The sequence below is a fragment of the Lissotriton vulgaris genome, chromosome 2_1, assembly GCF_964263255.1.
Source record: "Lissotriton vulgaris chromosome 2_1, aLisVul1.2, whole genome shotgun sequence".
NCBI classification, from domain to species: Eukaryota; Metazoa; Chordata; class Amphibia; order Caudata; family Salamandridae; genus Lissotriton; species Lissotriton vulgaris.
The window spans coordinates 1698213183-1698456975 of NC_141687.1; the positions used below are offsets into that span (position 1 = coordinate 1698213183).

The 243793-nt window shown below is 43.9% G+C and overlaps 1 protein-coding gene across 1 annotated transcript; it reads left to right on the forward strand.

Moving 5' to 3' along the window:
• The first annotated feature begins 42174 nt into the window (after positions 1-42174).
• LOC147733125 (pancreatic secretory granule membrane major glycoprotein GP2-like) lies at positions 42175-225485 on the forward strand. Its single transcript, XM_086955865.1, has 9 exons — positions 42175-42898; positions 72116-72202; positions 84263-84480; positions 111667-111827; positions 113227-113472; positions 177639-177798; positions 199725-199809; positions 222768-222806; positions 225086-225485. The coding sequence occupies exons 1-9, from the start codon at positions 42175-42177 to the stop codon at positions 225145-225147; spliced, it is 1782 nt and encodes a 593-aa protein (XP_086811991.1). The 3' UTR covers positions 225148-225485.
• Positions 225486-243793: the final 18308 nt, after the last annotated feature.

Consider the following 243793-nt stretch of genomic DNA (forward strand, 5'->3'; position numbering starts at 1 on the left):
GACTCGTCTACCGTTTAGCTCTACTGATCATCAAGGGTCCAAAACAGGGCAATAGTCAAGGCAGCAGTCCTTAGTAGCCGTCGGGAAGCGGGGAACCTCGCAGCAAAGACTTTCGGACCACGTCGACATACAGGGGTCGATGAAGTGGCGGCCTTCCTCCAGAATTTTCACACGAAGCTCCTCACGAACCTCTGGCTTGGACCGGTACCGCTGAAATCGCCCCACGTTGGGCGCCAGATGAAGTACTGGGTTTTTAGAACCCAGCGGTGCCAGGGTAGACACCCAAAGACTTCGAGTTCTTCCTGTTCCAGACTACAGAAACACAGAGTCTTCTAGGTGAAGTCAAAGATCGTATTTATTGGCTGCAGCCAGTAACAGGTATCCTAGAAATACAACACAGTGTATGTTCTCAGGAGACTGCTCAATCTTACAAAGCCAGCCTTCTCTTTTTATACAAAATATTATGCTTTAGGCAAACATTCCTTATTTTACAGTTGACCATTCACATATTTCCACTACAAAGAAAAAGCAGAGTCATGATGACAAGCCCATATTTCAGTTTGTTCAGCCCACAATCAACTATACGGCAAGGCCCAGTATTTCCATCAGATATCGACGGACCCCTAATAAAAATGGGCACCTCCTCATCGTAAAGCAAGTCATAAAGAAAGAAACAGAGACAGGTTGTGTGATTAGACATAGCTTGTGTGCGATGAAAGGTTTAGGACACGTTGTGCTTTGATGCTAATCTCATTCGGCCACTGGGAAAGGAACTGGCCGAACAGGTTTGGCTTCAGGCAGTGGACTCAGCTCGCCCAGGTCACGGAGGAGTCAGCGAAGGTGTACGTGTCCTTCTGACTCGATCTCGGCTTTAGTCATTTAGCCTAGGTGAGGGCAATCACAAAATGGCTGCCGTTCACAAAATGGAACCCAAGGTTTCAAGACGGAAACTCCGATTTCAGGGTGATTTCGTCACTCGAATATGACGGAAATGCTTGTGCATAGTGTCTCAATCATTACCGGTCTGCTGATACCAAAATCGTCAAAATACGACGATGTTTATAACACGGGTCCAGAATCTTCAGTACTACACTACGCTGGACGTTCCATTGAGCGGGCGGGCCATGACGGAACCGCTCCGTCATGAGCACAGCTCAACCGTGGCTCGTGACGGAGCGGCTCCTTCACAAGCATGCGAGCGCCGCTCTGCCCCCCACTCCCCCCTAGCGCTGCGGCGGAATTGCCACCGTAGCGAAGGGGTTATACAGGCTGATCATTGTTCAGATGCCCTTGCATAGGATAAAATTATTCCATTGTTTCCTACTACTGAGAATCACGTTCCAAACATTTGGAACAGAAAATAACATTATATTTTGAGTGCAACTAATGTGTTCAATGTTGATACCTTGTGGAAAATGGTAGATATTGATGTGGACTGCATCTGTCCTCTTCCTACCACGTTGTGCAGTGACTCAATCTCCTATTGACTTGCAAACAGGTTAAGGTTAAGCTCCTCCTCAAAAGTGTACTCGTAAATTGAATACTTTGGGTATTTTGCATTGAAGTCTACACTATTGTTGCCCATTAAAATCCCGGAGAAAAAAAAATTAAATAGTGCTCTGCCGTTTTATTGGAAAAACCTCTGCAGGACCGCAGTTCAGGATTTCTGCTGCCTCCACAGTACAGTCTCAGTCTTAGTTATGTTTCTCGACAACATTTGTACAATAGTGGTCAAGGACGGCTGTGATAGCTTGGTCTTTTTAGACCTCTCTGTGGGATGTTCCCCATTAAAGATCATTGGCTATTGATATTCGTGTTTGGGTACCTCCTTTACAGGCAACCTCGAGTTGGATGTGTTTGCGGCCTGCCTGAGCTGCGGAGGAAACCCAGAGGCTGTTTACAGCCTTCCAGTGACAGCGCTAACCAACGCTGTTGCAAGTGGGACATGGAGCCGGTTTTTGGGGAAATGAGTAGACGGCGGGGACTTTGAGCTTGACAACACACCCCACGTAGTTTTATTTTGTACATTGGAGTCTCAGCACAATAACGTACTTGAGTAATACAGGGCACCACAAGTTCCATAAAGCCACGGGAGTGGTCACGCCCATCAGGGCATGGCTCATTACATAAAAGTGCTGCCTGAAAATTACCGCGCTGTTGGCCCTGAAGTCCGATTGCCTCTGAAGAAATGCTTTCGCATGAAACGCGTCAGGCTGGACATATCTGCTGTGCTGCAGCCCTGGTTCCTTGCTGTGTTCTCCATTAAAGATCGTTGGCTATTGATGTTCGTGTTTGGGTACCTCCTTTACAGGCAACCTCGAGTTGGATGTGTTTGCGGCCTGCCTGAGCCACGGAGGAAACCCAGAGGCAGTTTTACAGCCTTCCAGTGACAGCGCCAACTGACGCTGTCGCATGTGGGACATGGAGCTGGTTTTTGGGGAAATGAGTAGATGGCGGGGACTTTGAGCTTGACAACACACCCCACTTGGTTTTATTTTGTACATTCGATCGTTGGCTATTGATGTTCGTGTTTGGGTACCTCCTTTTCAGGCAACCTCGAGTTGGATTCATATATATATATGTCGGGGAAATACTATTTGTATATATATATATATATATATATATATATCACCACAACTTCTCCCAGCGCCTGTTGCCCTTTGAAAAGAAAGAAATAAAAAGGATTGCTGTTTAAATCCAAGTTGGCTGTGCGACCCGTTGTTTTCCCTGCTGGGAGAAGTTGTGGTGATTAATAGCGGCTTGGTTCTGCCGCAGGATACCGCACATGCGAGAGCGCTGCACAAACTCCCGCGAAGGAACCGCCCTGGAGGTATATATATATATATATATATATATATATATATATATATATATATATATATATATATATATATATATATATAGTTGCACTAACTATATATCGCGGACCCGCAATCCACTGCTAATGATGTCACATATTACATCATTCATGACATGGTCAGTGACATCACTGATGACATCACTGATGACATCTCAAATGACATCACTGATGACATCACTGATGACATCACTGATGACAACACCCAGTGACTGTATGTTTCTGTAAAGTTAAAATATGTCTTACATATTGAAGAATGAGTGGATGTATAAGTGTCTGGATGAAGGATTTAGTAGGTGCATGACTGACTGTATGAGAGAATGATTAAATGTGTCTCACTGAGTGTATGGGTTAGTGATTAAAGTGTCTTAATTTGGCAATCATTATTTATGTTGTTCTGTAAACTGCTGCATGTTTAAATCAGTAGCTATATCAGTAACTATATGGGTTATTGAATGGTTGCCCAAGTATTTGTATGGGAGACTGAGTATGTGTGTGGGTGGCTGGGAGGTGTATAACTCTGTGCATAGATGTGTGAGCAGTTGATTCCCTAGGTGTATGGGTTCAAAAGTGCATGTAGAAACAGCTGTATGGACAGTTGACTGTGTGCATGAGTATATTGGTGAGTGAATGGATATCTCAGTGCTACATGTCAAAGTAAGTACATATATAAAACACACTCCATGTGAGAGTTGACATATATAAATAACTGAACATAAGAGCCAGTGAATGTGTGAGTGGCTGTATGAATCATTGTGAACTTGTATCAAGGATTGTATAAGAGAGTAAATATGTGTTACTATATGTTTGAATAAGTAAGGTGTGTATAACTGTATAGTTGAGGAAATGGAGATGTGATTGATTCTTTGCATGACTGACTAGGTGTGTGAGTAACTCCATGGATGTGTGACAGTCTGTGAGTGCCTGTTTACACTGAGTGTATCTAAGGTTATATTAGAGTCTGAAGATGTATTATCACATAAATGATATCATCAGTGATGTAATCAGTAATGTCAAATGAGATGTCAGTGATGTCATCAGTGATGTCATTTGAGATGTCATCAGTGATGTCATCAGTGATGTCATTTGAGATGTCATCAGTGATGTCATCAGTGATGTCACTGACCATGTCATGAATGATGTAATATGTGACATCATTAGCAGTGGATTGCGGGTCCGCGATATATAGTTAGTGCAACTAACTATATATGGAATTTCAATGGTTTTGTGCAAATAAAATAAGGTTTTTTAAATGCTAATCCCTAACTATATATGGTCTATAACCTATGGTTTTTTCAGTGAATTTTCAAGGTTTTGTAAATGCAAATTCCTAACTATATATGGTCTATAACCTATGGTTTTTTCTGTGAATTTCATTGGTTTTTTAAAAGCTAATATCTATAGCTGTAAAATATATTCTTTATTAAGTGACGTATCACGTAGCCCGTGAGACGCCTCATGATGCATCGCATAACCGTGACGTATCGTCTCTGCAGCGCAAACCAAACCCAAAACGTAAGCGCGCCAGAACACGCTTAAAGATATATATATATATTTTTAACCTTAATTAGACAAAATCCACACGTGCACATATCACAAACGTTCAAAAAACACAATATGTCGGACTCCCGTTACGCTGCCGGTTAGCTGCCCGGTTAACGTACAAGGAAGCACCTTTACCGCGAAAAATCGCAATTTTTTTTTCTTTTGCCCCGCAGGGAACTTTAATAGCCCCCTCATCAATCCTAGGGGTTCAGGAGGGGTCTGCCTTACCCCTTTCATTCATTTACACCTTTTTTTTTCCACCTCTTGTCTCTCGATCCTACCGAGAGACAAGATGGCGGCCGCTCTGGACTGTTTACAATGTTGACAGCCAATCAGCTACTCCTCAGGATTTTTTTTTTTTTGGGCCCCGCGTGGTTTTATAATATCCCCCTCATCAATCCTATGGGGTCAGAAGGGGTCTACCTTGCCCTCTTTCCTTCATTTCCCCCTTTGTTTTGGTCTCCTCTTGTCTCTTGATCCTACCGAGAGACAAGATGGCGGCCGCTCCGGACTGTTTACAATGTTGACAGCCAATCAGCTACTCCTCAGACTCCCGTTACACTGCTGGTTAGCTTCCCGGTTAGCTGCCCAGTTAGCTGCCCGGTTCGCTTACCAAGACGCGTCTCTACGGCGAAAAAATCGGATTTTTTTTTTTTTTTTTTTTTGGGCCCGGCGTGGCTCTATAATATCCCCCTCATCAATCCTAGGGGGTCAGGAGGGGTCTACCTTGCCCCCTTTCCTTCATTTCCCCCTTTGTTTTGGCCTCCTCTTGTCTCTCGATCCTACCGAGAGACAAGATGGCGGCCGCACCGGACTGTTTAGAATGTTGACAGACACCGGAGAGCCAATCAGCTTCGCTTTGCAAAGTTCCGATACGCGAAAGGTTCGCTAACCGGATAGCTGCCCGGAGCGCTGTTACAGATATATATCTTGATTTAAACGTTAATTTCTCAAAATCCACTGAAGCACATATATTGAGACCTAGCAAAGGCACATCGGGCTAACAGTCCCTACAATTTTGCCAAGTTTCGTGGAAATCCATTCAGCCGTTCGGGCTAAAAGTGAGTCCAACCGCCCTATGGAAATTAACATGGGAAAAACGCGTTTTGGGACCCCCCTTTTTTCTCGGCCCCCCCTTGACGAACCCCCCCCAAATTTTCAGGAGCTGCTCAGAAACAAAATGTGCAATTTTCCTGAAAATTTCAGCCGATTCCGTCCACAAACGCCAAAGTTATTAGACATAGAATTTTCAAAAGTCCCATAGGAAAAAAATCCTAACTATATATACCTACTGGCTATCGCCAGTAGGTAATATATATATATATATATATATATATATATATATATATATATATATATATATATATATATATATATATATATATATATATATATCCAAAATCAATTCCACACGGTGAAGAAAGGAATGTCCAGGCCAGCTTTGCAGTTTTCAAAGACCTTTAATATTAGCTCCTACTCAACGCGTTTCGAGGTAAAACCTCTTGATCACGAGCGTGAGTGTGAGTGATTTCATTGCTTAAGTATGGTCACATGACCTTCAAAAAACATGGTAAACAGACTCGTGAGAAAGTCACATAACATTTGTTGGTAATCCTTGCAATGCAAAAATCAAACGCGATAAAACAAATAGCACATATTTTGAATGCTAATGAGAAAAGAAAATTAATTAATGAATGGAAAGACATTACATTTCGAGGGCATTACATTATTGCATCATGTTTAGTCTCTCAAAGTATGGACTCATAGAAATGCGGCGCGCATTGCAAACGGGATCATGTAATCCGGTTTATCATTATGTATTGCAAGGTACAACTAAAATAACACATGCAAGTCCAAGACTAGTCTCAGCACTTTACCAATGGTCGAACAATATTGCATTAGATAGTCATGCAATATTAATGTTACTTCCAATATATGCTTTAACCCATGCCGCGGGCACATTAATATAATGTCTGTCTGTTGTATTTGCATCTCTAATACACAGAAGTTATTGCAGCCCAAGTGGGCATTGGACTGAGAGTGCCTGTTTGCATCCATTATTTCGCCCCAGTGGGCATGCAGTTAATGTCATCAGGAACAGAACAATGTCTTGGACCTACTGAACCGCCATTGCTCGTGTTACCGTCCATACGTGTCAACTTCCTTACGTGATAACGTGCTTAAGTGCTCGTGCATTGCCAATTTGTGTGACTTCTCACAAACATCTGGTGAAAGAAAATAATAATATTCAGTGATTAGAAGTGCATCAGTGACATATTTCATTACATCATTAAATATACACAAGTTTCTCACAAACCAAAGTTATATACATTGCTGAACTGGCCGTCAGCCAGGTGCCAATTTTATTAGTTGATGGTATCCACCAGCTAACCCAGATGGACTTCTAGTTCTTCATCAAGGTTATGCCCATCAGGCTGCTTAGTTCGATATTTTATGATGAGAAGGGATTCCAACCTGCGGAGTTCCTGTATCCTGTTACCCCCCCTTTCCCTTGCGGGTATGGATGCAAGCACACAAAAGGATAAGAGATTAGGGTTACTTTTGTGAAAGGATTCAAAGTGTCTAGCTATGGGGTAGCCTTTGTCTTTATGATTAATGGCCCTCATATGTTGCAGCACTCTGTCTTTAGCAGGTAACTTCGTGCTACCTATGTAGGTCAGTTTACAAGGGCACATGAGTGCATACACAGCATAGTCAGTTTGACATGTTGTGTGCACTCGGATGGTAAAAGGGTCGAGATGTTTGGAAAGTTGGATGGTCTTTGTGCTAGGACTATTCTTACAGGCTTTGCACCTGCCACAGATATAAAATCCAGTAACAGGATTACTCCTGATTTTTTTGGGAACAAGCGTAGTACAAAGCGTATCCTTGAGAGATTTCGCTTTTCTGAAAGTAATCTGGGGTGCGGGCTAATAGCTGCTGCAATGTCCTTGTCAAGTGTGAGGACATTCCAGTATTTGTCCAGGGCCTTCCTCACCTCCCTATTTTGGCCATGGAATATCTATATATATATATAAAGTCAACTTTTGACTCTCCTTTCCGGTCAAAAACACACGAACAACTTCTTGCTAAGGAAACGCTTTAATGCAGGTTTCAGGCAATAAACTCTACGCGTTTCAGGAGCTCACGTCCCTTGTTCACGAGTAACAGTGTTGTGCTCACGATAGGTTTTTAAACAAACATGTGACATTCAAGTGCAGAATCATAGAAAGCAGACTAGCGCTGTAAAAATAACCAGTGTAAAGACACTAATGGTAATATTTAGCCGAGTAAGGACCTGACAACATCCTCAAGTTATTCAATCTTTTCGAGGCTTTCTGACCTATTAGAGCATATGCAATTACATATTGTAATGTTCTATAGTTCCAAATGTAAAAAATGTCTACACAAATCACATTTTTTATAATTCATCATAGGTAATCGCTATTTAGCTGATTCTTATGGCAGATTTATATCTCAGTGCCCCAGAGTTATTCTGCCCGAGTGGGCTTATATTCATAACTCCTTCTGTTGCACAGTTTATAAACATTTATTTTTCAACCATCGCCATTACTTAGCAATTGCATCGCTGCGCTCTTTCAACAGGCAGGGGTATTAATAATGCCGTCACTGCATGTCCAAATTTATGATAATTAGTTATGACAGCTCCTGGCTGATTTCAATTGGTTAAACCATAAAAAGTCATTTTGCCCTAGTGGGCATACACTTTGCACTCCTGGGCATAAATTTAAACCTCTCATTTTCAAGCGGTCAGTTTTAAGTCCACATTTTTTCTCTTTTCGTCCTCTTAAACTCTGCTGACATGTATCCAAATTCATTCCTCTTCTATTCTTCATTAGTATCTATGAAAATACATAGACAGAAATTATATTTACCACACATATTTCAACTTCACCCTGTGAATTTAAAAAACTTATCATAGTTATTTACTGATGTGAGACTAAACGAAATCATTTTTCTTGTCCTAAAGACTGGAGTGGTTCAAAACATGTGGTTGCATTTTCAAAGCGGTGTTACATAATATCTCTCAGTATAACATTACTACATGTAATATCACATGAATTCTCTCCTCCGTATTCATTCTGAATCAACCTCTTAACATCTCCAATACTTCTTGTTGTTAAACCCAAAATTCATGACTAACAGTCCTGGACTTAAATTTCTTATATTAACATTCCTGACTCTTTAACCTAGATGAGTTTCCAGTTCCTCATCACAATTATGTCCGATCGATACTGTTGTTTGATATTTAATAATCAGCCTGGATTCTAGTCTCCGCAATTTTTGGACTTTGTAACCCCCTCTATCATCGTGTTTAACCATGTCTAACACACAGAATCTCAGTAAGTTTGTATTCTGGTTATGCTCTGTCTGAAAGTGCCTTGCCACGGGGTAAGCTTTGTCGCAGCTCTTGATGGCCCTTAAATGTTCCAGAATCCTGATTTTGGCTCTGTGTATCGTGCTGCCTATATAGGCCTTATCACAGGGACAGAATAAAGCATACAACAAAAACACTACGGTAGAGGAGGACCTGGGGGAAGTTTAAAGACCAAGCTCTGGATGCAATCCCCATAGGAACCTGTAAACAACAAAGGTACCAGAGGGTCTCAAGAGATGTGCCCAGAAGTATAGAAAAGCCACCCAAACACCCAAGACTCTAAAAAGATGCGGCACAGAAGGCTCTCAAAGGATGAGGAAAATACCCATCAGTCACCATACGGATCCGCCCTTCATCATTTGGGATTTTATCCGAACCACCCGTCTGAGAAGATCGGTGCCACAGTCAGAGGTCAACCCGGTGGTGAGGGGGTTCCTCAGAAGGTATAGGCACCGACAGTGTGGTGTGCCACTCGATGTTAATGAGTGGCCAGAGACATGGGACTGGGGTGTGCAGTGCAGGAAGAAGTGAGTAAGAGAAAAAACCAAGAAAAAAGTGTATTAAAATTGGTTTAGAAAAAGCACTAGACAATATTTATTCTATGTGTGCCTAACATACCAATGTTAAAAATAAGTGCGACCTTAGGCAGTCTGATTATGTAGACCGCCTGAGGTAAAGGTGGTCGACAAGTTTCTGCAATCTAGGGACTATTGCGTCCTTGCATTCATCAGGACCAAAAAACAATTTAAGGCTACTGCACCAAGTGAAAATAAGTGAAGTAAAAGGTGACCAGGAACTCAAAATCAAGTGCTCACGGTCACCTGAATGCTCCGGGTGCCCTTACAGTCTGTGTCGATCACTGTGGAAAGAAAAGGGGTTGGGTATAGCTATCAGTATCTAATGGGCTAAAAAGTAGGTCCATATTATGTGGATCAAACTAAAATCACACTCAGGGTGTTGATCTAAAGGCGCTTAATATTAATATAGCCAGATGTTAATTCATTTGGAAAGAGATTTCATAAGCCAAATGTCGTTCAGTCCTTACCTTGATCTGTAAGGTAGACTGGCCTCACCCCACCTGGCAGCGGCTCAGGGGAAGATGAAGCACCGCTCTAGAAAACATGTGGAACACATGTCAGACACAGTATGCACAAGAAATGACAGTACACTTCCCGCTATCGGTAACCGATAATGAATGGTATTTGTATCTTCAAATAATGATGCCGTTCTCAGCAGTAGCGGAGAAGAGACTCCGTCTAAGGTAAAGAACCCATTTTCGGAAATAAGCAGTTTTGTGGAGAGATGGAAGGGCTCCTCTTACCTATCCGTCGGTACTCCGGGGCCGGCGTCCTGGCCGACTGGGGAGGTACCGGACGGCAAGCGCGAGGCTGTTAATAAACCACGCTGCCGTTGGTCGCGTAGTCACGTGGGGCCCTTCGTCGCGTCTTGTCATTGGTTCAAGCTCGAACGAACATGCGCTCTCATTGGCTACCAGACTGAGGACCGGGAGTGGTCATTGGTCGATTGTTAACTTGGTAGTCTAGGAGACGAGAGTAAACATATCAAGGGGAGGAGAGTAAACATAAACATAAACACCGCGAGCGAGGTCCAGTATGGGCAGAAGGCTCGGGAAAGGTAAACAACGTTTATCCTGTTTCGCTAATGGTGGCAAAATGCGAAACTCTAGGGCAGTACCACCGGGTGTAGTATAAAAAAGTAGACTGACCCGTAGGGACAAGAAGCTGCAAAGTGCGTTGTCGCCAAGGTATCCACCATGAAAGATGGCAGATACCGAGCCTGAAATAAGGGAAAAGACTCCAACCAACCTATATATTTATAAATTCAGGCTGTAATAAATTCAAATTAGAGGTATTAAGGGGAACAGCAGAGAAAAATATCGAGTGAGAATATCACATGCAGTATGATGGACCAACCCTATAGGGTGTATTCTCTAGGACCAGTGTGTTTATGTCAAGAAGGACTAATGTGTATATTTCTTACTGTTGATGTAGGTATGTCCAAGCAGGAACATGGTGTTATAGTAACCTAATGATATCTAGAGAGAAATTACAGTGTAGACCAAGGGATATCATCGTTTAATCCCTCTTTATGAGTCTTCAGTTTGAGTACCCATCTTTGTTCTTTCTTCATCAGGTACTTAGCCACATCTGCTGTATGTGTTGGAATAAAAGGTTGTTCCAAAACAGTCCATTGGAATTCAGTGGCTAGGTGTTTTGCTAGGTGTTTTGCCTCCAGAAAATGAGCAGTTAATTTAGTGGCTTGTCTGGCACACCGGATGGTACTCTTATGCTCTGATATCCGTATGCGGACCTTCCGTGTGGTCATGCCTACATATTTGTAGCCGCATGGGCAGGTGATGAGATAGATCACATGATCACTGTTGCAATTAGTAAATTTTATTTGCTTCCAAGGTCTTGCAGTGCCAATATCGATCTCCAATGATTTTGTTGTCTGCGCACAAACCTGGCAATTGCCACAGGGATGGTGTCCCTGGACAGGAGGGAGATTCCACAATGAACCTATCGCTCTTGGCAGATCTTCACGTGGCCTGGTGTGCACCAGTCTATCTCTCAGGTTTGGGCCCCTCTTAAATGAAACCAGGGGGCGAGGAAGGGTTAAGCGTCCAGAATTCAGTATTGGCCAGTGTTTCTTGACCATGCTTTGAATACTGTTAGAGAGGCTCCCAAAGGTGTGAACAAAGGTGAGGCGATCTAAATCAGGCTTAGGAGGTCTCGGTTCCAGCAAAGCTTCCCGATTGTTATTCATTGCCCTTTTCATGGACCTTTGTACAAGTCTAGGGGGATATTTCCGAGCCACCAACTGCATGCTCAAATCCTTAGAATGTTTCTTGAAATCTGTCTTCGTAGAGCAGTTTCTTTGAACCCGTAAGAATTGACTGAAGGGGAGACTCTCCTTTAATGCTTTCGGGTGGTTGCTATCAAATAGCAGCAAAGAGTTCCTTGCAGTGGGCTTCCTGTAGAGCTCATATTGTAGGCCCTCCGGTCCAGCAGTGATTAAAAGATCGAGAAAAGCTAATTGTTGTTGACCAATTTCGATGGTGAACTTAAGATGGTTATTTCTACTGTTCAACCAACCCAAGAATTCTAAACAACTGTCACTTGACCCTCTCCACACAACAAAGACGTCGTCGATATACCTTTTCCAGGTCTTTAGGTTATCGATGAAAGGATTCACGTCATTCAGTACATGGTTTTGTTCGAACGAGTGAACGTAAAGATTCGCTAAGCTGGGGGCATAAACGCTCCCCATGCTGGTGCCCGATGTTTGAAGGTAAACCTGTTCTTCGAATTGAAAAAAATTTTGTTTCATGGCCAGAGTGGCACAGGCTATTATAAATTGGACAGGAGTGATGCTGTTTAGTTCCCTGGACTCAAGAAGTTGGTGCACAACGTCCAATGTCTCATCCTGAGGTGTTTGGGTGGCTTTTCTATACTTCTGGGCACATCTCTTGAGACCCTCTGGTACCTTTGTTGTTTACAGAATAAAGCATAAACAGCAAACTCCGTGTTGCACGATGTGTGATCCTGTATCACAAAGGGTTCTGTGAGTGGTGAAAGTTTAACCTCTTTACAATTTTTGCTATGCTTGCACGCTTTACAGTTTCTACAAGGGAAAAATCCTTGTATCCCCATTGGTTTGTCTTTTGTTGGGATTACAGCACTGCATAGTTCATCCTTTAGAGACTTAGTTATTTTGAAAGTTATCTGAGGATATGATTCCACATATCCTGCAATCTCTGGATCTGTTTGCAAGACAGGCCAGAATTTCTTTAGACTGCGTTTAATCATAAACGCTTGACTGCTGTATGTGGTGATGAAGCGTGTTTTCATGTTTTCAATATCTTCCACTGTTTTGTCCTTTTCTATCAACAGACATTCTCTGCTTCTTTCAGCCACAATCCTTCTGGCCCTGTTGATTGTTTTTTCAGTGTATCCTCTTGCTCTAAATCTTTCAATCATGTTATTTTCCTCTTTTCTAAAGGTTGCAGGTGTGCTGCAGTTCCTTTTCGCTCTTAAGAGTTCTCCTATTGGAATACTCTGTATCAGTGAGCTCTGATGGCAGCTGCGTGCATGTAGCAGGCTATTCCCTGCTGTTGTCTTTCTGTATAGGATACTTTCCAATTTGTTATTTTCCACTTTAAGTCTTAAATCAAGGAAATCTAGACTCTTCTCCGCCCACTGGCTGGTGAATTTTAGGTTGAAATCATTGGAGTTGAGCTCCTCCACAAAGTTATTTGCTTCCATTTCTGAGCCTGACCAAACCACAAAAATGTCATCGATGTATCTGACCCATTTGATGACTCTCTCCTTGTACAACGATGACCTATACACTACCTCCTCTTCCCAGTACCCCATGAAGAGGCCCGCAAAGCTCGGCGCAAAACAAGTCCCCATGGAAGTACCGAGGACCTGTCTATAGATTTTAGAGTCGAAGAGGAAGTAGTTTTGGGTCAGACACAGTCCCATTATCTTTAGAAGCATTTGTGTGTGGTAGAGGTAGGAAATTGATCTTCTGGATAAGAAGTGTTTGATATATATATATATATATATATATATATATATATATATATATATATATATATATATATATATATATATATATATATATATATATATATATATATATATATATATATATATATATATATATATATATATATATATATATATATATATATATATATATATATATATATATATATATTCACTGAAAAAACCATAGGTTTGACACATGTTATAGTTAGCTGGAAATTTTACTGATATAAAACCAATGAAATTCCACGTTATAGTTAGTTGGACTCACTATAACTTGCGCGTGCAATGCACTGCTGATGACGTCACATATTACATCACTCATGACATGGTCAGTGACATCACTCATGACATCACTGATGACACCATCCAGTGAATATGTGTCTTTCTGAAAAATAAATATTAGTGAGTAATGTTTAAATATTTAAATATATATATTAGTGTTTCACGTTGTGTATAAGTGGCTACATGTGTTGGTAAGTAGCTACATGCGTATGTATATGGGTTATTAAATGTTTCTCTTAGTATCAGTATGAGTGTCTATATGGTTTGGTGGGGGTATTACTTAGCACATAGATGCATGAGTGACTGACTCTCTGTTTGTATGTGTTTTGAAGACAGCATATGTGCAGGACTGTATGGGTGGATGAGTGTGTATATGTGTTTGTTAGTGAGTGAATGACTGTCTCACTAGTGTCTTTATCAGTAACTACATATGTTTTAATCTAGTATATGTGAATATTGATGTATATAAGTGAGTATATGTGAGAGTAAGAGATTGTAAGAGTTCCTGTTTAAATAAGTATGTGTTTCTATAAGTGATTGTTTAAGAGAATAAATATGTGTAATTTTCAATAGAAGTAAGGTGGAAGTGTATGTATAACTCTATATTCAAATAAATGGATGTTCAATAGTTTATTTGCACGTGTGAGTATGTGTGTGAGTAACTTTTGGATGACTGTCGGTGTGTAACAGGATGTATAGGTGTATCGCTTCATATGATGAGTGAGTATATGTATGAGTGACTATATAGAACTGTTGGTGAATGAGTGGATGTGTATATAGATGGTGGAATTACTGAATTGCTTGTTGTAACTGATATGGGTATCTCCATTTTTTTTTAAATTTCAGTTTCTATTTTTGAATATGTGTTTCAAGGGTTACATTACAGTGAAAGGAGGTCTGTCACTATGTCACAAGGATGGTGTCATCAGTGATGTCATGAGTGATGTCACTGACCATGTCATGAGTGATGTAATATGTGACGCCATCAGCAGTGCATTGCACGCGCAAGTTATAGTGAGTCCAACTCCACTATAACGTGGAATTTCATTGGTTTTATATCAGTAAAATTTCCAGCTAACTATAACATGTGTCAAACCTATGGTTTTTTCAGTGAATTTCATAGGTTTTTTAAATGCTACTTCCTAACTATAACGTGTGTAAAACCTATGGTTTTTTCTGTGAATTTCATTGGTTTTTAAAATGCTAATTCAGAACTATGTCGTGTATGCAACCTATACTTTTGTCAATAAAGTTCTGGCAATATTTTTTTCGAAAACGAGCCGTTTTCTTCACTGTTCAAGTTGCATAGAGACTCCTTGTAAAGCGATACAGAATTCGAAAGTCTGTACCTTGCCTTTTTTTGAACGCATTAAAATTTGTCTGTAAGTAAAAATAGCCTTACTAAACTTTCGTGCGCGACCCGGTGTGCGCACTCTCGGCAACAGTTGTCAATAAAATGGATATCGCATTTCCAGGCTTTCGTGCACGACCGAGTGCGCGCACCTGCCTATATATTTCGTGAAAACTTTGCAATTTGAACTTATTGAATTTCTTCAAACACCCCTCAAAGAACTTATAGTACGTCAAAGAGACTGTACCTAGACTTCTTTTTTATTCTTATGAAACTTTTCAGTAAATGGAGCCGAATGTCTTTTTAAACTTTCGTGCGTTACCGGATGTACACACCTTGGTATTTTTTTTAGAAATATAAAACGTTTCATACTTTAACAATTGTGTGCTTAAATCCAGCTCAGAAGATATAAAAAATCAGGATGGTAGTTGGTTCAACCCGGACCGTTTATTAGAGGTAGATCGTCCGACTCCACCGGAGGACACCCCTAATAAAAAGGACATATATATAAAATGCGGACTAGTCGCTGTATCGTGCTAGCAAACTATAACATATAAATCGTTAGAAAAAACAAAAGGAATCGAGCAAAATCAGTAGGCCACTGATGGGATATCTTTTTGACCTCGCTAAAATAGAAAAATTAGGAACAACCCCTCATGAGAAATATGAAACTAGTGAGAGGAACCGAGCTCGACGCCATGATGGCTGCAAGACAGCTCGGCTCCGCCGCCCAGCCCACCCAAAATAACGACAAACACTATGCAAATATTATAAATATATACAACACACCAGCAAAGTAACAGGGTAAAACGTTTTATTAAATAAATATTTACATGGCAGCCTGCTGCAACATGAAAACAACACTTTCAATTGGTTCTTAATAGTTTCAATTCTGGAATTTACACGCAGCACTCCACCCACTTCCCTCACTATCTTTTCTACTCTCAAGAGAGAACAACGTCCTACATCTTTCGGAAGACTTTGGTGAAATGGCTACCGTATCTTATTCATCTTCCGAATCTGACCAAAATGATCGACTACCTTTAATAAGAAAAAATAAATCTTTCATCTGGCAATTTTTCACTTATCCTGAAGATCAAAAGAAAGTGAATGCACCAAAAGTAACCTGCACGATATGTGACTTGGTTCTCTCAAGAAGAAATCCAGCAAAAAAATATTCCTTTTCCATACATACCATGGTGCGGCATGTCAAACAAGTGCACCCTGTGCAATTTGCAGAGGCAACGACAAGAGCCCTGGCCACGCTATTACCATTAGAGGTGGCCAGCACATCTTCTGATCGACGACCTGTATCTCCATCGAGTGCAGAGATGGACTTGAGATATTTAACTATATATGGTCTATAACCTATGGTTTTTTCAGTGAATTTCTTTGGTTTTTTAATAGCAAATATCAAAAGCTTTTTTGTGGAAAATGACTAAAATTAGGTATACATAAGCGGCGTTCATTTATGTTCACCACAGCCACTGTTAAAAGTAAAGTGAAAGTCGCGAAACAGTGGCCACGCCATCTAGTCCCTTTTAGGCCCCATCATGCACGTAAGTAACAGCCATTTTCTGTGTCATGGCCTCTCTGCCCACTGCCAATAGCCTATGATTGTTTGAAATTGGTTCTCTTTGGGTCATTCTCTGTTCACAAATAAGCACAGAGTCGCAATACTCTGTTTAGTTTTTGCAGATAGTGAAGGATAGGTAGTGCACACTTTTGTCCCCTTTGTAACCCGTCATGCCTATCTCTGCCCCATTTGTTGGTAGTTGGTTCAACCCGGACCGTTTATTAGAGGTAGATCGTCCGACTCCACCGGAGGACCCCCTTAATAAAAAGGACATATATATAAAATGCGGACTATCCGCTGTATCGTGCTAGCAAACTATAACATATAAATCGTTCGAATAAACATGAAACTAGTGAGAGGAACCGAGCACGACGCCATGATGGCTGCAAGACAGCTCGGCTCCGCCGCCCACCCCGCCAAAAATAACGACAAACACTATGCAAATATTATAAATGTATACAACACACCAGCAAAGTAACAGGGTAAAACGTTTTATTAAATAACTATTTACATGGCAGCCTGCTGCAACATGAAAACAACACTTCTAATTGCTTCTTAGTAGTTTCAATTCTGGAATTGAACACCCAGTACATCCAGAGGTGATGTCCGACAAGTTATGTGGGGGGATGCCTTGCTAATGCCGCCACCCCCACCACCTTCTGTAGGAAGGACTCTGGATATGCTTGGTCCCTGAGAGGCTTCGATGTCCCTGCCTTGCACAAATGTCATAAGTTCTGGATGTTGAGTGCCATACTTCAGGGTCCAAGAAACGGCGTGGGGTGCACTAGAAAGGAGAGGCGGCGCGAACGAGCCTCTCCCACCTCCCCAGGTGGAGGTTTCTTAGCTACACCCCAGCGCTTCACTCGACAAGCTGAGTTGCGCCCGCTCCTGCAGCACATTGCCTCGCTCGGCCAGCTGAATTACGCCTGCTCTTGCTATTAAAGCGTCTCACCCGCCATCCAGCTGAATTGCACCCACTCTTGCTTGCCGGTGAGAACAAATGATCTGAAGAACGGCTGCCTGCGGTGCCTCCCTGAGCCGCTTGACGGAGGCCCCCGAGGGGCGGTGTGGTGGCACGGACTCGGAGGGGGCGCTTGGCTCCTGCCCCCTCCCCAAGTCTTGTTCCCCTGGTATGGCCTGAGATCGCCCCCGACATAGGCGGCCGGCTCCCGGGGTCAGGCCGAACTTGTTGCCTTTTGATGCCTCTTCCATTCTGGACCTTGTCCCACAATCCGTTTGACCTGAAGACACGTCCTGCGGTGCCCTGGTCCGACCATCACATATACCTGCGCCAGGAGACGGCGTGGGGTGCACTGGAAGGGAGAGGCGGCGCGAACGAGCCTCTCCCACCTCCCCAGGCGGAGGTTTCTTAGCTACACCCCAGCGCTTCACTCGGCCAGCTGAGTTGCGCCTGCTCCTGCGGCACAGTGCCTCGCTCGGCCAGCTGAATTACGCCTGCTCTTGCTATTACAGCGTCTCACCCGCCATCCGGCTGAATTGCACCCACTCTTGCGATACAGCGACAGGCGGCTGCCACGGAGCTCAGGAAATGGCGGTCGGCTCCACAGACTTGGGCCTGGCCTGCAAGGATGGCTCTGGGCAACCCTGGAACTCGGACGCTTGACTGCTAGGGCATGGGCCCCATTCCCAAAAGTGTCCCCTCAGCCTTGAAGATTCTACAAGAGTCACCGAGGCCCCCGACTCCTGCAGACTTCCGGTGGGGAGCGACTGCCATGAATGCTCGCGCAATGGCCACGACGTAGCCACGGGGTGCTCTCATGCTGACGCCAGCTTCAGTCTGAAACATCCAGAAACACTGTAGACTACCAATTCGATCAGTTCTGGTGGAGCCCCAACGACGTATCGCGTTGTTGCGTAATGTGTCATATGACGCGCCGCGTTAGCGCACCCGGAAGTACTCCGGTGCGCGAGGCGCGAAGCGCAGCTTCCCGGAAGCAATCCGGGGCGCGGCGCGGAGCGCGTAACGTAAGCATTTACATTTCAGTTGGTTCTCCCTCACAATATTTTCAATGTCACATAAAAGTCACCCACTGCCATCTCTGGCTGTTTCCATGGTAACACCTCATTCTGCACCTGGCTGAAGGCACAGGTCAAAAGTTCATATCTCAACGTTCTACAGCAAAGTAACAACACTGTTTTCCCTCCAGAAACACCTGCCTATCCACAGCTCTGTTACATGTCATTTTTTTCACACCCAATAGTACTTTTAGTTTTACATAACATTAACATGCAACGTACTGTTCAATCTCCACTTATTACAATCAACCAATCATTTTTATTTTTTTAACCACACCCAGCCTCTTCCTTTTTCTTTATTTAGAATTTCAACTTCTAACTACCATTCCACTTCCAGAACCGATCGGAGGACGACTACAAATCCCTTGAAAATGAAGGTCTGGCTTATAGGACACAGTTATATTCACTGGAGTGAAAAATATGCAGTAAGCAGACGAATTTGCAACCTCGGCTTACCAAATGTACACATAACATGGATTGCCAAAAGAGGATTGAAATGTCACCAATTGATTCCATTGGTGACAACTTTTATGCATCTCCCAGAACCAGACCTTATAATTGTGCACTGTGGTGGGAACGATCTAGGCACAATCACTGGGGTAGGTCTGGAAATGCTTCTAAAAGACACCTTTCGACAATTGATGACACTTTTTCCTCGATCTGCCTTGGTATATTCCAATATATGCCAAAGACAGAAATGGAATTGGTCCAATCAACATTGTGCACAATTTGAGAAAGCAAGGAGACATGTAAATAAATCCGTTTCTGCGTTCCTCAGAGATTATAGCATGGGTTCTATTTACCACAACAACTTGCGATACCACATGCAAGACGTCTATAGGAGAGACGGTGTTCATTTCACGAATGAGGGAAACAGAATCTTCCTCTGCAACATCAGGCTCTGCATCGGTACTTACTTATAAATGCAGAAAACACTCAATTAACACAAGGGCTCTTTTCAGAGCCACCTTATATCTAAGCACTCAAACTTCTGATTTATCTCCATTTTCACACTCTTGTAAATAGGTGTGCGCGACCGGGTGCGCGCACCCCGTATTTTTTTTCGGGGAAAAATTATATCTTTTTGCGTTTAAGGGCCTTACTGCACACCCCGAGAAAAGCTACGCAGCAAAGCAATCTCTACCTTCTCCCCTTTCCATGTTTCAACGCTTTGAAATGAACAATATATTTACTTGCAGTGACAAAATGGCGGACAAAACTTCCTGATTTCCTTCTAATCGAACGTTAACAGACGTCACGCAGCCCAAAAAAAATTCCGCTCACGCGCAGCCGCTTGGGTACGCGCACGCGTGCGCGCCTATAGATATATAATTGGCTTTAACTTTAATTTTCTCAACAACTACTAAACGGATTTACACCATCCCAAAAAAAGCGTAATCTGCGAACAAGACTCTACAGTTTTGGCAAATTTCTTATAAATTCATTCAGCCGTTCGACCTGTAGCCGAGTCTAAAGGTCCTATGGAAAATAACATGGAGAAAACACGTTTTGGGACCCCCCTTATATCTCAGCCCCCACTTGACCAATCCCCCCCAAACTTTCAGGGAAGGAGCGCAGCGGACCTAGCCATCTTCTTTGAGAAATTCGCAAAGACTCATTCACCAGGGCCAAAGTTATTCCAAATAGAATGTTGAGGATTTCCTATGGAAAACAATCCTAACTATAACTACCTACTGGCGACCGCCAGTAGGTAATATATATATATATATATATATATTCACACTCCTCGGTTGCTCCAAAGGGTTGCGGTCGGCCCCGCGGGAAGTGGCGTGAGCGCCGGCAGAGCACGCCGGTAAATTCAAATGCCAACACCTCGTCACAAATTGTATCACGCTCTCAGACACTCAATAACGCCAGAAATCAGCAAGGTCCAAGGGTGTTTATTGACCCCTTACGACATGTTTCGGCTTACAAGAAGCCTTGTTCACGTAAGTTTGTGCAACGCGTCTGTGCAGTGTAAATACTGCACACCAACAACATAGACAAAGGACACAGGTCGCAGGTCACATGACAAAAGTTGGGTCGGCCATGTTGGAATGGTCAAACTGTGTTGTTAATACATCTTAACGAACATAGTAAAGGCATATGTTTGAAACATAATTCAAAAGTCATGATTATGACACAAAACACCAATTGTATGCATATAATTGACCATGCATTATGACAAGACATGAGCGGTCTGAATAAGCGCTCTCGTACTGTGGCCAGGCAAATACATGGAGATGACCAACGTGCAAGGCATATGTGATAGAAAGTTCATGATCAAATCACAGTGGCGGAGCCAGTCACTAGGTGAAATACCAGGAGTCATAAAGTGCCTACAGTGTGGTACAGAAGGCAACGGGTGCCAGAGATCAGTCAGGCGACCTGGTCAAAGTCAATATTAGAAAAGTGAAGCCAGTGAAGGCGTGCTCTTATCTTATATCAGGAACGTGCAGGGAAGATAACTGGTGCAGGTGCAGTGAAGGGTCTCAATCCCAGTGAGGTTCCTGTAAATTAAAATGACAGATGTTAAAATCTAACATGAAAAACAGCGTATGCATCACGTCAATAAACCTGATGGAAGGCGCTAGGAAGAGGAGATGAGAATATACAAAGCAAATTGTAAATACAAACCGGTTATACATAATCACTCTTAAGATGAATTGCAAGCTCTTCATCATGGTTAAGCCCCCCCGGGGTCTTGGTTTGGAAATTGATTATGTGTCTCGATTCCCTCTGTCTCATTTTCAGCACACGGTTCCCACCCCTGGGATTTCTCTCTATTTGTTCCAGAATGAAAAATCTCAGAAGGGTGGGATCAGCGAAGTGAAATTCACTGAAATGGCGTGCCACAGGGTATTTGGCATCCTTATGGATGATGGCACGATAGTGCTCTAGGATGCGTTTCTTCGCATGGGCGGTGGTACTGCCGATATACCAGAGTTCGCATGGACAGACAATCACATATATAACAAACATGGTGGTACAAGTCAGAAATTGGGTTATCTCTTTCTTTATGCCATTGTAATCTACTCCTTTGACCAAAGTACCGTTCTTACAAGCTTTGCAGTGCCCACATGGGAAAAATCCCTTGAGGTCAATGCCCTGATTTTTGGAGTAATCAGTGATGTCACTGCGGACACAGATGTCTTTTAGGTTTTGACTTTTTCTGTAGGTGATGCTAGGTCTTTCTGGAATCAGATTACCGATTGTGCTATCACTTTGCAGAATGTGCCAGTTTTTATTGATTATCTTTTGGATCTGTTTAGATTCCTTGTTATAGGTGAGAATAAGGCGCGTGACACTATCCGTGGATGAACTGTCATCTCTGACGGCGTTGTTAAGAGTGTCACAGCGTTTTACGCTGTCAGCTTTTTGTTTGGCCTTTTTGAGTACCCAGGCCGGGTAGTCACGCTGCTTGAATCTGTCTAGCATGTCCTTGGCCACCAGTTGGTAGCTAGCATCAGTGTTGCAATTTCTCCTTGCCCTCAGCAGTTCCCCGTAGGGGATGCTCCACTTCAAGGGTTCAGGGTGGCTGCTCAGGGCATGGAGAATGCTGTTGCCTGCAGTTTCCTTTCTGAAAAGGGATGTTTGGATCTGATTGCTGACAATGTCAATTCTGACATCAAGATATTCAGCCTTGTCCTTGCTTATATTGCTCGTCAGTTTGATGTTCTTGCCATTGAGATTAAGACGGTCAATAAAGCCGGAAGCTTGTTCCTCAGTACCATGCCATACCAGGAAGAGATCGTCAATGTATCTCCACCAGGTGATGACATGGCTGATCTCATCACTGTATGATGGGTCCGCAAATATCTCTTGTTCCCATTGGCCCATAAAGAGATTCGCAAAACTCGGCGCAAAGCTTGAACCCATCGCCGTCCCCGTCTCCTGCCTGTAGATCTTACCATCAAACAGGAAAAAATTGTTAGCGAGACAGAATGCCAGCATTTCAAGGAGCATTTTGTTATGTTCCTTGAAGCGCAGGGGACGGTTCTTGAGAAAATGATCACAGGCCTCTACACCTTGTTGGTGGTTAATTTGTCATGTGACCGGCGACCTGTGTCCTTTGTCTATGTTGTTGGTGTGCAGTATTTACACTGCACAGACGCGTTGCACAAACTTACGTGAACAAGGCTTCTTGTAAGCCGAAACATGTCGTAAGGGGTCAATAAACACCCTTGGACCTTGCTGATTTCTGGCGTTATTGAGTGTCTGAGAGCGTGATATAATTTGTGACGAGGTGTTGGCATATATATATATATATATATATATATATATATATATATATATATATATATATATATATATATATATATATATATATATATATATATATATACATACAAACATATATATATATATATATATATATATATATATATATATATATATATATATATATTTATATACTTGTCTATGATAAAGTATATACATAAGACGAATCTCCGTTAACATACAACCTACTTAAATGCTCCATGGGTCTTTTTAACACAGAGAAATATTTTAGATTATCTATGTTATTTGTACTTTCTTGTATCATGTATATCAATCAGCCTGTGATTTTCACAATCTATTTATAGGAGGTTTTTAGACATATTACCTGTATTCATTTATTTTAGGCTTTTATATAAAAATAACCATTTTAAGGTGTTTATAGGTCTATATATGAATTATGAATAGAATATTTTATTGTCTTATAATCACTGGGTCACTTGTTGTTAATGGCACAAATGGTTTTACATGAATAACATTAGATTTTCTCTAGTACTGTACATATCGCTAATGTTATCACTGGTAGAACGAAAAAAGCTGGGATTGTATCATGTATTTTACAGAGATCATATCTTTATACCCATTATGCAACATCGTTTTCTACCAGAGGTAAATTTGTCCTCAGGAACTTGGCAGCTATCCAGTCTTGTTTGCACTAGCACTTTATAGTACTTTCCATGTCCTTGTAGTTTGCACATATTATATGGCAATGTACCTACATGTGGGGCTCCACATGTGTGCGTGTTTTAATAATATGGTTCTTATTACTAAGGTACTACACAGGTATTATTGCAAAACGTTGAACATCTAAAAATATCGCACTTTAACCGATAATCAACTTTAATTGTTTTTATCCTATTTCATGAATATTCTTTTGGTTAAACTCACATTTAAATCACTATCACCAAATGTTTACCACACATGTTTTTGTTCATGTCTACAGCCGGTTATTTAAACTTACAATGCTTAAATGTGTCTCACTAAAATATAGTTAAATGCATTAGCAGATATCGAAATAATAATGTGAGTAGTCCTTAGGGATTCAACTCTTCCATTTCTATTGCATTTGTAGTTTGACTTACATTAGTAGACTGTATTTAAACGTGTGTCAGGTGATCACCTGTGTCATGTGATCAAGCGCTCTGTGAAGCGCGAAACGCGTCGTGATGACTATGGGAACACCACTTGCTGAATAAATCACCAACTTGCACTAAATTTTGGGTTCGAGTCCGTTTTTGCAGCTGTTCGATAAGCTCTGCGCTACATCGGATTATTCCTGGAATATATATATATATATATATATATATATATATATATATATATATATATATATATACAAATAGTATCTCCCCGACACTCTTATGCACTCCAGCAATGCAGAAGGATGAGGCCACAGGCAGGGATTTCTGATGAGGTTTCTTTATTAAACAGCAGATGTGGCATAATGCATTTCGGCTTCTTAACGCCTTCTTCAAATGATGCAGCTAAACTGAAAGTAATTTCTGCCCAGCTTTAAATAGTTCTGCACCACTCCCCTAATAAGGAATTGACGCCTCCCCCAACCATGTGGTCGTCCACCATGCTGTAGCTTCAATGCGTACTACAACTCCCAGAAACCTTCATACCTGGGCGGGTGGGACGTGGGGAAGCAAAAGGTTGAATCTTGATGTGGGTAAAGCGTTGCAGTGTTGGGCGCACTATGTTCAGTTTGAATGAAGTCTTGAAACCTCTACAGTCCCCACACTACGTTCCATCCCGATGATCACAAGTCGCCTGGGTCGTGGGCTGATTACAGTGAATAACTGATATTTTTACCTAACATAGCATCCCTTTAACCTTTGTATTTTTCAGTGAGTATATATATATATATATAAATATATATATAAATATTTATACATATATGTGTGTGTGCGTGTGTGTGCTTGTGTGTGTGTGTGTTTGAGTTGTTCTTGAAATAGTATTTTTTTAATCAGGTTACATCTCTGGTTGGACATTCTACCTTTATCTAGATTTTCAATCTGCCCACTCAATTATGAGTCAGATGAACCACCAGTTTTCTGATGGCAGCGTCCCTGCTTGCTCTTCCATCGGAATATTGATTCTGATTGAGTATGGGACATAAGAATACCCACCCTGACCACCAACCCTATTTAGAGAAGATGGTCTTGTGTCCCTTTTTTTGTCCTTCATAACCAGAAACAAAATCAATGAAAAAACTCCCAGGGTGTGGTACCATTCGTTTTGTTTTTCAGAAAGGCGTAAGGAGTTATTTTCTTTATAACAGAAACATTTGGTGCTGGCCTGTCAGAAGCATTGTGGATGTGCACCAAACATTTTGGCAGCTCCTGTGAAGACACAAAGATCAGAGATCAAAGATCAGGCCCTAACTTTCCAGCTCAGACAAAGTACCCAGCATATCCTGGTCAGTGTTATACATGCTCAGTCTTCCCTTTATTACTTCTAAACCGTCTGGATCTGGGGGTTGGGGGTGACATTTTATATATCAGGTTCTAAACTCTTTCACCTCCCTGCACGATATATGCACTGTTTTATGTTCTCGCTCACTTTCTGTCTGCTCTACTTCTCCAATCTATCTCTTTCTTTTCCTCTCTCTTTCCACGTCTCTCTCATCTCCTCCTTTCAGTGTTTTTCTCTCCTTGCCTCTCCCTCTTCAGAGTCTCGTTCTTCCCTGCTCTAGTTTCGGTTCTGTGGGCTTTATCAGTCTTTCCCTGTCGCCAAAATCTCATTCGTGCATTTAGCAGTCTCTGTCCCCCCTGGAGTCAGTTTCTTTCTCTCGCGTTTTCTCTCTCTGTTTTTTTAGATGCCTACACTCCCTCCGAAGGCCGCTCAGTCTCATACACTCTGTCAGGTTCACTCTTTAGACGTTCACCTTCTCCTGGCTCTAGCCTCTGCCTCTTGGCCTACGCAAGTCTCTCTATTTCCTTACATTTCATCTCGCACTCGTTCACTGGCGGAGCCTCTCTCTCTCCCTTTGTTGTTCTATTAGTTTTTCTAAAGCCCTTTATCCCTTTCGGGCCGCACTCTCGCTTGCACTCGTCTCTGCCCCAGGCACTCTCCGTGTCACTTCCCTGCTCTGTATAAAAGGCGCAGAGGTGAGCGCCCCTGTCACTCCTGAGGGTGTGTCTGAGGCATCGTCCACCTGTCTCCGTCAGAAGCTGATCAGAGGCTCCGGTTCCTTCTTAGAAGTTCCTGCCAGAGCACAGGTCGACATTCTTGGGTCTTTCGAGCACGTACCACGGCGCCATGAAGCTCCTCTTCGGACTCCTCCTGGCCGCGCTCCTCAGGGCAGCAGGTAAGGAAGGCCTCCCCGGTGTACGCCTTTGTGTCCCCGTATAATCCAGAATATTGCTGAACCTTGGTAGTTTTCTTTAATTCATGGCTTTCTTTTTTTCCAGTGTGATGTGTCTGTATCTCATAAAGCTACCGAGAAACGGCAAAATTCCTAAAGCCCCGAATAAAATGAGGATGAATAAAATTCACGAATTGAAACACTCAGTGGCTCGAATGCTTCAGATACTTGTGATTAAATGCCATCGAAATTCTAGGGCATATTATCAAGAATGGCGTTAAAAATTATCGCAAGTTTAGTGCCAGAAAACTGCAGCTAAAGCAGCGATAATGGGCTCGATAATATGCCCTGTAGAATTCCAATAGAAGCCCATGTTCACACCAGAACATGGACTTCTATTGCAATTCTCCAGGGCATATTATCAAGCCAATTATCGCCGCTTTAGCTGCAGTTTTTTGCCGCTAAACCGGCGATAATTTTTAATGCTGGTCTTGATAATATGCCCCCTAGTGATTTCCAATTGAATATTTATGAATTGTGTCACCCCACATCAGGATTTCTCTAAATCCGTAACAGACACCCAAGAACAACAAGCTGAGAGCTGTGCTGCGTACTTATGGAATGGCACTCGCGCCTGCATATTCACATGAGGACACATGTCCCTGTATAGTTTCCTAGAGGCATTTGCCTCTACACAGTAAACACTCAAGTATTTTTCACACTCCTAAAAAGACATGATTACTCTTTGGTATTAGGCGGCCGTAGGCTATTTTATTACATCCGACATGATGTAGTGGGACAAGCACTTGACAGTTTGAAATTGCTCGCTGTAGAAAGTAGTCGTAGTCAGGTTGTTGTAAATAGTAACAGGTTTATTACTAACAGCCCCACACCTCAAGCGGTGCGTAGGTCAGAATGCCAATTCCATTAATGACAGTTGGGCAGTTGGAGAGGGGACTGGGGCAGTGTGGAATGTTAGGGAGCCAATGAGGATGGCGGGGAACCATGGATGCTCTCGCGCAGGAGAGCTGGTAGAAACCACTGGCTCAAGGCTTAGGGGGAACTAGACTAGGTTACAACACATCTTCCTCTCTTGCGAGTTTTAACAGATGGGCCACAATGTGTGGCAAAGGGAAACAATAGTGCTAAATAAACAGGTAGGCTTTAGTCACAAACAAAGTCTTCATAACGTTTAGGTTTGTGGATGGTTCTCCCAAATCTTCCCTTGGCAACAAGGGCATCGGGAACCCTTTCTGTGTCAGAGTGAGATTCATTACAGTTCTACCCGACCTACCGCTGAAGCTGTGACCGCCAGACGTGGCTTCAGAGTCAGAGTGGGAGTCACCGTAACAACTCCGATTGGTGATTGGAGTGTGGGTAATGACACCCTCAGACTGGTCTGATGATTGACAGTCAGCTGAGTCAGTGGCAAGTGGGAGAGCGTGTGAACTAGCATTTCTGAGCATGGAACCTTGTCCTACACTGGATCTATCAACATCAACCCACAAGTCTTTGCAATGTGACCCATGTTGCAGTTGGTTGGAAACATTGGTCCCCTGATGGTATCTAGCAAATCTGCTCATGTGCCAAACCTTCCCATCGCTGAGTCTGGCCGCGTTGTTGAACAGTTCCTCAATTTGCATTGGAGCGGTGAATCTGCTTTCTCCTTTCCTTACTTTTTTTTCTAAATGAACTTTTACAAAATCACCAACTTTAAATGAATATTCTTTTGCACCATGTTTGGAATCATACCATTCTTTGTAATACTTTTGGGCTTTTATTATGTTATTCCTTATTACGTCTGGTGACCATGCAACTTGTTTTGAATTTGGCATCCATCCAAGATCACTACTCAGGGGCTGTCTGCTTCTCATGAGCACAAAGGGCGCCTCACGGGTGCTGGCACAGGGAGCTATTCTGAAAGCCCAAATGAGTTTGAATACCTCTTCCTCCCAGTTTAGATTTGCGTTTCTTGACAGCTGTATGTGACCTTTCAGGACACGGTTGAAACGTTCGGTGAGGCCATTACCTTCAGGATGGTACAGTGAAGTGGTATGATGAGTTATGCAGTTTCTCGTTAGGAATGGTTTGAACGCTTCAGAACAAAATTGTGGACCGTTGTCAGTGAGCACACATTTTGGTAATCCTTTGCTAATGAACAGTTTGTCCAAGAACGATATAATTGTGGAGCTATCTATTTCTGTTACAATCCTTATTTCTGGCCACTTCGAGAAATGATCTATAGCCACTAGGATATACTTGATCTCTCCATCATGTCCCGCAATGTCAACACCAATTTTCTCCCAGGCCATCAAGGGGGGTTGGAGTGGAGAGAGAGAGACTTTAGATGTTTTGAGAGTTTTGTCTGAATCACTGCACTCCACACAGTTCCTTATTAGTGTTTCAATTTGATTGTCAATGCCCGGCCACCAGTAACTGGCTCTGACTCTTTCCTTGGTTTTGGAGATGCCCAGGTGACCAATGTGGCAGAGTTTAAGTATTCTGTCTCTGAGTGTGATGGGGGCTATAGCTTTACCAATTCTGAAAAGCACTCCGTTTTCCAAACTGAGTTCATTTCTTATTTCCCAGAAAGTTTTTACATTGTCACTAAGATGGCGTTTCTCTGGCCACCTGGTGTTCACACATTTGCACACATCTTGGAGGGTTGAATCTCGTGCCATTTGTTGTTCCCATTCTCCCGCAGATATTCCGTCCAACTCTGTATTGAAGAGTAGAGCCACTTTTTCGTCATCCTCTGACGTATCAGTTTCCTCATTACTGTGTGGGAGTGGTAGTCTGCTGAGGAAATCGGCGATTTTATTCTTGACTCCTTGCCAATATTCAGCAGAGTAGCAATAGTCCAGTAATTTTATAGACATTTTGCTTAGTCGTGGGGAAGCATTCTGCAAACAGGAGGCAGACAGTATCTTGATTAGAGGTTTGTGGTCTGTGCAAAGATTAATGTTGTAACCCCATATGTATGCTCTGAAGTAATTGAGCGCCCATGAACAGGCCAGCATTTCGCGCTCGATTACTGAGTATTTCTCCTCAGTAGAGGTTAATGACCTAGAGGCAAATGTTACAACCCATTCCTGTTTTGAGGTATCCTTCTGTGCTAGCACTGCACCAATTCCTTTGTTACTAGCATCGGTGGTCAAAAAGATTTCTGCATTTGGATCGAATCCTTTGAGAAAAGGAGCGTTGCTTATTTCTTTTTTTATTGTTTCAAAGGTGTTTTGGCAATCCATGGACCATTCAAACTTTGTCTTATTTTTCAATAATTGTCTAATGCTGTATGTTTTCTCAGAAAAGTTTTTTATGAATTTCGAGTAATACTCGGTCAGACCAAGAAACGCTCTGACATCATCTTTGCTCGATGGGCAAGGAGCATTGAGAATGGCTTCCACTAATCCTTGTTTGGGTTTGATGCCCTCTTTGCTAATGGTGTGCCCTAAGTATACTACTTTGTCTTGTGATATTTTACACTTGTCTAATTCAACAGTCAGACCATGCATTTTAAGTTTATTAAAAACTTGCCTAAGATGTGTGTCATGTTCAGATTGGTTGCTACCCATGACCAGGATATCGTCTTGGAAAAACCTGATACCGTTGACGCCTTCAAAAATGGTAGTCATGACCCTTTGAAAAAGCGCCGCGGCAGAGGCTAAGCCGAACGGCACCCTGGTGAAACGATAACAACCAAATGGGGTGATAAATGTGGTGAATTTTTTGCTGTCCACTTGTAGGGGAATCTGGTGATATGCGGATTTTAAATCAATTATAGAAAATATACACATACCATTGGTGGCATTAAACATTTCACATATGCGTGGCAGGGGATATTGATCAACAATAATATTCTTATTCAGGTCCCTGAGATCGATGCAGAGTCTAATTTTTCCGTTGGGACGTTTGACCACCACCAAGGGAGAACCCCACTCCGCGGACTCAACTTCTTCTATTATTCCATCTTTGATAAGTCTATTCAGTTCAACTTGAACATCACTTCTTACTGACACTGGTAAATGTCTTACCTTGTGAATGCATGGGATGGCTGAGTCTTTAAGTTCAATTTTATGTTGAAAACTGTTGAGAAGACCAACCTTACCAGAGAACACTTCAGGAAAGTCATTTTGGATGGTGCGTTTGCAGGACTCATCGACAGACAGTACAGGATCATCGCTATTCGGGTTAAGGATAATGCCCAGATCAGCTTGATCGCTCCAACCTAGGACCGATGGACCCTTCTTAGCCACAAAAAGCCTGCAAAATGCTTTTCTGTTTTTGAACTCAAATTCAAGATCACGTGTCCCTAAGAATTCTATGTTGTTTCCGGTGTAACTTCTAGCAATCACTTTTGATTTTCCCAAAGAAGAACCAATTTTGTCATTGAATTGTTTCCACACGTTCTCATTTATGATTGTGAAAGGAGACCCTGAGTCAGCCATGAGATTCACTGTGACCCCACCTAATTTCACATCACACATGGTTTTTTTTTTCCTCGTGGGTGTGAGCTCCAGAACATCATATTCAATTGAGAAAACATAGCTGATGCTGTCAGAATCAGAATACTCTGAATTTTCTTCGTCTGAGTCACTTTCCTCTTGAATTTGTTTGACATGTTTACTTTGTTTTGAAGATCTTCTATTACAAGCTTTAGCAATGTGACCTGTCAAACGACAAGACGTGCATTTTTGATGTCTTGCGGGACACTTTGTTGAATCAGCTAGGTGGGTGGGAGACCCACAACGATAGCATTTAAGTTCAGAGAAGTCGCTGTTTCTTGTACTGCGATGTTTTTCTTTGCTATATTTGGATCTGAAATGTTCACTTTTATTAAGTTTATCATGTTCAACATCTCTCACTTTTTCATTCTGTCTTAGCTTGCTCGCATTAGAAGATTTAATGGCTTTTACTACTACAGGTTCTTCAAGAACGGCCTTAGCACATCTGCCTGTAAGTTCAGCCTTTTTGACTAAAGCAACTACTTCATTCAATGAAGCTTCACCATTAACCCAGAGTTTGTCCTGGATATTAGGGTTGCTGGCATGCATGATAATTTGATCACGAACAAACTCTTCTTGTAGTTGACCAAATCTGCAAGTCAATGCCAAATTATTCAACGCAGCGACATAATCATCAATGCTCTCCTCTTTACCTTGCTTTCTTCTTGAAAATTTGTAACGGTCAACAGCTACACAAACTATGGGTGAGAAGTGAGCATCAAGATCATCCAACGCATGCTGATAGACATCATCGCCTTCTCTGGCCTTTTTCTCAATGTTGTTGTAAGTCTTGACGCCACCAGGACCTAAACAGTACAACAGAACTTTCTTTTTCTTCTCAGCTGTGAAGTCCCCATCTTCCACCGTTTCAATATAATTAGTAAAGTACTCTTTCCACTCCTTCCAAGGCATGCAACGAGCACCTTTGCTGGGTAAGAACGCCTGGGGTTGCGTAAGATTCAGCGAACTAAGAGCACACATTGTGTAAAATGTATGTAGAAGGTGAGCTATGCTTGCACAGGTGAGGATTTGCGTAGCTTAAATAGCGTTTTCCAATAAAGGTAAATACCATTAATTTCTTTTCTCTTTATATGTCAAATTTTGCTGAACACGACCTTCAAGTGCAAGCGAGACAGTTTCCAAAACACAGAAATCAATCAGTTCACATTCCCAGATGAAGAACATGGGAATGCAGAAGAATGCTGTTTGCTATTAATTCTTCCTTTCTTTAATTAACTCATTGTGTTAATTTTGACCGTTGAAGCAAATGCTTGTTTTCAATGTTTTATCTTTTTTATTCAATTAATTAAAATTCACATCACTGAGAGTGTGCCCCAACAGGATTCGAACTCCTGACACCGATCCTAATCACAGCACTGAATGTCCAAGTATGGCGCCTTACGCTGCGTTTCACTGACGTGGCACGCCTTTGCTCATGCGCAGACGGGGTGGCAGAAGAGGCGTTAGTGGCGCGAAAATCCCCTGACAGGATTTCCTTTAGTCGGACTTGCGCAGAGCTTCGCACAGCACAGGGAAAGAAACAGAATACCGCAGAACACTACCTTCTTCCTTTTATCGGCTGGAAACTGACACCACATTCAGGCTCGCTGAGAAGATTCAATCAAGCAGGCAAACACCGGGCTCATGTTTCCTACCGGACCGATGCGCCGAACAGCATACTCTCCAGACTGAATGTGAAAACAGAAGGATCGGCAGGAATCAGCGAAGACGCACCAGGATAAATCAAGGTAGGAAGCCAGTTCTTCCTTTGCTCAGCTGAGGCGCCGTGCCTTTGCAGATGTTATATCCGTTTTTTGCTGGAAAGCGGTGGGTCCGCGGTGAGGGGCTGAGGTCCTCGTCGCCACTTGTAGAAAGTAGTCGTAGTCAGGTTGTTGTAAATAGTAACAGGTTTATTACTAACAGCCCCACACCTCAAGCGGTGCGTAGGTCAGAATGCCAATTCCATTAATGACAGTTAGGCAGTTGGAGAGGGGACCGGGGCAGTGTGGAATGTTAGGGAGCCAATGAGGATGGGGGGGAACCATGGATGCTCCGTGCAGGAGAGCTGGTAGAAACCACTGGCTCAAGGCTTAGGGGGAACTAGACTAGGTTACAACACTCGCTCCCACTACCTTGAGCAGAAAATTACCTGGCATGATTGACTGAATTATGTGGGAAAAAAAGGCAAATTGTGTACCATAATGCAGCAGATTTTTTTGATAGTATGATTGCTTCCATTTAACGTGTTGAATTGTGGGATTTGTGTATTAAAGGAAGATGCAGAGTCCACTGTAGAAGTTAGGTTCCTTTATTGTAAGTTCCTTCCAAGATGATAAGTACAGAAGTAGAACCCCACCAGGAGCTAGCTGTTGGCAGCTCAGCCTGAGTAAACCAACTGCCACAGCCAGGTAGAGAGAGGCACTGTGAGACAGAGAGTCACCTAGGCATTCCATTTTGTCACAGAAGACATAGAACAGTCTATCTACTGAAGAGCATTAGAGAGGACATCTACTACACATCCTCTTCCCTTATGAAATAGGAACAGAACAGAGAACACAATAGGCAAAATACCTCAAATGCAACATCAGCAGAAAAGTACATGAATGAACCAAATGAGATTTACAGAGATAACATTAGCGTGAGGTATCATTAGCAGAAATGTGAACAAAGAAAACTAAATTGTAATACTATATGCCTCTTCCCACTCCCTTAACGAACCAAAGCAGCTAAGCTAAGTGGTCACACTCATAACCTCCCCACACATGGGTACACCACAGGGAAAAGACCCTATAACAAAGGTGAGTGTAGACGGAGACGCTAGAGAGAGACACAATAGGGGTAAAATTCACTCAAGACAAACCCCTTTCACAAAAATCCATCAAAGAAAAACAGTCTTTTCAAAGAAAAAAAACTTCCCCTGGAAAAGACATGCTGACACAAAAGATATGTTAAATCAACTGCTCAAAGTCTTACCAACAAGAAACCCTGGCCACGAATTACAAGAAGGTAGACTTACATAGTGTACAGTCTCACCAAAAACAGGGGACAAAGCAGAGTATGAGGAATGGACTACCCGCAAACATTCAACCTCCCCTGAAGAGGGTACACCGCAGGATAAGAACCCTGGGAAGAAAAATAGGGCAAGGACTACCCGCAAACAGACATATTCCCTTGAAAAGGGTACACCGCAGGGCAGGAACCCTGGGACGAAAAATGGGGCATGGACTACCCGTGAACAGACAACCTCCCCTGAAAAGGGTAACGCGCAGGGCAATAACCCTGGGAATAAAAATGGGGCAATGACTACCCGCAAAAACCACAAGATGGGGCATGGACTACCCACAAAAACACAACCTCCCCTGAGTAGGGTACACCACAGGAAAAAAAACCCTGGGAACAAAAATGGGGCATGGACTACCCACAGACATAACTAGATGGGGCATGGACTACCCGCAAACTACGACTACATGGGGCATGGACTACTCACACACACAACCTCCCCTGAAAAGAGTACATCGCAGGACAATACCTGGGACCCAAAATGGGGCATGGACTACCCGCACACACCACTACCTCAGAAAACTAAAAGAAATGGGCATTGACTACCCCCCACAACCTGCCCAAATTAACGGGTACACACTCTAAATGAAGACAAAATAAGGACACAAACCAATTGACAGTACACTGCAGTCACGAGCTGAGCAGAACACTCACTATCACACAACCCACATGGGTTAAAAGAGAGTACACACCCACAACTTCACCAAAGTGTACATTATGTGTTAAGCCACACAACAGTTGCCACATCCTTTACACAAAAACAAAATGAATATAGGCATTACAATGACTGGTGATCAGTCTTTACCCTCAATATCCAGACAAAACTTCACGCAGCTGCCAGCACACAAAATTAAACACTGGACCCCCTTTCTGTGTGCAAGCTCACCCACAACATGCACTGAGAAGCTAAGCATTTCGATGAATAAATAAACAAACAAAACACTTTAGTTCGGGTGAGCGGTCTCCCACCCGGGTACCCCGCACACAGCTCCTTGAAGTCAGGGCTGAAACTTGCCACCAAAAGTAAAGCGTGAGGCAGACTGAAATTCCCGAAGTGAAGACGAAAGTTGTGGTGCTGCGCTTCTTGTCCAACCAAAACATCTCGTGACCGATGAGTTGCCCTAACTCACAGCATCTTGAAAACGTGGAACCGAACATGCAGGCAAAAGTTCTTATAGTTCGGGAGGCAAAACAAAACACTGCGTTTTGCGCGACATTCGCCACACTGAGGTACAAAAGAACGTAAGCCACAGCACCAAACACGCTCGTAGACATTACCGTAACAGCACTGAGACAATCCAAGATGGCGGCACGCTGTTACGCTTGCGCCGGATGGCTCACGGCGAAGACATCCAGAGCAAAGCGTCCACCAGGAAGTGGCAGCGTGATGATGCGCTTAACGCGTCTTTGCAGGAAAACGTCAGAAGAAGGAATTAGAACATGAAGATCGTCGCTTACTCCCTGGAGCATAGCAAAGATGTCATCATTCGGATGGCAGCAGAGGAACACAGAAGAACACAGCGGACCAACGGTCAACGGCGTACAATGAGGTAGGAAAGTGAACGCCGCAACTGCGCTGCAAATACAACAAACCAGCGTAATAGGCAGTTTAACACAGAAAGCCAGTTAACCTCTGCACACTACAGAACGGCCCACAAGGGGTGTGTGTCGGAGATGCCACAACAGTGAGCTCACCTTCAGAGCGATATGCTGAAAGACGTGGCAAATACAAGAGATGATTCTTTTAGGAGGTTCAAAAGACGTAGAGAGGCAGCAGGGTGATCAGGCCAGCTGGAACTTTGACACTTTTTATGCTGGAAGCAGTCAAACACTTTTGTGTCTTGAAGCAGTCCAAAACACAGTAGAAGACACCTCGTTACTTCGCAGCTCCTTGACAAATAAACGCAGGTTGCAGGCTGTTCAGAGACACGCAGACATGACCAAAAAGACACACGCCCAGGGTGCAGGCTGTCTAGATGAAACACGACACTGGTGGGGTCAGCTGGGCGTTACCTTTAGTTTGAATGCGAATTTTCCTCAATTCTTAAAAGACTTGGATTCTTTACTCTGTAGTTGCTTAATTAATTCCTTATTCTTAACTGCACGCGTAGATCAATCCAGTTAAAAAACGTCACCAAAATGTAGTAAAGGAAGATGCAGAGTCCACTGTAGAAGTTAGGTTCCTTTATTGTAAGTTCCTTCCAAGATGATAAGTACAGAAGTAGAACCCCACCAGGAGCTAGCTGTTGGCAGCTCAGCCTGAGTAAACCAACTGCCACAGCCAGGTAGAGAGAGGACTCTCCATCTTCCTTTACTACAATTTGCAGTCCAAATTCTGTAGCTTTAGCTGTTGCTGTACTGCCCTCCTACAACCTCTACTGCTTTAGTTGTTGCTGTACTACTCTCACACATCCTTTACAGATTTAGCTGCGGTTGTACTGCTCTCTCTCTTCCCTTACTGCTTTAGTTGTTGCTGTGCGGCTCCCCCACATCCTTTACAACTTTAGCTGTTGCTGTGCTGCTCCCCCACATCCTTTACAACGTTAGTTGTTGCTCTACTGCTCTCCCAAACCCTTCACTGCTTTAGTTGTTGTGCTGCTCTCCTACATCCTTTACTGCTTTCGTTGTTGCTGTACTGCTTTCACACGCCCTTTACTGCTTTAGTTGTTGCTGTCCTGCTCTCCGAAGCCCTTCACTGCTTTAGTTGTTGGAGTGCAGCCCTCCTATGCCCTTTAATGCTTTAGTTGTTGCTGTGCCGCTCTCCCACGTCCTTCACTGCTTTAGTTGTTGCTGTGCTGCTCTCCCACGTCCTTCGCTGCTTTAGTTGTTGCTGTGCTGCACTCCCACATCCTTCACTGCTTTAATTGTTGCTGTGCTGCTCTTCTACGTCCTTTACTGCTTTAGTTGTTGCTGTGTTGCTCTCACACGTCCTTTACTGCTTTTGTTGTTGTTGTGCTGCTCTCTCATGTCCTTTCCTGCTTTAGTTGTTGCTGTGTTGCTGTCCTACGTCCTTTTACTGCTTTAGTCAGGGACATCTTAAGGATTTTGGGGGCCCTGGGCCAACCATATTTTGGGGGCCCCTGTTCAGAACAGCTTTGAATTTATGATCCAGTTTGAGCCCCTGTTTCCCACGCAGTTTCGCTTCCTCAGCTGCGTTAGGGATCCAGTTTGCATCATAGGCATTAGCCTATATATTCCCGATGTTAACGGACGTGCGCAGCTGACAGCTGTAGTATTTAGTGTTTCCTGCCCTGCTACTAGGTGCTTTTTAACAATTTCTCCTACCTACGCGCACTTGCACTTTACTTGATTCTGATTGCCTACACCTCCTTAGCTGCTCCGATTCACATCTCGCTTTTCTTCCAGGCCCGGTCCGCCACAGCTGATGTGCCTAGTGTGTGGAGGGCTGGGCTATTATTGGGCTCCTCACTGCCACCCAATCAGTTTCTTCTTCCTCAGCTGCGTTAGCAATCCAGTTTGCATCATAGGCATTAGCCTGTATATATATCCCAATGCAAACGGACGTGCGTGGCTGGCGCACCGAAGGTGCGCCAAAGGCAAGCTTGTCTGTGCCCGGAGGCGTCTGGCGCCGTCTATGCTGCCCAGTTCCCCTCCTGTGACTTTCTTCCAGTCTATTACAATAGAGAAAAACTGCTTAGCCTTAGGTGGCTACTATTATGGTCCGAGCTTGAAGGTAGCCTTTCGATGCAATAAGTGCAAATGATATGTCCTCCAGCCCAGGAAACTCACACCCAAGATCCTCCCGTGCAACAGTAAGTGTAAAATCAATAAGAAAACAGAGAACTTAAAGGCCACCCTTTTAAATTGTTGCTCTATGTAAAAGCATGAAATACACATTTATGAACTACTTTTAGACAAACAGCCTGTTCTTTTATTTCTCACTGAGACCTGGCAGTCTGAAGCCTCCAACCCTACTATCACCTCGGCCATCCCTACGGGTTATAAAATCCTTAGGAGGGACCGACCTAGTGGGAAGGGGGGCGATGTTGAGATCATTTACAATCAAAAACTAGACTGGTCTCCCATCCCAATGGAAAACATTGAGGGCGCAGAGTCCTTAGGCTTCTGCTGTACCTTACCCCCCCATCATAGCATAGCTGGTTTTCTGATTTACAGACCTCCCTGCGCAATTGATCATTTTATGACTACGCCTAATGAAGCCACCACCTCCCTGGCCTTGAAATACAACTGCCTTATTCTGGGAGATTTAAATATACATATGGACAATGGAAAAGAACCTCAAACAATTTCTTTGTTGGAGACACTGCAGGCCTGCAGCATGTTTCCATCTATTTCTTCAGCCATCCATAAGAAGGGCCATACCCTAGACCAAATCTTTCACAACTTTGAAATATCAGTAATCCTACCTATTCCTATTACCTGGCCTGCCCACCTCCTATTCAAATTTGTAATTCACAACTCTGCCAAATTCCCTTGGGCTAACATAGGGCAGAGGGTCCCTAACTACAGGACGTTCCATGAAATATCCATCCCAATGTTAGCAGATGCCCTCGGTGGTTCCTCACCGGAGCTCACTGGCTGCCCCGACTCAGACGCCCTCTCCATAGATTCATGGCTCCGAACCTACATTGGTGCAGCGGTACCGCTTGTTTCCCACTTCTCAAAGAGGTCGCCCCACCAGCTCCATGGTTTAACGATTCCCCCAGATCTGGCAAAAGAAATTGTAAAAAAATGGAACCGAAATGGCATAAATCCTATCTACTTGAGGACAGGAAGGTGTATAAAGACACCTCAAAAGCTCATTACATTCTTGTGAATACATTCTTGTGAAGGCAGCCAAGAAAAACGTCTTTCAAACCAAGATAGAAAATGCCCAAAATAGAGGCAAGATGGCCGCCGTGGGGTGAAGTGAGTGAGTCGCACTCTCCTCTTCTCCACTGCCAGAAACTATCAATGGTTGGATAGACTAAGAATTGCAGGGTTTTTTGAATGCCTCTGTCTGGCAACTTGGTGATTTTCCCTCCCTGGCTGAAACGAGGGAACCTTATTCCACGCACAGTTACCCAACTTAAAAAAGCTATTTCTGAAGTTCTTATTCTGATAGTAGAACTCTGTCACAGGATGCCAACTCGTTTACAGCGTGGACTTGAGCTCAAGGATGGAAAAGGAGGGAAAACATCGGATGCAGAAAACGCCAAAGGACAGAAATCTACTGTGCAGCGCGGACTTGAGCTTAAAGATGGGAAAGGAGTGAAAACATTGGATGCAGATAATGCCAAAGGGCAGAAATCTGCTGTAAAGGAAAAAGAGAAAATAAGGTCTGAGCAGAAAATTATTGGCTCGGCTCTGGTTACTGCCATGGCACAGAAAAACGCGTCAAGCCTGAAGAGATTAATGGTGAAAAAGAACGGAGCAGAAAGCGCGGCGCCTGCTAAAGATGCAGGTCAAGTTGTCAGGCCAAAGGCTAGAGAGTCTGCTTTTCGTCAACCTACCGTCACGGAAAGCTTTGCCAACACTCCCGTAACCGCTCATGCCACTAGCGGTCTGCCCGCAGCTAAACCCGGGACTATCACGGACTCCAGCGCGGACAGAAGAAATGGTGTAGACCCGGCTTCTGAAACTACCGGAATCAGCGCTGAGGGAGCCGGTGGAGCTAGTGGAGCTGGCGCTGGCGCTGGCGTTCTCAACACGGATGCGGACTCCATGCACAATCCTGGGGTCGCTAGGCAACCAGGAAGACCGGCAGCGGCAGAGGCAGGTAAGCCGGCTACTGCAATGCCTGCGTCCACGCCCGCCCTGGAAGTGAGCAGCCCTGCAGGAGCAATGATTGTCGAGGGCAAGGCAAGTGGCGGTGTTGTGGCTGGGCTGAATCAGGGGCTACAGGCACAGGATAGGAGTCGGACCAAAACAAGCACAAGCATAAGCAAAAGTGTAAATCTGACGGCGATGAGTGATTGCCGAGCCCTGCACACTCAGCTTCCTGGGGATACTTCGGATGTGACGGTAAACTCCCTTACTATGGTATTAGAACATACGAATCAGGGGGCCGTGATACATGAGCTACATGAGACAAATGTAAGTGAGGGGAAGGAATTCGTTACTACTGTTGGCATTAACGCAGCTAGCCTATTGTACAACAAACCCCTAACATGGGCAGAAACTATGGATTTAAATGCAGAGAATGGGGGATTTAAATCAGGCGGTGATTCCTCCACCTCAGCAGAAATTGGTATTGCCAGCGGTTCTGCCTCAGCAGAGAGATTCTACTCTGTGGAAGAAGACACACAGTCACAATCTCTGCCCTCTGAGGATGGTTGCTCTGACGAGTCCACAGGTATTGACTCATTTAGCAGCTCCCCGGCAAGGAAAACCTCACAAAAAAAACGCCTGTCTAAAAGGAAACCCTCCACTGCAAGCAGTACCACTGATCCTACTAAAAAACTAGCGTGGGACTACTCAACCACTACCTTCTCTTTTATGGAGCAGGACAGTCCAGCAACTTTGACTGGGGATCACGGTTCTGCTCAATCCTCACAGCCTCCTGTTACGCTTGATCTTTTGTTTAACACCTTGAAATTAATGCAGACAGAGGCTAGAGGAGAGAGCAGGAGGGCAAGACAGGAATCTAGGAAGATCCAAAATAAACTTAGAAGTATAAGCAAAAGACAGGATGAGATGGTTGAGAGAGTGGTACAAGTGGAGGAAAGGACTAGTAAAGTGGAGGATGATCTGAGAGGCTTGAAATCTTATAAGGAAGAGCATCAAAAGGTGGCAGAGGATGTCAACTGGAAGCTGGAAGATTTTGAGAACAGGCAGCGTCGGAATAACATCAGATTGCTGGGCGTGGAGGAAGGTCTGGAAGGGGAGGACCCCAGGCTGTTTGTTGTGGATTTGTTAAAAGGGGCTTTCCCGGAGTTGGCTAGTTGGCAGTGGGAAATAGAAATTCAAAGAGCCCACCGTTTCCCTTTTTTTCTTAAAAGGGGTCAGGCTCAGGCTGGGGGCCAGAAGGGACAACCGAGGGCTTTGCTAATATTCGTAGGGAATTTCCTTCTTAGGCAGTTGATACTGGACAAAGCAAAGCCAGAGTCAAGACGTTCTTATAACAATGTTACGTTCTTTGCAAGACCAGACTTTTGTCACGCCACAGTTGAGCGTAGATGGAGGCTGAGGCAATTGATACCGCATGTCCAGGCTTTGGGTTCTGAAGCCTATTTGCTTTACCCTGCAAAACTGAAAATTGTGACCAAGGGTCAGTTTAAAATTTTCTTTTCAGAGATTAAGGCAAAAGCCTATATGATAGAGGTTTTGGGATATAAAGAGAAAATGTAATGGAGTTAGTCTGATATGTTTGCAATATTGGCTGGCAGTGGGGAGGTGTGGCGGCTGCTGCGTCCCCGGCGTCCACATATAGGTCATGTTTGACCTATTTGCCTGTAGGGGGGGGGGGAGGGGCACTCGGGGAGGGTTCAGGGAGGTGGGGGGGGCAAGGGGTGGGAAAAAAAGGCACACACTATACACAGCGAAATGCAGTTTGCAGCAGTACAAGGTTTTGTTTACATGGAGGACAAAGGAAGCCCTGGGCTTGATTAAGAGATGGAATTCGAAGTTGGCGCTTCCCTTTGATGTTTTTTGATGTCTTGTCGAATTTTGTCATTTAATGTTTGCGGTCTTAATGATCTCCAAAAGAGGCTGCGAGTCTCAGCATTTTGTAAATCAATGTCTCCTGATTTGATTTGTTTACAGGAAACTCACGTGGAGGGTGGTAAGGGGTTTTTGCTGGAACAAACTGGATTTAAAGTTTTAGCTTATACGAAACAAGCCTCTAAAACTCGAGGGGTGGCGATTCTGGGAAAGGGCGCAGATTGTACTGTACATAGGAGTAAAGAAGACATTTGGGGTAGATGGGCGATTATAGAATTGAGTTTCAGAGGGGTTAGGTTCACTTTGGTCTCAGTGTATGGCTCAACCTGCGATGATCCGGACATTTTTCAATTTCTTGATGATGAACTTCCAACTTGGCCAGAACCGATTGTTTGTTGTGGGGATTTTAACATCAGTCGACCGGCGAACATTGAGTTACAATTAGGTCATTCTTATATAGGGAGGAAGAAAAGGGTGCACAGAGCAATAGCGAACATGGCTTTGAATAATGCTCTCTCAGACGTTTGGGCCAACCTGCACCCGCAGTTAGATGGGGATACATATTTTTCTGCCCCCCATAATATTACAGTAAGATTGGACTACTTTTTAATATCTAATGCTCTGCTAGGTAAGATACAGATCAAAAAGCTCCCTCGGTTAGTTTCAGACCACAATCCATTATTATTGGTACTGAACTTATCTGGGGTAGGTAGGAAAACATACAAATGGACTTTCGAGCGAGCTCTGTTACAAGATGAGTGCTACCGTAAGCACATGGAAAAATGGATCAAGGAGTTTTGGTTGAACAACAGGGGTAGCACAAGCAGCGGATTTATTTGGGATGCATTCAAAGCAGGTGTTAGAGGAGAGACAATAAGCTTCTCAACTTATAAACGAAAAAAGGAAAGAGAGCTGTTCGACCAACAGGTTAATTCCCTTCTGAATGCTGAGTCCGAGCTAAGTAGGTTAATTTTGGGTGGGCTCCCGCTGGATCATCAATTGTTGGAGATCATGATTTTAAAGGCAGAAATAGCGGACTGTATTACTAAGAAGATAGTAGCTAGTTATTTATCAAAGAAGGAGCAGGCGTGCGAGTTTAGTGAACGGATTGGTCATATTCTTGCTGTCAGAGCTAGGCAGAAAGCCAACGCAGGGGACATTAAAAATATAGTTGATAGCTTAGGCAATTTAATCTCTGATTCTGAGGGAATAAGAAAAGAATTTTGGAAGTTTTATTCGGAATTATATGATAGAGAGACAGAGCCAGAAGTTGAGAATATCAGGAATTTTTTAGGAAATATTCAACTTAAAAAATTAGAGTCAGAGGAAAAAACTATACTCGATGCCAACATAACATTAGAAGAAGTGATGCTAGCCTTAGCAGATCTCCCTTCATCAAAGGCTGCAGGACCAGACTTGATACCAATTGAATTTTACAAGACGTTTATTTCAGGTTTTAGTGTAGATCTTCTGGATATACTTATGCAAGCCCAGAGAGGTACTTCAATCCCTAATTCTTGGGGGGAGACAGAGGTTATTGTTATTTTGAAAAAAGGGAAGCCCGCTTCAAATCCTGGGTCATACAGACCTATTGCATTAATGAATGCCGATGTAAAGCTATACTCAAAAATTTTGGCCACAAGGATGTCCGCTGTAATAGAAAAGCTAGTTACCCCAGTCCAACATGGTTTTATTCCGGGGAAAGGGACCACTGAACACATTAGGACTGTGATTACCTGTTTTGATGCTATGGAGGTTACAGGCGGCCCTGTCGCGGCTCTATTTCTAGATGCTGAAAAAGCCTTCGACAGGGTCGCTTGGGAATATCTATGGGAGTTAATGAGAACTTTTGGGTTTGGGGATAATTTTATAAAAGCAATTCAGGTTCTCTATAGAGATCCTACGGCTAGAATTAAAATTAACCGAGAGTTATCAGCGCCGGTGCAGATTAAAAGAGGAACAAGGCAAGGCTGTCCTAGTTCCCCTCTTTTATTTGCATTATACATGGATCCATATTTACGTAGGCTCGAACTCAATCCCAGCATCTCCCCATTGTGTGTAAATGAGTCAGCAGTGAAAGTGCTGGCATACGCAGATGATGTGGCGATAATTACCTCTAACCCTGAGATGGCAATAGGGGTAATAGAACAGGAGGCCCAAGAATTTGGTAACATTTCCGGCTATAAACTCAACAGAGCTAAAACACAGATCATCAAAAACTTAGCATCTCAATGTAATGATCCTCGAGTGATTTCCTCTGCAGTATATCTAGGTGTTGAAATTTCACCTGATTTAGGGACAGTAGTTGAGCGTAATATTTCGCCTTTACTGACAAAAGTCAACGCAGACTTGCTAAGGATAAATAACCTTAGATTGTCGTTAGTGGGCCGCACTAACATCATTAAAATGATTATACTTCCTAAATTTCTTTATTTTTTTCGTACAATACCGTTATTGTTTGAGTCAATTTGGTTTAGTAAACTAGAGTCAATTTTAAATAAATTTATTTGGTCCTATGGGAAGACGAGACGAGCATATAAGTACATGACTTTACCAAGGGAGAGGGGTGGTTGGGGGGTTCCTGACTTTAGGTTTTACTATTGGGCATCAGTTTTGCAATATATCCAGGGCTTAATTGGCGCAAATGAAGGGAACCCAAAGGTAAAAGCTGTCTCAAATATGATTTACGCAATTGTATTGGGCGAAGATACAGCAAATGCTTTTTTAAAATGTATTGATTCATCCTATTTTAAACGAACTCGCTTCAAGACAGTGGCCGCTGCTCATAATGTATGGTCTGCTGTTGCTAAAACCTGTGGCCTAGGGAGATTCAACAGATATATCCGAATGTATAGAAATAAGTCCCTACCCCCTGAAGTCTTTTCGGATGCTATTATGGCGGACTGGGATAGAAAAGGTATTAAGAAACTAGGCGATATGCTAGATTCAGATGGAAATATTCTTCTATTTTCAGATCTGCTAGATAAATTTAGTATTGCAAGATATAGTTTTTTCAAGTATCTTCAGATCAGGAGTTTTTTTCTTAAGAAAAAAGGTGGGCCGGGTGGATTTGGCATAAGTAAGATTATGGAGACAATTGAGCAAAGCGGGGTGTGCTCCATTCGATTTTTCTATGCCCAGCTGGCTGATTCAAAAAAGGATGACATTGATAGATTTGGTATGAAATGGGCTGGGAAATTAGGGATATCAGAGGAAGTCTTTCAGTCATCCTTGGAGTTAGGCTGCTCAACTCTCTATTCTGCCCAATTACAATCGCAACATTTTAAAACGTTATACCAACTATACCATACGCCTGATCGTATAGCACAGTGGGGTGCAACTTCAGGAATTAGCTGTTGGCGATGTAACGCTATGGCTGCAGATAGCATCCACATATTTGCGCTCTGTCCCAAATTAAGATCTTTATTAAAGGATATTGAAGATTTTATGGCCCGTACACTTGCTTTCAACATAACCCTAACACCAACTGTAATTATGTTAGGAGTTAGGGATTGTGAAGGCGCCCATAGTGAATTTTTATTTGTAGCTATGGCGGTCTACAGGTTGATGATTGCAAGAGTTTGGCTTAATCCCCTCCCCCCGGGCCTGCAACAGTGGATTGCCTTATTACTGGGGACGTTTAACCTTGAAAAGGGTATATTCGAGAAAAAAGGCAAAAGGAAAAAAGATGGGGGAGAAAAATTTGGGAACCGATACATCGTTGGAAAGAAAGATTAATTGCAAATGTAGACTGATGTATTAATTCCATCCTTATTGGGTTTCCTTTTTTGTATTAATATGTGTTTTTTCTTGATAGTAACTTTGATTTGGTATATGATTTATTATCTGCATTAAGGTATTTGTACTATGTGTCATGTGTGTGCCTGAAAAATTTCTTTGTTTTACAATAAAAAATATTAAAAAAAAAAAAAAAAAGAAAATGCCCAAAATAAGAGTTAGGAAATATTTAGCATAGTTAAATCCTTTACCGCTCCGAAAGCCAGCACAAAGGAAGGGCCATGCACAGAAGAATGGTCTAAGCAAATAGCTCAATTCTTTCACAAAAAGATCTCTGTGATCCAACAAGCCTTCACTAACATCTCAGAGGAAGAACTGACTTTCTACCTTAGTTCTAATAGCGAATGTAATCTCTTGGATGCTGCATCTCTACTAGCTTTCCCTGAGTTTCAGCTTGAAGAGTCACTGACCCTTCTCCAAAGTATCAAGTCTGGCTCTCCTACCGACCCAGGTCCAGCAAAAATCCTGAATCTATTAGCTTCAACCATGAACCCCACGGTAAACCAGCTCTTTAATGCTTCCCTCTCCCCAGGCAACATGCCGAATTTATGGAAGAATGCTAAGATTCTCCCACTGATAAAAAAGGCTAACGCCAAACCGACGGACCCTGCCAACTACAGGCCAATCTCATTTCTTCTGGCCCTCTCCAAAGTATTAGAGAAGCATGTAAACAAGACCCTCCTAAAACAGATTGAATGTGGGAAGCTCCTTAATGAGTCCCAATCCGGTTTTAGGTACGAGGTCCGCTCTGCTGGAAGTGACTGAAGGCAGATCCCTCGGTCTCTAGGTGCAAAATTGTGGAAAAGACTCCCTGAGTCTGAGACTAACCAGAGACCTACTCTCTTTCAGGAAGAACTTAAAAACCTGGCTTTTTAATAACTGATGGGTCTATTAAGCACTGACAGTGCAAAGGAATACTTGTCCAATTTCTAAGGGCTTATTTATGAGGCCTTGCTTCACTTTCATGCCGCCAGTGCGTCACTTTTTGTGATGCACAAGCAGCGTAAAAAAAGTGCCATGTTGCGCCCTATTTACAAAGTGACTCATCTAGGCAGATGCGTCACTTTGTAAACCCCTGCACCACATTATACCTGCGCCAGGTATAGCGAATGCAGGGTGGGTGTTCCCACGCAAAAAGCCTCGTAAAAGTGGTGCATTGAAATCTATGAGAACTCAGTGCGCCACTTCTAGGACGCCATTGTGTCAATATCTTACATCTGCCTCACAGCAGGCGTAAGGCTGATGCTGGGCCTTTCACATGGGGCTTACCCCACGTGAAAGGACAAATCATTGCGTCTATTTTCAGACAGACCCCAGCAATGCATCACTTTTGCGCCTATAGATATGTCAGGAATACTGTTGTATCTGTAACTCCTTGTGACATGATGCGTCATACAGTAAATATGATTCATCCATCATGTCGCAAGGAGGGCGCACTAAGAAGTGACTCATCCCTGTTTTCACACAGCGATGCATCACTTCTCATAAATAAGGACCTAAATGTGTCTACATTTAATATTCAGGGTTAGTTACTGTGTTTTCAATATTGTAACACAGCAGAAGTTCACCAATATTACTGCAAATATTCTCTGCGACACCCTCCCATTTCTTATGTGTTAGGCCTTGTTTTGATCTAAAAGAAACTTTTTTAATGAATATTGCATGAAACATAAACACAACATTTCTCTGTAAAATGGCTGTACTAGACTCTCACAAATCAGGTACATGAAAAATAAATTAAAGGGAAACAGTATTTAAAACAATCTGTTTAAGAAATACTCAATATCTTTGGGGCAAAACTCTGGAGAACGGAGCAGACTCTGTCAGGGGGCCGCCTGAAAGGCTGGGGCCCTGGGCCAGACCCCACTTTGCACATGCATTAAAACGTCTCTGGCTTTAGTAGTTGCTGTACTGCTTTCACACGTCCTTTACAGCTATAATTATTGCTGTGCTGCTCTCTAACGTCCTTCACTGACGTAGTTATTACTGTGCTGCTCTCCCACGTCCTTCACTGTTATAGTCTTCAATTCAGGCGCAGCAGGCGGTGGTGACCGGGCAGTGTTCCTAAGCTAGCTCTGAAAGCGGTTCCAACAAACTTGAATAGTGTTCACGGCGTCGGGGATGAATTCAAAACGCCGTACGTTTAGGAAGCCGGGTCTAACGCCGAGTGTAAACAATTCGTCAGTCGCGGTACGCAAGATGGATGTTTGAATGAAAGTGGTTTGAATGTGATATGCCTGTAGAGTGATGATCTGGTTCAAGTTTTTACTGTCGTTGTGTCCTAACTTTCACCAATGGGTATGAATATAACCTGAAATGACGCACTAAAATATGAATGGTGTTTATTTGTGAATTATTTTGAATAAACAGCTATTCAATAGCCACCCCAGGTATTGAACTGTCGTCTGTACCTTGGAGAAAAAAGTGCTTGAAAAGAACAAATCAGTATTGGCATTTTTCTTTTGTTGATTGTACTTTTAAGGCTCAGCCTTACTGATTAGCCAGCCCTATTTGTTATTAGATAAGAAATGATTGGCAAAGTAGTTTATCCATGAGAGAGGGCTGTTCACAACAAAGAAGCATACATTAGGAGCAGCATAGTATGAGAAAGTGAGATCCCTGTGGGCAAATGCCAAATAATGTAGAAGATCCCGTGGATGTGTGCGTGCTTAGGGGAATTTTCTTTAGGTACAAGGGATTCTGTAGAGCGGTGCAGCATATGTTTTAATGTCTGCCCCCTCCTACCTTGTTCTAAATCTCCTTTGTGATTCCTGACATGCTTGGAAAGATAATTGGGGTTAGTGATCTGTCAAATTCCTGTGCTACTCCAATTTTCACATAGACCCCCCTTTCCCACTTTCCCCTTTCCCACTTTTCTCTAACCTGGGTTTTCAGTGTTTACCTCTCACCTCAGCTCTTTAACCACCACATCCCTTTAATTGCCATCTCTGGTTGCGAACCGTTTTACCAAACATGGATTAGATTTAAGGACTACAGTAAGAGTACACTGTGCATTTAAATTACCGTGGTGTATATATGTATGACTGGGCTTGGATGCCATGTTTAGGCTTGCTGGGTTAATTTTTAACGAGCTCAAGTGAGAACCGTGCATGTTTAAATGAGATAACTGACTAAATGCATTCACAAACTGAAGTTAGCAAAAAAGGAACGTCAGTGATAGATTTAGTAATTCAAACATGATATGTGTGAATGTACAGATAAACTAGGGCATTTTGAGGGCAAACATGGACATTTTGGGAAAGTATATAGTTATTTTAAATGAAGAAAATAGGAATGCCCAAAAGGGTACAGTTTGTTTTATAAAACGTTCTATGGAAAGAGGTGAGGGTAATAATGAAATATTGGTACACAACCTTTACAACCTTTACAACGCAACTTTTACCACGCAGTGCCTTTACGACGCAACTTTTACCACGCAAACCATTACAACACATTGCGCTGGGGGGCGCTCTAGGATAGGGAATAGGTTTAATTTACTATCCAACACCTTCCCTACTATCCACGGGGACTGGAGTTGGAATAGTAAATTAAACTATTCACTATCCAGCACCCCAAAGCACTATGCGTTGTAAAGGCATGCGTTGTAAAAACCGCGTTGTAAAGGCATGCTTGGTAAAAGCATGTGTTGTAACGTCATCCTGAAATATTACATCGAAGCAAACAAAAACATACAGAGGCAGAGAGGGAATATGTTTCGGAGGGGAATGGTATTTCGGGAGACAATGATATGATTTTTGTGCTTTTAAAACAGTAGACAATAGGGATAGGTAAGCATGGGTAAGTATTAAACCGTATAGTTCATAGCGCAACCAGGAAATAAAGACAATATTTTAGTAATTGATCAAAGATGTTTAGTATGTTTAAGAAATTTCGTTATTGGTTGAGGGGGTTAGAAGGCCCACCGACAACCATAATACTTTGCAGGGTGAACCACTAAAGTCAATAAAGTAACCTGTCTATAACCATCTGGTAGGTTGGCACAAAGCAGTAATGCTTAACTTCGAGGCAATGTGGAAAGTATTTATGCAGCACACAGTGATAAAGTGAAGACACAACTGAAGAAAAATCCTAAACAATTTAGAAAAATAGAATACATTGTAATATTCAAATTGTTCTCTGAATGACAAAAATTAAATCAGTAGAATTGAAGATATTCATTTTGAAAGTTATTGGTGATAATCGGGCCTAAAAGCACAAAGCACCACTCGCTATCATCTGGTCATGCTAGAATGGAGGAAAATCATAAGTTCAGGTCAATTATGATGGAGTGTGGCCACGTACAGGGGCCAAGTTAGACCAGCTGAAGATTTACCTTCTGAGTCTGGCGGGAAGAGTTCCATTCGTGGTGGAGGAGGCTGCAGGAGGCAGTTAGAGCATCGCAGATGGTCGTTTCTGTAGCAAGAAGACCAGGTCAGGCATCGTGAGCTGTCATCGCTGTAGAGCGATGAGCCGGGCAGACATCTCGGATGGACATGACTGTAGCTTCATGTTGATGGTCACTGTGGGATATGGTTGCTGAAGCACTTATTGCATGTCTTCTGCTGCCAGTCGATGCTGGTGGTCGCTGTAGCAAGAAAAGCAGATCTCACTGGAATTTCACACTAGTAGTTGTTGTGGGCAGCAGAGACTTGATGCAAACGGGCACGTTCGCAGTCTTGAGGAGCCCAAACATAAAGATTTTCACGTTTTCTTCAGTAGGAGTAAACTATAATGCCAGCAAGGACCTGGGGAGGCACCTCTTTGGGATCAGGGATTCTCTTCAGCAGAGGCCAGCACAGCTCCGGCAGGTCAAGCAGCAAATCAATACAAGAACAGTTGCATCAGCTCAGCTTTTGTAGTAGGTGTATTTGAATAGCTAAATACAAAGTGCAAAATAGATATTTTGGTAGCTAATGTTTTGAACTTATTTTGTTCTTGAAAAATGTAATAGATTCTTAAACATAGATTCGTTTCTGCGCCTATGATACAAACAGATTTTGGACACTTCCTACCCAGCGCTAAAACCCTGCTAAAGAAAGAAAGGAGTGGATCAAAAACTCTGAGAAAGAGTGCTGAAACTTGTTTCTAATTAACTTCGTGATGAGCTGTTATGTACTTGCGCAGTTTCAAGGAGAAATTCTGCATTTTTTCCATTTTCTGACTCTAGCAAGGGTCAAGTTGCCCTTTCATGAATATTGCAAGAGTGCCGCTGGATCTCTGACAGAATATCGATTCTAACAATATCGAGGTAAATAAATATTGAGTCAAAAATATTGGTTACAAAAATATTGTTTCCCCATACTTATAATAGTAGGTACAAAAAATAAAAAATATATATATTGTACGCTAATATTGCTAAACAAACATACAAAAAAAATATATATATATATAGTTTAAAATAGTAAATCGATAATATTTTCACATATAGCATTAATATAATGCAAATAAAATAGATGTAAGTAGCATTTAATACTATACATAAATATATACTTATGTAAACCTACATACAAAAATATATATTTGTGTATATTTATGCATACATATATAACACTTATTAAAATATATTTTCATTATATTTTTTTATTTACTATTATAAAAGCAACTGCAAAATATAAAGTTAATATGAAATTAAATAAACTTTTTTTACACAATTTCTTTTTTTTTAATGAAACAAAAAACATACATATATCCACGCAAATATTAAATTAAACAAATAATAAAATGATGGGCCTTATTATGGCAAAGTTGTTAAAAGGAACCACCCGATCTTAGGTTGGCAGTTCAGACCGCACCATTACGATGTGACCACCCATAGAGCGGTCGCGAACATCCATTTCACAATTGAAGCTTGTGCAGTGAGCAGAAAAGGACCGCAGCAGAAGCTTCTATCGAAAAATGTATATTTTGAAACATCCCTGCACTGTGAGGCAAGCACCTCATGGTGCCTGCCACACTGTGCAGGGATGTTTAGGCAGGCCCAAATGCAGAGGCCCGGGGAGAAGAGGGCCCTGCTAGCGACTCCTAATGTCACTTTACAACAGCCTTTCTATGTCGGAAAGGCTGTCGGTAACCAACATTACAATCCCGACAGCAGAGCCCCTCGTTAAGAGATTATGCAGACTCTCCGATAACCACAGCGTAATCTCCCGCAGGTTTGAACTGCAAACACCGTCATCCTAATACGGCGTTCGAACTTCAAATTTATCATTTCAGGCGGAAAGCCTCCAACCACTGGTTGGAAGCTTTCTGCCCGACGTCATAGTCAGGCCCTATATCTATTTAAACAACATTAAAAAATACTAAAATCTGGGAATAATACATATACTATACCCACCCCAGTCTGTGCAGTAGGGAAAGCATTGAACGTCAGAGGGGCAACATTTATTATTCCCACTGTAGTCTTTCAACAGTAAGGAAACCGTTGGACTCCAGTGTGATAAAATTTACTATTTCCACTGAAATATGTGCAACAGTAGAGAAAATGTTGAACTCCAGAGAGGTATCATTTACTATTCCCACTCCAGTGTGTGCAACAATAGTGAAAGTGTTGGACATCAGAGAGGTAATATTTACTATTCTCAATCCAGTCTGTGCAATAGTAGGTGAAATGTTGAACTCTGGAGGGCTAAAATTTACAAATCCCACTCAAGTTTATGCAACTGTAGAGACGTCGTTGGACTATGGAGGTTCAAAATGTACTCTTCCCATTCCAGTCTGTTCAACAGTAGGGAAAGTGTTGAACCCAGGGAGAGGGGGGTAAAATGTACTAATCAACAGTAGGGAAAGTGTTGGACTCCGGGGGGATAAAATGTACTTTACTAACTCCAGTCTGTTCAACAGTAGGGAAAGTTTTGGACTCAGTGGGGGTAGAATGTACTATTCCCACTCAAGTTTGTGTAACAGCAGGGAAAGTGTTGGGCTTTAGAAGGGTAAAATGTACTATTTCCACTCTAGTCTGTGCAACAGTCGAGAAAATACTGCACTTTAAACACATAACATATATGAAACATAATGTTATTAATTTGAGAAAAATATGAAACTCTTAATATAAACTTTATTAATCAACCCGAAAAATTATATATGACAAACAATTCAAGAATTAACATGATTATTAACCAATTAAATAATTAGTTATCAATTCAAGCAAATTAACTAATATTTATTACTACATTAACTTACCACACTATGGGCCAGATGTAGGTAACCTTCCTACCTCGAGTGAAATCACACCGACCACTGTGAACTGTTGCAAAACTATTTTAGTTTTATTCTTTGATTCTGATTTGACTTTCTGTTTCCAAAATCAAATTTAACATATACAAATTTGTTTTCAACAAGTCATTACATTGTATTCATCATTCTGAATTGTTTGACTGTTTACATATTTAACAGCAGAATTAATATTATGAGCAAATTAACTGAAAACAAGCATGACAGATTATGCAAACATGTCTATTCTTAATACATTTTTTCAATTGAATGCCCAATGCATTTTGAGCCAGACATGGCTCTTCTTCCGGGGCCTGAAATCTAAACAAATGGATCATATATGTTAAAATAAAAAGCAGTCCGGCAGATAAGGGGCCAAAAGTTTTGCGGTTAACTGTGTTACGGTGCTCAAAACTCAAAGGTTGTGCGTTAGAAGTGGTGACAGAACCTCCACCTATTTCCACGTGGTTCATGGAACTAACAATGGCGCTTACCCTCCTCGTGGCGATGCTCAGTGTTACTCTAAAACACGGAAAATAAAAATGTAGACTAACATCAAACCTATAGAAAAACAAATGTGCACCAAGCAACTGAAGCTTCTGACAACTGTACTCACCCAGATGTAGGTAAATCATATTTACCGACTCTTAAATACCGAATTTTACTGATTCGGTATTTAACACCTTGGCTGCTAGGGATATTTTTCTCCAGCGCTGGATTCTCAGATTTATCATTGTTCATGACGAACTCAGCTCGTCATCAGCACAGCTCAACTGTGCCTCATGACGAGCTGAGCTCGTCATGAGCATCGAAGGGGTTAAGAGTCGGTAAATATGAAGGTAATTCCAAATTGAGAATTAACGAATCGGTAGGATTCGGTATTTACCGATTCGGTAAATACCGAATCCTGCAAGGGTGCAGGGGGTGTCATTTTGACACCCTCTAGCACCCCAATTCCGGACTTGTGTGCCATGTGGCACACAGACATGCCCAAAGGGCATGTCTGTGTGTCACATTGCACAGGTGTGCATGCACACATGTGCATGCACACCTGAATTCGGAATTTTACCACCCAATTGGATTTGGTGGTAAAATACCGAATCTGTAAGGCCTGTGGGACTCAGAAGAGTCCCACCTACATCTGGGTTATACCGAATCGGTAAAATTACCGATTCGGTATTTTACAGAATCGGTAAATTTACCGATTCGGTAAATTTACCGAATCTGTAAAATGATGCCCCTACATCCCAATCACCAAATACCGGTTGGTAACGGCCGAATTCGGCCGTTACCAACCGGTATTTGGGCTCCTACATCTGGCCCTATACCCCCACAAACTTAGCAGCCCACACTTAAAATATAACTAAAACGAATAAATGTAACACAATTAACATAATTATTAACACATTTAATATTCATCAATAACTTATTATGTATTCATTAATTATTGAATCCATTAATAATTATTATCCATTACTTAAATAATTAATAATTAACTTTCCACCATATACCCCTACAAATCCCCCTACATGACCCTACCTCATGGTCCTAGTGTCTGCAAAGTAGCTGTGCCTCTGATTGCTTGTTTAGTAGTTAAATATAGCAATTGTTTTGTGTTTAGAGGCGATCTGACAATTTTTGGGACCAGTGCCACTGCACCTGCTGCACCATTCACATGATAACCCTAGTGCCTGCAAGATAACTGCATTTGTGACTGCCTGTTCAGTAGTAAAATATAATATTATTTGGTGTTTAGAGGAATTATGACAGCTTTTGGCCCCTGTGCCACTGCACCTGCTGCACCATTTCAATCATGAGTTTATTGCCTGCAAAGTAACTGCACTTGTGACTGTCTATTTAGTAGTAAAATATAGCAATAATCTGTGTTTAGTGGGGTCTCTAGAGCTTTTGGCCCCAGTGCCACTGCACCTGCTGCACCATTTAAATTAAGTCTCTTTTAACTGCAAGGTAACTGCAATTGTGACTGCCTGTTTAGTTGTAAAATATAGCAATATTAGGTGTTTAGAGGGAAAGATAATGGTATTCAGACTTATCCAAAAGAGGAGTCATCAAAGAAAAAAAGAGAGAAAGAAAGAAAGAAAGAAAGAAAGAAAGAAAGAAAGAAAGAAAGAAAGAAAGAAAACAAAAAAGAAAGAAAAACAAAGAACTAAAGAAAGAACAAAAAATGAAACGAAAAGGAAAGAAATAGGGAAAAGAAAAAGAAAATGAGAAGAAAGAGGAGAAAAGAGAGAAATGAAAAGGAAAGAGTGAAGAAAAAGACAAGAAAAAAGGAAAAGAAAAAAGCCAACAAAGATGGAAAAAGAAAGAGAAAGAAAGAATGAACGAGGGAAAGAAAGAAAGAGAAAAATATAAAAAAGAGAGACTGAAAGAGAGAGAAAGAATGAATGAAAGGCAAGAATGAAAAAGGTGAATAAAAAGAAAGAGAAAGTACTAAACAAAGTGAGAGAAAGCTTGATTGAATGAAAGAGAGAAGGCAAGAAAAAAAGCAGTAATGAATAAAAGGACAGAAAGCAAGAATGATAGGAGGGAAGAATGAAAGAAACATGAAAGAATGAAAAAAGTTGGGAAAGGAAAATAAAGAAAAAAAGTTGAAAAAGGAAGGAAGGGTAGGAGAAAGAAAGAAAGAAAGAAAGGAAGAAAGAAAGAAAGAAAGAAAGAAAGAAAGAAAGAAAGAAAGAAAGAAAGAAAGAAAGAAAGAAAGAAAGAAAGAAAGAAAGAAAGAAAGAAAGAGAAAAAAGAAAAAAATTTAAGAAGGAAGGAAAGGAATTACGAAAGAAAAAGGGAGAAAAAGAAAAAAGTCAAGAGGATAACTAGTACAGATCAGTTTCAATGGACACAGTCTGGTATGCTGTGAAATAGCTGCAGTCAGAAAAGCAAAACACTACAAAAGGAATTTACAACAGCATTGGCAGGAGATGGGATCTTATAAAGACGGAATGTGCATCATATGCATCCTACTATCACATCAAGCTCTAAACATGAAGGCAACACTAAAGTGATAATAAAGTAAAAACAAAAACACTGGGACTGAAGGGAACTATCTTGTGTGAAGGTGTGCTCCCTAAGAGAGAGCAAAATGAAGTCACTCAAAGTGAAGTTAAACAGAGGCTTAAGTAGGCTGACACAATGTTCCATTCTACGTGCTTTACTGGTTGGAACACCAGGCCAATCGATAAAGAGAGGTGGCTGAAAGCCTCTGTATGAAAGTATATTATACATATCTCAGTAAAATCAAAAGTCCTTGGCTAACACTAGACATAAAAAGAGTCACAGAAAGGAGGTCAGCTACAGAACTGTAGTCTCTCTACACCATCGCTGACAAAGTATACCTACGCACAGTCGCAGCAGATTTCCCTGAATTCAGACTGGGTGATCACAGTGAAGGTGTTTTATTTACCAAGAGTCAGTCGGTGCCAGGAATGGTTTCTAACGATGGTCTAATAAAGCTCAGATTAAACCAGATACCACGGCAGAGCTTAGGGCTACAAGGAGAAAAGCTCAGGCTGTACTCACTCAGATGGACTAGCAGTAAGCATTCACTTATCTCAAGGAGTTGCCAGATTGCTTTGGCGGGACATTCTTTCTGGCTAATCGCTCCCAATTTTTCATGATAGGTTCACTTTATGGGACAACCCATTTCTGCCTGAGATCTTTAAGGATAGGGTGGCAAAAAGCTGGGCTATGTATGGGGCGGAGAGACTTGGTCACCTATGCAACATTAACGGTTTCAAGACCTTTCAAAGTCTCCAGAACACGTTCTCCCTCCCTCAACAATTTCACTACAAGTATCCACAAATCAGAGACTTTTTCTGGAGATTTCAAAGGCTTGTAATAATTTCTGCATATGAGATTCTGGCACTTATTCATGAAGCACCCTTAAACACTCAATATGTATTACTTACCAATATGTAACACTGCTTAGAACAGACCCATGTATCTAGCTTGCGCTGAAGTGGAGTCGCACTTTGTGGAAAGACATCTCTCCTGCAGTAATTAACAACACATTTATTACACTGAAAGAAGCTGTAGTATCAGTTAATTTAAATCTTCAACATTTTAGGACACTGTGTATGCAATATTATGCCCCGAAGAAGACAGCAAGCTGGCGGGAAAAAAGAGGTGACCAAGCCCCTGATGACAAAACTAAATGTCCCAAGTGGGGAGCCACCGCGGTCGACATAGTGCACCTGTTGTTACATGCCCGCCCATCTCGACATTTGTGATGGACGTTATCCACGCTTGTAGAGATAAACTGGGTCTAGAACTATCATTCACTGTCCAGGAGATAATGATGGGTTTTAAGGTTGATCCTAACCCTGCACGTCGCGCACTTTTCGCTATCTTATTAATTACTCAAAGGCTTACCATCTCCAGGGCTTGGATCTCCTCCAAACCTAGTAGCTCGGTAGAGTGGTGGATCATGTTGGTCGAGATCTGTGAAAGGGAAAAAGCTGTGGCAAAAACCAGAGGTATGCGTGATATGAGGCAATTTCAAACAGTTTGTTATAGGGTACTTAAGCATTAACAAAGTAAATATGATTTTCCTGTTTTATATGTTACCGATGCACTAACTCAATTTATGAAAATTATGTGATCTGGCTGCTACCCTGTTTTTCCATTAGTGTTTTTTTTGTATACACTGCAATGATCCCCCTTTGCATTAATATTAATGTAAAAAAAAAAAAGGGAGTTGCCAGGATGCTGGAGACTCCTGCATCCTGAACCATATGCTGCAATCTGGACACAAGTTCCCTCATTCTAAAGCTAACAGTGCATTGTCCTGTACTCGTAAACTGATTTTTTTTTAAAAAAAATGTATTGTGTCATTTGCACTAAGCACTCTTTGGTCAGTGCAGGTTCATATCAGAAAAGCAGAACAGGGGGCTGTGACACTGACTACTAAACGAGAGGGGCATAGGCTGGCTCATCTAGTATTCAATATCCCAATAGCTCCTGATGCAAGCCCTGGAGAGTAAGAACATTTCATCACTCCTCTACAGGCTAGATGAGGTATGACCATACTCTAATCTTGCACTGCTGGGTGGTGCGAGCAGTACTTGCCCGAGGCAGTACCCTGTGCCTGATCACAGCATGGCAAGCAGCAAGGACATGCTCATGGTCTGAGGTGGCTTACGTTCCTGCTCAGAGGGGACCTGGCCTGCCAGTTCGAGCTGTACTATTCCAATCGGTACAGGATCAAGACTGATTTGCATATGCCTGGCTACTCTCTGAGATGGCAGCTGGGCAGAAATCTATGGACTGGGTTAAACCTGGGGCTGAGAATATTTCAAGATATTTATCAATGCAAATGAATGATCTATTGCTTTTGCTCCTGTATTACAGACATGGGTACAGAGGCAAAGAGGCAGTTAGGAAGCACACTGACTGTGCGCCACCTAGAGATGGTATTCAGTCAGTGCTCCCACACACCCCACCCCAAGGGTGCTCCCTGAAAGGGAGCAAATGAAGTCCAAGAAACCCCAGTGCCCTCGTTTGCAGCAGAATCTCTGCTTCTCTTTGAAATCCAGGCTGAAATGCTGCTTGCAGTGAAGAGAGGACTGGAGGTTTCAGGCAGCCATTCCTCCTTTCATTAATACACTGTTCCCAGTGAAGGGAAGGATTAATTCCTGACTGTACCATACCGCTCCTGGCATACACATTTAAGGGTGTGACACGTGGCAGAGCGGGTCAATGTACTATGTCTATAATGAGTCTTCAGGAGGCAGCCACAGGTTTGCTAGGAGTATTATGGAAAAGGAAGGTTTCTGGGCCTGGACACAGCCTCAGTCCACCCATGATGACGCTCACACTTGCAGCTCCACCACCAGTTCTTGCCGCCCACCGGTAGGGCATTATCTCTCTCCCCGCTGACATCTGTGCCTTGCAGCTCATGAGAGGGTCATTCACCATATCAAATTTGTAAAGTGAACCCTGGCAACGGTTTGCCTGTTTCTGTCTGTTCTGGAGGGAGCGCTTGGATGCCGTTCTGTGGCCTTTCTATGCTTAATTCTTCTTGTGCAACATTCCCATTGGCACTCTTTTCTCTATTTGCTGCTAAGTACTGGAATTAACTCTCATCTTGAGTGTGCTTTTTATTTTTCATGAACTTCTAAAAAAATGTTTTTTTTCAGAAGCCTTCCCTAGCATCTTTCCACTTGTCTGAACTGTTGTACCGTTTATGTATCATTGTACAACACTTAGGCCCTAAGCACCTGTTATACTTAATATATTATAGCAGGATATTTTTGTGCCCATGAGACATTCCCTCAGATATTCCAGGTTTCCAAACCGATGGGCAAAGAAAGTATGACCAAAGGAGTTAGTGTAGGGGTTAAACTTAATAAGGGCCGCTCTAGGAAAGATGCTGAATGAGCCTCCCAATAAACTGGGAGTTAGGTAGGTCCTCTAAGGTTCTGAGTGTTGGACAGGCTCTCCCATGTGTTGAGTATTGGGCAGGACTCTCAATAAGATGCCTTTTGGACAGGACAGGGCAGGCATTTATAAAAGGTCGTGCTTTGGATAGGGTCTTCAATGAGTAGAAACGTAGGGGCAGATTTACAACCCCTTGCGCCACTTTTGCGTCCCTTTAACATGGGAAAAGTGACGCAAAAGTGGCGCAAGTCGCTTGTAAATCTGCCCTGTAGTCTCTTTAAGAATTTCGGCCTAGATCTCACTTGCGTCACATAACTCTCAACCCACCTGCCTCTGAACTTACCACCCCTCTGGTTATGCTTCCAATGCACTTGGCTCTGCCCTTCAGTCCCCAACCCACCTACGTTCTTCTCGAAACCTCTGCCTCTTTATCCTTCTAATTCCTTCTTACCTCCCACACTTCAACAACCTTCAGGCTGCTCACCTCCCGAGGATGCTTAAGGTGTCGGTAACTTTAAAGAAGGCGACTCCCTGACCAGAGGGTTCAAAGCGTACTGAGAATAACTGATAGAACCTGCTCTGGCTGCTGGGCCTCATTCATGGACTGCAGGGAGGATGAGACAACAGGTCCCCGCTGCAGGGGGGCACTTTGGCAGAGTCTTCCAGACGTGGGTGTGCCGTCCAAGTCAAAGAATTCAGAATGGCTCTGCAGGTACATCACCTTCAGTAAGTGTCAGTTTCCCTGAAGCAGAATCATTAGTGACGCAGTTAACTCTCTCAGGGCATAATCTTCACCTTTGGGGATGGGCTCTGTTTGTTTCCGTGTACATTTACGAGACACCACTACAGAACCGTTTTCCACCAGTATTTCTTATTTTAAGTGTTTAATTTTTATTTTTTATATTTACTTATAAGCTCATGAACTTCTTTGCCCACTCTAAAAAAAAATACCTTCTAGGAGGGGGATGGTCTAGTGCCTCAAGTCTACAGGGCCTCCCAGGGGTTATAATGCAATTACACTCCGTTTTATGTGCCATATTAAGGGCTATGAGACAGATTTACAAGAAACTGACACTTCTATGCATTATGGCAGAGATGCGTCAGTTTACTTGCGTCGCACAAAAAAACTCTTGCGCCACCATGGATGTGTCGCATTTACAATGCACACACCATGGCGCAAGTATTGACAGATGAGTCGCGCATCTATTAAGGCAAAGGTCATGCATTGCTGGAGTCGTGTTACAAGCACAACACAACTCCAGCAATGCCCAGTAAGGCCTATACCTTTTCTGCTGTGTCATTTCTTAACCTGCTTCATGCAGGCATAAGGTATTGACGCAGTGGCGTCGTAGAAAGGGCGCAGTGAAATCTTGTAGATTTCACTGTGTCACTTTTAGGAGGCTTTCCTGCATGGGAACGCCTACCCTGCATACATTATACCTGACACAGGTATAATGTGGGGCAGGGCTTTACAACGTGCCGCATCTCACTAGATGCGTCACATTGTAAATGTGTTGCAACATGGCTCATTGTGCACGTCACCACTGCATCACAAAAGTGATTCAACGGCGGCGCAAAAGTGTCTCAAGGGGCTTGTAAATCTGCCTACATCGGTTCTAGTGACTTCCCCAATCAGTAGTGCCCACCTCCACCAAAAGGCACTGCTTGCTGCAGTGGCGGCTGGTGGAATTTGAAAGGGGTAGGGCAACTCTTGTATGCTTTTAACATATGGGAGCATTTCATTTTAGTACATCAGTTTATATCACTATGTTGAGAGGCATATATTAACAGTTTTAATAAATGGCTCAGAGTTCAGAGATATAACTGATGTACTAAAGTGAAACACCCCTGCATTATAATAGCACACAAAGCTAGCACTTTTAAACATTAATTCAGGATGTGTGCTCTGCTGTGCCACCCTGCAGTGTGTTTTTATTGTATCAAAAAAACTAAAAATGAACCACAGGCTGGCAGGCATGATGGAAGGCCTCCAACCTCTCCTTGTCCCACTTACCTAGCAAATCCTGCTCTGAAACACGGAAGGGGGCGCGCAAAAGGGGGTGCTGCTGTTGTTCAGTTCAGGAGAGGAGGCTTGAGGTGCCAAGTGTGCTCTTTCAGCCACCAATACAATTATGTGCTATAAACGTATACTCTATGCATGCTAAAGCATGCACAATACATCTGTTTACAGCATGCTTGAAGCTCCGGATCAGAGAGTTTGATTCCTACAAATACCTAGCCCTCTCAATCTGTTGTAACACCACCCAACTGTGCAACCTGCACATCTTTTACCACACCCCAGGCTTGAACGGCCCCTTCACTGACCACCTAATGGAAATTCTCACAGCAAAGCGTTCCTCCAACACCAAAGATATTTTTCTAAGGGATTTCAACCTGCACTGGAACGATCTCAAAGATCCTCTTGTCAATGCCATTCGATCAAGCCCTGACCCAAGCTTGTTCACTCCCAACTCATTCGAAAGGGGCCACACTTGACTTGATCATCTCTAAGGAGGGAACCGTCAAGCTTATCTCTATAGACTCCTGTGACTGGTCTGACCACCACGCCATCGCCTTCCTTCTACCTGGCACCCACAAGATAAGGACACCACAAACGGTGCTTACTAAATGCTGGGTCAGAGACACCAAGAACCTGGACTGCAAGGAACCTGAGGTCCGCTGCAAATCTGACCCCCCCACATATCACATCGGTCAGTGACCTCAATGATCACTACTCTGCAACTATGTCGAACATTCTGGATGACCAAGCCCTTCTTAAACTAAAAAGAACTCAAGTCAAAGATAGAAACCCATGGTTCACTGGATCCCTCAACAATGAGAGGAGATCCCGCCGACAAGCCGAAAGAATCTGGAGACAGCACCGCTCGGCCGCTCACCTAAAACTTCTCTGCCATGCCAGTAATACATACAACAAGAACATCCTCAACTCAAAAAAAGAGTTCTTCAGAGCGGAACTAGGAAATGCCCAGAACAGACCATGCAAACTCTTTGAGCTGGGCAAACACCAATCGAACAAATTGGCAAAAACAGCAAAAGAAAACCCCAAGTCTCTCATCTCATCCGAGGAATTCTCCTCGTTTTTCGCAAACAAAATCAAAACCTTAGGTAACGAACTTAGTTCTGCCTTACTCTCTCTCCCGTCCCCTGACTTTCCGACTCCTCCTCCCCTGCCTCTACAGTCTTCACCTAAGAATCACGCACACTGGACCGATTTTGCACTCTATGACAAAGACTCTGTCGCAAAAATCCTTTCCACCTTGGACCCTAACAACCATTTCAACGACCCGCTCCCCTCAAACTGTCTTGTGACCGCCGCCCAATCCATTATTCCTAGCTTGACTGCAATAATCAATGCCTCTCTCTGGCAGGGATCAATCCCTGACTCTCTGAAAGCGGGCCAAGTCCTTCCCATTCTGAAAAAGCCGTCGCTTGATCCAGCCTCCCCAGACAATTTCAGACTGATTTCCAACATTCCTCTCTTGGCTAAAGTGCTGGAGAAGTGTGTGCAACTGCAGCTAAGTCACTACATCAATAACTTCCACCTACTCGATGACTGCCAATCTGGCTCCCGACCTGGACACAGCACTGAAACCACCATGCTCCACATCATTGATGATGCCCTGCAAGCCCTTGACCAAGACAAAACCTGTCTCCTAATCCTCCTAGATCTATCCTCAGCCTTCAACACGCTCAACCACGGGATGCTACTTGAACACCTCAAACTTAGGATGGGATTAGATGGGCCTGTCCTTGACTGGTTTAGTTCCTTCCTCCAAAACCGATCTCAGAGATTCCTAATCAATGGTAACCTGTCCGCTCCCTCCTTGGTCACTGTGGAAGTCCCTCAAAGATCAACGTTGTCCCCCACCCTTGTCAGTCTCTATCTAGAACCCCTTGCCAAAGCGTTCCCACCGCAAATATCTCCTACCATATGTACGTCGATGACACTCAGATTTACATAAAAATCTTATCTCTCGAGGAGATTCGCTCCCTGAATGAGGCCCTGAAGCTGACCGTCCAATGGCTCTCCTCCAACCAACTCAAACTCAATGCAAAGAAAACTGAGTTCCTCCTAATTTCCCCGCCTAAAAGCAACTCGGAGATCCAGTCATGGATTAAAGTCATCACAGCCTTAAACTGTCCCCCGACCATTGTGGACTCGGCCAAATCTCTAGGGAATTACCTTGGATTACAACCTAAACATGCAAGACCACATCAACTCAATGGCCAAATCTGCCAGATTCCACCTGACCTACCTATGGAAACTGAAACCCTTTCTTGACGCTCCTGACCTAAAACTTGCAGTCCAAGGACTGGTTATTTCTAGACTGGAATATGGCTGTTCCACCCTCTCTAGTTTACCCAAGATCTCCTTAGCACCCTTAAAAGACTGCCTCAATGCAGCAGCCAGACTACTTACCGGCACAAGGAAATTTGATCACATCACTCCTCACCTGAAAGCATTGAAGTGGCTTCCTCCCGAGCCAGAATTCACCTCAAGCTGGCATGCATCATGCACAAGGCCCTACACTCAAACTCCCCTGCGTATCTTGCACAGAAACTGTTGATATCCCGATCGACCAGTACCCTCCTACTCCAGCCTGCACGCTTTTGGGGAAAAAAACCCTATAATCAAGCGTTCACTGGGGCTGCACCAAGAATATTGAACTCCTTCCCACCCACCATCAGAAGAATCCCCTCTATGGCACACTTCAAAAAGGAGGCTAAATCCTTCCTCATGGATAAATTCCTTGGCCAAACCCCGTCCCACAACCACCTCAGAGACTATTGCCTTCCTCCTTCGACCTCACCTCACCAAGAAACCGGGGGGTCCTCAGCGACTGTAATATTGACTATCCGTGTATGTTCTCATCGCGTTTGTATGCAGCATCCCCCTCCCTAATGTACAGTATATTCTTGTGATATCATGTCTAGTGTATGACTCTTTGACTATGTAAAGTGTTCTGATACCCTAACGGGTCAAGTTCGTGCTCTATAAAACACCAAAATAAAATTAAAATAAAATACTTTGTGACCTCAGGTCACAAGCCCACAATCCATCACAGGCTGCAAGCAGCACCCTTTCCCAACACATCATAGGTGATGAGTTGGGAAAGGGTGTTGCTTGCAGCCTGTGAAATTGAATGACAGTCAATCCGGGGTATATAGGGCTTATGTCCTAGACGTCCGGGACTGCTTGTTACTATGACACTGCTGCGCATCATGAATGGGAGGTCTCTTCAGGCCCCAGAAAATTGCAGGCAAGGGCTGGTGCTTAGTGATTTATTTTTTTTAAAAAGGAAAATGCTATGGGTTTGTCCAGGGCCGGGCCTAGGATATGTGGGGCCCCGGGCAGGATAAGAAAATTAGAGGCCCCTAAGCAGCGATGATGTCGAATCGGATCGGGCTGGCTAAGGAAAGTTTTTTTTATAATTAAAATTAAACTAACTCCCGCGACCCCACACCTGTGACTCATGCCAGCCGTGACTGGGTTTTGCCGATAGTTGTTAGCTGTTTAAGCTAAATGAGTAACAACAATAAACTATTTTCCTTTCCCCTTGTTGTTTTGACCAATAAGTAGCTCCTCACACACATTTGCTTAGAAACACAACTGGAATGCAGGACCATTGTTCTATGTGCTCTGCAGAGAGGCCATATTTTGAATGATCATGTGATCTGAACACCTTTGTGACCCACAGACAGGCACAGTGTGAAAGTTGTGCTGCTACAGTCCCAACTCCAAAGTGCTCAACTGTACCCTGTTATAAACACCTGGAGGCAACTCAGTACAAAGGGTATATCACCCAAGAGTAATATGCTGTGATTTGAAATACAGAAACACACATGCTGGAAATAGCTACCACTCTAGGGGAATGCAAGATTAGGTAAAGCATCTGAAATATAAACAGGAACAAAATCACTGCCATGTATTACCCTAACATCAGGACCCCTGCAATTATGCAGCAGGAGACAGCTAAATTATATGGATGGGTGAGTAAATTGTGTGGCAAGAAAAGGCGAATTATGCAGCATAATCTGGCATATTTTGAAATAATATTACTTTATTTTTTTGCCATTTCTAAACTTGGTAACACGGTTTGGGCACTGGTTGCACCCTATTAGTACCAATTTAATAACACCCAAATTTAGCAGTGGGAAAAACAAAGTTGACTTTTCCAGCTTTTGAAAGGGCCTTTCCACATGCAGCAAGACGTGTCACTTCTTTTTTAGTAACTTTTGAACTGTTTGAGATAGAAAGACATTTTGTTGTTAAAATCTGTAGATTATGCAGTAGATGATCGATTATGTGGCAAATGCGTCAAATGCATAATTCTTCAGAAATCGCCGCTGCTGCACAATTGCATAATGCCAGTGGCCCTGCCTAACATGCAGCATCAGACTGGACAGAAAATAGCCCCCAGTACCAAAATAAAAGGGCCCCCCATTAGTGAATTAGGTTGCTAGAAAAGTGTCCCATGTTTGCAGAGGGGGGGGCAGTTTTTAACTTGTAAAGACATGCTCTATGAGTTTTTTGTAGTGTGTGGAAGACTGAATTGATATGAATTTACTACACGCAATGTTTGCTTTAATAGCATGAAAATCAACAGTAAAAGACGGCTTACCTGACCATAAAGCATGTCAACAAATAGCCAAAAAAATGGCCAACATATCGACCTGACAGCAGGGCTTTAAGTGGGGTGAAAAAATGGGGGGTTCTTCAAAGGGGCGTGGCTGATGTATTGAAAAGGTTGTTGTTTAAAAACATGTAAGCTATATAAATCTGTGCTTAGTATAGTCTGCCACCTGACTGGTATTTTGCTGCTTCTGTCATTGCCTCCAGATAAATATTGCAACAAGAAAAACTACACCTGCAACAAGCCAGGACTATTGGATTTGTCAGTGGTTATTAGTTGCATAGGATGAATAAACAACGTCTACGGCTTCCTTGTATATAATATTGAAAATTTTCCAGTACTGACATGATGAGACTGTGAAAGAACTATAACGAGTTTCTTTGAAGTTTCATTGAAGGTAGCACTGCTGCAGAGTTAAGATTTTTTTTTCACTCGGAGGGTGAGGGCAGAAATAAAGAGCAGGCCTGTCTCATCGCCTGCTTTTCAGAACTTTCATTCATTGTTCAGACACGAGATCAATGTTTTTGCAGGCAAACTTAAGGACATGAATATAGGGCCCCTTTTGAATGTCAATTTTAATTCACTACCGGGTCTGACACTCGAGTGACCCAGCACACTTTAACCCTTTCAATGCTGATGACGAGCTCAGCTCGTCATCACCCACGGGTGGCGTGTGCTGATGACGAGCTGAGCTCGTCATGTAACGCGGTTATTTTAAAAAAGCCGCACAGCGCAAAAATCGCCGCAGCAGCGATGCGGTTAAACCTGCTCTATCCACTTTTACACGCTGATTCTCTTCCTCTGCGTGCACCTCTTGTCTGAATGCCGTAAACACACCTATCTGCTCCCCCTCACTCTAGCCAGTTTGTCTTACCCCTTTATTACCCCTCTCTGCTCTCTTTCCACTTGTCCTAAGTGAGCAGTACTCATTGTGATGCACCAACATAGCTATTTAATCTTTTGCTCTGCTCCCAGCAGGATATTCTGCTTTTTAATGATACAGGGCAGGGCACACTTCACAGAAAGGGCACTTCAATGTACTGTCTAATTGCTGCCATCAACATGGAGATGCAGCCATTAGGCCCAAAGAAACAGGCCTGCAGGGGAGATTGTTCAAACAAAGAAAAAATGGAAACTCAAGGGGGGCCCCCTGGGCCTCAAAAGTATGAAGTCTTTATAGGCGCGAGGCCCCATGGCTGCGAGCAGGCACGTGCCCTGGGAAGCTGCCCACGCTGCCCATGCCTAGCGCGGCCCTGGGTGTGTCCCTCTCAAAAGTGCTTGGCTGTCTGACTGTCATCACAGCACGTGCAAGAGGTGGCCAACCACTAAGGCAGCACTCAGCATGTGCTTAAGGCCCTTATTTAATGAAAAAAGAAAAAAAAGGAAATATGTTGGAGGGTAATTAATCTTGGCAATTAGCATCCAAACCATTTGAAAATTGAGGTGGGTGGCGTCCAGGTGGCCTCTAGTGGCAACTGCTGTTGGCTTGCTGCCTAACTGGATATTGTCCAAAGTGAGATTGCAGAGAATGATGCAGACAAGCCTGCTGTCTTCAAGAGGGCTTCGAAGAAAATCCATGCAGATTATAACTTGCTCAGCAAATCTATGGCCTTTGACCTCAAAATATTTATACCCAGAGGCGCTTTACTTATGAAAACGTTTGGGACACGCCCCTCGAGTATCCATAAAGTTATAATTCTTTTTTTTTAACTTTTTTTTATTTTTATTGAAAGTTCATGACAATATCGTATCTAATACATAATAGAAAACACAGACTAATATGAGAAAACCAAGTAGTTATACATATTCAAAATGTAAATATGGTTGACAGATTTTCAGCTTCTAATAAATAGTATTCGAGCTAGTTAAAACCATTAATATAGCGGGAAATACAAATACAAATAATATGTTAAGATCGTGAGGAAAGTAAATGCTATGAATGTAAAAAAGCTATAAGCCCAGAGTTTTTGACCGCCTCCATGAAGCCACGGGGGCCCAGAGCCTTAGTCCCATATCCCTGGATTTCACTCCCTTCAGTGCGTACAGTTCAGACTCAATGTTGTGGATCCCTAGTAGCCTACACATCCACATCTGAAAGGTCGGGGCCTCACTGTCCTTCCAAGCAGCAGCAATTAATATTCTAAAAACCGCTGTTGATATGAAAACAAGTGCCTCCATCTCTACGCTCAAACCTATTTTGGCATCAACCCCGAATATTAAAAGTGTTGGGGATAGATCAATCCTGATATCTAGCAGCCCCTCTAAAAACTTTACAATTTCATTTTTAATTGGCCCTAATTTCTCACAGCAGCAAAACATGTGAAGCAGATCGGCCGGGCCCTTACCCCATCTGGGGCAATTGTGATCTACTCTCATGCCCCAGTCAAAACAATTTCGCCGGTGTGTAATAAAGGTTAAATAAAGTTTTAAAATGTTATAATTCATTGCCTCAGTATTCAACCAATTCTAAAAACACGTGTCTGGATGTCCTTCATACTGAGCATGATTATGAAGCCAGGCTGCGAAACGCAGCACAGTAGGGGCTTGTCCAGCTTACCTTTTCCCAGCCTGTAAATCTCATAGCACAGGGGCTGCAGCATGACTGGTACCAAGGGCATTTTGTTTCCCAGGGTGATGGGCACAGAAGTTGTGAGGGATGCCATCATCCCTCATGTATTGTTACAGTTAAAGCTCCATTTTCAGCAGTCCGTCTCCAATGTTTACTTGAAGATACTCTGTCCGCTCATTGACTTTTATCCTCTGTGTCCTGATGGAGCTGATGTGTGAGTTATAAAACCTTTTAATACATTCATCTAATGCAATCAAAATGGATGTTCAGATCACTGCAGGTCAGATACATTTTCTGTTATTCAGTTTCTGCTGTATTTAAGTATAAATATTGCTTTCTTTGAAAAGCTTCTGAAGAGCTTCTCCGGTGGCAGAAATAATGTGTAACATCTCCCCTGAATCCATCCTTTCACATTTCACTCACTGTGTAGCTAATATGCCATTTTCATAGGTAATGTCTGTACCATCCCTGGAATCTTTAATGTTGTTAGATTGGTCTGTTTTGATATGTTTCTGCTTTTATGAATGTGGTGACACCCTGACAAATTCAGTATGTCTGCCTTTTGATAACTATATCCACTTATATTGTATCTAGTATATGTGGTGGGTATCATTGACTTAGGGTTAAGGGCTCTCTAGTGATATGAACTGTTAGGAAAGTGTCCCCATAGCTATTCCATGTGCATACTTGTAAATTAATTTGTTATACTAAGTAGTGCAGTCTGGAAGTCCTTGCAAGGGTGCTTTAAAATGTTCATACAATCTGCCTATGTGGTGCCCAGAGAGGGCAGGTGCACTCCAACTGTGTTCCTGAATGTTGGGGGGGGGGGCTGCCAGGATAGTGACATTACCCATCGGAGCCTTGTTTTGTGCAAAAGTCACACTAAGTCTCCTAGAGGGAAAAAACAGTGGCCCCAGGGGGAGTTTCCAGACAGTTCCAAACACTTCCAGAGCTTGTTTTTTTTTTCAGAGGGTGAGCTTTTAGTGGACCCTAAAGCTGAGATTGCAGCATGTTAAAAGGCAGAGAATATGATGAAATTAGCTTAAGACTTGTAGCAAGTATAGTTGTGCATGTTGAAAGGTATATGGAGTATTCTTTCCAAACTGAAATTTAGGGTGCAAGTAGTACTCCTTGTTACACAAGGTACAGACGTAGTGGGCCTGATGAGGATTGAAGAGGCATGTTTCAAAGTAGGCTGTGTTTTAAAGCCATTGCCTACTTGTGAGGAATTGGGCTGTTGGTTAAGAGGGTGGTGGGGGAAGCCCCAATCAGGCAACAACCACAGTCCATGTTAGGGTGAACCACACAGTCAAGACATTAACCTGTGCTTAACCCTCTAATATCATGGCACAGAAGCAGTCAGTCTTAACTTAGAGGAAATGTATAAAGTATTTATGCAGTACACAAATAATAGTAATGGGTAAACACTACCCAAGAAAGAAACCAGCCAAAGCACCACTTTCGGCTATCTGATTGCACCAGACTGGGGGAAAGTCACAGGTTCAGGCCAACCATGATGGAACGCTGGCAAGATACAGGCAGAGGTTTGTCCAGCTGAAGATTTATCTTTCCAAGTCCAGTAGGAAGAGTTCCCTTTATGTTGGAGGGGCCACAAGAAGCAGGTTGAGCATCACAGACAGTCCTCGCTGCAGCATGAAATGCTAGTTGGACGTCATGGACTGTCACTTCTTGTAGCAAAAAGTGCAAGTCTCTAGGTGCCGGTCTTCCCTCGCTGTCGGTGTCTACAGGAAGAGTAGGTATCACCGGAACTTCGCATTGGTGGTCATCGTGGGCAGCAGGGTCTTGGTGAGAAAAGGCCCATTTGGCATCATGAAGAGCCCAGACTTCAGGATTTTAACCTTTTCTTTCACGAGGTGCTCGCACTGATGCCACTGGGGCACCACTTGAGGAACCGGCCTCACTCCAGCAGAGGCCAGCAGCAGGACTCAGGCAAAACTAGGAAAGTCCAGTTGGTGCTGGTCACCTGAGCAGTTGCACAGAGGCTTCTGGAAGCTTGCTGTATCCCTGTAGATCACACAGGAGGTTAACAGGCTAGCCGCTGAAGTCACTCTGGTGGTCCTGTGTTCAAGGAAGCAGGTCCAGTCTTCCTTCCTCAAACAGCATGCCAGCAGCGCAGTCCAAACTGCAGAGCAACAGAGCAAATCTTCCGAACATTCCACAAGGCCAGGAGTAATCTTAAATGGGGTCAGTGGGTGGGGGAAGCCACCTTTTTCTTTCATTCTTCCTCTGGAGTTTGGCTCCAAACTGTTTGGGATGACAAAAGGCAAGGGCAGGACTGGTGTCATGTTCCTTTGTGTATGCTTTAGGTAAAGCCCTTTGAAGTGAAAGTGGGCTGGGTAGAGCCCCTTCTCATCCATCCTGGTTAGATGGCCCACCCTGTCCACACTTAAGTCCTCTTAATGTCATTATCTTGAAATAATAAACAAATCCTCAGCAGCACAGCCAATGATAGGCATGGGACCCTGGACACTGACAGAAGGCACAGCTGGTTAAGGCAGGAAAATGCCAGTTTTCTAACAGTGGGATTTTCAAAATTGTGAATTAGGAGTCCTAAAGCCAACAACATATTCCGCAAACAGGAGGAGTGAAGGCAAAAGGTTTGGGGGAATACCACGCAAAGGATGTCAGGTTTAATACTGTCAACGGAGAGAGTTGTTGACTGGGCAAATTAGGCTGGCAGAGGTCACTGAAGGTGGCAGAGGTATTTCCCTTCGCTATAGCAACAGAGTAAACTCAGTCCACCAAATTCTAAATCAGATCTTTAGGTAGGGCAAGGGAAAAATTTGCACCCATAATAGTTTTCCTTGATACGATTAGGTATTTTCTCTTTGACTTCTACAACCTGAAATGCAGTCATTAGTGGTAATTTATGCTCATTCCACAGACGTATGTGTCATTGAATATTTAAAGATTATCACAACCCTGTTGAGGTTAAGTCCTTTTTAGTTAGGCTTTCCAGTGGTTCCTCATGGACAGCTATCTAGTCAAAAATTTAAAAGAGAAAGCCTAAGGTGCGATCAATGATGGAACTCCCAGTTTTGATCTTAAAGGACAGTGGTGAAAGGTGGTTTTTAGATTAAATATGCTTTAAACACACTTTTAAAAACAGATTCTCTGTAGTGTTGGTAATTTCCAGGTCCGTCCTGAAGGTGAAATCTTCAATATTTACCTTTAACTGTGAATGCTATTTTGGTTGTAAGTAGCTGCATCTCTTCAATTGTATAATCAATTCATAATAGTGGCAGCTGTTTAGTTATATACATCTCAGAAAAATGTCCTAGTTCTGCGGTATGTTTGTGTAATCCTCCCATATACTCTATATCTTGAGGTATGTTAGTAGTATTGACTGATTGATGAGTCTGTCTGCTGTCCTGTTAGGGTGGTGCTGGCTCAACCGGTAGAAGCAATCACCGGATAAGACGGATGAATTTCATCATTGCATTACTCACATTAAATTCTTTCTCAGTCAAGAAATACAGTGCATGCCTGTGTGACACTTTAATCATCTCTACTCTTTCATAATTACGCATGGCTGTGGGCAAATCACTAAATAGGACTGACTCAACAACACTAACATGTTTGGAAGTCCCCTTGCCTTTTCGTTTTTATCTGCTTCCTTGTCAGTGGCAACTGAGTGTTCCCGTCCTTAACCGGGCACTCCAGAGTTAAAAGGTCACCATGCACACTAACTCCAGTTGGTACAATGGCAAGACCAAAAATCACCAGGAGTGTCAGCTGAGCTGATCCGGGTCTAGGTGAGAAAAGTTGGAGTCAGGTGGGTTAATGCTGAGGAGCACAAGGGCTCCCAGCCACTCCTGCGGTCCTTCAAGAATAAGGCAAGGTTTGATAAGTTGGGGGGAGAGCAGGTGGTCACTATTACTGCATTTGGAAATTACTCATTGACGAAGATCTGACTCTATAGTGATGGCCTGTGTGGAAGATTATATTATCAGCACATAAGTATACATTTATGTCAAGAGCATGACTGTGAAATGTTGTTGGCAAAAGCCTAAAAACATATATACGTTTTGCAGTGATTCACTTTAAACATCTCTTCCCGCCCTCACAGAGCTGGCTTGTGTTCCTGAGTGTGCCACCGATGAGATCTGCCAAAATGTCACCTGCCAGTGCAACTCCACCATGTACAAAAACTCAAGTAAGTGTCTGTGTGTGTTTGTGCACGCATGTGTGTGTGTGTGTGTGTGTGCGCGCGCACACAAAGAAATGAGGCAGGAAGATCTTTCCACCCAAATTCATTTGCTTGTAGTACACACTGCCTAGTCAGGAGAGCATGGCAGTGTTTGAAGCAGTATGGAGTAGAGTACTGCAGACTTCCCAGTCATTCAACATCGAAGTTTGTGCAACCCCAATAAAGATATTACACCCAATGGTGCTGAAAACAATTTTTAAAGTGGCTGTGTTGCATCAATGTTATGTCACTGAGCTCATATGGATTGAATAAAAAGCCATACCTCTTGCAAAGAATAAGCATAGTAAATGAGCCACACCCATTCAGCAGGAGAGTGGTAAGAATGTGGTTTGTAGCGGGTGGTCAATTTTAAAGCACACTGTTGCAAATATAATACTAAAGCATCTGTGCCCTGTCATATACAGAGAACAAATTTCTATTGGCATGGCCCATACATTTCACACTGACTTACAGTTTTTCTGATAAAACTATATAGCTCATAAATAATGTGTGAAAATTGGGTTAGGGTAAATATTTATGATTTGCACTTCACCAAGCAGAGTGTCTTGATTTGTTTGGATCCTATTAAAATCTTGCTTGATTTGTGCTTTTCCAAATTGCTGGTCTATGTTGAACCTTTTCTACTGTTCATTTACTTGTATTAAAATGTTGCGTGCTAGGAAAAAACTGACATCCTACAGCCTTTTCCTTCACACTCTGGGGCTGATTACGAGTCTGGCAGTCCAAGGACCGCCAGACTCGGGCGCATGGCGGTGGTGGTTCAACCACCACCGCACCAGTGGTCTGACCACCGTATTAGATGTATGGTGGTCATACAATTTTGGGAACCACATTCCCTGGCAGCAGCGGTGGCGTGGCAGTCTGGGGCAGCAATACGCTTGGCAGTGCAGATGAGGCACCGCCAAGCATATTCTGAGTTTTCCCACTGCCAGCCTTTTTATGGCAGTGAGCCGGCTATGAAAAGGTTGGTAGTGGGGAAATAAAGGGGGCCATACAGGCACATGGTTTGCCCCCCAGTGTAAAGGCACACCCAGTTCCTGCATGGCGTGTACTAAACAGTCTATGCCGTGCAGGATCTTGCTTTGGCATTCCCATTTTGCTGCCTTTTTCAAATGCACCACCATTAGAATGCTAAAAGACTGCCCACCAGACCAGAAGCAAATTGCTAATATGGCGGGCGAGCAGCGGTCGATTTTGGTGGTGCAGAAGCAGGATGGTGGCATGTGTTCCGCTACCGCACCGCCAAAGTCGTAATCAGCCCCTCTGTGTATTCCTACAAGATTGTCAGATAGTTTTGTTGTGTGTTTATCTAGGAACCATAATCAATATTACCATTTTATGCCCTTACATGACTATAACCGATAATATCCATATAATGACATAAAGATCAGATCCATATTTTAGTAAATCGCCCTTGCAGTCCAAAGCACGGCAAAAGCCACTTCCTTAGATTCCTAGAAAGCGCAACGAGTTCTTTCAACATACCAAACCTCTAGCAACCTGGGAAATCCCCATTAGCTTTGTTTTGATTTAGTCCTAGAACTCCTGCGAAGCACTGCAAGAACGGCCAGTTCTTAGTGACATCTTTATTGACGTCTTATGTCCAACCTTACGTCAAACACGGCTCCTTTCAGGTATAAATATGCCAACGTTGCCTTAAGCAAACACACGGTGGTGAAATCTGGAGCAGAGCAGCTGTCTATGTTCCGAGAGCCCAGCAGACGCGAGAAGCCCACAGACGCTGCCCCTCCTCTTTGACGCGCTGAGAAAGACGCTGTCTTTTCTCCTGACGAGAAAATCCAGCCTCCGGCGTTTCCAGCCTACCCTTGCGGGTGACTGGGATATCGAGTCCTGAGAGAGAGATACTAGACTTCCTACATTCTATTCCCAAGGTACAGTGCTGACTAAACCCTTAGAGAGAATTCTTGAACAGATTCTTGGCAAAAAACCAACTTAACTTAAAACTGCTACTTACTTACTCCTTCCCACGTATTAGGCTTAGGTCAGGTACACCGGGGTAGGCGTAGTTTAGAAGCACCAGTTGAGCACGTTAGCCAATGTATATATATGTATATATGTTTTATCCATTTTAAAGTGTCTTATGGCTAAGAAACCATATCAATGCTTTTACAGTATTATTTCATAATACTCCTTTTACTGTACGTATGTACGTACTTTACTTTATATTAAGTATTGCAATTGTGGCAATTCAATTCTCTTGCATGAGAAGGAAGACTGCTCAATAAATAATACCTTTTATTGAAAATGCCCGTCTCCCTCTTCTCTGCATTCTGGTGAAACTAAGAACGCACATCTGACTTAGTGAAATAGCTGTCTATTGTTTTCACACGACTCTAGAGATTTACTCTTATTCTGAGGGAGCAAAGTTGTCATATTTACGCGGTTGTCGGAAGCTGAATCCCTTCTTGTCTGAGCCAGGGAAGCTGATCCCTTCCTATTCAGTCAAGAAAGTTTCCAGTGACCTCTGAGCTAGCTGGCGCAAACCTAAATTAAGTCTAACATAGTCAGTAGAGACCTAGAAGACTTCAGTCCTACGTCTTCACTGCTGTTTATGTTACTCTAATGCGCAGGGCCTAAAGGGAAAATAGGAACTACACTACAATTTACTTTACAAAACCTTCAAACTTTCCTCTAAGATAAAAAATGTAAACGCTCTTCATCGTGTAAAAAGAATACTTAGCAATTTATCAGAAGACACCCTGACATTTTACTTCTGCAAATGTGAAAATATAACAACAACATTTAAATTCATTCTTCGTTGCTCATTTTTCTTCTGAACTCCAGCATGATTACTGTGGGAGTGCTGCAGCACTCCCGAACGCCTGTCCCCTACTTTTAGCACCTATGATTACACTTGGTTTCAGTATGTGAGTGATATAATTTCCCAGTCTTCTTCGGGCAGTTAAATTGGCACACATGGTCTTCACAAACCATAAAATGGTGGTGAGATCTGTAACGTGCCATCTTTTTGGAAATTGTAGCGGCTGTGAGCAGGTACAATAAACTACGTTCTGCTCCATGAGGCAGGATGTAACCCTTAGTGTACTGTTCTACCTGCAAATAGCACATTTTGGGGCAGATGTATCTCGCAAACGCTGCGATTCGCAAAAAAGCAGCATTTGCGAGCAAAAAAACGGAAAATGCAATGTATCATGGAAATCGCATCGCAAATTTAAGGAATCGCAAATTTTGCGATTCCTTAATTTTGCGTCAGCATTTATGGAATCGTAAATTGTGATTCCTTAAATGCTATGTATGAAGCACCCAAGTTGTGCGAATTCCAATTAAGAAATCGCAAATTACCACCAACTTGTAGTTGGTGGTAATATGCGTTTTCTTTTACAAATGCACTTTTTGGCATGTGTAAAGGTGCCCTGTGGCGCACATACATGCCCTTAGGGCATGTATGCCATATGCACACACATGTAAATTTCAGGGGGGCAGCAGGGTGTCCTTTGGAGACCCCTGCACCTTTGAAATTATTCTCAATTTGTGATTAGCAAATTGTGAATCGCAAATTGAGAATAACTTCCCATTCCTTCCTATGGGCCTCCTGGCCCATAGAAATGAATGGGAAATTATTTCTTAATTGCGAATTCGCAATTTGCGAATTGGCAATTAAGGAATATCAAGAAATCGCTAACAAATTGCGATTTTTTTGTTACATACCATTTTCGATTCTCAAATAGCGATTCTCATAAAATCGCTGTTTGAGAATCGCAAATAGGTATCTTGATACATCTGCCCTCTTATCCCTTGCTAACAAAGAAACCTGCAGGTTGTGTGTGTTCATCTTTGTTCCAAACTAAAGAGTTCTAAATAAAAGAAAAATGGGGCAACTCAGTAAACCTGCGACCAGGGTAAGAAAATGAGTACAGAAACAGTGGGTCCTTTGGGGCAAGTGTAAGTCTCAACTTCTGTGGCAACATTTAAAAACCATCAATAAATTAGTTTAATCTGAGATTTAAACAAAATGTACTTAGTACATGTTCTAAAACATCAACTAGAAGATGTGTTCTATTTAATTTAACAAATACATTGAAATAGGGTGTTCCAAGTGCTATTGTGGTACAGTAAAAGTGATAAAAGTGAATTTAAAATGTGCAAGTGCTACACAGAAAGCAAATATATATATATATATATATATATATATATATATATATATTCACTGAAAAAAACATAGGTTTCACACTAGTTATAGTTAGGAATTAGCATTTAAAAAACCTAAGAAATTCACTGAAAAAACCATAGGTTTCACACCAGTTATAGTTAGGAATTAGCATTTAAAAAACCTATTAAATTCACTGAAAAAACCATAGGTTTCACACCAGTTATAGTTAACTGGAAATTTTACTGTCATAAAACCATTGAAATTCCACGTTATAGTTAGTTGGACTCACTATAACTTGCGCGTGCAATGCACTGCTGATGACGTCACATATTACATCACTCATGACATGGTCAGTGACATCACTCATGACATCACTGATCAAAAAAAAAAAAAAGGTTTTTGCCCCGCGGGGCCCTTTTATAGCCCCCACATCAAACCTAGGGGGTCAGGGTGGGTCTACCCTGCCCCCTTATGGTCATTTCCCCCTTTGTTTTGGCCATCTCTTGTGTCTCGATCCTACCGAGACACAAGATGGCGGACGCTCTGGACTGTTTCGAATGTTTACAGACACCCGAGAGCCAATCAGCTTTCTGTGCGCAAGTCGCGTGGCGCGCCCAGAGCGCTCCCCGGTGCGTGTACCGGGGCACTGCCATAGATATATATATTTTTTTGAACCTAAATTACTCAAAAACCACTGGAGCACATATCTTAAGACATTGCAAAGGCACATCAGGCTACCAGTCCCTACAATTTTGCCAAGTTTGGTGCAAATCCATTCAGCCGTTCGGGCTAAAAGTGAGTTTGACCGCCCTATGGAAATTAACATGGGGAAAACACGTTTTGGGACCCCCCTTTTATCTCGGCCCCCGCTTGACGAATTACCCCGAAACTTTCAAGGAAGGACCAGAACTCCGCGAGGCAAATTTGAGGAAGTTTTCAGGCAGATTCGTCAACCGGCGCCAAAGTTATTCCAAATAGAATTTTGAGATTTTGCATCTATACATATATATATATATATATATATATATATATATATATATATATATATATTGATATATATACACGTGACTGATAAGGGTAAATAGACATACACATAGGAGAGTTGTTGTCCAAACTCAATTAAAGGCAGTTCACTGACTGAAATACTTGTCCATGCTCCAACCACACAAACAAATGATTTACACAAGGGTCATCATTAGGACAATAGAATATGATGGAAGTGCCTAGAAGCGAAAAATCATGTTTCAATCACTTGTGAATAATCTGGGAGCTATATATATTTACTGCGGGCTAGAACATACAAAGAGTTGGGACAATGATTAACACAACCAATTAGTGGGATGCACTATAGATTAGCTCGATAACATCTTTTTTACAGGTATCTCTTGGTACCAAACTATTAGAGGAGAAAAATCAACAGTTTAACGAATCCCCTATTGGGTTAGGTGCAACTTGAGGGTTGTCCGAAATAAATAGGACTCACCCCGATTAAACAGTTTGATATATTTTTCCAGGAACACCGTCAAAAGATCGGGGTGGCCATCTTTGTATATTAACGCAATGGACTAGTGGAGCAAAAAGGACTGATGTGGTCTATCCACTTTAATGAAACTGTGTTAAGTCTAGGAAAAGCAACAGTGGCATAAGTTAATATTAGGGCATTTGCAGCATTAGATTTGAGTTCGGAAAACCCAAGGAGGACTCACTCTGTGTGAGCACTTGGGTATCAAAAGACTAGTAGCAGTCGAATCGGGTTGACAAATAAGCCTGGAATGAATCAGGGCATAACTGGTTTGAAATAAGGCACTCATTAACTATGTGGATTATTCTTAAGGAAGCATTCTAGATGTTGATGTACTCACTGGTAAATAGGCTTGAATCACAATGCAGCCAAATCCACTGGGTATTGGTTTAAATTGGGTGAAAACAATGTTCTGTAGCGATAAAAATACAACAGAGTGTCTATTCTTTAAAAACACAGTTATCAAGCCCACTTGGTGTAGCACTCATCAGATGGTGTGTAAAAACATTCTCTTATTGTTACGTGTTGAACGGGATCAATATTGACAAGTCAAGGTCACCATTTGCATATGTACAGAGATGACAATTTGAATGTGTAGCCTACATGTATAAAGGCATCATAATGTGGACAAATATGACTATAGTCTACAGGACCACTTATTTACTTACCAAAATCTCTGACGGAGAAAGTCCACCTGTAGAGAATGCGAATAAAGATTAGTTACTTAGATCTGGTCTCCTTAAGGTGCAGTGCCAGAAAGCAAAAGACACACAAGGGATGGACGGAATGCAGAACAAACCATTCACTCCCAGTCAAGAGATCTGGGTTAAATGCATCATTCTTTTGCTCACCACGCCACCCTAGTTTAGACCTGGCCATATGCAAATCAGCCTTCACCCTGTGCCTCATGGGAACAGTCCAGCCCAAACTGCCAAGCCAGGTCTTCCATTGCCTGGAAACAAGCATCCTAGGACCAGTTTCGGGGTTTCACCCCTCTTCAGCCAGGATAGCTTGATTCCAGTGGTACAGTGAGCCCAGTACCCACATCTGGGCATACCTGACACACTTAGGGCGAGAAAGCAAAACACACACAATTGATGGATGGAATGCAGAACAAATCAAAACATTCACCCCCAGTCAAGAGATCTGGCTTAAATCCATCTTTCTTTTGCTCACCATGCCACCACAGTTTAGACCTGGCCATATGCAAATCAGTCTTGACCTTGTGCCTCATGGGAACAGTCCAGCCCGAACTGCCAAGCCAGGTCCTCCCTGGACTGGAAACAAGCATCCTAGGACCGGTTTCGGGGTTTGACCCCTCTTCAGCCAGGATAGCTTGATTCCAGTGGCACAGTGAGCCCAGGACCCACGTCTCGGCATACCTGGTGCACTTAGGGCAAGAAAGCAAAAGACACACAATTGATGGACGGAATGCAGAACAAATCAAAACATTCACACCCAGTCAAGAGATCTGGGTTAAATCCATCATTCTTTTGCTCACCATGCCAGCGCTGGATTTAGGCCCAGATCTCTGTACTGGGGTGAATGTATGACATTGTTCTGCATTCTGTCCATCAACTGTTATTTTTAGGTCTCGCCTTTACCATTCCGCAGGAATGGGAAATGGGGAGAATTCAAGTCGGCAAAATCCACTTCAAACCACGGGCTTTCAGCCGCGGTTTTCTTTAAGTTCACGTGAATCACGTGATTAAACATGCACGCGCATCGGCAGCATTTCTCCTGCAGGCTCGCAAAAGGCTTTCCTCCCTCCCCACATCAAAGGCATCAATCACCCTCCCACAGGCTTCCCCAGCGCTGCCCCACCCCCTGCTTCACAGCCAGGCCATCTGTTCCCTGCCAGACCTCTCACACCTCCGTCACAGCATCCCTGTGTACTTCAAAGGCTTATCACTTCACACGGCCGGCCGCAGGCCGTGCAACCAGAGCACTTCAGTTGGTGTGCATCCCCCCTCCCAGCACTGCCTTGTTACTCTCGGCAGCCGTTAGTCCCTAAACACTTTTTATATTTAATTAGCAGCAGCAGCATTTCTCCTGTGCCAGGCCACATCAAAGGCTCTGTGCCACTTTCACCCACACAGCAACACTTACAGACACGCAACGCCACTCACACCCACGCAAGGCCACTATCATCCACGCAACACCACACTCACCCATGCAACGCCACTCACTCAAGCAACACCACTCACACACGCAACACAACTCACCCACGCAACCCCACTCATCCACGCAACGCCACTCATCCACGCAACGCCACTCATCCATGCAACGCCACTCATCCACGCAACGCCACTCATCCACGCAACGCCACTCACACATGCAACGCCACTCACACATGCAACGCCACTCACCCACGCAACACCACTCACCGACGCAACGCCACTCACCCACGCAACGCCACTCACCCACGCAACGCCAATCACCTGCAACGCCACTCACCCACGCAACGCCACTCACCCACGCAACGCCACTCACCCACGCAACACCACTCACCCACGCAATGCAACTCACCCACGCAACGCAACTCACTCAAAGCCACTCACACACACGCAGTGCCACTTTCACCCACACTGTGCAGTGCACAATAGGTCTCGCAGTAGGAAAGTTGGAGCTATTGGTTTTGTAAATGACAAAGCCCTTTATGTTTTTAAAATGAAAACAAAAATAAAAGGCATTGTTATTTGCAATTGTAATAGCTCCAACTTTCCTACTTCGAGACCTATTGGCAACGCCAGTGCTTGTTGCATTTGTCACCCCGAGTGAGACGGGTATGCTCAGACGTGAGTCCTGTGCTCTCCATGCCACTGGAATTAAGCCATCCTGGCTGATGAGACTGTGAGCAAGCATCCTAGGACCGGTCCTAGGATGCTTGTTTTGAGTCCAGGGAGGACCTGGCTTGGCAGTTCAAGCTGGACTGTTCCCATGGGGCACAGGGGCAAGACTGATTTGCATATGGCTGGGTTCAAACTGGAATGGCATGGTGAGCAAAATAACGATGAATTTAGGCCCAGATCTCTGTACTGGGGTGAATGTATGACATTGTTCTGCATTATATCCATCAACTGTTGTTTTTGCATTTGTCACCCCGAGTGGGATGGGTATGTTCAGACGTGAGTCCAGTGCTCTCCATGCCACTGGAATCAAGCTATCCTGGCTGATGAGGGCTGAAAGCCCTAAACGGGTCCTAGGATGCTTGTTTCCAGGCCAGGGAGGACCTGGCTTGGCAGTTCGGGCTGGACTGTTCCCATCAACTGTTGTTTTTGCATAAGGTGCAGTGCCGGCTGACATAGTCATGGGAGACAATCAAACTACGAGTAAGATCTGGGGCGCTCAGTCAACAGACATCAAGTCCACGATCGCACGGATACATTGCATCTTGTTTTAGTGCAGAAATTGAACCAAGAATTAATTCACAAATGCCACATTGCCGAGTGTTGAGTAAACCGTCTGCTGATTGGTGTTTCTAAGAGAAATACGAAATAAAATATTATCTCCTAAAATTGGGTTATTTCAGTGTGCTGTGCAAGCTAATTGCAAGATCAGATGCACTCGGTTGACAAAAATGAGGGCTGTGAGCACGCGGATACATTGTATCTCGTTTTAATGCAGACGTTATACCAAGAATTATTAACTGGGGCTAGCGATTGATATGTACAACATTTCTATTTACATACCAGACTTTAATCAAAATGGAACAAATTGAGCGTGGTTAAATTACCAAATGATAGTAACACCCTCTGCTGATTTGTGTACCTATAGGGAAATGCAAATATTACCTCATATGATCTTGCTGTTACGCAAGATCCACCACATTTGGTAAATATAGAGAGTGACCCAGACCATACACAGGGCGAGAGTCGATAGGTTTCATAGTTGACACCAGGCGGGGAGGGACATTGAAGCAGCGTACGGGGACAAATACACTCATAAGACTGAAGTCCTCAGATATGCCTGCAGAATAACAAGGTATACTACAAGCAGATATAATGGATGTAACCTAGCTAAGTAGTCTTTGACTAAAATGCTAATACCAGTGACATGAGACTAAGATTTGTATCGTGAATGTCTAGTCAGAATTGAAAATACCAGTAAGGTCTGTTAAAAAAAAAATGATCTTGCTGTTATAAAAGTGCTGCGCGAGCTGACACTGGGGAATGTGGCAGTCAGCCTGCTTGAGAGAACTGAAGTGCTCAGCTAGCACTAATGGAGGCCGTGAGCACGCGGATGCATCCTATCTCTTTTAAGTAGCGTGTCCTGGTTAGGACATGCACATGGAGAGAAAAACATGCGACGATACAGGAATCTCTTGTTTAACCGTATAGGATTCCTTCTTATTCTAACCACTTTCAAAATGAATTAATCAAAACGATGAACTCCCTTTTGAAAATATAAAGAGAGTCATTTATAATTTTGACAAAAATAAAAATGTTTGGAGAATTTCTTGATGTTATCAATCCTTTGATGACACCCATGTCTGTTCTAATATTTATGTATTGCCGACTCAACATGATTTGTACGGATGTATGATGTTACAACGCAGGCTATTACAACGCCTGTCTTTACAACGCGGTTTTTACATCCCATACCTTTACAACGCATAGCGCTTAGAGGTGCTGGATAGTGAAAAGTTTAATTTTCTATTCCAACACCAGTCCCGGTAGACACTAGGGAAGGTGTTGGATAGAAAATTAAACTTATTCCCTATCCTAGAGCGCCCCCCAGCGCAATGCGTTGTAATGGTTTGCGCTGTAATGACCGCGTTGTAATGGTAGTGCGTTGTAAAAGTTTTGTTGTAAAGGTTGTTCACCGATTTGTACATATGCGAAAATCAATATGTAACAAAATGAGAACACATTTGTAATGTGTGCAACAGCTTTTGAATTAATTTACACATCATGAAAATGGAAGAAATCCTACATACCAAACATTAAGAGGTTGACATACTGTTTGTCATTCACTCATGCAGCCCTATGAGAAATAACAAGAACATATTTTTACATGGTTTCAAAACAGTATAACAGTCTCTTGTGAAGAGTTCAAGTCTTTGTAAATAGTCTCTCTGAATGAGTCAGATGATGTTGCTGTGCTTGAATCAAATGAAAGCCTCTTGTCTCCAGTCTTCCTGGTCCATCTGCAGAAGATCCCTTTTTATCCATCCACTGTAGCGCCTTACGTGATAGAAGGCATGAGATATCTCGCTCAATTTGGCCAAACAATATATGTTCTATCACCTGCCATCTTTGTCTTCAACTGTATGTCGGTGTACATTCAATTCTGCTACTAGGTTGTAGGATTCTGCATTTAAATCTCTGTGTCACCTGGCCTATGTATATTAGGTCACAAGGGCAGCATATTGAATTAATGGCATCTCGAGTATTGCACCTGGAAAGACCAGTAAATGAGAACTTTATGCTTTTGTGCAAAAAAACCTTTGTATTGATCCACATTTATAATGGCCTACTACTGCCGGTAATAAAAATAAATAGTGTTGTAAAACTGAAAAAAATTATAAACTCTCCTTAGATATTTTTATCCACACTATTTTTAGTAATTATATTTTGACCACAATATTATGGTCAGTCTTTATTAAGATGGAATACCAAGCATGTGGCTGTCCACATTTAACATAAAGAGATCACAATTTCAGACAATACACATTAAATAAATCCCTACTTTGCTGACCACTGGTTTAATGAAGGGTTGAAGTTGAATGCTTTTAAGTTTTACTACATTACTTCTCTTTTCTGCTTTGTTTAGATCACGCTAGTCTCATAAAGTTCTTTATTCGATGTAAGACAATATCGTAATTGTTCTTGTTATGTTGTAAAGCGCCATTAGAGTATAAAGCACGTGAGCGCTATTTAAAACCATTCAATAAAATAAATAAACCAATGATCCTGAGTTCCCAAGATGTTCCTACTCTGCCCCTCACACCTAGCACTCTAGTCCTCTCCTAAGTGAATAGCCAATGCAGGAATTCTAAGGTTAACTTCGCCAGTAGACTGTTAACTCTGCAGATGCAAGATGTGTGGTTGGGAACACTAGAGGCCAGTAAATGTTATCAAAGATGAAGATGATGGTGGCTTTACACAGGGGGCACTATGAAACAATTCTGACTACTAGTAAATGTACAGGGGGTGTGGTTAACTAACAAGGCATTAATGTCCCTGGCATATACAGGTTTGCCAGTTCATTGGATGTACTCTGTCAGGAGAATTTAATTTCTGTTGTTGGGGAAAAAGTCTTTTGGTGGTCTAGTTATTTTAACTGGTGTGGATTAAAGAGGTTGTTTCATTAAAAACCAGCAATAAAGTTGATCTTTTGACTTTTCCAGCTTATCTTGACATTGATCCAATTGTCAAATGTCTGTCGGGGAAGATGGTCGTCTCTGTTGGTAAATGCCTAGCAAATACGTTGCACATCGACCCTCAAAACTCGACCCTGGCTGATGCCAACTGCACAGGAGCCGCCAGTATCTCCTTCCTGAATGGTATATTTGTGCAAGACATCACAACCATAGCCAGAACTGCCTACTGTGGAAATGTAATGAAGGTAAGAGGCTAATTGAGAGCACGCTAAAGGTGTATAAAGGTCCCCTAAAAATGCACAAGAGAAGCAGCTGTTAAAGAGTGATCTTCCATGTGAAAGGATGGTCAGAGAGCGTAACCTTAGGGTAGGCTAGAGGTGGATTTTGGGGGGAGTCTCCTGTTGGTGCAACAATGGTGACTATAAGACAGTCATGTATTAGTGTGAGAGAGCTGGCTGTGAGCGATCAGTTGATGGTTGGACAAGCTTCTCGAGGGAACATTTCATTAAGATGTAAGAGAGTTGGCTATTAGAGAGCCATCTGGTGGTTTGAGAGGCTGGTCAGGGAGAGTGGTCTTTTGGTGGGAGAGAGGTGACCAGGGAGTCAATTGATGGTGTGAGAGAGGTGACAATTAGAGAGTGTGCTGTGGTGAGATGGTTATGGGATAACCACCTGATGGTGTTTAAGAATGTGTTGTGGGAGAAGCCATTGGGAGTGTAAGAGAGTTAGATGATGGTTTGTGAGAGAGGTGTGTGGCTAAGACATATAACAGTGGAAAATAAGCTGTTGTGGGAGAATCACATAGTAGTGTGTGAGAGGAGACTCTAAGGAACTCACCTGATGCAGTAAAGAAGGGGGTGTGATAATAATGGGCTGTGAGAGGGTCCAAGAATGTTGTACCACAGTCCCCTGGTGATGTGAGGTTGGTGGGCAGTATCGACTGGCCTATGGAGCAATCAGGAAGTGCCTGATGGGTTTGTCTGACAGGTCAATGTGTGGGCTGAGGTTTTAGCTGTTTGTGGGCCTGTTAAGAGTCTGCTGGGTAAATGTTTACTGTTGATTTTCCTGATAACACAATCATTGCCTGGATCACGCAGAAATGCATCCAATCTCCCCTCCCTAGCAGCAAATATGTAAAGTGTTTCTTTGCGAATTCAGAATTACCCTAATTTGCAAATGTGGGTGACTTGTTTAGCTAATTGACTCACCCCACAAAGAAATATTTATGCAAGGTTCATCATCTGGGGGAAAATAGAAGTGAAAACACAATGTGTCAGTCATTGGTGTATAACCCGGAGCTAAACTATAACTCTACATATTTACTACTGGCTACAACATACCAAATAGGTGTGACAATGACTAACACAAACGATTAATGTGATGTACTTTGGAATAACTCAAAAACATCTTCTTTTCCATGTATCTCTTGATACCAAACTATTGGAAGACAAAAAGCAACAGTTTAATGCATGTCCTATTGAGTCCCATGTAACTTGGTGTTTGTGACTAAACAGGACTCACCCCAATTAAACAGTTTGATGTATTTTTCTGGGAACACCATCAGATGATCTGGGTGGCCATCTTTGTAAAATACTGCAATGGACTAGTGGAGCAAAAAGGACAGATGTGGTCTATCCACTTTCATGAAACTGTGTTAAGTCTAGGAAAAGTAACAGTGGCATAAGTTAATATTAGGGCAATTGCAGCATGAGATTCAAGTTCGGAAAACCCAAGGAGGACTCACTCTGTGTGAGCACTTGGGTATAAACCTGCTAGTGGCAGTGGAGTCGGGTTAACGAAAAAGCCTAGGAGGAATGTATCACAACATAACTGCTTTGAATAAAGAATTATTCTTAAGGAAAAATGCTAAATGTTGAAGGATTCACCAATCAACAGGCTATAATCACAATGAATGAATGAATGAATGACTACTCATTTGTATAGCGCATGGTTACCCAGAGGCATCCCAGCGCTGCAGTGGTCCAATTCATCCCCGGTGAGATTAGGGAAATAGGAAGGTTTTCAGCATATTCCTAAACCTAAGATGTTTCTCCTCCATCCGAATAGGGTCGGGCAGGTTGTTCCAAAGTTTAGCTGACTGAACAGAAAAACGTCTGCCACCCATGCGGCTTCTCCTTATTCGTGGGACTGCCAGAAAGTTCTTGCTGCTGGATTTAACAAAAAACAGCCTCCAGGGGCCCAAAACCGACCCCCACCTGTGCGGCGCACCAGGGGATTGCCCGGTGCCCGCTATGGCCAGTCCGGCCCTGCTTGAATCAAATGAAAGCCGCTTGTCTCCAGTCTCCATCATTGGGGGTCGGTAAGAACCAATGAGACACTGATAGCTAGTCTGGTAGGGGATTTTGGATAATGAGGTGAGTTTTGGCACACCCTAATTCACTGAGGTTCCAAGTCTCTATCCACAGTTCTGTATATGAGCAGAAATCCCTCCACCTCACTATCCAAAATCCCCTACCAGACTAGCTATCAGTGTCTCATTGGTTCTTACCGACCCCCAATGATTAGACAACCTAGAACATGGAGTTAGAATACCTCAGGTAACGTGGAACACATGAACACTCTTTCGTCATACTAACATATCAATCCGGAACGAGGAGTCAATGAGGACACGTGCAAGTTTGAAATGTTTCTAATGCTGTGTTCTTAAATGCAGTATCTTAGCTAATACAAGCAAACATATTATAAGGAACAAGGTTAACAGCATGGTTACTATTCCATAGAATACAAAGGGTGAAAGCATGTTAAAATGCTAAAGGAAAAACGTTTTAATAGAACCTCAGTTTACCCTCCCTAGCTAGTATATTATATTATATCTACAGAAGGTCTCTTTGAGTTTAGAAGGGTGGGCCCATACCTTTGGGTTCAGCAGCAATGGATCACATCATCTCCTGCACCAATCTCTGCATACGTAAAGAAGCAGCGTTATCTGCCTGGGGCGTTCGCTCATTTGCATGGTGGCATGCCCCATGCAAAGAGGAAATACCTTTGGCTCTGCACCAGCGCCGTATTACAGGCATGGTTGCAGAGGCAAAGAAGCTATCAGTGCAACCCCTGAGAGCAGCCTTCTGCAGGGGGCATATGGGGTCCTATAGACCCCCAGACACCCCCTTGCAGGTGGTTGCTGTAAAGCAGCCGCTCCTTGCTTTCACCCGAATGTGCAGCCCTGGGGGCAGCGCAAGTTCGTGGCTGCCCTGGGGGCAACCTGTTCTCCATAATTGGGGGCATTTTTCAGGATTGCGCTGGGTGCACCTTTAGAAAGGTGCACCCAGTGCCATCCTGGAAAAGTTGCCCCATATGTAATGTGGCCCCAGGTACACAATACTTTCCAGTACTCATGGATGGCCTACTTGATTTTAGGAATTGTCTCATCTTGTACTTCTCATTCTTATTTATCTGTTTCTTAGCTATGGCTCTTTGAATCAGTAGCTGCGGATCTCACATCTGCTCTTGACTTCATCCTGCTCTTTAATTCTATGTCTTATGGTTGGGCTTCCCGTTCTGGGATAAATATAGAGTCCATGACACACACCTATATGTAGTAGTCGGGCCTTCTTGCTGCTGTGAGACTACAGACAAGTTGTAGGTACATCACATCATGACATTTGGTGTGAGACTGTCACCCACACCATCTGCTCTGCCTCGTTATGTTGATAGGTTTGGCATCTAGTGGAGCGGCAGGTGGGCAAGATGTGTTTGGTCAACTTGGTAAACTAGCAGGTGAAACAGTAACTTACCTTAATGTTTCCAAAATTGTTTATCATGCCTATTGAAATGTCAAGAAACATAATCAAAATGCTGCTGTTGCTTTCTCTTTAAGAAAGATTGGGTATATTTGGGTAGAAGTGATGCCCTTGACACCATGCTCAAGAGTATCAATTTACTACTGAACAAGGACGTAATGCTCTAACTGAATGTAGCATACCTAGAGGCAATCTCATACACAGCAGAGTGAATAAGAAGTCAATATAAAAAACTGTAAATAAATGCATTGATAAACTAGTGGGGTATGGCCGCTCCTCCTTTTGTCCTGATTTTTTTACTGAATTTTGACCCTTTGTCTTGAATTATTTACAGTCCTGTACTGAATTTGCCTCCAAGCCATGAGTAAACATAGCGGATGTATTTTCAGGTGCTCCTTATGTCATGGTTAATATTATTTTTAGGGATCAATGAACACCAAAGGCCTTTCAAGCACTTACAAGTATGGTGTTTACTCAAGATCCATCTTGAACTGAATTACTTGAATGTATTCCCAAATATCATTATCAAGTAAACCAGGCACCTGAAGTAACTTGATGTGACTTAAATCACACAATTTAGTCATATGGGTGAGCTGAGATTTGAACCTAGGCCTCTGGTCACACATAGTGCAATTAAGCAATTGCCTAGATTTTCGAAGTCCCCTTTAGCACCAAAGGACTGTGTTTTTGTACAATTCTATCAGATGAGTAGTACTCTGTGTTAATTGAATGCAGATAACAGGTTAACTTGACACATGTCTAAAAAAAAAAAAAAGGTACATAGTGAAGGTGAGGGACTGCGAGACCACATATTCTAACATCACTGGTTTTCTCGGTGGTCAAACAGCATTAAAACAAGTATGGATTATGTGATCCTGAGTGCAGTACGGATGTGGTCAGTAAGCGCAGAGTGAAATCATAGGCATAGCTAAAAAGAACAAAATATTTTCTTACTATTTTTGATCTTTCACCCTCAAGTAATACAAAATAAAATAATGCTCACCTAAAATGAAAAGCAAATGTAAGTTTTAAAAATCAGAGAGAAATATACTATTTTATTTTAATGAAACCTTTGGTGGTTATTGTGATTACTGCAGATCAATGTGTGTGCAACCAGAAGCCCATAAAACTAAATTCTGCTTGGTTCAGCAGGTAATCGTGACTTGTGTATTTTTAGTGCTAAGAGGCCCCTGCCCTTCACAGAAAGCATTTTGACTATGTAAGTCATAATTAAGTATGCAGTACACACAATATATGATAGCTTGCCACTAAATGTGGATATACATTGTGGATGAAATCAAGAAAGTGTTTTCAAGTATCAGCTGTTCATTAAAAGCCGGCACACCACAATTCAGCTTGGAACACCCCCTACCATACCTCTCAAAAAGAATAAATCTTTGTGTTCAGAAAGCTTAAAGTGGATCCATCACTTGACACCACCTCTACAGGCTTCCAAGCAGCCTTTAAATGTACAGATTAACCAACTGCACAGGTCTACATTTCTTTTCAGGCAGCCGGGACCCTGGCAAGATGGCTTGTTTCTTGCTTATAAGTATCTGCCAGTCCACCTGGATCACAGCACAGGAGACCTTCTACTTCAGCCATGCATTTAACCTGTAATGTAGGTCTTTTAGCACAAAGTCTAAATTACGGACAAATGCCATCTGTTAAAATCTCCATCATGGGCACAGACATCAGGGTTGATTCACAGACACTCCATGAAAAGTATAGAAGGATGATCACCCTATTTTCAGTCCAAGTCTGACCTTATAGGTGGGAAACTCATCTGATGGAGTGAAGGCTTGTCATATCAGCCAGGGACATGTGGAAGTGTCATCTGATGGATTCATAGCTGTAGAAAAGGAACCGAAACAGCTGTCAAGCTGCAGCACCTATAGGCTCGGTCAATGCAAGATGATACATCCTATAAGCACAGAAAGTGAGAAGAAACAAAAAGCTGAGACCCCACCCAGCCGGCCATTTCCTTCCTACTTACAAACCGTATCTATTTCAACTAGGAAAGGTTTTACACTCATAAGTAAAGAGAATCCCCTGCACTTCTCAGTTCTGCCATAATTGTGAGCCAATAAAGGCAGTAGTAAAGCTTCAGATTGACACTGAGGTATAGATATTTAATGTGCACCTAGTGGCCAGATACCCTGGATGGGGAAATCCCCTTTAAATGACTGTTCGTTTATGCAATATTGATGAACTAGCCACTGGATCTTTTAGCATTCACATTCTAGTAAATATCGAGTGTGCATGAGGTGTGTGTGTTCTAGCAACACAATATTGCTGAGGTGTTTGGTCCTAATATGTAGAAGAGACAAGCATGAGTTGCTGAGAGAGATGGAAGTATGCCAGGGTAAGAGGCACTTCTACCCGAGTACTTCACCAACCGCAGTCCTCAAGTGCCATGTGGTCCCATCGCCAGCTGCCATGTAAGGGTAAAAGCAGCTTCACTATCCTGAGTGGTAACATTTAGATACCTCCTTTGGAGCTTCTAAAGGGCAGAATGTAGCGCCGGGATCTACATTGGAGGATAAGATCAACCACAGGTCTTGGTGAGTCCAGCCCACCTCTACAGTCAAAGGTTAAAGACATCCTCACTCTCCAGTGGTACAAGAAACAGTCATTCATCCTGTTTGGAGCTATTTGATGGGGGGGGGGGGGGGGGGGGGGCTGAAGGGAGAGGCAGAATCTATGCGAGCCTTGCTTTCCTGTGGCACAATGTATTCACAGAATGTACCAGGGCCAGGCCCTGGTAAAGTCAGGGTCCAGTGCAGCCCCATTAGAGGCTGGAGGAGGCTGGGATTAGCCAATTTCTTAGCGCTGCGATTCTAAGCCTCAATTTCAATGCTATTAGAAATCACTAAGATGGAAACACTTAAAGTCACGACCCCTCTGGAGAGGGACAGTTAGGGTAAGCTTCGACAATCCACTCTAAATATAGAGATGTTCTTGGACAAGACGGGTGCGTGTTTGAACGATGAGATTGCCTACACAATGTCTTCCCTATATGCAGCTCAGGATGTTGGTCTCAGAGCTATAAACAACGACCTAGTCATTGGATGCAGCAACTCTGTTGGTTTACCCTGTGGCCTTAGAAACATAAAGGCGAACATCTGCACAGTTTTTACTCTTATAATAGATAGTATAAATGTTCCTTCTCAAAAGGAGCGCACTCATGAGAACCACACCCAGTTAGAAAATCAACAGAACTAAGTTAAATGTAAATACAAGCACATTAAAAATCTAATTTGAGGACATGAACAGAGAGAAACGTTTGGATGGGTGGGACACTTGGCCAAAATAATTCCTGTGGTCTACATGGTTATCATCTTTAGAAGGCCATACACATTGGGAGAATTATTCACAGGTATGAAACTTTGTGTACTCTGAAAACGTGTCAAACCAATTTCTCTGGGCTATTCTGTTAACTCTCCCTAAATTGTAGTGTAAATGTATTGTAATTGCATTTATATAGTGTTTAATGCCCCTAACGTTTTACGCTCAGGCAGCACGCTGCTCCTGAACTCAAGGTTAGTTCAGTGTTACTGGGATTAGTTATATGTGCTCAAGCAAAGCATTCCATTGAGTGACTCCAGTTTCTTCTGTTATATTAAAGTAACTAGCAGCCCGTCCCGACCTTGTCCGGGAGCATTCAGGCTTCCCCTACCCCTGCCTCCCCCCGACATTGCCCAGCAGCCCGCGCCCCCGCCTGTCCCGTCTCCCGCCTGCCCCGACCCCCGCCTGCCCCGACATTGCCTTTCCTCAGCCGATCTGTTTTCCCGCCTGGCCCGACCCCCGCCTGTCCTGAGTCAATGGAGGTCGGACAAAATGTTCCACCTGTCACCTTGTTAGTCCCCATCCCCCGCCTGCCCCGACCCCCGCCAGCCCCGACATTGCCTTTCCTTAGCCGATCTGTTTTCCCGCCTTGGCCGACCCCCGACTGTCCTGAGTCGATGGAGGTCGGACAGTAGTACGTGCAAAATGTTCCACCCGTCACCTTGTTAGTCCCCGTCCCCCGCCTGCCCCGACCCCCGCCTGCCCCGACATTGCCTTTCCTCAGCCGATCTGTTCTGTTGTAACTCCCCGTGGACAGTAGTACATGCAAAATGTTTCACCCGTCACCTTGTTAGTCCACGTCCCCCGCCTGCCCCGACCCCCGCCTGACCCGACATTGCCTTTCCTCAGCCGATCTGTTCTGTTGTAACTCCACGTGGACAGTAGTACATGCAAAATGTTTCACCCATCACCTTGTTGGTCCCCGTCCCCCGCCTGCCCCGACCCCCGACCTGCCCCGAGATTGCCTTTCCTCAGCCGATCTGTTCTGTTGTAACTCCCCATCCCCCGCCTGGCCCGACACCCGCCTGCCCCGACATTGTCCCCGGAGCCTTACCTCAGCCGCCGCTCCTCAGTTCACCGCTCCTCGGCGCTCTGCTCCTCACCGCCTGTCCGCCGCCGCTCCTCCCCCGCGCCATGTCCGCCTCTCCGCTGCTCGCACCGCCGCTGGCCTGTCTGCTGCTCCTCACGTCACCGCTCCTCCCCCGCGCCTTGTCCGCCGCTCCTCGGACGCCGCTCCTCCCCGTGCTCCTGACGTGAGCACGCACGTCGCGGCCGGCTCTAACATGGAGGGACTACTTTTTTTTAATATAAATTTTGTAAATAACGTTTATTTTTTATATTTATATAGCCTATAACTATCTACACACCCTGACGATTTCAACGGTGTATCAGGTGTGTAGATTGGCGCCGTGGTTCCCGAGTTTACCCGCCTCAAAGCCTGAAAGTTCTTACTTTATTATAGTAGTATAGATTGGACTCAGATGTGATGATCGATGGGAAAAAGAGGGATATATGAGTTCATTCAGATTTAGTGTGTTTCATAGGTGAGTTAGAAGAGATTATGTACTGTTAGGTTGCAGAGGTATCACTTTCCAAAAAGGAGAGGTTGTAATGTTGGAGATTAGTTTTGGGTAATTCCTAGAAATACATTATAGAGATTAAGGCAAGTATTCATGTGACTTAGAGAAATTCGTTCTCAGATAGAAGAGGCAAGCAGAGGATGGAAAAGAGGGAGGGAGCCATTTAAAAGATAAAGGAAAGGTGACCACCAGAAGTTTTAGGGTAAATGTCAGTTTTTTTTGTCATGATAGATTTGAGAAAGATAGAAGATATTTTTTGAGACAGTATTCAATTTTAGTATGCAACACTTTAGAAAGAAACACCACTCTTTGCATGTGCTATATCAGGCACTTTAATAGGTGCTATAATTAGGCGAACAGTCTGTCCACTGATAAGTTTCCACTAGACCACTGATTCAGCAAGGAGAGCTGATCAGCTCAGGGGGTGGTATAAAATAGTAATGGCTGGACGCAAACATTGAAAGACGATTCTGCAAATGCTTGAGTGAATGCTATTGATGTTCACCCTCAAGCTTGGCAAGTTTGTTATTATTCGTAAAAGCAAAGTGGGATCCATTATGATGCTGCTGGTTGTGGTATGACTCAAGATGAAAGGTGAGGGGCCCCTTCAAAAATTAAATGAAGACTTTGGGCCACTGGTTAGGTTTCCGGAAGCACTGCCCTTTGTTAGGTGGTAGGCAGAGGATTGCAAATGTATGCTCTGTTGTGCAAGGTTTAGGGGGACCCATTATAGGAGACTCAGGGGCATATCATTAAGGGCCTGAGATATAATTATCGCCGCTTTAGCGTTTGTTTTTGGGCAAAAAGCAGCGGTAATTATATTGCATTATTTGCAAGGACATGCTAGCGCGTGTTTCCTTGACTCAGCTCCTGTTTTGTTCACGCCTCGCTTTGCATCTCTAATGAGATGCAAAGGAGGCGTGCCTAACAAAACACCATGGGAAAATATTGCTACCCCAGCTTCGCGATATCATCAACGAGGGGTATCGATATTTTAAATCCTGTTAACTATGCCTTAACGCAGGAATTTAACGTCTGTTAAATTCCTGACTAAGGCATAGCTAACATGGGAAGTGGATTATGGTGATACGACCACAGGGTCGTATCACCAAGGTTATCTCCGTTTTGGGTGCAACATCGCTGGTTTTCCAGCGATGTTGGCTCATTTCTCTGGAATATTATCACCCTGGAGTAACGCATTGTTAATAACGCGTTGCCAGGGCGATACATTTCTGCAATGGACGACGATAAATAAACAAGCGCTAAGTGCACTTTGCGTTTATTTATCGCCGTCCTAGTAAATATCCCTATCAGGTTTTTGTCTTCCTTGATCACACTTTCAATTTGACTGATGGCAGGGAAATGCTGACGCCTCACAACTCTTTGTGCCTCCGTTGTGGGTGCTCCGGGATAGAATCTGCCCTGCTGTGAGGGCTTCATTACACAAAGGTTGTGTCTGGAGAACACCCTGACAAGTACATCTGCACGCAGAACCAATCTAAACTAGTTGTTCTATATATATGTCCTTCACAAAGATGTATCACCAGCAATGGAGTAAATAAATATCTTTATTTTCAATTTGCCAGTTGTCCTGCCAAACCTCCTAACGCACTCTGAAAAGAGCATTCAGCACATGAACTCTTGCTGTAAACATCCGTTCTTTAAATTATAAATTTTTTAACCAATGCTGTTTTCGTCCCATGTTCTCCTCTCTCTGTTGGAGGGTTCACTATGATATTTAGGTTTCTCTATGACATTTACCCAGTGGAATGCATTTCAAGTTAAAATGGTGAGATGTATCATCTTCATAAATGCATCCTTTAAAAACAACTTCCTCCCTAATCACACACTCTTTTCTGCAATCAAGGTCACTGACATATCTGATGTAGTCCTCCCTCAAATGTTTTGCCTCCACTACTGTTTTCTAAAGTTCGTTTTTGGTATATGGAATCTGTGCACTTTACCATTGCTAATCAATGCTAAAGTGATTGTGCTCTCTCCCTTAGATATAGTAAAATTGGCCAACACATGTTGGCACATTTAGTTTACTAGTTTGCCCCTAGTAAAATGGTACTCGTGAATCCAGGGCCTATAAATTAAATGCTACTAGTGTTCCCAAAGCACTTACTCTACACAAACTAAAGATCACACTAAAATCTGTTGCAGGTCTGTAATTTCAGCCTGAAGTGCATTTTTAAATTTCCAATTTGAACTGGCAAGATTAATCTTTTAAAATCCTAAACACACAAACGTCCGTCTGGCTATCTGTGAATAAGAGGAGAGGGAAAATAAAGTCTGTGTAGTGTGTAAGGAAAAGGAGGTAGAAATATCCTTCAGGACAAGAACTCGCACTAATCTGTTAGATGATATGCTTCATCATATGGCTTCCCTCCTCACACCGTGTTGTGGGCTACGACTCCCTGAGGGGAGGAGCTGAGGTGTTTTCTCAAAGGAAGAGCGCAAAAGAATACCGATGAATGAGGGGAGAGTCCAGAGAAAGTAAGTGAGTGATTTAAAAATGTCTCTATGGATCCACTGAAATTTTAGTAGGTGATCACAAGGGCATGATTAAAAAACGAGAGGGCTAGGGATCCAACAGATATAACCCTAGTTCAAGGGCCACATGTTTGGTAAATATTCTGGCCACCACTGGAACTGGGCGGTTAGCGGTTCAAGGACCGTCTTCCCTTCAGAGGGGTTCATTTACTATGAAAAAATGATAACGTTATTATATTATAACCATGTTCAATTGTTGGGAAACATTATATATTGTGTACTCTATTTGGCTGTGTAAAAGCATGCTTACCTATGGTGCCATATTTGCAAGCTCACTCTCCGTGCTCTTGTACCATCTCTTGATGCCCAGCTGAAAGGAGCATAGAACATTGTGTCCAGTAATATGCAAATTTAGTACATACATGTTGTTCCGAAAAATGAGGGGGGAACAAACGGGCATTGCTGTTTCCTCTTTTGTAGGGGACATGATTCAGTAGTGTTAAGTCTCCTTGAGACTTTGTAATCTTCTGTCTCATGCGTCTATCTTTCAATAGCCAGTGTGTATTCAGACCCCACCTCTAGGAGTACGTGCATTCCTAGCAGTTCTTGTCAATCCCAAGAAAACCTGTTGATAACGCTTTCTAATGCACCATCGCCCAGTCAGATCCAGTTCATGATGCATGTCTGTCAGTGTCAGTGGGGGAGATATCAATGTGCGAAGTGCTACATGCAAAACCTGCTCCAGGGAACAAGGCGGGTGGAGCATAGTCCAGAGGGGGACATGCTGCGTGTGACGGTGGTGTGCTTAAGATAATGAAGTGCACCCAGCCTGGCTACAAGGCCCCACGCCGTCTCACCAAACGGGTGTGGCGGATACAGCTGAGGCCAAGTGGTAGAGGTTAAGATATACGGACACTTATCCTTGGCCTTGAACACCTGTGTGGCGCTGGTAGGACGATCAGGGGAATGGGTGGAACCTATTCCAAATAGTGGCCCGCTCAGTGCACCGGCGGTGTACTTTAGAGAACAAGTCCAGCCACCTCACTGAGTGTGGGAGGCGGGAAAATAGGAGGCCAACTGATGGGGGTAAACGTGGGCGGTTACCAAACCTCGTCCTCCATGCCTAATTAGCGCACCAACTTACAACGGAAAGGGCTGCCTCATGCACACATACAAGGGAACATGACACTAGTCTTTTATCACCCCAGACTTCTTGGAGTCTTAGCAAGTAAAGGGAAGAACTTTCCAGAACCAGATATAGGGATATCCTAAAATATTTACCCACTTCAATGGCTAGCATGAGGTAAGAATCAAATCGGGGTCCCCGGAAGATCCTGTCAAACCAGAGATGTTTAGATTGTGTCAGAACTTCATCATGACGGAAGGGCGGGAGCTGATTAACAAATCTCTGCAGTCAGCCACGATCCCGAAATCGTGGAAGCACGCCAAGGTGATCCCCTTGTTAAAAAAACCCACCCTGGACTCTTCCGAGCCAGAAAGCTTCCGGCCTATCTCCTTGCTCCCGTACTTGGCCAAAGTTACGGAGGCTCATGTAAATTCCATCTTGACGGGTTTCTTGGAGACTAACGGGATCTTGGAGGAGTCTCAGAATGGATTCCGTGCTAAACGTAGCACGGAGTCGGCTTTACTAGCCTTTATGGAACATCTAAGGGTGGCACAGGACATGGGCAGCACCTCAGCTGTGGTGCTGCTGGATTTGAGCGCGGCGTTTGACACCGTTTCCCATGGGATCCTGCTTAGGAGACTGTGGGAGATAGGTGTCAGTGATGAAGCTCTGGACTGGTTCGTGTCATTTCTATCTGACCGTTCCTTCCAGGTTCACGCTCCTCCATACTCATCCAGCAGTTATCCATTAGGCTGCGGTGTCCCACAGGGCTCTGCCCTCAGCCCCATGCTGTTTAATGTGTATGTCCACCCCTTGGCCATAATGGCCAGGGAACGTAACATCAAATTAATATCCTATGCGGATGATACGCAACTGATTTTTACCTTTTCTAATAACACCGTGGGAGATCAAGCCAAATTTCAAGAGGACATTCTGGCCATTTCCAGCTGGCTAACAGAGAACTGCCTTCAGCTAAATTCATCTAAGACTGAAGTCCTCCTTATTGGCACTGATACTCAAAAGTGGGATGAGCGGTGGGGGCCCCCTACATTGGGTCCCCCTCCCACGCCCAAGAGGGAAGTAAAAAATCTGGGCGTGATTCTAGATGACACACTCACCCTGGATTCCCACGCAAAAAGAGTCGCTGGTACTTGTTATGGTCGCCTGCGCTCTCTGAAACCTATCCTCAGCTTCTTTGAACCTTCCATCCGTCAGACAATTGTCCAAGCTATGATCTTATCCCATCTAGACTATTGTAATGTTCTTATGCTTGGGTCCAATCTGACAGTCGTTAATAGACTACAAAGAGCCCAGAACGCTGCAGCCCGTACTTTGTTCGGTCTGCCGAAACGCTGCCACACATCTCAGGTCTTACGTAGACTCCATTGGCTGCCCGTTAAACAGCGCATTCAATTTAAAGCCTTTTGTGTTATTCGCAGAATGTTGCATTGTTTAGGTCCCCAAATCTTGCAAGGAATTTGTTCCTTTTAGGTCCCGCCACGTGCCCTCCGCTCTGCGGATCTTTCCCTTGCCTGTACCATCAAGATCCGGAAGTGCAGAGCTGGAGGCCGATCTTTTAAGTTCCTGGCTCCAAAACTCTGGAACTCTATCCCTCTGGATGTGCGCTCCATCACTAATCACCTTCATTTTCAAAAACATGCTAAAACTTGGCTGTTTTCTTCTATCTAGGGCTCCTTTTGAGCAGGTACTTTATCATATCCCTCTGGGTGTTATGTAATTGGGCTTGTCTGCAAGCGCTGGGACGCCTCGTTGCTGGGGTAGCCATGCGCTATATAAGCGTTTTATAACATAACATAACATAACATAACATAACATAACATAACAGATACTGAACCCTCAGAAAACCTTTTCAGTACACTCCTGGACCTACGGACATTACAGAGGAAGGACTGCTTTTTTCTCCAGAGGATAGCCCTGCTGCTTGAGGCCTGCCTTGTTCCCCAAAGGACTGCTCTATGACTTAAGGCCTGCCATGTTCCTCAGAAGATTGCCCTGCTGCTTCCAGAAGCCTGTCCTGCTTCTTGAGCTTTTCCTTGTTACCCCAGAGGACTGCTCTGCTGCTTGAAGCCTGCATTGCTCTGTGAGAAGGAACACTGGACCTGCTCCTTTCATTCCTGGAGAATCTGAGGGGCTACAAGGGTCAGTTGGCTGACCTCCTCTTCTAAGCTACAGGAACAAAAAAGCTCCAGAGGCCTTCCCACAACTGCCTAACAGACTTGTTGCAACTGGCTCTGCCTGAACCTGTAACTGCCCATGTCTGGGCCTGCAACTGCACATGCCTGAGCACCCCTGACGTGTGCTGGAGTGAGTTCCTGATCCCAAAGATGTGCCTCTCCAGGCCCGGGACCCTTTCTGGCATCAGTTGAACTTCTCCTGTGAAATCCTGAACTGGACTTTGAGAAAGGTAACTTTTTCAGCAGGATTAACCTACACACTGTATCCAGCTAGAACTCTATCGCGGTCAGCCTGAGCTTGTGAATTTCACCTGGTCTAGCACGACTAGATGATTAAAAGGGGCTCTTTTTTTGCTTTTAGTAGCTTTACTTGTCTAAAACTTTTAAATTGCATATCTCCGGTTCTACTGATTGGAATTTTGTGGGTTTGGTCTCTTTATTACTGTTTGTGTGGTTGTTAGAAATTGGGTTTCTGGTTGGCTATGTTATGCACCTAAGCCAGGCAGAACCTACCACTCTAGTCAGGATAAGGGAGTTAAATGGACAAGATAAGCCCTGCTCAACCCCTTGGTAACTTAGCAGAGCAGTCAGGCTTATCCCAGAGGAAATGTGTAAAGCGTTTGCGCAACACACTCACACGAGGGACACATTAGGCACACCACAAAAAGAGACTCCATACAAGGTTATATAAAAAATATCCTGTGTTGTATACATAAAACACATAAGACCACAATCACATAAATCACTGTGCCACTAGGCATAAAAAATGCATATAAACACATAGCTCATACATCACTTTACAGCTAGGCAATTGTCATAAACACAATTAGTGCACTAAAGCATTTACTTATATGTGGCACAAGTCATAACATCATGAGAAACATCAGCATTGTGCAATATTGTGTAGTCTATGATAAAAGTACTTGTTTGTCCAACCATGTAGTTCCAAAGTGACATGCATAAACACAACAGGGCCCGAAAACACTGCTACAGGCTTGGAGATCACTCCCACAAATCAGCGCAATGGGCTAGAAAAGACTCAATGGAAATCAGGCCCATAACATATGCCACAGGTACACCTGCGCGCCTACTCATGGAGGCCACGGGGGGTGAGTAATTTCAATTAATGCCCCAAGGTAAAAGCAATGCTGTATTATATTAACCTAAGATACCCCGTTGGTTTAGAGACCACACTTGGTCCAAAAACAACAGAGTAAATAAGGGTCTCAGGGGAATTGATTAGTGACTAAAAACACCTCTGCTCCCCAGTCACAGTCACAACAACTAATAAGAGGTTGTCAGTCAGTATTGAAGGAACAGAGAAGTGCTGAATGCTACTAAGGTGCAGGGACCCAATTCAAATAGTTTGCCCACCCTCTGGCTAGAATGTAGAGTCCATCGGGGAGGAGAGGTTCGTCATCTGGAGCTCAAGGAGAACTAGATCTAGGACCACTATGTTGAGCCAGTTTGCTCTACTAGGTACCTGTTTCCATGCTCCTAAAGGCTCTTGCCAAGGTGGATGTATCAAACCATGTGAACTCAAGTGAAGTGCAGTGCTCAAGTGACGCAGTCTGGTTTGGAGCACCGACGGACAGAGCGGGGCTTCGTTCTCCGAGCAATTGGCATTCCAATATTTGGGACCAAGATAGGAGAAGGAACGTCCCCCCATCCTTGCCAGCTTAAATCTTGGTATAGAGAAATTGCCTATTTCCGAGGATCGTAAGGTACGTTTGGGCCTGTAAAGTTGCACCAGTTTTTGTAAGTAAGTAGGTGCAATGCCTTGCTTGATCCTAAACATGTAGCATAATGCCTTAAACTTTATGCGGCTGGAGATCTTCAACCAATGAAGATCATGCAAGGCAGATAGTGCAGAAGTTCTTCTAGGGACATTCTTCAAGAGTCATACGGCTGCATTTTGTACAACCTGCAATACTTTAACAGTGGCTACATCAGCACCCAAATATGGTATGTTGCCATAGTCCAGGCGAGATGTTATCAATGCCTGGACAACCGTTCTACGGGAAGGAATGGGAAGCATCCATAAGATCTTTTGTAGCCACCTGAGAGTAGAAAAACAGGTTGCTGCGACCTTAGTGGCCTGCTGCTTCATTGTTAACTTGTCGTCGATTTGAACGCCCAAGTTATGTACAGCATGTGTGGGTACAGGAAGTGCACCCATCTCATTTGGCCAATGCTGAGGGCCCCAGAGGTTCTTATTTTTCCCCAGAATGACCACCTGTAGGCAGCATCTCTCTCTGAGTCCTGGTCTCCATGGCAACGAGAGGGGGGAGATACCGTGCTCTGTGGAGACGTCAGAGCAGCAAGATGGCTGCAACACAGAGGCACTCTTCCCTTGTGCTGCCAATAGCCTCAAGACGGGCTAATTAGCACAGCAGCCGCCAGGGAGAGTGCTTTCTTCATCACCAGCTCTCCCCTCCCTTTGCTCAGTACACCAGGGCCAGTGCAGCGCTCCCACAAGTTGAGACACAGGACCCTTAAGCAGCGCGCTCCACGTGCTGTTCAACCCACAAAGCGAGCTTCACTTTCTTTTGCAAAAATTAAAAGGACAGTCCAGTCCTTTTCTCCCGCTCCATCCAGGAGCCACCAGTGCAGACTGTCCTACCCCATGCATATTAGGGGCAGCGCACATCACACAGCTTTTTCAGCTCTCTTTCCCGGCAAGGCACTAAGATCCAGCAAGGATATTTCTTGAAATATTTTATCTCCCTGTGATTTCCAACAGGAGGCAGGCACACACAAGCCCTTGGAGAGTCATTCACAAGCAGGATACCACAGCAAGGTAAAAAGAATCAGTCCATTTCCTCCACCACAGACAGAAGCAGCAATTGCAGATTAACCCACCCCTCACACAGAAAAGGCAGTGCTCCTCACACAGTCCTTTCTCTCTTCTTCTTTGCAGGGTCCCTTGTTCCTTGAGGTAATCCAAAGTCCTGGGGATTTAGGCCTAGTGCTTATACACAAATTGTAATTGTTCTCTTTGTGGCAAGACTCTCTGAACCCAGCCGAAACCAGTCCTGTCCTCCCTGGTGCAGCATGCCCACAGGGGGCGGAGACAGCTATGTAAAAAGGAGACACAGCATATGCAGGTGCAAGCGAAACTTCTCCCTCCACTCTAAGTGCAGACCAGGTCTATTCAGCCTAGCGATGAGTCACCCATGCAAGGTGGGGCAAACTTAAACCCCCTCATTGACTCTCTAGAATGAATGCACATCCCCAGTGCCTGTCATTCAAACATCAGACAATGAATGCACAAACAGCCAGAGGCACACACAGGATGGTAAATTAAGGAAATGCCCACTTCCTAAAAGTTATACGAAAGGGTAGACTCAAAATCACTGGGACCTGGGTATGAGACAATATAGTAAAAGGTGGGCCCAGTAATCTAACATCAGAAGGCGTTAATAAAACATGATTAACATTACTCAGAAAATCAAACAGAACTTTTTGTTGTAGCAGTGTTATTTAATCACACTGAACATGTATCTCAGTCACAGAATACATATGAAATGGCATTTGGAGTGCCCGATAATGAAGTGACGCAAGGGATAAGCAAAAGTGAGTGGTTTGAGTGAAGGTAGTGAAATATGTGAAAGTTAAACAACACGTTACACAATTTTACTATTCATTTGGCATAACATTTCATAGCCAAATAGTACGACAAGTGGAAATATTCACATAGTTTGTTACACAGCCATGTAATACAGCAAATCACAGTAGATCAGGTACTGTTGATGGTATACAGATGGTAGAAGAAAGACAGAAACCGGTGGTGAATATATCATCGTACACCCTGACTGAGGAAGAGAATAACATCCTCTGCAAAGGTTTATCTATTGTGCCTACAGCTCATGCTAACAACTTTAACGTCCGTATGGAATTGCACCGCTTCTTTTGCAAGATACGCCACCGATACTTCTTTAAGGACTCCATGTCACCCGGATCATTAACACATACTGGATTGAGAGTCCCATCCACCTTTGTCCAGGTCTAACACTGATGCTTAAATACTTAACACAGTGCATCTAAATTAATTTTGTGCCAAGCTACCAGAGGGTTGAGCTCAAGTTACTTTAGTAACTTTTGTGGTTCACTCTAAAAGGATTGTAGATGTTGCCAATGTGTGGCTTCTATGCCCCCCCCCCTTCAACCAATAACCCCATATCATGCGATTACCATTTAATCCCATTACATAATCCATTGCAAATCACCATGTTCCAGGTGGGGCGCTGCTGTTATATATAAGCACTTCATTGCCATCTGCAACACAAGTTCTTTAAGATGCTCATTTATCAGCACCCTTGTGTGGTTGAAGTTGAGTGTAAAGAGTAGTGCATAATTTGTAAACCAATGAGTGCTGGTGCCCAAAGTCCTTCCCAGAAGCCCTCAGCACGTACTATTAAATATCAGCACGCCGAATAAAAAGGCTGCAAATTCAGTGGTTCTTTAATCCATTACTAGATACTCCCTGGTGCTATATCCTACTCATGCAGCTTCCTGATTTCCCCCTTTGTGACAGTTTATTTCAATATTCTCCTGCTTTCTCCTTTGTGTCTTTTTCCCTCTTTTGCTCTCTGCAAATATCTGATGAGGTAAAATGGATTCTGTCCCCACAAATAAGTGCGGTGGGCCCCAACCTGTAATTATCTGCTCAATTTAAGCACTGGTACAGAGCTAGATTACTGGATCAACAATTAATTGTTTTCTCTTTTTGTTTACAGATTCCTTTCTCTAAATCCAAACGCTTACTCTTTTTCTCTCTTAGGTGCTGGGTGCCCACCTATTTGCTACAAATTAAGGCCACCAATTGTCAAAAGTAGATTTGGTTTATTGTACTTGCACTGCTTCCTCTAATAAAGATGCAGAGACCAACCTAGGGCCAAATTCACAAAGGTAAACTTACAGTTTTCGCAGTCAGAGTGTAGAACTGAACACATAAAAGATAGGTCTCTGTCCTGACGGCAGAGTCTCTGCAGTCGTAAACTTGCTATTAACTCATAGTTTGTGAATAATACAAAAGTGTAAGTTTACCTTTGTGACTTAAGCCCTCACTTTTTAGTCTCCAATGACAAAATATTTCACATTTACAGAACAATTACATTTTAAAATGTTCACATTTGTTTTCATCTGTATAGCCTTTCTTAATCTGTTAATATTTAAGTTTTCTAAACGGTCGTCCAAACCTTAAGTAGTTGTTATGGATCCCCATGGGGTTCCTTCACCACAGTTTAAGAACCACAGCATGAGAGCCTTGTTTCCTCGCTCCGTGAATTTGGCATTTGTCCAGTAGGCGACTGTGCTTAATTTGGACCGGCATTTAAAGGCGTGGCCCATTGGCACTCATTTTTTTAGGACTAGCACATATTTTTCCTCCACAAACTTTTGATCCAGTGCAAGAAAGAGAAATACACCAAAGTTATTTAGAAGGGGGTAGAGAAAGATGGAAAAACAGTTATAATTATAAAGTGTGAAAGCAGGGATGGAAAAACCTTCAAGACTGAGACAAAGAGACATGGAGCATCGAGGAGAGGATTAAAGAAGTATGTTGTGAAATCAGGTCTACGCAGCGTTGATGTCTGGCGCACTGATCTTCGATAGCTCCAGCCGCAGGCTTCTGAAAAAAAACTATGGGCACCAGAACTTCAAAACTGATTCTTTTACAAATTAAGCATTGGTAGGCATGTATGTTTTCCCCTGGTAGGCCACTGTTCCCATCTTCACTCTGCTTTTGAAAATAGTCTTGTTTATCTGCTCATGAGACTTGTGGCACCTTGGAAACTATTTTATGTTGTTTTTAGGTCTCGGTTAGCGTAGGCTGCGCACATGAGCAGTCTCTCTGGCGAGATTTAATGAGTTAGAGTAAGTTTTACTAGCGAGGTTAAGCCCCGCCCCTCTTTTCCATTGGCTGGTGTCACCGTTCATGCTAAACGGTGGCCAGCCTTTGGAAAAGAGGTGTTAGTGAGATACTCTTTTCACTTTGGAAGTCGTCCCACTTGGACTGGCTTCCTTGACTTACTGCTGTGGTAAAAGGTTTCTTATCTTCTTTATGGGGCCATCTGTTTCACCCCATAAAGAAGATAAGAAACCTTTTACGCCAGCAGGGCAGTCCGTCAAGTGGGACGGCTCTAAAAGAGAAATTGTTACAAGTAAAGCTTGGGTGCCGCAATTATACCAAAATGAAAGAAATAGAAAAAATATCTATTTCTTACATTTTGGTATAATCGCGGCACCCGCGCTTTACTTGTAACATTTTAAAAGTAAAGCGCGGGTGCCGCGATTATACCAACATGAAAGAAGTAGATGTTTTTTCTATTTCTTTCATTTTGGTATAATCACGGCACCCACACTTTACTTTTAAAATAGTACAAGTAAAGCGCAGGTGCTGCGATTATACTAAAATGAAAGAAATAGTAAAAAAATCTATTTCTTTCATTTTGGTATAATCACGGGTGCCGCGGGTGATGTGGGTACAGGACAGGCGGACTGGTACTCTTAGGGCAGGAGAAGGGCTTTGACTCGATGTGTTTTCCCAGGAATTGCGGTTTAGGAGCATCCATTTTCCCCCGTGTCTGCTCTGCCGGGTTTAGACTGCTGCCGGCTGAGTGTTACAGAACAGCAGGTCGTGTAACAGCAGGAAGAGGTCTGACAGGGGTGGGCATAGGGGCGAGGAGGCAGCCAGGGTGCAGGGCAGGTTTCACCCCGTTTATCGTTTATGCTGATCCCAGCAACACACCCCAGGAGTCGTTATAGTGGAATATACTCGCACACTGCTAGGTTTGTGTCCTACCCTGGGAGGGGGCGATACAGAACACGGGGACCGGTTCTCTGCAGGATGTATTTACCTTTGTACTGTAAGCTCTTTTAGGAGTGTTTCTGGGGGAAGCGATTGCCAATGAGAACTCTTCCTCTTTGCAAATGATGTTTCTATGTTCTTTTCCTTTGACCAAATATTGTAACAATGTTCAAACTGGCCACGGGGTGCCTTCTAGAATGCCCAGCTCCCCCGTTGAAACGACGGGGAAAACCCACTCGGGGTCTCCTGCGAACTCCACTCTTTGCTGTCCAGGGTCGCTGTGCCATGTCAAACCGTTTCAGCTCCCCTTGCACTCGTGGAAGACCGCTGCAGTACAGTTGGCGCCGAGGGCTTGAATTTGGAACCGGTGGGTCAGAGTGACACAAAATTTGTAAATCCTGGTAAATTGGATGATTTCGTGGAGTGGGACCTTCGCAGATCAATGACGGCCATGCCACAATCTTAGTGTGCGACTGTCCATTTGCGCTATACGGGCGGACGGGTGTGTGCAACAGGGAGGCGGGGAGGATATATATAGCAAGGCAACGTTAAGACCCCCCTTCCCCTCCTGCAGATCTGGACAGTTTTGGAAGGTTCAGGATCACTCATGTACTACGGCCATAGTGTACTCCTGATGCTTGACATACTCCGGCTTTGGGATCCTTGTTTGGGGCTGACAAAAGGGCAGTACAAGACGGATGGGTGGGTGGAAGGGGTATCGAAGGGTGGTCGGAGGTTGGAAGGGTCAGAGCCAATGTGCCCTTCCTGCATACTAGCAGCTGGGTGTGTGTGTGTGGGGGGTGCTCAATCGCACCGACAGACCATGCCATGCTGTACTCTCGGCGTGTAGGTGGAGTGTGCGAGCTAAGGTCAGTCCCTGTAAACTCGGGCAATGTCGGGGTTTCGGGGTTCAGAAACACCCAGCACATGGCATGCCTAGGGAGTAACTGCCACCTGCATCGGACTGCATGCTGGTTCTACCGTCTTGTCGGTACTTTGGGTTTTTAGCAAACACCCCAAATGCAGATGTGTGTCACTCTTAAAGAATAACATTCTTGGAAAGGGGCAGTGGTAGGGTGGCAAGACAGTGCTCAATTTGTAAAATTGTAAGTGCTGGGGCAAACGTTTTACTTAGGAGTCCGCCCCCGATGCTGCAGATTATTGGATGCTACCCTAGCCCGGTCTCACTTCTTCCTCACCCCTCCTTCATCCACCTCTCTCTTCCTTTAGTTCTCTCTTGCATGTTTTTTCATCCCGCGTCCTCCCTTTGTCATTGTTTTCCCTTCTATCTCTTCACCTGTCTTTCCTCCTCGTTGACTTTCTCCCTCTTGTTCTGCGTCAAAATCTGATAACAAAAATAAGTTCCGGTCCCCAACAATGAGTGCCGGTGCCCACTATTCACTACTACTGGTACACGCTATGGAAAGGGCAGCGGTTATCTTTAAAAGAGCAGAATCGGGCTCCGTTAGTTCGTCTTGAGGATTCTCATGGATTCTGAGTTCGAGCACAAAGCCCAGATACAAATATGCGGAACGCGTACAGAGTAACATCTTGCTGGCTTGAAAGGCATGGAAAGGGCGATTATCTTGGAACGCACACCCGAAATGCAGATATGCGGAACTCGAGGAGAGTGACATCTTGTTGGGTTGGAGGGGATGGAGGGTACTGTACAGGAGCAAGGGAGTTTTCTTTTAAAGAGCAGAATCGTTCTTCGTTTTACTGAGACGGGTGTACTTGGGTTCACCAGATGCACTTAGGTGGCAGCGTACAGAGTAACATCTTGGTGGCCTGAAAGGGCAGGAGGGTACTGGTTAGGAGGGAGGGGATTTTCTTTAAAAGAGCAGAAACGGCTGTTAGTTCGTCATTTGGATAGTTTCAGGGTTAGATCGCACACCCCTGATGCAGATATGCTGAGTTAAAGGGGAGCAGGAGGGTACAGAACAAGAAGGAAGGCAGTTATCGTCGTGGGAGTTTGAGTGCTTTCGCGATCGAGCACACACCCCAGATGCAGATATGTGGCACTCGTAGAGAGGAACATCTTGTTGAGTTGGAGGGGAAGGAGGGTACTGTACAGGAGCATGGGCTTTTAAAGAGCAAACTCGGTCTCCGTTCGTTCGTCACTCGGATAATTCCGGGGTTCAGGCACACACATCAGAGGCAGATATGCGGCACAGGAGAGATTAACATTTTGCTGAGTTAAAGGGCATTGGGGTGACACATGAGCGGAAGCGGTTATCTTTTAAAGAGTGGAATCGGGCTCCGTTTGTTCATCTTGCGGTTTCTGGTGGTTTCTGGATTTGAGCACACACCCCAGATGCAGATATGCGGCAGGAGAGTGCATGCGAGTAGGAAGGAAATCTGCCTTTAAAATAACAGAATAGGGCTCCCTTTGTTCACCCGGCACATTCGGAGAGTTTCGTGGTTCGGGCACACACACACAATTAGATGACAAAATGTGTGTTGGGTACAGGAGGGTACAGCAAAGAAGGGAGGGGTGTTGTTTGCAAATCAGCAGCATCGGGCTCTTTTTATTCATCTTGCACATTCGGACAGATCCGGGGTTTGAACACACACCCAGACATATTCCTGGGCAGTTGTTTTTGAAAGAGCAGAATCAACCTGTGTTTTCGTTGTTTTGCCAGTTCGGATAGTTTCGGTTATCGGGCGCACACCTGGGAGCAGATGCTTTGTGAGTAACCTTCTTTCCTGGGATCAAGGTAGGTGAGGCACAACATTTAGGAGCAGAATCTGGTGCCGTTTTCCACCAATTGCATATTCAGACGGGTTCAAGGGCTAGGACACATTCACAAGTAGTGCAACTCATAGAACTGAGGTGACCTGTGAGGCACATGTAGGGGTGGCAGCTTGGAACGCAAGGAGCAGGTCAATTTTTCGGCTGAATGGGACAGTGTGGGGCGAATTTGGATTTTCGCCTCCTATCGGCGTTCCTCCCCCCAGTCCTTGTACAGATGCACTAACCTACTTGGGTCTCATGATGTGACCTGGGGAGATGTAGACAGGAGGAGGTTTGGGGCAGAGCAGGGTGCTGGCCGGGGTTTGTTACGATTGCATGTGCCGGAGGTGTGGGAGGAAAGCAGCCAATTCACAGCCCATGGCTGCGTTGTCCATGATTTTCACAGCTGGGTTGTGATGGGGTACCCCCACCCCTCCTGGGGCTAGGATCAGACATGTCACAGGGGCAAGAGGAGGTTGTGGATACGAGAATGGGTGGAGGTTGGGGATCCCCTGGCATTTGAAGCAGAAACAGACACTTTGTTGCAGGTGGCCATCTTGGAAAATGCAGCAGTCTTTCACTGTTGGTGTTTTATACACGAGCGTCCTTGCTCTGGGCTCTTGCCTGGACTGGAAGTGTGTGGCTCTGTGTGTGTGTGTGTGCATGTTCCCTAAGAAAGTCCTACATTTCCCGCGATACCAGTTGGGTTCGATTATCCATCACCAGCTCCTCAGGTGTGGAATAAGTGTGCCATTTCCTTGGTTCCCTCAATCCAAAATTGTGTATGTGGTTGGGAAGATTGGTGTCTGTGTTGACTCATCTTCTCGTGCCACTCTTGACTCATCTTCTCGTGCCAGTTGTTCTTCCTGTAACGCTATTCCTTCCAACAGGAGTGATCAGCCATTCTTTCCTGCCCACAAAAGATCTTCTTTTAGGACGAGATCTATGCCAGCTAAGTCTCAAGATTATGCCATGTATTGATATTTTTCTTGTTGTATTGATTTCTTTATTGCTTGTTTCCATCTTCTTTCTTTTCTTAATTTCTTGTGTTGATTTTTTTTTCTCTTCTTTCAATCTTTTCTATTTGGTTGTGGGAAGGGAGGTGTGTTGGGATCTCCTGTTGTGTCTCATTAGAATCTCTCTACATCCATGTTTCCTGCGTGCAACACAGAACGTCAGGAGTTTGGCAGTTGCTGCCTGGGAGCTGTCAGGACTGGTCACTAATAAATGAGGTACCAACTGTTCCTCTTTTCAGTGTGGCTCTGTGTGCATGTGTGTGGCTCTGTGTGTGTGTGTGTGTGTGTGTGTGTGTGTGTGTGTGTGTGTGTGTGTGTGTGTGTGTGTGTGTGTGTGTGGCTCTGTGTGTGTGTGTGTGTAGGGGTGTGTGTGTGTGTGTGTGTGTATGTTGCGCTACTGGAACGGGTAAAAAGGACTCCATACTGAATGGAGGAATTTCATCAGCAATTTAAAAAAAGCTTATATTGCATTGTCACTATTTCTGTCTATGCCCTTATCAGGTGTAGTCTGTCTGCTGTCTCATCCTATGGTCTCTGTGCAGCTGCCCAATTGCAATGTTGTGTGTGTCGGTAATATTACCATAGCTTTCCTGTGATTGTGGCATTTGCATTACTTTGATTCACTCTGTCCCTTTCTTATAAATTCTGTTATCAGATATGACTGTGAATCTACTCAGTGTGAGATTAATCATAAAATTAAGTGATGAAAAATGGTAAAAGCATTTTGAAAAACAATAGTCCAAATGACCTTGCATAATAAGATTTTCGTAACTGCCTGAAATACACCTCTTTAGCCAACGTTTAGGAGACATCTTATTGAAAAATGGCCTATTTTGCCAATTCTTTTAAAAGTTTTGGGGGAATTGGGTCCAAACACCGCTCAGGTTAGGCAAGGCTTGCCTGCACACCGCAAAAGTATATTTCATTAGTGCCCTTTTAAAACCTCTGTATTTGTAATTAAAAGCATAAACTGTGCTGCAAATTCATAAGCTGACTCTATTTTCTATTTTAAAAAAATGTATGGCATGATCACTCACTTCAATTGTTTGTCTGATCAAAGTTGATGAAGGTATTTATGCCTCATGCATTTTCAAGGTTCTCCAGTCTCCTCCACCAGCCATGCAAACTGTCATATTTTGACAGATATATACCTCACTCAGCACTATCACAGGGGTGCTTATTAATGTAATATGGATCAGAGAAGCAGACCTCCCCCAGTAAAGTCACAGGGGTTCACCTTATCGAAATAGGCCTTGGTGAGCAGCAGAGAGTCACCTTCCACAAGCAGATCTCCCCCAACACCCCCACACCCCCTGACTCCAATGTAACAGGTGTCTCATCTGATTATCACTGACATTGGCCACAAAGCAGGTCTGCTTCCGCTTGATGACAGCAATCATTTGGCATGTTGTGGGACTGGAATAACTTGACCCTAGTAGGCATTAATAAAAGGAAATGTTTTAAATCCTCATGCATGTGTTCTGAAGTGCACCACATACTTCCGATGAGAGGGATCCTTCAGACTTTATCTAGGCATGGGAATCTGTGCTGGAAGGGTGTGTTTCCAGTACAAGTCCTACAGCAGCTAGCACAGGCTCACATTTGCACTATGGTCCGAGGCTGTTTGTTTGCCAAGGAAGCTTACTGTAAATCTGTATTTGTAAAGCGCAAACTACTCACCCTCCCGGGCCTCAAGGCCATTGTGGAAATTAAGTGAGCTATTGCCCAGAGTCACATGGTGCTGAGCTGAGCTGCCACTGGGGATCGAACCGTGAGCTCTGTGCTCCGAAGTCGGCTGCCCTGGCCGCTGTACCACACCTCTCCAAATTAATAAGAGCACAGTCCAGGGGAGGACAACAGGAGCAGACCAATTTTAGTAGATATGGCTCGGGTTGTTTTTCTTTTTCGCAATGAAGCACAGCAAATTTAGTTCAAGTGCCATATTGCTTTAAAAATTTGTAAATTAGCCATGTTATTTTTTATATAGCGCCAAACACCGCACTTCTACTGTTGTTGAGCAATGTGAAAAGCCTATGTCATTATATCTTAATATGCAGTACTCAATGTATTCACATCTAAAGATGGAAGGCTAAGACTTCCTTCTTTGATTCAAACTCATGACCGCACAGTACCAGATTTGTCTGTGGCAAATGCACAGGCTTGTTGATGCAAGCCTCCCGGCAAGGACAGCAGATTACAAACTGTTCAGTATCATGAGTGCTTGAATTTCTTATTAGATAATCTGGAATATGATCTTTGAGGAATGGATTATGGTCAGTAGCTGTGTCCAAATCAGCAATATTCTTTGAAATAATGTGATAAACTAATTTCCTTGATTTTCACATATTGTTCGTTTTATCCTAGCTCAACACCACCCATGTGACGTACTCGAATATGCTGCATATCCCACCCTTGAAATACGCGTCAGGAGTTGTAGCAGGAAGTAAAGTAGAGTTCCCATTCTCCTGCACTTACCTTCTGGACATAAAGACCAGCCTGGATACCGTCCTGAGACCTCTGGCAAGGTACGATGGTTTATGATCACTCCCCAACTGCCTGGGTGGTCCCTCCCCCTCACTCAACAAATGTTGAGAAACATTTTAATAGACTTGTACAGGGGATCAGATCTCCCCCAGTCCTTGAACTGGGACCTTCCTTTGGGCACAGGGCAATGAAATCTCCCTTGGTCCTGCTAATGCTCTGTGAAAGAAGAGTACAGGGCCATCATATCGCACTCCATCCTGATACGCGGCTTTAATTGACTTATACAAAGTGGACAGATCTTTCAGTCCTCCTTATACTTCTTTGAAAGACACTTACAGTGTACAAAGATCACCCAGACTCACTCACTTCGCTTCTGTGTCTCCTACAACCTTTACCTTCAAAAATCACATGTATGCCTCTGAAAACAGAATGCGCTTCCCAAACCTCATTTGTGTCATGCAATTTCGTATTAGACTAGGCTTAGTCAACTATGACTGGACGTTAATTTCCGGGGGATATCACAGACAATTGAAAGGATTAGTGCAGGAAAGAGTCACTTAGTTGGTGCTCATGGCAGATTGGGCCAATCTACCCTGGAAGGAAAGGTGTGTGTCAGTGTAAAGTGAGGCATGTTATTTCATCTCTTGACATTCTATCCATGGCATGTATCCTCACACATGTATCACTGTTGATTCCTTTGAATCAATTTCCTTGTCATGTTTGGAATGGTGTTGTTATATTCTAAGGGAAGGCGAAATACCTTCTAACAATGAGGAGGGGTCAGAAGAGATGTAACCGTGACTGTGGTGTATGTCTGAGTGTTTGAGTAGTCCTGATGGGGATGCAGTGTGGGGTAGTGGTGTATTTAAATAAATTGGCACTGTATTACATGTGGGCAGTTTTCTTTGTGGTGAGCAGGTCTGTGGTGGTTAGGCAAAGGTGCATTTCGTCAGGTGGTCTTGTGTTCAGTCAAGTTTCTGCAAGTGGTAGTATTGTGCTGGGTGGGAATCTTACTACATGAGTGTTGATGTGTCGGAGTGAATGAATGTGGTATTTGTATACCGTGAATCTAGCCAAAGGCAGAAAAGCATTGTACATGGCCCAAGGTAAGGATACTGTCAACAAGTGGTTTGAAAGGTAGCTTGTTTGCGGATTGTATGCATGAAGGTAGGTGACATATGCTCACTGCTTAGGAGGGCAGTGATGTATTGGAAGTGAACATGACTTTGACAATTTGTTGGCGGTAAGTTTGTGGGTGGAAGTTGCTTTGGTTGAAGGCATGAATGTGAAGTTGGTGTTGTTGAAAAGGGTGGCTCTGTGTGGTAATCTGCGGAATCTCACAGATTCAGTGGAATGGATTGAGTGTGTGCATTGTGATAGCATGAGTAGGTGAAAAAGTTATAGTGAGTGTTTTCTTTAATATCTCATTTTGATCTTCAGTACCATAGATCTGTCTACAGGTGGCAGTGGACTGGCCTCTACCACAATGGCAGCATACAGCAACCCTTCCTACACCACCCCCATCACTTCAGGTCAGGAGGACATGTCCATAGGCTCCACCATCTATTTTGGTATGACCACAGAAGTTGGGGATGCTGATGTCTTTGTCTTAAGAGTGGATACCTGCTATGCAACTCCGACGCCAGACCCCAACAGCGCCATCAAAGTTTCTCTCATCGAGAATGGGTAAGGAATATGTTCAGCTTACTATCACTAACCAAAAGAGTGCACTTCATGCAGTAAAGTTTTAATCTCAAACTAAGTGGGCCTTGCACAGTATAGGTAAACAATGACCTCATTTTACAGCCACTCATCAGAGATTATGTTAATCAGGACGGGAAGAAATGCAAGGTTTATTGTTGCAAACCTGAAAAATGGTTGTCTTGTCAACTGTGGGTTCAGGTCAGAGTTGCCCAGGGCCCTACACTTACCACACTGCCTTAAATCTTTACAGTGACCATGGAGCACAATGACTACTGCAATCATGGTGTCTCAATGACTACCACAACCATGGAGCCTCAGTCTCTGCCATAACCTTTGGGCTGACCTCCACTGTGGCACTTTGGTACCTACCTTAGGCATGAGATTAAAAAGTCCAAATAATCATATTGTCAGTTCCTATCTAAACAAAGGTGCCTCAGTGGTCCAGTTTAACTCATCAATACCCCATCTTGCCCACGATGCTCCAGTGACCTTCCCCATTCATGTCACTCAGGTGCATCTTAAGCAGGGTGGCTCATTATCCCACCCTGATCTTGTTGTTGCAATGGTCTGAATAACTATGGTGCATCAGTGAACTTCCTTAACCATGGCGTTGACGGGTCCCTACTATAACCATGTTCCTGTAATGCTCTTCCTTATCCATGGTGCCTTTATGTCTACCAGAGCCAAGTGGATGTAATGCCCTAACTGAACCATAGCGCTTCATTTCCTTAACTGAACCATAGCGCCTCATTTCCCCAACTGAACCATAGCGCCTCATTTCCCCAACTGAACCATAGCGCCTCATTTTCCTAAATTAACCATGGCATGTCAGTTAGACATGCTGGTCTGGTATCCCCTTCTATTCTGGGTACCATTATAAGGTAACCAAGCGTGATCCTATTTCAGACACCAATGCATGAACTGCAGTGGGTGTAACTCTCCTCTTTAGTTCCCTGGTTGTGGTAAATCTGTAACCAGCTGTATCCTTTAAACTGTCCCACTCTATAGCTGTCCGCCTAGTGAATTAAGAAGTTGGCCTTGTTAAATTACAGGAAGCCTATACAGCACACAAATGTAAGACAATGATGGACAAAACGCCTTTAATTCCTGAAGCAGCGATTATAATAATCATAAAGATAGTCAGGATATACAAGCAATATATTTCCCAAATCCGTAATACCGTGATGAGCTTTTGTGGGGGATTTTCTCTTAGCTCTTGTCCTGCTGAGGTATGAACCCTGCAAAGGTCATTGTGACAAGGTTATCCATGAGAGGCTGCACAAGGGATGGGTTACCCTGCAGTCAGAAGAGGTATCAAAGGGTGTGAACCCAGGAGCTTAACGCAGGGCCCTATAGCTTTTGTGACATGGAACTCCCCCTCAATCACCCTTCCCCACAGGGCCTCCCAGTACCTGTAAATCCTCTCTGGGTATCTATGAGATATGGAAGTCTTGAGGGGAGGGCTCAATGCATTTTGAAGGGGTCGACCTTCATTTTGAACCACAGTGAGCTAGTTGTGCTCAGTGTAGAGTGGGTTGACAGCACCCGAGCAAGGCAAATACTTGGCCCCCTAACCAGTGGACAGTTGGCACTTCCTGAGTCCCTTCCCCATATCTTTTAAAATGTTGTGTCCATAAGAATTTTGCACCCGGAGCAACCGTCCCTGTCGCCCCTTGCATGCTACACTACCGGTTATACTCATCCCTCTTCTGACGTAAATGTCGTTACAGGAGCAGTAGTTAATTTGAGCTGGTGGATGCAGATGGGGCTCACTGGCACTCATTTTTGGGGGCTGGCACTTATGTTTCCTTAACAAACTGATCCTTACCTCTTGAGAGAAAAACACTAGAGGGTGAAAGAAGGAGGAAGAGAAAGATGTGAGATAAACAGTGACAAATGAAGTAAGTAGGGACAGAAAAGAATCTGCAGGAGTGAGGAAAAGAGGCACTATTAACATGTTATTTTGTTGGACTTTTATGCTTATTAGAATCTAAGGAATGCTGATATTTATTTCTCTTTATATGTATGCATGCGGGTGGGGGCCTTAGGGGTTATCAGGAACAACAGAAGTAATCACCTAGTTTCACTTATCACAGGCAAGGATAGAAAAAGCCATGGCAGAAGTGGTTGGAGCAAATCATTTCAATTTTCACAGAAGGAAAGAGACAATAGTATTAGATAGAATTGATAAATATGAGGCCCTTTAAAGTGATGTGTCCAAAGCAAGATCAGAAATTGGGCCCTCATTTGCTGTGATGTGCTGCGTTTGCATTTGTCACCCTAAGTGGGAAGCATAGGCCCAGACGTCGGTCCCGTGTTCACTATGCCACAAGATTCAAACTAGACTGGCTGATGAGGGATGATCCCTGAAACTGGTCCAAGGATGCTTGTTTCTGGTCCAGGTTGGACCTGGGTGGTCAGTTTGGGCTGGACTGTTCCTATGGGGAGCAGGGTCACGACTGATTTGCATATAGCTGTGTCCAAACTGGAATGGCATGGCAAGCAAAAAAACGATGGATTTAACCCACATCTGTGACTGGAGGTGAATGTTTGATTTGCTCAACATTCCATCCATCATCTGGTCTTTTTTGCATTTGTTACTGTAAGTGGAAAGGGTATGCCCAGACTTGACTACTGTGCCGGCTATGCCACCAGATTCAAATTGGCCTGGTCATGAGAGGTGATACCCCAAATCTGGTCCCAGGATGCTTGTTTCTGGTCCAAGGAGGACCTGGTTTGGCAGTTCGGGTTGGACTGTTCCCCCAGGGAGCACTGTTTAGACTGGTTTGCATATGGCTGTGCCCAAACTGGAATGGCATGGCAAACAAGAAAAGAATGTATTTAACCCATATCAGTGACTGGGGTGAATGTTTGATGTGTTCAGTATTTCATCCCCCATCTATTCTTTTTAAATTTGTCACCCCAAGTGGAAAGAGCATGCGCAGGCATAGTTCGTGTGCTCGCTATGCCACCAGATTCAAGCAAGGCTAGCTGATGAGGGGCGATATCCCGAAACCGGACCCAGTATGCTTGTTTCTGGTCCAAGGAGGTCCTGGCTTGGCAGTTTGGACTGGACTATTCCCATGGGGAGCAGGGTCAAGACTGATTTGCCAGGGTGGGAGGCACAGCTCGTCGGTGGGGGGTGGGCACGCGGGGGCCCTCCAAGCTGCATTAGAAAAAACATACCTTGCCGCCGCCAAGTCCTGTGTCTTCTCTCCTGCTCTCCTTTGTCCAACTCCATGTCAGAAGAGGAAGCAGATGCCAGGCTCCCACTCCTAAGCCAAGCAAAACGCTCCAATGGAGCGTTGTGATTGGTCTGAGCACTTTGACACAGCACTCAGCCCGGGGCTGGAGGGATGGGCATGTTCTCCAAACAGGCTGTAGAGCAGCCTTTAGGGACAACAGGGGAGTGCACATGACTGTTTTGGGCGGCCTAAGAGGGCCGGCCCAACAGTCTTTGCGCACAGCACAGGAGTATTCTACCACTCCTCCCCTGCAGCCCCACCCTTCATCCTTAAGCATGCTGCCGCAGCAGGAGGAAAAAATGAAATGATCATATATTGCATTATTATTTTATTTTTTCCATTCTTTAGCTGCTCCTTTGCAGTGGGGTGACGCTCCTCCTCCATAGCGGAGGAGCCTCCATTGTGATTTGCATATGGCTGTGTCCAAACTGGAATGGCATGGTGAGCAAAAAAAACCGATGGATTTAACCCAGATCTGTGACTGGGGTGAATGTTTGAGTTGTTCAGTATCCTGTCTGTCACATGTTCGTTTCGTGTTTGTATATTTAGCATTAGCAGCACACAAAAAAATGTTTTCCACAGTAAATTATTTTTTCTAGTTAGAGCTAGATAAAATAATGAAAAAAAAGGAAGGCGCGCTTTGGGGAGTTTGTAATTCATCGTGTTTTCCATTTTATGCTCCTCCTCTCGGGCATTTTAACCCCTTAATTCTGATGTTATATGTCTCTTAAACTTGATCTAAGAGCCTCCCACCCCGGACCATGCTAATTGATGTATGTCTTATCACTAACTCTGCCCCTCTGTCACTCGTGTCTCTCTACCCTGATGTACAGGTTTCTTAATCCTAGCCTATATATTGCTGACAGCATGTATGTCATTCATAATCCTGCATCCTTCTCACACCTAACCCTCCCACTCTTTTTCTCTATCTCACTTCTTATCTAGTGGCAGCTGGTGACATTAAGAAATGGTTGGGCAAGGAAATAATTGTTTTTGGTCTATTGACAATCACTTTGAGAAACATAGGAATACCTTTGGGGTCAACGCCAAGGTCTCAATCATGGCTCGTTATAAACAAAGGGCCATATTTATAAGTGGAGTTGCGTCGCACTTGCAAGAGCGACGCACGTCTAAAATGCTATTTATGAAGCCACGCAGGGCCACCTTGTTTGGCTCTTGCTGGCTTCCTAAATCCAGGGTAATGCAACGCAGCTCAAATCACTGCATTGCGTTACTCTGCCCGGGGAAGCTGTTTTCTTGGCATTGCTTGGGTGTTCTCTTAGTTTTTCATACATTCCCAGATTTACCAAAAGTGGTAGACCTGGGAATGTGCCAAAAAGATGCGCCTTCTCAGGGGAGGCATAACAAGGAGAAAATATGTTTATTTCTCCTCATTACTACCACTTGATGTGTATGCTGCATCCCGCAGCATAAATAGAACAAGCATTGGCATAATCAATAAGTCTCGCCTTTGGGAAAAACAGCTGTGTTACAAATTCATTTTACTGTGTATTTTACACGTTCGATATTATAAGTGTGCTGGGCTATCTTTTCTGTTGCATGAACTTGAGTCATAACTATGCCTGAATTTCTGATGTCAGATCAAAAGAAAAACAAGAAAACAGACCACTCCAACCAGCAATTGGTGTACTTATCTCTCACCTATTGTTGATGTGAAACCTGAAAGGCCTGGTGGTAGGGTGAAAGATTGGAAGATGTGCAGTTGGGTCCAGTGGCTAAGTGGACTAATGCTTCCATTGTAGGGGCCTGCGATCGATCTCATGGTGACAGGGTCAAATCCCAGCAGGCTCACTTTCATCCTTCTGAGGTGGACAAAATGACTACCATTGAGTTGGGTAACAATAAACATCTGTTATTCAGCGTCAAGATACCCTTGAGTGAAGGTGCGCTTTACAAATACACGTTATGTTTAAGAGAGATGAAATATTGGGGGTCTCTCAAAGGGGCATGGCTTATGTAATTAAGGGAGTGGCTTAAACATGCAAGCTAAAAACCTTTCCTTAGCAAAATGTGCTGCCAGACTGGTATTTTATGTCCTCTTTCTCTTATTATATCCAGATACACAACAACGGCAGACATTACACCTAAAACCAGCCTTAACTATTTTTAAGTTTGTCAGTGGTTGTAAGGTGCATTTATAGCTAGGTAGATAGAAGTTAATATTTATATAAGTTGAATAAAAGTGATATAAGTAGATTGGTTGGAAAGCAGGTGCTGTTTGGGTTGCTACCTTGTTTGATATGTAGGTCAGTGTGGGTAGGTTAATTGGTAGTTAGCTTGTTAAGTAAGTCTTTCCTCGCTGTTCCGTCGCTTTGTACCTGCTTTTGCGCTATATAAGTCAATATACATAAGACGCTAAGTAGGTTGCATATTTACATCTGAAAGATGCATAAAAGCAGATTGGTAGATAGATAAAAAAATATGTCAGATTACAGTCAGTTGACAAATACAGATGCACAATCCGAGATACAGACACAAGTGAACCAAGAAATGCATAATTAAGCATAGACAGACAGATTTACTGAGAAAACAGATGAATAGTTAAAAATAGACAGACACACAGATATGTGGAGATGGCATTGGCAATGTTCCTCGCCTTGCTTTCATGCCCCCCATTCGTTTTCCCTTCTTTGCTGTCTTTCCACCCTCTCTCTCTCGCCCTCAACCTCTCTTCACTTTAAAAGGTTTGTTAACAGTTGTGAAATCCGTGCAGAGTCTATCAGGAACTATACGTAACTGTCAGAGCTCCGACCTCACTCCTGCCTGCAGACCCAAGTCCCCTCGCCCCTCCCCCCTTCAAATGTAGTGAAGTGATTTCATTATGCGGGTTAATTACTATTAACAATTGGCGGGCACTGGCACATTTAACATATCACTGGGCCTTATCAATACACACAATTAGGGGGGGCGGCTGGAGCAGCTAATACAGCGGGCCAGGAGCCGCAAACCAGGCATTGGGTTACCAGTGCCTTCGTGCCTTGGCCTGAATGGAAGGATGGAGTGGGGAGCCGGCCGCAATGTGGGGCGGGGGATGGGAGAGGGGGATTTGTGGGTGCAGCTGCGGGGGACACGTGGAGTTTGATACAGCAGGCCATGCTTGATACTGCCACTGGAGTCTGCAAAAAGCCCCACTTTCTCGGCAGCCCCCCCCCGAATATCCACACTGTGCCTCGCAGGAGGGAGGCTGTTGTCAGAAACTGGACACTTGAGGTGGGCTCCACGGGCACTCTTGGGGTGGCCAGCTGGCTCACAACAATGACCAGACCCTGCGTGTGCCACATGAAGCTCTGTCGAGTAGTTTGTCGCGAAGAACAGAAGATGTTTAAAATAGTATTTACAATAATAAAAATAAATCGTTCAATTCTGAGTTGATGCGTTTCGTTCGGAAAGGAGAAGGCGGGCGGGCTCTGAAGCATTGGCCGCGTGGCAGTAAAGCCGTGCGGCAGTGAAAGTAGCAGCAGGGGGAGGGGCATGGGCGATTTCCTTTCGGAAGCATACAACCATATGGCACCACCATATGGCGCCGCGCGCTCCAAAAGGAAATCGCCAAGATGTGCACGTGTTGCATTGCAAGCAATGCAAAGCGTGCACTTCTTTGCTGAAAAAGCTCTGCCGATGGCATTAGGTCCCCTCCTATGCAACACATGCGCGTTACTTAGGAAGAGACCTAAAAAGGAATATGCCTCTCAGAATCGTTTTGTGCAGGAAAACAATCCTACATGCAAATCAAGCTCCCTTGCAGCATGGTGCAAGGGTGCCAGTGTTGGAGCTGGGCAGCCAAAACGGCTCCAGTGCAGGGATAAAGACAGAAATGCTCTGTATTCTTTTAAATACGCCTCATTCCTGTCCTTTCCCTGTGATGCAGCGCATTCCCAGGTCTATCCCTTTTGGCAAATCTGTGAATGCGTCAAAATCTATGGGGGTTGCGTGGGAACAGCCACGCAATCCCCATGGAACACCTTCCTAGGGCAGAGTAGTGCAATGCAGCGATTTGTGCTGCACTCTGTTACTCAAGATTTATTAAGTCACTAAGGGCCAAGCAAGGTGGCTGTGTGTGGCTTCATAAATCGCACTTTGAACTTGCCTTGTGTTCGCACCACATTGTGTGGTGCAAGAGCGACCCAACTCCCTTCATAAATATGGCCCCCAATGTGTACTCAGCCACCGACTCACCTCCTCCAGTCCTCAGTGTTTTTGCAGTCCATACAGTGTGTGGTCTCGGACTCAACTCCCCTAACCAATTTAGAAGCTTTTTTTCTACTGTTAATAATGTTAAGCAGCATGAGAGAGTATCAAGATTGGTTGGAGTGAGCTGGCTTAATACTCTCTCAGGCACTGGGGGTCGGTGCCTGCTCTCCAACCAGCTGTCTGAGACTGTTCGGGTTGTAGAGGTTTAAAGTGCATGTGTCAGGCTGGCCGTCGCAAGACAGCCAGCCAAAGTGACATGCACACTTTAAACTGGAGTGGACATCACTCCTCCCCTGCTGTCAATCAGCAGCAATGGCCCACCCCTCCCACACACTCAGACTGGGAGCAGTGAAAAATCAAATGGGAATGAATTAATTTTATTAGGATTTTATTTTTCACCTTTTCAGCGATCGCAGCAGGGGCATGACGCTCCACTGTTCATATCTTGAAATGTCACTCACTCCTACTACTTAAACTTACCCTATCTATTAGAATATGCCTATCTCCCACCCCAACCCTACATTCTTCTTGTTCCTCTGCATATGCTTTTAAAGTATGTGTAGTTTCTGATTAGGATGCCCACCTTGATTGCGCTACGACTTCCTTCCTTGCTATTGAGGTCTATTTGCTCAGCAGCAAGCAGTATCCCTTGCCTTTAAACAAAAAAGATGAATGGGTTCTACTCAGGTTACTAATTCCAGTTCTTGTTGTTTGGAACCTTTTACTCATTCATCATCATCTCTACTTGGCGCATGTTGCCATATGGATCACTTCACCTTTGTAGGTGTACACACACACTGAGCATCTCACATCCCTTATGGTTAGAATAGTGCTGTCTAAGTGTTTTTTAGTCTTTATTGTAATCACAATTTGCATGTCTATCTCAACATACCCTCACCCATGACACTCATGACAAAACAGCAGTACATGGTGCGGCTTATATCCATATGGTAAGAGCTCAGCCGCCTACATGGGGGTAGTTGTGGTGTACACTGCTACCATACACTACAATATGCCTCATTCCTGAACTTACATGTGTCTCACACTTGATCCTATAAGACTACTGGACTCTAATTGTGACAATTTAAATTGTTTACCAATCGTGACCGTGGGCCATGGTGCTACTGGACTCCACATTGAGGGGCTGATTGATAAGCCCCGTGGACCGCAGGTATGTCACTTCTTCCCATATTAAAAATGATGCACTGGGGTTCAGGGGGCTTGTAATAAGCCCCTGAATGACCAAGTGCTCCCTTATAGCCCTTGACACACTCAAGGTGATAGGGCAGAGGGGTAATAACCTCTACATCGCAGTCATTAGACAGCAATGCCTTTACAACGCGGCCGATACAACGACTGCGTTGTTACAATGCGATGCCATTACAACGCAAGTCCTTAAATTGACTTACAGTAGATGGCGCTCTAACATAAGGAATAGAATAATTTACTATTGCAATACCTTCCCGACTGTTGCTCAGGCTGGAGTTGGAATAGTAAATTATACATTCCTAATGTTACAGCGCCATCTACTGCAAGTCAATGTAATGACTTGCGTAGTAATGTCATTGCGTTGTAACAACGAGGTTGGTGTAACAACCGTGTAGTTATCTACAGCATAGTAAAAGCTCACATTGTAACATGCTATATTCAGGGCAGAGGAGTCCAATGGTTTCTTAAAGTGGTGGTGTAGGTTAAACACTAAGAGCCTCATTACGAGTTGACCAGACTTTGCGGCGGAGATACTGGTGGGCTGGAATTTAAAGTTCCGGCCTGTATCTCCACAGCAAAGTCTAGGCATGACAAGTATTTTCAGGAAAATAGGGAATACGTGCTTAACACGGATTGACTTATTCCTGTACTGGCCAGCTTTTCTCCATTTCAGTGACATAGCACATCCATTTCCTGTCTGCTCTGAGCAGGTGAGAAGTTTATTCATGACTGCAGGTGACGGGTTTGAGGGTGTTGTGGAGAGGCTAGGATGAAGGGCACAATTGTGCATGTTTAGGAAGAGCATTGCTTGCTCCCTCCCAGATGAATGAACAGGGCAGGCTGGAGATGGGCAATGCTACTGTCAGCAGCCCCTTCCATGAAGCAAGTCTTCCAGGCCAAGTGACTCTGGGCACAGAATTATCGGGTCTCGATTTTTTGGACCTAATAATTCCAGATTCGAACACAATTGTAATGGGGGCTTAGGTTATTTAACTGGGAGATATTGCTTGGGTGTAATAACCCAACTCATAATGAGGTCCTTAGTAGAACACAGTAATACCATTCAATAAAATGACCATTTTCAGACAGTACTGTCTTTTTGGAAAATGAATACACAAGATTAATAAAATACAGTTAAAACAATGATTGACAAAGAAACCTGTAGTTTCCATCAAGTTCCTGGACAGAACTACTACCCCTTACACTCTTATATTGGTTACACACTAACTGCCATAAAATATTTAACATGTGGGATTACAGTAAATGTTCCCAAGTGGTCGATGGCCACAAAGAATGACTCTGCAGCCTCGAAATACAGGGGCTCGCGATTCCTGCCAAAGGATTGGGGAAAGGGTAGCACTAAAATCTCAGTTAGTTGTATTGAACTGTTAATGGGTTTCAAATCACCTGGAAAATATCCCAGCAGGATTCTCTGAAATTCCTACAGACCCCCTCTTAATGATTGAAGAACCCACCCAAACTGAACAAGCAAAAACTGTACTTTTAGGAGTGTATGGACAACATCTTATGCCCATAGTCTGATGGTCTTAGCCAAGTCTACAGAAATTAACCTAGCAACAGGTTTGTGATTTCAATTGGTGTAGTGCCTAACAGATTTCCTGGGTCCTCTTCACTCTGGGAAGCTCAAGACCTCACAAACAGACAGACACTCTCCCTGAAAGATGCCATCCAGTGCCTTCTCCACCACATTGGCCTGTCCTGGCATACAAGCCCTTCCTCTGAGTCTTTGGCCCAGACCTGGCCCCAGCATTGTATGGAGATTACTACAAGCAGGGTCTTGTCAATCGATCACAAGCTGTTTCCAAAGTCCCTTGAATGATGGTAAATGTGGATTACTGTACTGGCTATAAGCTCTAGTGCTCATGATCAGTCTTGACCAATAACAGTTTCTGCAATTTCTAAAAGTTGGGAGACTCCACTGATCATCTGGGAACACAACTACTGCTTGAACGAAGAATGCAGGGGTTAGGATGAGATGTAGTCATCGGTTGGCTTGAGTTGGTCTAAGTTTAATGAGAATCAGCCCCAGACAATGGGCCAGATTCCTAAAAATATAGAGACTGAAGATGGGGAGGGTGTGGTATCTTTGGTATCGTCCTGGGAAATGCACTATAGCTTTGTTAAGGTCTTAGTGGACAAATTCTCCAAGCCGCAGGAACAACTGCACTGGGAGAGAGGGAATGGAAAGCAAATATGCAATCTCCATACTTAGGGTGGACCTAGGTAGCCCCCAGTTTGAAAGGTGCATGGATGCACATGCGGTGATGAGAATCCACTATGTCCACTTTCAGATATATTTACCACCCCACACTCAACAACAACTACAGACACTCAACTGTACAACTAAACTATTGAGTGACTCAGGCTGGACATTTTGCACCAGAGGAGATGAGTAAGGATTTCTTCCCTGGAAGGCTACAACTAAAGAGACCTGACCTTTCAGGAGAATCCTGCTGCACCAATTTCAGTCTCTCATAGCCTATCCGAAGACTTAGTGGCCCATTAGGATGACAGGTGGACTTTGTCCACCCGTCATCCTGTCATGTGGAGGGACCGCCCGCCATAAGGGGGTCCCGTGGGGGGTATTAGGATGTGCCCACCACTGTGGCGGGCTCATCCTGCATTTTTAACATTGTGGCGGACGGTGCACTCAGCACCGCCCGCCACGATGCTAAAAATGCTTGTGTGCATTTGCATACACATAGCGGCAGGCACTGCGCGGTGCCTTCCGCTTTGTTTATGCAAATGCAGGGGGGTACCACAGGTAGCCCCTGTGTGCACCCCCCATCTCTCCTTCACTCAGGGGGCCTGCATGGGGCCCACAAAGTGAAGACGGCATGCCTTGATGCCGCCACGGAAAGGCATCTCTGTAAGCCCATGCTAATATGGCTGGCGGTGTCTATTAGACACCGCCACCATATTAGACCTTTTCCGCCCCGGTCGCAAGGCGACCAGGGCAGGAAAGCAGCGGACGATCTTCCGTCCGCTGCTGACCCCCCAGCCATGCTAATATGGCGGGGGTCATTCTAGATAGGATAGCGGGCGGATTGCCCCCGCCAGGTAGGCGGTGGCTACCGCCAGCCTGGCGGGGGCAATCCGTCCACCATTTTAATGGGCCCCTAAGGAGTCTACTCTCCAAAAGAGGTGTGCACTTTGGCTGCCGATCTACCTTGGAACCTATATCCTGGGTCTCATGGAATACCTAAGTGGGCTGGCATGATTGTCAAGTGCACTGAGGGGAAAAACCACAGAAGCAACAGGAAGAACACACAAGGGTAAGGTTGCAGCAAGCAGAGCCAAGCTGGGCTCTTTCTGTCCCAGCATACATTAACTATGACTCGTACCTGCTCCATGTACTGCTTATACCCTTATATATCAATTATAATATAAAAAATAATAACATTTACAGTAACACTTATAACATTTTAAATCATATGATTTGTAAGAACACAGTGCATGTTAGAGCGGAGAGTTTGAGTTAATGTAGTGCGGCTACTGAGCTGAATACACTGTGCAAAGAGATGAGCGAGTTATAATGATTTGAAGGTATTTTGTAAATTATAAATTAAAGGTAAAGAAACTTACATTAGTGAGTAGTTTAAGGTTTTTTTTTTTTTTTTTTATTGAAGCCATAAATTTTAAACATAAACATAAAATCAATGCATCATTAAAAACTCCCTTAGGGCAAATGCACAAAAAATTAGTAATACACAAAGCAAAGATCAATATATGCATTTACACAATAATAAAATCCCAAACCGCAACTCTACCTACTTAAGCATCATAAAACAGTACCCCAGCCCTGTTTTAATCAAAATAAATACCCCATACCTTGTTGAATTTCTTAATAACTCCCACCCGTAATGCATAAATACATTCACTTCTCTTAACTATTTTCATCTTATTACCCCATTCAAAAACAGAGGGAATCAAATCTGTTTGCCATTTTTGCAATAAAAGTGATCTAGCTACTGCCATTGCTATATATATAAAAATGTTATCATTGGATCCATAAAAGGAAGATCAGGATCGAACCCGAAAATAATTAATTTGTCATTCACAGCCAATTGGATGCCACATTCATACTTCAAATAACTGAATAGATATACCCAAAACTTGTGAATTTTGGGACAACTCAACATATTATGAGACCAATTAGCCAATGGATAATTAATACAACAAAAACATTGAGAAGATTGGTTGGCATACATTTTTGATAGAGAATAGGGAGTTCGATAAAGCAGCCATTTGCTAAAAAACAACATCCTTCGCCAATTCGCCCCTCTTAATGTACTAAAGTTGAGTTTATTGATAGCTGACCAAATATGAGATGACATCTCTAAATTTTCTTGATCCGACCATTTTTTAATTGCCTATATAATTAGTATTTCAATTTTGGCATTGATGGAATTGGGGGACAAATATCAGCACAGTTCCTAATTGCTATCGCCAAGTGCTCGATGAAAAAAGCAAATAAAACTGGCGATAAAGGGCACTCTTGCCTTGTGCCTCGTTTAATTTAAAGTGCCCCTGCCACAGCCGTATTAATAACTACATTGGCTACAGCATCCGCATAAAGATTGCGGATCAAAGATATAATCTGCAATGGAATACCGAAATGCTGCAAGATTGTAAACAATGCCTCCCACACCACGAGGTCAAAAGCCTTCTCGGCATCTAATAATAAAACTAAAGCTGGTATCTTCTGTGTATCAAAATAATCCAAGGCCTCTGTCAAAAAGTGAGTATTAGTAACTAATTGTCGGCCAGCGATAAAACGATTTTGATCCAAAAGGATCAATTTTGTCGCATGCTGATTAAACCTGAGTAACAGAAGTTTGGTGACAATTTTGTAATCAGAATTTAGCAGCGTTATTGGGCGGTAAGAATTGGAATCCCCACTATTCTTACCTTTCTTCAAAAAGCTCACTATGTTTCCCTGTATAAAGGATTCTGGAACTACCCCTCCTTCTAACATAGAGTTTACCAATTGAAGAAAGAAATCTGAAAATGAACCCAAAAAAACTTTATACAATTCTGATGGAAACCCATCCGGACCAAAGGCTTTACCATTAGGTAAATTCTTGACATCATCCTCCAACTCTTTCATAGAAAAGGGATTAGTCATAGATAATTTCTCTGTTTCCAAGAGTATTGGTGGTCGATTATCATGGAGAAAATGTTCTAATAATAGACCATCCACCTTCTGAAGCTTACCATAAATAGACTCATAATGTTGAAGCATTATTTCCCCAATTTTCACCGGGTCCTCTGTACACGAGGCAGTCAAGGTGCAAGTTAATGCTTTAATTTGATTTGCTGCCGCCTGTTCCCTGGCCTGCCACGCCAAGAGTCTGCCTGTGAAATTGCTCTCCTCATATGTCTACTGACGATACTGTTGAGAAACAGTTTAACTTTTTGAGTATAGTAAGCAGAACTTAGTTCACGTTTAGCCTGATCAAGCTGGCTTTCATTAGAAACAGAGGGATACTGCAAAAAGGCCTCAGGGAGTGCTTCAATCTTATATTCCAAATTTTCTTATCTTCCCTAACTTTTTTTGAATTTGCTGCATCCTTTCCAATAATTAACCCACGAATAAAAGCCTTGAGTGAGTCCCAGACAAGATTTATTGAAGCAGACTGATTATTCCGAATTAGAAATTCTTCGATCTCTGACCCCATAGATTTCACCCAGTCCTCATCATTGAAATATTGTTTATTTAATATCCAACACTCTGGTAGGCTAACACCAACCCCCAAGTCTATCTCCAATGCCAGCATTGCGTGATCGGAGAATCCGTTATAAAATAATTTTTTCTGAAAAAAATGTAAACACTGCGAAACCCAAAAGAAATCAATACGTGTACTTAACTTTCAGAGGGCACGCTGCTCGCCAGGGGTCATGCAAATCTAGAATTACTCCATAATTTTGCAAAACCTTAACAGACTTGGGTTTCTCCTGTCTTTTCCCTTGCACCAAAAATCTAGGGCCAGATGTAGGAGACCAAATACCGGTCGGTAACAGCCAATTTCGGCCGTTACCGACCGATATTTGGTGTTTGACATGTAGGGGGCTTGAGATTTACAGAATCAGTAAATTTACAGATTCGGTAAATTTACCGAATAAATAAAATACAGAATCAGTAAATTTACCGATTCTGTAAATCCAGATGTAGGTGGCACAGTAAACAGTGCCACAGGCCCCTAAGAATTCGTTATTTACCATGTTATACTATTGCATGGTAAATAACGAATTCCTGTGTACATGCACATCTGTGCATGTACACCTGTGCCATGTGGCACACAGACATGCCCTAAGGACATGTATGTGTGTAACATGGCACACAAGCCAGAAACAGGGGTGCAACAGGGTGTCAAAGTGACTCCCTGTCCCCCTTGGCAATTGAGTATTTGTACCGATTCTGTAAATACCGAATCGGTATTTGTCATTGATTCCTATGGGCTTCAAGGCCCAAAGGAATCAATGGCAAATACAGATTCGGTAATTACCGAATCGGTAAATACCGAATCCTACTCATTCGGTATTTGTTACCGAATAATTACCTACATCAGATTTGCCGATTCATGATTACCGAATCAGTAAAATTCGGTATTTATGAATCGGTAAATCTGATTTACCTACATCTAGCCCCTAATTGGGGATTTCTAAGAATGTTAAAATCCCCCCCTACCACTCTGTCACCAGGAACCTGAATCAAAGATTGACACAACTCCTCATAGGCTTTAGAACTGTCTTCCACTGGTGCATAAAAACTAATACATGTTAACGGTCTATATCTTTCTCTAAATGAGCATGTAACTCAGTACCATCGCCCATGTTGATCTTTACCAAAATTAACATAGTCAGGTTGTAGGCTTTTACTCACAAATATGGCATTCCCTCTATGAGAGGCAGAGGATGACGAAAATCCCCTATAAGCTGCCCAAGATCTAAACATGGGAAATTCTGAAAGTTTTAGAGTTGAAATATGGGTTTCTTGCAAGAGAATCACACCCGGATTTTCAGTTTTTAACCACATTTCAATTGCACGCATTTTTTTAGTGATTATTAAGACCGTTAACATTAAATAAAATCACTTTCAACAATTGCTTATTAGCCATATGCAGAACAAAACCACAACTTTAGCCCACCCACCATCTTACCTAGATTCATTTTAGTCAATAGATGCATATAATCAAAACAAACTTGAAAAATAACAAGCTTAATTTTTTCCCCCTTTTATGCTGTGACCCCCCCGAAAAGTGGACCTTCCTCCCACCACCACAACCACCACTTCTCCCTCCCCCTAATAATCCCGGGTGTCATGTAATTACACCCCGGTGATCCTACCCCAACCTACCCAGCAATGTGACCTCTTTTTTTTTTTTAACGCCCACATAACCTATTTCGTGAGACCTTGATAACTGAACCTAGCATTCTTTTTAGTCCCCTATTTTATCTTCATAGCAACAATAATCAGCACAACATTTCTTTTCGCCCTAAGGAACTAACATTCTTTCTAGACCCCTATTTAATACTCACTGCCGTAACAGCCATAATAATTCATGCAGCGTATCTTTTAGTTCTTCAGAACTTGTGAAATCTCTCTTAGAAAATCCTGAGCCTCAATGACATCAGTAAACATAAAAAATTTCCCCTTTACAAGGACTCTCAACTTAGATTGCTGAGCAATTGAGGCTTATGCCCCATTCGCTTTAAATAAATGAAGAATTTTAACAAACTCCTTCAACGTGCCGCTGCAGCTGTCATGTCTGAGAAGATTCGGCACTTAGTTGTGTCATTTACTGCGAACTGCCGCTGTTGAATCGCTTTCGTTAAAATTTTCTTTTTTACACGGAGGTCAGCAAATTTAATCAAATCGGTACGAGGCAGCGTAGAATTAGAGAATGGATGAGCTGGCACACGATGAGCCCTAGTGATCGTAAGATCGCCTTGAAATTCAGGGATGACCTTTTGGTTAATGAAGGTGTTCACCCATTGTAGGGTTTGGGAGCCTTCCAGTCCTTCTGGGACACCTACTATGCGAAGGTTAGATCTTTGGGAGTGGTTCTCCAACTCTTCCAATTTATTCTCATGTGCATGCTTGCTTTTAGCTACTGCTTTGACTTCTTGTATGACCGTCGATAACTGGTCTTCTAAAACTGATATTCTTTCTTCTGCCTCCTGGAGCTTGACTGGGAGGCTTGCCATTGTACTTTCGATCTTCTCTAATCGTAAATTAAGAGAGGACAGTTCCGCTTTCTGAGTTTTTTTCAAGTCACGAACCTCCTCCAGAATTAGATTTAACATATCTTTAATGCTCATTTGAAAACCCCCCACTGAATCTGACTCTGGATCGAGATTAGAAATGGAGCCGGCAGACTTTACAGCTGGAGAAAAGACTACTTGCCCCAGCTCCTCTAGTTGAAGTGGTATAGACTTATAGACTGAGCCAAAGTCGCGACCGAAGGTATCGCTGTGCTATGTGAAATATTAGCATTTGCAGCATTATCAAAAACTTGCACAATTTCGGAAGTCACTAAATTTGCTGCAGACGTCCCACTCTGGACAGACAATAAAGCAGTTGCTTCATCATGGTGGAGAATCAATCCTGGCAAGCTTTCCATATCAAAAGTGGAATCAGCATTTAGAATAGCTCGTTCATTACCCGTTCTAGGCACAGCAGACCCTATTTCCGATGCTCCAACCCCACCTGTGAGTCCTATCATTCCAGAAAGCTCCTTAGTATTCTGCATGCTCAAACCAGAACCAGGAGAGGGGGATTGCAGCGTTGTTTTTTTTAAAAAATAATGAAAGTTATTTGACTTCTTTCATAGTGCTCACCTTTTCTTGTGCATCGAGTTTGCCTTCTTCTTGCGGCCGTAGTGCGGAACTCGCAATGATTGCCTCCTTACCGGATACCCCACAGCTTGGCTTAGCTGCTCCCTAGCTGCTATAGCTACTGCAGAGGATCCGTCCTCCCCTTCAGAACTTTCAAATGTGGAATCAAGGCCCTATGAAGAAGGGGTATTTTCCAACCCAGCTGGACGAACTGCCTCTTTAGCTTCTTTTACCACCTTAGCTAGGAGTCGCCGAGTTTTAACCTTGGGGGGACCAGCATTCAGTATTTTCCCCATCTTAACCAATATTTATTCACTGTAAACTCAATATCCCAAGATGCAATTGGAGCTTAGGCTTCACCAGTTTAGGGGTTAAAAAAATCAAGCAACTAATGACCTGCTTTAAAATTTTCTAAGCATTTTTTTTTTAAAGAACAAGCGCTCTGCTCAAATTGCTGGGGGACACAAGCTTACCCACAGCACCGGAGTCCGCACAATCGGCAAATGTCCATGCCTTCACTCCCTCTACCACCAGGGCGCCAGGCTCTCTGTCCTTGAACCGCCAAGAAAAAAAGCAACTCAGAGAGGTCACCGCAAGATACCGCAGGGCATCACAGGGCATCGCTCCCTCCAGTTGTACTGTCAAAAAAGCAATTCCACGGAAAAAGCTGCTGTCTAATCCGCCATCCAAAGCTTCTCCTTCACTCAGCGGGACACGCCAACCTCACTGGCCGCACAACGATCCACCATTGCTGGGAGGCGGGCCACGATCACCTGTGGCTAAGCGGAGGCATGGTACTCCGCAGCCATACCCGCGATAATCTCATTGGTCTCTATTGGCCGAGTAGTTTAAGTTTGATTTGTAATTAAAGAACAAATACGTTATATCACTTAAAAGGTGATGTCTAATTTATTATTTAAGGTATAATTATAACTTTAGGAATTGTAACATTTGTGTAAAAAAATAATAATCAAAATCATCTTTATTCTGTAATTGAAGAACCATAAAAAGCACAGGATAAAACATTAACAACTTCTTAAAATATAAATAACACTCTAATAGCTACATAAAACAGATAATCATTAAAATGATTATATTCTTCTCAGTTTAACAGCAGCAATGATATAACTGAGAACAGTGGTGCAAACATTGAGTGATTCTAAGCTTTGCAGATAGGTCAAGTCCTCTTTGTTAAGAATTAAAGTGCTTATGTAAAAGGGCAGGGCGTAAAAAGCACAATCTAAGAGAGTCAATTCAATTTAATTCAAAGAATCTTTATTCGGTGATTAAAAAACACCATAAAAGCACACACATATATACATAGATAAAAAGTCATTAAACATTATTCAAGATCCTTGTACAAAGTATTGATAAAATATAGAAATACCGGCAGGAAAGTCCAACAATTTTAAAATGTAAAATCCAAGACATTTCATTCATCTCCCCTGGTTAGCCTTAGACGGACCGCTACCTTAATAAAATTCATTATACAACACAAAGTTAGGGGGTCCGAAGCTTTTTGTAAAAAGACTAATGCCTCCCTGGCATGTTCCTGTTTGGCTTTTTTTAAAACATTTACAAGAAATCTGCGCCTGGGCATAGTAAAAGAGGGACAGAGCAAAACAAAGTGAAGGGAATCCTGCGGAGACCTGTTGTCGCAGCCGCAGGGTCCCTTCTGCTCGATTGATGTAGTGAAACCTGCTGGTGAAGCCAACATAAAAGGGAGTAAATTCAATCTGAAACGGCACATCAGGAATCTATCCTGTGCGTTGTGCATAAGGTACAGATAAGGCTCCATACCCTCCACGCTCTTCACCAGGTTATGGGCCCTCACTGTCTTTTTAACCCCTTCAGCCTCAGCTCTGGATTGGCTTTTCCGCTCTAGGAAAATTTCCCCTACGTGCTTCTTATGCTGGGCTAAAATTGTTGCAGGGTTAGTGAAGAGGTTCCCAAAGCCTAGTTCCTCTAGGGTATTCTTTACGCATTTGAGCCAGGGAATGCGCATACATTTGGCCCTCTCTAAACAGTCCAATAAAATTTCTCTGCTGAGAGACGCATCAGGATTAACCCAGATTTTTAGCCAGGCCACAATTGGCCTAAGTTTTACCAGGTCATCCAAGTATGGCCTCCCTAATTCCCTGTGTGCTACAATTCCAGCAGTACTAGGTGGTGCTCTCAGGATGGATTTCAAATATTTATTTTCTTCCTGTTGGATTCTTGTGGTGTTCACAAAGCCCCATACTTCTGCCCCATAAATTACTTTGGAGCATGATACGGAGCTGTACAAGTTCATCACCTGTTCCGGGCTCCATCTGCCTAGCCTCCTGCCGTAGCTAGCTATTGCCCCGTTGGAGGCAATCATTTTACTACAACGCTCGCCCACCAGGGAATTAAACTGTAAGGCACCATCAAAAGTTACTCCCAGGTAAGAAAACGTTTTGACCTCTTCTAAAATATGGTTGCCTATTGTATAAGTAAATTTAGAAGAAGTTCTTTTACCAGCCAGGAGCACATACGATTTACCCAGGTTAACAGAGAGATCTAAGGCACGCATGAACTTAACAAATCCATCAATCAGGATTTGTAAGCTCCGGGGTGTACGTGCGATCAGGACCGCGCCATCTGCGTAAAGCAGAACAGGAATATGACGCGACCCCACCCTTGGGGAGTCTACCTTTAAACCCAACAGAAACTGCTCCAAATTATTAATGTAAAGGGAAAACAAAAAAGGGGCGAGAATGCAGCCTTGTCGGACTCCACTCATACAGGGAAAAGAGTCGAACAATCCCCCCTCCCTGTTAAATCGGACCTTGGCTGTGGTGTCACTGTGCAATTCCCTTAGTATATTAATTAAACCACTCTCGATCCCCATACTTGACATCATGTCCCACAGTTTCTCCCTGTTAACGTGATCAAATGCTGCTGCCAAATCCATAAATCCCATATAGATCGATTCATCGCTGGCCAGAGTATATTTGGCAGTCAGCATATACAGGTTCAGGCATTGATCACTAGTGGACCTCCCTGTCCTGAAACCGTATTGAGTGTCCGAGAAGGTTTTATTTTCTTCGGTCCACTCGGACAATCTGTTGAGGATCGCCCTACCCAAGAGTTTAGCCGATACGTCAATCAGGGAGATAGGACAATAGCACTTAGGATCGTCCCTATTGCCCTTCTTAAAAATCAGCACAATGATCGCTTTGGACCAAGACAGTGGCAGGCCGCAGGTGATTGCAGTATTTATAACCCTGGTCATTAAAGGGGCCCATAGATCTATACTGCTCAAAAACAGGTCGGGGGAATTCCGTCAGGGCCCGGGGCTTTATTTTTAGTCAGACCCTCTATCCCAGCAGTAATCTCCTTAATGGTAAATACAACCGGTGAAGCCTGAATTGTGGTTACCGGTAACTCTACAGGGGTACCAGGCTCATGGTTATATAGACCCCTATAATGGGTGACCCACTGCTCTGGGAGGATGTTAGCCCCTATCTCCGGGGAGTCATTTTCCTGGAAGGTCGGTTTATTAATAATTCTCTAGAAACGCGCTAGATCCTTTCTTTCCCCGGCTTCTCTTAGTTCTGCCCATGCTTCTGCCTGCAAATCAAGTTTCCTCCTCTTGGTCTCTTTTTTATATTTTTCCCTGCACACCTTAATTTTTTGAGGGTCCCTTGGTTTAAATTTGAGGCAACTTTTCAACTACCTCAGTGCTTTGGAACAATCTTTGTCAAACCACCGGGGATTATCATGGTTCCGTGTGGGCGCACTAGTTTTGAATAGGCCATCGATCAGGTTAGCAATCTGGTCGAATGCTTCCAGTAACCTTGATCCGTGGACTTCTATGTCTAAACAATCATTAATGGTCGATTTGCCCGTGTCCACCAGGGCTTTATAAAACCTTTCCCCATCTATTTTGGTCCATTTTAATCTCCTGCCTTGGTCTGTTACTCTCTCCGTGATTGTGCGGTGGACTCTGATTCTAAAACCCGCCCTATACATCAGCTCCAAAACAAGAGGGTTATGGTCGCTGAAACTGCTCCATTCTATCCCTACGCTAATTATCTTATTTAGCAGGGATCTCGAGGCCAGAATATAGTCTATGACGGATGAGCATCCCCTGCCCTTGAATGTGGGTGGGAGTGTGCCATCCTTCTGTGTGCCTATCATGTTAATGGTATGCTCAAGATCATACTTAAGCCGAAGCATACTGAGAGCCGACCCAGTGGGTGTATGAGAAAAATGCGGCCCCTTCTCCATAGGGCATTGGGACCAGTCTGTGTTTGTCTGGACCAGTGCCGGGCAAAGGTGGCAATTAAAGTCTCCCATGAGTAGCAGCGCATATGACTGCCCCTTTTTCTGGAATGTTGTTTCTTGACCCAGCCTATAATCCAGTTCAGCTACTAGTGGGGTATGGTTGCCCGCTATCTCGTTGTTATAGATGTTGAAAACAGTAAATCTTAACCCCTTCCCGAGGAACCGGACTGCCTGAATCCCATATGAGTTCCAATCTGGGGAGGACCAACTACCCGGAAGGTCTAAATCTACGTAAATGGATAATCCACCCATGGCTCTCCCTGATCTGGTTTTTCGCGCGGGTACAAAGAAACACTTGTACCCCTGTAAGTGATAGTTATTCACCAGGGCCCATGTCTCCTGCACACAGATTACATGGAATTTCCTAATGTAATCAAGCCACTCTTTGTTATTAAATTTGCCTGCCAAGCCTGCTGTATTCCAAGAGATCAATCTCCGTACCTCACCACTCTGCTCTAAACCCCCCTGAGGCCTCGTTTGTGTCTCCTGCTCTAACCCTTGCGTGTCCAGCCCATATCCCCCTCCTATACATTCTATATCTATAACCCTAGGTCCAGCATGCACAGACTTCCCAACACCACTCGATGGAGTTTGCTGAGCCAGGCAACTTTGCTCCTCCATCTCCTCTGCCAAAGCACCCTTTTCCCCGTCTCCCAGGGGGGCGTTATCCGTTTGTCAATCCACCCCCTCAAGGCCATTCAAACAGTTAAACCGGTTGAAGGTGTGAAAGGGTGGCTCTGGTCGGCCAAATAATGGCCTGGGGTTAAATTCATGATGTCTCCCCCTCCGACCAACCCTCTCCCAGTTATCATAATTTTGGGGCGGTGGCACAGGAGCAGGGATAAGGGGAAAAAAGAAAGACACGCAAAGGGTTTGAATGGTGGATTCCCTAGATCTATTCTTTCCTTGGCATATGTAAGAGACGGTGCCAGCGTCCCTGAAGCTCACCAATATGCAATCCCCTATTATGGATTTGTATGTTCTCCCCACCCATGGCACTCTTCTTACCATTATAATTTCGTTATTTAGGTGTACCGGGAGGGGTCTGTTTATGTTTAGCCACTTGATTACCCTACTTTTTAGGGAACAAAAATCCTCGGTTTCACCTACTTCAAGTGGAGGGACGCCCGCCATAACTACAGTGAAATCATTTGTCTCAGGGGGTAAATTAGGCCTGCGTGGTCTAGGGGGAAGCTTCATTAGAGGAGTCAATGTGGTGCTGTCTACGGGCTGTGTCAGGGGGACAGGGTCTACAGAGGGAATGGGCCTATTAGAATTGAGGGACTTAGTAGGTACAGGCTTAGTCCTCAAGGGTTGTGGGGGGGCCGCAACATTCGCGGCCTGTAGGGGAGCTGGACTTGTTACGCTATTTAAGGACTGATGGGGGACCGGGTGGGTGGGAATAGGCTCCGATTGCTTTCCCTGGTGACCAGCCGGGATTTTCATGCTGCTTAATGTAGCCTCCAGAATGGTAAGTCTAATCTCGACCTTTTTAATACTCTCACTGATTGGTAGTAATAGCGACCTGAGCAGGAATTCCAAGTTACCAAGCGGGGCAACAGTAAGGGGGACATTGGCAATATTAATTCCTGTGTCTTTTGTCAGAACGGGGGCCAAGCCATCTTGAACAGTAGGTTCAGGGTGTGGTTCGTCCAATAGTCTCACCGTCGATGTGGGGGGTTTTGAGGACCTCCCAAAATCGGAGTGAGAGATTTTGGGTTTGTTTTTCCCCTGGGCTCCCTTCGACTACCTCCTGCGTTTGTTAGGGGGGGGGCCCATGTACTCCTTGTGCGGTGGCTGGCTTAGGTTTAGCTTTCCTAGCTTTCGGGGCTGGAGGAGGTTGAGAGACTAGATCAATGGTCACCCTACTAGGGCTTGGGCTGATGGCTGGGGCTAGACTCATAGGTGGAACTGGTGGGGTGTTCGTACAATCCCTCAACAGGAGTGGAACATCATCTATTGGGGTCAACTCCTCCCTAGGCGTGGTGGGGTATTCTCCAAGGGGTCTGTTTTTCAGATTATCTATTGAGCGTCTCCGCTCTGCCCTTAGCCGGGTTAAGTTACTCTCCTTGTCCCCATCCCCCACAGCCCGTGGAAAATAGTTCTCTAAGGTCCTGTTTTTAACTCCTCCCTGCTTCATGGGGGTGCCCTCCCTTGCCGGGGACGGCATGTCAGTAGATGATCGATAATAATCAGTGAGGGGCTATAACAGCAAAATTGGACCAGGGTTCAAATGACCAACACAAGAGGGTAGGCCCAGCCCGGCCTACTCCGGCCTATGACGGCCTAAGACAGTCCCGCCCTTGTCCCGGGCTTCTCCCGGCGCCCTCCCGCGCAGCGGGTAAAGCTACTCCTATTGAAGGAAGGAGGTGTTCAGGGGGCGGGGCAAGCAGGGAGAGCGTCCAGGTGCAGGAGATGATGTCAGCGCAGGGACTCCTGGGCAATGGAGTCCCTGATCCTCACCTGGCGCTCGCAGCCCTGCTCTCCGCTGTTCCAAGAGTTCCCAGTCACAGCAATCAAGCAACAACGATGCGCCCAAGCCCACGGGCGAAGCGGGACCCGCGAAGCGGGTTCCGCAAGGTGTGGCAGTGGAAAAAGCAGCCCCAGCAGAAAGGACCTCGCACGGGCAGGGCTCACGCTCAGCAGTCAGCAAATGTCTCCCACCAAACAGGGAGCAAGCAGGCACTTTTCAGCGGTGCTCAGGGTGCGGGGCAAGCAGGGAGAGCGTCCAGGTGCAGGAGATGATGTCAGCGCAGGGACTCCTGGGCAATGGAGTCCCTGATCCTCACCTGGCGCTCGCAGCCCTGCTCTCCGCGGTTCCAAGAGTTCCCAGTCACAGCAATCAAGCAACAACGATGCGCCCAAACCCACGGGCGAAGCGGGACCCGCGAAGCGGGTTCCGCAAGGTGTGGCAGTGGAAAAAGCAGCCCCAGCAGAAAGGCCCTCGCACGGGCAGGGCTCACGCTCAGCAGTCAGCAAATGTCTCTAAGAGAGTCATATAAAGTACAAAAGAACATGAAATGAACACTTGATTGGGCAGTAACACAGTCACAGGGCCAACATGGGAGGGAGAGTAACCAGGAGCCAACTAGTGGGAAAACCACAAGGAAATGAACTATGTTTAGTCTAACTCTAGTGAGATAAAATCTGTACTTTGAATTTACTATACAGTTCAGATAAGGCTCCATAACAGGTGATGTAAATGTCTGTATATATCTTGTATCTGTAGGAATATCAAGGGATTTGTCTAGTCTAATTCCTTCCTTGTAAGTTTCCTAGCTCTGCTTAACTTTCATTTTAAGATCAGGTGCTATATTTTGCGGTGACTCAAAGAGATGACTGTACCCCAGGCAATGGAAAGTGTTTCACACTTAAGCCAACCATCGGATAGTAATCGTTATCAAATTTTAATTAATCTAGTAATACCTTCCGCATTCTGGGAGATCCAAATCTTTATCCATAATAGAAGAGGTGCCATTGAGATCCGGTCCTCCATTAACCTTATGCCCAATTCCAGATGTGCAATAAGGTTTGAGGAGGATTTAGACATGGCCAGAAGCCTGCACAGAAACCTATTTTTGTCAGCTTGAAGTTTTGTGCAGGCAGTAAAGCCCTAGACTCCGGCTCCATAAGTGCCCACCGATAGAGACTTGCTTTCATAGAGTTGGACCATTTTGTATACCGGATTGTGGCCTAACCTTTTTGCAATCTAAATATTACATCTTCAGCTGCACGTATCTTTAGAATTTGTAACGTTTGTGTATTTTAGGCTTGATTTGTATAGAAAGGATAACTAAAGTTTTCCTAACCATTACAAAGGTTTAAACTTTGCTTTTTTCAATTAATTTTTATTTTTAATAAAAATGTGTTCCAAATTGTAGAGTTTACTGCCATTGAGTGGAGTTTTATTAAGTGGAGTGTTGTACAGTAGATTGGAGGAGCGTGTCGCACAGTATACGATTGTAGAGTGGAGTAGAGGAGTGTGGAGTGGCATACAGTGGAATAGCATAGAGTGGGGTGGCATAGAGTGGAGTGGAGTAGAGTGGAGTGGGGTAGAGTGGAGTGGGGCAGAGTGGAATGGAGTAGAGAGGAGTGTCGTAGAACACAGTGGAGTGGAGTACAGTGGAATGGCATAGCATACAGTGGAGTAAATTGTTATATAATGCAGTGGCATGTTCTATGGTACAGTAGCACAGAGTACGCTACAGTGGACAAGCATAGTGTATCGTTGAGTAAAGTATTATAAATGCAAGTGCCGTGGAGTAGTGTGTCATTAAGTGTTGGAAAGTGATGTAGAGTATTGTAAACTGGGGTGTAGGGGCATGCAGTGGAGTAGAAGGTTGTAGAGTGTAGTGTAAGGGCATTGAATGGATTACAGTGTTGTATAGTAGAGCAGAGTGTAGCTAGAGGAGAGTTTTATAGAGTGAAGTAGAGTGTGGCAGAGTGGAGCACTGTAAAGTGGAGTGTTGTACAATGCCATCAGGTGTGGTAAAGTGTTGTACAGTGGAGTACAATGGGGTGGAGTCCAGTGGAGTGTTGTAGTATAGAGTGGAGTGGCTTGTTCTAGCGTAGAGGGGTGTGGACTAGAGTAGACTGGAGTGACATTGTATACAGTGGAGTAAAGCGTTGTGGAGGGGAGTGGTGTGTGGTGCAGTGGACTTGTGTGCTGTAGAGTGTCTGAAAGTGTTGTAGAGTGATGTAGAGTGGTGTGTCACAAAGTGGATTAAAGTGTTCTATAGTTGAGCGGAGTAGAGTGCAGTACAGTATGTTAGAGTGGAGTTGATAGACTGACATACAGCTGAATGGCATTGAGTAGCGCACAGTAGAGTGGCAATAAGTGCAGTAGTGGAGTACAGTGCAGTAGTGTCTCATAGAGTGGAGTATTTTAACTGGGGTGGAGCAAAGTGGAGGGAGTTGTATAGAGTAGCATGGAGTGGAGTAGAGTGTCAGAAAATGATATAGAGTAAAGGGCCGTACACTGGTATTTACAGGAGTACATTGTACAGTGTAGTGCTATACAGTGTTAAATTGTGTGGTACAGTGGATTGGCGTAGGCTGCTGTTGGGTGGAGTATAGTGTTGTTGGGCAGAGTTCAGTGGAGTGGCATGGAGTGGAGTTGGATAGAGTGGAGTGGAGTGGTGCAGAATGGAATAGCATACACTGGAGTGGCATACAGTGAAGTGGTGTACAGTGCAATAACGTGCAATGGAGTGGCGTACAGTGGAGAGGCTTATAGTGGAGCTTCATACAGTTGAATAGCTTGGAGTAGAGTGGGTTAGAGTGGAATGGTATACAGTGGAGTGGCATTGACTGCACTGGAGTAGAGTGAAGTGGCGTAGATTGGAAGAGCATACAGCTGAGTCGCATAGAATGGAGTGCCATACAGTGGAGTGGCATAGAGTGGAGTGGGGTACAATGGGGGCAAGTCATTATGGGATTGTCTAATGATGACCTTTGCAAAAGGTAAAGGCAGCCATGTTGTTCTTATATGTGTTCTTGGTTACAATTTCAGTTATAGGTAAGTATTAGGTTTGATATTTTTACCCAACCTATTACCACTGTGGTAAAGGGGCAATAGGTAGTGAAAAATATTTATACATTTCTATACATAAAAAAAAATCCAGAGTACTGCGGTACTGCCTCGAGAGTAAGTTTAAAACATATATATTTTTTGAAAAATAAAGTACACTGTAATATACTACATTTTACACATAATGTGTGCCAAAGTGTATTTTCTATTTTTGACATATTTAAGTGGGCACAAAAGAGTCTATGGAGTAGTGAAGTAATACATCCAAATTACTGCACTACCTAAAATGTTTTCTTAATTTAGCAGTTTTTTCTACATAGCTATAGAAATATAAAAAAATGATACATTAATTGTTCTACCTTTTACCATGTTAATAAACTAATACTAAGCAGTAAACAACAATAGATCCTACTGCATACCTGTATGTAAGATTCTCATCCAGAACAAAGAGAAAAACACAGAACATAACCAAACTGTGATTAAAACTACATGGATGCCTTGTACCTTTGGTAAACACAGCCATTAGCCAATTACATACGGATTTATCCTGATATATTGCCACACAATATGTAACTATGTTTTTTAAAATGTATAACTTTTTCACAACTTACGCTTTTCCCATATTCTACCAAAAATTACCATTACACCTCATAATGTACTTTCATGCCATGTTACAGCTACATCTGTTCAGTCCAATATACACCACTACACTGTACGCAAATCTACTGTACTCACTCCACTCAATGCTGCTCCACACTACACCACTCTACTATACTCTATTACACTCTGTACCACTCCATTCTAAGACACTCGAGTCTACTCCATTCCACTGTATGCTACTTCACTGTACTCCACTGTACTATATGTTTTTCCACTCTACAACAAAGCACTGTATGTTATTACTCTGTACACCAGTCCACTTATGCGACTCCACTGTACACTACTCCATTCTACGTCACTCCACTCTGCACTACTACACTCCATACTATTCCACTGTATGATACTGAACTCTATGCTACTCCACTCTATGCTGATGTGTTTTATCTAGGAACCTGATCAATATTGTGACCTTATGCCACTATACGGCTATAATCAATAAATATCCCTATAATGGCATAATAATCAGAGCCATATTTCAGTAACTCGCCTCTGCAGTCCATGACACAGCAGAAGACACTTCCTTAGATTCTTAGAGAGCACACCGAGTTCTTTCGACATACCAAACCCCCAGCAACCTGGGAAAGCCCCGCTTGCTTTGTTTTGATTAATAATAGAACTCCTGCAATCACTGTAAGAACGACCAGTTCTTAGTGACATCTTTATTGATGTCTTATGTCCAAAAACTTACGTCAAACTCGGCACCTTTCAGGTATAAGTTTACCAACGTTGCCTTAAGCAAACACACAGAGGTGGTTAATACTGGAGCAGAACAGCTGTCCCCTTGCAGAGAGCCCAGCAGATGCGAGAAGCCCACGGACGCTGCCCCTCCTCTTTGACGCGCTGAAAAAAAAACGCGGTCTTTTCTCCTGCCGAGAAAATCCAGCTCAGGCGTTTCCAGCCTACCCTTGCGGGTGACTGGGATATCGGGTCCAGAGAGGGAGATACCAGTCCTCCTACATTTTATTCCAGAGGTACGGTGCTGACTAAACCCTTAGAGAGAATTCTTGAATCAAACTCTTGGCAAAACCAACTAAACTTAAACTGCTACTTACTTACTCCCTCCCACGTATTAGGCTTAGGTCAGGTACACCGGGGTAGGCGTAGTTAGAAGCACCAGTTGAGGTCGTTAGCCAATGTATATATGAATGTATATATTTTATTCATTTTAACTATATTATGGCTAAGAAACCATATCAATGCTATTACAGTATTATTTCGTAATACTCCTTTTACTGTACGCACTTTTCATTATAACAAGTCTTGCAATTGTGGCAATTCATTTCTCTTTCATGAGAAGGAAGACCGCTCAATAAATAATATCTTTATTGAAAACGCCCGTCTCTCTTCTCTGCACTCTTGTGAAACTAAGAACGCACATCTGACTGAGTGAAATAGCTGTCTATTGTTTCACACGACTCTAGAGATTGACTCTTATTCTGGGGAGCAAAGTTGTCATGTTTATGCGGTTGTCAGAAGCTGAATCCCTTCTTGTCTGAGCCAGGGAAGCTGATCACTTCCTATTCAGTCAAGAAAGTTTCCAGTGACCTCTGAGCTAGCTGGCGCAAACCTAAATTAAGTCTAACATAGTCAGTAGAGACCTAGAAGACCACAGTCCTATGTCTACACTGCTGTTTATGTTATTCCAATGCGCAGGGCCTATAGGGAAAATAGGAACTACACTACATGGCGCTCAACGTTTGGAAAGGCGATAAAACTAACGCAAGACGTTAGAGTAACTCAGTCATGCTTTTTCACACAGACCCTTTCTCCCGTAAATACTCCAATAGACGTCTGGAGTGGGTGAAAAGTTAAAATCCGCCGGAACTTAGTAGGAAGAAATTCCTATGTAGATTTTCTGGTTTAGTCAACGTTGAGGGATACAGTTTCCAAAATATTGTGCACCTAATCTTTTGTTTCCTTGAAAACCTGATCTGCAACAAAAAACCTCTCTGACAGTAAAATGCCAGATAGTGATGAGGAAAGGGATGCAGCTAGATTAGCAGCCCAACCAAGGGAGGATGACACAAGTCTCCTACAGAATGAACCGGGTGCAATTATCATCCCGGCAAACATAAGAAGAACTATAACTTTAAAACTTATAGAAAACGGACTGTCATCACAAGGTGGTACAGTCATTTTCGTGATAGAGGCACACGAATATCGGCAGACAGAAGTATTCTATTCATGGATAAATTTTCCAGCGGCAAACGCTACAACACACGAGTTCCACTATTACAAAATAGAGGAACCACCGGAAGAGTACGCTCCTTTCGAGGAGATTGAAATCCCATTAAAATACCAAGAGCACCTGCTCTGGTTTAAAGGCGCCCTAAAACATAATGATCACATTACCAGGCTTGGTCCACTAGGTAGACCAGGAGCAACGTGGCCGGTTCTAGCCAGCTACACACCACATCCAGACATTGATAAAATGTCAAGAGAAGAACTTTTAGCACAGCTAAAATTATTAATTAAAATACACAGACAGTTAGTCCAATATGTAATGTGGACTGCAACAGTCCAAACAGCTGTCAATATTCCACAGCTGACCCCTCATCAGGGGAACACAAATAAAATCACAAACACAGAACATACAATCTTGTCTTGGTAAAACACCCGCAAAACGGGAACAAATTCCATTCTGGCTAGCACAAAAAATACCTCAAATAGAGGCAGTATTCCTGAATACTACCCCTAGCGAGAAACACAGAATTCTGACCATCTGCCTTCCAATGGGGGTCGCACCACATGTGGAGGACTGTGACACTTGGGGTACAGTCTTTGCTTCCATTTACACAAAAACACATAGTGTTCCATCCATGGCGGTAATACCAGATGTGCTAAAACAAATTCAGAATGAAAATGGTCCAGAACCTGCTTTAACCCTTGGTATGAAATTACTGAAAGACTTCAAGCAGGTCTCAGCTACATTATTAGCCAACATAAAAGGAGAAGCAGCATCCGTGGCGATCTGCCAGAAATTGAAAGAAACAGATATAACAGATCAACCAATTGAGCTTGCCAGAATCATAGAAAAATGCTGTGAAGATTGATTGAAGCTTTATTTCGATATAAAAACATATCATAAAAGCAATACATTACATCAATAAAAACAATTTAACAATGCACAATTTAAAATATCCTACAGAATCAACAGTGGGATTAAAAGAATGCATTATTGGGCAAATTATAAAAGTCAATACAGGCAGAGAACACATTACTGGATCAACAACTTCTTTGCAGTTCTTATTCGCCAGGCCCAGCCTAGGAATTTTGCCATACAGCAGGCAAAAAAGGGTCGGGCATCTGTACGCAATATGCGTAAGGCTTCCAAATGTGATCTCGTTCCCAAGCTCCTACATAAAGGCTTTAGCCATCTCGATCTAGGCACCGCATAAGCATAGCACTCAAACAACAGGTGGGCAATGGACTCAACCCTTGAGTCACAGAAGGGACAATATGGTACAGTTTGTAATGGTGGTTTCCAGGTGGAAGTTAACAACCCTAAGGGGAGTACCCCCACCCTGAATTTGAAGTACAGTGATCTGTCGCCCGAGTTATGGATTAAATCCAGATAGGGTTCCCTATAGGGGAGCTCCTTAACTAACAGAAACTGGGCAACAGATTTACAATGCTTAGGATTGCACATTCTCTTGTTGTTCACCCATGACCAATAAGCCTTCTTTAGCAATTGTTTTGACGGTGATGATCTATTGACCCAAGCGTCTCCTAACCCCAACTCATAGAGAAGCCGCTTAACCTCCCTGAGCCAGGTTACCTTATAACAGCCCGAAAGGGACAAAAGTTCACTTAGGGCATCTGCGTAACTACACAGTTCAGGGACATTCCATATCCTGGCCCATAATAAAAGGGGACGCAGTTTTGCTTGCTCACATATTGGGCGGGTGCCTGCATCTAGCAAGAGGGGGATTGTAGGGGTACTGTGGGGTAGCCTCATAAGATCTTTGTGAAAGTTATTTTCGAGTTGGGCTAAGGTGTCAACTCTCTGAATACCCCACAGTTCTGCGCCGTACAGTGCTGCACTCACAACCCTTGCCCTGTAAATGTCTAATAGTGCCCCAATAGGTTTTATAGATGAGGCACGTTGTTCTTTGAGCAGGGCACCTGCGACCCTTTTATGAGTCAGAAACACCTTTTGGTGGTGTGCCTTCCAACTCATAGTGTCGCAGAGTCGTATGCCCAGGTAGTCAAATTCTTTGACTCTTTCAAGTGGAACAGAGTCTAGAGCAGGAGGGGCAACAGATTTCTTGGGGGGGTTAAGGACAAGGAATTTGGTCTTGCCTATATTTATAGACAAGCCCTTAGTATCGCAAAAGGCCTTGAAACTAGAAAGCAACTTTTGGATGCCTGCTGGTGATTTTGAGATTAGGAGGGTGTCGTCCGCAAATAGGAGCGTCGGAACTTTCCTTCCAGCCAGGGAAGGTGCATCTGATGGATGTTGAAGGAAATGCTCCACCACTCTGTTAACGTAAAGAGAGAACAGAGTGGGGGCAAGCACACACCCCTGGCGGACGCCCCTATTTACAGGGATACGAGATGTTTTTTCCCCCTGAACACCCCATCTAATCTGAGCAAAGTTGCTTTCATGGAATTTTATAAGCAAGGCCGCAAGTAAGGGGGTATACCTAACCCATCGAGGACATTCCACAATAGGGCTCGTGGGACCAGGTCGAAGGCAGTTTGCAAGTCTATAAAGACTAGATACAAACTGCCCCCTCCCAGCACCACCACTTTCCAATATATCATTAGAAGGCGAAATGTCTGCTTGATGGTGCCTGTCTATGTTCTAAAACCTGCTTGGAAATCTGACAGGATCTGGTTTTCTTCAGCCCACTGCAAAATCCTGCAGTACCACTTTGCCCGCAACCTTTTGAGTTGAGTCCAGCAGACTGATAGGGCGATAGTTGGCTGGGTCGTCCCTACAGCCTTTCTTAAAAATAGGGACGACTTCAGCGCCCCTCCATGAGTCAGGGAGAGAGCCTCCCAGCAAGGCCTCATTTAAGAGTGAAGCAATTAATCTGCTCCACAATAATGGGTAGTTCTTAAGCAAGTCACCCGGAATCCCATCAGGGCCTGCAGCCTTATTGGATACGATACACCTGATTGCCCTTTCAACTTCCTCACTGGTGAAGGGGCCGTCATTAATTGGAAAGTCAACTGTGGGACTGGGCAAAGGACCCAGACTTAGATAAGGTGCCCCCAGTGGAGCAGAATATAGCTTGGAGAAGTGGGCAAACCAGACGTCACCAGGGATATTACAGGTTATCTGTTGATCAAGAGGCTTGTCCCTAGCTCTCAGCAAATCCCAAAACCCCTTGGAATCTTTCCTAGTACTTGCCTCTACTAGCTCCCACCAAAAATTGTATTCATTAGCCTCCTTTGCCTCAGCCACAGTTTTTTTGTAGAGTTTCCTCGCAATTCTAATATTAACTGGGTCCTTGTTTTTTACTGCAGAGATAAGTTCACCCTTAGCAGCTCGACATTTGGAGGAATACCACTTGTCTCTTGCCTTAGAAACACCTTTCGGTACAACCCTCGCACTGGATTGAGGAATGATAAACAGTTCGCTCAATGCCACTATAGTCTCTGTAAATATTGGTAAGACCTTTTTACTGGTGGGACTTAAGGCGTCAAGCCGTGGCTCCACCACTGACAAGATGGTCCCGGCTTGCGCCATCCTTGCTTCGTCCGCTGCTGCTTTTTCCCACTTTAGGCACCTGCCACAGTTTGAGGGAACAATTTCATGGGATGATTTCCACTTGTGGGCAAACTTGTCTAGGTTCCCGACCTGCCAAGGAGGAGTAAGGGTTAAGGAAAGAGGATTGTGGTCACTATCACAAGACACTATGACCTCCATGTCTTGATGGAATGACCAAAGATTATAATTCAGCATGATGTAATCAATTCTGGAGGTGTGTCCCATCCTGTTATACGTATGCGCACCCATAGAATCCGATTTGGATCGACCATTTGTTGGTCTCAGGTTGTGTTCCATGCAAAGAGCATTGATGTCTATCGCACTTTGCGTCCATTTGGGAATCGGGTCTAGGGTCAGGATAGGGATACCTCTCCTTGTATCCTCTTCAAAGGTGTCCAAAATGTCCTCCCTAGCCAATGGCTCAAAACAGCAGTTGAAGTCGCCTGCAAGAAGAACATAAGAATCGATGTTGCAAGCAGCTAGATCGCTGCTTGATCCTGTTGAGGTTAGGCATGATGCCCCACCCCTGGCGCCCCTCAAATAAAGATTAAATACTTCTAACTTCCTTTCCCCTTGGCAGTGTATAGTTATCCTCTGGAGGTCAGGAGATTGAGTGGTCCTTTGACTTACACTTAAACCTAGTGCAATGCTGACCCATATAAGAAGGCCGCCAGACGGGCGACCTTTGCATCCATGTTGTTGGGAAGCTGGGACAAAGTAGGTTGTAAAGCCTACTCTGTGCCTGGGTTCTAGGCACCAGGTTTCCAGTAGGAGGCAGATGTTATAGGGTTCTAAGAAAGCGTTCCATTCAGGGATTTCAAAATTACGGGCAAGCCCTGCCACATTCCAGCTTAGAATCTTTAGCAAAGGTTCACCTGGGGTAGTCTGCTTTGGAAAATAGACAGGTGTAGGCGAATTGGTCACAGCCGCTCTAGATAGCCTTGGTGGTGGCTCAATCTGGTGGTAATTAGGAGCCATTACTACACCAGACAACTTCCTATCTATTAGGACAGTCTGAATGGGTAACAGGGGAATCATACAGGGTGGATCCAGCCGTTCTTCCACGACTCGAAAATCTAAAATGCTTGGAGCAGTCAACCCCCCCATCTATAAACAAAGTATGTGGTATTCCTACTGGACCTACTGGGGGGTCAGGAACTAAAGGTTCAATTAGCAAACGGGGAGATTCTACGAGCCCTAGGGCCTGTGGCGGAGGTGCTTTTCCCATTAATTGATGGGCAAGTTGCCTAGGGAGTGAATCTACCTCCTCCAGGCCACCAAACCTATTTGAGGTTGGAAGGCCGTTCCAATGTGAGAGGAAATCCTTTTGGTTGTTAGGGTGACTCTTCCATGGATGGTGATGTACCAATGACCAGTCATCCACCTGGATATGTCTGGGGCGTGGTGGATAAAAGAAGGACAATGGCCTAGGTATGACAAAAGACCCTTCGCTGATGGGCCAAGAACAGATGTGCTGTGCCGTGTGTGGGTCCTCAAAAGTCACCACTATACAGTCCCCGGGACTGGTTTTCTTTGTGGGACCCACCCAGGGAATTCTACGTACCATCAGCACTCTGCTTCTCCGGCCATTGGGGATTGGTCTGTTCACATTAAGCCAATGCATTATCTTGTTCTTCAGAGACCAGTGGTTCTCGTGTTGACCATTACCAATCTGGGGGACGCCCGTCAAGACAACCACATAATCATTGGCCTCTGGAGGAAGATCAATATAGCCCCCTCTAAAGTTATTCTTAACAGGAGGGCCCTGAGTAGGCTGATAAGCCACTTCACTGGGAGGGGGTCTAAGAGGGACTCCGGCATTAGGGTTTACTGATTGGTGTGGAAAAGCACGCTTAGGAGCCTTAGGTTTAGTGACAGCGGAAGTTTGATCCACAGCCACGGTCCTCCGTTTGGGAACCGGCCGTACAGAGGCTGGTACGGGTGGGGAGGTTGCTGGGCTTGTGATGTAGGGACTAATGGTGTTGGATCAGCTACAGGGAGACCCTGATTTTCAAGACTTCTCAGGCCGAGAGTGGCCAGAGCAATAATGCTCTTTTCCATCTCGAGCAAGTTGTTTTCAATGCGTGAGAGTCTGAGGTCGAGGGCGGAAAGAAGTTTTTTAAGAGTTTCCCAAACTAAACCTATAAATTCCCCTTCATTCTTTCCCAACCCCTCTACCTGTAAGCCCTCATCCTCTAGAGTGGTGGTGGATGAAGCAGTGGCTGTCCCCTCTCCCCCTCCCTCCCTTAGTGGCTGTTTACTAGGGGTACGCTCTCCTTTTGCGTTAAATACCGGGACACTAGTCAATGTCAGATGTTGTGCGACCGCAATTTTTGCCTTCTTGCGAGAGTAGGCAGAGCGGGAATGGCGTTTTCTTTTAGGTTGTTTGCCACTAGTCGAGTTAGAAAGTGCCGGGATGGGGGGGTTAAAACTAGCATCCTGTTTGGGAGAAACAGCTGGTAGGTTCGCTTCGTCTGTCTTGGATAGTTGCTCTAAGGGCGGGGAAAGGAGGGAGGGAATCGGGGTCTGGTGAACATCAACCTGCGTGACTACACAATGGGGAATGGCAGGACGCTCCGGGGTAACCGCAGTGGCTATGTGGCCTAGGGAGGATTTTTTAGAAATTGCAATGACCTGGGACAATCTTCTAGCAGCTACCAATTCCAGGGAGACCCGAGTTTGGAGTTTAGAAATTTCTTGGTCTATAGCTAGATTGGTACGGGTAATGAAGTCATCCATGGGGCCATTGATTGGTGGGCCACCCTTGGCAGCCTTTCTCCGAGTTAACCTGGTACACATAACTTTAGTACACGAGGGCAATCGCCAATCTAGCAGTGAAAATGGGATAATGAGATGGGTTTACCTATTTAGACTCAGTAGAGGGTAATCGAGAAAAAATGGCGAAAGAGGGTGGGCCAGTCCAGTCCGCTCAGTCCTCGAACGGCCTCAAACGGCCCGCTCTTAGCCCGGTCTTTGCCCCGGGCTGCGTCCCGCGCTGCGGGAGACCGAACACTGTTTATAGTAGTTGGAAAGGGCGGGGGCGGAGCTACAGGGAGAGCGGACCGGAAGGTGGGCTCGGTCTCGCAGGGACACCTGGGTCAGGTAGTCCCTGCACGCTCGCAGCCCTGTAGCGTTGCTGTTTCCCTTGGTCCCACCAGACGTGCCCCCACAGGATGCAGGCAGAGACAGCACAGGTCCCACGACGAAGCGGCACCCGCGGAGCGGGTGCGGCGAGCCTCAAAGTGTTTGTGCAGGTAAGCGCAATCCAACAGTGCGCTTGGCTTTGGCAGCAATTCGAGAGTGTCCCAAGGGTCCAGGTCTTGACCAGCTGATTTTACAGCGTTCTGATGGGCGGGGGGCAGAGCTACAGGGAGAGCGGACCGGAAGGTGGGCTCGGTCTCGCAGGGACACCTGGGTCAGGTAGTCCCTGCACGCTCGCAGCCCTGTAGCGTTGCTGTTTCCCTTGGTCCCACCAGACGTGACCCATAGGAAGCAGGCAGAGACAGCACAGGTCCCACGACGAAGCGGCACCCGCGGAGCGGGTGCGGCGAGCCTCAAAGTGCTTGTGCAGGTAAGCGCAATCCAACAGTGCGCTTGGCTTTGGCAGCGATTCGAGAGTGTCCCAAGGGTCCAGGTCTTGACCAGCTGATTTTACAGCATTCTGATGGGCAGGGGCGGAGCTACAGGGAGAGCGGACAAGAAGGTGGGCTCGGTCTCGCAGGGACACCTGGGTCAGGTAGTCCCTGCACGCTCTCAGCCCTGTAGCGTTGCTGTTTCCCTTGGTCCCACCAGACGTGCCCCCACAGGAAGCAGGCAGAGACAGCACAGGTCCCACGACGAAGCGGCACCCGGGGAGCGGGTGCGGCGAGCCTCAAAGTGCTTGTGCAGGTAAGCGCAATCCAACAGTGCGCTTGGCTTTGGCAGCGATTCGAGAGTGTCCCAAGGGTCCAGGTCTTGACCAGCTGATTTTACAGCGTTCTGATGGGCGGGGGGCGGAGCTACAGGGAGAGCGGACCGGAAGGTGGGCTCGGTCTCGCAGGGACACCTGGGTCAGGTAGTCCCTGCACGCTCGTAGCCCTGTAGCGTTGCTGTTTCCCTTGGTCCCACCAGACGTGCCCCCACAGGAAGCAGGCAGAGACAGCACAGGTCCCACGACGAAGCGGCACCCGCGGAGCGGGTGCGGCGAGCCTCAAAGTGCTTGTGCAGGTAAGCGCAATCCAACAGTGCGCTTGGCTTTGGCAGCGATTCGAGAGTGTCCCTATGCTATGAAGAATTAGGTAGAGATAGTTTGAGTGGGAAACCAGTAAAACCCCAACTACTTGAAAATCCTGAAAAATTATTTATTAAAAATAATATAAACACTCCTAAAAAGAGCTGGGAGGGAAATAAACAATCCACTCCCAAAGAAAAAGTTTTCCAGTCCAGAGGAAGGTCTCCTCGGCGGAGAGAAAGAACTCCGAATCGAGATCACCAGTCTCCCCAGAGGGAGCCCTCTGAGAAAAGATATAACCTTAGAAATAGGGATAACTTGAAAAAGCCTTATAGATATCAAAGTAATGATACACGTTCCTCTCGATCTTTTTCGCAGAAATCGGAAAGAAGAGGACGGTCAGATCCAAGGGAAGAGCACACCAAGTCCAAAGACAAGGAACCTGCTCAAAGTAAATAATTACAATTTCCAAGAAAGAAGGTAGCCAGTATTAGAGTAATCAAACATGCTGAGAATACTGAGGACACAGCTGAAAAACGGAGAGTGGGCACAGACAATGCTAGACAGCGCAGCAGAAATCAGCATAGCTCGCAAGACCCTGATGAGTCATCTGGAGACAGTGGACACGAATTAATACATTCAAGTAGAAACTGCAGATACCAGAGTTAGCGAACCTCATAAGATATACGAAATAAGACTGCGTATAGAGGGAGACAAGACTAGGAAAATAAGGGGTCTATTTTGGGATAACCTCTCAAAAGGCTATGACATCCTGTTAGCCGAGAAAGATTGGCCCCCAGAGTTTGTCAGGGAGTGCCCTCATGGCAAAGAAATGATTATGCCTACCTTCTCAAATCATATTCCAATTCACGCTAAATATATATATGCAAGGAAATGGGCAGTAGATCAAGCACCTGTACTATATAAGAATCATGTAGGATGGGATGAGGACTCTCCTCCTCAAAAAATCCAGTTAAAATGTCAACCAACTGCACAAAGGCAGTACCCAATTAAGCAAGAGGCTAAAAAACAGCTCAGGGAGATTTTAGATCAACTTGAATACCAAGGGGTGATTGAAACATGCACCTCTCAAATGAACAATCCTTTGTTTCCTGTCTCCAAACCAGACGATTCGTATCGTCTAGTCTTGGACTACAGACACATTAACTCATGTTGCAAAACATTTGCGGTACAAAATTCGCACAGTGCGGCACTAATGAATAACATAGTTTGCAAAAAATAAAAAATAACATTAGACATTTCTAATGGGTTCTTTTGTCAAAATATTGCACCAGAAAGCAGGTACTTGACCGCTTTCTCAATAATGGGGTCGCAGAAAAATTTCTGTAGGCTCCCACAGGGATTCAAGAACAGCCCAGGACTATTCTCAGCCAGAGTAACAGAGTTACTACAAATGTATGATGATGAGGCATTATCTTATGTCGATAATATCTATCTCACAGACGACGATTTGGATACTCACTTGAAAAGAATGAACACCATAATACTTGGGTTCGCAGCAGAGGGTTACAAATTCAACTTTAAAAAGTCACCAATTGCCCATCTAACAGTCCTATTTTTAGGTTACGAATTATCAAGTGAAGGCAAAAGCCTAGCGGATAACTTCTTAGAGAAGTGCGCTGTACTCCAAGCACCTAAAACGCTGAAGAACTTACAATCGATTCTAGGCTTCCTGAATTTCGGAAGAACTTACATTCTAAATTATGCAGAGAGGATTAAACCTCTCTACGAATTAATAAAACCTGATTTTAAACCAATCAACTGGACTTACAAACACACAGAAATTTTGAGATCACTGCAAACAGACATGTTAGCTAAAACAAAACTAGAAACACGTGACAATACACGCAACCTTGTAATCCGAGTCATCCCAGGAAGATGCGGATTCACGTACCTGACCTCTAATGAGGGACAAACTGTACCAATAGCTTACAAATCACATTTGTACACACAAGCAGAAAAAACATTCAGTCTCACAGAAAATACTGTAAAGGCAGTTCAAACTGCTATAGCAAGAGAACGAGCCCTAGCCCAAGGCAAAAGAATAACTGTTTTCATGCAGAATCAGCCTTTGAGGCGCTATTCAGCCCAGTAAATCTGAAAACAGTGGCACTAGATCCGAAATGGATACATTGGGAAAATTCTCTTGCTGCAGAAGACGTGACATACTATTTTGTCCTGAACATGAAAAAACTGAATGATTTAAAATATGAAAAAGAATATCCTCTGCCAATCGAAATTCTCCCTCTTGAACAGTACTCTTGTATAATCTATACAGACAGATTTGTACAGCATTACAATGTAGATGATAAATCCTACGATGCAGCCTGCGCGATTGTTAAAGGTCGCCGGCTCTTCGGTAAATTCAGACCGAAAATAACAAAAACTGAATCACTGAGAAAATGTTCGGCTCAGCGAGCTGAAATCAGATCTTTAAAGATGGCGCTTGAAAATGCCGAACGTGAATTCCCGACACTAATCGTGTGCGATTCGCATTTTTGTGTCAATTCTTACAATAATGACTTGCAGAACTGGGTTCAAAATGATTACAAAGATGACACAGGTGCCACAATCAAGCATAAAATGCTTTGGAAACAAGTAGTTCTTTTACAGAAGGAACTACAAAGACTCACGTGATACACACGCTGAGTCATCAACGTGATGGCGTTCACGTTGCAGGGAATTCATTGGCTAATACAGCCACAGCGGAAGCAACTAAACCGGCTTCCGTAGCCACAAAAAAAGCGTTCAGAAAAATACATAGACGGGGAAACCATGCTGGCGGTAAAAACTTCTTCAGAAGGCAACTGTGCAGCACTACCTGTGAACTATCCACTCAATTATACATACGTAATTGATGCAAACTCCGTTCCTTTTGCTCAAATCCCTGGAGTGGGGGATAGGGTAATTCCAAACATGATATTGATAGCAGACGCACACATGGGTGAAGGTCCAAGGCACAAACAGATGAAGGAATCTCTGACAGAATTACAACCAAAATACTGGTGGCCAGGGATGAGCTGCAACATTATAAATTTGCAAAGAGCTGTCCAGACTGCAACAGAGACCGCAGTAACGAGTCAACCGGAGTAGTGCCATGGCCAAGAAATCCAGCATCCTATTAATTTCTTTTTTAAGACTATATTCACTTAAAAATGTGGCCCCAGCGCTCAGCTGACGCCAGAACTGTTATAAAAGATTTGGGAGTCTTTATCGGCACATACGCAATTGCCATGCTTCATTCTGACCAGGGTCCTGCTTTTAGCTCACGAGCTTATAAGGAGGCCCTGACCAGCATGGGCATTGGGTTGCGGTTCTCTTGTCCCTTCCATCCTGAGGGAAACGGGGTAGTGGAAAGAAAAAACCGAAAAACCGAGACATAAAGCAATCTATAACGGCAAAGGTATTAGGTTTGGGTGATGGGTGGGTCCAACATTTAACAAGTGTCCAACGTAGTCTTAACAACTTGCCAAGAAATTCTCTAAAAGGTTTCAGCCCGTACGAACTATTGTTCGGAACTAGAATGTATGTTCAGGACTTAGATAGTCATGCTTCAGTGGTAGAAGATAAGATAAAATGCTTTGACATCAAAGATCGTTTGGCTGTTTTACAGGACTTAAATGAAACAAGAAAAGCCCTGAGCAACATAAAGTTAAAGCAACAGCCGACAGCCACTGAAGACACACCACCTGTCCCAGCAAGACCTGTCTGGATTCCAAAGATTGGGGATCTAGTCAGAGAGAAAATAGTGGTGAAGAAGGAATTTGGGCCTTCTTACAGAAAAGCAGTATCTGTCTTAGCAATCAACGGAGCCAGATCAGTAGTACTACCGCCCTTTGCTGGTAAAAAGGAGAACCAAGTTGTATCCATCGACCTGGTGAAACCACAATCATGTGGCCTATAATAAATAGTAGGGTCAGAGGAAGTATACAAAATACCCAAATTTGCTAGTATCCAAGAGGTTCAAACTGAAAGACTAATCACATTTGATAAACCTGCAGTGAATAAAAAAGGACTATTCAGAAATACTATGGAACTTGTGCCTCTTGAAACCCAAATTGAAACAGTTTGTCATGAAACACCAGTCTACAATGATGTAGCATCAGAATGTGCTAATGAAAGCCAAATGGAGAAAATAATTCCAACAATTGACAGAACTGCATCTGGCTACTTTATCAATTTCGATAACTTTTCTGAAGATCCAAGTGAACAAGAAGAAACGCCAGCAACAAAGACTTTTAAAGACAAAGCAACAGAACTCTTTCATCAACTCAAAGAAACCTATCTCATTTCTCCATGGTTAGAATTTTGGATTGTGCTAGGGGTATTTTTCCTCCTGCTTTGGCTCATCATGGTACTTTGTTTAGGAAAATTTACTGAGGGAAAATACAGTACAATGGACACAGCAAGTCAGAACATCAACTTAGTTCTGAAGCCTCACAAATCATCTCACATCGAGAAAAGAGAACTATCATCAGTGAATGTCACAGCCATTCCAATACCCGGGGGGGTAGTTTGGGACAAAACAGATTACGAAATATATGGCCCGGTCGAACTCTTGAAATATCCTCATCAGTTTAAGGTTTCATTAAGTGACTTCGTAAAACCAAGTACATTCTCTGATGAAAGGGACTTTGAAAGTATAAATAATATGATGTCGGATTTAGTTTTGTCAGCAAAATTTACAGAACATGATTATTTGCAAGGTTCATCGAATTATGAACAGATGTACTGTTTTACTCATTATGCAGACCACTACTTACATAAATCTGCTCAACCTAGAAATGTTTTTAAATATAACCAATGGGAACATTATGCTACTCCGCCTAAAAGCAGTTCAAAAACATTCTATGAGAAATTCCAATACTTCTCAGGGTTTAACACAAGTGATGCAGAAACATTTTATTATAAACTGTTAGATAAAACATGGACAAAAACCATGCTGACAAATACTAAATTGATATATCCAGAAGCATTTTATGAAAAAATTATTACGTTTGGTTGTGATTTCTGGAAAAATAACATTGAAACAAAAACCATCTGGGGTACAAAAGATTGGCAGGTACAAGGCCTAGAAGCATTATTTCGAGCCTGCATGATCCCAGAAGAAATAATGTTCTTGAATGACACAATTCAACAAAAAACCTGTCTTGGCCTAGCCAAGATTAAAGACCTTAACAAACCGTCTATTCCAAAGCCAATACCTGAGAATGCAACCACAGATATTGAAGTAGACGTATCCCAAATCTTAAATGAAAACAGAACACATCCTGATTGGAAAAAGTGGTTAATCTGGCCTACAGACACGAATAACTGTCAAAGATAGATTCCTGAACAAAATACAGGGGTTAAAAAATGTCCAGACCAGACCCTAGATACTCCCAGAGACAATATTCAGGGATAGTAACAACATACAGTATAGGAAAACTATGCCTTCAATGGCTACAAACATCCACACTGGCACAAATTAAGCAACACTTGTCTTTACTTAAAGATGGTGCTGACTTGCGCGATTTCATAATGGAACCACGCAAACAGCGTCAAAAACGTTACATAGCGGCCAGTATATACGCCGCTTACAACGAGGCATGGAAAGTGACTCAAATTGAGACAGCAGAGAAAATACGAGAAATTGATAGTATTAATTTGGAAAAATCACTTTCTGTTGTGGACAATGGGTTAATGAATCTGTCCTCCAGAATATATTCACTGGACATAATGAATCTGTCCTCCAGAATATATTCACTGGACAGTATTGTATCATGTGCTATAGATATAATAGACCAGGACTTGCTAATGTTACAACATGGCCAGTCCCAATTACGTTCTATTGTACAGCTAGGCTGGACGTTGCAAAATCTGCGTTCAGGCTATGTGCCATGGCGTTTAATCAACACAACGTCATTGTTTTCTATCTTTAACCTTACTGATAAACAAATCAGTTTGGCACAGAAAGGAGCAGACTATACAATCCTGAGCATCGAAAAACTTGAGAGATTACCATTGACAGTGTAAGAAAGACCTGTCATTGAATGGATAATACACGGAATAATCACAATTCCGATAACAACTTTCCAATTTAAAAATTGCCTAAAGTATATACCAGCAGGCCAGTGTGAAAGGTTGGGTAAAGGATACATTAAGTCATCATGGAAATTACCTTATACACAGACATGTTATAGTGACAACAACAAAAATGTATTTCTTAGTGGTAATGAGTGTAAACAATCACTAAGCGGTATACTTTTATGCCAAGGTATTAACTTGCATGGGGCCTGTGAGGGGACTTCAAATAACCTTTCATGCCACCAGCACGGCACACCTGCAACACAGATAGAGCCCTTCTTTAGACAACTTTCTAACGGGAGTTACGTTCTAATAATGGATCACAGCTTGGTGCCAGGGAAAGCATATCTCTTAAGCGTCAGTTCCATGGTCACTTGCTGTATACAAGCATTGTATCCAAATGGCCCTGGAGACTCAGTGGCTCCGATTTGGCCTCCTTTGAATATCTCTTCTATACGAATTGATACTTTAAGCAGAATGAAGTCTGTGCTTTTACAGACAACAGTGCCAATCACGTCATCAAAAGAGACGTATGATCTCCAGGTTGCAAGGACAACTGCAGAGATACATACACTTTTATCAACAAATTGCCCCGTACATTTCGTAGAAATGTTAAGCCAAATCCTAAATATGTCGAATGCCAGTGGTATCTCGAATGTATTTAAGACAATTTTTTGGGACTGTTAACACCCTTCGAAGCAGTCCTGGGCATCTTTCCCAATTTTGTCCATTCGGTCTTTGGCGGCCTACCACTACTTTTGGGACTCGTAGCAGGGATTTTATTTTTGACCTTCCTGCTCCAATATGGCAAGCCAAAACGCAGACATGACTCCGGCAAGGATGGAAGAAACGATCCTAGCAATACGCTACCGGGACCGCATAACTAAAGTCCTTGGATTAGCCTGGCTAAGAGATCTGAATATGACCTGGTTTCTTTCATTCAGAATTATATGGCAGACCTGCATCTTACCTGTGCTTCGATATATGCTATGCGGAGAGGAATGCGTGTTAGACACCTGTCTTGCACTACAATCATCAGTACCAATGGATATCGATACTTTGCTAAGTCCAGTAACGGCTCATGCATTGTGTTGTCCTCAGCGGTTACCAATCCTGATGACGGCATTCGTTGAGACTCTTGCGCTACGACTAGGTGGTGGCAGTGAAGCAAGAAATGAAAGCAACATCACCCAGGTACGACCCTCTGTGCGTATTGCTGATCCTGAAATTGATGATAGCAATCATTCTCACAACTGCCAAGTTACAGCATTATCGAACTTTGTCGAACTGTCACCTGAATATGTAGACCAATTCTTTGCGAGTCTGTCTAAAATGATGTTCTCCCCTGAACAGAAACAATAACCTTTTGGAAAACAATCCGGCACACAGAGTTCCCATGAACTCTGAATTCGGCCTTCGGCTTTGATAAACAAAATCTACTGAAAAGCGTTTGGAAGTATTTTTTCCCCCGCTCATCATGAAATTATTTTTCAGAAATTCCAAAATATTTACCTTTTTCTGGCACACATACTTTGCTTAACCGCATCATTGCTACTGTATATTCCCGTGCTATGCTGCAATTTTCAAAATCCCTTGTTATGTGACAAGGTCAACTCGTCAAACGCACAGCGCAGGTAACACCCATGACGAGTTGACCTTGTCACAAGCATCGAAGGGGTTAAAGTAGAACTATTCATAAAGAACAGAGCTTCTATTTTTAGTAGATCTAGAGACAAAATATTACCTCAGCCTCTAGCACATTTTACAGCAATTGTATTTATATGTGATGAAATAGTCTCGCCCTTCTTTTTTCTGTATTGAGAGACATTTCATGTGTAATTTTTCGCAAATCGTTCAACTGAAAAAATATGCAAAAGATTTTTTTGAATGATTACTCTGCTTAAAACGTACAGTACCTATTATCATTTTCATGTATTTCGTATACACCATTTCAAATGCAAAATGTATTTTGGGGTGGGTTGGAATACACATGCATCTTTATTGCTTACGTTTTTAGTAATTGATGGACATAAAACCGTGGAGTGGGTGATGTGTTTTATCTAGGAACCCGATCAATATTGTGTCCTTATGCCCCTATACGGCTATAATCATTTAAATATCCCTATAATGGCATAATGATCAGAGCCATATTTCAGTAACTCGCCTCTGCAGTCCATGACACAGCAGAAGCCACTTCCTTAGATTCCTAGAGAGCACACCGAGTTCTTTCGACATACCAAACACCCAGCAACCTGGGAAAGCCCTCCTTGCTTTGTTTCGATTAGTAATAGAACTCCTGCGAGCACTGTAAGAACGACCAGTTCTTAGTGACATCTTTATTGACGTCTTATGTCTAAAAACTTACGTCAAACTCGGCACCTTTCAGGTATAAATATGCCAACGTTGCCTTAAGCAAACACACGGTGGTGGTGAATACTGGAGCAGAACAGCTGTCCCCTTGCAGAGAGCCCAGCAGATGCGAGAAGCCCACGGACGCTGCCCCTCCTCTTTGACGCGCTGAGGAAGACGCTGTCTTTTCTCCTGCCGAGAAAATCCAGCTCCGGCGTTTCCAGCCTACCCTTGCGGGTGACTGGGATATCGGGTCCTGAGAGGGAGATACCAGACCTCCTACATTCTATTCCAGAGGTACAGTGCTGACTAAACCCTTAGAGAGAATTCTTGAATCAAACTCTTGGCAAAACCAACTCAACTTGAACTGCTACTTACTTACTCCCTCCGACGTATTAGGCTTAGGTCAGGTACACCGGGGTAGGCGTAGTTAGAAGCACCAGTTGAGGTCGTTAGCCAATGTATATATGAATGTATATATTTTATTCATTTTAACTATCTTATGGCTAAGAAACCATACCATTGCTTTTACAGTATTATTTCGTAATACTCCTTTTACTGTACGCACTTTTCATTATAACAAGTCTTGCAATTGTGGCAATTCATTTCTCTTGCATGAGAAGGAAGACTACTCAATAAATAATATCTTTTATTGAAAATGCCCGTCTCTCTTCTCTGCACTCTGGTGAAACTAAGAACGCACGTCTGACTGAGTGAAATAGCTGTCTATTGTTTCACACGACTCTAGAGATTGACTCTTATTCTGGGGAGCAAAGTTGTCATGTTTATGCGGTTGTCGGAAGCTGAATTCCTTCTTGTCTGAGCCAGGGAAGCTGATCACTTCCTATTCAGTCAAGAAAGTTTCCAGTGACCTCTGAGCTAGCTGGCGCAAACCTAAATTAAGTCTAACATAATCAGTAGAGACCTAGAAGACCACAGTCCTACGTCTACACTGCTGTTTATGTTATTCCAATGCGCAGGGCCTATAGGGAAAATAGGAACTACACTACAATGCCACTCCTATCTACGTCACTACACTCTACTCTGTTCCACCCTATGCCACGCCACCATAGAACAGTCCATCCTACATCACTCCACAGTATGCTATTACACCGTACGCCACTACAGTCTACCCCACTCCACTGTACCCCACTCCACTGTATGTTACCCCACTGTACGCTACTCCAGTCTACCCTATTTCACTGTATGACACTACAGTGCACTTCACGTCACTGTATGCCACTCCATTGTACATGACTCCACTGTACACTACTCTATTAATTTCTAAACAACTCAACTCTACACCTTCCACTGTAGGCTATTCGGCTGGATACCACTCCACTGTTCGCCACTCCACACTATTCGACTTTATGCCACTACACTCTACCTCAGTCTACTCTACACCAGTCCACTCTACACCACTCCAGTGTATGTCACTCCATTCTATGCCACTCCACTCTAATCTAGTCCACTCTACACTATTCCACTGGACGCTAGTCCACTCTAACAATCTCTACTCTATGCCCTTACACTGTATACCACTGCACTGTACCCTATTGCATTGTGTGCTGCTCCACTGTACAATACTGTAGCCTTTGCCACTCCAGTATACACCACTACACTATATGCCAACCCACTGAACACTATTTCACTGTACTCAAATCCAATGTACGACATTTTCCTCTATGCTTTCCCATTGTATGCCACATCCCTCTACTCCACCGAATAGTACACCACTGTACTATTTGCTATTCTCCACTCTATATGACTCTACTATGCCCCACTCCACTCTACGCCACCCCACTCTATGCCACACCAGTTTACGCCACTCCACTCTCCCCTCTCCACTATTCCATTTTACTGAACTCGACTCTTGCCACTCACCTCTACGCTGTTCCACTCTACAACACTCCACTGTATGCACCACTCCACTGTACTCCACTCCAGTCATGCTATTCCACTGTACGCCACTACACTGTAACTCACTCCACTCTATGCCATTCCTCTTGTTCACTACACCACTATATGCCACTCCACTCTATGCTATTCAATTCTATGCCACTCCACTGTACGCCACACCAATCTACCCCACTTCAGTGTAGGCCACTCCACTCTACCCGACTGTATGCCTGTCTATTCTACTCCACACCAGTGTGCGCCACTCCACTCTATGCTATTCTGCTTTAAATCACCCCACTCTATGCTATTAGACTGTATGCCACTCAACTGTATACCACTCTACTCTATCCCACTCGAGTGTACGCCACTCCACACTATGCTATTCCGCTGTACACCACTCCACTGTACACCACACCACTCCACACCCCTCCACTCTACACTATTTGGCTTTAAGTTCCTACACTGTACTCTACTGTACTCTTCGACATCCCACTAGTCTACTGTATGCCACTACACACTATTACCCTAATTTCTACAACACTCCACTGTACACTATTCCACTCTACACCACTCCACTTTACGTCACCTCACTGTACCTCACTACGCTTTATTATACACTATTCCACTGTATGCAAGTGCACTGTTTGCCACTGAAATCTGTTATTCTATTCTATGCCACTCCACTCTACCACTCTCCAGTGTGCGTCACTCCACTGTGCGGTACTTCACTGTATCCCACTCCACTGTACATAATTGCATTCTACGCCACTCCACCGTATTCTATTCAAATCTATGCCACTCCACTGTATGTCTCTCGACTCTAAGCTAATTCAGTGTAGGCTAGTCTACTGTATGCTATGCCACTCTATACTTCACTACACAATAAACCACTCCCCTCTACAAGAAATCACTGTATGCCACTCCAGTATATTCCACTCTCCAACACTCCACTCTATGGCACTCAAGTCTACAGTATGCCGCTACCCTGTACCTCACTCCATTGTGTGCCGCTCCACTCTACGCCACTGCACTCTTTGCTATTCATCTGTACGCTATTATACTCTAAACCACACCATGGTGCAAAGGTGCCCGTATTGTATGCAGAACTGTTTTTGTCTTGGAAGGGAGACTTCCTGCAAACAAACAACCCCCTAGGGCATTTCCTTCTTTAATGTGTGCTGTAAATGCGAGAAGACGGAAGCAAAATAGGGGTCAGAAACGAGCACCAGGAGGCAAAATAAAGGTCAGAAATTAGCAGAAAGAGGCAGAATAAAGGTCTGAAACAAGCAAAAAGAGGGAACATAGAAAGAGGCAACATTGAGGGCAGGAGTGAGGAGAAAGAGGACAAAGAAAGGTCAGAAAGAAGCAGAAAAAGGGTCAGGAGGGAGCAGAAGGAGGAAGAATAATGGTCAGAACCTAGCAGGTAGAGGCAAAATAGAGGCCAAAAACCAGCAGCAAGAGGCAAAATTAAGGTGAGAAACAAGCACAAAGAGGCAACATAAAGGTCAGCAATGAGCAAAAAGATAAGTGAGAAACGAGCAGAAAGAGGCAAAATAAAGGTCAGCGGCGAATCGAAATAGGCAGAATAAAGGCCGGAAGAAACAAGCAGTAAGAGGCAAAATACACGTAAGGAGCAACCAGAAAGAGGCAAAATAACAGGCAGAATGAGCAGGAAGAGGCGAGTTGAGAAGAGTCAGAAAAACAAGCATAAAATGAGCAAAGGAGGCACAAAGCCAAAGACAGCAGAGGGTAGCAGACTTCAAGCAAGCTGGCCTGGAGGACGATCACAAGGGGAGCAGGCACAATGGCCTGCTCTTGGGTGCACCCCTACTTTTTTTACTGCATACCCACTGACAGACCTACTCATACACTCATGCACCCCTCACAGACCCACCCCCACACCCACTCACAGATGTCCTCAGACTCACACATCCACTGACAGACACACTCAGACAATCATGCACCCATTTACAGATCCATTCAAGCATTCATTCACCCAATCAGAAACCCACTGAGAGATTCACACACACAGATGCACCCAGAGACTCACACACTCAAGCCCCCACTCACAGACCCACTCAGAGACTCACGCATCCACTCATAGAACCACTCTGACACAAATTATACCATTCACAGACATACACAGAGACTCTTGCCGAGCTTAAGAGAACCTGCCGGCAAGCTGAGAGGGCCTGGAGGAAATCCTTTGATCCCATGCTTAAATCGCTGTACTTTGCCCAGCTCAAGACCTACCACAGAGCTATCTGCCAAACCCGGGCTGCTTATTACGCAGCTGAGTTCTCCAATAGCCCCAACCCCTCCAAGTTAATCTTTAAGGTACTTAAAGACCTGATGGGGAAACGGGCTACCTCGCGTGAAATCTGCACAGACTCGCACTGTGAAAGTTTGGCATCCTTTTTCGTCGAGAAGGTGCAGACAATTTACCGAGGATTCATACCATCTGCTTCCGGGGATGCTCCTAGTTCTGTGAAGGTCTCGGTATCTGAAACTCTATCCTCCTTGCCGGCCATGTCTAACGAGGTATTCAACACTCTTAGCCTCAAAATTAAATCTGGTTCCCCCTTAGACCCGCTGAAGCCGGAGGTCTTTACTCTCCTCCCGCCCTTTTGTCGTGAGCCCATCTTGGACCTGGTTAATCTCTCCCTCAGTGAGGGCATGGTCCCTCCCTCCTGGAAGCAAGCTGTGGTCAGCCCTATTTTGAAGAAACCCAACCTTGACCCCTTGCTCCCGGAGAATTACCGGCCTATCTCCCTCCTGCCTTGGACCGCTAAGGTCACTGAGGCACATGTGAATTCCATCCTGTCTGCCCATCTCTCGCGTAATAATATTCTTGACGAGAGTCAAAATGGGTTTCGCTCGCAGCACAGTACTGAAACGGCCCTGCTTTTTATGACCGAACATCTGCGGTCTGTGCTGGATGCTGGGCAGACTGCGGCGCTCCTTTTGTTAGACCTGAGCGCTGCGTTCGACACGGTGTCTCATGACATCTTGATGCGGCGCTTGGAGGAGGTAGGTATCGCTGGGAAGGCTCTTCAGTGGTTCCGCTCTTTCCTCTCGGACCAGTTTTTCAAAGTAGCTATTCCACCTGGCCAGTCCTCTTTCCATCCTTTGGGTCTGGGAGTCCCTCAGGGCTCTGCTTTAAGCCCCACACTGTTCAATCTGTATGTGAAACCGCTGGCCGCTGTCATCAGGCAATGTGGCCTTACCATGACATCGTACGCCGACGACACGCAGCTGGCGGTGACACTCAGTGGGGACCCTGAGGTGAATGCGCCCAGATTCCGTGCAGGACTTATAGCTGTGGCTAATTGGATGCGTGACAACTGCCTACAGCTTAATGCGAAGAAAACCGAGGTCCTGATTTTAGGGAAACAGGCAGAACTTTGGGGAGACCAGTGGTGGCCTCCCGAATTGGGGGTGTCTCCTATTCCAGCGGCCGAAGTTAAAAATCTGGGGGTCTGGCTGGATTCCAACCTCTCTTTTACCAGCCATACAAAGAAGACAGCAGCTACCTGTTTTGGTATTCTGCGAGGACTGAGACCTGTCCTCAAATTCTTCGACCCCCCCACGCGGCAACTGGTGGTTCAGGCCTCCATCCTCTCCCGATTGGACTACGGGAGCGCCCTACTGCTTGGAGTCAATCAGGCTGAGGCTACTCGGCTTCAGAGGGTGCAGAACGCCGCTGCGCGGGCCATTGTGGGCCTTCCGAGACGATGCTCCGTCTCCACCGTTCTGACCTCCCTTCATTGGCTTCGGGTCAGACAGAGAATCAAATTTAAGGCTCTCTGTCTGACATTTAAGGTCCTGAAGCTTTCCTCCCCTCCCGCCCTTGCGGGCCTCATCTCTCCGTATGTCCCTGCGTGGTCCCTCAGGTCTGAATCTTACCATCTGGCGATTAAGCCAAGATTCAGACTGAGTAGGATGGGAGGACGCTCTTTTCGCATTCTGGCGGCTGATTTATGGAATTCCCTTCCTGTCCACATCCGTGCCCTAAATAGCCTAACTCTTTTCAGACGCGCCATCAAAACTCACCTGTTTGCCTCTGCTAACTGATTCTTCTTTCTCAGCTCCTCCTGTTATGTTGTGGCACTTGATCAGGCGCCAGGACGCCCCTTCGCTGGGGCAGCTGTGCGCCAAATAAAAGTTATTAACATAACATAACATAACATAACATCATGAACCCACTCCCAGACCCGCTCAGACACTTATGGACCCACTCACAGACCCACTCAGAGACTCACAGAACCACTCACTGGCCTACTCAGACACTCATGCACCCACTCACTTATCTACTCAGAGACTCGCACACCCACTCATCTACCTATACATCCACTCAACCTCCCACTCTTAAAGGTTACATGTTATAGTTAGGAAATAGAATGAAAAAAACATAGAAATTGAGTGAAAAAAACAAAGGTTACAGGGACGTTATAGTTAGGCTCAGATTTCACTTGTGCAAAACCAGTGAAATTCAGCAGTAATAGTTGCCTGATCTAACTATACCTTACACCCCTGCAATGCACTGCTTATGACCTCACATATTACATCACTTATGACATGGTCAGTGACATCACTGATGACATCTCAAATGACACCATTGGTGACATCATTCACACAACCACTAATACACTCATGTGCACACCTATTCAGCCTCTCAGACACTCACACGCCCACACAACCACTCACATACCTTTTCACAGACCCATAAAGTGCTCACACAACCACTCACTCAAACATAGAGCCATACCTACTCACTCACATATACAGGCAGTCACACACTCACTCACTAACCCAAACAGGTACTGACTCTCTCATACAGCTACTCTTAAAACCAGCTACTCACCCATACAGCCACTCATATAGCTACAAACTCACCCGTACAACTGATTACACACCCACCTATTCACATATAAGCCTCTCAAACACCCACTCACTCACCCATACAGCCACTCACTCACCCATACAACCACTCACACACTCAGTCACACAACAACTTAGATTACCCATTCACACATCCATGCAAGCACTCCCACATCCGCTCACTCACCCATGCAGCAATTTGCATAGAGGAGCACTCTCCAGTACAGTCACTCCCACACCAGCACACTTAACCAAACACCCACTCAAACAGCCACTCACTCACATATACTCACATCTACTTACATACCCTGTCACACATTCATACAGCCATTCAGATACCCACTCACTCACCCATGCAGTCACTCACACACCCATTCATACCCATACAGCCACTCACTCACCCATACAACCACTGACAAACCCACTCAATCACTCACTCACCAATATAGCCACTCACTCCCCCACAGAGCTACTTACACACCCATTTATACACACATACAGCCACTCACACACTAACGTACACACCTATACAGCCACTCAGACACCCACTCACACACAGAAAGACACAGTCACATGGCTACTCACATAATATATGTTTATAAAAGTAGCACACATTAGTTGTACACCTAGTAAACTAATTTAACTTTTGTAGTTGTTTATTATAAATGTTTAACAATCATACACTCTTAGAAAAAATGACACTGGCTGTATGATGTCCTCCGTTATGTCATCAGTGATGTCATCAGTGATGTCACTGACCAAGTCATGAGTAATGTACCATGGGAGGTCATAAGCAGTGCCTAGCGGGGGCGTAAGTTATAGTTAGCTCAATTTCACTGGTTTTGAGTGAGTGAAATCTGGTCCTAACTATAATATCCCTGTAAACTTTGTTTTTTTTATATTATATTATCTACTGGCAGTCGCCAGTCGGTAATCCCCCTAGGAAAGAGTCAACTCCATTACCTGGTGGGAGAGAATGAAAGACCTCATCTTGGTGTTGAGTTGGATACCCCGCGAGGGATGTCAAACCACTGTGTGCTGGAGCATCTGCGTGCAGGTACTCCAGTGTCTTGTGTCAGCGTGGATTCTTCTCCTCTGGTTACCGCATGAAGATCTGATTGTTTTATACCCATAATGTGCCCTCAGGGATTCTTTCTGGATATGTAATGGTTTGTCATTTTGTATCGTGGGCCTGTCGTCCAAGGATAACGATAGCAGTGACTTTTGTAAAGAGTTATTATACAGAATATGATACTCCTACTGTGTACATCCTGAGCAGGGTATTAAGATAGAACCGTTCATACATCCACTCCTCCTCCCACTCAATCATTCACATACCCATTCACAGACCCATACCAGTACTTATACACCCACTCACTGATTCATAGATCTACACACCCATCTACTCACTCACCCATACAGCCACTCATACATCCACTCACTCACTAATACAGCCACTGACATATCCACTCATACACCCATACAGCCACTCACACACTGAGTCAGTCATCCATAGAGCTACTCACACACCCATACAGTCAATCACAAGGCCACTTATGCACCCAGACAGTTACAAAACATACCCACTTATTTACTAATACAGATACTAACATGTACTTATTCACCTATACAGTCACCTGACACAAGCACACACTCACCGATACAGCCACTCTCATATTCACTGACTCACCCATACAGTCACTCACCTATATTGGCCTTCACATGGCCAGTTACTCATCCATATACCACTGACACATCCACTCACCCACGCAGACATACACACCCTCACTCACCCACACAGACACTCAGACACCCATACAGGTACTCAGACAACCAATCAATGACCCATACAGCCACTTACATAGCCACTCACTCACCCTTACAGCCACTTAGACACCAACTGACAGACTGATACAAACATTCACTCAACAAGTCACTCGCCCATGCATTCACTGAGACACCAAATCACTCACTTATACAGTCAGTCATGCGCCCAATTAATCATCCATACAGGCACTCATATGCCCACTGATTCCTCAATACACATTTGTATATATATTTAACACTCAAACATTTTTTAAACACTCACAGTCACTGGATGATTTCATCAGTGATGTCATTTGAGAAATCATTAGTGATGTCACTGACTATGTCATGAGTGATGTAATATGTAAGTTCATAACTAGTGCATTGCAGGGGCGCGAGTTATAGTTAGCTCAGCTAACGATGACTGATAAATTCCACTGGTTTTGCACTAGTGAAATCTGAGCCTAACTATAACGCCCCTGCAACCTTTGTTTTTCCAGTGAATACATATATATACATATATATTTATACATCTACCACACTTTTACTTTTTGATTCCCTGCCACCGGAATCAGTAAGGAATGGACACCACTTTTCTGCGTGCGAAGTTGTTTATTTTTGTGCTCCTGCTGCCATTACGCATTTTAGACCCTTGAGAAATACTCTTGATTTTCCCACAATTTAAAGTGCAACAATGTTATGATGGTAACTGAAAACATTTGTTTGCTTTTTTGTGTTTCGTTTCCACAACAAAGTAACCATATTAATAAATGTTGTCAACTTTATAATACTGTGCAAAATTACGCAATAATTTCATTTGTAAACAGGACCGTAATTGGCCAGACAATATGTGCAAATTTACAAAACATATTATTTGCAAATAAAAATCTAACAGTTTAAATACTGAACAAATCTCGCCTATGGATTAAAAGAAGTTGAAAACAACTGACATGATTATTCTATCAGTACATTAAAACAGGTTATAAAGAGGATGTATTTTTCCATCGTTTACAATTGTGCAAATTACGCTTTGATTTCAGCATTAACGTATATCACGAACACATTTCAAATGTGCAAAAGTACGCAAAATCCCGGTGGAATTCAGAGCATGGTTGTAATGTGGCCTTTCAATGGACAACGTGGCAGACACCGCACGGTGCCAGTCACGTTGTGCATTGAAACTCACAACCTGCCTTTGTGGCATTGCGGCGGGCGGTGCTCTCTGCACCGCTTGCCGCAATGTTGGAAATGTGCCCACCAGTGTGGCGGGCGCCTCCCAATCGGAGTACGGAAACGCCGCATCCTCAGCGGGCGGTCCCGTTTCCCGAGGGTATGGGGGGTGGACAAAGTCCACCCGCCATACTAATGGGGCCCTCACTGTTTAAAATACAATAGATAACCATAACCCACCTTTGTTCCAGAATTAGGTCAAATTACAACCATGCTCTTAATTCCACCGGGATTTGCCTATGTTTATTTCGACTGGAAAAACTGTTTTCTTTAAAAAAATCCATCAATATTATGTGCAAAACGTGCCTAAATTAAAAATTCATTCTTAAGAATAAATATAAAGTGCCAAATGTGTTAATAATTGTGTGTTCCGCACACCTTGGAAAGACAATAAGAACTTCCCGGTAGCTCGAACATAGTGGGAAACCAAATCTCAGTAAAGAGAAATTGCAAATGGAGGAAAAAGTAGAAATATAGCATTATTTGCAGGGTCTCTTTTAAAAAAACAAATCAGTTGGAAATTCTTATATATTTGAAATCTCTGCTCAGTCCAAAATTCTCTTGTGTTAGCTGCCCTATTAGATACTAAATAATGTTCTCCCTCACTGTCTATAACCAAGTATGCAGATCCTCTGTGGTGTTCAAGCCATTCGGACTCTTACTATCTAATTCCAAGATACATTTTGTTTCTAAGCGTCGCAGAAAGGCTTCCCTGTTTCCACCCCGTCTTAGTGGTTGTACGGCATCTACCACAAAGTACCTCAACTCGTTGAGATTGTTGGCTTGTATCTCCTTAAAGTGGCGTGCTATGGGGTAGTTGGGGTCAGAGTTAGTGATTGCCCTCATATATATGTATTTATGTATGTGTGTGTATATATATATATATATATATATATATATATATATATATATATATATATATATATATATATATATATATATATATATGCGATAACGCTCCCACAGCACACCGAACAACAGCACTCTCCAGGAGAAGAATGGACACCAACATGAGGTATTGTTGCAGCAGAATTCTTTTTATTTTATATTTGCAGTGAATCAGAAATCAGGGGTGCCACCATCCGACGCGTTTCGGCGATCCTGTCGCCTTGCTCACCAGATGGAAGTGTTTGTGAGTGCATATCATTTAAATTGTGAACCACCAATCACAGCGCACAGTGTCAAGAATCACGTGACTATACCTGAAAGCCATTAAAATAGAAAAAGGACTTCATATTAGTCGACCTTTCTATATACATGTTAAACGCGATACATGAAATACTTGTACACATACATAAATATTGCAAATTGTATATTGGGAATAAATAATCCAATATATTATGACCATTGCCCAGTTAATATCTAAAACTATAAATATCCTTATTATTATTAAAATCATAACAATACATGGCAAGTCAAGGAAAATTATTCTTCGTCATATACCTGCATAATACTAGATTAATTATAACCCAAAACAATGCCTTAATGAAAATGGACAATCTCATATGGCTATTTAATCACATATGCATAAATAATTTAATGCGCTACCTATATTTTTATAAAGTGATGTTGTGCAAAAAAAAGTGCTATTCGTGGTTAAAGTGCTAAAGTGAAAAATAAGACTTAGGGAATGCCAGCCGGGAACCCTATATGCGGAAAAGACACAGCGTTCAATATAAATATATATTGCTAGTTTTCGTCCAATAATAAAGTGATAAGTGCATAGCAGCTGATTAAGTGCAATTGAATATATATACACTACGTCTATATAACCAGTGCCAACAAATAGTGTAAAATCAACAATTCAGATAAATTGATGATAAAACACACATCCACCAACCTCCAGTAAAAGACATAAAAAATTGCATACAAACACATTAAAACCAACTGTTATCACTATATACAATTTACAACTCTTTTGGACCGTCACCACACAGTTATATTAAAAACCTCCTGTTAGAAATATACCATATGGTGTCATAAATAATCCTCACACATATTTGGTATCCAGTTCTAAAATATACCTAGTTTCTAACTGTCTGAGAGCTTTATCCCTGTTGCCATCTCTTTTATTTATGGAGACACTGTCAATAGCAAAATAAGATAGTACATTTAAATTGTTATTGTGCTCAAACTTAACGTGTCTGGCAACGGGATATGTGGGATCGGAATTTACTGTTGCTCTCAAGTGTTGAAGAATACGTGCCTGTACTGGCAATTTCGTACTTCCTACATAACGAAGACCGCAAATACATGTCAAGACATAAACTGCGTATTCAGTTTTGCAGTTAAAATTATTTTTGATCTTGATCATATCCTCCGAAAATGGGTTTTTGTAGGAACTGGTGTATGTACCAAACTTGCAGGTTCTGCAACTACTACACTTGAAAAAACCCTTCTTAGTGGAGAACCATGCATCTTTATTTATCAGTTCTGGACTATTTTTTACCAGATCTGACCGCATAGAGTAAGCTCTGCGGTAGGTAACACTGGGTTTTGTAGGCAAGACTCCTTTGAGAACCCCATCAGTTAAAACAATAGGCCACTGAGCATTGATAATTTTACGTATGGCATGCGATTGCTTGCTATAGGTGGTAACGAACCTGCATTCTGAATTGCCCTTACACTTCGCTGCACCTGCCTGCTCAATTTCCACCTGCTCTGTGTCAGTGTTGCATGTATTGACAACAGGTTGCAATAGGATCGAACTATCAAGTCGGTCGACCCTTTGTAATGCCAATTTCAATTTGGATACCCCATATCCTTGAGCTAGCAGTCTTGCCTTGGCAATTTCTTGTGATTTTTTCCAGGCCTGATCCGTACTGCATGCACGTCTAATTCTTAAGAATTCTCTGTATGGGAGACTCTCTATGGTATGGCATGGATGGAAACTGGACGCGTGAAATAGCGTGTTGTCCGCAGTGGGTTTCTGGTACAGACTAGTTTCCATGATCCCATTCTGTATGGAAACTTCTATATCAAGAAAACTGGTTTGTGTACTTGTGATGTTACTAGTGAAGGCTAGATTTAGGTCATTGATATTGATGGAATTTACAAAGTCGTTGGCCTGATCTATACTTCCCTTCCACACTATGAAAACATAATTAATGTACCTCCACATGTGGGCAACATGAGCATCAAAAGCTGCCTTATGGTGTTTTCTGAGGACATGCTCCTCCCACCAGCCTACATGTAAACATGCATAGATGGGGGAGAAGCATGCCCCCATTGCCACGCCTCTTTTTTGTCTGTATATCTTAGTATCAAATAGAAATACATTGTTCATTAAACATTTACGGATCATTTTTTCAATGAGCATTTTGTTATGTTGGTACATCCCCATCTCTCTCTGGTCTAGATAATAATTAACCGCTCGTAATCCGTCATCATGCTTGATACATGTATACAATGCCGTTATGTCTAACGTTAATAACACCATATCATTAGTCCATTGCACAGTGTTTAATTTGTTCAAAAAGTCTCTAGAGTCTTGCAAATATGTGGGTAAGGCTGTGACGAACTCTTGCAAATAATAATCAACATACTTAGAAGTATTTTCAAAACAACTATTAGTGGCAGAAATTATAGGTCTGCCTTGGAGTGGATTGAGACCTTTATGCACTTTAGGGATAAGGTAAAACAAGGGTAAAACTGAATATTCATTGAACAAAAATTTATATTTCTCCTTCTTAATTGAACCTTCCCTAGTCCACTTCAATAAATCATTTTTGTAGTCATTGTTAATTTTCCGCACTGAAATTCCGTCACTGCGTTCATAACAATCTACATCCTCTAGTTGTCTGAAAGCTTCTACCCTGTAGAGATCTTTATCCCACGGGACAATATTGCCCCCTTTATCTGCATTGTTGATCACAACCTTTTTATTGTCCTTCAGTTTTTTCATGAGTTGAAAATATTCCTTTGTTGTACTTGTAGTTTTAGATTTGGACCTACAACTGTTTCTATATAGGGTCTTAAGTTCATCAGTTATCCTTTTGTGAAAGATGTCCAGGGCATCTCTCGGCATTATGGGCACAAATGTAGAAGATGGCTTGAAGGGACTGTTGCCCGGTAGGGAAATATTAATTCCCTCATTTTGTGCCACCATTTGTGAACCAAGAGTATCAGGGCTGTCCTCCTTTAGTGTGTGCAGTGTTACTAATGTGGGAATAGCTCCTGCTGACAGGCCTGTCTGAACTCTCATTGCCGAAGGGATATTTGTACTTGTATTGCTTCCCTGGTTTTTAATCATGAAGAACTTGCGTAATTTCAGTTTACGTATAAATTTGTACACATCCACCCGCGTTTGTACAAAACCAAAGTTGCTCTCTGGGCAGAAACTGAGGCCTAAAGTTAAAAGTTGTTGTTCCGCAGAGTTCAATTCTATGTCAGTAAGGTTCACAATGGTTTTGCTGGTATTACCTGAAATTACTTGCGCCTATTCCTTTTCTGACGTCCTCTGCCGTTTGCGTTTTGCGCATTTCCGCTTCTGTTTGCGCCGTCTGTTCCTTGCTTGCCTTGTTGAGGTTGCGAGACTCTCGACCGAAGGGACTGCAGTCTCTGTTCCCTCATAAAATCCAATTCATCTGCACAAGAAATTGGTTCCAATGAAGTTAAGGAAGAACTAGACATCCCGGAGCCACTTCCAGTGTCTGAGTCATGACCACTTGCTGTTAAACTGGTGTTGGAACCCATTTCCTGCCCATTCATAGTTGTTATTTGATCCATTTTGTTTGTACGCAGGTTCTCTGGATTTGGTCGTGTGAGGGCTCTATGTTTTTTTACAAAGTCATATTTACGTGCAAATGTAAACACTTGCCCTTTCTCATAGTCATTCTTGTCTCTGGCAAACTTCAAGACTTTGCTGGTTTCCTCCAGTTTGTTTTTTCTATCCATGATATCTTTCACCATTTTATACACTGTGCTCTTGTTTTCGGGGGTAGTTAATATATATATATATATACAATTAGCAATATACAAGAGGAGGAGGGACCGCCGCTGCCCCTGCGGATGGTCCCTCCTCCTCTGGGGTGTTGGACGGACGCAGGTCCGTCCGCCATCCTAATGAGCCCCTAAGTGCAGGATGATTGTTTATTGCCACCAAGCTAGTCCGCCATGATGCTTTTCGGCCGGTTCACGGCCTTGATCACATGACACAGCTTGATCAGTGATTCCCAAATTTAAAGTGCTAGTGCTTGCATTACGTCAATCAACATAGACCACATACTATCGTGTTATTAACATTTCCACGCTTAAATGTGAACTGAAAAATATATAATATTGCCACCATGGTTAAAAAATATTGTTTATCATCAGCACGCAAAGCCTTGTGTTGCATAAATATAATAAGATGTGTCACTGAACACAGACATATCACCATAAATTATTAGCTGCATAAATGCCAAATTTGCCTAAAATGCCATGTTAATATGTTGATTGTCGAAAAGATATCTAATATAAGTGCATATCCCTGAAGTTTAACTAAAATTAAGAATAAAACTATAAAGGAAAGGTGCTTAATATGAAAAAGTGCTGTGTGTTTTATAGTGCCATTAAAATCCTGATTCACTCATCAAGGAACTGCAAAAAAGTGCTTACGTGAAATGTGCAAATACGCAAACAGTATGTTTAAGATTAATCTTCAGCATATCATAGCAGCAGATCACCAAATCTGACTGGCATCTGATGGACTATTCATCTATTCATATGGAATATGCTGATTGATGCAGTATGGGGTGATGGGAGAATCAGTACAATGGATGTTTCATTATATGGTATTATAAGATCTAGCAGCTGTTGGGTTCCTATCCTTTGCATAATACATAATTGTGTATCAATGTGCATACAAAATATAATAATAGAATTTCACTCCAACAGCTAAAATAGATGTAAATGTAAATGTATAGGCATTTATATAGCGCACTACTTACCCGTAGGGTCCCAAGGCGCTTCGACCGCTGCGAAACCCTTCCTGGCTTCCCTGAGAGATGGTCCCTTATTGGGTATCTCCAGGGTGAGACCAGGCATCCCCGGCGGTCTGGTGCGGCCGTTAGTGAAGATGAGGCAAGCTAATGCCCAGAGTTGCCGAGTGTGATCGCTGATCAGAGTGGGCACCGAGGCGAGAGAATTATCCAGAAACCTGCCGCGCCGGGAATCGAACCCTGGTCCCGGGCCGTCCTCTGTTCTCGGGTCTGCCGCCTCTAACCAGTGAGCCACACTACTTCACTAGATAAAATCACATACAATAAAATTCATGTCCTAAAAATTGTTTAGATCAAATATCATAAATATTGCATTAAATCTTCATACAAACATATGAAAATATATAAATATATATGTATAACCATTACAAAAAATATATAAATAAATAAATGCTGCATATTACACACAGGCTAAATATTGTTAAACAGTCTCCAAAATGGTACTTCTCAAAAAATGTCCTATAAGCACTAATGTGTCACTTGTTGGATATTCGTTGTCTGTAAAAACCAACTAATTGTAAATAAATGTTATTACTAAAAGGTCTTACAAAATGTTCTTACAAAATCTAAAAAAAAGGTGTGCAAATCTTCTATGTTATTAAGACCTCCTGGCTGCTTAGAGTCAAATTCTAAAATATATCTGGTTTACAGGCGTCTTAATTTGCCTTCCCAAGCCCCACCTCTCTTTTGGGCCGGTATTGACTCAATGGCATAATATTTGAGATGTTTGAGGTCACTATCATGATGTTCCCTGAAATGTCTGGCAACTGGAAAACTGGCATCAATGTTCGTGATGGCCCTCATGTGTTGCAAAATTCTCTTATGCACTGCCAACTTTGGGCTGCCTATGTATTTCCATTTACAACTGCATTCTAAAATATACACTGCAAATTCAGATTTGCATGTAAAATGCTGTGTGATAGTTTGTATCTTGTTACTAAATGTAGTTTGGAACGAAGTGATATTAATGCCATATTGAAAAGCTTTACATGTCGTGCATCTAAAATCCTTTTCTAGCTGGCGACCACATTCCTTTTCCCTGGTCCACTAGGCTGCTCTTAACTAGTGTGTTACCCATACTAGCCATTTTTCTTAAAAGCAATGTATGGGTTGGTGGGTAAATGCTTGCCTATTATGGGGTCATCACGTACAATGGGCCAATTCCGTCTAATTATTGCTCTAAGTTGTTTTTCCTGTTTAGAAAATCCAAGGATTAGTCTAGTAGATTCGATTGTCTCTTGTTTACTACTAGATCTGTTTTTCTTCTTTGAGCTATATTGCATTAGATCTATTCCTGCCCTTCCTTTGGATTTAGTTATAGCTGCATCCACTACAGTTGTTTTGTATCCTCTAGCCAAAAAGCGTGTGCAACATTCTGCTTGTTTAATGTTGGCATCATCCTCATTACTACAAATAGGCCTTATGCGTAACATTTCGCCATAAGGGATGCTGTTGATGAGGTGAGCTGGATGCGCGCTTGATGCATGTAGTAGTCTATCGCCTGCTGTGGGTTTTCTAAACAAAGTTGTGGTCATATTATTATTTACAGTTTTTAATTGCACATCTAAAAATTTAACTTCTGTTTTACTCATTGTAAAAGTGAATTTAAGATTGACATCATTGACATTAAGTTGTTGTTTGAAATCCATAGCTCTTTGTTCAGTACCACAGCATATAATAAACAGATCATCTATGAATCTGAACCAATTTTATCGGTCTATTAGATAGAAAATAGTCCACAGCTCTGATGCCATCCCTATTCCTAATACATGTATAAAGTGATGAAATATCCAGGGCTACGAGTAAATATTCCGAATTCCTTGAATATCCTTGATCTTTCGCATAAAGTCACAGGTATCTTGCACATAAGATTTCAAACGTTCAAAATATATATGTTTTGAGTCAGTAATTGTGGTGGTATACCAGTGGTAGTGACCCAGCCTTCTTTGTGTCTTCACAGCTGCCCTGCCAATGGGGATGTGAGCATCCAAGTTGTATCGAATGGAGAATCCCTGCAAGTTCGATTCAGCATCTCAGTGTTCATCTTCCAATCGACACAATCAGCATACATTTACTGCAGTGCCCGCTTGTGTGTGAAGGCATCGCAGCAGTGCACCGGGGTGAGTACTGAAGGGAGTACACCAGGGAGAGTACTGACTAAAAGGGTCAGCTGGAGTGAATACTCAGGGGGCAACTGAGGCGAGTACCGAGGGAAATCCAGCCAGGAGCAAAATGTGTGAGTACTGAATGGCAGCTGAGGAGTATCAAGGGAGACACAGATGGTGAGCACTGAAGAGGGACCGCTCGAGTGACTACTAAGGGACACAAATGGGGGAGAAAACTAGAGTGTACTGCCAGGGTAAATCGGAGCAGGTAGGAGTGTGTAACATAGGACCCTTACTCCCCTACTTCCCACAGCCTTTGCGTATCTAAGTGATGGATGACCTAATTGATATTCTATGGGCCCTGCTACAATAATTACTTTCGGAGTCTCCAATGTAGCCACAACGCTGGTGGCAGGTACTGATGCAACAGCTGGAGTAAATACTAAGGGGAACACATGGGATGCAGAATTTTGTTTGAGATTCATGCGAGTATTGGGAGGAGAAAAAGGATAAACGCGTGTTGATGAATACACACACACATATACCTAACATGGCTATCTTTAACATCAGGCATGCATCCATCCGTCCTAGACCTACCTCAAACACCCCTGGTGTATAATATCCATTCGGTTGAAGAGGACTTACTTACAAAGATCTAAGCATGCATGGCTGCTAATACCTCATTATTTCCAATAGGAAATGTGTAAGATTAGTAATCTCCTTGAGTTCAGAAAGTGTTTTAAAATCCAGGTCTTCTAAGAGACATCCTGGAAAGGGGCGACCATTCGGTCCCCCCGAACGTATGGCGGAGTACCACGATCCCCCCGGGAAGCCATCTTGGGCGGGGGGCGAGTCTCGGCTGGTATGCCCGAAGCGGCGTAGCCGGGGCGCGCCTTTTCCCGCCCTAGAGTGGGCTGGCCTAGACACTGACGCGGCCGGGCCACGCCCACGGGGTAGGCCGGGGCGGGTTTACGCCCGCCCTGAAGACGGATAAAAGGAGCAACAAGCCAAGGAAGCATCCTCTTGTTCCTGTGCTCTGAAGCTGCACCACCTCGCTGCACGTGAGCTTGAGACGGAACGAAGAGCCAATTTTGAGCGTTGTAATCTTTCTTGTTTGTTTTTCAGATACTCTGTCGTGAGAATGCCTAAGAAGGCGGGAAAGCGGATGACTACCGACCAGATGCTGCTTGTTCTCATGAAGGAGGTGACCGACTTAAAGAAGCGAATGGCGGAGAAAGATGAGGAAGGGGGGCCGAAACGTCCTCTGGCAGGAGCAGCTCCAGGAGGAAAAGGCAAGAGGCCCAGAAGGGGAGCAGCTGGGGGAGACAACCCAGTTCCCTGTACCCCACTCGAAGCACCCATTCCTTTGCCGGAGGAAGGGAATCCGATTCCCGTGGTGGTCACCCCCGTGTCCGGGGAGGATATGCCGCCCGAACTGGCAGCTCAATTAGCAGCGTGGTTGGGTAAAGGTAGCAAGGGCGCCACGGCTGACGATGCGCAGGTGTTGATGAGGCAGCTGCGGGAAACAAGGGAAGCGACGACGGCACCATCAGTTCCAGTCGCAAATACAGCTTCCGGTTCAGGTAAGCGGCCATTGCCGATTGCGAGGGATGAGTCGGCACCCTCTCGGCGGGAAAAATTGGGTCAACATGTCCCTCTGGCGATTAAAGAGAAGATATGGGCAGGGGAATATATAAACATCTTCTCGTTGCTTACCGACCATTATGAAATGGAGCATGTTAAGAGCCAGAAAGAGCTCATGCATCCAAGTGTTTGGCGCGCAAAGATGGCCGCCTTTAAGGTAAATGAAAACATTGGTAATTGGGGCAAGGCATGGGGGGTTTTTACATCCATCTTGGGTGAACGTAGGCCCGAATTGCTGCCCGAATTGCCGATTTATCAGTCACGGATCATGGGGTACTCCGTATCTCACAAGGGCAATCATTGGTTTTGTTACGACAATGTTTTCAGAAAAGCGAAAGAGCATGATAAAAACTTAACTTGGGATTGTTATGATTCTGTGTCTTGGTCCAAAATGGAGGACTCCGGTATGTTGAAGGTGCCATTGATAGGAAGTAACGTTGGCGAATCCTCCCGCCAATATGCGGGTACGCCCTTTCGATCAGGTACAAGTAACGACAATCACTCGAGGCCAGCCGGCAACGCAAATAAAAGGGGGGTTTGTTGGAACTTTAACAGGGGGAAATGTACTAGGCCCCAGGGGTCATGCAAATTTAGGCACGAATGTGGGGGGTGTGGGCAATCATCCCATCCTGAGTCCATGTGCAGAGCCAAAACGGGTGATAACGGGGGTAGAGGAGGCGCCAAACAGGTCTGACATAGTCCGAGGGGCGCCTTTACCTACCCCGATTGATACCATGGCAATGATTCCCTGGCTCAGCGAATACCCGGATCACGCTTCCGCTGGGGTGTTGCGCAACGGATTTTCATATGGTTTCCGCATCCCAGTGGGAGAGTTTCAGGGTATGCCACAATGTAAAAATCAGATATCGGTCTTACAGCATACGACCGTGGTACAGGAAAAGATCGGGAAGGAGGTGGCTCGAGGTCGAGTCGCCGGTCCAGTTGCTAACTTTGTTTGTTCCCCTTTAGGGGTGGTCCCCAAGAAGGACCCGGGTGAGTTTCGGCTGATACATAATTTATCAGCCCCACGTGGTCTTTCAGTAAACGATGCGATAGACCCGGAAGTGTGTTCGGTGCGGTACGCATCCTTCGATGAGGCCGTAGCCATATTGAATCGCCTGGGGCCCGGTGCGCTGATGGCAAAATCGGATATCGAGTCAGCGTTCCGGTTGCTCCCGGTACATCCAGACGATCAGCGTCTCCTTGGTTTCATGTTTCAGGGTCAATATTACATGGATAGGTGTATGCCGATGGGGTGCTCTATATCGTGTGCATATTTCGAAAAGTTCAGTTCCTTCCTGCAATGGGTCTTCACAAAGCAGACGGGGTTTCAACATGTTATGCATTATCTCGATGACTTTTTGTTTCTGGGGGCAGCCGGGGATCCTGAATGTGGACAGGCTTTGACTGCATTTTGTGTCTTGATGAATCAGTTTGGCGTGCCATTGGCACCAGGTAAGACTGTGGGTCCCTCGACTTGCCTCGAGTTTCTGGGGATCGAGCTCGATTCCGAAGAAGGTTGTTTTCGTTTACCAGGTGACAAAGTGTTAAGATTCAGGGCATCCCTGCAAATGTGTATAAGTGAGTCTAAGGTTAAGCTACATCAATTACAGCAATTGGTGGGACAGTTGAATTTTGCCCTAAGAGTTATACCGATGGCCCGCCCCTTTTCTCGCTCGATCGCTCAAGCCATGGTCGGCCTGAAGGAGGGTCATCATCGCACAAGGCTCTCGGCCGAGGTTCGCCAGGACATGCGCATTTGGTTGGCATTTCTGGCGGATTTCAATGGTCGAATTGTCTGGAACAAACCGGCCGTGTCCTCTGAGGAGCTGGGGCTGTGGACAGATTCGGCAGGGAGCATTGGTTTTGGTGCCATATTCGGCACTCAGTGGTCGGCACAAAAATGGCCTCAATGGTGGCATGATAATGGTCTGACAAGTAACATTGCTTTCCTAGAACTTTTTCCCATTCTGGTGGCCCTGAGAACTTGGCCCGAGGGGTTCAGAGATCACTCTGTGGTATTCTGGTCTGATAACATGACCGTGGTTGAGTGTATCAATAGCCAGGCAGCACGATGCAAATGGATTCTGAGATTGCTCAAGGAGATTGTGTTATTGTGTATGCAATTGAATGTCCTATTTAAGGCAAGACATGTCCCGGGGGTGATGAACCAGGCGGCTGATGCGCTCTCTCGTTTTCGTATGCAGGCCTTCTGGGGTTTTCTGCCCACAGCGGACCCGGTGGCAGCACCCTTTCCCGAAGCTCTCTGGTCTCTCGGTGCCCCGAACTACAGAACCTCGTGGGAGAGAGTTTAGCACCCAGGACGAGGAAGGCATATGAAGGGGCGTTCCGTTCCTATTGGGCCTTTTTGGGGGCGGCTAGAGGGGAGCTTTGGGGCCAGGAGGAGTGGGTAGTGAACTTCCTGCTGTCTTTACGTCAGGCAGGCAAATCAGTGGCTACGGCCCAGAGGCATCGGGCCGCCATTTCCTTTGTGGCTAGGGCTCATGGGATCCAGGACCCGACAGCGTCTTTCGTTGTGCAAAAAGCGCTACGTGGGTGGCAACGCCTTGAGGGTCGCAGAGTAGATGAAAGGCGCCCGATAGGTTTGGATAGGTTGGCCCGGTTATTATCTAGACTCCCTGCAACATGTTCATCCCAGTATGAAACAGTGTTATTCCGAGCCGCTTTTACGCTGGCATTCCATGGGGCTATGCGGGTAAGCGAACTAGTGGCGAGGAACAAGCAGGATGTGATGGGGGGACTGTGCCAAGAGCACGTTCAGATCAGAGGGGAGACAATGACTGTCTCGTTCGTGAGGTCCAAGACCGACCAGGGTGCGATGGGTGATTGCATAATCATACAAAGGATCCCCGGGTCCTCCATGTGCCCGGTAAGTTGTGTAGAGGAATATTTAGCACAAAGGGTGGCATCATGGGGGGGGGACCTTGTTAAGACACGCTGACGCCACCCCACTGACGAGGTTTCAGTTTCAGCGGTGCTTGCGATGTCGATTACGGCTGCGGGCTTGAACCCGGGCGAGTTTGGGACACATTCCTTTCGGATAGGGGCTGCTACTGAGGCTACAGCCAGGGGTCTGAATGTTGAACAAGTTAAACGTGTGGGGCGTTGGTCCTCCAATTGTTATAAGAGGTATGTGCGGTTGCACATGTTGTGAAGCTGTAATGATGTACTCACGCTTCTTGTTTTTGTTTGGTTTCAGTTGCGCAAGCCTACGAGGCGGGGCGGACTATGCAGTCGACCCAACACCGGGCCAGCGGTCAGACTTCACCGGCTGTGAGAAAGGAGGTGTGGGTCGTGGGCCACTCATACGTGAGGCGTGCCGCGGACGTATTCAAAGCAGGTGACATGATTCACGTGGCTGGGGAATACGGGTACAGTATGTCCTTCTACGGAAAGGGCGGACTCTGTATTGACCAGTTTCAATCATTTTTTGAGGGTTTGCTAGGGCGGACAAGGTCACCGCCGTCTATAGTCATAGTACATCTTGGGGGCAATGATTTGGTCACCACTGGTAGACGACTTCTTCTTGAGGCGATGCTTTCCACTGTAAGTTGGTTGGCGAGGAGAGTTCCAGGGTGCACGATTGCATGGTCACATATGATCCCACGAAAAGTATGGCGGGGTGCTATTTCTGTTTCTGCTCTGAATCATTCAGTAAGAAAAATTAATAACAAAGTGAGTAGATTGTTCCGTTCCAATACACTGCATTCTATTTCGCATGGTTGTATTACTGGTGACAGTATGTATTTGGGGGATGGTGTTCATTTGTCCCGGGTGGGGAACGAGTTACTCATAGGAGACTGTATAGCTTGGCTAAAGACTTTAAGACATGACCTTTAGGTAGGAGTGTTGTGGGGGGTCCGGATAGCCGGTCAACTATCCGGCCTGTGGCGGTAAGGTCATGATCGGTGAGCACTAATTGGAAGATCCCTATGAGTGGGCGTCACCCATTACGGATGGGAGCGCTCGAGGGAGGTGGCCATTAGCCCCTCCAAGGGGAAGGCGGTCCCTTCTAAGGATGGGCCGCCGAAAGGAAAGGAAAGGCGGTCAAGGCCCCTTCCTGGGTAGGAGGGGCTACAGCCCCCTCCTGGAGAATTTCCCGGGGCCAGGACATCTGCGACGGCAGATGCGGTAAGTTGTGTGGGGTTTGGGGGGGGGTCTACGCTACCTTCTAGATTCCTCACATGAGTCCTCGAACGACCTTTAAGTGGCGTCGAGTTTATTGGGGCCCCCGTCAAGTCAAGGGAAATTGGTAGTTGCACTCGAGGTACACCTCTGTGCGGTCGCCCCTCACAAGTGAGGGGGATATTTCTGGTTAGGGATCTTGACACCGGTTACGACCTTGCCGTTGGCCCTTAAACGTTAGGATGTACAATTTCAAAATTTCAAGTTAGATGTTTTGTAGGATGTTAGTTCGGCTAGGAGAACCTTTGTATTAGAGAATATGTTAAGGTTAGCCAAACATCGCAATGTGGTAATGAAATTGTACATAATATGAAACTGTTATTTTTAATGTTTTAATTTTGTTTCATATTTTAATAAATACGGCCGGGAGGGTCACTCCCTCCCGTCTTCCAAAAGTTCAGAACTGTTTCCGGTTTCCCATCCTTGGGGATTGTGTTGAGAGGGGGTGGCGGGTATCTCAGCCATATGGAAAGGGGCGACCATTCGGTCCCCCCGAACGTATGGCGGAGTACCACGATCCCCCCGGGAAGCCATCTTGGGCGGGGGGCGAGTCTCGGCTGGTATGCCCGAAGCGGCGTAGCCGGGGCGCGCCTTTTCCCGCCCTAGAGTGGGCTGGCCTAGACACTGACGCGGCCGGGCCACGCCCACGGGGCAGGCCGGGGCGGGTTTACGCCCGCCCTGAAGACGGATAAAAGGAGCAACAAGCCAAGGAAGCATCCTCTTGTTCCTGTGCTCTGAAGCTGCACCACCTCGCTGCACGTGAGCTCGAGACGGAACGAAGAGCCAATTTTGACCCACCCACCAGCCCCTGAGGACAGCAAGTGGTTTTGAATAAAGTTTGATGTAGTAACTCTTTTGTTTGCAGGTCCGGATTATTATCGTGATGACTTTGAATATGCAATAAAGAAATAGTCAATTTGTGGTATGTTTTGCAAATAAAGTAATCCTGCTTTAGTGTTGATCAGTAGTATGTTTTAATAAAGTTGTTGCTTTTAATTGTCTTTTAAGTAGTTTAGTCATTTAGTTTAGAACTGTCGTATTTATTTTGGTCGGGCGGTAAGGTCATGATCGGTGAGCACTAATTGGAAGATCCCTATGAGTGGGCGTCACCCATTACGGATGGGAGCGCTCGAGGGAGGTGGCCATTGGCCCCTCCAAGGGGAAGGCGGTCCCTTCTAAGGATGGGCCGTTGAAAGGAAAGGAAAGGCGGTCAAGGCCCCTTCCTGGGTAGGAGGGGCTACAGCCCCCTCCTGGAGAATTTCCCGGGGCCAGGACATCTGCGACGGCAGATGCGGTAAGTTGTGTGGGGTTTGGGGGGGGGTCTACGCTACCTTCTAGATTCCTCACACGAGTCCTCGAACGACCTTTAAGTGGCGTCGAGTTTATTGGGGCCCCCGTCAAGTCAAGGGAAATTGGTAGTTGCACTCGAGGTACACCTCTGTGCGGTCGCCCCTCACAAGTGAGGGGGATATTTCTGGTTAGGGATCTTGACACCGGTTACGACCTTGCCGTTGGCCCTTAAACGTTAGGATGTACAATTTCAAAATTTCAAGTTAGATGTTTTGTAGGATGTTAGTTCGGCTAGGAGAACCTTTGTATTAGAGAATATGTTAAGGTTAGCCAAACATCGCAATGTGGTAATGAAATTGTACATAATATGAAACTGTTATTTTTAATGTTTTAATTTTGTTTCATATTTTAATAAATACGGCCGGGAGGGTCACTCCCTCCCGTCTTCCAAAAGTTCAGAACTGTTTCCGGTTTCCCATCCTTGGGGATTGTGTTGAGAGGGGGTGGCGGGTATCTCAGCCATATGTTTCTTTGATGATGTTCAGCACTTGTACACTCTGTTGTGCCTTGAGCGCTCCACAAAAACCAATGGTATGCAATTGAAGTCTCCTGGGCTGCCCTACGTATTAACCAACTCACAAGAGAAAACATGGGTAAATTCGGGCCAGCGTCCCTCTGTCACCCTCCCTCCTCAATGTGATTTACCGAGCTCTGATAATGTCTGTTTCTGCACAGATGGGGACTCTGTTCTTGGCCTGCTGTGCCGCTGCGTGAAGCAACACGATGTTTCATAATAGAGTGTGGATTATACTCAACACCTTACACATTCACCTGTTCTGGAAGCCCTGGTGACTTTTACATGCCAGAGGTCAGCCTTGTAACACATCAACCCTGTCTTTTCTTAACCCTTTCAAGATCAGATGAACGGGGGGTCTTTGATCGAAGCTCTTTCACAATTAACCACACTTCACATCACGGACTTATGATATTAGTCACATTTCCTCTTCTGACAGACATGACAGGTAACTTTTCGAGAAGCTTAATGGTTAATGATGTATTCGGGCTAACACTGAGATGCCCTGGTCAGAGGAGAGCAAAAAAAGGCTAACGTCCTCAAGAAATACTATAAGACTATACTAAGAATTTTGGAAGCCACCACCATTTTGGAAATTAGAATGAATGAGTAAAGGACACATATGTAATGTGCTTCTTGGAAGCATTATACTTGCTTGAACTAGACAGACCAGCTCTTTGTACCATGAGAAGTGTCTAGGAAGCGGCATGCAGCATGCATCATCTTATACAATTAAATGGTGATCTTTGGAAGCACACACATTTTGAGACATTACTACAGGTCAAGTCTTCCGGTATCGTTTCCTACCCAACCAGGATTAGCCATACAGAGTCTTTCATATACTTTGAAAGTCTGTTTTCTACTTCTGTAGCCTGTAACTAGCTAGTGTTTAATTGTAAGTACTCAGAGTTGAATAGACCATAAAACAGGAAAGATGGATCGAGTGTTAATATGAACATATGTTTGTTGATAAGATGTATTCGTGAGATTATTGCTTATAGAGTTTTCAAAGTCAGTCAATTGGGTCTGAGCTTCCTGCTTCTCAAGGAAAAGTGCATCCTGGGAAAAGAAGGAACATGTAAGCAACAGATGAAGCAACAGGGGGTGGCCCACAAACTTAACTGGCTTGCTTGGTAGAGTGCTGAGCCTGCTTTTCGGATGCTGGTAGTCACTGATTGTAGCCAAGCACCACGTGAAATCATAAGTATTGATTTCCAAAGGTTTTTACAGAAACCCGCGGCAGGCGCTGCTGAATGTGCGAATTGCTGAATATCAAGGCAGTCTAATCTTGAATCCACCTCGTGCATCACGTGCCACTGTATCCTCCTGAACCTGCCTGCTTTCTTCCTTTCTCACTGCTTTTCCATCAATCTCTTCCTCCTTCTTTTTCCCTTTTCTACCTTTCTGTCTCTTGCTCTTTGTTAAAGTCTGATGAATGAAAGATAAATTGTGGTCTCAGAATATGAGTGCTGGTGGTCCTAACCTGCAGCCACCAGCTCAAATTAAGCACTGGTTCCAGAGACACCAGAGAGGGTGACGGGGAGCTGGCAGATAGGCTGAACTATCTTACCGGTGTCTGAGATGAAATTTAGGTGAAGAGTGGGGAGCTCTAACAGGAAGTTTAGCAGTATTCAAAGCCTCTATGTGAGGGTGCACTGGGAGCTGGGGCTTCGGTTTTAGAAGAGGTGTAGAATAGTTGGCCAGAGTTGGGCAGTAGTAAGGGTGCCATGGGACAGCAGCTCTCACTAATCTTACAGGAAGATGTGGTCAACTTGGGCAACCTAAACATAAGAAGGAACAGACTGCACCGCAGGTCCTGCTTGGCCCATGAGACTGAAAAGTAAAAGAAGCCCTTCTGGAATAGAATCACTGTTATTGCTTAGAGTGGAAAAGTAGTTAGCTGAAAATATTAATCAAGAAAGAAGCTGGACAAAAAAGGAAAGAACACTACAACCAGAGAGCATTGAGTGAGTAATGGAAAGGCCTTAATCCACACTCACCAGGTGTTCAAAATGAAATGAATTTCAAGCTGTGGAGCAATGAAAGATAAATAACTGTATCCTCCAGAGAGGAAGCGGGATTGCTGGAAGTGAACACCATGTGATGGACTTTAGGTGGAAGATGCCTTGGTAGATGCATAGGGCTCGACTCTTATGTGGGTTGGAAAGCTTTCCGACCAAATCGGGTTGGATATGGTTTCCGACCCACTCATATTGGGAGAGTCCCACCGAAGGAGTACTATGCATCCGGATGCGTCCCAATACGATTTGGCTGGACTTCCATTGACTTCAATGGAAGCATATGTTCCTAACCGCATTATAATTGGACCCTCGGTCGGGCAGACACGTTCCCAATCTGATTTGGAAGGAGCAAATGCCGTTAGGAGGCCTTCCTAACTGCATGAGAATCAGGCCCTAGGTGGGAATGCTTTCCTAACCGCATCAAAATCAGGCCCTTAGTGTGGTTTATTGGGGTGTGAGCCGTGGTCAAGCAGTGACCAAAATCCTTGTCAGGGTGAGGCACAAGCCAACCCTAAAAGAACCTGTGCTCTACCCCATGGAAGCTTTGCTCAGAGCATGCAGGCTTTAGTTGGAGGCAGTGTGCAAAATAATTGTGCAACACGTCAAACAGTATTAAAGAGAAAAACACCACACAAAAAGAATCCTACATGAAGTTAGAAATATAGAGTGATTTTCAATAAATAAGACAAGACCAAAGTGAGAAACATCCAATCAGTAGAACCGAAGATATGCAATGTTAAAGATTTTTGTGAAAATAGAGCTGAAAAGCACCAATTGCTGGGATTTGGTTGCACCGGACCAGGGCAAAGTCACAAGTTCAAGCCATCCACGAAGGATTCCATGCCGGCTACACTGACGACCACTGAACAAAGTAACTTAAATCCTGGTTCGAAGATGCATTGCACAGTCAGGGCAATGTGCTGGTTCCGAGGAGCTGCAAGGCTTTGATGTGGAGTCTGGCATTATCATCGAGGCTACCATTGACAAGGGATATGAAGGCATGGGCTGAGGATGCGTCGCACAGTGGCGGTTCCGAAGAGGTTGTGGACTGGCGCAGCGATGCAGGTCTTTGCAAACAGGTTATATCCACACAGCAACAGAGATGAATTGGTTCTGCTCTTGGTTGCACTATGTGGCAGAGGAGATGGTTGGGTTCCTCTGGATCCACAGAGGCTGGCAGAGGACCGTAGGCCCATTCCCAAGGGTCCAGGACTGGGGTGGCACCACTTGGTGAAATGTGTGTAATAATAGTTACTCAGGAGGTGGACAATCTCACCTGGAGTACCTCAAAAGTCGTGAATATACTTCTGACACAGATATGTAAACATGATGGAGAAGATTATTAGACTGATGTTTCGAAGGCTAACAGTGCCACAATTGTGAATTGTCACAGTATCATATAATGGTAGAAGTGATTAAATCACTATTGTAGGGCATGAAACTGAAAAATCACCTGAGACAGGGGGACTTGTTCCCTAGAATTTCAAAACATAAGCTCACACCTCACTTGCAGGACTCTGTAGAACAATCCTTTGAAAGTGACCTCTACTGAAGAGGAAGACTCGTGCAGTGACAGTTGCGATTTCAAAACTTGGAAAGATAACTGCACAAGTTGCCGACCTATTTCGCTACCAAATGTGGACCTAAAAAATATTGTTGTCAGATAAAGTTCAGATCATGGTCATATCTCTGATTTGCTGGTCCCATACAAAGACTAATGACGTATACACAGGCCGTGCAGTGTGCAAGCACACACAACACAAAGAATTCCTTCTCTTACTGGATGCAAACAAAGGTTGGACGCCGGGATGGATCAGTTGAAACAACAATCAAATGAGCCAGGTTTTTAACCTATATCTGGTCTAACTGAAAATTAAATGCAACCGTAGTACATACAACACATTAGGTTTCGAGGTGCGGTAGGCATATTTTTCAGATGCTACTCAAAACAGCATTTCAAGGTATGGTGACTGAATTGGACAATATTTTCACATACAGAAAATAGGTTTGCATACTGGTCAATAGAAGTACTGTGAAAAAGGTGTCAGCACTTGACTGGACCTTTACACTGTTCATTACTTATGAGATTCTCTTAAAAAGATTAGACTTAAATTAAAAAATCATGGTCAAATCCAAAAGCTTCTGGAGTATCATTCTAAATTACTGTTGTATCTTATCGTTATTGGTCCATATCGGTGACCGTAGTTATCTGTTAGTGTGAATGTGCCCTACGTCACACATTCCATTTTGGAATGCCAGGATTGCTACTTATTGCCACCTGTCCCGGCCATATTCTCCCCGCTCTCCTGTCCCCGCACCTGCTCTGCCCTTCCCATCCCCGGTGGGCCTTTCCATCTTATATAGTCAATACATTTATATAAACTTCCTCTGTGGTCCGTATCTACTTCACAACAATGGCGACGAGGGTCTAACGGAGGAGAGGCTCACTGGATCATCTGCTGCGCGAAGAACCTGAAGCAAGAAAAGCAGCCGGACGTACTGACGGAAAAACAAAGGTAGCCTAAACACGAGAAGAAAGAAGACTGACGTAAGTGAGTCGGCGTGTTATTGACGGCTAACAGACATTGACTAGGGCTCGGCGAAATTGACGAGCGTGTGAAGCATCTTGGGAGGGCTTCAGCGTCACGCCGGTACTGTAGCCCATTGGTGCTTGGGGAATGACGTCATCGAGGCAGCCATTTTAGAGAAACCCCGATGGAATCCTGTCAGTTTCGCCGACTGAACGGGAATTTATCGCACTGTGCATGTTTAAAGCTAGCGATTTACAGCGGAAGCCAGCGCACGCCCAACTAAGCAACAGGAACTAAATATAAACCAAATCACAGCCGTGTAAAGTATTAAATCGGCAAAAGCATACTTGAAAGAAGCAGGGGAGGAAAGTAAAAATAAATATAGACGCTGCTGGAGCGTTTTACTAGAAAGGTCAATCTACTTAAACTCATGTGAATGAAAACGATATAGTGTACAATTAAGGAAAAACAAGAAAATCAGTACAAATATAAAGATAAAGACACTCTGACAACATAACTAAGAGTTAAGTGAATATGGCCCAGAGTAATAACATTTGTGTTCCGCCACTATTCTTAGAGGAATCCGGAAGACACACGAGGAAGTGGAAAAAATGGTTAAGGGCATTTGAAAACTATATTGTGTCCATAGATGGCAAGAAATATGATGCAGAAAGGAAGTTAGCTCTCTTGTTCAGATTGTTAGGCAAAGCAGGACAAGAGGTGTTCGATAGTTTGCCTGACTACGAGAATCCACCTGGGGTATTCATACCACTCAATGAGTATGAAGAAGCTATAAAGAGACTTGAGAAACAGTACGATGAAGAAAGCAACATAATGGTGGGGAGGCATAAGTTTGCGTTCAGAAAGCAAGAAGAAGTTGAAACACTAGAAAAGTACATAGCATGTCTGAGAGTGCTAGCAAAAGATTGTGAGTTTAATGAAATTACGGATGTCTACATAAGAGATCAAGTGGTGTTCTATAGTCACTCAAAGAAGGTACAAGAAAGATTGTTGACGTGCAGGAACCCCACGCTACAGGATGCAACAGACATAGCGAAAGCCATTGAAAGATCATTGGTCACTACGAAGGTACTGTCAACCAGTAGTAGTCATACTAGCGTGTGTTACATACAAGATAAAAAGAAAAGTGAGCACAAAGGACAGGAAAAAAGCTGGGGAGATAAGAGAACAGGAGGAAAAAGTTTAAGTTGCTTCAGATGCGGTTCGCACGAACATCTCGCAGATCATAAGCCATGCCCAGCAATCGGGAGAAAATGCGCTAAATGCAAACGTTTTGGCCACGTTACGACCTTGTGTAAAACTAGGCTAAGAACAACTGAAAATGTGGTGGTGAATACTGTGGGAGATTTCGACGAGGAAATGTGCGAAAAAATTGTTCTGTATGTAGACATGGAAGGGGGAAGGATAAAAGGACCCATTGGCGAAGCAAAAATTGGAGACATTGAATTACAATTTTGTGCAGATTCTGGGTCGCCCATAACAATCATATCAGATCTGATGTTCGAGGAAAAATGGCCAGGAGTATTGTTAAATGAAACAGACGTGAACTCCAAGGCTTTCGGGGAAAAGGACATCGAAATGAAAGGATATTTCAATGACTCGGTCACATTCAGAGGAAGGACAATCAACACGAAGGTTTACGTGGCAGTGAAGGGCAGAATCTGAATTGGATGGAAACACTTGGCAAAGCTGGGTGTGATACTCCAACCAGGAGCAAAGGAACCTATTATCCTGAGAGAAGAGCTGGTGAACAATATATGCATGGTGGAAAGCCAAGGTACAGTTGAAGATGTAGTGGAAAAGTATGGTGAGGTTTTTAAAGACACTTTAGGATGTGTGCGCGGATTTACACACAAAATCAAATTGAAGGAGGGTGCAGAGCCCATCAAGCACAAGGTGAGAGCAATACCATTGTCAGTAAGAAGCGAACTGAAAGAAGTATTAGTCAAGCTATGCGACGAAGGCGTAATAGAAGAAGCGAATGCATCCGAATGGGTGTCGGCAATAGTAGTTTTGAAGAAAAGGAAAACGGGTGACATAAGGCTATGTGTGGACCTAAGGTCATTGAATAAAAATATACTAGTAAACTGCCACCCTCTCCCACTGATACAGGACATCTTACAATCGGTGGCAGGATCGAAATTCTTCACCCTTATCGACCTAAAAGCCGCTTATCATCATGTCACGTTAACTGAGGAATCAAAAAGTCTTACCACGTTCATAACGCCCTTCGGCGCATACAGATACATAAGATTACCCTTCGGCCTGGCCTCCTCCTCAGGGGTATTCCAGAAACTGATGGATATACTGTTTGGTGAAATCGAAGGAGTGAAAGCGTTCCAGGATGACATCCTGATACACACCAAAACAGAGCCAGAACACCTACAAGTGATGAGCAGAGTACTAAACATCCTGAGGAAAATAGGAATGACGGTGTCGAAAGAAAAATGTAAATTCATGAGACAGAAGATAGAATATCTAGGTCATGTACTTTCGTCAGAGGGAATCACCCCTAAAGACGACCTAGTCAAAGCGATCCGGGAAGCACCTAAACCAAAGGACAAGGAAACCCTGAAGTCCTTCCTGGGACGCAGCGAGCACTACGCAAAATTTGTGAAGGGATACGCAGATAAGGTGGAACCTCTGAGGAAGGTGTTAAGAAAAAACTCAAGTTATGTTTGGATGTCTGAACAGGAGCAAGCATTCAATAAAATAAAGGAAGATATAGCAAAGGAACCAGCTCTGAAAGCATACGACCCCAAACTGGAGAACATAATCACTGTAGATGCCAGCGCGAAAGGCATAGGTGCAGTGTTTTGCCAGGCAAAGGAAGGCAAACAAAACACCATCGCACTCATTTCATGGAGACTAAACGACACAGAGAGACACTATAGCACGATTGAGCGTGAGGCACTAGCATGCGTGTGGGCAGTGCAAAAACTGAAGAACTACCTGTGGGGAAAGAAGTTCGAAATCGTTACTGACCACAAGCCACTAGTACACATGATGGATGGAGAAGGTCGTGGAAGTGGGAATGTAAGCTCCAGACTCATAAGTCTTTTATCTGAGCTGCAGGAGTACACATTTGGCATAAAGCACATCAAAGGAGGCCTGAACAGTAGAGCAGACTGCCTGTCACGGATGCCTCTGGAAAACCAAGAATGTGAGTCCTTGGATGACGTAGAATGTGTAGTGGCCTGGGTTGATGCATTGGAAGATGAATATGGGTCCATAACTGAAGGTGAATGGAAAGAAGGAATAGAGAACGACTGGATAATAAGCAAAGTAATAAATTATGTGCAGTCGAATTGGCCCCCAGTTAGGAATTTAAGAAACGAGTTCAAAAGCTATCAGCAGATTAGTGAGGAACTAACTGTAGAAAACGGCATACTAAGTAGATGCGAACAGTTTATTCCTCCGGCAGCACTGAGGCGGAAAATAATAAAACTGGCCCACAAAAGACACCCAGGAAGTAACGCTACAAAAAACATCATCAAAAAACACTACTGGTGGCCAGGAATACATCAAGAGGTGAACAACTTCATTGACGAATGCGAGTCATGTCTCAAGGCAGACAAACACTGGAAGAGAAGGAGAGGTGAGCTGCAGATGGTGGAGATACCGAGTGGACCGCGGCAAAAAATTGCGGTGGATTTTGCCGGCCCATTCCTAAGATTGCCAGAAGACAACAGGTACATCATAGTCATGACAGACTACTACTCAAAATGGGTGCATTTCAAGTTTGTACACTCAATCACGACTGAAATAGTAATCAAGTTCTTCAAGAAGACGTTCGCTGTAGAGGGACAGCTCAAAATCATAGTCTCTGACAACGGAACCCAACTAATATCTGCACAAATGGTGGAATTCCTGAAGAAGGCGGGCATAAAACAACAAAAAACGCCGCTGTATAGCCCAAAGAGTAACGGCCAAGTTGAGAGAGTGAATAAGTTCATCAACATGTCAATCGCCACCTATCCGGACATATTGAACTAGTAAAAGCTCTGGATGAATCCCAATCAGGATTCCGCCCCAAATACAGTACAGAATCCACCTTACTGTCTGTTACTGATGATCTCCATGCCTACCAGGACAAGGGCCTTTCAGTCATCCTGGTTCTATTAGATCTATCGGCAGCGTTCGACACCGTGTCTCATACCATCCTGGCTCAACGGTTGTCGAACGCTGGCATTAAGAACAAAGCCCTTGACTGGTTAAAGAGTTTCCTAGCTGACCGCACCCAGAAAGTCACCATGGGTGCATATCGCTCTGCGGAAATAGAGATTTCCAAGGGGGTGCCACAGGGCTCATGTTTGAGCCCCACTCTTTTTAATATCTATGTGGCACCCCTGGCAGGAGTATTGCGTAGATACGGTTTTGTCCCCGTATCATACGCAGATGATACTCAGCTCCTTTTCCCCTTCAAAACTCTTTCCACTGAGGTTAGGAACTCTTTCTCGTCAGGCATGAAAGAAGTGGCAAAATGGATGTCTACCAACTATCTCCAATGTAACGTCAGCAAAACGGAGATCATGTTATTTGGGGAAGCTAAAATACTATGGACTCCGGAATGGTGGCCATCAGAACTAGGAGCAGTCCCTGAACCTAAACAGGTCGTGAAGAATTTGGGAATTCGGCTCGATCACGACCTGTCACTAAAACAACACACCAGTTATATTTCAGGGATATGCTTCCACACCAAGGTCCGCAAGGTCTTCCCATTACTACCTGACTCAGTAAGGAAAACCCTTGTTCAAGCACTGATCCTTAGTCGGATCGATTATTGTAACGGTTTGTTACTCTCTGCCAACGAAGGAGTGCTGGATAAGCTACAAGTCATTCAGAACACGGCAGCCCGCCTTGTTCTGAATGCCCCCCCGAGAACTGCTTCCAAGCCCCTCCTTAAACAATTACATTGGCTTCCAATCCGACAAAGGGCAAAATTTAAAATATGTTGCCTGATCCATAAGTGCTTGAATGGACAGGGGCCGATCTATCTTGAGCGGAGATTTGTTCCTTATGTTCCAGCACGATCCCTCAGATCAAGTAACGATCTCCTCCTCATGGTCCCCCATGTCAAAAAGGTCAGACACGGAGGTAGAGCCCTGTCTACCACTGGTCCCAAGCTGTGGAACAAACTACCCCTGGCTTTAAGACAATGTAAAGAGCACCTAACATTCCGTAAACTCCTAAAAACTGTTCTCTTCAAAAATGAAATCTAATTCCATCTTCATATCATGTTTGCTGATTTACCGGTCAAAAAGCACAGAGATACTCCTGTCGGAGTGATTCAAGCGCTATATAAACCTACAAATAAATAAATAAATAAATAAGGAAGGGATCCAATTGGCCATCGCATCTCAATTCTTATGGGAATTTGAATGTACAATAAAAGCAGTTGTGCAAGTTGAGTTGGTGGAAACCTTCCCAGTCAAGCCAAAATGCTGCCTGAAAGGGGTATAGTCGTTTTGGTGGTGTCTCTAGAGGAGGGCTAGATGAGGCCAGTGCCTCAGCTGTATTTATCTTAGCCCACTCTTATGCCCCAGCAAGGCAACTTCTGAATGTGCCAGTAGCCCACAAAGAAAAAACAGACTCCGCACCTCGCTCCAAACAATTTGTTAAACTATCTTCTCTTTTAAAGCAGTGTTGTTGGCTTGAAATGTCGAAATCTCACTTTGAGTGTATATGTGCGTGTAAATATCTATATCAAAATATACACACACACACACACATATATATATATATATATATATATATATATATATATATATATATATATATATATATATATATATATATATATATTTCTTTTTATTTTTTTCACACACGCACACCCAAAATCAAATTTAAACATTTTAAGCGTGTGTGTGTGAGTTTCATCTGTGGCCCAATGTCTGTGCTCCCCCACCTAGAGGGGAGCCACTTTCTGGCTAGTGGGGTGCAATGTAGTAGCCATTGTTCCCGTCAATGTCCAGCTTTTGGTCTGAGTCATCAGCAGAGCCCCGGTTCAAGTCTTCTGTGGAACTCAAAGTGGAGCGGGGGAAGGAAGCGAAGTCTTCCAACCTTGAGAGCCAGCAACACAGATATAGACATGAATCCACCTCCACAGACCTCTTGTTACCTGGGTTTCTGTCTTGTAAACTTACCAACTCCAGCGAATATGCAGAACTGAGCAGGCACAAGTGTTCCTTTACACAGAACATGCACCTCTGCGATTGAAAACTATTAGGAAAACAGTCATCAGATCCATTCCCCACCTCAAAACGGAAGGGGATGACGAACCTATTAAGAAACAGCAATAGTTCTCGGCGGGAACTGTTCTAATGCACATTCAATATCAATCAAAGCACATTACATGAACACGTTTTAGTGAAAAGTCCAATATTCCAGAGTTTATTTTTCCTGCCCGAGAAACATTAGTAGATAAAAGGAGAATGGCTTTCCTATTAAAGACGATTTGTTAACATGAGTGGATTGTGCTTTTGTTGTATAAGCTATAATAATGGTTTCTCGGGGTCCTGTGATAGTGCACTTATAGTACACTACACTTCCCATGGTACCCTACTACTAAATATAGAGTAGCTGTTCCAAAAATTCCCACAGGATATCTGTAGCATTATGTAAGCATGCTCTTGCTGGTCTTGCTACACTAGTGGTAGGTTTGTAAGTGAGTGCAGCCAAGAGCACAGGGCTTGATGAAAGGAGAGTCGAGGTGGCAAGTGTGTTTCATCTTTTTGTACATTAGAACTGATAATTGAAAAGTCTAATATCAGTGATGTTTAGAACCCTCTCCCCATGCCAATGGAGTTGAATTTACAACTCACACTGTTACTACAGACCCCTGTATCATGTGGTATACCCCCACCCACTTTCACGTCCAAACCGTACTTCACAAAAAACTGGGGTCCCTCAAGGTTCTATCATCTCACTCCTGCTTTTTAATATTTACATGAAGTCATACCAGCACTGATCAGTCAGTTTCACCTCACATGCTGTAACTATGCAGATGACACACAAATAATCCTTAAACTGTAAAGTCCAAAAGAAATTAGAAACTCACAAATTTTCAGTTGCCTCAGAGGTGTGGATTATTGGATAACATAGAGCCATGTCAAATTGAATGCTTCCAAAATGGAAAAACTCTTCCTGCACAGAAACAATCATTAAAGATGATTTGGTCTTTCTATGTGTGAATGCAGTACACAGACAAAGCAAAAACAAGAAGAAATAAAAGTATTTCTCCTTGTTGTGCCAATCTAGCGGCTGCTTTTTAGTGGCATTTTTGGTGCTTACTCAGATTTAAAGATCCTTGTAAATAGGGGGGCAGCGTCAAAAAGCAATGGGTGTCGTGGTGGCACAACCACAGCAACACCCATTGCACGCCCCTTTAACTCAGATACCTGCATGAAAAGGGTAAATTATTTACAAAGTGACGTTAAGCCACGCAAAGTAGAGCAGGGCATTGCGCCACCAGGGTGTCCTAAAACATGACAAGACACATTTTCAGATAAGGATCAGCATTTTGGAGAGTCTTGAGAGAGTGGCATATATGCTAATCGACAGTGGTGTTGCAATGTCAAGTGATACCCGATGCGGAACATTTCTTGTCACCCCCAGCTTGACAAAATGGCAAAAATATATGCTTAAAATACATATTTTTGCCATTCTGCCACCCGCCTCAGTGTTTTCTTGTCACTCCAGGCTTGACAAAATGGCAAAAATATGTGTTTAAAACACATATTTCTGCCATTTTGTCACACCCCCTCGCACACACCACACCCCTCTTCCTACGCCACTGCTAATAGATTAAAATGTCCACAGAAAGGCATGACTACTTTGAACTTAGCCACCAGCTCGTTGACTCTGCAGAGGGTTATGCTGCCTGACTATCTGTCTCACGAAAAACGAGTATCAAAGTTTCTTCTTTTAACTCAAATGTTTGAGATACCAGGTCAATCTTTACCTAATCAATCATTGTCCTTTGGCCTCCTTAAATGCCAGGTACTACCACTGTGTATATTGGATTTTATGTATATGTTTTTATACTGACTTTTATTGTGTCATCCTAATAGACACTTTGAAAAAAGAACAATACTTTTTATTGAAAAATTGAAGATATAAATATGTCAGTATTCTCTCGAGTTCTCCTCTCTTTCAAGACTGGCTGAATGCATATGAAGACACTGGATGTATGTAGGGTGATTTGAAAGACGAGTCACCTCAAAGGGTATTATAATTCTGATAGGGAGCCCTGTCCTTTAAGCTTCATAAGGTACAGACAGATTTCAAGGTAATCCTGCATTTTTCAGGCTGAAAAAGAATTACATTCATAGGCCCTTAATGCAAGTGGTCTGGTTAATTGCAATATATGCAGTAACCTATTTGGCCAGCGTGTTGCTATAAGGAGCTTTCTCGCCATTGGCCATCCAGTGGAATGGATGCCTGAGACATGTCTCAATAGCCACATAGTCTTGGAAGCTCTCATATGCATGCAAACCTAGAAACCTGCAGTCCTCCCCGTGATCTGCCTTACCTTCCATAATGTCCCTGGCCATCAGTGTCTTACGTGTGTGTATCAATGCTGCTGATAATACCAATAAATGCTGATTACCAGACTAGAGAGGAAGTATAACAGCCAAAAACTGCCCAGAGGGCAAGTAAGAGGGGTCCAGTGGCTAAAAAAGATGCCCTGATGAAGTTTACACTATATAATTGATTCCCTCTTGGTAAATGAGGGATGTTGCTTGGACAGGAGACACTGAAGTACATCTAGAGCATTGCTTCACTAGTGGTGGGTGTTTCTTTCTAGGGGCCCCTCGGTGTCCAATATCCCAGGACCACCTGCACTAGTCAATGGGTGGGAGGGCTAGCGGGCCCTCTGTGGTCGGATGGGAGGAATTAGCCATTATTACCCAACCCAGTTGCGGTATCTTTCCCTCTCCTATACCGATCCTGAGGAAAGTTCCTGGGCAGGCCCTGGTGCCCTCTCCATGAAAGGACACCATGGCTCTGATTGTCGCTGACAGATGGTTGAAGCCTCATCTTGTAATCTCTGGAGCTGAATCTTCAGATGGAGCCTGTCTACAGCGATCCAGGGCCGCCACCGAGCGAGGGAAGAAATGTGTGTTTTACAGATAAGAACTGTATCAATTGGAGCGTTAGTAATGGTGACATGCTGAGTTTGCATAAGAGAATAGTTGGGAGTTTATGTTAATGGCGCCCTCTGTTAAGGCTGATACAGCAATAAGCTGGAAGACTGGAATTAGCTGTGGTGTATGTCGGAACTCGCATGGTGTGTAGACTTAAGGTGTATTATGGATGTGCTGTTAAATTCCAATTCACAATCAAAACTTTAAATACGAAGTATATGCCGTAAATACTTGGCACCCATCCAACCGGCTTGTGATCCTGCCAGAGTTTTAAAGGTCTGTCATTTTCATTGTAACAGATAGACAAAGGTCAATGTTAGTGGTGTAAAGCGTGGACTCCGTCATGGACGGTCTAGTGATGAGCGGGAGCTTGCATCTCTCTCTGGCTCCCTGTCTTATGCAAGAAGGTCTTCTCCTCGCCTAGAATGCTGCCTTTTGCCCTCCTAGCACGTGTATGTTCTGACTCAGCAGGCGACCCTCTAATGCATACGTTTTTTTCCCTCAGTGTTCCCCTAGTGGCCGCTCAGGATCAGACAAAGCGGGGACGCCCAGCTCATCCATTTTCGGCGTGGGACCGCTTTACTTTCAAGGTACTGTACAGCATGTTATTCAACTGAAAACAAATAGTGCATAGTGACACCCAGAAGCTGCACTGTCAGTCACAGAGACTGTGTATGTATGGTTAAGACTCAGGGGCAGATTTACGAGCCCCTTGCTCTACTTTTACGCAGTTGTTGCATCACTTTTGTGACCCAGCGGCGGCGTAAACCATGGGCCACGTTGCACCCTATTTACAACGTGACGCATCTAGGGAGATGCATCACATTGTAAAGCCTTGCGCCACATGAAACCTGCATCAGGTTTCATGTGGGTGTTCTGGCGCGGGGGGGGGGGTCCAGCGCAGTAAAGCCTCTGTAAAGTGCCTGAGTGAAATCTACAAGATTCCACTCAGTCACTTTTCCGACTCCGCTGCGTCAAAACCTTGCACCTGCTTGAAGTAGGCATAAGGCGTGAGGCACCACGTTATGTATGGGCAGGCCACAAGCATTGCTGAAGTTGAGTCGCTCTGAGACATGACTCCAGCAATGCGCCACCCTTCCGACAGGAGATGTGTCACGCATCTGTTTATCTTTGCACCACGATCACCTGCATAGTTATTGTAAAAACAACAATTGATGGACGGAATGTTGCACAATGGCAAAACATTCACCCCCAGTCACCGATCTGGGTTTAATCCATCATTATTTTGCTCACCACACCACCCCAGTTCAGACATGGCCATATACAAATCAGTCTTGACCCTGTGCCTCATGGGAACACTCCAGCCTGAACTGCCAAACCATGTCTTTCCAGGACCTGAATCAAGCATTCTAGGACCGGTTTCTGGCTATCAGCCAACATTAGCCAGGATAGCTTGATTCCAGTGGCATGGAGAGCACGGGACTCACGTCTGAGCATACCCGTCCCACTTGGGGTGACAAATGCAAAAACAACAATTGATGTACGGAATGTTGCACAATGGCAAAACATTCACCCCCAGTCACAGATCCGGGTTTAATCCATCGTAATTTTGCTCACCACCCCAGTTCAGCCATGGCCATATCAAATCATTCTTGACCCTGTGCCTCATGGGAACCGGTTTCTGACTATCAGCCGTCATTAGCCAGGATAGCTTGACTCCAGTGGTGTGGAGAACACGGGACTCACATCTGAGCATACCCGTCCCACTCGGGGTGATAAATGCAAAAACAACAATTGATAAACTGAATGTTGCACAATGGCAAAACATTCACCCCCAGTCACAGATCTGGGTTTAATCCATCGCCATGTCTAAACTGGGGTGGTGTGGAGTGCAAAATAACGATGGATTTAAGCCCAGATCTCGGTACTGGGGTGAATGTATGACATTGTTTGCATTCTGTCCATCAACCGTTGTTTTGGCATAGTAAATGCAGCACATCTGTGGTGACGCAAGGGTAAACTTGTGTCACGCATCTTACCTGTTGCATCCCTGCTGATTTGCAGGGATGCGCCAGTTGTCATAAATCTGGCCCTCAGTTTCTATTTTTAAGCCATTTTTTGGTTTGCTAATTAACGCTTACTCACTGCTTGTCAACTCTACACTGAACATCCCAGACAATTAGCAAAAGTAGTTTATTTTTAATATGTCAAGATTCGTAAGGAATATTCCAAAGGGCGACAGTAAAATGGTGGGGTGAGGTAAGGGGGAGGATAGACAAGTTGTGCTTCCCAGTCAGGCTCCAGTAGGAATTAAATAAATGTATCTTGTTGGATAAGGGAGTATGTTCTCTTTATTGTCTGGGCACTAAAATAAACGTTTTTTTGCAGCCACCATAACGTGATATGGGGCTCAGTCCGTGGGTCGTGGAAAAAAGTGGGGGCATAATAGAGCAGCAGCAGCATCCCTTGAACCCCCCCCCCCAACCCCCCACCCCGCCCCCCTCCCACAAGGATGACGTGGTGTGGTTTGGCAAATAGGCCATCTCTGCCCCTAATTTTTTTAATTATGTGTTTATGTAGCTAGGTCCTTTGAACCCTGGTCTGGACTTGCAAACCCAGAATTTCTGTTTTGGGGTCGGAGGTCCTTTGGCAGACTCCGGGATAGCAGTCCCTGGTTAGGGTCGACAGACCCATTGTGGACCCAGAAACACAGCAAAAAGCAGACATCATTTAAGGTCCGCACACTCCTCCAAAAAATATAACAATTACAATTGTGCAGCTTTATGGTGAGTTGAGTGATGGATTTTTGCCACAGGCCAGCCGTTGACACTGCGTGACAAATTATTTCAGTGTGGGAATGCTAATGCATTTCCGCTAGCAGGACCCCTGATGAGTGACACTTGTCAGGGCTTCTGATGTTCAACCTCCACAAAGTCTGTTTGATGGCTGAAGAGAGTGTCGGGATCAAAGTTACTATACTTGCCTTGTGAAGAGGATGTATGTTGCCTACGGCTTATGATGAGACTTCTAGAACAGCAGTATTGGCTCGTCAACAACATGGGTGTCTCCTATGTTTTTTTAAGTGTGGTTAAATGTGAAAAATATTCTCATATTTATGTTTTTTTACGAGTGGCTTTGTTTTTAGTGAGGGTCAGAAAGGCTGAGGCACTCAGTCTGTGTGGTGTCTGACGCATGCGCATGAAAGTCCCACACATATCTTTCAGTGCTGATAAAGACACAACCCTGGCCTCATAAGCCTGCCATACGCAGCGGCCACCCCTACAGATGACGCGCAGTAGCCCCACTCACAAAGGTAGCCCTGGACGCCACCCTGTACTGACCATGGCCAAAGGCTAATCAGCCTCACACCCGACTCTTTCCCAACACGACAGAGGAGGGGATGAGATCTGCAAGCCCCACTCACCACACCCCACCATGTGACGAGTTAGATAAAGGGTGGGGTGGAAAGGCAAGAGGCTGCTCTGCAGCAGTGAGCTGAACCCTGAAGCCTGCACAGTGCAGTAACATGGGTCTGACATCACAGGGTCACATGCTATATACACTGCAAAGGTTACGGCTTTCATCTTCTTGCATGAGCGCTGATTTCCAGAGCTTCGAATGGGAGGGGGCTGTGTGGCTGCCCATGCGGCTGAGAAGGAGCTGAAGTGACCTAATGCGGACAGCTGTGGTTAAGAAAAGGAAAATGCTCTCAGGTGTGTGTGCGCGCATGTGAGAGTTTGTGTGTGAGTGTTGTGTGTGTATGTGTGTGCATCTGTGTGTGTCTTTGTGAGTGTGAGTTTATAACTACCTGGGAGGACTCTTTTAGGTTTGATGACTGCTACTGTGGTCACTTTCTCGGTCGCTTAGGGTTCTTCAGCCCATCCCGAAATGTGCCCCATTGCATTCTCATGGACATCTATGCTTCTGATTTCCTAACACTTGAGCTGGTCATGGCTTCTGACCGATGGGTGGCCCTGTCCTAGGTGTCCAACTGGTCAGTGATGGTGTGTAGCTCATTAAAACACATGAGCCACGTCCCACCAGGAGGAGGAAACACCCAGGCATCGTTTGATCCTAGGTGAATTACCTTCTAGGTCTCCTTTGAAAATTGATGGGGAATCATTGGCCTTAAGGGGCCCTTCTGCAGAGGCTGAACTCTCTTCCCAGCCATTCACACTCATTAATAATCATACTGTGAGATGTCACTCTGGGTACCACCCCTCCAGTTGCTTCTCAACCAGTCGTGAGCTATGCCACTGGGGCCTTTGATCTCCAGTTGTTTCCCGTGCCTGTATAAGTGCTCTCTGCTGGTTCAAGGAAGGGAGCTTGCACTGCGGTGGACCCGGCATCCCATGGAGGACCTTTGGTTTGGCCTTCAGTCTTCTATTTGGGCTTGCTGTGAGGGTCCAGTTCCATGACTCCAGCACTTTGGACTTCATGACCCTCGTTTCATCTTGCTAGCCCATTGACAAGTGAAAGTCGCACATATCATGTAAGAAGCATACCCACAGTGGCATTTCTGTTTTACATAGCTCTAATCTGGCTAAAACACCAAGGAATGACTCTCAAAGCCGCATTTTTCTTCTACAACTCAATACTTTAAAGCAGATTTACCAGACTCTGTTTATGTGAGAGTGGGTGAAAGAGTGAGTGTATTTTAAAGGGAATTTAACAGGCTCTGTGTATGTGAGAGTGCGTGAATGAGTGAGTGTGTGTGTGTTATTTGTCGGTGTTTCACAGCAACTACTAGAACTATAGCATTAGCATAGCACAGATGTACTAGAACTATAGCATTTTCCCTCCAGTGTATATCTCCTCCAGCACATGCATCGGAGTGGCTTTCGAGCTGCAACTGGTGCATGGGCCAGATACCATTTGTTGCCTGTTCAGAAATCGCCAGGCAGTCCTTGTTCCATCTGAGGGTAATGTTGATCAGTACAGAAATGACCTTCTTCATGCAACCAACGATTTTTATGCACTCATAAACATGAATTATGAATTATATTAAGGACACAGAGGTGAAGGACATGTATTCTCTTTGCCAGTTTAATAAACAGCAGCAGTATTAAAACGGTAATAAACCAATCCTTTCAAAATAAATAACGACAATATAACTGGTTCTATTAGAAAACAACTACAAATACCATGAAATATGGCTAGTCATCAGCCTCATCCCAAGTAACAGTGTAACACCACCTCTTCTTGCTGCAAGGAACACATAATAATTCGACATATCAAGGAGTTTACTGTTGCCTGTGATCTGCAACTGAGCCCAAAAAGGTAAATCACTTATCTAGAACAAAGAGACTTTACAGTAAGTATTGGGAGGGATCACAATAGCACATGAGTGTACAATAAAAGGTATAGTTTCATTACATATCCTCAATGACGTCATCATCACATGGGATAATCTTTGCCTGTGCCCTTAATAGAATTAAAAATTATCGTTTACGAATCCAAGAAATAATTCGATTATTTGACGAGACCAATTGAAAGTGGGTTACCTGCTGAGGCATAGAACTGTTTGATAACTGATTCTGAGGACCTAACAGCCATGTACATTATATCTTTTAGCCTAATTTCTAGGAAGTATGACTTAGAAGGCATCGCCCCTCTGACAGAGCGTGCTCCGAGAATGGAGGTGTTAATACCCCCTCTAACAAAATTCATCTTATCCACCTGGCTAACGAGGATCCAGATAGTGGATCATAAGGGCGAACATAAAAAATAAAAAGTTGACTGAAAGAGGTCTGCTGGAAAACTAGAGTAGGAAATTTGTTATGAGGGCATCTTCGTTTCTCTAGACAAAACAAAGGTAATATCTTCAGGCATAAAGAACCTCCCTGACTAGTCCAAGAATTTCACATCAGATACCGTTTTGTACGATTGCAAACAGAGAAGCATTGTGAGTTTGGCTGACAATTGCTTCCAAAATAAAAAGTCATCCTGCAGTAAATTTTGAAAAAACATAGAATAGACGCTTCTTAAACGAAACTAGTATTGGGTTTAGGGGAGGTGCAACATCCTATTCCCCAAAGAAGTTTGGACACAAGAGGGTGATCACTTACAGCTTAATCTGTTACATGCATGTTATCTGCTGAGATGGCCGAATGATAGGAAATAACTTTTTGATAAGAAAGCCCTTCATTCGCCAGTCTAGCAAGAAAGGTAAACAGAAAGGTCATATCCGTTCTCACTGGATCCAGATCCCTTTCCATGCATCAACATGCTCATCACCCCACGCTGCTTGATAACGTCTGTGAGTAGAATAGGGATAGGTTCAGTCAATGAAGTAGTAAGCCTAACTTAGAAGTCTTTGCACTCACCAATGAGACCTGAATGGTTTCATGCTACAAACTGAAGTTGTTTATGAGGTACCCGGGATTGCAGTTGACCTGATGGGCTCAAGAACAGGTCGGTAAAGGAAATAGAAGAGGGGGGTTGGCAAGACAGCTCGAAAAGGACCAAGAGCAACATTTGAATCCTCCATAATGCTTCTTGTCTTCTGGTCTGGTAAAAGACTGTGAGAATCATTTAAAATAGCGTCTTGATTCCTTTCTTTCCACTCCTGGAGAAAAGCATTGATCACAAAAGCTAAAGCTGCTCAAACAAATGGACTTTTGTAAATGCAGTGCTTAGTGTTCAGCGGGAGGCGTGTTAAATCTGTCATATTATTGTGTTAAGCATAACTTGCCCCTGACGATGCTTCTTCAGGCTGTTCAATACTCTAGTGATGCAGTCTCACACAAAATGTTATAGTGCTGTTGACTTGCATCGAGGTACTTGCCTTTCTGTCTGTGCGTTAAAAAGCCTTGGAATGTGTCCATAAATGTGTCCTACGGCAAGCATGCATTACTGAATCAGAACGCGTGACCCAGCAAGTAGTCAAGTCAAGTCAAGTCAGGATATTTGTATTGCGCACATATCACGTCCAAAGAGTCTCATGGCGCATGCAGACGATTCTGACCAAAAGGGTAGGTAGCAAGATTAGCAAAAAAGCCAGATCTTAAGCTTCTTTCGGAAACTAGTGTGATCGGAGGTTGTGCGAAGGTTGAAAGGCATTTTGTTCCAAAGAGATGGAGCCAAATAGGAGAAAGCGCGACCTCCATTTCTGGCCATCAGTAGTAATTCTATAGCTCTTCAAGCCCTGGTAGCACTGCACTCAGGATTATGTACTGCATGGCTAAACACATACTCTGTCCCAAAGGCAAGACCTATTGGATACCCCAATGCTTGTTTAAAAATAGGGACAATCTAAGCACCAAGCCAGGATCAGGAATAAGTGCTCATCTCGCTTTTGTATTTCAAATGGTCAAATATTAGGGCCCCATAGATTTTTGGTTCTTGCTTTTTTGCAATTAAAAGAGAACAAGGAGGTAGTACTAATTACAATGTCACTATATAAAGTAGTGCAATGTGTCATCCACTCTGAAGACAATATGTGTGTTAAGCCGTGCCCCATGCAGGTAAGAGCTGTGGGGCCGGATTGGGCGGATGGGAATTCGACAGACGACCACAAGGGAAAATTAAATCAATATTTAATTTCCCCTCTTAGTTGTCTGTCTAAATCTCCGCCAACCGGCCCAACTGCCACACCGCTCTTACCTGCATGGGCCGCAGCTGTGTGTGTATTTTTCTCATATTAAACGAGGTGCTACGGGATATGATATGACAGAAGACTCTAGTGTAATGGTATTTTAAAGCATTGGTTAAAGCTCAAAATTGGATTTCCTGGTACTTTTTTAAAAATATTGCTAGTCCTTTATACAGTCTTTGAGCATCATGAATTTACACCTTGTTCGAAGAGCGAATAGGTGTTAAAAGTTGCGCTTCTTTACCTTGCAGGACTTATCATGCCACCAATGTTTCTCTGTTTATGTTTGTATCCATCTAGTAAAATGAGAGGCCAGAACACAGCACAATTGTTGATGACTATTAACTAATGAATTGTCACTGTCAAGTGATAGCAACATATTCATAACGGGAACTGCATCATTATAAATTTCATGAATCAGTCCAATCTTTATTATTGAATCCAACTTTTACTCTCCTATTGTAACTTGACAGAGTTATTTTAGAGCCTTGTGTATATCTGGGACCTACATCTAGAATACCACTACCTTTGATCAAAAGGGCAAGTGGTTCATGGTCACTTTTAGGCCTCTCCGTCACCTTCATATCAATGACTCTGTGCCAGTCTGAAAGTTGTAACAATGTTTAATCCATATGGGATGTCCAAGGTGCTTTTATATGTTGGTAACAAGGGGTTATCAAATACAGTGCTTGCCTGAAGGCCATGGGATGTGACCAATGCACCCATTTGAAGTGGCATAATACTAGTTTGCTTAAATATTGTTCTCTAGCTAAGGCACGCCCCCAACTTTGTCATCGCCCTAGTGCAGGGTGGTGAACATTGAAATTGGGTAGAAATTTACATTAAGATTTCTTGCAATTACTGTTATATTATTATTGTTTATAGAAGATAATAAATTATGTAATTTGATTAACATCTCAGAGTCCCTTGCTTTGCCAACACCTCTGTTGTAGAATGAAATGTTAATTCGGGAAAGAAATTTAAGAATCACACATTATAAATCTATACAATCAGCTTATATAGATTTTATAATACATGGGTTTATGAAATCCCTTTATTAAAAAGTAGTCTCTAATACCTTTATAATTAGGCTTTCCTATTTTCAGTTTCTATTTTTTATAAATACTGGTAGGTTTTTTCAGTGTTTTCAAGTGATTTTAATACCTTAAAAAACACAGTGGGTATCAGTTGTCATATATTTTTGTGCCATTAACAACCACAGAAACAGTGTGTTTCCGGTGTTTATGGAACTTTTTGCTTTTACTATGGCTTGCTTTCTGCACTGGTAGTGCATGGTATATCCACAGTGCATGTACAGTGTAAATGAGGTCCAAATACATTTTTACAAATCAAACTCATCGTAGTACACCATCCAATACTTCTTCAGTGAGTTATTGGTCAAGCACGCTCGCTCTTACCTTCCCATGAAAACTTTCATCTGTGAAAAGGCCCTCTCAAAATTGGCACTTGAGACAGGCAACGCCAAAATGGCCAGTATACAATTTGCTAACTCTGGCCAATGACATAGCTATTCATGCCAAAACTGGTGCACCTGAAGATAGTGATTCTCTGCGATAGGTTCTGCAACATATGTGCTGAACTGGGTGCATATGCCCTCATAGTTAAAAATGAGTCAGCACTTTTAAAACTCCAGGTAAATTTTCCCTTTACGGAAGGGATCCATAACTTGTGCAGAGTACCACAGTGAGGCGTCATTGACTTCAAATGCCAAGGTTGGTGAAGGGCTATTTCTCATACATTGTAAAATAAAAGTTCCTGAATAGCTCCTAAACATTTCTCTGCTGGCAAGCACTCTAACATGGAATATGTTGCAGTGCCAAAGTTACTAAAAGTGTCGCCCAGCCTACTCTCACGGAGGTGTTTCCCATTTACACTAATTATGCTGAACACTTGGTAGACAATTGTGTTTTCAGACTCTAGTCTTTTTATCATGTCTACTACAGCAGTCCTGATTTCCTGTAAAAATCTAAAAATGCAGTAGAGTGTACTTTTTTCAAATCACTATCAACATGTGACCAAAGATTCTCACATTTTTTTTTTTTTTTAAATCCTCATTTGTGTCTAGCCCTTATGTAATTAAGAGTATTGACAAGAGAAAGCAGCAAGAGAGCGGCGTTAGCCGGAGTTATCTTGATACCTGCTCCAAGGTTCTCTAGAATAAGGACATCCGATCACTCTTTTTACAGAGGGCATGTGAATTTTCTTCACAAGTCGGGTCCTCATCCCGCCCGAACCATGGACCTTGCATCTCTGCGTGCTCCCCCCCATTTACTCTCCATTATTACAGGTCCTGCAGATAACTCTGCCCCAGGATTTTCAGTCCATATAATTTGGACTTTTCCTGGCCTGTGCGGCTGCCAACGTAATCATAGGACTCCAAAGAGAAAAAAAAAAAGAGAAGAACAACACAAGATAAAAAAGAGATTGGAGAATTCGACTTACGCATAAGAGTATCTTTAGAAGTTTATGTTGTTATCTTCTTTTACACCATTCATCCCAGATCTTCCAGAATTTGTTTTTCTTCGTTACACGTATAGCTCTATCTAATTTTGCGAACCTATGCATTGAATTAATCCATTCACACTCTAGTGGGGAAAAAGGCAAAATCCACTTTATACATAATTCCCTGTGCACCAGTAAAAAGAGTACAAACATTAATATTTTGTGATTTTTTAGATATCTGGATTGTAACTTTCTCATCCGGGGTCACACCAAAAATTACTAGTAAAAGACTCTCCTTAACTTCAAACCCCAAAATACTGGAAATCGTTGCACCTACTTTATTCCCAAAACTTTGTATTGATGGACATCGGCAGAAGATATGTACGTCGTCCGCGTCTGCTTCCCCACATTTTTGGCATTTCGCATTTTTGGAACCAATTTTTGATAATCTTCTTGGGGTCCAATACACTTTATGGAGAGTAAATACATTTTTTTTTTTTTAGTGAAGCAGCCTTGACATTTTGCCATAAAACCGCAAGAGATACTTGCCATATGATATCCAGGTCTTAGCTTGGCAGCTCTCTCCTCCAGATCGAATCTGACCACTGCTGGGAATCTTCCTAAGGCTGAATTAGCATCCAATACAATACAGCTATTTCTTTACGTCCTGTAGGAGTAGTGGCTGCCTTCTGTTCCAAAAGGTTGCTACTGTTCCCAAGGTTTTTGAGAGACTTGGCCCAACTTGCTAATTGATAATATTTAAACTTGGAGACAGTCCCCCTTGTGATTAGGCATGAGCGGGAAATCCGTTACGCCCGCGGATTTTGCGGATTTTTGGGAAATCCGCAATCCGCGAATTTTGCGGATTTCCCGCAAAATCCGCAAAAAAAAATCCACGGACGTAACAGGTTCAAAAGTTGAACCCCCACTCATGTAACTATTTTACAATGGCGCCAGCAAGCTGCCAGCGCTGTTGTAAAATAGTTACAAAGTTAGCTTGCACAGGAACCACTAGATAAAACGAAGCAGGTGCTGCTTTATTTTATCTAAGTGCTTCCTGTGCAAGCTAACTTTGTAACTATTTTACAACAGCGCTGGCAGCTTGCTGGTGCCATTATAAAATAGTTACATCATACATGCCAACATTTCAGAAGAGCAAAGTGGGAGATTTAAAAAAAAAAAATCGGGAGAATGGGGCCTTGAATCGGGTTACTGGCATGTACGGGCTTCAATGCGCGCAATGGCAGGCAGAGAGAGGGTGATGCAAGTGCTGTGCACCCCCCACCCGTGGGCTTTCCAGGGCGCACACACAGCCGGCATGTCTGTTACATGAGTAGGCTGGGCACATTGTGTTCGCACAGGTTTCTGCGAGTTCGCGAGGGTTTTGTACAATTTCGCAATTTGCGAAATTGTACAAAACCCTCGCGAACTTGCAGAAACCCGTGCGAACACCAAAAAAAATCCGCAAAATCTGCGAGAATTCGCGGATTTTGCGGATTTTCGCAATCCGCAAATTCGCAAATCCGCAAATTCGCGGATTGCTAATCCGCAAAATCCGCCCATGCCTACTTGTGATGTCCTCAAGTTTTTGCCAAGAAATTAATTCAGACCCCTCCTCCATCTTACTACCCAATTTGCTTGAATTGGGGCCGCTAAAGAGTCTTGGAGACAACTTGGGGTGCCTGGTGAACTCCATATAGGGGCAAGTGTACTATAGTAGTGTATACGCTGTGATGTTCTTATTTGATACCAGCCTTTACATGCTGCCAATACAATTTTTAGTTTCGCTTTCTTGAAGTACTTTGGATCCCCAAATTTGAACAAGAAATACCGGGCTTGGGACAGAAAACCTGAAGTCAAAGCTTTAAATAAAGGTGTAAAAGAGATGGAATCCCCTAACAATTGCCTGAAGGTTTTTAAATGAAATGCCCTTTGGTACTGCAGGAGGTCCGGTTTAGCAATTCCCCCATTCTCTTTTCTTGCCCTAAGCTTCCGCCAAGCTATCTGGGTTTTTTTTTGCCCATATAAAACTTGAAAACAAACCTTGGATCTTGGCTACCCATTCCTTCCTGAATTCCAAGGGTATAGAATTAAATAAAAAAGTATACTTTGGGAGAATTGCCATTTTTAGCAGATTTGAGTTACCTAAGAAGGACAAAGGTAGTGCTTCCCATTTTTGAAGTTGAGTCTTGACTTTAGATGTTATTTTTTCAAAGTTTACTTTTGCGATTAATTCTATCTTCTGGACTACTTCTATCCCCAGATATCTAATACTTCGCCGAATCTGGTCGCAAGTATAATGTGTGTTCCATTGCATCACTTCTGTCTTGGATTGATTAACTGCATATCCTGAAATCTCCCCGAAGTTTTGTAAGATGCCCCAAATGGCTTTTATTGAGTCTTGCAAATGACCCGTAAAGATCATTAAATCATCTGCATATAAACTTAATTTCTTCTTCCACCCAGTACATTGGAAAGGTATAATGTCGTGGCATTGCCTCAGTTTTATGGCCAGCGGCTCAATATACATATCGAAAAGCAGAGGTGAAAGGGGGCACCCTTGCTTGGTACCCCTCCCAATTACAATCTGTGGTGAGAGGGAGCCATTTACCAAAACTTGCGTCATAGGTTTCTTGTAAAGTGATTTGATTGCCTGCAGAAAATGTCTACCTAAATTAAAACGGTGAATTATTTCTTGGAGAAAAAACCAGTTAACATGATCGAATGCTTTGGCAGCATCGCATGTCATTACTGTTAACGGTATAGCATTTATTGTGGCCATATCGATTGTACCTATTAATTCATGTTTTAGGTCGTGCAAGTACCTTCCCTTAATGAAACTTTTCTGATCCTCATGGATCAAAAGACCGATCACCCTCTCCAGTCGCTTTGTGATGAATTGTGTATAGATTTTATAGTCTGAATTGAGGAAGGAGACCGGTCTATACAATTCACAGAGCTTCGGGTCTTTATTAGGTTTCAATAAAACAATTATAGTGGCCGCTTTCCAAGACCCAGGCAAATCTTTTCCCTCAATATAGATAGAATTAAACAGGTCTAACATAATAGGAATTAGTTACTGTTTTATTTTTGTTTCACACACCATTGTATCTAGCTGCTCAATAGATTGGTTACCCAGGGTTCTTTCTGACCACAATCCTTTACTTATGTGCATGAATATGGAGACGATACAATCATATCATAGCCTGTGGACCTTTGAAAGATCTTTATTGCACAACGAAAAATACTGTATACATATGGAGAATTGGATCCCAGAATTTTAAAAGTTTAATATGGGTAGTGCCCCTTTGGATGTGGTCTGGGACGCATTGAAAGCAGGTATAAGAGGCGAAACTCTTAGATTTTCCATCAATAATAATAAAGAAGAAAAACTAAATCTGTTAAACTTACAGGAAGACTTAATAAGAAGGGAAGAAGCCCTTGCTAGAGCGGTGCAATGTGGAGTCAATGTAGAAAGGGCGGTAGGAGAGGTAGCTATTGGAAGGAATCTAATATCTGAAATATTTACCACCAAAGCAATCAGTAAAGCGGTAGTGAACAGGGAAAAAACCTATGAACTGAGTGAGCGGGTGGGTCATCAATTAGCCATTCGTATTAGACAACAGAATTCAGAAAATATGATTAAAGCAATTAGAGATCCTGTCCATGGATTAACTCATGATCCTAAAGAAATCAGAGAAGCTTTTAAGCGTTATTACTCTGATCTCTATACTGAGATAGGTAGTAGCCAGGTCAGTATTGATGAATATCTAGAATTGACTACACGCCCCCGTTTATCTCAATCGGATCAAGATATTCACTCGGTCATTCCGGATTGGATAGAAATTCTACTCTCAATGAATAGTCTTCCGTCGGGTAAAGCAACAGGCCTTGACGGAATCCCTACCGAATTTTATGTCAGATTTAGCAACAAACTGAAAGATATTCTTACTAACTTAATGATTCATATCTTTCAAGGTGGACGCCCTCCGGCATCCTGGGCCAGGGCGAAAATTATTGTCTTTGCCAAAAAAAATAAGGATTCTACGGAACTTGGTGCATATTGACCAATCACATTAATCAACAATGATTCCAAAATATATTCTAAATTATTAGCCTGTAGATTGTCACCTTTAATCCATAAAATTGTATCCATTAGACAACACGGATTTGTACCAGGGAGATCAACCACAGACCATATTCAGAGGGTGATTTTCGACATGGCTGAAGTGGCAGGAGACCCTATGGCCTTGATATTGCTAGATGCCGAAAAAGCATTCGATAGGGTCTCCTGGCAGTATCTATGGACAGCCATGTCGAAAAGTGGGATTGGCGACCAGTTTATTAAAGCTGTTCAGGTGATGTATACAACTCCCGAGGCAGTGGTAATGGTTAATGGGGATTTATCAGATGCCATTAATGTGACTAGAGGTACGAGGCAGGGCTGTCCCTGCTCCCCATTATTATTTGCCATCTTTATTGATCCATTTATTTTAAGGCTAGAATCAAACCACTTAATACAACACAGGAAAACAGCCAATGGTGAAACAAAGACCTTGGCTTTTGCAGATGACATTGCAATAGTCACTGCCGATCCAGAGGAAACACTAAAACAAATGGAAGAAGAAGTTTGGCGATATATCAGGGTATAAATTGAACGAAACCAAAACCCAGATTGTAATCAATAGTCAAATCAATTTTTCTGACAACAGGGTGGTAGAGAATGCATTATATCTTGGTGTCAATATCACCTCCAATCTAAACAATTTAGTAAGTCTCAATTTAAACCCACTTCTTAAAAAGACTGAGAAAAGTTTAAATAGCCTGCATAACTTATATTTATCTATCATAGGAAGATGTAATCTTATTAAAATGCTATTCTTTCCGAAATTTCTGTACTTTTTTCGGACCATCTGTTTAAATTTCGACCCATCAATATTTAAAGATATGGATAATATATTATCTTGTTTTATCTGGGGATATGGAAGAACACGTAGAGCTCAAAAATATATTATCCTACCAAGGGAAAGAGGGGGGCTGGCGCTTCCCAACCTTAAAATCTATTGGTGGGCAACCATCCTTAAATACAGTAGAGCTCTCTTAACCCACAGGCAAGAGCCCAATATAGATATGTTAGTCCCAATCCCACAGGAACTCATTCTAGGCAGAGAGACAAGTGATCATTTGTGGAGGTTAACATATGACTGTCATTTCAAAAAGGTCCGCTTTAAAACACTTAAAGGTATTTATATTGTTTGGAACCATGTGCGAAAACTCTTGGGACTCTGTAGGTTCTCCCACTATACCACCCTAGTTAGAAATTCCAATCTCCCTGAGATCTTTACAGATTATTGTATGACACGATGGGTAAGATCGGGAATCACACAGATTGGCTCGTTATATGACAGTACGGGCTTCTGCTCATTCGAATCCCTAAAAACTAAATTTGGGCTAGAATCGTGTGACTTTTTAAAATATTTGCAAGTTAGGGATTTTATTGCTAAAAAGGGGGGTGGCAGTAGGGCCATGAATAAAATTCCAGCAATCGAAACAGTGGTGCGCACTAATAGTGTTAAAAATTAGTGAAATTTATAAAGATTTAGTTGTAAGTCTCCCAGATGATCTAGACAAGCATATCCATTATTGGCAAAACAAATTAGAATTAACAGAACCCCTTACGCGAAATGCTTTAGAAATCTCAAATCGCTTATTAATGTCAACCAAAACTTCAAGCCCAATTTTACAAGACATTTTTTCAACTTTATTATACACCAGCTAGAATATCCAAATGGAGTACCGGTAAAGGCACATTATGTCCTCGATGTGCTCAGCCCGAAGCAGATTTGGTACACATGTTAGCTACATGTCAAACCCTAAATACTATCAGGCAAGATATATCAACGTTTCTGTCAGGAATATTTGAGAGTAATATTGAGATCACCATTGCGGAAATTATACTGGGGGGGGATAGGAACTTTAGATCCGCCAACATGCAGGGATTACTGTTTATTTCAATGGCGGTACTTAGAATCTGCTTAACATCTGCATGGTTGGACCTGTACCCCCCTACATTCCAGCAATGGCGGGCACGATTCCTTGCTACCTATAGCCTGGAAATAGCCATATACAAACATAAGGGCCTTAAAAAGAAGAAAAAAGGGTTAGAAATATGGTATCCTGTTACACAATGGATCGAGAGATCAGACTAGTAATGCCGATTAATTGTGTGTATATGAAAGGATTTTCTTTGTATGGTTTTGCACTTATCTGTTGTGTGTCTCGCTTAATATTAGCATAACGCCTAATTTAAAATATTTCTGTTTATATTCATTGCCTGTTTGTGTGGGGTTGTTTTTATAATTGGGTGGGATGGGTGGGAAAGAATGATCAAAAATTATCAATAAAGAATTGTTAAAAAAAAAGGTATTAGTTACTGTTTTAGCATAGAATAAATTTCGTTGGGGAGGGCATCGGGACCTGCAGCTTTCCCTTTCTTTAAATGTTTGATGACTTTATGATTCTCCTCTATTGTAAAGGGGGCTGATAAGTCTTCCTTAAGCTCTTCAGTAAGATATGGGAGATCTAGATCTCAATATCAAGTTTTCTGTATATAGCTCTTGCAAAAATGAAGTAAATGCTTGCTTGAGCCCTTGTTCGTCTGTTACGTCCAATCCGGTGTCTTGAAATTTAACTTCTTTAATTATATTTCTTGCATAATCGGCCCTTATTTTCCAAGCTAACATTTTATCGCAGCCTTCTCCATATTCATGATTCGCAAATTTGCTCGCTTCCCAACTTTTCCTTACTTTAACCTCCAAATAATCAGCTACATTATTGTTTGCCTTTGTTAGCTCTACTTCATTGTTTATATTTTGACCATGAGCTACATTTCCCTGAGCCTGTCTAATTGCTTCTTCTAATGCCCGTAGGTCTATCTTTTCCTTTTTGTTATAAAACGCACTGATTCCTATCATGCTTCCTCTAAAATGTGCTTTAAATGCGTCCCAGACTTTATCTAGGGGGGCTGGATTAAGGTTAAGATTCTCACGTTTCCTGCCTTTGAAATCATCAGTCAGCAAAAGTAAGGTAAACTGTTCCCACATGGATAATATAGCATTCATGGCCCATAGGACTGAGAACCCCACCAGCTAAGTGACACAATTGGAATGACTCTATGTTCGATGCCACACAAAGCACACAATGAGAAATATTTGCATTTTAGTTTCCATGCAAAACAAATCAGTGCACCAGAATGGACTAAAAAGTAAATAGCATTCTTCATTAACTTTGAAGATTGTAAAGATGCTTTCAGCATACCCTCTAACAAGTGGCAAGGATCTCTTACAGGGAGCACTTCAGTTCAGTTATCGATTTTGACAGGTCATCACACAACTTTTTCATCTACGTAGCTGAATCACTGCAAATACCAACAAAATCACTAGAATCTTTGTTGAACTTGGTAAGAACTTTTTGCAGCAGGATTCCAAGTGACTCTGCGTTCCATGTTTTCCAAAAGTCTGGTGTCATGTTTTCACCAGTATCCTAGATGCTTTGTGAGCGCACTCTTTTCACATATACGTGTCACTATACCTTGCATTCAATGTTTAGAGCCTGGGGTGTTTGGCAATTTACCTACTATCACTAATGACTCGCTAGAAAAGGGGGTTGATGTATTAAGGGGTTTTACCCAGCAGGGGGAGGAGTGGGCAGCACTTAAGTGTGCATGATTGTTTGGCCAGCTGTCTTGGACCAGCTAAACAGTCATGCACACTTAGCATGTTCTTCACCTGGCTGTACCACATAGACTGGGTGGAGAACATGCACAGGCTCCCAGTCCCTTTTTGAGCACTGAACCACAATGCTCCCCAAACCACAATTTCCTAGCAGTTGCCACTGCTATTACAATCAAGTTCCGACATCACAATCACTGCTGGCAGAGGCAGGAGGAGGGAAACAGCAGGTCTGGTTACAGATCATAATTAAAGCAGCTGTTTATAGCAACTAAAACAGAGGTTGTGTTTCTTTCTTCTGCTTTGTGTGTTTTTTAGCTATACAGTACCAAGCAGAAAGTAGAAATGTATGGCAACATGTTGATTTTTTGCACTTGTTATAAAAATATAGAACAAGTGGAAATTTTCTTCATGTTACTGCTGTATTTTGAAAACAAAATGGCTTCTATTCAGCTTCTTCAAATTTCTTTCGTCTATAACTAGGTAACAACTTTTCTGAAGTGTTAATTTTGCACTAGTTATTCTATTTTTATTCTTAATGTTTGCAAACATGCTCTCTTTTTCATGTGAAAGAGTTATGCACCAAGGATTTAAGTAATTAGTGGGGTCGGTGATGGTGTGACCATGTACCCAAGCAGTACATGATAAGGCTATGGCAAATCACGAAGGAGTTCCATAACCTCATAAAGAAACTCAGACTTCGGCCTCATTGTTTTATATTGCCATGGACCTGCTTGGTGACTTGCAATATCATTATAATGTATGGCAGGGGTACTTTATCCCATATATAACACAGGTTAATTCAATATTTACCAATACAGTTAATAAGCCTGAGGGACGGCCATCTTCAGAACCGATAGTCAGAATGCTCTAATGAACAACATCTTCACAAAGAAAGTGAGTAATATACCATGCTTTTTGATATACACAGATGGTTCGAGATCTAATAAAATCTAGCCAATCAGGATACTTAAATTTTGAGGCTAGCCCAGTTATGTTTCAGGATAATACTTTCAAAGGAGATGTGATGGCACTAGTAAAAGGGGGACCAAGTGAAATAGATGGATTTAAAGTATATACAGGAGGCCGTCAAGTAATGTCTATTAATCGGTCAATATTATCAATCCAAATAGTTTATGTGGCAGATGTTTTATTCGCCAATAATACCACAACAGAGATAGTTTTTTATGTGTTTGATGACTCAGAACCTATAGGTGGTGAATCAGATGATATTTGAATATTCGACTCGTTTGGGCCTACATTTTGAACATCGAACTATTAGGCCTCCTTAGATTATTATCATTTAAAACCATGTTACCATGCTCTTTAGACCATGATTTTTCTCTGTTAAAGAAACAGTGTGTGTATTATTGTATAGGAGATTAATTCCACGTAACCAATTAGTTGCACCATTAAAAGTTTGCATAGACTTGCAGTTAGTTCATCAGAGGTGGTCCTTTATAGCCCAGTGAGCGATTGAGAATGGGTTTTATTGTACTGGAACAATATGATTCGGCTGATAGTTCCTCAGACCTGTTGATGGTCACTGGTGATTGATGGCAACTGTTTCCTAGCCACCTTAATTTAGCTTCGGGACAGTTTGCGTTTTCTACTAAGGTCTTCACAATAGTACATAAATAAGCACATTTTGGAGCACTCGCAATTGACATTAGTGCATAATTTCTTAAGGTGGGAATTGACATTTGAGTTAATTTCCTCCTCATCATTAGATAAAGGAACAAAACAATCGCTGCAGGTATCGTAAGAATACTATTTGTGACAAGACTTAGGTTCCTTCTTCCTACGTGGGGTAGATATGCATTTTCTATTTCATCGGCATTATCACCTGCTGTCATAGCACTTAAGTAGGCTTTTACAATAGTCTGAACCCCGGATTGTCATAGGGGCACTGAGGATGTATGGCTGGTGGCATGCTGCCTGCCTGAGTGTGGAAGAAGAAAATGGCTGCAGTGTACCTTGCGGGGAGGGGGCAGGAAAGAGGGCCCTTCCTCAGTTTTTGTGAGGCTAGGTCTGTTTGTAATGGTAGAAAGCTCCATATTTTGAGCAGGTAACTCAGACCCACAGTGGAAGTGGTACACAAAGTTCTCTCTTTTTATTTCATGCAAGAATCTTGCAATGTGAGCTAAGGCAGTCCTAATCTCAATCAATCAATCAAGGCATTTGTAAAGCGCGCTGCTCACCCGGGAGGGTCTCAAGGCGCTGGGGGAGAGGGGTATGTTACTGCTCGAACAGCCAGGTCTTGAGCTGCTTCCTGAAGGAGAGATGGTCTTGGGTTCGGTGAAGGTGGGTGGGGAGGGAGTTCCAAGTCTTGGCTGCCAGGTAGGAGAAGGATCTTCCTCCGGCGGTGGCTCTGCGGATGCGTGGTACGGTGGCGAGTGCGTGGCTGGTCAATCGTAGCTGGCGGGTGGGCGTGTAGAAGGTCATGCGGTTGTTGAGGTACTTGGGGCCCAGGTCGTGAAGAGCCTTGTGTGCGTGGGTGAGGAGTCTGAACGTGATTCTCTTGCTGACGGGGAGCCAGTGCAGGTCTCTCAGGTGTCCGGTGATGTGGCTGTGTCGGGGGATGTCCAGGATGAGTCGCGCGGAGGCGTTCTGGATGCGTTGGAGTCTTCTTTTAAGTTTGGTGGTTCCGGCGTAGAGGGTGTTCCCATAGTCCAGTCGGCTGGTGACGAGTGCCTGGATGACGGTCTTCCTGGTTTCAGTGGGGATCCATCTGAAGATCTTGCGGAGCATGCGCAGGGTGTTGAAGCACGAGGATGAGACAGCGTTGACTTGTCTGGTCATTGACAGGGAGGAGTCCAGGATGAAGCTCAGGTTGCGTGCGTGGTCCGTTGGTTTGGGAGCGGTGCCCAGGGCCGGGGGCCACCAGGAGTCGCCCCAGGCGGAGGGTGATGATCCCAGGATGAGGACTTCCGTCTTGTCTGAGTTCAGTTTGAGGCGGCTGTTCATCATGCAGTCGGCGACGTCTTTCATCCCTTCGTGTAGGTTGGCTCTGGCGGTGGTGGGGTCGTTGGTGAGGGAGAGGATGAGCTGGGTGTCGTCGGCGTAAGAGATGATGTTGAGGTTGTGTTGGCGTGTGATGGCTGCGAGGCGGCTCATGTAGACGTTGAAGAGGGTTGGACTGAGTGAAGATCCTTGTGGTACGCCGCAGATGACTTCGGTGGCCTCGGATCAGAACGGAGGGAGGCGGACTCTCTGGGTTCTTCCGGTGAGGAACAAGATGATCCACTCCAGCGCTTTCTCTCGGATTCCGATGTTGCTGAGGCGCTTCACTAGGGTGCGGTGGCAGACAGTGTCGAACGCCGCAGAGAGGTCCAGGAGGATGAGGGCCTCTGTTTCCCTGTTGTCGATCAGGGCTCTGATGTCGTCGGTGGCTGCGATTAGGGCGGTCTCGGTGCTGTGGTTGGCCCGAAACCCGGACTGCGAGGGGTCGAGGGATCCGTTCGTCTCGAGGAAGGTGGCAAGCTGTTTGTTGACGGTCTTCTCGATGACTTTGGCCGGAAAAGGAAGGAGTGAGATGGGACGGTAGTTCTTGAGGTCGGTGGGGTCCGCCGTTGCTTTCTTCAGGAGGGCGGTCAGCTCGGCGTGCTTCCAGCTCTCCAGGAAGGTGGCGGTGTGGAAGGAGGAGTTGATGGTGCCTCGGAGATGGGGTGCAAGGATGGCGTCGGCTTTGTTGAAGACGTGATGTGGGCACGGGTCGGTTGGTGATCCGGAGTGGATGGAATTCATCGTGCGGGTAGTGTCTTCGGTGCTGATCGGGGTCCAGTTGCAGAGGGTGGTGGTGGCGGGCATTGGTTCGGTGGTAGGGTGCGTGGTCTGTGCGTCGAAGCTGTTGTGTATGTCGGCGATCTTGCGGTGGAAGAATGAGGTGAGTGCGTGGCAGAGGTCTTGAGAGGGAGTGATGTCGTTGTTTCCGGCGCTGGAGTTGGAGAACTCTTTGACGATGCAGAAGAGTTCCTTGCTGTCGTGGGCGTTGTTGTCTTTGAGTGCCGTCTTCTTGGTGGCGCGGATCAGCTGATGGTGTTGCGGGTGGCGTGCTTGAAAGCGGTCCTGTTGTCTGTGGTCTGGTCGAGCCGCCAGGCTTTCTCGAGGGTGCGGCAGTTCTTCTTGGATTCCTTGAGTTCGTCAGTGAACCAGGGGGTTTTCTTGCTGCCGGGTGTGCTGGGAGGGTTCTTTAGTGGTGCGAGGTCATCGGCGCAGGTGGTCAGCCACTTGGTGAGGTTGCTGGCTGCTTCGTTGGGGTCCGTTGTGCTGGTGGGGGTGTTCTGGCTAAGGGAGGCGGTGAGCTGCTTGGCGGTGATCTTGCTCCAGCTTCGGCGGGGGACCTGTTGCGGGTGGTGGTGGGTCATAGTTCTTCTGAAGCTGAAGTGGGCGCAGCTGTGGTCGGTCCAGTGGAGTCCGGTGGCGTGGCTGAAGGAGATGTGCTTGCTGGATGAGAAGACGAGGTCAAGCGTGTGGCCGGTGTAGTGGGTGGGGGTGTTCACCAGTTGTTTGAGTCCGAGGTTGGCGAGGTTGTCCAGCAGGGCGGTGGTGTTTCTGTTGTTGTTGTTCTCCAGGTGGAAGTTGAGGTCCCCTAGGAGGATGTAGTCGGCGGAGGGAAGGGCGTGTGGGCTGATGAAGTCTGTGATGTCTTCGCTGAATTGTGTGCGTGGTCCCGGTGGTCTGTAGATAAGGGTGCCTAGGAGGGTGGTCTTGTGGTCAGTATGTATCTGGAAGTGCAGGTGTTCGGCGGCGGTGAAGGTTTCGTCGGAGTTAGCCGAGATGCGGATAGCGCTCTTGTGTACGATGGCGATGCCTCCTTTCGTCTGGTTAACGCGATCCTTCTGGGAGATTTTGTATCCGTACGGGATGGCTATGGCGATGTCGGGCGCTGAGGGGGCGTTCATCCAGGTTTCGGTGAGGAAGGCGACGTCCGGTGCTGTCGCATCGAGCAGGTCCCAGAGTTCCATGGCGTGCCTGTGGACGGAGCGGGTGTTGAGCAGGATGCACTTCAGGTTGTTGCTGCTGGTGCTGGACTTGGCGGGGGCAGTGCAGGTCCGGTGGCAGGTGAATCGGCAGGCTTGGCAGGCGAAGGGTCCGTGGGTGCGTCTCGGGGTGGCTCGGTAGCAGGCAGGGTTCCGGCCGGCATTGAGTGCGTTGAGAGTGGCGGCGTCGTAGGTCTACGTGTAGTCTTGCATCGGCGGTGGGGACCAGGGGTCCTGGCGCTGGGCGCGGTTTAGGCGCAGACGGGCGCAGACGAGCTTGCCTTTGGCGCGCCTTCGGTGCGAAATCGGCGCGCCCGCTGCGCGTGCTTGGGGGCACCATAAGAAGGGAGCCGGGAGGGAGGGTCCGCTGGGTGGCAGGAGCGGGGGGGCCATTCGGCTGGCGGGGCCGCAGGTAGGCAGCGGCGGGAAAGACGAGTGCGGGCGGCTCAGCGGCGGCTGGGTCGCCTGCAGCGGCAAAAACAACACGGCAGGCAGGAGCAGCCAGGCCGGAGCAGGAGGAGCGTGGGGGCGACCCGGCCAGTCAAGGCACAGTGGTCGCTAGTAAGTCGAGAGATTTAACTTCTGAGTATGAAAACAAGGCCTGCACTAGAACCTCCAAAATAACTAGCTTTATAACATAACTGCTGAAACTTGTCTAAGTGCTACCAGCCTCTACTCAGCAAGGTGTCTCCAAAGGCCTCATCATTTCATTCTGTTAGGACCAGATTCAAAGAATAACGTATGCTCTAACTAAGCAGCCTGGCAGAAAGGTCTCCAGAAAATGTCTCTATTTAATACTCTCTGTTTTTACTTTTTAGATCTGAATGATTCCAGTTCCAGTTCCAGTTCACAGACAGGTAACAGTTACAATTCACTATCTCTTGCTCTCTCTTCGTTGCTTATCTAAGTAATTCCCAGGGTCCAGGATATAGTGGGACGTTGGTCAAAATCCTGTTATGGCAACAAAGTCACCATAGCAACACCGAACGAATCTCTTTAACCTGGAACAACTCAGCTTTTCCAGTTTTTCTCTCTTCCCTCCTTTCTGTGCCTATCACTCTCCCTCATCTTGCCAGCCACTCACCATTATTTACCCTTCTGCTCATACACCTTGTCTTTCCCTCTTTGCCTGTCCCACTTCTTTTGGCCCCTCCCGCCATGGCATAGCAAAGGAGCCTTATGCCCTAAAGCAAGCTCGGAAAATGGCCTACGTGGTGCCTGTTTGAGAAGCCAAAGATAGGGATAAATGGCCAACAGACGGTCTTTGCATCAAAGCGAATTTATTGCACTGATGATAGCTCTGCCTCTGCCCACGAAGTGTACCATGTTTTACCTCTTCCTTCATGCTGAGTCTGTCTCTCCCAATTGACATTGCCTCTTTCTTAGCCTATCCCGCCAACCTCCACCGTTTTCAACTGTGTGTCTCTCTCTCTCTCTCTCTCTCTCTCTTTTTACATACCCCTCTACATTGGCCTCCAAAAGGGTGTATTATCCTCCTCTGTTACTCCCCTTCCCATCAATCTACCACACCTCTAGTTAGATGTTAAGGGGCTGATTATGATGGCCCAGCGGTGGCGAACCGCCCGCCATCGTAACCTGATTTATCTACCCCCAGATTTCAATGGTGGTGGGTAACGCGGCAGACGGAAAGTCTATCCACCGCTTTTCCGCCAGTCGGAAATCGTTAAGATTGCCAGCCGGGAGGATCTGGGGCACATATATGGTGGCGGTGCCTTGTAGACACTGCCATCCATATTATGATGTGTGGCTTTTAAGGCATTTCCATGTCGGCGATGCCACCATCGAAAGGTAGTAGTAGGAAAACAGTGCTTCTGGTGTGGCCAACAGGTCCAAATATAAAGTAAACCTGTGGAGGGCACTATGTATTAAGAGAAGGAAATTAATTCCTCTAAAGGCTGGCGGGGATTTGCTTTGGGGGCCCGGGTGGATTGGGGGGCTGCACTTGGGGGGTACCTATGGTACCCCCCTACATTGCCATGCACAAGGTGGCAGGCATGACAATGCACAACATGGCATTTTACCATTGCAGCGGGTGCTGCAGCCAGCAGCATCCGCCGCAATGTTAAAATGCCCTATGCGACCGCCGTGGTGGCAGTCGCATCATAATTGGGGTGGTGGGACCCCCACATGGCAGGCGGGCAGTCCCGTTACAACTAGTCCGCCCGCCATCCTAATCACCCCCTTAGTTTGGTCTACATTTAAGCTTTAAAGAATTCTTGTCAATCATAGACTGCATAGATGATGGAGAGTGAGAGAGCCCATCCCAGTGGTTAATTTGTAAAATAATAAATGCTGAAGCCCAACGTTTTCCTCAGAAGCCTGTGGGCGGCACTACTGAATTTAAACCTGCTCATACCAAGGCTGTGCAGTCCTAATTCCACCTCATTTCTCTTTCATCTGCCACCAGACACCCCCTGCCCCTCTATCTCACTCTTGCAGGTTCCTGCTTTCTCCCTATATCACTTTTCTCTCTCTCTTGCTCTGGGTCAAAGTCTAATGAGGAAAAAAAGTGCTGGTCCCCACAAATTAGTGCTGGTGCAACCACTGGCTCAAATTAGGCACTGCGCTCCCAACACAAAAAGAGTCACAAAGTCACACAAAAAGAGACCCAAAAATAGTTAAGGTGTCGGGCATCTTAGAATGGGAGTATTTCCTTTGATATTAATGGCTGTCCTGTATGAAAGAGTGTGAATCAGTAAAACAAATCTTTATGTTCTTATTTTCTAAATAAATCTATAATATATGTTCTTTTCAATTTCTAACTTTTATAATGATGTGTCAATCTTCTAATTTGTAACCCTCTTGATATTTGGGGGAGTAGATCATTTTGGTAGGATATGCCTTTCTTTTCAAGGTGGATAGCGCTGATTTTAGATTTCTGACCTGGCAACTCTACCCATATCTTCTCACTCGTTTTGTCCGCTATGCTTCTCATTTCGATGTCTCACTTTTTGCTCTTTTTTCCCTCTCGCTGGCTGCAGTGCAGGGCTAGCTTCTTTGAGCACTGCAGACTAGGCTCATGGGTGCAGGGCTTAGGTGTTTTCAGAGATGTCTATGTTTTGTTGATCAGAGAACTGCCCATGCCTCATCAGCCATGTTCTTTCTTTGCTTACAGCTGTTGCCTGGACTGTGCTTGGGAGCTCTCTTCTGATGCTACTGAGCCTCCGACTGATGTGAGCAAAGATGCGAGGACTGACCATAAAACGAGGACTGGTCACCTGAGTGGGATGCGGGTAGTTTAATAATGAAGGAGTTTCAGCAACCAATTATCACCCAGGAGGGCACAAAGGGGTTTTACCATCTCTTTTTTTCAGATTTTTTATTCATCCCTCTATTTTTCGAAAATTCTGTTAAATTCTGATAAATGTTTTAACAGTGAGTGAAAGAAAAAATAATTAAACAAATAGATGCTACATACTCATCATCTGGGTATCCCTGTCAATGCAGACTCTTACTAGGCTCTCTCCTCTACTCAGAATTTACATTCTCAGAGGTGCCTTTGGAAGAAAGAAAGAAAGAAATTATCACCCCGAGTGTGCTGGGTATACTCAGACGTGAGTCCCAGGCTCTCCACACCACTGGAGTCAAGCTATCCAGGCTGATGAAGGCTGATAGTCAGAAACCGGTCCTTGGATGCTTGATTCCGGTCTGGGAAAGACATGGCTTGGTAGTTCGGACTGGACTGTTCCCATGAGGCACAGGGTCAGAGCTGATTTGCATATAGCCAGTGTCTAACCCAGGGTGGTGTGGAGTGCAAAAAAACGATGGATGTAGGCCCAGATCCTTGTACTGGGGTGAATGTATGACATTGTTCTACATTCTGTCCATCAACTGTGTTTTTTGGAAGAAAGTTAGCCACTGCTCATGACGTGCTCACTCAACAATGTCTAAGGGCTTGGGCATGGCCGGTTCTCCTAACACTCTTCATGATCTGCACTTTGTAACCTGCACTTACTCCACCATTTCACAATGCACGTGTCTGGGCCTTCCATCTTGCCTTCATCCTTCTACCACGTATAACTGTCGCCTGAATTGCATCATAGACCTGCTCCAAACTCCTGTCTTGTGGCAACCCAATTTTTGTTGCACTGGAGTAATAATTTGAGGTGCATATGCTCGCCACAACCTCCTACCTAGATGTAAATAGTGTTGAAATCCACTGAGGAGCAACGTGCTATTTGGATTTATGTCAGAATATCAATAACCCAAAAATTGTCTGCCATACATTTGAAGCCTAAATATGATTTTTAGATGTATATTTTTTTCTGTTAACACCAATGATGTGATATTTTTGCAAACAATATTTATGACAAAAAATGTTGTCACATGATAGTTAGGTCGCGATATTCTGGCACCAAACCTGGAGGCTTATTTACAAGCCCCTTGCACCACCAGCACGTAATTTTTTCCCAATTTAAAAGCCACTCACCCGCAGTACAAGAGGCTTGTAAATAAGCCCCCTGATATTTAAAAAACAAGGTCTCAACATGCAGCAAGGATGCAGCTACACAGAGTAACTGATTTCTGTAGTTTCTATTTCTCCAAGGTAACAGCAGCTCTGATCCGATGTAGATCTTAAACAGCGATGACCCAGAGACTAGGTAGAGTCTATGACGCATGAGCGGGCAGAGAACAGTCACTAGACCACTCTCAAAAGATATCACATGACAAAAATTTTGCAACCACTACATCGCATAATAAGTCTACGTTAGTAGATGTGGAGTTAAGAATGGTAAATATGTATGTACCCTTCAATGCAGTGGTAGGCGATGTAGCATTATCAACCTCGATATTGTGGTATACAGCTGTGAGACTGGGAATGGATCGCAAGTATAAGCCTAGATGTGCTCACTGGCTGTCAGGATCTATCTACTATAAAGGGTATTGAATTAAGTCAATGTCTTGGTTCTTTACTGATGTCCTGCAGAGTCACACTTTTCTGTTTGATTTTCCATTCTTTTTTTGAGAATTATAGCTCAACAAAACTGTTTAAAATAAAGCAAAATAAAATAACTTGTCTGTGTCCTCATGTCAATGCTTTCCTAATATAGAGATGGCATCTAGGCAGGTAATTCAGTTGAAATATAAAAATGTTACTTATGGAAAAGGTGGTTGTTCAAATGAGTTGAACGTTTGAACATTCATTACTGTGCAGTAACAACCCATTGGTAATGGGCAAATACAAGTGAATCCCCTCAGAATGAGGAATAACTTTGCAGACATGGAATTACCACGGTATTCCCTATTCTGAGGGGTTTAAAGAGAACATTTTCACCTGCTCCATGCAGGTAGTAAATGTATGTGGCGGCTTCTATGTGGAGCAGGGAGTAAGGAGGAACAGGGAGAGAAGAGGAGGGAAGAGGACTAAAGTTCAGGCAGAAAAAAAGGTTGGTCAGGGATGCATTCTGAGTCCTGACTGCTGTTGCAGCTGAAGCCTCAAGTGATTATACCAGCCAGTAGTTCCACCCGGTAAAATTGAGTCATGTGATCCTACACCAAAGAAAACCGGTTGCAGTAACAGTAGGTCAGTTATGATCAGGCGAACAGAAGTCCACACACGAATTCCGCCCTGCACGATGGTGCAATACAAATTTTCTTTTTGAGCAGCAAGATAGTGCATCCATGGGACTTTATAAAAAACATCTCTCTTTTCACTGAGAAGGAAGAAATTAGATCACAAATGTTTGAAATTAAAGTTATTGGATAATAAACAAAGACTGCAGGCCTTTAATACTTGTCATTTAAAGATCAGTTTAAGAAAACGCCACTCGGAATCAAATAAATCACAGACTATGGTGTAGTATCTTGCGAGTTAGAAACGATGCAACCCTTTCAGCTCCTTAGGGACTACGTAGATTTGTGATGTAAGTGTTAGAGCAGAATGCATTGAAGGCTGGTTTAGAATGTTGAGTTCACAGTTACACGCAGACTAATAAAGAAGTGTAAACCTAAGCTCTGTGTGTGGTGTAGTCATTAGCAGGTACCCAGGACACTACAACTGGCGACAAGTTTGGAGATAGTAACCCGAAGATCGACAGTGCTGGCCCAGAGAGTTTGCCGAAGTCCAAGTAAACTGCTCATGCGTGCCACACGTGTTGCAGTCAAAGTACCTAATTGCTCCTTAACGCGTGTGGTGTCAACTCGCTGTAAAGAAGTTAAAAACAAAGAAAGGATTGCAAAGAAATCTACACATTGGGGAAAGAGAACCTGCTGGTCAGACCGTACATCGAGGAGCATGCTGCTTCTCAATATACAGTCATACGTAATCCGGAGCGTTAATGCTAAAGGCAGTTACAACTAGGTTGTCAAAGATCAGCTAATAATCACAAATTGCAAGAAAAAGTTACCGCTTGAAAGTGGTGAAAACAAATTGCACACAAAGAGTTGTAAAAGAATAAAGTAGTTAGTTACTCACCAGAACCTGAGTAAAGTGATTGGTTACAACCACAGCACCAAGTGGCGCGACCCAGGCAAAGCATAAGGATTGTGCTTACAACACTGGTGGGTCCTATCAAGCTGACTGAAGGGCAATGAAGGGGGTCAGAACAGGAACATAGCAGAGAGCGACAATCAGAATGGTTGCAGATATCTGTTGAATACTGAAACGCAGCTTCTCTCAGGGAGGCAAAGACTGAGGTCATCTTTTCAAAAGTCATCAAGGATGACCCAGAGGCCAGCACATCTCCAGGCCTTAGAGATAGCTCACACAAACCAATTCAATATGAACCACCAACGGAGCTGAAGAGAGCTCCACCATTCATATCAACCACTCCAAGATGTTTTTACAACGCTGCTGCTTTCCTGAAACCATCACCACCATTCGATCGTACCAAAAACAAAATAATGGTGATAGATGGACTGCCTGATAGACACATTTGATGAATTTACTGATGTGCTTGAAGAGACTAATAACAAAAAGATTATCAAGTAAATCAAAAATCTTGCTGGTGTGAAGGAAGTAATAAAAAAAATGCCACAAACTGAGGAAGATTACACATGTAATCAAATTAAAGGAGTGTTGAATCTCATGTTTAATCCAATGCCAAATGTTGATTACAAACGATACATCTTTAACCAAGAACACCAGAAAGTTGGCGAAACCATTGATGAATTTGTGGCGAGGCATTTTAAGTTCAATGAATTTAGTGATGAAGAAACTATGCATCTGAGAGAAATTGAAGGATGCTTTTCAGATTTATTCAGATGACGAATGCTGAGAGAAACTCTCAGTCTGTAACAAGTGTTAATGGCTGCCAAAGTTAAAGAACATGCTTATAGACAGGCTGCTGACATGGAGGGGCCCAGAATAAATCCATCATGAGCCTGAAAAGTAAGCCTAAGCAAAAGACTGAAGGTCACAAAGTGATGTCTACTCATAAAAAAAGTTGTGTTTTAGATGTGAATTCTCATTTCCACACAAATGTAAATGCATCATTTTTGGACATATCTGTAAAGGTTGTGGGAAGCAGAACCAATTTGTGATGGTTTGCAAAGCAAAGAAAAAGTTGGGTGCATCTCAGTGCGAAGACAAAATGGCCACCAAAATGTTCCATAAGCAACGTTCCATGCACACCCACAAGGCCAAGCGGCAACACCAGTTGAGACAAATCAACACTGAATGAAGTTGATCATCTTCCAAAACATCATCAAACAGTTCTTCCATATCAGTATCACGTGAAAGTGATGACAATTATTGTGCCATGTCGATGCTTGCTTTAGAAAAGAGTACACATGTTGGTTTGGTTGCTTATGAAGAAAAAAGTCAGTGAAAGAAAGATTGACATGCCAAAGCATCAAAGTCATTCAAACATTGTCAGAAGATTACACTCAAAGTAAATGGTTGTTACCTTTCATTATAGACAGTGGTGCATCGATAAACATTATGCCTGAGCAGAAATACAATTAACTATCTCCAGTACAGCAACTTATTCTATTGAAAACCAAAGTATACACTTGGGCAGCATCAATGCCCTTAACAAGTCAATGTTTATTTGTAGCAACAATGAAACACAAGAATACAAAGGTACAGGGACCCATCCATTTGCTTCAAGGCACAGCGTCAAGTGCTTGACTACTCAGTTTTATTACAGCCGCGGATATGGGACTGATTTCTGTAAATGATAACATGAATGCTACCACGAAATAGTAAGTCAGTTCCCATTGTTATTTCATGGTTTGGGAAAACTTAAGACAATGAAAGGTAAGTTGCATATTAAGAGGATGTTGCTCAGAGACATTGCTTTTCATTTGAAAGAAGCTTTTGAAATTGAACTTGAAACATTACATAAGCATGACACAATTGAGCATTCAACTGGTCTAACACCATGGGTTTCTCCCATAGCTGTCGTGCCTAAAAAAAAAGGACAGTGAAGGAGCTGTACGCATAGGCGTTGACATGTGTCAGGCAAACAAGGCAATTGAATGAGAATGACATCCAGGCCAACATATTGCTGACATGATAGCGCAATTAAATGGTGCAAAAGTCTTCTCTCGCCTTGATTTGAATAAAGGGTTTCATTAGTTAGAACTTTAAGGAAATTGCAAGTGCATTACAACCTTTTGTACACATGTTGGTCTGTTTTGATGCATAAGACTATTGGGGTGCCATCTGCTATTGAACTATTGCAAGGCATCATACAGCCTGTCATGAATAAGTTCAATTACAGCAATGAAATATTGGTTTTTGGAGCTACAGACAAAGAACCTGATAAAGCTCTCACAGAAGTATGTTGTTTGATTGCTGAAGCAGTTTTGACTTTTAATGCAGACAATTGTGAGTTCCATAAGATAAAGCTAAAATTGTTTGGTCATATCTTTTCCGATGGGGGATATGACACCAGATCCTGCTAAAGTACAAGCACTGTCAAATGTTGATCCCCCACAAAACGTCTCTATGGTGCCTTCATTTCTTAGCATGACCAGTTAATGTTCCAGATACCTACAAGACTTAGACATTGTAAGTGCTCCGTTGAGAGACTTGACAAAAAAGATTGTTTCATTGCATTTGTCAGATGAATGTAAGAAACGTGTGAAAATAATTAAACAAGTCATTGAAAATGCTTCAGGAAAGGCGTACTTCAATTTGAAGCTTCATACAAAGGTTGTTAATGATGCTAGACCCGTCAGGTTAGGTGCTAACCATTCCTCAGCACAGCGGACACTCGAATGCTCGAAGGCATATTGTAGAATCTGCAAATAGAAGTTTGTCTAAAAAAGAATGTGCTTACTCACAACCTGAAACAGAAAGCTTAGTTATGGTGTGGGCTGGTGGACATTTCCATGTCTTCCTGTATGGAAAGCATTTTATGCTGGTAACAGATCATCAAGATTTTTGATTGATATTTGGCAATCTAAAGGCCAAAATGCCTCCTGGTATTGAAAGATGGGGATTACGGTTCCTGGAGTATAATTACAACATTGTGCATCATCCAAGGAAAGATCAGAACTCTGCTGATTACTTTTCCAGAGTACCTATACAAGGTCCTGGTACTCAATACAAGACAGCTTAGGCCCTATATCAATTTATTTGTAAAATCATATACACAAGCTGCCATTTCATTAGCGCAGATTATCACTCCCACGAGCCATGTTGGTGACATGTTAAAGTTGAAGAATATAACTACACATCAGTCATAGAACCAACACCCTCCACCGCTCAGCAGTGATGGTTCGTATCAAAAATTAGAAAACGCGGAACTGTTCATAAGTCAGAAAGAAGTTTTTCTAAGTGGGTCGGGAATTCTGATTACAAAGAGTCTGAGACCTACAAAATTGGAAGTGACCCATTAAGGACATAGTGGAATCATTTTCACAAAATTAGCTCTCTGAGACCGTGCCTGGTTTACTTATGTTATGTTATGTTAATTTTTTTCTTCTATAGCGCTCGGCTACTCCAAGGAGCATCCCGGCGCTTTGGCGAAGATTATCTGCAGGTAGAAGGGCAACATAACAACTGAAACAGAGACTAAGAAAGGAAAAAAACAGAAAACTATTTAGTAAAAAGCCACGTTTTCAGGCCCTTCCTAAAAGCAAGAAGGCTGGTCGCCTGTCTCAGGGACAGTGGTAGTTCGTTCCAAGCCCGCGGGGCCAAGTAACGAAACGACCGGCCTCCCATTCTAGCAGGCCTAATGGCAGGAACCGTCATTTTGGACAGACAGGTTGACCTCAGGGTCCTGCTGGGTTGGTAAAAAGAAAGGCGTTTCCCGATATACTTGGGACCTACGCCATGTAGAGCTTTGAAAGCCAGTGTCAGGCTTTTGAAGAGGATCCTTTTTGGAGTAGGTAGCCAATGCAAGGTGTTAAGTAATACAGTGGCACCTGCTCTTCTTGGAAGTCCATAGATGGCTCGGGCTGCTGAGTTTTGTACTACTTGCAAACGGGTCAAAAGATACTTCGGTAGACCCAAAAAGAGAGCGTTTGCGTAGTCTAATCGTGATCCAATCAAGGCCTGAACAAATATTTTCCTATGGTGAAGTGACACCAAAGGAAGGAACTTTCTCAGTATCCGCAGAATGCTGAAGCATTTCCCTGAAAGGCACGAGATATGTGGCCCAAAGGACAGATCACTGTCCACTATCACTCCAAGGTTCTTAGCCTTGAAGGACACACTGTCAGGAGGAAACATATCCTGTGGCCACCAGGATTTCCAGTTTGGCTCGGGAGCGCATCCAAAGAAGAGCAGCTCAGACTTGTCGGAGTTGCACTTCAAGCCATGACACCTAAACCACTTAAAAACTGCACCTAGGCATTCCCTGATCTGTATGCCATCAAACATCCCACCCCTGTCGCATGTGAACAGAAGCTGGGTATCATCGGCGTAGGATATGATCTGGGCGCCAAAGGACTCCGCTACCACCGCCAGAGGGGCCATAAAAATGTTAAAAATCATGGGGCTAAGAATGTAACCCTGTGGGACCCCCACCTCTAGCGGTGTCATATCAGCGGAGAAAGGGGGCGCCCAGATCGTTTGCCGGCGGCCGGCCAGAAAGGATTTGAACCAGTTCCACACCGTTCCACGAAGGCCACATTCCCAGAGTCTTAAAAGGAGGCCCTCGAGGGGAACGGTGTCGAAAGCCGCCAACAAATCAAGCATGACTAACATGGCCTTTCCCCCAGAGTCGAGCACCTCCCTGATGGCATCAGTGACCTCGAGTAGGGCCGTCTCCGTGCTAAAATTGGCACGGAAACCGGATTGTGATGCGTGCAAAAGGTCGTTTCCTTCTATGAGACTGGAAATCGACCTATGCACGTATCTCTCGGTCACTTTCGCCAATGCAGGGAGGAGGGAGATTGGCCTGTAGTTAGCATGAATGAGGGGATCTAGGGCAGGTTTTTTGAGCAGTGGTAGGATCATGGCGCGCTTCCATGCCTGGGGAACCACACCTGTAGACAGGGAGGAGTTCAGAAGAGGGTTCAGCAGAGCATTTAGAGCAGGTTCCACTTTTCCCAGGCATTTAGCCGGGCACAAGTCCAGTGGCGAGCCAGATTTCACACCTGACAGAAGATCCAAAGATGTGTTGAGGCACATAGGGGGAAATTCATAAAGAAAAGGGCCCTGACCCTCCGGAGAGGATGAAGAGGATGGAAAACTCAGATCCAACTGTGGGCAAGAATAAGAAAGGGAGGCCTGAATGGTTGTAATTTTATTGACAAAGAAGGTGGCTAGTTGTTTTATCCAGGGTTCTGAGTGTGTATGAGTAGGGGTACACATAGCAGGAGATGTAAAATCCTGAACCACTTTAAAAATCTCTTTGCAGGTGTTCTCAGCCTCATCAATTCGGCACTCTAGATAGATCTTTTTTCCTTCCCAGATCGCCTTATGATAGGCTCTGGTTACCGCTCTAAATTTCAGTCTTTCTGTTGGATCATAGACCCGCCTCCAAGCTCTCTCAGCCTTCTTACAGTCCTGCTGTAGCGTCCTCAACTGGGGAGTAAACCACGGGGCCGACGCCCTTCTCTCACCTGATTTAGACTTCTTCTCGGGGACTAAGGTCTCAAAACTGGCCATAAGCCATTTTTGGAAGAGAACAAGATTCTCCTCCAAGTTGCCCAAAAGTGGACATGGAAAACTAATGAGAGCCTCAGATAGCATATCCACCAAGAGCAAATGAAAAGGTTGCAAAGTCCGCGTGGCATCTGTTGTAGGTCTCACCCGTGTAAGGGCGGTAACGAGCAAAGAAAAGGTAATTAAAAAGTGGTCAGCCCATAATACTGGTTGTGGAGAAAATACACTGATAGGTTTCGTTGAAAAAACCTGGTCCAGGGTATGGCCTTTGTTGTGGGTTGGTCCTTGTATGAACGGAAACAACCCTAACGGGGCCGTAATGTCAGCAAGTTTCATGGCATCAGTGTCAAGTTTGTTGTCCATGTGAACATTGGGATCCCCGAGTAGGATACAGTGTTCTGATCTAAGACATGGAACTGAAAGTGCTACTTGTAGTTCATCAAAAAAAGGCCAAGTGGGTCCCGGCGCTCTATACAAAAGAATCCCAGTGCAAGCCTGAAGGGGAGAGAGGTGAAGGGTGAAACCAAGGGCTTCACATCCCTGAATATTCTCTACCGGAAAGGTCGAGCAGGAAATGTTTTTGTTCACAATAAGCGCTACTCCTCCTCCTCAGCCCGATACTCTATCCTTCCTGAAGATGTTGTAATCAGGAGGGATGGCATTGGCCAGGTCAGGGGCAGAGAAGTCGCCCAGCCAGGTCTCTGTAAGAAATAAGCATGATACATTGGAATTCTGCAGCAGGTTCCAGATATTAAGGGAATGGCAGTTCAGAGACCTGGTATTAAGAAGGAGACACTGAAAATGAGTAGATGTATTAGCCTGCAAGGGTCCATTGGGGTCCGGAAGACGCCAACCGCACTCCGAGCAGCCTTTTCTGAGAGCCCGGCTGCCAGGAAAAATATGATGGCAAAGGCCTCGAGGGAGGCGTAAAGTAAGAAGATCTGTCGAAGTATAGGTAATCATACTTACAAAACAGCACAGTAGTGCGACCGAAAAGAAAGAAGCCAGCCGTCCAGCCCCGTCCGCCACCGAGACGCTGACGAGCGCAGACGGGCAGGACTCTGGCGCGACTCAGGCGCAGGGAAGGCGCATCCTCTACGCGTCACCGCTGCACGTTGAAGAAAGTGGAGCTTTAAGTAGGCCGGCGCTGCCTGTGGGTCCAAGCGCCGAGACCCGCACAAAGATGGCGGCGTCTGGCTTCAAAGAGCTGTTCCAATATGGCGCTCCCACAACTACCCTAACTCGGACCCGCAAAATAGCGGTGGGTATGGTCGTATTTTATAGTGCAAGTGAGGGGCCGCTGCGGCACTGTTTTAAAAAACATGGTAAAACCAACTAAGATACAAAGTAAATACAAAAACAGGAGATTTTAAAATACAGCAGAAGCGATCGCGAAACGCGCGACTATCCTGCAGCAGCAGCGCTATGCAGCCACTCTGCCTGAGGACACCTTTTCCAGGCTGCCCCCGCTTATGGTTCCGCCTTAAGTAGGCCGGCGCTGCCTGTAGGTCCAAGCGCCGAGACCCGCACCAAGATGGCGGTGTCTGGCTTCAAAGAGCTGTTCCAATATGGCGCTCCCACACCTACCCTAACTCGGACCCGCAAAATAGCGGTGGGTATGGTCGTATTTTATAGTGCAAGTGAGGGGCCGCTGCGGCACTGTTTTAAAAAACAGGGTAAAACCAACTAAGATACAAAGTAAATACAAAAACAGGAGATTTTAAAATACAGCAGAAGCGCTCGCGACACGCGCGACTATCCTGCAGCAGCAGCGCTATGCAGCCACTCTGCCTGAGGACACCTTTTCCAGGCTGCCCCTGTTTCTGGTTCTGCCTTTAGTAGGCCGGCGCTGCCTGTAGGTCCAAGTGCCGAGACCCGCACCAAGATGGCGGCGTCTGGCTTCAAAGAGCTGTTCCAATATGACGCTCCCCCACCTACCCTAACTCGGACCCGCAAAATAGCGGTGGGTATGGTCGTATTTTATAGTGCAAGTGAGGGGCCGCTGGGGCACTGTTTTAAAAAACAGGGTAAAACCAACTAAGATACAAAGTAAATACAAAAACAGGAGATTTTAAAATACAGCAGAAGCGCTCGCGAAACGCGCGACTATCCTGCAGCAGCAGCGCTATGCAGCCACTCTGCCTGAGGACACCTTTTCCAGGCTGCCCCCGCTTCTGGTTCCGCCTTAAGTAGGCCGGCGCTGCCTGTAGGTCCAAGCACCGAGACCCGCACCAAGATGGCGGCGTCTGGCTTCAAAGAGCTGTTCCAATATGGCGCTCCCACACCTACCCTAACTCGGACCCGCAAAATAGCGGTGGGTATGGTCGTATTTTATAGTGCAAGTGAGGGGCCGCTGCGGCACTGTTTTAAAAAACAGGGTAAAACCAACTAAGATACAAAGTAAATACAAAAACAGGAGATTTTAAAATACAGCAGAAGCGCTCGCGAAACGCGCAATTATCCTGCAGCAGCAGCGCTATGCAGCCACTCTGCCTGAGGACACCTTTTCCAGGCTGCCCCCGTTTCTGGTTCCGCCTTAAGTAGGCCGGCGCTGCCTGTAGGTCCAAGCGCCGAGACCCGCACCAAGATGGCGGCGTCTGGCTTCAAAGAGCTGTTCCAATATGGCGCTCCCACACCTACCCTAACTCGGACCCGCAAAATAGCGGTGGGTATGGTCGTATTTTATAGTGCAAGTGAGGGGCCGCTGCGGCACTGTTTTAAAAAACAGGGTAAAACCAACTAAGATACAAAGTAAATACAAAACCAGGAGATTTTAAAATACAGCAGAAGCGCTCGCGAAACGCGCGACTATCCTGCAGCAGCAGCGCTATGCAGCCACTCTGCCTGAGGACACCTTTTCCAACCCTATCTTGATGATAGGGTTGAAAAGGAATTAAAGGCCTGTTATCTATGCAACTGTCTTTCCACAAAACGTACTCTCCACACCTTGAGCATGACAGAACTCCCAAAACATAATTGTACAGAAACCTAAACCAACCACAACAATTACATTCTCTTGTTAGAAAAATATATAGAGGAGGGTGAAAAAGAAAAAACATACAGTGTAGAAGACAGCATTTTTAATAATAGTGTTCCATAATTTATCCATGTCACATTAAACAAAATTGAAAATTTAAAAGAAACAATTATTATTTCAAAAAGCCACAATGATTCATGTATACAACTTGCGCATCAACAGTCACTCAAAACCATACACAATAAAAAGCAAGAAACAAAGGAGAGATGTAGAGCCATGGACCACTATACACAAAGCAATATTTTGTGAAATAATACAGTTAATATTTCACCCTTTTAAGCTCATATCTTGTGTTAACCAATCATTCCGTGGCTCATAGTAAAGTATCTATCCGCATTTCAGCATGATGCCTTATTCAGGGAAGCAACTTTATTAGTTATACTTAAAGGACCAGATGTACAACCATTTTTTGCATTCGCAAATGGGAAATCGGCCCTTTTGCAACCGCAAAATAGGTCTGCCCTATTTACAAACTCTATTTACAAACATATTACCAACTCACAAAATGGTGTTTGCGACTTGCTATTAGGAAGGGGATTGCCAAAGGTGTCCCTTCCTAAAAGTGACTTGCACTTCATTGTAAGAATTTTTTGTGGCCGCTAAATACTCGCAGTTTGCCACCAATTTCAAATGGGCGGTAACCCACTAGCAAATGGGAAGGGGTCCCCAGGGGACTTCACTTTTGTGACTGGCATTGAAAATATTTTTTATGAGCTGGCAGCAGTTCCATGGACCACATTTTTCTTTTTTAAATGCATCCAATTTTCCTTCGAGGAAAACAGGATGCATTTTTTAAAAAACTGCTTTATTTAAAAAGCAGTCACATACATTGTAGTCTGCTGACTTCAGCAGGCCAACCTCCCTGGGTGTGACAGCCAAACTAATGGGGTCGCAAATTGCAAATGCCTCATGAATATTAAAGAGGCAGGCAATTTGAGACCCCATTAGGAATCACAAACAGTGTCTACGACACTGTTGTACATTCCTATTTGCGAGTCGCAAAACAACGCATTTTGCGATTCGCAAATTGGTAATGTCGTACATCTGGCCCAAAGTACCTGCAGAGACATATTACAAATATATATAATGTCTTCAAGAAAGACAAAGTTAAGAACATTTCTATAAATTTAAAAAAAACATCACGATTTGTAACCATTGGCCAAGAAACAAGCATCTTCACCAAGATTATCGTGAAGAAGAAGTAATAGTATGTGCATCTGTTGGGGAAAAGCCTAAAACCACATTGTCATAGAGCAAACAGAACACTAAAGAAAAGTGCAAAAAAAGATAACAAGAAATCCCATGGTGTAAAACTGCAGTGAAGATTGAAAGTAAGATGCACCCAAGCCACATGCAGTGTTGCTGTGGAAGCTAAAAAGCAACTAGGTTATACCAACCTGTAAATGGGCACTTATTTGGAAATAGTCTGGACGAAGGCCTGAAGGAACCCAGAACTGCATACAATATCCCTGTCCTAAAGAGTAAAGTAAAGGTATGACCATCCATGTGCCTTCAAGGGGGAAAAAATCAAAGAAATATGGCCAAAAAAAAATGGAAATTTCTCCTATTCATAAGCACATTAAGATAAAGGCCATATTGCTGGAACAGAGTTGTCTAACCTTTAAGGGTAGTAGGGATGAGGTCATACTCTAAACTGGACTGAAATAAATAGAAATGCACAGCTTTGAGGAGTGGGACACAGCGGAACCGCTAATTTTAACATATCAAAGCATACAACTCACCACAATGGCAGCAAAGGTGAGGCCGCTGCTTCTTAGGTAGGTTCAGGAAGGCGCAAAACAATGTAGTTAGATGAGCGACAGAAACTGCAAGTAAACCGTAAACATATGAACCAGTCGGCAAGCATCCGGGTTCCCTAACACAGAACGCAGTGTCAGGAAAGGGATTGCAAACCTACTGACAAACAAGCACCTATTCAGACGAGCCTCCTCAAAAATCAGTCTCAGCTTGGCAAAGGAATCTGCAGCACAATGCTGCATAGTTTCGAGGGGTGACCAGGGTGGGTGGCAGCACAGCGTCTGCCATGGAAAGGAGGCTGAGTGCTTGGCTCAATTTAAAACAGTATATATATAAATAGACGAGAGGGGTCCTACTTGCCAAAGGGACAGGACACCAACAAAAGACAATTATGTCTAACAAAAGATCCCTTTTGGCTCCGTATAAAGCATACAGTAAAGCCAACTCACTTTCAATCATAAGACACTAGCCAGCACCAAATAGAAACCGAGAGTATAATATCAAAAAATATTCTGTATTTATTGTTATTTGTCATTTAAACAGATACCATAAAATATTTAAAAATCAACACAAATATTGCATCAATACAATCATAATTTAAAAACATGTAATTCCTATAATCAAGGGAGAACCTTATAAAAAAGCTAACAAACAACAACCTGCTGCATATCAAAAGTACATTGAAATTGCTTGCTGATGTTCCTAGTTTGATGTATCAATAATATTCCTTTCCTCCTATATATAAAAACCAGATGTGTTTTCACAACTTTCTTGGACCACAAACTGCTCTGTACAAGCCAGGTGTTGTTTGAATGTTTTCACAAAGAAGCGACGCGTTTCGGTGGTATCGTGTTGTTCACCACCTTCTTCAGGCAATTTAAAACAGGCCAGAAGCTTGGAAACTACTTGCACATGTGTCAATATTATTGCTAGTGCGAACTGAATTGGTCACCATTTTAGAATGGACTGTAGCGCCTTAGCCTAGAACTGAATGCAAATAGTAAGCAACACAACTACCTTCATATGAGATACTCTGACATAATGGCTGATGCCAGAAATATGTACAATTAAGTATAACACAGGTGACAAGCAGACCACTATTAGCAAGAGAATATAACTGAAAGACATATCCGAAAGTGTAAATTTGAGTATCCACACATATATCAGAACAACCTGAAACTGAACACCATCATAAAAATTGATGCTTGAAGTATATACAATTTAGAAGAATGCAGATGACTCATGATCAAAAGCAAACCCCTAATAAGGGCCGGATTCCTATGTCACTCGGAAGGCCTATGAATCAGATTTTGCTTTCCCGGATCCAATGTGTAGCCCTTCTTTCCGGCCGAATCGTACACAGGTCCGAATGACCAAGTATGATGCGAAGATCGTGTATGCATCAACCGAATCATTTCCGGGACCTGAAATCGTCTGTGCGACTCGTTTGTAGCCAAATGGTGCCACGCAATGGAGCTGAATTCCGACAGAGCTAGTACGATGCATGATTCGGAAAGCCGCTGCGCCTCAGTCTCAGCAAGATGAAACTGCTGCGGAATCGTACTTTAGTGGGCCATAGCAGGCCCCCCTTCACCCAGGGCCCTCAGAATCTGTCACAGGGGTGTGCCCATGGGTCCCCCCGATCCAGGCATGCACAATGTGGTGGACACCATGGGGTGCCCGCCACAGGGTGTACACTTTTTCCCGCCCTTTTTTGCTATGGGAGCCTGTGTACGTGTCTGTACACAGGCTCCTATAGAGTTCACTGGGAGTCAGAGCGAACCGAGTCCTTAAGCATACGGCTACATCATACTCGCTTGTTCGGACTCCCTGAACACGTTTCGTTCGGAAAACCCTCCGGATCAGAGTCGTACGGAGGGCTTTCCTAGCGAATTCGGAATAGGCACCTAAGTAGGGAATTTAACTGAAAGACCTATAGAATCCAAACATATATCAGGTCAAACTGAAAGTGTTAAAATGTGCTACTGTGGGTGGTGATAGAAAAAGATTGCATGCTCCCATGAGATCTCAATATTGAGACCATGCACACTGGTGTCAAGGGTGAAAATTCAAAACACGTTTCTATGCTTAAAAATTTCATCTCATTTTGTCTCTTTATTTCCGACCATGAGCTATCTGATATCTTCAAGTTTTGGCTAAATTCAGGAAAGTGTTTCACCAAGTAGTCCATTAATTTTTTCATTTGAATAGCTGAACAGTGCTTGGTCAAGGGACGTGCTGCTGTTCCCACTTATGCTAACTCACAGGGGCATGAAAGTAGGTAAATGATTTTTTCAGTTTTACAATCGGTAACGTTTTTCAAATTCACTGTGTGTTTATGAAAGACAAAAGTGTTGGTCTCTATGGCAGAGTCACAAGCTTTTGTGGTTTCCTATGGTCGGGAAGCTACCATCAATAGTCTTCTGTGCAAAAGTGCTGTTGCCTCGGAGACGTGAATGCACTACATAGTTTTTAAGGTTCTTATTACGTCGATGTGTGAACATTGGTTTAGGAAATTTCTGATCATGTTCAATATTTGCATTCAAAATGTGGTAATTTGTACATATGATCTGCCACACTTTGTCATTTAGACCCGAATGCCACATGCCACACACTAAGGGCCAAGTAACAAGTTTGGCAGTGCAGGAGCAGTGCACCATGCTAAACCTGTGGTCTGGCCACCCACCAGATTACGGGTTTCCTCGTGTGTGGCAGGCTGTTTTTGTCATTCCCACAGCAGTGCCCCTCAAAATGGACAGCACACTTGGATCACCAAAACAGTTCCTGCACAGCATGGACTGTAAAATCCAGGCCATGCATGAACTGTGGTCCATGCACAGAAGGGGGCACATGGTGTGCCCCCTGCATGCACCACAGGGCCCAGAGGCACACATGGGCCCTGCAGGGCCCCATCTGTTTCCTCTTTGCCACAATTTTCATGGTGGAGTAACTGCCATGAAAACCGTGGCAGAGAGAAAACTCATAATATGCTTGGCTGGACCGTGGCAGCCCTGCCTCTTCACCTCTGCGCCACAACCAGAAAATGGTGGTTCCGTGACGGCATCTGCCCAGCAATGGCGATCGACTGTGTTACTCATAATGGGGTGGTTGAAGTGCAGGTGCGGTGGTGGCTGGACCGCCACTGCGATGCCACCGCGAGTCTAGCGGTCCGGAGACCACCAAACTCGTACTCAGGGCCTTACTTGGGTTCAGAAGGCTGGTGATATTGATTTTGTAAGAAATAGTCTGTCATAATATTGTGCTTTCTTGTAGGATTCTCCTATGGTAGCCTCCTGTAATGAATTTTGATTTCATGACACTCACCCTCATGTCAAAGTCACTCAAATTTGTACAATTGCTCCTCAACTGGAGGAACTGTCCAAACGGTTTGCTATGTTTTTTGTGATCACGGATGGTAACTGCTAAAATGTAGCAGAGTGTTTCTCGCGTTCGGTTTCACAGGGAGGTCTACTCCTAGTTGGTGATTGCTGTATCTAATTATAATATAAAGAAACTCACTCGATAGTGACTTGTATGAGCCGTAAATTTCATGTTTGTATCACAGACGTTGATCCAGCTCAAGAATTCCTCTAAATCATCCGGTCAGCCAGTCCATGTTAAGAAAATGTCATCAATGTATCAAGCCCAATGTGTAACGGACTCAAAAAATAGTGCCACCTCATTATGAATGAATCTATGTTCAAATTTGGCAATGTATATATTCCCTACTGTGAGGCTGCAAGATGACCCCATGGTAACACTGTAGTGTAGTTCCTATATTTCCAATAGGCTCTGCGCATTGGAATAACATATACTATAGTTTAGACGTAGGACTGAGGTCGACTAGGTCTCTATCGTATATATTAGACTTAATTGTGAGTGCCAGCTAGCTCAGAGGTCACTAGAAACTTTCTTGAAATTACAAGAAGGGATTCGTTTCTGACAACTGCAGAAACATGATAATTTTGTTTCCCAAGAATAAGAAATCAATCTCTAGAGTTGCGGAAACAATAGATATCTATTTTACCCCAGTCATTCGTGCATGCTTCGTTTCACCAGAGGTGCTGAGAAAATAGAGAGACGGGCGTTTTCAATAAAAGTATTTATTGAACAGTCTTCTTTCTCAAGCATAAGAAATGTACTGCTACAATCGTAGTACCGGTAATAAAGTACAGAGTATATAATACGAACAGTATTATAAAGTAGTACTGTAAAAGCATGATATGGTTTCAAAGCCATAAATTGCCTTAAAACTGATAAAATACATACAGTGTTAAAATGATGGCTAAAAGTACTCAACTGGTGCTTCTAAAATACACCTAACCCGGGGTACCTGACCTAAGCCTAGCACAAGGGAAGAAGTAAGTGAGGATTAGTTTCAGGTTTAGTATTTCTTGCCAAGAATCTAATCAAGATTTCTCTAAGGGTCTAATCAGCTCCGTACCTTGGTTTAGAATGAAGGAGGTCTTATATCTCTCTCTCAGGACTCGATTTCCCAGGTACCCGCAAGGGTAAGCCGGAAACACTGGAGCTGGATTTCTCTGCAAGAAAAAAGACAGTGTCTCTCAGTGCGTCAGCTGGAGGGCCAGCTTCCTTCGGCACTTGCTGCTGCAGGGCGTCGGGCAAGTAGTTAGTCGATCTGCTCCAAACCACTGTGTGTTTGTCTGGGCAAACCTAGGCATATTTATACTTTGAAGGTGCCGAGTTTGACGTGTGATTGGACTTAATAACGTCATCAAAGACTCAGTTCTCTGAAAACTCCATGATTTCCTAGATAAATTAGTATTCAGGCAAGGGGAAGTCCCTAGCTGCTGAAGGCGGGTTTTTCTAAGAAATCGTTGTTCATTCTTGGAACTTAGTGGAAGTAGCCATGCCGTATTTGGGCTGCATAGACTCAGCCTAAATATGGTAATGATTTCTATGCTATATAAGGATTGGATAATGTATACCTATATAAGGGCATGAATCGGGGAAATTTACACTAGGGTCATAGATTCGTTTACAACAACACCTTTGATCTGTTT

Bases quoted from the DNA above. Each gene is read 5' to 3' on its own strand.
- LOC147733125 (XM_086955865.1), top strand. From the start codon at position 42,175: ATGGAAAAATGGATCAAGGAGTTTTGGTTGAACAACAGGGGTAGCACA. The intron at 72,203-84,262 runs GTAAGTGTCTGT...TGACTTTTCCAG, and splicing joins CACCATGTACAAAAACTCAA to CTTATCTTGACATTGATCCA. The intron at 222,807-225,085 runs GTAACAGTTACA...CTTTGCTTACAG, and splicing joins CAGTTCCAGTTCACAGACAG to CTGTTGCCTGGACTGTGCTT.